We start from the raw sequence: 238,719 nt of genomic DNA on the forward strand, positions 1-238,719 counted from the left end.
GTGTGAGTCCGTGTCTGCGTATGATAGAGCAACAAAAACTAAGTGCCATGAAGTCTACAAATACTTTCTCATTATACATTTTACTCGTTTTACAGCAATTCAGTTCTAATTATGTTGCAAATGATATTACTGTCCATAGTTTATTTTCTTAAAATAGTATTCAAAAGACATACATAAATCATTTAATATACACCTTACTCCCAAATAAGAAGATGAACTTTCATATTCCGAATTGCATACAAAGGTATTCTTTATAATGCATAAAGTAAGACACATTTTATTTATATACTGTACAGGTCAGGTATATAAGGTGATTTTGTGACTTTGTTACAGACTTTTAGGGATGATAGAGGAGATCATTATGAGTAACTACTTTCATATAGGTGTTGAATAAAAAACGCCGCAGAAAGAGACCAGTTGTAACAGGAGTAGCTCAGATAGTACCGGTAGCATGTTTTCCTGCTGCACTAGGATGTGGGTTTGATTCCTGCTTGCGCTTGGGATTTTTCCGAGGTTTTCCCCAACTGTTAGGCAAATATCAGGTAATCTATGCAGGGTGTCAACCGAATATGTGAAAAAAATTGTTACTTTTTAGTTATCACAACTTAATTACTCACAAGCACAATGAAAAAACATTAATCACATTTCAATCATTTTACCATGTCATTAGACTTGTTTCTTTTTTCTGATCTTCATTTCAATGGACTTCAACTCCTCTGCTTTTATTACAATAACATTTGTTTTTGCAACTGCAGCTGTTTGGTATGTGCAGCATCTAGTGGAGACATTTTTAACTTCGTGTTACACTAAAAATGTGACATTTTCTTATCAATTTTATCTCAAACGAAATCGTATTCACGTCAGAGAATATAGAAAGACCTTGTAACAGATGAAAGAATACTATATTGTAATTCTCGTAAGAGGTGTACATAAGCCTATCACTGGGCAGAAAAAAATAATACAGATGTTAATCTAAACACAAGATTCTGTGATCAAAGTCATACTACACATCTTGTCTTGCAGCACCAAATTTCTTATATAAAATTAAGATAACAATGTTGCATATCGATGGTAGACAATGAAAATCACGTAACTCCATCAGACTGTGAAAACCACTTAATTCCATTAACCAGCATAGAAAAATCTGATGCGTAACCTGTTGAGAACACGAACTTCGCGTTGCATAGTGTTGCGATCTACGCAAAAAAATGAAAACCTCATATCTCCTGCGGTCTTTTGTTTGTGCTGAAAACCTTGCATCTCCAATTACCGTCATTGTGTGTAGACTGAGAAGTAACGTTCTGTGATATTTTAGTGTTTTCTATGTGATTGTGATCTTGTGTGGTGAATACAACACTGATTCCTAACTAAACGTACATAAGTAATGATGATAATAATAATTTATTATAATGCAGCCGTTAATGCTTATAAATGATACTGTTTAAATTAATGTGGAGTTACGTGTTTTTCACTGGTCATAGCAGTGTTCATGAGGCTACTTACGATAGAGAGAGACAGCGAGAGAATATTCTTTGCATGTAGACTGAAAAAATGAGGCAAGAGAAGCCAAAAGCCTTGATAAATCGCGGCCGGCTAGGGTGTTTATCATGGACCTTCAACCCTTTTGCTATCTCTCAGATTATAGGCGTCTGCATTATATTACAAAAGTAAACTGAAGGTCCACAACTTTACTATCTGTGACCTTCAAATAGATTATGGTTACTGCTTCTTGTGGAATGAGTGTGAAGGAAGTATGAATGCTTCAGAGTTTGCCAGCATAGTTGTTACAGTGACTGATATCCGATGTTTGAAGTATTATCTCTCAGGCGGAATTCAGTACAAATTGAAATTCAGTGACACATGGCAGACACTTCCATGAAGAATGTCTAATATTTACAACTCATTTGAAGTTCCTGCTCTGTACAGTTCTCTACTGAAGATCAAAGCAGAAAAGAAAGCACATTTGCGGCAGCTTAAAGAAGTCATTCTAAAGGATCAATAATTCTTTTTATGATAATTTTTCAGTTTGAACAAAAGCAATTAAAGTTAAATGGCAAGCTGATATCTTGCTACAAGGGGTCTTGTATAGCTCTAATTTGTACAAGATGATTTGAAGTATTTAACTCCCGCCAATAAATGGACCCGACAACCTGATCGCCTCACTAGCAGTGAATGGAGACAAGCTCTTAAAATGACAGCTAATGTTTGTCTGCTGCGTGCTATACCAGGAAGGTCCCGAGACAGAAACCACTGTCGTCGTTGCGTCAGTGAGATTGAAACTCTTGGCCACATTTTGGGTGCCTGTCCTTTCAGCGAGACACTGCGGAACTCTAGACATCACAGAATCAGGTCCATGATTGCCGAAGCCTTGAGGAAGAAAGGTCTCACTGTGCACGAAGAAGTCCATGGCATCTCTCAAGAGGGATCCTGTCGGCGAATTGACATGCTTGCCATTCCACCAGGATCCACATGAGCATACATTATCGACCTGACAGTCAGGTTCGAGGCACAGGAACAACAGCCTGCTGAAGTCCACTCAGAAAAATGCAGAATTTATGAGCCCACAGTTTCATTCTATTTGGAGAAATATCACCTCACCTCCATTGAAGTAGTTGGGCTAATGGTTGGCGCTAGGGGCACAATACCTCGCCTCTTTGTCAGTTTCTGCAAGAAGTTCCAGCTGAACAACGACTTCATTCGTGATGTTTCCCTTGCCGCTATCAGAGGATCACTTGCATTTTAAAATACCATCTGTACTTTGTTTCCCAAAAAGGGAGAATTTTGCTCGAATGTCTAATCTGTTTGTTTACTATGTTTAGGCCTGTTATGCATGCTATTATCATTCCTGTACTTAATTTCCCTTTTTTGTTCGTTCCTCTTCTTTCTCTTTTGTGGTCTGTTTTTGTTTTCACTCAATATGTTTATTATGCTTTGTCCAATGAGGCAGTCCCGTCATTGGGAAAGCTGAAAGAGTGTCTTTCAATGTGTCTTGAACTTCTGTAATAGCATTTTCTATTATTGCTATAAGATTTTTGCTTTTGTCTCACTCTGTACTAAAATAAAGTGTTACTATTTTTTTGTTATTTTGCCTTCACTAGCCATGCAAAAAGTTGTTCCAATGTTACTGTATTATTTATCTCATGGCAAACCAAAGTATATTTCAGTGTTTCTTGAAATGGGAAAAAAGTGTGTTCCAATCATAAAAGATTGTACTACCCTATTTATTACACAAATTAAGAGTGTTCTTTTTAATACTGAAGTTAGTTTTCATTACTATGGAATTATAATCTTGAAGTACCCTTAAAATAATGAAAGTCTTGTATTATTGTATCCTTTTATACAAACTTAAAATAACCACGTTAACTTTTTGTATTACTGTAAGTACCTCGTATCTCCAGTTTCAATCCAGAATATCACAGTGAAAAACTCGGAACTTCATAGAGAGATTTGAAAGTACATTGATTTTTCTAATCTATTAATAACTAGCTTGTACTATGTAGTAAAAACTGTAGCAACTATCTCTGTATCACTTTGTATGTTTTTTTAAACAGTTATTTGTTTCTCCTGTAAAATTTATCGAAATGGAGTTACGAGGTTTTCATTGCCTACCATTGATATGTATTTAAGGGTAACATTTCAAATGTCTTAGACCTAAACTGAACTTAACCTTTAAATTATAGTTTTCTATAGTTCAGTTTTCTTCGTTTAACAATTATTAAAGTGTGCATATGCGTGTGCACACATGCACACACACATACATGTAATGTAAAGCAAGGTAATCTGTATCAAAAAAATTGTCCATAATTATCTTCACATCCAAAATCATACCAAAGTGAAATACCCATTGTAACTGAAAGATGTTAAAGAGTTATGTGTACCTGCTCGAGAGTTCCATGGACTTCACCACATTGGATGGAATCTGGAGGAAGTATATTCTCATTGTGAGATAGAACATGTTAGAAGTTTGTCATATGACGATGAGTTACCAATCACTTCTGCATTAAAAATGAAGAAAACAATGTGAAATTTCACATATTTTCTTATCAAGTATTTTGCATAAAGAATAATACACACTTTTATACGAGGGTCAATTCATAAATAAAGTACAGGTTGGTGGAACTGTGAAGTTGATGATGCAACACCAAAGAAAATTATGTCTGCTGCAATTGAAGGCTTGAGAAGGCACCACATATGTTCGTTTCGTCCATAGCATACTCTGTGTTTAGATAACGGGAGCTAGAAATGGAGCCTACATGTGTCTTGGGTACTGTGACAATTGAAGATCAAAGCTTGTATGTTTAGATCGAATCTTTAAATGGCAAAAAGCCACAGAAATCCACAGTGCTTTGAGTGGAGTTTGTGATGAGCTCACAGTGGGCCTTAGTACAGTTTCTCGTTGAACTACTCATTTTCATGATGGTCATATCAGCATAAATGATGATGCAAGATTAGGAAGGCCGAAAACATCAACAGATGAACAAAGTGTGAAACTTGGGGCAGATGCTCTTGAAGAAAGTCGTCAAGTGACGTGTGAGGAAATTTGAGGAGCATCGTTTCAAAACATATTAAGCCCAACAATGGACGAAATTAAATTTGTTACTTTCTATTTATTTATCTTTCATGCTGTGAAATCTGATGGTTCCAAGTCGTCATATTTGTAAACTGTGAAACAAGTACTTCAAAATGGTTTTGTGTAGAGTTTTGAAAACTTGTCTGGTTTACGAGTAATTCAGTTTTTCGTCAGTCGTGTAAAAAAATTGTATGTTAGACATAATACGATTTGAAACAATGCTCCTCATTTCATAAGTTACAGGGATTTCACCAATTTCAGTATTTCGTAAATTTCTGCGCAATGGGTCCCTCACTGCTTGACTGCTGAACAGAAGTAGAAATGCCTCAACATTGAAAATTTACTGACACGACAATCATGAAAACGAGTAGCCCAAAGAAAAACTGTACTACTCTCACTGTGTAAACTCACCACAAGCTCCACTCAAAGCACTGTGGATTTCTTCGGAGCTTCTGTCATGTAAAGATTCAATCTTTAATCTTCAATTGTCACAATATCCAAGACACGCATAGGTTCCATTTGTAGCTCTCGAGAGAGTACGCTATGGACATAACGAACACACATGCTTCTTCATCAAGCCTTCAACTGCAGCTAACATAATTTTCATTGCTGTTGCGTCATCAACTTTACAGTTCGACCATCCTGTGCATTATTTATGAAATTACCCTCGTATGTACTTAATTTTTGTTCATTAATTGTTAACAAGTTTTTTTTCTCTTGCAATGCATTTTTTAATACTAAAACGAGTAATAATTTAATGTATTTTTAAATATAAAACTGTATGCATTTTGATATTCACACTTCAGAGATTCACATATTTCAGAATTTCATAATACCAAACCTTCAAAGTTTCTTGACTTGGAATTGGATGTTCATTTAAACTGAAAAACACACACGAATATATTACTCCTAAATTGAGCTCTGCCTGTTATGCAGTAAGATCCTTATCTTCTACTGGCAGTATAAACACATTTAAAATGAGATACTTTCATTCCATAATGAAATATTGATTAATATTCTGGGCTAACTCATTTGACACTAAACACATTTTGTTTTACAAAATAAAGCCCTAAGAATAATGACAGGTATGCAAAATTCTGAATACTGACCTTACTTTGTGAGTAGATTCTTTTTAGATTATGTTTTATGTTGAAAACCAAGATACACGTAGCATTAATCAAAACAGACATAATTTTAATAGGAAGACACAGATCAGATTTCCATCTACCTTCTGTTAGTCTCAGCTGTTATAAAAAAAGAGCTCACTATTCATGTATTACAGTTTCCAATGCACTACTCAATTATCTTAGCTTTGAAGGATCAAGAGTAAATGCTCAGAATCGAATTAACCAAATTTTTACATACTCATACCTTCTACTCAACTGATGAATTGTTTATGATTGTAAATTTAATTAATCTGCTTCTATGTATTGTATATTTTTGTGAAATTCTTAAACTGTTCCACGTCTCAAAGCTACAACACTGATGAAAGATCTATAGAATACAATGAAATGAAAGTAAAATAAAATAACAAGAGAGTAAAAAATTACGTAATTTCTTGAACTGAGTAGACAATGGTCGTGACATTTGAATGTAGCCTAAAGCTAGCCTCACTTTACAGAAATGTAGGATTTTCTCATGGCCATTTATTGCCTAAAGGCAAGGAGGAAAAAAACACAATAAAGTAACTCCCACACAATTAACAGGAAACCAGCTACCTAATAACATACATTCTAGTTGAGTCTAACCACAGGCATGGGTACAGGAGGAAAAGCAGATAAAATTCCACTAGCAGTTTCTGTAATAAAATTTAATTCAATTTGACCTTGGCAAAGATTTCTCAAATGAAGACAGTTGGTTAACAAATATGTTTAGAACTCATATGAAATATTAATGGGGACTATCTTGCATCATGTTGACCTCATGAACTGGGCATCCAGCTAGTTGTAAATAACAGGTATTGAACCAAAACCCTTGAGACAAAAGACAGAATAAACCAATGGAACCAGTCATTAAAATACAACTAGGGCCTGGGGGATTGCAAAAGTTTACGGTTAATATGTCATATGTGTGTGTGTATGTATCTAATGCCTACCCACTTCACTTAACGTGATTCAGGTGGTAGTTTGCCAAATCACACATTGAAGATTGCCTCATCACCAAACAGATGTTATTTGTCAGGTCCACATGTTCCACAGCCTGAAGGAGTGTAGTGTAGTGTAGAGAATTGGTGAGGATGATAATGATGAGGAAGGGAGAAGGGGAAACCTGGTGCAGCACGTAGCCTACTCCTGTCGAATAGCACCCATCCGACAGACGAATCACTATCAACAGTGAAATATGCCTTCTCTTCATATGCACTGCGGAAAGATTTTGGATTTAACTCAGACATATTGGTGGACAATTTAGTGATTAGAACTTGTGCACTGCATCTCTCCTAGACCCAAGGTAGAAATTTTACATGAAAATTTCTGACCCCACCAGGAATCGAACCTGGGCCAACTACTCTGGAGGCAGATGCACTACCACAGAGCTAACTCGGCAGACCTAAAATATAATGTTAGGTCATTATTTCCCATTTTACTATATATATTTTTTCAGTTAGTATATCAGTGAACTGTCATTTCGTTTCAGTTTTTTGTAACTACAAAGTGGATCAAAAGTCCCAATTCAGTTTCATGAAACTGAAGTCTATGTTTCTCTTTTGCATGTTATATAAATCATGCTGACTGAAGGAGAGAGAATACCGTAAACTGGGGTTACTTTGAACACAGAGGAAACTTTGACCATTTTTTCAGAAAATCATATTTAGGTTTCTACATGCTGCACTTGTTATAGATGGAGGTAAATTTGGTATGAGAATGATTTTATGATAATTTACTTCCATCTATAACAAACGCAGCATGTAGAAACCTAAATATGATTTTCTGAAAAAATGGCCAAAGTTTTCTCTGTGTTCAAAGTAACCCCAGTTTACGGTAGAAATAATTTGTGGACAACTGAAGTATTAAAATTGTGGTAAACAAATTCCTCAGGACAGGATTCTGTCTTTGATAAAGGTATTAAGGAATAGCAGCGAAATCAGCAGAACTGTGGACAATGCACAGGATGCAACTGAACACACCCTTCATGCAGACTCAGCAAAGACCTTAGTGTATCCCAAAAGCTTTACAGAGAATCCTACACTTCGAGCTTCATAAATGTGCCTACCATGCCCGCCCGGGTGATGCATGCAGTCCATAATGGAGACAAAACATCTCGTGAGGCCATGTGTTATGATCTCCTTCAGGCTGTGGAACATGTGGACCTGACAAATAACATCTGTTTGGTGATGAGGCAATCTTCAATGTGTGATTTGGCAAACTACCACAACAGAAGAATATGGGATGATGAACCACCACATGTGGCCTTTTGAATGGGAAAGGGCCTCACCTAAAATTAAAGTTTGGTTGGGAATCATTAATCTCGAACATTCAAGTATTCATTGAAGATAATGAGTCTGTAAATATTATAAACGAGCTTCTCGAATGTTCAGTAGGCCTAATGATTCCTTAAATCACTCATTAACTTAACTTCTCAGTGCTGGGGGATACAATTCGTAACTCTTTATACATGTGCACAAAAATCGAAAGAATGAATTGACCTTCAGTTTTCAACCGTTTTAAGTGAAATAACAAGCCCTACTTGATATATTGGAAATATTTACATTACTAGAAGCGGCAGCTATGGTGATTATTGGAGTATAGCAATATTTTAAGTCTTCAAAATATGTCTTCAGATGAAGAAATATTCGATAATGTATACAACATCAATATAGCAAAAGTGTATACAAATAGGGTTGATTTTTTTTTTTAGAAAATATAGCGAAAAAGTGTGCCAGGAATGTTTTCACCTGAATAAAGTTGTAGTCACGGATTTGGTAATAAATGATAGAAAATAGCTTATCATGAAATATGCAGAATAGTTATTCTTTGAGGCAAATGACCAAGTACTTAATTTTATTTTGCGAATAAGATTGTGTTAATGCCTAGATGAGAAAAGTTCGGGGCAGAAGAAGATATCAGATAATAGACGACATTAAGATATATGGATCATATGTGGAGACTAAGAGGAATACAGAAAATAGGAAAGGTTGGAGAATGTTGGGTTTGCAGTGAAAGACCTGCCTTTGGACAGAACACTATGAATGAATGAATGCTTGGATTCCCTAATTAATATCAAGCACCACTAGTTCCATCTAACTGAATCTAACAGAACTACATCAACAGTCGGAAAAATTATTCTTTATCAGTTAACAATTCATTACCAAATTAATAAAACTTTCGGATAATGAGCAATAAAATTATGTAACTAGCAACTTTAAGGATTGGTAACTAATTAATCATTCTCATCTTTCGAGAAAATTCTATGGGACTTTCATGTTCATTGAATTCACAATCTATAGTGCAACATATCTGGATCTGCTTCATCTGGTCTTAAACTCACAGTTAATTCAACATCAAAATTTCGATATGATCAATACATCTCCACAGTATTGGATAATTGGTTTAACATACATATTGTATGTTGTATTGACAGTGTCTCTTGTGCATCCTTACTTTTTTTCTTGCCAGTCTTTTTAGAAGTGAAAGTCTTCTTGTTCTCTTCTCTGTAATATCTAGAGCCCGGAATTTTAGATGCTAAAAGTTAATATTGTTTCTCGCTATAGCTTACAAATATAGAAGCCATGCCCCCATTTCTTTGAGATGCCATTCAGTATTTTCCCTTCGGTACCGCTAAAGGTCTCTAATCCTCTTAACCACCACTTACAAACTAGTGCACGATTTACAAGATCATTGTCATACCTCCACTTCTCTGAGATGCCATTCTTGTCATTCAGTATTTTCCCTTTGGTATTGTTAAAGGTCTTTAATCCCCTTAACCCCACTTACAAATTAGCGTACGGTTTACAAGATCCATTGCTCAGTCCTTCTGACACTGTTGTCTATTATTATATATTGGATCCTTGTGAACTAAGCTTAAAACCCTCCTCATGGGCACCACTTCTATTCATCTACACTCAATGTCATTCTTAACTTTTAGCACCTAAAATTCCAGGCCCTAGTAATATCATCTATGTGCTTCTTTCATGACAGTTTATCATAAGAAATAATTCCAAGATGTTTTTCTACATGTATAATATTAATATCACATTACTTATGTGTTATATATTTATATATGTAATATGTTTCAATGAGATAGTTTCTTCTGTTATTTAAACTTAGAATGAAATTGAAAAAATACAGATAAAAACTATTCTATTGAAATATCAATAAAATAAAACATAATACAAAAACAAAATATACTGAAATACACAAACATTTATAATGGTGAGCACTGTGTTCATGTGTGATAGACAGTATTACTGCCAGGAGGCACAACCAGTGCCGGGTTCAAAGCATGTTATGTCACTGAATTCAGTTTTAAAGAATTGAAAACCCTAAAGAACTGATGATCTACCAAGCAATAACAATGTATTGTATATGTTTAGGGTTAGGAACGAAATCATTGGCAAATAATGCTTTGTTAAGATGGCTAGAAAGCGTGGTAGGCCTCTAAGTATGACAATTGATCAGTTTCAATTCACTGCAATCTATGCCTAATTGGCATATAATATCTTAAAAGTTTAAGTAATACAAGTTTTGTTTAAGAAATAAACTTCATTTTGTTTTTATTTAAAGCAAGACAAGTATATTTCCCATCAGACCCCACTATTTGTGATCACCTACTCTAGTCTCTAGTCCAAGAGTCTGAAGTTTGTTCCTTATTTTCAATTTGAGATTCTGGCAACCATATTAGCAGGTCATAAACTTTATAGCTGGAATAGCATCATTACACAGAATAGTCAGAAATGCATCACTGAGGGTAGAAGGTTCATAAACCACTCCTTTGACATGAGAAATTCCTCAAGAGAGAGAAGAAAATACTGTTCTCAACAGAGAATGTGGAAAAACATTTTGATGATGAAATACTCTATTCAGATTTTACGTAATCACCTGTATACCTAAATTTCTTTATATTCTATCTGATTACTAATAATTATTGAATAAACGTACTTTCCCAAGGGTAGCTTCCATTTGAAAATAACAATCATTACACAAATGTTTATTTTTATTTGTTTGGTATGCTGTGTCTTCTGGCAACCCTTACTGAAGGGCAGCTACCCTTGTGAGATTCATATATATAGTTACACTATTTCACGTAGTGTCACCTTATTCTTCTTTTATTTCTTTTCTTTCTCCCCCTCTTTCCAAGTCAGAGCAGATCTTAAGGTCGTTTGGTTGGTTTCCACTGCCTTCAGATAAGTCAATTACAACGTTTGTGAAATTTTTACTAGAAGAGCAAAGATTAATTTCATTTCTCAAGAAGGAAAAAATTAATTGCTTCGAAAAACAGGATGGTAGACAAGGAAGTTGGCTAAGAGAAAACATCTGGATTTAGTTGAAAGAGCTGTCAGCAACTGAAAGAATATTTCTAAGGTGTACAGCTTATTTGCATTTCACAAATGAAAACTTAACATTTAGTAAGAAGTGAACAAGACGAAGCAAGTGTCTAAAGCACATAAAATTAATTTATTCTGATAAAGAGAGACTCCACAATTACAAGACATGCCATGAATAGTAATCTAAAATTTTAGTGGTACTATATACAAACACAGCCTCACTTTGAAAGAATAAAATTTTGCACACATATATATATTATTAATTTACATAACGTTACAATAACTGAAAATATATATGTTTATAAAATTAAAATTATCTGAAAGCACATTTATTAATCATACAAAATATGTCTCTTTCTGAATATAGTGACATCCAATAAATAAAACATATTCATCAACTGTCTGGTACAAATTTTTTTTTGGTGCTTACATCACTTGCACTAAAATCAAGTTTTGCTCTGTTCATGTCAACATTAGAAGCAGATAAAAAGACCGAATTTGCGACTGAGTCATCTGATATTTCACTCCACTGGGACATTCCACCAGGTTCGCTGATCTCCGTGTACTTCTGAGGTGGACTTGGCAAAGTCAGACCTATACCCATTCTTGCCTGCTTTTTTATTTTATCAAATACACCTTTCAACTCGTCCTTCAGTTCTTGACACGACTTTGGTTCTGTTGTGCTTGACTCACTTGATGTTTCCACTAAGCCATTTTCTGACAATGAATCCATAATAAAACTTTTAAAATTAGGACTACTTACCCTAACCAATGATAAAGTCTTGTTATGCTCTGAATCAGAGCTGTTCTTTTCTTTCAATTTGCTCTTTTCAGTTGGGGATAAAACAATAACATCTGACCAAGAATGTTTGCTCGTATCTTTGTTGGATGAGATTCTACTAATCTTCTGCCATGAAGGATAAACTTCCAGAGATGATGACGTCGGTGAAGAGCACACTGGCTGTATTTCGGCCTCTCCAACCCCTCTTTCTGGTCTTGGTCCACCGCCTGTTTGAGTTTTCTCGAAAAATACTGTTACTTCAGCTGGCTGTGATTCTGGATCAGAATCTGTTTTGGAATGTGATTGTTTCTCCTGATCATGGTTACTTCTGTGACCTTTCTCTATAACATTCCTGTACTTGGAAGAGAGAGACTTCAGGTTCAACATCTGTTCTGAAGCGAAAGCTTGAATGTCCCTGTTGAGAAAAAAAAAATACAGTAAAACTTCATTTGTCCACACCTGTGGAGTAACGGCTAACGCGTTTGGCCGCGAAACCAGGTGGCCCGGGTTCGATTCCCAGTCGGGGCAAGCTATCTGGTTGAGGTTTTTGTCCCGCACTGTGGCGTCGTGGTCTAAGGCATCCTGCCTACGACTCGCATTACGGAATGCGCGCTGGTTCGAGTCCTCATGGGGGAAGAAATTTTCTCATGAAATTTCGGCCACTGTATGGGACCAATGCTCACCCAGCATCGTGATGCACTTGGGGAGCTATGATAGGTAGCGAAATCCGGTTACGCAAACCAGCTATAACGGCCGGGGATTCATCGTGCTAACCACATGATACCTCCATTCTGGTTGAATGATTGTCCACCTCTGCTTCGGCATGTGGCCGTGAGGAGGCCGGTCTTGACCCTTCATGGGCTGTGGTGGCACAGATTATTATTAGAACTTCATTTATACGTTTTTATGGGGAACATCTGAAAAACAACTCGGATAAGTGAGAAAAACGTGTCACTGAAATGGCATTTAACATCAGAAATAACATTTCAATACTATATGGGAGGAATGAGCAAAGTCAATTTAGTAAAATTTTCACAAGACAAATTTAGAACTTCATAAGTAATAATTAAAAAAAAAAAAATTTAGTGGGTTATTTTACGATTCCGTATCAAAAACTTCTCACATTATTTAACGTCTGAATGAAATAAAGGTGATAATGCCGGTGAAATGAGTCTGGGGTCCAGTACCGATAGCTACCCAGCATTTGCTCGTATTGGGTTGAGGGAAAACCAGGTAACTTGCCTCGACCAGGATTCAAAACTGGGCCACCTGGTTTTGCAGTCAGATGCGCTAATCGTTACTCCACAGGTGTGAACTCGAGTCAATAATACAGTACTCACAATTATAACACATATTCTTGAAGAATGTAAGATTATTTCTAAGAAATCTGGGCTGCTTAGAGCCAAAGCTCTTACGTAGGAAGCCAGAAAGAAGTAAGTCCAGAATCTCCATTTTGAGATATGGTGAGATGAATGTTCCACTCTTTCTAAATGTTTCTCTTTTTAAACGATATAACAAAGTAATATGAAACGTGATATTATTTAATTTAAATGACAGCATCTGAGTTTAAATATATATGTGACAGCTTTCATTTGCTGGCAATCAACAGAAAAATTTTCACAAAACTTTGTCACTTACTTCCTTTGAATATCAGACAATATATGAAACTATCCATTTCTGCAATTCGTGAGTAAGAACACAAGCATAAAATCCTTCATATGAATCAATCAATCATAACCTAAGGCACTTACTTTCTTTTGCCTTCTGATGCAAGAGCTACGTTACATTTCCAACTCTAATCCAGAAAATTTTAAGAAATTGTAATCTTCATTCAATAACATGCGATTATTGTATAAAAAAAGTCAGTTATTTTGGACTATTTGCTTTCATTTGCTCCTAAGGAACAAACTAGCCCCTCAAATTGTCATAATTGTTTGCGTTCTTACATATTCATGGCAAACCTAACGATAAGCAAATCAATTTCAAATGTATAAACAATGTTTCTTACATATTCATGGCAAACCTAACGATAAGCACATCAATTTCAAATGTATAAACAATGTTTCGTATCTTACAGGGTTTAAAATATGATAGTATAAGAGTAAAAAAACGAATAAATAAAAATTGTATATCCAAAATAAATTAACATGGAAAGTAAAGGAATTTTGCTGGGATTTCAGGGGGAAAAAAAAAACAATGTGTGAAAAACGCATAAATGCGAAATGTTTATGTCTAATTGAGTATATTTAACTAAAAAAAAATTCGCAGTTCAAGTGTAATGGGTTACTGCCCCAAAATATGATGCAGAGTGGCTCAAAAATAAAAATACAGTATTGATCAGATCATGGTATTTTTATTTTACAGCTATGAAGAATGACTGCAGGAAATATGAGTAGGCCATAGAGTAAACTCCAAAGTAGTATTGGAAGACAGAAAATGCTAAGAGGGTACAAATGTGTGGGAAGAAGTATTGAGACTGCTCCACCAACATGTCTAACAATTTATTGTATCAGAGATCAATTTGATGCAATGGATTCAGTGCTTACTTACTTACAAATGGCTTTCAGAGAACCTGGAAGTTCATTGCCACCCTCACATAAGCCCGCCATTGGTCCCTATCCTGTGCAAGATTAATCCAGTCCTCAGCATTATATCCCACTTCCCTCAAATCCATTTTAATATTATCCTCCCATCAACGTCTGGACCTCTCCATAGGTCTTTTTCTTCTCAGGTCTTCCAACTATCACTCTATATGCATTTCTAGATTCACCCATACATGCTACATGCCGTGCCCATCTCAAACATCTGGATTTAATGTTCCTAATTATGTTAGATGAAGAATACAATGCATACAGTTCTGCGTTATGTAACTTTCTCCATTTTCCTGTAATTTCATCCCTCTTAGATCCAAATACAAGGTAGGTCAAAGTCGTTTTTCCCAATATTCGTTCTTAGGTTTCATACTTGTACACATATGTTGTTGTTGTTGTTTTCTAATGCCAGGCATTTGACAATAAAGTCATTTGACCTCTTGCACTCCAATATTTTTCAAAGATATTATCATGGTCAGCCACTGAAGCACAGATTTTGATGCCTTAACTTGAACAAATGAATAACTTTGTAAAAAGTGGTGGAAAACAGCAGTTGATATGACAACAGGATGGGGCACCACCTCATTTCGGTGTAGGAGTGAGGAACTTCTTGAACCAGCAATTCCATGAATGGATTGGTCGTCGTGGCGAAACAAAATGGCCACCCAGATCATGCAACCTGACAAAATGTAATTTTTCATTGCGGGATATCCTCAAAAATGATGTTTTTGCCCAGAAACCGCAGGATCTGCATCAGTTGCAACAGATGATCGAACAGTCATTCGTGAAAATCGATGAAAATCGTGAGTTATGTTCTGCCATCTGTAAATTAGTGACTAAATGTTGTGAATTGTGTATCGAGAAACAGGGCCTCCATTTTGAACAAAATCTGTAAAGGAATGTTTGATCAAATATAAATTGAATGTAATTAAATGTAAGGAAGTGTTTGGGCAAGGCGACTTTTATTTAACCCATCCTGTATTTTCCTAACCACCTTATTCTCGAACACCCTTAACCTCTGTTCCTCTCTCAAAGTGAGAGTCCAAGTTTTACAATCATACAGAACAACAACCAGTAATACGACTGTTTTATAAATTCTAACTTTCAGTTTTTTGGATTCAATGGTTAATGCATCGAAATCTGAATGTCCTCGGACATCTGTGATAGAGGAGAATAAGAGGAAGAGTCATCCTAACATTCCTGAACAGTCCAAAAATGTCCATATGACATGCATGTCAGGAGCTATCCATAGTGAGAATATCCTTGTGATGTTTAATGCGTAAATTGAAATTGAAGCTGTGCTATCCAAGACTCTTACATGGTCCTGTGGAGGACAATGCAGACCAGGGTTTAACTCTTATGATGAAAGTTCTATCCTCATAAAAGTTCCTTAGTTTTCCACACTGGGTTACAGTGTGCTAGCTGTGTTTCGAAAGGAATGATGAGAAGAAATTGGTTGTAAGTGACAATCTAACAATTTTATATAGCTCGCGCAAGAAACGATTACAAAAAACCAATGGTGGCATTGCTGTCTGTTTTGACGTGTGTATGGAGGCACGCCGAGGGGGGAGAGGTGCGGGCCAATGGAAGTACTGTCTCTTCCAAGAAGATGAACAAATGAGGACATCGCTGTGGAAATAAAGAACGTAGCAAGAGAAAAATTCGTAGCTAATTAAATGCGCAACATATGTTTACGAATGAAATAATAATACCGTGCAATACAAGACACGCATTCACATGCAATGGAACAAACTAAAGTCGTAATGTAACTATCATAATGCAAGACTGATTCTATCGATGTCATTTCTCTTCCGACTGTACTCTTGAATATCATTCAAGTTATCTCATGACCTTTCCTCTTGCCCTCTCTTCCTTATCGCAGTGTTTGATTCGCATTCCTTCTGTTGGTAATCCGTGCTTGCGAGAGCTATAACATTGATATTATTATTATTATTATTATTAAACTATAAAATCGTTCTTTTGTATATTTGATTTACAATTTCAGTAGGAGAAAAGTAGCTATATTAGCCACTTTCGTTCAGTTGGTAAATGTTGGTAGGTGACATACCGAAATTTAGGGATATAACAATCTATATTCTGAACAATATCTCCAAATAATCTTTTGTCCTGTTTAGTACTTTGCTCAGACATTGTTAAGAGACAAACTATAAACAGACAGTGGAACAGACCACGTGAAGCAGGAAGAGTAAAAAAGATCCATTACCTGAGTTCTTTCTTTAACTTGTCTATTTCCTTGTTTCTGCTTGCCATCACAATTTCAAATTTCTCACGCTCCAGCTTCAGCATCTGGGCTTCAGCATGAGTCTTTCCTTCCTCTTGAGATGTCTCCTTAAGACGTTTGCTCAGAGTAGCATGAGCATCTCGTATGGGCAGCAATGTCTGAAGAAAATTAATATCACGGTAAAAGTATCAAGATTCTTGCCTGTAAGATATTCTTTGGATTCATTTACACAAATATACCTAATATTTAAGTATTGTTTTTTTTTTTAATGTGATTATGATGAAGAATCTTGTTCTCAAGTTGGGACAACGTAAGTATGGATGAAGATGAAGGCGGTAATGATGGTGAAATGATCCCCAAGTCCGGCGCCGAAAGTCACCCAGCATTTGCTCTTAATAGGTTGAGGGAAAATCCTGGAAAAACTTCAGCCAGGCAACTTGTCCCAATCAGGATTCAATCCCAGACCCCTTGTTTCACAGCAGGCACAATGACCACTACTCCAAAGCAGTAGACATATAAAATTAAAGTTTTTTTTTTTTTATCAATGACAGTACTTGATTGTTCGTCATTCACTCATATGAAGCCGGTTGTGAAGATCAATTTATCGGCTGGTCTATTCTACACCCACAATGAAATGAGATGATAAGAGAATTATTGGGATGCCACAGGAGAACTGAAGCTCCTGTAGAAAACCCGTGTTACCTGGACCATGGACTTGCCCAACGCAAGTTATAAACAGGGAGTACACCGGGAATCGAACCTGGATCATAGGATTATAAGTCCAGCACTCTGGCCACTGTAGTGGCTATATTAACTTAATGTAGTTCATGCAGGGTGCGAATTAAGATTTTTGATGAGGGGGGATAGAATCCTAGATAGAGAATACCACACATAAAATTATTATTATCCTCATTCGATAGGGCTCAATGCTTGGTCGCACAGAGTTTCTTGTCTTGCATCTTGATTATACTCATAATAATAATATCCATGACCATGTTTAAGATAAGATGTGTAATTTTTAAGTTATTGATTATTGTCAGCTTGCTCGTGATAATACATCAATATTATAAAGTACACTCATATTAAAACAATTACATTTTGTGAGGGGGGATAGAAGTTATTCTTGGCAGGGATGTATGTATGTATTTATTAACACTACAATTGGGTATACACCCGGTGGCAGTGATATATAATATACAATAATTACAATTACAGAAATAAAATAAAATAAACGTAAATCTATAAATATTAGATGCAATAAACCTAGGACTATAAATAAAAACTATTCTATAATAACGTCTACGATAAGCAAAAGTAAATCTAACTTATAAGTACTTCTATTTCACCCAAATATTACCAATTTAAATAATTACATATCACCTTAACTAATTACATACCAACTTAATTACATATCATCTTAATTAATTACATATCACCCTAATTTATTTACATATCAACTAAATTACATATAATCTTAATTAATTATATATCAACTCAATTAGTTACATGACAAAACTTAAATAATTACACTGCACCTCCAATTACATTTTCAGTCTAATATTCTCAACCTTTCCTTAAATGTATTGATTTTAAGAGGACCACCCTGAAAGATTGCGGCAGGTAAGCTGTTCCAGTCTACTATTGTGCAGTTAACAAAGGAAAATTTTGCCACGTCCGTTCTTTGTTTTCTACATTTAAACTTCCTAATATGATCAGCCCTTCCTAAGTATGATGGTGTTGCTAATCTAGCATTGATATCGATCCATGCTTTGTGTCTTATGTTAATATGAATTTATGAGAGGGGATAACTTTGCAACAGGGGGGAAATCTCCCCATCCCCCCCCATTAATTCGCACCCTGAGTTCATGTTATTATGACACAACACTTGCAAACTTGAGAGCAAATGTGTAATTTAGTACAAATACTCTGAATCAAACTCTCACTTCTAGTGTCAGCTTTCCACACCTAAGGATCTCCACTCCCTGACTTCAGGCTGACAAGTCCATGTGAAATCTGTGACGTGTAAGGGCAGTTTTGGTATATTTTCAGGGGGTATTTCTATTTCTCCTACTGTAATTTCACCATTTCTTCGTAATTCATAATCATTCTTAAATACAGTGCAACAGGAATCGTTCATCATTCACAGTACTGTACAGTATACAGGAAATGTAATATTTGTTCTGTTTATACCAATAGTTACTAACCTTGTTCTCTTCTTTAAGCTGAGCATTGCTGGCAGTTAACTCTGCTACGCTTTTGGCCTGTTCTTCTACCTTTTTTGTCATCATTTCTAGATTCGTCTTTAAATAGCTTATTGTTGTAAGATAGTCTTTTTCTTTCACATTCAACAGCTCCAGTTCTTTCATTTGGCTTGTTACCTTCCTGAAAAATAGTTAACATTTTTTATTACTGTCAAGATTTTATAAATATATATATTTTTTTGTGCTCGACCATGCCGAAATGTAGTAATTATACACCTGGTAGCAGTCCCTTAATGCATGTAATTAAAGTACACCTATTCATTAAAGTTCAGGTTTTCGATTATTCTCGGATATGCAATCGAAAGACGAGGGAAACGTCGCAGAGACTGGAAATCCAATACTGTCGCAGAAGGTTATGTTCTGTTACTATAATAATTAGCGTTAATTGTAAATAATATTCAAATAAATTCAATTTGTCATCTCGTTTTTCAATTCTAAATCAATTTCCAGGTTATATCAAAATTAGTTCATGTTACATTACATCAAGGTCAATGACATTATTGTTCCTCGGAAAAAATCAATACTTTTGCGTCTGCGCACATCTCACAATTTATGAGGTATTGCACAAGGTCACTTCCGATCTTCTGTCAGATATACTGTAAATAAAATGAATACTTCTGAATAATTTCAAGTTAGAAATATTGTCGAGCATAAAAAGTCGTATGAAACTTGCCTATAATGGTAATTAAGATGCTCGTATGAAAATTATGAAACTCACTTGCGCTCGTTTCATAAACAAACATCCTCGCGTCTTAATTACTATCATTATAGGCTCGTTGCATAATGTACTATTAAATTACTGTAGCCTATTATAATGGAGGTGGTAGGTGGAAGAAGGGTATGTTAGTCGAGATGTCCCTTTTCCAGAGAATGCATTTTTAATCTCTATACCTTAAAATGGCTAGCCTAACTAACCTAACATAACCTGTCATAGATTTCAGAAATGAGTGATTTTGGAGTATGACATCTAAGTGAGTACAAAAAATGTACTTCTTCAGATGGTATAAAGGGCATATACTAATCCTCTTTCATAATGATGTAGAGCTTTAGATTTCCAGTTCATCATAATGATTTTGTACCTCATTTCAAAGTTTTTATGCTCTACTCAAAACTTGCAATATAATAAGCTTGATAATTGTCCCATTAGGCCTATTGAGGAACAGATTAATGATGAAAATCGAGGCTACAATATATTGCTTGATTTACAGTGGAGATTTTTCTCAATCACATCTAAATGTACATTATACTTACCCATTTAATGAATTTGTCTCAATCTTTTGCTGAGCTAATGCAAGTTCCAGTTGCTTGTAATTACGCTCTAGCGTAACATATTTCAGTTCAATTTCCTTTTGCTCCACCTGAAGTTTAGAGACCAGGCCTATATCCTTGACAGGGGGAGTGACAGCCTCCACTGTAACTTTGGCTGAATTACGACTCGTAGGTTCATTAAGATGGTGAGACAATAAATTATCTGCCTCTGTGATGTGTCTCTGTTCCACCAACTTTGATCTGGGGGCATATGGAAGTTTCGTAAGTGAAGCTTCAGCTGTCTTCAGTGGAACAAATCCATTTCGGGTCTTCGAAGTTTCATCTCTTGTAGGTGCTTCAAAATTATTCTCCTTTACCTTGTGAGTGTTAATATCTGACGGGATGCGTATAAGAGCTTGTTCCATGTCCGAGATAATCCTGTGCAAACTGCTCTCCTCCTCTGCAAAATAAGAGTTATGTTTGTATCAATGGGATTGTTAATAAATCATTTTCACATATTGCAGAAAAACTCTGCATTCACTTACGGTTGCCAACTTTTGAAATAGGCTATACAGTCAACTCTGGATATAGTGAACATTCGGCTATAGTGAACCTAAATCGTTGGTCCCAACCTGCATACATTAAAAAGTACATTAATATTTCCGTTTATAGTGAACCTTCGCTTCAGTTATAGTGAACCTTCTTATTTGAAGTCAGACCTTCTTGCATAAAATTGAAAGAGTGTGTTGAGAACAACATTCTAAGTTTCCTACTCCTTTAGTCAAAGGACAAAGACAGGATTAGTGATTCCTAGACAATAAGCTGTACTGTAAATCCAGTCAACGCGTGACGACCTTGCCTCACTCCACCGTTGAAGGGTTGACATTCTGTTCTCAGGCACTCTACTCTACTGTTATTTCTAATCCTCCACCGTCAAAGGGGTGCCTTTTATTCTCAGAAACATTTCCATTATGACGGCTAGCATCAAAACAACGGAAAATAAAATTGCCTTCTTTTATTAAAAGGGGACGAACCTTACGTCCAGAGCACAAATGAAGGTAAGATTTCGATGGCTTTAAACTCCATCAACCCTCTCCCAGTTTCCATTAAGTGACCTGGGAAATTCCAAGGCTAAGTACGCAGTCACATCATAACAGCGTTTGTCATTTCTACCTGATCAGTCTGTTTCTAGCGTTCCAGCAGTGAATGTACTATATAAAAATATCGAAGCATAAAGTGTTTCTTTGGAAGATAAGGCGAATATTATAAGTGACATTGAACGTGGTCTTTCGCAAGCGGAAGTGGGTCGACAGCATAGTTTAAGTAAATCAACTATGAGTAACAATATACAGTGTAATCCATTCCAAAAAAATGAAATATTTTATTTTCTTGTTCACAATTTTTCATTAATTTGTCATTTAAGATTAGGGGAGAGACACTTCGGATTTAGTGAACGAAATATGCAAGTCCACAGAGGTTCACCATCCAGAGTTGACTGTATTTGGTAATTGAAAGTATCCCAGTTTATGCCAAAAAAAATATGGTAATCCTACCTGGTAAAGAAGAATTTGAGGTTTTACAAATGTCAAGTAGATGTAGCTAATGAAACCCAAATAATGATGATACACTCATATAATAGTAATAATAAAATTCGCGCGTAAAAGGACTAAAAATACTGTAACAAAAGCAAACTAAACCAAAGGTAAAAATCACGCAGGTCCTAAATAAACTAAATATATCCTGAGAAAACCAAACCTAACCTAAAGCAATAAAATTGATATTGTATTACATGATACTTATTATGTAGTAGCCCATTTCCATTATGTTTTAACAGTAGGACAGTATTTGCTATCGGGTCGATACAGAGTGAGTGATAATTTTTGTTTTGGGTGATGATTGTGATGATAATGATAATAATATTTATTATTATTTGTTTCACCATCTATTGCCAGATATGAGGAGCGACATCTGTGACTAAATTTGAGACAGTCTTCAGTTTGCTGTCACTTACCTATCTCCTCTAACCTTGCCACATTCCATCTCATGTTACTCAGCTATACCCTCATATAACCCACTCTAACCTTGTCGCAGTCCTCAGTCTCCTGTCACTTACCTATACCCTCATCTAAAGCCTATATTACACTATCAAATTTCTGTCGCAGAAGCTTGATAAAATATATGATAAAACCTATTACAATGTAATAGGCCTATTGCATCTTTGATCACATCTAGCTGTGACATAGTTCTATCATAAAAGTTGTGGTCATCATCATACCTTTGATAAAATCTGACTAAGAAGAAAGAAAATGGCGAACATTAAATACACATGCTCTGTAAAAACTACAAAACTTATAATATCACATTATGAGTCACATGAAATGCTTCATCTTCCATTCTTAACTACTTAATATAGGATTTCATATCTTCACACTGAAGTTCTCTCAGTAGAGTCTGATGGATTCCTTTTGTATATTTTCTCCCTACCCCAATCTATAACCCAATACGTTTTTTCTTTGAGTTCTTCTTTAGTATTAATGCAATAACCGTTACTGCATTTACAGTAGCAACATGCATAGAACTATTGTGGACCCATTATTAGAACTGAGATGAAAGATATAATAAAAGCTGTGACATAATTGTTCGCGATCTAGAGATTTCCACGCGTGTGTCCATTCTCGAATCATCCGGGTCTCTCCCCTCTCTGCCGCGGTCGCTCTTTCCCCTGTCTTCTCTCCGCCATAGCACATGCCCCAGGAAGCAGATGCGCGCGCAAACTCCGCGCCAGCCGACCTTGCACTTCCTTCTCACGTGGCTGTCACATTATTAACTTGAACTTCATTTATCATCTTCAATAGTTTCCAGTCGACCAGGAGATCGAGATCGGGCAGACGTGGTGCATGATTCCAGATGTCATCTCCCAAGGAGGCATAGGGGCTTTCACAGTGGATTATGGCAGACCAGGGGTGCAGATCTCTCAGACAAATGACACCTTGGTAAATCGTGGTCTCTACTGTGCTGCGAAATTCAAGTTAATATACGATGCAGCAGGATGTAGTACGTCAATTATGAACAGATGCCATCGATCTGAGAAGACAGCAGAACATCAACAGGGAGACAAAGGGGGTGCTTCTGCCTACACGGACTCTTGTCAGAACTGGATGCTGTAGATGAATAGATAAGATGGCACCAAGAAGTGAATCACATACTCACATGAATGCGGTACTAAGGACTTCAACAATCATCCAACCATATAAGGAGGTTGCACAACAGGCCCTCCTTAGAGAGAAAAAAAAATAACTCTAAACTTGTCACAGACCTGTGTCTCATATTACTTCGCTATCCCACGTCTAACCCAGTCTAACCTTGTCACATTCCTGGCCTCATATCACTTAGCTATTCACTCATCTAACTTTACAGCGCAATATGATCCCCATGATGAAACACTACGGGTACAGTATCACTAATATGTGCAAAATAAGGTAAACTCGCGGTGCAGTTAAAGTAAACAATTAAGTACTAAATATAATAAAAAAATTATGGTTTATTTGACGACGCTCGCAACTGCCGAGGTTATATCAGTGTGCCAGAATTTTGTCCTGCATGAGTTCTTTTACATGCCACTAAATCTATGTAGTGACATGAGCTTGTCGCATTTAAGCACACTTAAATGCCATCGTCCTGAGCCGGGATCGAACCCGCAACCTCGGGCACAGAAGGCCAGAGCTATACCAACTGTACCACTCAGGGCGACAAATAATAATATATCACAGATTAATCTTATGCTATCAAAATATTCTGATATGGTAACTGGATTACAGATACATTTCATGTAAAAATACCTGCCTAAATTAATAAAGATAAACTAAATGTCAGTTAAATAGCAAATTGGGGTGTTAAACTGGCGATATATATAAGCTATGATTCTTCAACTAGTTCTACAGTATGCTACTTATCATATTCTGAGGTTCATTGAAATACTTACCACATTTCTGTAATCTTCCACGAAGTTCCTTTATTAAGAAATTTAAAGTTCTGACTGGATTGAAAATTGAGAAAGTATTCCCTCCATCATGATCAGAACCATTTTTTGAAGATATAGGCATTTCTTTCTGTCCATTTTGAGGAACTTCTTTTCCAGATAAACAGCACTGTATACTTTTACTGCTATACTGGGGTGAATCCTGATCATTTATTTCTGAACTTTCATCACTTATACTACTACTGCTTAATGAATCATCGGCTGTATGTACAGGCCTAGGCCTGTGTGTTTGTTTTCTACTGTGGAGGGATCTTCTACCTTTAGTGGAGGATTTTACCCCACTAATTTTATCCATGGTTTTCTTTTTATGAATTATGCATGCAGAATTTTTATCTTTTAATATGTGTGACCAGGAAAGATGTTTTTGGTTCGAGTGCTGTTGGCACTTCCTTTCATACTGCACATTTCTGTTAAGTTTAGAAGGAACGGGGGGTTCAAATAACATATTGGATTGTTTTGGTACGTTGTCTTTTAGCAAGAGTCTTTCATTTTCAGCTGCAGAGGATATTGTACTGCTCCGTGGCCGTTTCCTACATTTATCATTACTTAATGACTTAGTTTTCACTGTTACTTCAACTGTAGCATTATTATTTCCGAAAATTTCTTTACACAATACATGGTTTGTACTATGTGATGATTTAGCACTTGACTTTGAAGGATTTGATCTTTTCAATGGCCCTGTAACAAACGGTACGGCTGATCTTTCACGAATTCCAGATGCAACATTCTGTACCTGTTTACATACGTTCGATTTTGGTTTATCAACCATATTATTCAACAGTTTTGACAAGTACGCTTCATAAGAAGATATATCCCTTTCAAGACCACTTATGCTATTTTGTACACGACGAGAATTCATCTAGATATTGTATTTAAGACCACTACATTTTTAGAAATTCGCACTAAGTAACTAATAACTGCAATATTTGTCCCACAATGCTCTAATTGCAGGCGTGCCAACATACTTCTTGCAGTGTCGCCAACGCATAAATTCTACCCCCGTCAGTCTAACACCTGGAAATCCGTCATAATTAAATAAAAAAGTCCCACTCAATACATCTATATACACAAATAAAAAGTAAATTTTAACATAACACAACCAATCTTCATTAAAATAAAAATTCATCAACCTCTGACTCGATTACGAGGAAATCTGAAACAGGGGATTCAACATGGTACGGCACAGGCAGGGCTGATCAAAGAAAAAGTAAAATACCCCAAAAATTAAACAATTAATGTGACAGCAGCTAAAAAAGTCAAAAGACAATGTAAATCGTAATGTCCGCTAGAAAATTCGTGACCCGTCCGCTACGTTGAAATTCAGCTACGTCAGTTTTGACTGAATTTCCGTCCAGTTGGCAACACTTACTTCTTGTGCTACCAACCTTAAGTCATCTGCCTCCACCTGAAAGGCCTCCACTGTGACAGGCCTGCTCACAATATAAATGACCCTGATGATCAGGGTTGTAAGTTGTTGCTTAAGCCAATTTTCATCTCGGTAAAAAAACAAATCCATCCTTTAAAAACCATCACGCAAAGGGTCTATTGTTTAAACAATTGAATGCTCTTTCATATTCATGTATAAAAATATAGGAGTGCTAGTTGAAATTTCAAAACGGGAGTGGCTGGGAGTGCAATCTAAAATGCAATTAAGCCTGGTTTCAGATTTTCCCCTCTCACTATTTAATTGACGTGTATTTTGTTTAAATTGAATTCAGTTTAAATAATTACTTATTTAGACTGAGAAGTTTTGGAATGGAAGCCATATATTATATATAGACACACACACATTGTACACATACCATAGAGTCAGGTGGGTATGTAGTAGATATGGGTAAAGATGTATTAGTCTTTCGATACCAGCTGGAAAGAAACTTACTGGTTGCTGCTGAAACCACTGTTCCACCACATTTTTCACTTCATGATTGGAGATGAATCGACGTTCTTTCAAACACTTTTCATTGATTCAAAGATATAGAAGTCATAGGGGTCAAATCGGGACTGTAAGGAGGTTGTTTCAATGTCTCCCATCTGAACTGTCGCAAAGTTAAGACCGCAGCATTCGCAGTATGGGACCTAGCACTGTCATAAAGAACAAATCCTCGAGACAACTTTCCTCGACAGTCGGTCCCCAGGGCTGTTCCAAGTGATTTTTTTAGTTGGTTATTTAACGACGCTGTATCAACTACTAGGTTATTTAGCGTCGATGGGATTGGTGATAGCGAGATGAGGCCGAGGATTCGCCATAGATTACCTGGCATTCACCTACAATGGGGAAAACCTCGGAAAAAACCCAACCAGGTAGGCCCTAATCAGCCCAAGCGGGGATCGAACCCGCTCCCGAGCGCAACTTTAGACCAACAGGCAAGCACCTTAACCGACTGAGCCACGCCGATGGCTTCCAAGTGAATGTAGCGATTCGCAGTAATGGGTAACATGGATGACCCCACCTGGTTCCAGCCATTTCTGCAGTAGGAGACCCTGCTCGTCAACAGTGTCAGCAAGAGTTTTTCACTTCTGTTGGCGGAATGAGCTTTATTCGGTCTGGGTGATCCTAAACATCGCCATTCCATACACATCTGCTTTACTGCTGGATCAAACCACAGACGCCATGTTTCATCACTGACAACAATTTTGGACAGGAACTGGTATCCCTCCGTGTGGAACTGAATCAAGTGTTGCAATGCCATGCATCGCCAGGTGTCCAGTGAATCTGTATCTTCCTGACACAGGACCTGAATCTATGAGCAACCTTATTTCACTTTCCTTGTTTCTGTTCTTACCACACACGTCAAGCACTGAACGACTTGCGCACTAACATGACAGTATGCCAGTATCAACCTATACATTGGTGCAACGTTCTCCAATAATATCGACAGTGTTGCCACGCCAGTCTATGTTTCATTTGAAGAAAGCAGATGCTTTCTTAGGATTCGAACAGCTATAGATCCTTAATATTGATCATCGGATCTATATGTACAGTATATGACATTTTTTGTTCAAAATAGCCCGTAGAACTGATTTCTAGAGCGCAGATCAGACTTCATGAATCACCCTGTATATAGCTGTGATGACTGAAAATCTTCCGGAAAAGGTCAAGGTCGCAGGTGAATCCAAAGCACTCCATACACACAAAGACTTATCTGCATACTCTTACTCCTGGAGGTATGTCAGAAAGTTGAATGATTTTTCATACACGGTCAGACTAACCTTTTAGACCTACAGTTTACAAAAAGTCGTAAGAGGTCGTTGAAGTCAATTATTTCCTGTAGAGAAATGCAATCACTGGAGAAACATTCCTTCATGGATCTACGTTCATTTGTTCACCATTCCTTAGCGCCTTTCTTAAATAGCATATCTGTAGATTTGCTGATATAACTTACAACGACGAATTTCGATTATATTCTATCAGAGTCGTTTGTTTCTATGTTTACTTTTTCTCTCACTTAATTTGGTCGGAAGAATTCAAACAGTCGCTGAACTCTGGAGACTTACCTCTGGGTCGAAAACCGTAATACTTTTCACCCATACACGAAGAATTCACCTGTGAATTTAAGTTTTTACAGTTACACCTCCAGATAAGTCTTTGCGTGTATGGAGTCCGTAAGTGTGACTTTATATCCAACCCTGTGTTCGCATGTTCACTGTAATGTTTGCAATGTTAATTGCATGCAATATAAATGCGTACTTTTGAATGTAAATACAGGAGGATACAGTTCTGGAACAGCTATAAGTCTTCGTCTCGTGATCCTCAGTTCGCATGCCTTCTCGAATTTTTCTCCTGTGTGACTAAAGAATATACAACAGAGTGACAAGAATTTAAGTTTTATTTCTAAAGCAATGCCATGGGTTTATTGATGCTTTTGTCACTGAACACTGGAAATTTGGGCTCTGCATATTACATTCAAAGTGAAGTGAATTCTCGAGCGTCGCCGGCGGGGCTAGGGGTGTCCATGAGCACGCAGATGCGTTCATTCTGTGAGATGACAATGGGCTCCCTCAGGGCCACACCCGTGATGGGCAGGTCTTGGTGCTCCAGGTCGTCGCTCTTCTCCTTCCCCTCTGGCTTGGTCGCCACGTCCAGGGGATCCACCTTCGAGACGCTGGATCCCTGGTCCTCCGCGTTGGGTGGGATGTGCAGGGTGACGTAATCCAGGCCTGCCTCGGTGTCTCGGTAGGCATTGCTCGCAGCTACCAGCACCGCCTCGGGATCGGCGTTCCCAGGCACGAATTCTGCCAGCGCATAGTCGAAGTATGCGGCGTACGAGGGCGGAGACCCCAAATACAGACCGGAGCGCCCCATGTCGGCAGGAGGTATCAGCTTGGTGTCCCCCGGAGGAAATAGGTAGAAGGGAGGCCAAGTGGCCGAGAAGAATCCATCTTCTCCTGGGACTTTGTTAGAAGGTGCGAAGTCGAGCGTGGGATTGGCAGGATCCGGGACCTCCTCGGGATGGGATGAGGTTGAAGGATTCTGGAAGGAACGGATAACAGGAGTTAGGGCGGGTGTTTGAAACCAACGTCTCTTTGGTGAATTAGTTCGTTGTTTTGTATTGTGTCAGTGAATTATTGGTGAATAAGTTTGTCTTGTACTGTGTGAGTGAATTATCTCCCTAGTGGAAAGCGGCAACATTGCTATTGTTAACATCGCGTGTCACGGCTCACTAGAGTCTGATTGGAACTCAAAACGACACTAGTTTGTCTCTTTTGTGTTCGTGATTATAATTGAGGCGTTCTATGGAAGAAAAACTTAACTACAAAATCTTGAATTTGAGATACATAGCATCAAACATTTTATATCTGGTATAACAGCATTGCGCAGAAAGACATTCAAATGTTTCTAGATTGCGCTGTTATTGTTGGAGGTAAGTAGATGTTGTCAAGAAGTAGATGTGTTATTAAGGGTTCAGTATATGCTGGAAACTGAAAACTACGTAACGTACGTTAAGTTGTTATTTCAGGGAACGTCTCAATTTTAGTATATATCTTGATTACATACTTATAACTTATTCATTAATTAATTTTTAAATAAACAACTTGTTTAACTTTCGTGTATTAATATTGAAACTTTTATCTTAATGACTAGTTTCAGTTTGTTTCCGCATCTTAAGATTTCAATATAAAGTAATACAGGAAAGTAAAAAAGTTGCGGTATTCATTTAACAAATCGTTAGTATAATTTAGTTCAATATGTCACATAAATGTAGTAGTTATTTACATAGCTGGTGTTTATTTACGATAATTAAGTGTTAACAAATTCGACCCTTGAAGTTCGAACATGATATCAGGAAAGATTCAATGGGATTAACGTTTTAAAACGATACAACGATACACAACCTTGTGAATAAATTCTGGGAGACAGGAAGTGTTGCAGATAAGCTCCTCACAGAGGAAAATTTGGATAACATTGGACATGGCTTGGGAAAGTTCTAAAAAAATCGCTTCGAAATCTTTCTCAGGAAACGGGTTTTGTGTGAATTGCTATAAACCTCTTGAAGTTAAAACATACAAATTTACATTGCCTAACTTGATCCGGTGTTCCTGTAATCAGGCGTGGATATTAAATAGATTGCATGACGGCGAAATTATCCGTAATCTCCTGCTTTCGCACGAGGCTTGGTTTCATCTCCATGGCTGTATGAATTTCTAAGACAAAAGATAATGGGACTCCAATAGAACTCGGTATAGGCCTACTGTTTGTGGTGAGATGATGAGTATTTTTTAAACGAACTATTAATGCCCAAAGATAGGCCTACCTATGAAACTATTGGAAATTATTTTGCATCCCTTGCGTCAAATCGCCGAAAACACGTTTTCCATGTAACCAGTGCTTAGTAAGAGTTTCCATTCGACAGTTAATTCACTCACCTAGTAGGCTCAAAGACTTTTATAGTTTAACCGAGTATGCTATTTAAATTTCCGTTTTTACAATGTATAAGAAAGCAAGAATAAAATACTTATTCTTAAACTGTAGGCTAAAAGAAATGAAAAAGGAATAAATACAAACTTCCAAATTAATTAAATTAAAAGGTAACACTAGTTAATGTCCTTGTGTGGTCAAAAAAATATGTATGCGATCCACAGATTAATTCCTCTTCCGACAGGTCGCGGCCCTGTAAGGCCCTTGTGGCGTGGGTCGTGTAAATGAACCTAAAGGGAGAGGTTAAACTAAGGAAAAGAAGAAGAACACTAGTTAATAAGGAACAAGAGATTAAATTAAAGGAACACTTGATATACCTCCACTGTTGCATAGATGGAAATAATCAAATAAATGCACACGACGAACACAACATTAGACTTTAGTGTTTAACTGCCCCCTCTGATTCCTCTCTCAGAATAATCCATTTAGTTCCTTTTCACCCGAAATAAATAGTGTGGCTTCCGCTCTGTGCTGAGCGAAATAAAAGACATATAATTTTTTACGTAATTTCTTCGTTGGTCTGTCCCTTCATCTGTAGCTACCCAGTCACGTGACTCTAGATGTCGGTTACTGTACGTCCTACGTCGAAAATATAGTCTGTCTGTTGTACGCCTAGGAGAAAGTACGTCGCACCCACAGAATTAGGAGAAGCACGAAGCAATTTGTTGCGCAACATGTCTATTTTCGAACGATGATTAATATAGATACTAAAATATGCCTGAAGTTCGCAACAATCATTTGGAAGGAATTGCTATAAAGCTGGCCGCTTAGAAAACTAGTTAAAGGGAGGTGATGAATGAAATTTCTGTTCTCTATAATTTTAAGGCAGAGACTTAATATTTTGTGCACCTCATCCCCTTCCTATAAGTATTCTAACATATGTTTCATTATGATCAGATAAATTGTTTCTGAATTATACAAATGTTTTAATAAAATTTTGCGTATTTTCAAAATCCTTTTACAAAATTGAAGTTCCATGCACAAGTTATTTTACGACGTCTCTTGATATGTTTAGAATAGAACTGAATAGATTTGAATTTTAAGCTTAAATTTATAAATGGAGAGACATTAAAATATATATTCCAACTGAAAGTTTTTAAATTTCAAAAGTATTTAGTTTATAAAAAAAATGGTGTGGTTTGTTAACCACAGTTTACAAAGCATGCAGTAAAAATTTGAAGTTCTTAAAGTCAGAATTGTGAGAGTCTTTACACTTTGAATATGAGGGAATGTGCTGAAAAAATAAAATTTAGACAACAGCTTTCAAAGTTTGCATGGAATTGAAATTCAAGAGCGCAGCTATTTAGATATGACGTAATTTTGTAATTTTTATGCTTCCAAGCGGCGCAGAACACTGAAAGTTGGTCAACATATAAATAAGAGATTGCTGATTCATTTTTCACAAAAAAGAGAGATTTTTTAAAATTGAAAATTGATAAAATTTCTTCAGTCTTTTCCCTTAAGCTACTAGGGAACAGTGATAGTGCAAAAGATACCAAGATGTCTACTTTAGAGTAATAATTAATAAATATGTATTATAAATTTCTTTTTAAAATGCCTACGTAAATCACCTGAAAGAAATTAATGTAAGTTAGCCGTTAATAAGAGTAATAAATTTTGCAAATTCATTGTCATTTATCACATACCTATCATTTACAGTGAACGTGTGATAGAAGTCTAATGATGCCTGTTTTAGAGGTACGATTTAAGGCTGGTTCACAATAAACCGGGAACGGAAACGACAACTAGAAAGAGAACGGAAATAATGTTAAAATAATGTATTTAAATGTGAGCATTCACAATGATTAATTGTGAATGCTCACATTTAAATACATTTATTTTAACATTATTTCCGTTCTCGTTCTCGTTGCCGTTTCCATTCCCGGTTTATTGTGAACCAGCCTTTATACGTACTAAAATAATTTGAGAAGTAGAGAATATATTTCTTCATCAAACTCGCAAATAAAGTATATTAAATCAGTAGTTCCCAACCATTTTTTTTATTTAATTTCATTTATTGTATTCCATAGATTTTACATTATAGGCTTTAAGATGTGGAACAAGTCAAAATTTTACAAGATTAAAAAATAGTGAGATGAGGTGAAATCGAGGATTCGCCAACAGATTACCTGGCATTTGCCTTATGGTGACTGACGACACACTTTACTAAACGCTCACGATATCGCGGCATACTTATTGTTTTTATTATATAACAACCAGTGCTATTCTTCTGGATAAAAGGGTAGTGGAACTCTGTGTAGAATATTTTATATCAGACGTGGAGATGATCACTGTTCACTTTACAGGAATTTTGTCGTTTTTCAACTCCTTTCCATACAACTAAGATTTTCAAGGTCTATGCGGAATTCAAAGGAAAATTATATTAAAAACATAGTTATGCAAACATATTTCGGTTTCATGATAAAAAAAAATGCAACAAAAAAGGTACTGGAACGCCGTTCCAGCGCGTTCCTTCAGAAAAAAAAGCACAGATAACACTTCTATGTAGTGTCGGACATCCAGTGTTGTAGATAGGTCGATGTTAACACGCAATCGAAAAAAAAAAAACAACAACTTGAGTGGTATTAGAAAAAAACAAAGATATGTGTCAAAAATCTCAATCTATCTATGCTGTAGGCTATATCCGATAAAATATTTTTATTATCGTTTTTGAAAACTCGCTCATTTAAATTAATGTGAAGTCTGTGCTTGGTGGGTTGCACAGAGTTTCTCTGTATGTGACCTTGTGGTTGACAGGCGCACACGTAAATCATCTTCAAGATGCATCAGTCTGTTCCTTTGTTTAGATTTCACTATTTTCATGGTAGAAAATGCTGATTCACACAACTATGACGTTGAAAACGGCAGCAAAGTGTTTATGGCCCTCTTTGCAATAATTGTGGGATACTAAAATCGCGCATAAATCCAAAAAGACTGCGCTGAATTGTCTAGAAATTTTGTTTTCATAGTAGAATCACATGACAAATCTAGCAACTCATTTTTTTCATTGACGGGTTGATGGCATTTTGAATGTTGATCATCGACTGATTTGAGAAAACATTTCCGCAGATAAGACACTCGGGATTTTGTTTATCTTCATCTCCACGCCACGTAAAACCATATTGCAAGTATTCATCACATCATCACTATATTTACGAAATGCAGTACGTTTTTGTGAACCCTGAACGGAATTTTCGCTCACATTATTTGAATTAGCACTACTGTCATACCTGGAACTTGATTCAGATTGAAATTTTCGAATTAAAAATTTGCTCATGATGAAATCTAAATAAAACATTTGTGACAAAAATACCGTTCCACTATAACATGCTCACACGTATGGTACCTATAGTGAAACTGACCAATATGTTCTGACCAGGGACATCGCTAGGGGGGTGCGAAAGGGTGCGCAAGCACCCCATAAAAAATCGGAGCACCCCTTTCCGCACCCCAAAGGGCAATTTATTAACAAAGTACTAGGCATAAATTATTTTGAAGAACAAAAACAAACAAACAATTTCTTGGATGTGAAAAAACTACGTCCCATGGTGTATCGTAATGGATGTGAGGAGAAATAATAATAATAATAATAATAATAATAATAATAATAATAATAATAATAGTAATAATAATAATAGTAATAATAATAATAATAATAATAATAATAATAGTAAACAGATGTATAGTATGCGCGCAAGTGCATGAAAGAACATTTTGGATTTTTTATGTATCACATTTTTACAGCTCGCACCCCAATTTTAAATCGCACCCCATCCGCACCCCCCTTGCTCTGATCCTGGCGACGTCACTGGTTCTGACGATTCTAAACTCTGTTTATTACTTAGTGGGAAGAGTAAACAAATTACTAAGCATTGTTGGAGGTGTTCACTTTCATTCGAATTATCGCCAAGCAGAAAAATTAAACTGAGCATTGTTGCAGGTGTTCACGATTCATTGGTAAAGTGTCTCAAAATAAAATGTAGGCCTAACATATCAAAGACTTCATTGTAAATAAAATATGCATTGTAAAGAGACTTCCTGGATGGCATAAAATTTCTTTTTCAATTCCAAAATTTTGCGACACATCACTTTGGCACCGCTGTATTAAATCACTGAGTAAATGATAAAGTGAAGGTATTATCACCATCTAATATTTTGTAATTAGTTACGTGAAAATCTTTGTTGGCAGCCCTAGTTTAAAAAAAATGTGGTGTTTAGAGGAACCTTTCTTAAACATCTGGAACCAACAATGAAACGGATTTCTGTCTTTAGTGTGAGTTTAACAACCTTTAAGCGAAGAAGTGCGCACTTGAGCTGATCGTCCTGTGACGTGAATATTGTTTTCTGCATAAAGTAAGTACAGATAATTGAATTTGAAATATAATGAATGATAAAATGTTATGAGAAGTTCTTTCATATGTGTTCTTAAGTTTAGTGGAGTGGTGCTGTTTAAAAATTTATAATATTATATTATGGTAATTATTCATTTAAAGTAGATAATAACGCCATCTCGCTGCGAGCGTAAACTTGATTTAATTTTTTAAAGTTTTGTGATAATGAATATTGCGACTTTTTTGGTTGTCCCTAATCATTTATAGCTGTTTAATTCCATAACATAACCTTACATTTGTTACTTTTGCTTATAAACATGTTTCTTTTTTCTAAAAAATAAGTGACGTTATTACCTTCACTGCAGGTAATAGCGCCAGTATGCGTCATCTTTTCTTAACTTGTATTGTTGTAAGACTTTGTCACAATTACAACTTTTGAAATATACATTCCATAGGAAAGGCTAAAATTATTAATATCTAAAATATCAATATTATTGTCCGTATTTCTGGTCAGTTGTAACCCATTTTTTGAATTGATGGCGTTAATACCTTCGCTTACCCTAGTTTGATCAATTTAAGTAGCCGAAGCAGAATGAAGAACTGTGAAGTCCTGAAGAATATATAGGGTTGTTCCACTACTTTCCAATCCCATCTCTGTAGCAATTCAGCCACTCTTCCTGCGACATGACAACGAGTATTATCAAGCAAGATGAAAGGTGGATTGTCTCTCAGGAAATGTGGACGTTTGCGCCGCATGGCTGGATGTAGGTTGTGTTCGAGAAAATGTTGGTAGTACGCTGCATTGACATTTTGGTCTTGAGGTATGGCATGGCTAATGATACCGGTAACACCTTCACTGTCGTATGCCACTGTCGGCATGACTTTCACCCTAGAGGGTTCATATCGCATTTTTTTGGACATGGTGATCCTTTGTGGTGCCATTCATTAGACTGACGCTTTAGTGCAGGCTCATATGCCCGTGCCCACTTCTCGTCAATGGCAACAATACATCCCCCTCGTTGTGGTATCCCTGTAGGTGGAGTTGAGCTATTGCATATCGGTGCCACTTCTGTGTTTCTGTCAGGTTATAAGGAACCCAGCTTGCTGCAATTTTTCTCATGTGGAGGTTTTTCTTCAGGATATACCACACAGTTTGATGATTGAGTCCAACCTCGATGGATAATTCTCGTACAGTCCAGCGATGGTCAACAGCAAGAAGACCTCGTACTAACTCCACTTGTTCGTCACAAATGGACAGGCGACCTGTGCAAGCCACATGTACCATCTCATTCCAACCCATACGAAATGCAGAGGCCCATCTTGCAACCATTCGATATGGTAGTGCATCGTTGCCACAAGCTTCAAGTAACCCTTGATTACATTGGCGTGCATTTCTACCACGGGCTACCTCGATTTTTTTCCACGATCGCTGATCAAGTTTAGTAAACATGCTTTAGAGCAGTTAAAAATAGTGCTCTACATTTAACCACGCACAATAATATCTGTTGTCATAGCAACTGGTTTTTATCATTGAATACATCGAGAATATCTCCAACCACGATCACCAGTTGTCTCGTATTGCATGTGAATGCGCAAGACCCATTCCCGACCGTGATGCTACTACTTTATTTACAACCCATGAGCCTTGGTAATATTTCCTTGCCTAACATTCCATAACACGGTGCAAAAACCCAAACAAATCTTATATATTACGTTGAATACCATTGAACGTCTTAAATCATAATGAAAATAATGCAAGCTTTGTTCGCCGTTATAACAATTAAGAGATCATACAACGTCACATTATCAGACCATAAAAATACGGTATAAAAAGATAAGTCTAATTTCGTCAATTGAACAACCCGTTTAAACTTCCTAGCTTTACAGAATTACCAACAAGCAGGCCATAGGATTAATGAACATCCAAAGAAAAATATTGGTTGGAAGTAGCAGCAGAAAAATAAAAATTAATTTATTGCGTGGCCAATATAGAAGGTGAACTGTAAGTATGCCATTAATTTTACAGCGTTATTCCTTGACATATTTCAAACAAAAAAGTTTAATACAATTTTGCTCGTTTCTGCTTTTCGAGATAAAAATTGTTTTATGTGAAAAATTTCACAGTGTGTTCACAATATGCTCAGTCAATTTAAGAGAGCAGAGTGTTATGATAATAAATGATTGAAGTAATTTTAGTTTTGTCCTTTAAATGTGCAGAAATTTGATCCAAACAAATGTAGCATTTTAAAATTCCTTTTCAGAACGAAAAGTTACATTTGTTCAGATCAAATTTCTGCGAACTTAAAGTACAAAACTAAAATTCTTTCAATAATTTTTATCATAATACACTGGTCTCTTAAATTGACTGAGTATATTGGAAAATAATTCAATAACTTTCCCAAAATACACTGTGAAATGTTTCATATAATTTTTTTTCTCTCGAAAAGGAAGCAGAAGTGAACAAAATTGTATTAAACTTTTTTATTTCAAGTATCGCAAAGAATAATCTCTTAAAATTAATTATGTTACATAAGGTTCACCCTGTATATCGGCATGAGGATCTCAAAAGTTGTAAGATACAAAACCTAGAGGTAGAAGAACTGAACAAAAGTTGACGGAAACAGAGTGAACACTTCATATTGATGAACTTATTAAATATGAATTCATATTATCAGATCATAATATTAAAAATTCAGTTTAGAAAGTTTAGTTTCACACGTTAAGTTATCAGACTAAGCATTCGTATGTCGTGTTCAAGTAAATTTACTTTATTGTTGATTATTTTCTGTAAATTTTTGCATATGTTTGATACTAAGTGCATAAATCTTGTCAATTCTGTTTTATTTTCTGAAACCACTGAAATGGGCAGCAGTCATGATTAACGAAGAAATGTTTAATTTTTATGACATTTTTATGAAACTGTTATATAATATTCTAAAGTAAAAATATGAACAATGTTTGAAATATGTGTGTCACATATACTGAAGTATAGGTTTCCAAATCTGAAACTGATTTAGTATCGGTAATTTATGCATTATTGTAAAAATACTCATAAAACACAAGGTGTGATGGGTACATTCATATGAAAAATTAATTCCTGTGGTACTAAACTTTGTTTCACTATTCATTTGATGGATACTGCTTCAGCCAGACCCCCTTGTGCCTTTCTAAGAACATTCATGGACGTATATTAAATAATCTTCTTTCATCGACATGCCTTCAGCCTTGAAACACGTGCTTTTATCAAATTCCTCTTCTATTTAGCTTAGCTGACCAGATTCCACAAAAAGGTCCTTGTTATAATCTGTCCAGAATAGGTACGGTATTTAAAAGGAGCTCTTTGTCGCTATGTCTTCTGCAAGATGACTTTCTTTTGAACTAGAACTGGGAAAAAATTCCATTGTAGGTTCAAAATCACGATCTTCGATATGAGGTCAAGTTGTTGCATCTTCCCAGTGAAATATCTGCAAGTAATGGTGGTGGTGGACTCAAGGAACATCGGGTACTGACACATTCACCTCAACAGAACAAATATTCTTACTATATTTATTTATACTCTGTAATGCAGGTTATCACTTGATATGAAATAAGATTAATCATATATTTATCTTAGGAATACACAACATTAACTTTGGTATGTTATTTGTACAATATTCTGATGGTGTTTCTTCAGCTAGATTGACATGGTTTCAGCAGATCTACACGTAAAAGGTGTAGGTAAAGTTTCCATTTCAGACAATAGTACAACATTTTAGATCTGTAGGAAGCTTCCACCTCGTGCAGAAGTCTGTTAGTCAAACTTGAATGTTGACCGATATAAGTTACACAACTAAAAGTGGATATTCTCAAGTAATGCACAGGTACGTCGGGTTTACTGCTCGAAGCACGCGATAGGTCCGAGTGAGGTTGCACAAAACCATTCACATGGATCTCTCCAGGAATCATATTCCACTCTTCGGATATTTGTATGCAAGCTCAAAGCACAAGATGGGTCCAAGTGCAGTTGCTTGGGCAAGGACACAAATTAGATCACAATGTTTTTAATATGTACATTTTGTAATTTGCATCAAAACAACATCATAAGCATAATCACTAGGGATGGGAATTACATTCTGCAATGTGCATATTTTCTTTGTGTGTTAATATTGAACAAATTTTAAAAAGTTTCCAGAATATGCAAGTAAATTTCCATAATTTTGATGTCAACGGAATTATTATCATTATTATTATTTATATTGGAAGCTATAATTAAAGTCTGCATGGAAAATACTTCGTATCCACTAAACACAGTTTCAGTTTAAGATGTCTTTACTGTTGGCAATAAGAGATGTGATTTCTCAAAATTTCACTTTCAAGTAGACCTACTACACAAGTTCCCCCTGGAGTATAGAGGAAGACGAAGCTTGGGCATGATATGTAAGTTTGCCATGGAAATTATATTAACAACCTTTTCTGGGAAGACAAAAAAGACTGGTTACAGGCTAATCAATTAAAGTTAATTACATGACTATTATCTCTTACTGAATTTGTGGTTTCAGGAATTACCACAATTTTTATTTTTTATCAAGCAATATAGCTACCTCAGATAAACTGTTATTTAATTTATAGCATCTTATCGGAAAACAACTATCTGCAAATGTATTTTAAGTTGGAAATTTCTAATCTCTAGTAAAAATGTTTAATATTTGAAATTTTCAATACACACTGGACATCTTCCGTAGATTGCGAGCTGGCCTTTTTTCATCTTTTTATATACCTATGCTGGGAGTAAATATATTTTTTATGTTATAGGTTACTATTTGTAATAAATATCGTAACTTAATTATCGTTCAATGTCTTTATATCGTAATTAATTATTGAAACAGGAAAAAATCAGTTGAAGCATCTTATATATGCGAAATAAGAAAATTAATATGATAAAGCAGGAAGATTCAATACCCCAATTAGAGTTTTTCGTTTTTAAGAAGATTTGAAAAAATTAATAATAAATATTAAATTTTATGTGTTTATTTAGTACTTGCTTTTCATTACTCAACACAGTATTAAATTTAATGTACATAATCTTCTTATTAATGTTCTTGTTAATGTCATATCTTATTAATTCAGAAATGTGAACGTCCAAATAGAGTATAATCTTCAGAATTAGTGGAGATTCAAGAACATATTAAATTTTCAATATTTTTTTAATTACATACTATTTTCTTCCAAGTCATTCGTATAAACATATCCTTAGAACTGTTGTGTTGATTTTAAGGAATACTCTATATAAAGTATTAATTTTGAGAGCTATCAAAGAGAAAGTCCCAATTCAAAATTGAGAGAACTTAGGAACAGAGACTTCATTGACAAGTCATCACTGAAAAATTCTGTACGGATAAGTTTAGTTGTCGAAACGTATCTGAACAAGCTTCTATGACAGGGGCGTACCCAAAAAAAATTCTGTGGGAAAAGGGGGAGAATGATGGATTTTAAGTGTAGACTGCCTCATTTAGTGACTGGCTCATCTACAGGTCTGACAGTTTAGACACCAGAATACACTTCCCTCTACCATTCTCAGTTGTTATAAACAACACGATTTACATGGTACACGACCAGTGATGTAACTCCTTTTGGAAAAATTTAATTTTTTTTTTTTGAGCGCAAATTTACCCTCAGCTTTATATTGATCAATAACGATCTCCAAGAGAACAAAATTTGGTAACAACGAATCCCTTTACCTGCCGATCTAGTGTTGAAGCAGACAAACGTTGGATGTTGCTGCATTTGGAACAGTGTGCATCAACCAAAGTATCTCGCACTACGTTTTATAAACATTTTTACTTTTTGATCGAAATTCAGTGGAAAATGTCTTTTTCGCTATTATTCAACTTCTTTAACAGCTCTTGACACTCAAATTTAAAAAAAAAAGTCTACTTTAAATTGTTGGTAAAATTCAAAAGTCACAGTTTCTACACAGTTAAGGTATCTGTTATTGAACTTCAATATTTGTTTTAGTTCATTAGAGATGTCTAGTTAATGTTATAATTTTTTTTTTCTTTTAAACTTGTAAATTTCTCCTTTTCCCCTTTCTTGAAATATAAGATTTCCTTGTCTGATGAGACAGTTTTTTTTAATTTGTTTTGGGGAGGATATATTCCATAAATCCCCTCCCTTCTTAGGTACGTGCCTGTTCTATGTGAATATTTACTGTTATCAAGAATATTATATTTTCAGTAGAAAGCAACATGCCATTTTGGAAAGTAACTTTAAATAGTAGCCTATTTACTGTTTTAATTGTGCTAGGCGAATATGTTCATCACAGTTATTAAATCTAGATATGCATTCAGAATGAGAAATATGGCAGTCACTTTTCAAGTGACCACAACCTCGAAATTGTAAAGTAATGTTGTTATCTCATACCAAATTTTGGAAAGAGGAAACCACTTCCCTTTAAAATATGTAGGTACCGGTATCTCAGATAATAAAACACCATCCCATTTTAATGCAGAGACTATTGACTAAAAAAATAAATATCTGTTAAAACTGACATATTTCTGACTGTGTATTTGAAATATGAATGAAATGTTTTATCATGAGCTGAATAAGACTAGAGCAGAAATGTTAAAAATTTAACCTAACAAAATGTTTCTCTCGTCCAGTTTTCGAATCAAAATGAAGCATACCAGTATATCTGTTTGTGCAGAAATATACTGTCACTAATACTTACTCAGTTGTTTTTTGATTGGCATGTTACTTTTATTCTGAACTTGAATTTTTTCTTAGACCAAATCTAACCTCAATGTTATTTTATACAAGATATTTTTGTCAGTAGAATAACACATTTCATCTCTGAGGTAAAGCATTTGCACGTAGTATTAAATTTTAAGCATATTTTAAGTAGCAATACAATCCTTGTATAATATGTGTAGTGTTTCCATTACTGCTGTAGACAGAGTCTACCAGTACTGGTAGTGTTTTATTCAATCCACATGCACAAATTCCCATCCCTAGTAAAAACATAGAATGTACACAGTATATAGGAAGATCTATATCTACATTCTAAATATAAATAGCATTACATTCTTCAAAATGTGTAAATAACATCAACATTAATGATAATATTCTTATCATATCTTGTAAAATATGCATGAACCAAAGTTTGAACACATCACATGTCAGTTCCATTAAATCACAAAGGGAATTCAGAAGTTTTAATATATTTTTGGTGTGTTTCTTATCAACAAGTGGTAGAAACTAGCTAAATTATATATGAACAAAGATCCAGAAATAGTGACTGGGTTGTCTCCAGCCATACGCTGAACACCATCCAAGTGTCACTGTAATGTGATCCATGCTGTTGTTATTCACAGTGTTTCTCCAAGGGCCCGCATTCACAATTAAATAAAAACTTTATTAAGCAAGAACAGATGTGACTGATAACACGGACATGTAACTGTCTCCGACAGTTTCTTGGGTCACAAATCCAAGTATTGTGGCTTTCACCACTTTGGAAATCATTGGCGCTAATCACCAGCTACCCTTTTAAACCTGTAAACAACAGAATGACTTGACATATAAGAAAATATCCTCATTACTGTACAATTTACTCAAGGCTCCCCCCCCCCCAAAAAAAAAAACAGAACAGTGATAGCTCCCGCAGCTAAAGAAGCAACCTCTGGCAGCTCTGTAATGTATATTTTTAACCCCTATCTGCTCTCTGGATCCCTCTGCCAATGGAAACTGAATATGTCAGTCATCATACAGGAAGTGAGCATGACGTTGTCACATAGATATATTCCCTAACTTTCCTTCTGCACTTCTCTGCCTGCCCATCCTACAGTTGACCATCTGCCATCAGGGTGAGGAAAGGGAAAATTATGTAGTTGCAATGTTCTGCTCTGGCCCTGCACCTTCCACGTGCTTAACTAGAGACGTCAGAAGTCGAATATTTCCCCAAGACCACTGAAGTTGATAAGATACTTGATGATAGCATAACTTTGTGAAGTTTTTATTTGTTTGTTTTTCTATTTAGTGGTGAGTGTTTAATTTTTCATCTTGTCCTACTACACGCAACACACAGAGGCTGTGGATGGAGATGGATTTACACTGTGACAGTACGATTGATGGAATGATGGCGAGGAAACCTGTGTTACTTGACAATTTTTCCCTCGAAATTATTCATCCACATACATTATAGCACTAAGGGCTGAGAAAGAAACTGAAAATATTTTTAACACTTCCAATAAATCCCTACCATTCTAAGCAAAACAGCTCTACTATTTTCAAATTTATTACACGCCATGATTGTACAGCAAAAATCTTCATAGATAATTCATAGATAATTTTTACGGTTGTCAAATGAAGAAATGAACCAAGGACAACTCAGTGAATGTCAACCAAAAAAAAAAAAGCATAGCTCTTGACTTGTTCCAAATCTTAAAGCTTCAGTGCTGATGTAAGATTGTGGAATACAATAAGTGAAATGAAATGAAGAAATGAGAAATATTCCAGTTGAAGAGGACGAAGGACTTAACTGTCAACTGTCTTGAGTTAAACAGCATGTTCTAGTGCAGCCCTTTGTTTTCTAAGAGACTGATTCCCGTATTCTGAGAGTTCTTTTGCCAAGTCTAGCCCTGTCGTGAGAACATTTCTGTTACATAGTGGTCACATCTGTTCTTACTCTGATGGAAGAACTAATCTTTAAGTTTTAATTAATAATAAACAACAAATATGACATAAAATGTGACTCTCACAGCATGAACTATGATGACTGTGGCGTTCTCCCAATGGCCAGCGTACCACCCATTGCATAGTCTATTATTAAATAATGTAAATCATGATGTACTAGACAGAGGTCTGCTACCGTCTACCACAGGAAGCATTAGAGCTGTTACTAGAAAAATGTCTAAATTTAAAATTCCTTGTATGAGGTCTTGCAACTTAGCCTGTTTGTTTCTACAGTAGGAAGCATATTTTCTTCAGAGTAGTTTAAAAAGCTTTTTTTTTTTTCTTGCTCGCGAGATTAAGATGTTACCTTAACTACATTGGCACTTTCTTTCAGAAATCATACTTGAGACTTTCCGTGTAGATGTACTTGCAAAGTACTTATCACTGCTGGAAGATTGGCATGATTCTTCTGATAGGCCTAATTGTCATAGACAGAACGATCGATTGCTCGCTGCGGAACTTGGAATCGAGTCTTTTAAAATAACTCTACTGTTCTGTCTATCTTTACGATACCCACTAATAACGACAACAAAAAAAATATATATATGTATAAGTTAAAAACAAATTGACAATCATTACACCACTTTGATAAAATTGTGTAGCATTAACATTTCTAACTAATAACATTCTTCAATAGTTACTGTGGTTTTGATTTTTTCTTACTTCCGAAGCCTTGTAAGTGAAGTGATACAACTTATGATAAACATTTCCTCTCACGGACTTTCAACATCATTAATTGAAACAGCCGATGGCTGTTAGGAGATATATGTATATATCCTCTAGAATGTAAGGCACTCCAAGTTTGGACTACATGCTTTCTGATATATGGACTATGTACACATACACTTACTACTATATTATATATTATACGATATCTCCATACAACATGCAGGCTCTAGAGTGGGCATTTCAAGGACTGAGAACGGATCAGTGATTTGCTTTGCAGTATAACAGAACTGAATGTCCACCTTCTGCCTTGAATCCAAATGAGTCGATGATTGCTTAGTGGGCTAACTCACCTCACAGGTTTCTGATTGAAACAACTAAACAAGTAATCTTGTTACTTGGCAGTCCTACCTTCCAACTAAGTTCCAACAATCCACAAACCATCCACATGTAGTCGGTGATGTTGAATGAAAGAAAAATCCACCACTATCGATTACTCTGTTTGTCAGAATGATTTGGTATTATTATCCCTCTTATTTACAGGTCATTAACAACAAACCAACACCGGTTTTCTTGTAATGATACCGTACTTCATAACTGTTCATACTTTCTCCTAATCTGATATGACTTCAAAAGCAGAGTCCTTAAAATTTATAGGATGCGAAATTCTATAATGCTGAATATGAAAGACTGAATTATGAAATAGGAAATGTGCCAAGCTACACTCATGCAGCAGGCATAGATATGCTATCTAAATATTTAATCGTCCGAAGGAAAAGAAAATTTTCACACTGCCATTCTAACCTTTAAGTTTTGAGATATTGCAAAATTTGCATTACTAACTGAATTTGTCTATAATGACGTTAATTCAGAAATTAAAAGTCCGCCATTCTGAAATGGGCAGACATTCAGTTATACTCCAATTCTCATTCTATTGTATCTGATTACATAAATATTAGAAACAATTAGAGATTTCAACCAAAATTCCCTTCTTGATCATTTTTTTATTATTAAAAACCTAATTTAATGGGAATGATGTGTCAGACAAGATACATAAACAAATGGACGGACAGATTTGACAATGTCTCGAAAAGGTGATAGCTAAGATACTGGTAATGTTTATCATATAGGTCTAGGCCTATCACTTGGTCCATGTAACAGCCAAGATTTCCGCTAGTCCCATGATATCATATGACGCAGAATTAAAGCCTGCTTCTAACGAAAGATTGATAAATTACAGTAAATCTATTTTTATATGGTTTGGATGTGATTTTAAATTTCGTGGTTGTAACTTCAGGTTAGAATGGCTTTTGTGTTGATACAGTGCATGTTGAAGAACATGCCTCGATACCTCATTTTTTGGCAAGTTCTATAACATAAATTTGAGAAATGTTAATTTCTCTCAAATAAAACCACTCTCAGTTACAGCCTAAGCAAGAAAGAAATACTTTAGCCAAGTTAAGTTTTTTCATACATTGCACTGTTACACAAATGAAGGGTCTATTTTCATGCAAGATATTTGACGTTGTCTATAACAGTAAAAATCAGTTTCTTACTACTTACGTACTTTAACATTATCATTTCTTATCAGTGAACACAAACAAAAGAAGAGACAATTCACATTCTGACAAATCAGTAGCATGGTAATGTGGATAGCTCATGGCATTTTAATTATCATGTTTTATTAATTTTATCTTGTAATAATAAACTGGAAAGTAATGATACCTTGTAGCTTTAGTAACTATCTCCTGTAACACTACTAAATTTATATACTGTACATGAAGTCCCTTCCTTCACATTTTTATCTAGTGGTTGGACTCAATGAAAAGGTTTTCCTGCTTCATTGTTTCACACTTTCTGTCTTCTTTGAATATATTACACAAGCGAACCTTCAGAAAACCAGAGATATTTACTATTCCTAGATTTTGAACGCACTATTAGTTATCTAGTTCTTCTGTCATATTGAGGTTATGGATTTTTTTTAAATCATAGTACTGTTATGCAAAATCTGTGATATAGGAGCCACTACACTTCATTCGTGTACTCCTTGAAAGGTACCGGTACAAATTCAAAATAAATTGCTAGATTGAAGTAACTTCAAAATCTGGCACCATGCAGTGTACAAACTCTATCAGGAATCAAGACTTGTTCGTCGAGTAACTAGGTATGCTTATACAATTAATGTAAATATGAAAGGGAAGAAAGTTGCTTCTTTAGATGTGTATTTAGACGCAATGATATGGATTAATCTAAATTGAAAAATCATAGTTACGGTACGTTTACAAAAGTAGGTACATTCCAATCTGAAGAAATTCAGAATTTATATTTATTGCATGATTTTATAATGTAATGAAATTTGAATTCGTTAAATTTGTTTACAACGAAGGCAAATTAGGAGCAGGAAAATAACATTGGCTGTATTAAATTAGTAAAACAATTTGAAACAGTATTTAACTGTCTATATCTCATTATGGGGCCCTCATACTTGAATATCTGTGGTGCTATGCTGTCTGTAGGATTATCGCTGATGTTTTTGTTCTTCGTTAATCAAGAGACAAGGGTCATGCATTACAATCAACTGTCAATTTAGTTATATATTTACCCAGCTAACAGCTATCTTTCGTAAGCGATGGTTGCAATGTATTCGTATATGACATACTTCAAGTGACTATCTCTGCCTGGAGTTGGAACCAATATGAATTTAGGAAATATTGTGAAAAATTTTCTCCGGAACAATATCGATATCAAAGAGTTGCACCATCTTGGTACCATATTCTGCACATTAACTGAAGAGAAAATACTGCAAAGCTGTCACAGTGTCCTAATATAAAGGGATTTCCTTTGTACAAATACCCAGCTCTATGTACAACACATTTAATTTCATATCTATGAAACATACTCTGTACTGTTCATACTTGCTCCTCATTATGGGAAATAAATATATTACTCTGAATTGAAAGGTAATAGTGAGTAGAGAGGTTGGTGCAGATTTGTTTTTCTTTCTTTCAATCTCTTTCTTCAACAAGCAGGAAATGGCAAAGGTATGGATAGCAAGCAGAGTTGTAAAAGAATCTACGCTGGTGATGTATCTCCACAAGTGCTAGTAACCGATCTATTCAGTTTGTTTTCGTGTTCATTGGGGTACTTCAACACGGCTACCACAATTTCAACATACATTATATCCTCTCTTCGATGGGAAGGGGTAACACAAACAGTACAACGTGAACTTTCTGTTTCGAAATGTGATAGTATCAATCCTGAGGACACATTCATGTTAAAGGAACTGGAAGCATGTGTGGCCCTACTATGAACTGTATAACATTAATGAAAATTCCAAGTAATAATTTTAACCCCTTTCATTCTTTCATCATGTATCAATGTGCTCACTGCGAGAAGAATTAATTGAAACTGAAAATAGTTCCAAGTCGTCCACGAGTGAACATGAGTGGTGATATGGTTCTCACTCAGATATTACTGCTTTCCTTGCTACTATAAATTAAAATATTTGTTTCGTGATATCGAAGAAACAAGTCTCTAGGTACACGGTCCTATCATGACAAAGTTCACATAAAAACTCCTGGAATGAATCTTTTATGTTAACACCAATAAGCATTTTCAGAGGGCACCGCGCGTTCAAGACATTCAACAGCGTTACTTCACTTCTGCTTGAATGTTTCATATTAGCAGTTTAAACATGTAGTTTTCTATCTCACTCTATAAAGTGCTCTTCTTTCTTGATAATCATTTTATCTGTTAATATAAATTTATCATAGTGTGAAATTTTTGGGTCTTTATACCATGTCAAAGCTGTAGGAACATCCAACATTTCAGATCTATCTCTCAGGTCTTTCATCAAGAAAGTCAAGGAAAGAATATCCTGTCTGTTGGATCGTTTGCCAAGAGCTCTTCATGCAAGGAAAGAGTAACCTGTTTCTTGGATCCTTTGCTAAGAACTCTTAGGCAATGATAACCTGCCTCTTGGATCCTTTGCCAACAGCTCTTCTAGCTCAATTGAGTGCTGTAGAATAGATCTTGGTGAAGGACCCAACAATGGTTTCCCCTTTTCCAGAGCTAATAACAGCTCTGAAACGTTGTATTTCTACAGCTGTGACACAGGGAAAAAATACTTCAAACATGATGAAGAGTGCCAAGTCCTAAATCATAAATTTTTCATTACATGTGGGTAAAAATTGGATTCTTAGCTCATAGTGTCCCCAATCTTGTGAAGATTATGAACCTCAGACATTCATCATAAGTAATGGGACTCTCTGGTTACTGCAGAAGGCAATACAAGATAACAGAATGCCATCGGCATTGCTCAGGCAGTTGGGGCATTTGTCTGCCAATCTATCCAGGACTGCACTCGGGTGTGGATTAAAACTGATTACCCGGTTCGGGTTTTCCGAGGCCTTCTGCAACTATAAGGCGAACATCAGGTTAATCACATGGCAAATTCTAGGCCTCATCTCGCTATCATCAAATTCATCGACACTAAATAACCTAGTAGTTAATACAGCATCATTAAATAACTAAAAAAAAAGGACAACTTGTGCACTCTTCCCTCTGGAAAGAAAACGAAAGAATAAACCTCATCTCTGCTGAGAATCGAAACCAGCTTTTTTAGGTTTATAATTAAGAATGCTGTCAACCATGCCACTGTGGAGAAGATTGAACATGTTTTAAATGCCTTGCAGTTTGGTCTGCAAAAGATTCACTGCCATCAGTGATGAAACAAAAATGTGAGATCTAAACCGTTCCCAAAACTGCATTCTTTCAAATACTGATTGGATTTGTAGTCCGTTTCTGTGAAGATTTTGGGTTGTACCCACATTAAATATTTTCTTGTCACAGGACTTCTCGGCCTAATGGCTTGTAGAGATGTCTAGCCATGTAGAAATTAGATCGAATATTAAAAACAGACACCCCCTTTTCATCTTTTAAATATGTTGCTTCCGTACAGTAAATCTGAACACTTTCTTTCTCCATGTTGAATCTTTTATACTCTACTCTGAGGATGGTGTTGAATAGCACCGAAACAGCTGTAAGCCGCACATGCTTACATAATTAACACGAGTAAGATCGCTATTTAGTCAATTATTTACTTTCTTTCTGCAGACAATACAGCATTGTACTGGTACTCTGCTTTTGACACTCTTAATCGATATTGGCTGGGATTGAATCCATATATGTGGTATGCACAAACTGTTGAAACTGCCGAGAATATCTCTCTGTAAGAAACGAAAGCCACATGCATAAACTGCTAATATCAGACAATATCCATGTGGTAGCTGAAATTTCCTCTCGATTCAATGCGTTATTTGTTCATTTTAGCCCCAGTCCCACTATCTGAAGCCTTCAGCCCACCTTGACAGAATAAATGCATGCAAACAGATGATGTCTGCGTCATAATGCTCTCTCAATGTGGTTTGTGATGAAAACAAACTCATGCAGACTGTAAAAGAACGCCAGAAAATGATTGGTTAAATTTCGGGATTGAATTTCATACTAAAAATTGCAATTAAACAGACTCTGTTAAAGTTGAGCTGTTCCGGAAACTTACTGATCTGTAAAGCAAGAATTTTGCCTCTTATCAACAACTACAACAAACAGAAGCAGCAGACTTGTTGCAATTGAGTTGAACAGAGAATAAATGAGCTAAATATTATAGGCATGATAGATATGATGATATGAAGCTGATAAATATTACAGGCATGATAGAATATAATGATATGAAGCTGATCTAAATGACATGAACATATACTATTAAGCATGAAACCACATCGGAATATTGGTGTGAAATTAGGTTTAATTAAAACTTTTGGTACTAAAGATATTTCAGTTATAATATGCTTACATATTGTTCTGATATGAAGAAAAAGTTGGGAATTCTAGTTTTAAACTAATTTAAACTTCGTGAAGCCGAAATAAATGAGTGGACTAGGCCATGTGGTTCATCAAAATATATGGAAGCTCACTCAGAAACACTGTATGTCCAGAAACATAACGTTTTAAAGAGTGATCCTTTTATCATGTGGAGTACGACGACCGGCAAGTGCCACCACACATGTCACCAGATTGTGTCATTGACGGAAAACCAAATAAATGGTGAATATTTTGATAACAAACAGTTAATGAAGTGCATTTCTATAGTCGCGCGATTTCTACCGGGTTCAAATACATACTCGCAATGCAATAATGGTGTTGGATAGGCAAATAATTTGTTTTTAAACAAATCTTATGAGATAATGTGTTGCATCATCAGATGACTGAAATAAGTAATGATCTTTAAAAAGAGAACTATCAACGAAAACGGTAAAAAATTTGATTTTTCAATTTTATTTTTATTGTATTCTCTGATGTTTAAAGATTAGGTTGTCGAAATTCCATCAGGAAGTGCCCAGAATAGTTCTTCTTCTTTATAATCCTAAATTTTACGCTTTATATTCCGAAAATTGTACAAAATTAGGTTGTTTAATTTAATTTTTATTTTGTTCTCTGAAGTTTAAAGATTTGGTTCCAAAATTTTATTTCGAAATTCCATCAGGAAGTATCTCAAAATAATTATTCTTCATTATAATCCTAAACTTTAAGCTTCATCTTCCGAAAATGGTAAAAAATTCAATTTTTTTATTTTCGGAAAACGTATTATTCTTTTTATTTTTGTGATTTTAAGGATTTGTTTGCCAAAATTTTATTTCGAAATTCCATGAGGAAATGACTCAAAATAATTATTAGACGTCATGATGTCATGCCACTCTTTTGTTACAATCCTAAACTTTTCTCTTCTTTTTCCGAAAGTTACTTCCCCCCCCCCCTCCCCAAGAATGTATCCATAATTCAGAAACTAACTGATGGATTTTGTTGAAATTTTGCACACTTGCTTAAGTTTGTGTATGCTTTATTTAAATATTAAGAAATCTTCATATCTGGTATATTTTTCAGTCAGCACAAAATTTATTCTTGAAGAGAAAATCAATTTTGGAAAATTATTAAAAAAACAATATAAACTAAGCCAAGTGTCAAAGAAAAAATCCTAAAAAGCAATTACTTGGCTATATATGAAATAAGAGTTTACAAAATTCAATTTAGTTATTTTCATTGGTTTTTTTTTTAAATGGTATATCAGTAAAACGAAAATTACTAAAATCCTTTAAGCCACTGTTACCAAAAGACTTGAATTTTCATGAAAATTGTTGTACATGCTTCACACGTTGTTATATGCGTCATATCAAAATTTTGTAACACCATGGTACAAATTAAGGGAATTGTTAATTTTTAACAATGTATTGTACTTCCATTGACACCTCCTCTTAAACTAATAATTTATAGTAAGCCTAAATCGACTGCTATCTGTGATGAGAAATATTAGTTAAAAGATGGCGAGATAATATGAAGATAAAATGATTAATTAAAGAATATTCTTCTATTCTTACGTGTGTACAACTATATCCCTCCTACTCATAAAAAAATTGTATATATAAAAACCAATTTTAACCGAGCATATCATCATAATAGCGACAGTAAAATTCGACCTTGAAAGTTTATATGAATTGCTCGCTATGCAGTAAGAACAAGTGCTTGAAAATAAATTCCTCAGAAAATTATAAACGTATATTTTGTTTCTCTGCTTACCAGTGCTATCCTACAATTACCATTGACGTTAGCTGCTTATTTTCGTTATCTTTCGCTTATTTTGTATAATTCTCTGTTGAAGTATTATACCAGATATCGATAAAAATAGACTGCTATCCACATCATTATCACCAGCTAGAAATCAGTGTAAGTAAAGGGAAAAAGCTATTATTAAAACTCGCGACAGTTCGAAAGTAGCATTATGAGACAGACTCTTCCGGTTTTACGTGAGTTTATCTTGCCAAGGTTTATCTGCATTTTCTGTCTGGAAGATGTTCTCGTCCGCACTATGTGGAAACCAAGTGTAACTACTTTCAATCAAAATATTAAATGTCTACACACTTCCAGGAAACAACGATACTTTGAAATCGCGCGCAGAGGTTACATATAATTAATAATGAATAAGTTATCTTGGGAACTGTACACGTTGACTTCTGAGAGGTCTCGCATTGACACGCATTTGAAGTCGTTTCCAGAAGCGATAATGCACAATTAACTATGTATATACAAAGGTGTTGTTCACATATTTGTAACTACGTCTTTAAAACGAAAGTTTTGATTCTTTCTCTTAACAGTTGCCACATTTCACTACTTTGTCGAGGTTGATAAACGGATTGATGAATTTTCAGTATTGCACGTAGATGCTACTTGTGAAAGTTTGGAAATTGGTCCCCAAAAATATTATTTTAAAAGTATTTAACGAATTCAATTTGTTTCTCAAAATGTTTAAGTATTACTGACTAGTTTTTTTGATTATCACTTTTGACTGGATATGTGGGAAAGGGATAATTTACGACCGAGACAACGCGCTGCTGCTGCTGCTTTTAGAATTACAAATTTTCCTTACTTCCAGTCCCATATTTTGAAGGCACATTTTCTGTCAATTTTTTTCTACAAAATCGGTTTCAAAATTTTAGTATGTAGGATTTAAATTAACACTTTTATTTTCATTTCTTTTATACTTTAAGGTTTTAAGTTATTATTATCATTAGGTTATAAAATCATCACAAATATAGGACACACACTACAGCGATTTGCTCTGGGAAACATATACGAACGTCTCTATGCCTATTATAAATACTCGTACTTCTACTGACCTGAAACTCAATGGGAATCACTGATCGGTGATGATAGATAATAATGCAAATTGAATTGCCGACATTCGTCCGTCCACAAACGTCAGCCATCTGCCGGCAGACCGATTTCACATTATTATCCGAACGAAGGAAGATAAGAGAAACCAAAGAGATGCGTGCTGCGCCCCGCCTAGTAGTTGAGGACGTTCTCGTACTTCATGGGGGCACTGGTCCATGGGTTGAGATGAGCGAACTGGTTGTGGCTGTAGCTGAAGTGCTGGTGGAACTCATTGTAGTTGTAGTTGTAGTAGTTGTAGAACCCTGAGTACTGGTTTACTGCGGAGAGCTGATTCTGGTGATAGTGCATCGTAGACTCGAAAGCGGGGGGGATCTGTGTGGGGCCCATGTAATAGTTGTAGTCGGGGGCAGAGCTCATACTGACCTGGTTGCTGACGGGCTGCTGCGGCGGCTGCTGCTGCTGCGGCTGCTGTTGGTTCTCGCTCTGCTGAGAGTTATTGAAAAATCCTTCGTGCGAGTAGCGACCGATTTCCGTGGAGCCGAAAGCTTGCTCGAACGCCGGCAGGGGTCCGCTCGCGCTCTGCGAGTCCCCCTTGCCGCTCTTGGACGTGCTGGGCGCGGCGCTGCCGGAAGCCGGCGTCTCCGTCTTCGGGGTCACCGTCGTCGACGCGGCGGCGGCGCTCGTGGCCGGCTCGCTGCTTGTCGTGGACGTCGGGATCAGCTCCAACACGTGCAGTCTCTCCTCCCTCTGCAACCAGCGACGCCATTCACTTACAGGATTACATTCATCTTCGAGTGTAAAACAAATTCATTTTTATATCAATTTAATATGAACTTTTAGCTATAAAAATTTAAGATATCTATAAAACTGATCAAGTTATGCATTAAAATGTTTTTGCATGCAAACACAATACCAGCCAGCAATCAGTATCGCTCATTTCTCGAGGATCAAATAAATTGATTTTTTATTTGTTTTTCTCGTAGTAATTTAATATGAATTTTAGTTTTTTTATACGTGAAAGTAATTTTAACATAGGTCCTATCTATAAAATTGACCAAGTTATGCATTAAAATGTCGTTGCATGCAAACACAATACCAGCCAGCAATCTGTATCGCTCATTTCTCGAGGATCAAATCAATTAATTTTTTATTTGTTTTTCTCGTAGTAATTTAATATGAATTTTAGTTTTTTATACGTGAAAGTAATTTTGAGATAACTATAAAAAATATCAGCCAGCAATCTGTTGTATCTCTCATTTCTCGAGGATAAAATAAATTGATTTTTTTTTTGTTTGTTTTTCTCATAGTAATTTAATATGAACTTTTAGTTTTATACCTGTGAAAGAAATTTTAAGATACGAGTATATATAAAATTGACCAAGTTATGCATTAAAATGTCCTGCCATGCATACACAGTATCAGCCAATCTGTATCGCTCATTTCTCGAGGGCAAAATAAATTGAGTTTTTAATTTTTCTAATAGTAATTTAATTCCTCTGATTAAAATTCTGACTGATATGTACAGACCCAAAAACAAACATTTGTATATTTTATATCTATATCTATGTACATATATATATATATATATATATATATATATATATATATATCTTATTATCAGGCAGTACATCTCACTTGACGACATGTGTCAGAGGAAGAACTGTTTGTATACATCTGAAAGTCTGATTAGTGTAATATGTATCTAATCGGCGATGAATGGAGGGGGAAAGGAACTGGCAACCCTATCCCATTATCCCCTGGCCTAGTTGTCTCATGAGTGATTCCTTATTGGTATCACTTATGAGGTTCAGACCTGTCTTCGGACAGTTGACTGAACAGCATAGTAATTTAATATGTTGTTGTTCTTGTTGTTTTCTAATGCCAGGCGTTTGACAATAAAGTCATTTGACCTCTTGCACTCCAATATTTTTCAAAGATATTATCATGACCAGCCACTGAAGCACAGATTTTGTGGTGTTCCGAATCCATTTCTTGGTTTGAGTTGCACAATGGGCAGTTAGGGGACTGATATATTCGAATTCTATGCAGGTGTTTGGCCAAACAATCATGGCCTGTTGCCAATCTAAATGCAGCTACAGACGATTTTCGTGGTAAGTCGGGAATTAACTGTGGATTTTGATGCAGAGAGTTCCATTTTTTCCCTTGGGATTGAGTTATCAAATTTAATATAAATTAAATTAATACAAATATAAATTAATTTAATTGAGTAATTTAATATAAACTTTTAGTTTTATATCTGTGAAAGGAATTTTAAAATATCTATAAAATTGACCATGATATGCATTAAAATGTCCTTCCATGCAAACGCGATATCAGCCAGCAATATGTAATTTTATCGCTCAATTTTTCAAAACTGTGTTTTTCGGTATCGTTTAAATCATAACATCTTCCACAATTTTTAAAATAATAATTGTATGAAAGGTCCGGTTTGTTAGTAATATCAATAAACTGTACCTGAATCTTTAACCTTTCTTTAACAGGAATTAAAAAAAAAGGTATAAAAATCTTAAAAATTGAAATATATGAAGAAAAACCATTTGTTCCTCTCGCACTATCCATTGTGCTAGGGACTTGTTAATATGAATGTTACCTTTAAGGCAAAAAAAAAAAAAATTGCTAGTGGAGTAACGGTTAGCGTGTCTGGCCGCGAAACAAGGTGGTCCGGGTTCGAATCTCGGTCGAGGCAAGTTATATGGTTGAGGTTTTTCCGGGGTTTTCCCTCAATCCAATTTCGGTGCTGGACCCCGGACTCATTTCACCGGGATTATCAGCTTCATTTCATTCAGACTCTAAATAACCTAAGATGTTGAGACCCACTTAAAAACAAGAATGGCTAAAAAAATATTTAAAATTTTTAGTGATATTTTAAAGATCAATGGAAGTGGATATAGGATTCATATGCAATACCTTCTGTGTATCTCTTTTTCTATTGTTTCCTAAGCAAAGTCCTCGTAACACGATAATATTTCAAATCGATAGCGACTTCGACTCAGCATTTCTTTTGCAGCCCAGTGTATCATTTTCTCAGAATCTATTTGCCAGAACTTAATTAAAATTGTTATACACATTGTTTGTTAGCAGTTTGACACTGAAGGTGAACAATTTTTTTACATAAAGTCTTAATTATCTCGGTATATGTATGATAAGAACTTTCTTGTGTTAAATTTTAACGTACCTTGTTAACATGTTTCGACCTATTTTGGGTCATCTTCAGAATTGTTCGTTGTTAGTCTTGGCGCCTCTTGTTTCCTGTGAGGGTGCGTTCGTAGTGTAGAGTCAAAGAGTGTATGTGTTTTGAAATTGAGTTGTGTGTTGAGAATATCGTTGGGGTGTGTTTTTGTGTGTCTGTATATTTCATATTGTTCTAGTGTGTTGAGTTTCTGGCTTTTTGGTTAGATGTGCAGTATTTCCATGTCTGTGTTGATGTCTCTGTAGGTGTGGTTGGCATTTGTGATGTGTTCTGCATATGTGGAGGTGTTTTGTAATTTTGTTATGGCTGTGATGTGTTCTTTGTAACGTGTTTGAAATGATCTGCCTTTGACTCTACACTACGAACGCACCCTCACAGGAAACAAGAGGCGCCAAGACTAACAACGACCAGTTCTGAAGATGACCCAAAATAGGTCGAAACATGTTAACAAGGTACGTTAAAATTTAACACAAGAAAGTTCTTATCATACATATACCGAAGTGATATAGTGTTAAAAGTTGTGTAATCGAGACAATACAAGTCAGGACAATACAAGTCTTAATTATCGTTTTTAATTTATTATTAATAAAATCATAATCATAATTTTAATGAAAAATTACGGTAATATAACCTCCGCTGTATAGCATATGCATTACTGGGTGAATTGGTTCCATGCTAAGGTGAACAAAATTCGTACCACAGTTGTGGAAAAGTCGCTGGAAAGACAAATTACATGACGAAACCCAATTTTGTTGTCTGATGTGTAAAAATCTCAAAATTAAATGTTGCTACGTAACAATACGTTCCCGTTGCATTTCGTATGGTAATAAAATGTGTTAATTTAGCGAGTGTTAGGACAATGTCCTTGCTGCAATAGACTAAGGCAAGCATAATAAGTCAGCAGGCTGCAGTGCACCCAGAGCCTAAAGGCAGAACAAGAAGCGTGGTCTCACATTAACTTCTTCCTTAGGAACCATGTTAGGGGTAAGGGTGGTGGTGCCCGCAGGCGGCTGCTGCTGCTGCTGCTCGTAGACGTACTGCTGCTGCTGCTGCTGTTGCGACGGCTGCATGTCGGTGTTGTCGCCGCTGCGGCCCATCATACTGGAAGCTTCGGGCAGTGCCTGGCTTGGCAGACAGCCTCCGTAGGACCCGTTCATCATCTGCTGCCTCACAGGGTACGGCGGCACTGTAACCACACCCAACATGTACAGCCTTGTTGAATATGAATTACTCAAATCTCTATAAATAATACAGTCGAACCTCCGTACAACAAAAATTGATATAGCGATAAACTCTGTTGCAACGATAAATTTTATTGGGCCGGTGTATTTCCTGTAGCTATTTTAAATATGTCCTATCCGTCAACATAACGATGGTCAAATTTTGGGGAAACTCTGATAGAGCGATAAGAACGTTATAATATACAGGATGAATCGTTAGTCATGTCATTAATTTCAGGGGGTTATTCTTTGAGATATTTCAAACAAAAACGTTTAATACAATTTTGATCGTTTTTACTTCCTTTTAGATATAAAAAAATTGTTTTATACGAAATATTTCATAGCGTGTTTGGGAAATCATTAATTTAATTCCCAGTATGTTCAGTCAATTTAAGAGAGCATTGTATTATGATAATAAATGACTGAAATAATTTCAGTTTTGTCCTTTAAATGTGCATAAATTTGATCCGAACAAATGTAACTTTCCGTTCTGAAAAGGAATTTTAAAATGTTACATTTGTTAGGATAAAATTTCTGCACATTTAAAGGACAAAACTAAAATTATTTGTAATTGATTAACTAGCGGACTTACTCGTGTTAATTATGTAAGTCTGTGCGGCTTACAGCTGTTTCAGTGCTTCATCACACCATCCTCAGAGCCTACTAGATCTCGGCGTCATCTCGTACTTCTCTGCCTGTTGTGTGGGTGCGTTTGATTTGTTGTAAGTAGCACAGACTTACATAATTAACACGAGTAAGTCCGCTAGTTAATCAATTACTTATATTCAAGTGTTAAAAGTAGTGTACGCAAGATTCAAAATAAAATTATTTCATCTTGTAGTGTAGGCTTTCACGGCCGGAGTCTATAGATCTAGGTTCGTTTTCCGGGCTGAGAGGCCGTGGTCTGTTGGTTGATTTTCTACCAGACGTTTCGTCTGCACCTGCGGCAGACATCTTCAGTGGAGTGGTATTCGATTTCGCAAAACTCTTCTCGGCGTACCTGAGGCAACTGATCCTGTGGCTGAATTGAATTGAAAGAGGAGAATTGGGAGGAGAAATTTAAAAGGTACGCAAAATGCGTCCTTGCAAGTGTTTCGGGGCTGTAAGAAATTAAATATGTGAGCTCCAAGCCTGTTGACCACTTGTCTCACTCCGGGTTACGCTGCTCCACTGAAGGAGCCTTAGAAAATTTTGAAGGGGAAAACCGAAAATGGACGTAACCTCTTAGGTACCACATATGCGACGGGACGGAAATGTGATCAAAGTGATCACGGGACGGGGCGAGGAAGAAATGGCTGGTGTAGATCTGCACATTGAAAGAACTGTGTCATTTCGCAGTGCAGGAGGAGTCGAGAAGACTCTTTTGTTTGCCGTTAGGATGGCAGGTGTTATCTTGCACATTGAAAGGGGCTTCGCCATTTCGCAATGCAAGTGGAGTCGAGAAGACTCTGTCATCTGTTGTTCGATGACAAGGCAGGTGAAGACCGTCAGAAGAAACGCCGTGAATTCTGAATCTGCAAATTGAAAGGTTCCCTGTTCTTTCGCATTGCTACTAAATGAGTGACCTCGCACATTTAACAGGCAATTTATAGATTCTGAACTAGGGCATTACGTAGTTTGTTAGAAAAGGGGGAATATATGGGGAAGGGCATATAGGTCCGTGGCCCATTTCTTTTAGGGCTCATCCCGACATTTGTCTTAGCGCCTTAGGAAAACCACGGAAAAACTTTAGGCAGGATGAGTTGTCTCAATTTCAGAGACTAGCCAGTTGGCTCTGAGGTAGAATGACTCTATGAATCGATGGGTATATACTAGCCAATTGGCTCTATGGTAGTTCCATCGATCAACAAGTGGGGACAGAAACGTGGAAATTAAGACGAAGTGAAGAGAAGCGACTAAAAGCATTTGAAATGAGGATATAGACAAGAATGGAGCGTTGAAATGGACAGACAGAATTAGAAATGAAGCTGTGTTGGAAAGAGTGGATGAAGAAAGAATGATGCTGAAACTGATCAGAAAGAGGAAAAGGAATTGGCTGAGAAGAAACTGTCTACTGAAGGATGCACTGGAAGGAATGGTTAATAGGAGAAGAGTTCGGGGCAGAAAAATATATCAGATGATAGACTACATTAAGATATATGGATTATATGCGGAGACAAAGAGGAAGCAGAAAATAGAAAAGATTGGAGAATGCTGAGTTTGCAGTGAAAGACTTGCCCTTGAGCAGAAAACTGTGAATGAATGAAAAACGAGTTATCTAACAGTCATTTTATGACTCACAATATATTCCGCTTTATTTATTACTTCACCCTGTATGAAAATAATTTAAGAAGAAAATTGATAGACTAAGCTGCTATCTATCAAAATAGAGAAAATTATTGCACGTCGTGTGAGTCACTCTCTGATAAAGAGATTCGTTGATACTGAAGAACAATTTTCTCGAAAGCTTTCTCGATATCAAGAATGCTAGACACGTGTATTTCCGTCAAAACCTAAAAACATAATTTCGTGGTGTAAGAGTTATTTATATTTCCTGTAACTAATAATTTAAATAAAGGCAAACGCTACAACAATCTGGCAACAAAAACCATTTAGCTGGCATGTAGATGAGAAGCCTACCCTAAGCAGCAGTATACACAAAGAGCGTTCAACCGAAGCGATGAAATGCCAGTGGGAGTTTATATTAAAGTATTAAAATGGGTGAAAATTGTAATGGGCAAGGGAGAGTGTTACGTGCTGGTGAATACGTACAACTAACTCCGCATCTGTGACACGGTACGTGTCGTACCTTGCTGTGTGCGGGCTTCGGCGGAATATTGATTCCAGTGACCGCCGCCTTGCTGAAGCTTCGCATCTTCATTCCTCGTCATGTAAGTCGCGCCGGGCTGAGGAGCCTGCAACAGGATACACATCAGGGCGATTCACATTCACTGCATCTTGGGATGTACATCCATGTAAGACACCCTGTAGGTCGTCTGCACCTACGCGGAATTGTCAAACGTAGCTTCACGCAGAGTGAGTGCGTCAGCTGATTTGCCTGCCTGTATTTGAATGTCATCTGAAGGCTCGATTAGCACGATTACCTCCAACGTCATATTCCACAAAAGTATGGTATAATACATTAAAATTACAACTGAAAGTTGTTGTAAAGTAAGGACTTGTATCTTTGCGCCCCATACAGACCCATATCACTTCTACCAGTCTTCTCCAAAATCTTTGAAAAAGTAATATATAAAAGATTATATCATCATCTAGAAAGATACAACATTTTAGTCCCAGAACAATTTGGATTTAGAAAAAATAAAGGCACAGAAAATGCAACATTTAGTTTAACTGACAAAATTCTGGAGGCAGTTAATAAAAAATTACAAGTTGGAGGGATTTTCTGTGATTTATCCAAAGCATTTGACAGTATAAATCATAAAATGCTGCTAGATAAATTAGATTATTATGGAATTAAAGGTGTTGCACACCAATGGTTTCACTCATATCTCATTCAACAGTTCATAGCATAAATACACGTCAAAAAATGACTTTCATACTCCATCGGCAAGTCTATCGTGCTATAAAAAAGGAGTGCGTTATATGGCAGTAAACATTTTAATAGCTTCCCTATCGATATAAAAAATGAAACTCAAAACATAAAATTATTTAAGGCCAAATTAAAGAAGTACCTAATTTCTCACGCCTTCTATTCTGTAGGTGAATTCATGACATTCAATAACACTTCATGAAATTGATACTAAAACTTTGTGTTGTACTAGTAGACTATATTGTAAATCTCGTCTATATATATATATATATATTTCACCTAGACTGTGACTATAAATTAAGAATTTATAATAGTATTAAGTTTTTTGACTTGTTCCATATTCTAGCTGTAAACATGTATGAATACCATGGAATGTTAATAAATACAATACAATACAATACAATAAACTTATGTATGACATCATACATTATTAGTTAATGTGTGCAAGCGATGTCGTAATAATGGTGACGTGTACGTAAGAAATATCTACGGGCCCAGTTTAAAAGGCAAACAACTTGAAATACAAAGTTTTGAGAAACCTGAATTTTAAAGATTCACACACTTTAATTTGAAACTTATAAACGTCATTAACATAATTTTGAGTAATGTTAGCGATCTTTTGAATTTTCACAGCAACGTGAAGCTTTAAATTGCAGATTTCGCAAAACTTTAAATTTGGAGTTATCTTCCTTTTGAACTGGGTCGTCGATATAAGAAGGCTATGATTTCTTATTCGGTTATTTAACGACACTGGATCAACTGCTGGGTTATTTAGCGTCGATTGAATTGGTGATAGCGAGATATTTGGCGAGATGAGGCCGAGGATTCGCCATAGATTACCTGACATTCGCCTTAAGGTAATCAGCCCAAGTGGGAATCGAACCCACGCCCGAGCACAGGTCCGCATCAACTGGCAAACGCGGTACCGCTACCGCCGGAGGTGACAAGGTTTTGTTCATATCTCTCTTTTTCTAATATATTTAAGTAACTATAGCAAGAATTAATGTTAGTAAAATATTTTTTAGAAAACTACTACAAGAATATAAAAATGAGGACTAATAATAAAGACAAATACCCTACATCAAAATACAGAGTGGCTTAAAAGTCGCTTTCCCCAAACACTTCGTTACATTTAATTACATTCAATTTACATTTTATTACACATTCCTTTACAGATATTATTCAAAATGAAGGTCCTGTTTCTCGATACATAATTCACAACGTTTAGACACTGATTTACAGATGACAGAACATAACTCACGATTTTCATCGATTTTCACAAATGACTGTTCGATCATCTGTCGCAACTGATGCAGAATATGTGGTTTCTGAGCAAAAACATCATTTTTAAGGATACTTCACAGCGAAAAATCACATGGCGTCAGGCCGCATGATCTGGGTGGCCATTCTGTTGTACCACGACGGCCAATCCATTCATGAGATTGCTGGTTCAAGAAGTCCCTCACTCCTACACTAAAATGAGGTGGTGCGCCATACTCTTATCATTTCAATTGCATATCGTCAAAAACGAGGGCTGTTTTCGAGACATGACATCGAAAAAACAGTTGACGCACGAACATGGTTGTCAACCCACCACTTATTACACCAGCTATTTGTTTATTCAAATTATGACATCTGTATATCTATGTGTACAAGTCTGAAACCTAAGAACGAATATTGGGGAAAGCGACTTTCGACCCACTTTGTATGTAGTAATTGGGGATACAACAGATACAATACAACATTTTGTTATTAAGAAAGAGGAAATTATGAGAAACCACAAGTAAAGAGAATATTTAGGAATAAAGATAAATCATGTTGGAGATTATGAAGAAGAAATGAAAATGTAATAATAAAGGTGAATTTGCTATATCCGAATTAAAAGGGATTTTCTTGGATAAAAATAATCACAAGAAAACAAGATTAAAGAATTATAATAGCAATTTTAAGTCATTACTAACGGAGCAGAAGTTCGGCCACTAAAGGGAAGAACAAAATTAAAATTACTAGCGACAGAAATGGATTTTTGACGAAGGCAGATCGTATATCCAGAAGAGACAAAATTGTAAATACAAAAAAATGAATGAATAAATAAATAAATAAATAAATATATATATATATATATATATATATATATATATATATATATATATATATATATACAATTTGCGCCATACTCTTATCATTTCAATTGCATATCGGCAAAAACAATTTTGGACTGCATTAGAATGAAGCAGTTACAATGGTATGACCACATATAACGGATGCAAGGGCAACAATTAAAAAGAAGCACACTGGAATGGATACCTCAACGAAAGCGCAAGAGAGGAAGATCAAAAACAACGTGGAGGAGTGGTATAAGGCGCGCTGTACTAGAACTACATCTGTAGGAGGGTCAGAAAAACAACGTGGAAGGATGTTATAAGGCGCGCTATGCTAATACTACATCTGGAGGAGGGTCAGAAAAACAACGTGGAGGGATGGTATAAGGCGCGCTGTGCTAATACTACATCTGGAGGAGGGTCAGAAAAACAACGTGGAGGGATGGTATAAGGCGCGCTGTGCTAATACTACATCTGGAGGAGGGTCAGAAAAACAACGTGGAGGGATGGTATAAGGCGCGCTGTGCTAGAACTACATCTGGAGGAGGGTCAGAAAAACAACGTGGAGGGATGGTATAAGGCGCGCTGTGCTAGTACTACATCTGGAGGAGGGTCAGAAAAACAACGTGGAGGGATGGTATAAGGCGCGCTGTGCTAGTACTACATCTGGAGGAGGGTCAGAAAAACAACGTGGAGGGATGGTATAAGGCGCGCTGTGCTAGTACTACATCTGGAGGAGGGTCAGAAAAACAACGTGGAGGGATGGTTTAAGGCGCGCTGTGCTAGTACTACATCTGGAGGAGGGTCAGAAAAACAACGTGGAGGGATGGTATAAGGCGCGCTGTGCTAGAACTACATCTGGAGGAGGGTCAGAAAAACAACGTGGAGGGATGGTATAAGGCGCGCTGTGCTAGAACTACATCTGGAGGAGGGTCAGAAAAACAACGTGGAGGGATGGTATAAGGCGCGCTGTGCTGGTACTACATCTGGAGGAGGGTCAGAAAAACAACGTGGAGGGATGGTATAAGGCGCGCTGTGCTAGAACTACATCTGGAGGAGGGTCAGAAAAACAACGTGGAGGGATGGTATAAGGCGCGCTGTGCTAGTACTACATCTGGAGGAGGGTCAGAAAAACAACGTGGAGGGATGGTATAAGGCGCGCTGTGCTGGTACTACATCTGGAGGAGGGTCAGAAAAACAACGTGGAGGGATGGTATAAGGCGCGCTGTGCTAGTACTACATCTGGAGGAGGGTCAGAAAAACAACGTGGAGGGATGGTATAAGGCGCGCTGTGCTAGAACTACATCTGGAGGAGGGTCAGAAAAACAACGTGGAGGGATGGTATAAGGCGCGCTGTGCTAGAACTACATCTGGAGGAGGGTCAGAAAAACAACGTGGAGGGATGGTATAAGGCGTGCTGTGCTGGTACTACATCTGGAGGAGGGTCAGAAAAACAACGTGGAGGGATGGTATAAGGCGCGCTGTGCTAGAACTACATCTGGAGGAGGGTCAGTGAAACAACTGAGAAGAATGGAGATGGGTTCAGAAATCTGGAAATCTGTTCAGCCATTATCGAGTGAAAAGATAACACAGACAGACAGACAGACAGAAATTCATACAAAAATTTCAGAACTGTGATTTTCGGTCTGAATAGGTCATAAAATATTTTAACACCAATTATTTTTGTAAAAGCGAAAATTAGCAGAAAAATTTATGTTATAATTTTATTATTAGAATGGAAATTAGTTGCCTCTCACTTGGTAATTTCGCTTGCAATTTGTAAGTATGGAGTAATAAAGCCATACTTTTGTGGAATACAATCCTCATAATTTGTACAATTTACAGATGAATTTACTTGTAATGTATTATGTCAACTTCTGTGGAATTGGGTGAAAGTGCATTGAAGGGGGAATTGAAGATTGTGATCCCAAAACTCGTTAAATCCATTTCCATAAAAGGACCGAGCTAGTTTTTTTTTTATCCGACGGTCTACGGAACGATCGAGTTTTCAAGTGACATGCACAATAAAACAAATGTTTAGACAAGGATTGGCGTTGTTTTGGAAGAGAACAAGCTTAAAATATTACGAAAAAAGTCTCAAAAGCCTTATATGTGTAAATCATCAAAATGTCCAAATGGGCTGAGCGAGCTTTGGGATCACACTCTTGCATTTTTAGTCTGCTTAGCGTCATTTTTCGTAGATAGAAGAAACGTCCAGATACGAAATGACATTCATAATACAATTGTTTCTTCTTCTTTCGCTCTATGAAATGAAGTAGTAGTCAAATTGGTACAAGTAATACTACACATCATACCAGACTAATAGAGAGGATACGCTTTTAAGATAGCTGAGTATGATTATTTGTAAAGATGGTAGATTTTCGCAATCGCGATAAATGCGAAAATATACCATCTAGCTAGCGGGTGATTGTGATTGAGTAAGAAGACGGTCGGGATAAAATCACACCATATTTTTTTTGGCATGTTTATTAACGTTCACGATTTCACTGTAATTTTATATGTTTCTTTACTCATTTATTATTTTCAAATATTTTAACTGGAAAATCTAGAAAAATGTATCTGTTAACACATTGACGGCATTTAATTTTTATCGCCAAATTTTCCATAAAAAGTATTTCATCCAAAAATGCTACAGAACGTTCAATTGTGACATTGAAAGTGCTATAAAATGCTAAATATGATTTTTAAAATGCTAAATTTGTGATTTTAAGTTGCTAATATCTACCATCTCTTAAAAATTGTATTAGTCTAAAATGAAGTAGGCCCTATTGCGAAGCAAACGTATACATTATCCAAAATTTGTAGAGTTGAAGTCTGCAATAGTTGCGGTCTGTCCTATGTTTTTATTAAAGTTTGCAGCTTCTTACTCTTTGTATCAGTTAATACAGAGAAGAGAGGTATTGCTTCTTTCCTCAATGCAGTGCCTTATTGCGAGCAATACCTCTCTTCCTCTTTTATTTCATACGTATGAGAAAAACCTTCATATATAATTTACATATTTAATTCTTGATTTGGAACTCGAGACTCTATATTACAAATCTCTTGTATACGCTTTGAGTTATCTCAAGGAAGAGAAGGCAAGTAGATTGAAAAGTGGCAGACTCAGAATTTCACTGTTAATAACTCATAGTTTGCTTTATGCCAATATGGTAACAGACCTGCATGTAGGGCAGCCACTGCTGGCCGTCGATCTCGGCGATGACGGCGTAGTCGCCCCCTCCTGGAAGACTCATGTGGTTCGCGAGCTGGTGGTACGGAATGGCTTCGATGTCCAAGTACGTTTCCGCGTAGCCCTGGATCATGCCCTGCTCCACCTGCTCGCGGATGGCCTTCTTGGTCTCCTCTAGATTCCTATGCTGCTCCGCCAGCATCTGCATCACCTTTCATTCATTACAACTAAACTTCACACATTTACGATAGATACAATTTTGCAGCATTTATATATCTCAGAGTTAACATTATGGGAAATGTTCCTTTAGGCAAACGGACACACAACTGGGCTATTTTAATGAGGAAATTATGTGAAAACTTAAACCACAAGTGTAAATCCCAAAAATAACATAGAATACATCTCAGCCAAGAAGCGAAACTTTATCATAAAACCTAGTGTAATATGCTCGGCCAGTGGTACGCGTGCCCCTCGGGGTATTTGAAGACGACAGAAGGGGTAGGCCAACAATTTTTTACCCATGATATTGCTAATATTGTATTCTCATTAGGGATTAATTATTTGTGTTGCAAATGCATCACTTTAACGAAACTCCTTCCCTTTGCCCCTATATATTCGCGAGAGTCCAGTTCTTTACATCCAATTGAAATGAAAAGTGAGATACGAAATCATTTAAATCCAGAAACTGATCTAATTGTAAGTATAAGTATAGTTCAACTAAGAATTGATCACATTATTTCAGGAAAGCAGTCTCAGGTTTCCCATTACATATTTTTATAACCATCCTTTCATTTTATTAATGTATTAATTAATTAATTTTTAAGAGTCCATCGCTGTTAGTATGTTTGACCATGAAATCCTGGTTGGGACAAATTACCTGGTTGACGTTTTTGTGGGGTTTTCCCTGAACCCATTAAGAACAAATGCTAGGTAACTTTCGGCGCTGCACTCTGGATTCATTTCGATGGCATCTTCACCTTCATTCTACTCAGACGCTAGATAACTATCGTACTTGATAAAGCGTCGTAAAATAAACCAATTAGTCTGCATTTTAAGAAACATTTTCGACCATAGGTCTGTGTGTTTCTATTAAGAATTTCAGAGTTTAATAATATTTACTAAACAATCTTGGTTGGGATCAAATATATTTCAAGTCTGCTCGGTCAAATTATGAATATTTAAGTTGTACTGCTAGCAAAGTTCGTAAACAAGCTACATCATTTTATGTGTACATTGTGTCTATATAAAATTTCAGATTCTTAACAAAGTTATCCAAGCTCACATGACAAAAAAAAGTTATAATTCCTTTAAAAAACAAATCGGCAAAACTTTAAGTTCGTGCATACACGGTGCAATCAATATATTTCCGAACTGCACTTATATTTGTTGTACCGTTAAACATACGTGCACGTGTCATTGAAGATCATTGCTTCCATGCTTGTTGAGTCAGTCTATCAAACAGCGTCAGATTGTCTTTAAGAACTGAGCTCCTACACAGGATTTTGAGAAACATGTCAAGGACCTATTGCCTGGAATCTCTCCATATAAGCCTTATGACTAGTCTTCTCCTTTACCTTTCAAGTGATGCATTTAGTATAGATTGGAGGCGTTTATCTAGTTCTAGATAACTTCTCCGTTTCCTATGTCCTATGTGTTACCTACATTCAGGGCAGTCCGGAAACTTATCGACTGTCCCTTGTAGGTCGTAGAAATGCCTTACATACGTCTAGAGATTTAAGTATTTTATATTTTAGGTGATTTTACATAAATGGACTGACGATGCAAAATAAAAACACGAAGAAGTAGATATTCTCGAGGAATTTTGCTCTACTGCGACTGCAAGAAATCACAACAAAGAGAAGTACGGTAATATTTGTGAGTAGGCGCGAGCGAGGACGGCCGGTGCTCGTCAAGTCAGTCAGCCTCGCGATCAACAGGTCTCAGCGCGCGCCTGGCTGCAGTCCTCCGAGGCGCGGAGCGGAGCGGAGTGGTGTGGAGCGGCCGACAGTGTTGAATTATTGTCAGTGTCAACCAGTCGACAGGGCTCGATTCTCCGTGACGTAAACGTAAATTTATCTTGCACATAGACTGGGTTCTGTGTTGTCTCAAGCTGTGAACCTGTGCCATAATGATGACGCCAGCAGCTTCTCGTAGTGCCTACTAAAGGAGGAAGCTTAGTACCTCCACAAATACTGAGAACTTGACAACTCGGTCACTGTCTGTTTTCGACTTCATTCGTGCAGCTCACATGCCTACATGTACGGTACTCGACAGATCAATGACTTTATGAATCAACATTTTTCCTCTCTTCTCTATCAGATGTGCCCCTCCTAATTTTTGTTTTCAAGAGTGGGGAGTTAGCATGCCTGATCGTGAAACGGTCTGGGTTCGAATTCTGATTGGGATAGGTTACTTGTTAAAATTTTTTCCGGGGCATTATCGCCTTTGTCTCATTCAGACGCTAGATTACAATAACAGTTGATAAAGCGTCATAAAATAACCAATTAAAAAGAAAGAGCGGAGAATGGATCTTGACTAAAATGTTGTCCACTCATATTTAAATCTTCGATATTGAATCAAATGCTTTATACTGCAATTCAGCCGAAGGATTATATCAATGTAAAAAATCGAACCCGCGATCTTCAGTGTGGTGGCGCAATGCCTTAACCGCGACGCTACCGCTCGCCCCCATTCATAGGCTCAATGTGAGCAAAATTCACCCGATAGCTATTGGTAAACGTTGTGTATACATATACAGACGGCATGTCAGAAACGGCTTCTTTTTTACATCAGCATTATAAACAGTCTTTATCATTAGTGAAAATCGTGCATAATATGCCACATTATTGTACCAGAGCCGTAAAATATTACCATGACAACTAAATCACCATTACTAGAGCTAGGAAGTTATCGAAACTGTGAGCTTGAACTATATCTCTACCGAATGAAAAGTAGTAACGCAGCTCTGAACGTCAACAAACCAGCACAACAAACATGTACAATCGGGTGGTAACCAGACTTGTCTTTATGCCAGTAGTCCATATTCATAGAACAAGAAACACAGTAAGCAAATAATATGGAAATACACCAAATGTAAATTAGAATCTTTGTAATTTTCAATCTAAAATAATTTTCGCATACGTATAAAGGTAACAAATCAAATACATAGTGATATATCTCTACACTTTTTACAATACTTAATAATGTACATTTTCAGTTTATCAAAATAAATGCTACTTCTATGTTCAGAAAAACTATTCGTATGCAGATAATATTCGTTGTACGTCACAAGACGTGACTGGAGCAAGTCTGAAATATGATACAGTATTTCTTGCTATATCATAAAGTGAAGAATAGCTCTGTGAATCTATAATAATGCATATCGTATGTGGCACATACATAATTCTATTCAAGGACACATATTTGCTTTAATGACTATTGGACATTATGCGGATTGGTATATATGGGCTATTTAAACAATACTATTCTCCCACATATCTCACGGCTTCAATCACTTCCACATTTTTAGACTTCGGCTAAAGATTGTTATAGGCAGTTCAGTTGTTTGAAGGGACATTGCAACATACCAACATTATACATACAGGATGTAACGAAAATAGTGGGCCAAACTTCAGGTATGAATTCCTCATATATAGAGAAGAAAAATAAGGTTATATGGACATGGGTCCGGAAATGCCTGGTTGCCGCGTTATAGGGGTTACAAGGAGGATCATTGTACACTACAGAAGTTAGGTATTAGTTGATTAATGTTTCAGTCTGTGTACATTTGTTTACAGGAACTGTTCAAAATGTCCACCTCCTGCCTGAATATAGACCGTAGTTCGTCGTCGCATTGACATCCGGACCTGCTCCCAAATTCCTGGCGTAGCACGTATTGTCCGACACTGTTGCTCAATTCACAGACGGTGAGTTTCCACATCGCAATTTGAAGGGTGAAAGGAAGATGCTTGAACTTATTACGAGTATATTACATTTTTTCTTCAGTAAGTTGTGCTGCAGATAGGAAGTTGAATGTAAATATAGAGGAATGAGGTAAATACAGAATGCGCAATTATACTTCAAAATGGGAAATACGGTAACTCTCATTAGTGGTAATATTTTGCACAGTTGGGCATCACCCACGGTGGGATATTCCTATCCCACTTCACACGAATACTGAAACCGCTGTTTCAAAATACTTCCAGCCCACTTTATTCGTTATTTTAATTACTTTCATGTTCACAGCTCCCTCATTATTGTTGTTCACAATTATTAATAATATCCATTTCTGCTTTTAGCTTAACCTTGTTAATTTCGTTTCGCCTCTGGGTGATGTACAAATGAAAAATTAATCGGATGTTAATCGATAATACACTTATAACGTTATAATCATGCGCCTTGCATAATAATAACCTACTAGTAATCCCATAACTATTTCAATGATGCTAATAAAGAAGAAGGGTTTTCCACCTTCATCAAGTAGACTACTTCCTATCAATTTTGGGGATCTTAATGTTTTCCGTCAGTCTTCAAAGAGAACGGGGAAAACGGAGTGTGACAATTGGCTAACAGGTTTGGAGCTCACAAAGATTTTCCTTTACAGTCCCAAATTCAACTTCGTCATAATGACTTCTCCTTTCGTATCCTATCTCGCTGATTATATTATCGCCATCTTCTAATGTGTATGTTGTTCATATTATGTACGGAACTTAGATTTCACCTTGCATGAATTTTTATTCGCGTCCAATATCTTGTTTATTTGTTACGAATCTAATTAAGTAATTATCTTTCTATCGTTAAATGACAACTTATACAGAAATCCAAGAACATGAAACACATTCAGTCGGAGAATTGGTTTCTTTATTTCGAATCCTGGCTGCACTGTAACTGTTAGCTTATTGTGCTCGGTCTCATATTTTCTTTTCTGCGTCGTCTGGCAGAAACCTCCGCGATATTACGAGACAATGACCCGCAGATACTTTTCTGCACGTAGATACTGATGGGGTGAGAGAGGACTAGCCTGTAAATTTTGTCTGGAGCCCTCTCGGGTTAATCCTTAAATCTGAAACATGAGGCATCCAGCTTCATTTCCTTCTCTTTGGAATTTACGTTAAGGGCATTCACAGTCCCTTAAAATGTAACGCCAATTGCCGCGAGTGAACCCGCAAACTTCCGTCAGGCCAACGAGGACGACCCAACGGCTTGGCTCTCCGTTACAGTCGTCATGGAAACGTACTGTCGATGAAGCAGAGTGCATTCTTGCCGTTCACTACAACTCTCGTACCGCACACTAACAGAATTATCTCAAATTCTCGCATTATTTTTATGAAAGAACTGAAATTATTTAGTTGCTTGCACAGGATGTTGCCACGCTTCCTCATTGTCAATTACCGCACGCTAGAAGTTAATTAAATGAGTTTAAGCATATAAAAAGTAATTTCAAAAGAGTGAAAGAGGCGTTAAAATTTGGATATTTGAAGCAGAAAATGAGGCCAACATGTTTACGGAATAATATACAAGGAACGTAGTATAAAATGCATTACACGAAGTAAAATTAATGGCGGATATACTGAATTTAGGTACTAAAATAATTTACCACATTGTTACGAAAGTGAAAATACTGCTTTAAGCTGAAGATAAAATAGTGATGTGTAAGGATTAAACTTCTACAGTGTACGTAGAAAAAGGTGCAGAATGCGTCACTAAATTTGTACCGTGTGTCTCAAAAGTCGCATACCGAATGGATTTATTGCCGTTAATTTCCAGATGAAGTAGTAAAATCCAGTAACAATGTCGACACCTGAACAACGTGTATAGCTTATACGTTTATGTGAAGATCACCACAGACCATCAGGAGAGGCTGCAGAAGAGTTTCATCGCAGACATCCTGATATTCCCAAGGCATTTCATGAAACTGTGGTCAGATTGCTGAATAAATTTGATACAAGATTCACGGTATTTGACGCCAAAAGAAGTGGTCGATCCAAATCAGCCACCAATAAAGATCGATAAGCCGATGTGACTGCTACAGTTATAGTATTATATGCTATACAATTGTTGGTTCATACTTTTTTAATGATCATGTTAACTAGCACAACTTTGATGGCATTACTGATAGCGTTATAATGGAATTTTTACATGGTCTGCCACTTAATAAACGGTAAAGAATGTGATTTCAGCTTGATGGAACAATAGCACATTACGCTTTATAAATTCGCCAAAATTTAAATAACATGTTTAGGATACGTTGGATTGGACAAGGTGGTCCTAAGACTTGACCTCCACATTCACCGGACCTTACGCCTCCTGATTTTTTTCGTTGTGGGGCTACGTGAAACACGATGTGTTTCAAATAAAGCCTGAAACGCTGGACGTCTTAAAGGAAAGATTCGTAAATGTCACACAGATCATTCCACCAGCTACACGTTTATGCGTGACTCATGAAACATTTCATCGTGTAAGACAATGTCTTCGAATGAATGGAGCACATTTTGAACATGAGTGAGAGCTTAAGAGCGTATGTGAACAAAAACCGATGTTAATAATCACTCAGACAGAGACCCTATGAAACGCCGTAATAAGTAGGCAACTTCTTCATCATAGCTGTAGTGCGGGAGAATTGTTTGAAGGCTACCTTTTCCGGTTTGGGACGCGACACAATATGGACTTGAGAATGAAATTTTATTAGTACCAGCAGCAATGAGACAGAAACATTTTGTAAACTATACACTAAAAAAATTCTACTATAAAGTAGCAATTAAGTTGTGTGAGAGTAATAAGTTAAATTTAAAAACATTCTTTAAAACAACGTATCTTTTAATATCCAATCTCATTTGAATGTGCAACTATTTTTAACAGTATACCTTTGATTGGGGGTTCTAGTTCTATCTCACTTAATAATATATGTCACAGGAAGAACAATTGTATGTATGCATCTGAAGTCTGATTAGTGTAATATGTAACTAGTCAGCGATGTATGCAATTGAGGGGGGGGGGAAGGAACGGGTTACCTTACCCCTTATCTCCTGACATAGTTGCCTCATGAGTGATGCCTTATTAATGTCACTTATGAGGTTCAAACCTGTCTTCGGACAGTTGACTGAACAACAACCTAAAAGTAGCCCTACATGATGAATAACTTCTACCCAGTGCAGAGTTTTCTTTCTGTGGCATATTTAATACTTGGAAAGATAAATCATACAATAAAAATAATAAAGTTACTTAGCAATGAAAATATATATATGCCCTAAAGGCAAAAATAAGGAACATAGATAATAAAATTAATGATTCGTGTGTATGTTTTCGTATTTAATCACAGTGGCGGCTCGTGCATAAAGAAGAAGATAAGCTACAGCAGACAAAATTAAAATTATATTATAAAAACATCTGCTCACATTCGTGTAATTAATTCATTATCTGTCGAAAATGGCGTCGAGACAAACATTGCAGATAAAAGTCCCTTCTTTTTTGTTGCGACAGTTTTAATGAGAAAATTAAGAATTACAATAATACAGTCGTATAATAACCAAATACTCATAACATAGTATGATAATAGTCCACCCACTCGTGGCTACAAATGTCTTAGCACATTAACAATTTGTGAGCGAGGGGCTAGATTTAAGGGAAAGGAAGAAGAGCATGTGAGGAAAGAAAATTTATTAGCCCTTTTATATGCTAGAGAGAGAAGTTCCACTAAGACTCCTAATCCGTTTCGAGGAAGTAACAGCTAATATAATTAGCCATGTATTACGTAAACTGGAGAAATGCATCTTCATAATAGAAACTAGATGTTTTAATAAAACCACTGTGTGCTAGTGCAACCGCCACTGCTAAAATAAACATTTTCCTGAATATCCTATACGCTTTCAGTAAATTTAAACGTGTCCCCCTATCTACGCCAAAACATGGTTCTCAGAATTCCATAGTTGTTCGGAAAACGTACTGCAACATCTTTTGCTATGATGGTTGTAATTCCGATTCTAGTTCGTTAAATTATGAATTTTTGTTTTAGACGACTTCCCTTCATTAAATCCCAAGCAAAGAAGTCTTAATGTACCAAATCGAGGAAATACTGAGTCCTCGATCTTGGTACAGTCCTACCCAGCCACTTTTGACGCAGGCATTCTCTCTCTGAACGCTTCTCAGGTAAACTGAGAATATCAGACACATACCAGTTTTTCATAAACAGGATCAAGACTTTTGGAGCACCGGGTATTTTGAGAACAGTTGGCCCTCTCACTACAGCTGTCCACGATTTGGGGTACGCGTTTTTCCACGGGGCAGGTCTCTCTCTTCGCGGAGCAGAGCTGAACGGTGCGTTTTCTCCTTTTTGTGGAGTGCGCCCCGCCGTCCCCCCCTCGCCACATGATCGAGCCGTCTACAGCGCCGAGGACAGGAGAATCAATACGGAGGCCGGGGCGGCGCGGGGCGTCTTGTTAAGACGTCACTTCGACATCACATGGACAAGCATCTGCGCCACGACGCCGTATCAGCTACTGGTTCCACTCCGCCGCGGTGTGCGCCCTTCAAGGGGATGTTACGTTGTCGTGGTTACGGGCCGCTCCGATCAATCTCCAGTAGGGCTGCCACCCTCCCCACTCTCGCCCAAGGGCCAAGGTTCGATCGCCGGCAGAATTGGCACCCAACCGCATCAGCCTGATCTTCCTAAGACTTTGAGATGATTCACTGTGGGCTGCCTTAAAAAGCAAGATATATTTTTTATTTTTATTTTATTGGGTTATTTTACGACGCTGTATCAACATCTAGGTTATTTAGCGTCTGAATGAAATGAAAGTGATAATGCCGGTGAAATGAGTCCGGGGTCCAGCACCGAAAGTTACCCAGCATTTGCTCGTATTGGGTTGAGGGAAAACCCCTGATAAAACCTCAACCAAGTAACTTGCCCCGATCGGGATTCGAACCCGAGCCACCTGGTTTCGCAGCCAGACGCGCTGACCGTTACTCCACAGGTGTGGACAGCAAGATATATTTTTAATCATCCGCTACATAGGCTAAGTTGAAACATGTTGAAATGTTTCTAATTGTAAAAGAATTCATTCTCACATTGGTTTGTAAGTTAAGATTATTGTAGTACTGTAATCTTTGTTGGAATACACAAAAATATTGTTTTTCCAATTCGAAAATTATTGTCAACACTGCTCGTATTCAGCTCCCTAAGAAGTGGCTAATGTGAACTGGTAATATGAGGTGGAGTGGTGCCTGTTGTGTGTTACTTGTAAGTTAAAAGATAATAACCTCCTTTGATTATAATAATAAGGCTGTTATCTGCAAGCCGCAAGTTCAAAAGCAGGACCCTCTCAAATTTATGTTTATTGTTGTTTATGATTATGAAGGTGTGTTAATCACTCATTCTGCTCCAATTGGTATGCGTTTAGATGCTGCATATTACAGTCACTTCTTGAAACACCATTTGAGACCAGCAATGCTCCGGAAGCGCCGAAATATCTTGAATACCCATCCCAATGTGCTTCGCAATGGTACTCGATATCACGTGGCTGCTCAAGTGGTTAATTTACTTAACAGGTGGAACTGGGAAATTCTATAGCATACTCCGTATTCTCCGGATATGAATCCCTGCGACTACGACCTTTTTCTTATGATGAAATAACCACGGAGAGAGGTACGCTTCATAAATAGACAGACCATTATAACAGCTGTATAGCAATAGCAGCCAATTAGAAGCTTAGAGCAAAGTGATGGCATCCGTCACCTCCCAGAGATGTGGCGACGGGTACGTGATACTGGAGGAGATTACTTTTAAGAACTGCAAGTTTGTCAATTGTGAATAAATAAGTTTTTGTTCTTAATTAAAGGGTTGCCACTAATTTTAGAATGACTCATGTATATCGGCTATATTGTTACAGAACTTCTTGATGTATCAGTGTATATTACATCATCGAACTGAATGATTATATCACTGCTGGAAAAGTTTTTTTACTTGTTTAAGTCCAATTTTTACTTTCATAAATCAGCTGGCATGGCCATCACCTTATAAACTTAAATTTGGTTTATTTTTATTGTCCTCTGTTTCTGTATTCTTCGTATTCTCAGCATTTTTTTAATCTAGCTAATTTTGCATCTACATATGCATTTATCGTAATTGAAGACCATCCCACAAAAAAGATATAACATCAAATTAATTAAGTGTGTGATTTGTGTGGAAAAAGTAATTTTGAATCATTCATTTATAACAACAAATTATTGCATTCAATAGCTGAATAAATTTGTTTAGTCAAATAGTTCTGCTAGTAAATATAGACCTAACGAAATATGCCCCTGAATTTTTTTTCTCCTCAAACATGAGTTATACATTCGTTGGTTACATATTTATTCCGAGAAGGTTTTGAAAATTGTGCTGTTTGGCAAGAAACGATGGAATGGTTAGAGAATTGGAAGTGCAATGAGAAAATCTGCCTTAATGTTGTCGCCCAACACAAAATCTACAAACCACGGGCGATACAAGCAGCGACGAGAGAAAATGCGAGCAACTAACTCATCTAGTGACTACCGCTTTACTGTGAGGTTTCCCGCCATTACTTTCACTGAGAGATCTATTGAATTGATCACCTAGGAAGAAATGTTAAATGCTATGTTTTATTTAACGACGCTCGCAACTGCAGAGGTTATATCAGCGTCGCAGGATGTGCCGGAATTTTGTCCCGCAGGAGTTCTTTTACATGCCAGTAAATCTACTGACATGAGCCTGTCGCATTTAAGCACACTTAAATGCCATCGACCTGACCCGGGATCGAACCCGCAACCTTGAGCATAGAATCCTAGGAAGATGACACGGTGCTGTTGCTTTCTGTTGCTGTCCGTATTGTTGATAAGAGTGACTGAGAATTATGGCGAATGACGAATTACAGGCGCGGGAAACTGCAGCAGTTCGAGAAGACAACCAACTCAAGTATTTTCACCGCAAATACAATTGGGTTTGGACTCCCCGATATTTGAATCCGGTGGGTGTCAGCTGGGTGATCTCATTTGTGCCACTGTGGTGACGCCCTCCATCGTCAATACTTTCCTGAAGAGGCTTCAGGACGCGGTCAATATCACAAAAAAAAAAGGAGAAAAAGTACGGAGATCCATATTGCAGCCAGGCTGGGCAACATTTCTACTGCGTCCTTCGTGCTGCACTTGCTAATATGGCTGAGTGGCGATGTGTAACAGCAATCCAGTAAGGAGTTCGAGAAACTGTCGAAATGCACCAAAACACTGAAAGAACTGTGGCATGAAGTTTGAATCCCATTGCAGCGCGCGCCGCCATCACCTGGTTGATGACCTCAGTGCTGCCAACCTGCATCCGAGTAGTCTGACCTGCGCCTGCACTTTGCACCGACTGCACTTTCTCGTGTTTTCACTCTCGAGTTGAGAAATGATATAAACCCTTACGTCATGCTCGATGAAGACGCTGAACTACACGTAATAGAGTAACATTTGGAGCGCGTTTGACTTCATGAATGATTCATCATGCTATTAATAACTTCAAAGAGTTGTTTTAGGTTTGCAGACATTCAATTTTCAACAGAGATATAAATTTAAGCGATAAATTTAATGACGCGTTTTAATTTGTCGTCACGTCTCCGAGATTTGAGAACATAGGTTCGTTCCGTTTCGTTCTTGTAAGGGTTATATAGATTAGGTGCGGGTTCGAATCCCAGTAGGCTGATTTGTTTGGAATTCTTTCTCTATCCATCAGCGTTTTCTCTGCTAATATACGAAGTCAATTATTGTCTTCATTTCCGCTGTTTCCAATAATATTTTTGTTGCTGCCATATCTGATCTTGTTTCTACCTGAGAGGTCTTACTATAGTTTGTAGAATCTAACTTCAAAATAATATTTGCCTGCGAGAGATTATAATATACGAACTGGTATTTTATGTATATAATTTGTAGAAACTTAGTTACAAAATTATAATCACTTAAACCGTACATTTTATGTGTTAAGTTTTATACATTATTTACAATTACTAAAATACATTTTGTGTAATCATGCAGAGAAATAACCTTCCTGTGCACAGTAAATGATTTCATTCATCTTTCGAATAATAATATAAACTACAAACACAAATATAATTTGAAGGGTTTTTTTTTTTTTTTGGAAAAACAAACATAGTCCAAAACATAAATTTTCAGATGAAGGATGAGTGGAACGGAGAAAAATTCTCTCCGGCACCGGGATTTGAACCCGGGTTTTCAGCTCTACGTGCTGACGCTCTATCCACTAAGCTACACCGGATTCCCATCCCGATGTCGGATCGAATCCTCTCAGTTTAAGTTCCACCTCTTGGGTTCCCTGTAGTGGCTTACCCTCATGCACTGCGTCATAGATGTGTGGCTTAGTGGATAGAGCGTCAGCAGGGGTGAAAACCCGGGTTCAAATCCCGGTGCCGGAGAGAATTTTTCTCCGTTCCACTCATCCGTCATCATATCGTGACCCAGAATTTCTGCACGGAAATATCATATGTACTTCGGTACATCGTAATATAAATTTTGAGGTTAAAGAAAAACCTATCTGGCATGGATGTTGTTGTTGACACTTCAAGTATGATATTCATCATGCCATTTCTTAAGGTGTTGTAGAAACTTGGGAAAACTGAAGTACATTTATAACTTAAATTACCTCATAGAAATACATGTTGAAATGTAGGTAACTGTGGACAATGGTTGTTTTAAGAAAAAATATTCTGTTGTGGCTGAAGTGTGCCTCTCCTTTAATCTTTTTTCCCTTTATTACATCCTGTTTTTCTCCTTTCGATACATACGTTTCTTCCATGGGGTTACTTCTGCACCTAAAGATGACTCCATAACTAATACAATTCACATGTCAAAATATTTTTCTCTGAGGTGACTTTTGCCATGTACATAAGAAGCAGTACTGCCAATCTACTACAGTTTAAAATTGTATGGATAAATGTTTCAAGATCGTATGAATGGAATATTTGTAAATGCTACCATCGTTCTAGACAATGGCTGTTTTTACAAGAAAAAAAAATCTTTGGACTACGGTTTTTTATGAAAACCACTGAAAATTTCCACTCCTGTAACATAGAACTACAGTGTTTTTTTTTTTTCACCAACAACTAATTCAGTAGATGGCCGCTACAATACGCTCACCACATACTTGACGGTTCTTTAAAAAAAAAAAAACACTTCATTTGTAAACCAAAAGTCAACTTTTGAAAGAAGTTACGGTATATCGACTTGTCATTCAGTGTTATGCGCTACATACATATTGGATTTAAACTTGGGATCGAACTATCATCAATTAATGATTAGTAAAATATAGAGTTGCAAGGTTCATTCCGTCCCATAAGAATTTGTCAAAATGCGCTGCTATCCTCGTAAAGTTTCTCAGAATGTTTAAATTACACAGAGTGACAGATAACGAACGTTCCTGACTAAGACTTTCTTTCCCTAATATGTATTCATTTTTCAACAAAGGTATGTTATTATTTACGTAACAACTTTGAATAACTTTCAGTAATAGCATAACTTGGTAAATACCGAACTCTAAGTTCTAATGAAAAGTTATTAAAATACATCACATTAAACAAAACCGGAGGTGCCAACCTTCCAAGTGGGTTATCAGCAGTGCCATAGTGCGCGTGCGCGAGTGCGTTTCCCCTCTTCCCCTCCCCCGGTGTGGAAAAGTCAGATGTGCAGCATATTCTTTATAATTACACGTTACCTGCCACTTTTTCTACGAAAAAATACTTTGTGAGATTTTTTGTATTTAGCAGCTATTTTTCAACACATTTCTCCTTGAAGCATATCTACTTTTCCTTCTGACGTCATCTTGCTCCTCTGGATCAAAGTAAAGTTGATGTGTTTAATGCAGGCATGAATTCTGTCAGGTTTTTTCTTACAACACTCAAGATTCTGTCCTCAGGGGATTCGCCGTGGGGAACATCAGTACTGCGAACATCACTTTATACTCGCTTCCTTTTCTGAAATCTGCAATTTTGGTCGTATTTGCATCTATTCTATACCCATTTATAAATAATATATTCCGAAAAAGTTTGGCATAGGCAACTTGCAAATTCCTCTTCAAGTGTGTACCTTCATAAACCATATTTGGGAATCTTTGAATAAAATATTTCAGAAATGAATAGGAGCTTTTATTTTAATTATCTATCTACAACTTCTGCGTGCTTAAGAATTCAGTCTCGATTTATTTAGTCTATATTCTTTATTCATTTTTCTTCTATTTTCGAAGATATATTTTGTCGTATAATTTTGCTTTTAGCAATAATTTTTCCTTTGGCCGTAATGGCGTAATAGTGGGTGTAAAATCCGTAATGATTACGGAAAATGCAAAAGAGAAGAGAGAATTGTTAAGATCGTCTGAGATAATTGACCAAAATTTAGTTGAAGTCTAAAAAGACAGCGTAAAAGTTCGGATGACTCCGCGTTTTAAAATCAGCCTTAATATCTTTAAAGAAGAGGACGAAAATAAAAGCATGTACGGGGAATTCAGAAGCAGAACGACGTGAAAATCAAAGTCTGTGTTAAACAGGTATTCGTGTTGGCACGCATGGCTATTTGATTATAACGTAGTTATGCCTCACACTTTAAGGGAAGTCATCAGGACTCAAAATGAAAAAAAAAAAATGATATTTTTTTTTTTTACATTTTATGAAAGTACAGTTCATTCTGCTTAATTTGGTGTTTTGTTTATTAAAATATTCGAATATTTAGTATTTTAAATCTATTTTAAAAATATTAGTGAATTTATGTTTTAGAGAAAAGAATTTACCGTTTTTTTAAATTATCTCAGGAACTAACTGTCTTAGAAAGCTGTGGTTTGATTGTTTTGTATTAAAATTAATGCTTCATAAAGCCTGTGTTTCAAGATCTTGCTCATTCTGATTTACTAAAAAAAATATTTGAGAGGAAGAACTCAGAATTCTAATGCATTGTTCAATAACGTCGTTCGCTACCGTGTCCCAAAAATGTGTTCATTGGTATGTTAGTCAACGTTGAAACTGGGTGTACTAGATGCTGTACTCACATTTAATGATGAATACAGTGCAAGAATACAAGTGTTTAAGGATCTAGGGTTTGAAATAGAATATAATACATCGAAAAACATGGCGAACTTGGACACATTGCGAATGAGATAGCAGTAACAAACACAACTAAAGAGGAAAGATCCAAGAGGAGGAGGGCAGCATTAGGTAAGCAGGACAGAGAAGAAGATAAGAACTACCAACCAGGAGGGTTTTAAGACATTTTTTTTGTAATAGTTGAGTTTTCATGGACTTTTACTTTAAACTTGATTTACTTAAAAGTACATTTTTCAACATAAATGATCCGTTTTCTCATAAGCTACCAGGTCTATCTGCATGACATTTTTAGCATACATTTCAGGTAACACTGTGATAATGTGGAGTGTTTCTGATTGAGTTTGCTTTAATAGTTCATCTAAAAAAAATAAAATGTCTAATATTTTGTTGAAAATGTTACATTTATAAAAAATCATATCTTTTTTGTATTAGATATTTTATCATCAAAATGAATCAATGCACTCAGGAGGAGTGTATAAACATCCTATAAAAATATCACATTTCTATACCTAGTATGTTCTGAGATAACGGGTCATTAATATTGCTGCTTTAACATTAGTGAGGTTAGGGCTTGGCGATTACCCTTAAACTGAAATACCCCGGACTCAGTCCTAGTGAAGGCGGTATTTTTCACGCCATAACTTGCAGAGCGGCTCCGGGGGCCCACTCGACTTCCTCTTAAAGGAGCCGATCTGCGCCTGTACGGCACCACGGCGTGTTACCACGGATACCAAACGGTTTGGCAGGACGCTGCTCACATACTCACAAAGTTGAATTGAGCTCTGAAAACGAACTTGGTAGGTGGCGCTGTGAGAGACGTCCGCGGTTTTCCTCCGCTGCGCTCGGTCGGGCTGTCGCTACGTGACGCAGGTATCGGGTGCTGAATCGATAATTGAGTAATCTAGATACGCCGGCGAGGCCGCGGCGCGCTGCCTCGTGCAGCGGGTTTTGGGGTTCTTGCCTAATCCCCACACATTTCCGTGTGCGTGTCTCCTCATAGCACTCAAGAATCTGCGTACCAACAACCGGAAGCAGTTTGAATGCTTTTGTGAAGACCACTCTCAGGCTAAACCAGGATGGTCCATAAAAAGAATAAGGACACACGACACTGGCTGCAAGTGAAAAGGACGGACGAGAATCGAATACCAATGTGTGTCACGCAATCCTGGATGAAACATGAGGTAAACAGTAAGCGTCAAGGAACAGGAAAAAGTCCTAATGGAGATGATGATGATGATGATGATGATGAAGATACGATCTCCATTCAACTATTTGAAAATTCAACCGACTTTGACTGCATTCAGAATTCATCTAATGAGAGCCAAAAGCATTTGAAAAATGCATAAATTTACAAAATTGTCCGAGGAAATTATATATTTTATTTATGGGTTTTACAATGGACATGATATTTTGGACAGAATTAAAGCAAGAAGACCGCGATGAATTGGACATGTGCTAAGAACTCCACAAGAAAGAAGAGTAAAAAAGGGTGTTCACAGAAACAGCTTTAGGTAAAAGATTACTCGCAGGACCTAGGCTTGGATGTTCAGACGATCTAAGAAGAACCTAAACATTTTAGAAATTTATGACAACAGGAAAATTTTTTGTCAGAATAGAGTGCAGAGATATTATATGGTAAACTCAGTAGCCAAAAGTTTTCATAGCTTATAAATCTTAATAATAATAATAATAATAATAATAATAATAATAATAATAATAATAATAATAAGAATGATAATGATAACACGAGAAGTCTGTACGTAGCTCGAGAATTTATCTAAGAAGCTCATATCCTCCAGTGGTATTTATTAAGACTATTTCCCGAATGGGACGGAAACACTACGTCTATAATATAAATAAAATTCTTAAAATGCGCTTAATTCAAATAACAAACCTACGTTATTTTAATAATAATAATAATAATAATAATAATAATAATAATAATAATAATTCTAGTTTGAGACCGTAACAGTCCACTTGGCCTAATACTTGTTAGGAAGATGATGATGATAATAATAATAAATGTATTTATTTATTCTGGTGGTGTTAAGGCTATGAGGCCTCTCTTCCACGCCACCATAAATATGTAAACATGTAACATTTTAGGTTAGCAGCGAAGAAACTGACTAATTACGTTCAATTACACAACATAAGAACGTTTACAATATTACAGTAACACAAAACAAAAAAAGGTAACGCAAAAGTATTAAATATTTTATGCTCGACCATGCCGAAATGTGGTAATTATACACCTGGTAGCAGACCTTTAATGCATGTCATTAAAGTACACCTACTCATTAAAGGTCAGGTCTTTCAGCCAATGACGACTCAGGTTACAACTGTTCAGCCAATGACAGGTCAGCTTTCTACCGTTATAAAACCTCAAGTATCGATTATTCTCGGATGTGCAATCGAAAGAGAATTAGCGAAAAGTCACGGAGGCTGGAAATCCAATACTGTCGCAGAAGGTTATGTTCTGTTACTATAATAATTAGCGTTAATTGTAAATAATATTCAAATAAATTCAATTTGTCATCTCGTTTTTCAATGTATAATTTAATTTCAATGTTATCTCTGTAGGTTCTTATGGCCTAGCAAGGTCAATGTAGACATCTGTTCCTCGGAAAAAATCAATACTTTCGCGTCTGCGCACATCTCACAACATACGGTACATTGCTCCAGGTCAGATACAATAAAATTAATAATATCAAGTTAGAAATATGGTCGAGCATAAAAAGTCGTATGAAACTCGCCTATAATGGTAATTAAGAAGCTCGTATGAAAATTATGAAACTCGCTTGCGCTCGTTTCATAAATATCCATACTCACTTCTTAATTACCTTCATTATAGGCTCGTTGCATAATGTACTATTAAATTTGTATTCTAGTCTACTGAACAAAACTTAAGATATATATTAATATTAATTTAAACAACTAAACGAGAAAGAGCAACTAATAATACAAACACGAAATATAATTATAAATGATTAGACAAAGGCTGTAATCGACATATCTAGTTAGTTATTAATAAAAAACATCATGAGACAAATATGCGTTTCTAACAATTTTGAATTAGAAACGCATTTTTATATGTATACTGGATAATAACACTGCATACTGGATAATAACAGAATGATAATGTTTTAGAAACAGATTCGGCAGCTTCTGAAAACTAAAAATATTCGAATAAGGCAACGATCTGTTTGGTATACACATTACTACATAAAGTTATATAACCTTTTCCAGCGTTGCAACAAGGGAAAACTTTATCAGCAAACATCCAGGAGTGTTTTCCTCACACAAATCAATCAACTGATATTCATTCGATTTTATTGCTGTTAACTTTACGGAGACTGTGTTGCTGCCAATACCGAAGAAAAATAATGCCAAGAAATGTAAGGAGTTCAGGACTATGAGCCTGATATCGCACCCGGCGAAGATTGTCCTGCGAGTACTGAATCGACGTTTATATTCTGAGATGGAAGGACAGTTGGAAGAAGAGCAGTTTGGCTTTAGAAACGGAAAAGGTACAAGGGATGCAATTGGACTGCTACGAACGATCGGCGAAAGATGCCTAGAGAAGAATAAAGAAGTGTATGTAGTATTTGTCCATATTCGTCCCGACTCTAAGAGCGGGCTCATAGATTTGACTAGTGCCAATAAGCGTAAAAACTTAGTTTGTCAGAGATTTGCAGAGTGTACCACAGGTAGTGGGTCAAATGATGATGATAGAGAATTGTTGGGAAGTCACAGAGGAGTCGGAGTATCTGGAGAAAACTCCTATCTTGCCTGGAGCACGGGCTTGCCAAACACAAGTTTTAAATTCAGGGTAGAGCGGGATTTGAACCCGCTTCCTCTGGCTTATAAGCCCAGCGCGCCACAGAGCCATTGTAGTAGTTTCTCTACACAGACCAGACCTTGGATTTGATCTACTGTAACAGAGATATGAACGACTCATCGCATTTTAAGCAACTTGGTACGTCAGTGTGCAACCATAAGCACCACCGTTGTAAATAGCTAATAACTTAGCAGATCGCTCCAATGAAGTGTCTGTACAGGATTTTAATTTCTGCATAGTTTCGCAGTTACTCCATAGGTTTATCTTTCGAAACTTTGAAGGTTTTAAATTTCCACACACTGTTACGAAAACTGTGAAGTTAAATAAAGATTGAAACATTCCAAATATGTTATAGTACATATGGATTTTGGTTACTTACTATTTAATTGTGATCACCGAACACATTTATGTTATTCGTGTTAACCCGTAACATAACTTGCTTTGAATTAGAGCGTTGTACCTATTTTATATTTTGTATTTTGCTTTTGGGAAATAATTGTTAGCCTATATAATCATATATCACAGAAAACTAAAATAACAAATATTTAAATACCCTACTCTACACTGAAATTCCTAGTAAGATCTGGCGAGCACTGAAGTAAATCGAAACGTAAAGTTAACTGAAGATATACAGAACGTCTCGCAATAAGCCTACAGAACAAATACTGTAATGTTGTTGTTTTCTAATGCCAGGCGTTTGACAATAAAGTCATTGGACATCTTGCACTCCAATATTTTTCAAAGATATTATCATGACCAGCCACTGAAGCACAGATTTTGAGGTGTTCCGAATCCATTTCTTGGTTTGAGTTGCACAATGGATAGTTGGGGGACTGATATATTCCAATTCTATGCAGGTGTTTGGCCAAACAATCATGGCCTGTTGCCAATCTAAATGCAGCTACAGACGATTTTCGTGGTAAATCGGGAATTAACTGTGGATTTTGATGCAGAGAGTTCCATTTTTTCTCATGGGATTGTGTTATCATATTTTGTTTGTTGAAGTCTAAGTATGTAGATTTAATAAATCTTTTCACAGAGTAATACGTAGATTTAGTAACAGGTCTGTAAGTAGCAGTGCTGCCCTTCTTTGCTAAAGCATCCGCATTCTCGTTTCCCAGGATTCCACAATGGGATGGTATCCATTGGAATACAATTCTTTTATTGAGTGATATTAATTGAGAGAGCATTTTAGTTATTTCTGCTGTTTGAGATGGTGTGTGTTTAGAAACTATTGATAGAATAGCTGCTTTGGAGTCTGACAATATAACTGCATCTTTAAATTTACTGATGTGGCATGGAAGATTCCTGAGACTTTCACTTATTGCAATGATTTCTCCATCAAAACTTGTTGTTCCATACCCAAGAGATCTATAAAGTGAGAAGAGACAGCAATGTAATGTAGGGGCTATGTATATTTCAGTCCCTGCCATCGCATCGTCATAGGTTTTCTTTTAAAAAAATTGGGAAATTATGTCGATAAAAGCAGGAAGGAATTGAGTAGTCTCGATCCGAGAGCATTTCCTCCAGCACATAACAGGCACTTCACATGTGACATTACTTGAGTAAAACATAGGAAGGGGAAATTTTATCACAATCAATTGCAATCCATTACAGCTGAGAATCCAGCTGTGGACTGTTTCTTTCATACATTAAAAGGCGCTCAGAACGAATCCTTCCTGCGATTAAGGAGAGAATAAGTGATATGTAAGCGTTCCGTTTAGCCTGAACGCCTGAACGCTCCCGACCGACCACTTGTTCGAAACGAGGTCAGGAGGGACGGCCGGCGCCCGCACGTGGGAGTAGCGTAAAGATCGGTGCATCTCTGGAAGAGCGTCGCGGCGCATCCGGCCCCGCGCTCGTCGCCTAGCAACCGTTGCCATGGCGACGCCGCCGAGCGCCACGGGTTGCGCAACTCCGCCAGCGTCGATACGAGGAGCCTCGGGACGGGCGTCATTGTTATGCTGCGGCCCGCGGTTCGAGCTCCTTTCAAACTACACGTATTGAGAGTCGATTAGATGAGATGCGATGAGATAAGATGAAACACTGGAGCAATAGTGAAGGCCTCAGAAGAGATCTGCACTGTACTCACTTTCTTTTCCACTTCGTAGTTTATATAGGAGGTCGAACCACGGACATTAAGTTCTAGCTGGACCGACGCAATGAAGTTGGCCCTAATTTCCGTCTCTCTACAAGCTTCAACACTGCAGTCTCAATAAGTAGCTGTCTTGACACTACTATTAATTTTCTGGGGGTAAATTTCAATCCGTCAGAATCTTCACTTATGGCTTCGTGTACAGATTTCTAACCTGAATTGAACAGCCAAGTGATAGGGCTACCACATCACCCTGAGACTCTTTCGAGAGCTTTCGAAACGCAATTTTCCCTATTTGTAATGTAACAGCTGTTCCACCGTAGCCAGGGTCTCAGTGCCTAGTTTGTTGAAGCGGACTGTACCGCTCAGTGGCGGCTTGAGTGGCGGAGAGACAAGGCCATTCGCGATGGATAGAACTTACTCCTTGTTCCCCACACTACCCTGAAGTTCTTATTGCAGTAGATTACTGGTCAACGCCGACATTCTTTATCTTAAAAATTAGTAGACACTGATTATAAAACGATTAATATTTATTATTAATTATATTATACGAAGTAAGTTAAAGAGGAAGTACTGTCATACTGCAAAATTTTAGCGAAAATTCTGGGCGTTTTTCATCAAGAGTAGGCCTACCAAAGAAATAATTTCGATAATGTCCTCTATTTTTGTCTACAGAGAATTTTATTAAATTATTTGAAGTGTTTTTTTCGTACTCTGTACCTACGAGCGAATTTATTTATTCGGAAATGATGCACATGAAATACAATAATTTCAATAAAATTTAATGGATCTTTATCTGATACCAAAATATAAAATTCCGGTTTTGCTTAAAATCATCTCAAACGACTCTTTTCAAGTGTAACGTCCTATATTCAATCTACTTTAATATAATAAATGAAAGATTTAGTGGAACGGAAATTCCACTGGAAATGCTTACGTAATATGCCAAAAACTAGTAATGTGAACGAGTCTATTTCTATATAAAAGGAATCCGCATATAATATACAATGGAATCTGTAATTCGAACTTGCATAATTCGAATTATTGGGTAATTTGAACAGCACTTTATTCCTCTTTAAATCCTCATTGAAACCAATGTTAAAAATTCATATGCAATTCGAATTTTCTAAAATTTTATTTAGATAATTCGAAGACAAAATTCATTGATTCAAAAAGAAAATACGTACTAAAATATTCCTGAATTTCACTGTCAGAAAAATTTACTGAGTTACTGTAATAAGTAATTCCAAAAATTTCTAGTGATGGGCAGAAAGGAAACAGAATAATGCAGTTTCAAATGGTTTACAGTTATCCAGAGACAACTCTAGGGAAAATAAAGTTTTTGTTTGGCGGCATGTAGCATTCGTCCTCTCCTCATTAGTGCAGATACAAAATAAATAAAACGCTACAATTTTTAGAAATTGGAACAAATTAAAAAATTACATTGTTAGTTTAAGTTATGTTAATTTACATAGAAAAATAATTCTACGAAATAATTGTTAATAGAAAGTAGCAATAGAGAGAATGTGACAGATAAATGATTGACTATTTTGCACTGGTCTTGGCTTTATTGATACTCAGGAACAAACAGAATGAAGGCAGATCGGATGGTGGGAAGAGCCAAAGCGGACAGACCCTTAGATGGAAAGAGAGGAAGAGGAAGAGGAAGTCCTCGTGAAAGATGGACGGAGAGTGGATACACTTCTTCAGAGGAAGAAACTTGATATGGAATACAAATAGGATGAATTCCCATAACAGAATAATAGTAATAATAATAATAATAATAATAATAATAATAATAATAATTGATATGTCAGTGGATGACTCCCTGAATCGACATGGTCCCATTCTTCTCTGACAGATATTTGTCCATTCATTATCGGAGTGAAATAACAATGATAGGACTGACAACGATTTTTTTAGTGATTTCTTTCACGAACACTTATCTTTCATGCAGTAAATCTAGTACGTAGAACCATGGAGTCCGCAGTTAAAATTGTTCGTGTTAAATCAAATCCTCTTTGTCAGGAATAGAACCAGGTTCCTTGACTTCAGAGGAAAGCAAGCTACCGTGACCTAACGACTAGAGCACCCAGAATACTGATAAGTGGAGGCCGAAATTTTGCCAAAATACGAAATTTATTTTGAATAAATATGAAAATATGAAATAAATATTTCAATGCTAAAATATCTTCGTTCCTAAATAATTTGCAATAGGTTTACATCATTATTTACAAAATAAGCTTTCAGAGAGATTAATGGCTTTGTCTACATTTAATATGCTAGCAGTTAAAATACAATATATCTGTGTAATTGAACAGCCTCTCAGCATCATCAAAAACTTTACCTGAATGCAAGAATTAGGTAACTCTATTCTTGAACTGAAGAGAACAAGAACGAAAAGAAACTACACTGGTTGGATTCAATCCTGCTTACAACATAAGTAGCTTCTTTATATTTTCTGGCAAAACATTAAACGTTCAATATTGTTTTGTATCATGAAACTCCCATGAAGTTGCAAAAAGAGAAATTAAGTACGAATAAAAATTGATGGTTGAAATTCGTTTAAAGAATAAACTTATACGTATATAAGTAGACATGGCAACATCGAAAGACTTCAACTGAATTCGAAAGAATGATCAAAGTTAGAATAGGAGCCACCTATTTTTTCTTTTTTTTTTTTCTTTTTCGAATTCAGTGACGCTACGAGTTCAATTACTATAATGGCGAATTTAAAGATTTCACTTGCTTTTGGGTATTCCGGAATGTTGCTAGAATGGGTGGCTTGGGTATCTCAAGTCTTACCTGGAAAACGTCTCTACTGCCTCCTTATAGTATCTGGAAAGCCCGGTTCAATGGTACAAATGGCTTTTAGAGAACCCGGAGTTTCATTGCCGCCCTCACATAAGCCCGCAATAGGCCCTTATCCTGAGGAAGATTAATTCAGTCCCTACCATCATATCCCACCTCCCTCAAATGCATTTTAATATTATCCTCCCATCTACGTCTCGGCTTTCCCAAAGGTCTTTTTCGCGTACGCCTCCCAACTAACACTATATGCATTTCTAGATTCGCCCATACGTGCTACATGTCCTGCCCATCTCAAACATCTGGATTTAATGTTCCCAATTACATCAGGTGAAGAATACAATGCGTGCAGTTCTGCGTTGTATAGTATATCGTAATCAATTACTACTACTACTACTACTACTACTAGTATAGGATGTGCAATAAATTTAACGGTTTTTATAGTCTTCTTGTAGAGCACTGTACCGAATTAAAATAAAATGCTTATTCTGAAAAATATAACTGCAGAGTGCAATTTATTATTGTGTACTTACTTTTCTTAAATTACATTCTTTAAATAACCTCTATAACAAAAACACATTCTTGTAATGTACTTTGAAAGATCTGTATAGCTCTCTGCAATAAAGCGGGATTAATGGTTCTGATTTCATTGGTTATGCTTTCTTTTAACTCCATTATAGTGTGTGATGTATTACGATAAACTTTACTTTTCAAATATTCGGGTGCCGTCAGATCTGGGATCTTGGCGGCCAGTTGTATCTCCAAATCGTGAAATGACGTGTCCACGAATCAAGGTTTGCAGACAGTATCTGCACCGAATAATTAGCCACTGCAATGGTTGTAGAAACTGCGTAACTTGAAGTTCACACAGACAAAAATGCTTCCTTTCCCACACAAAAACTCTAGAATCAGCTGCGTTCTGAAAAACATCACATTGCACTGCCACATCCGGTATTATGGGTAGTATCTGAATTTAGTGCCAAATGTTCTATTTTCAGTCTTGTGCAAAATTCTGAACAAGTAGCTCAATTGGTGTGCAACTTGCTCCGGGCTGAAAAACCTCTGGATCGACTGCTGGTGATAGCTGGATTTATCTCGTTGCAGAACAACCCCGGAGTATAAGCCTTCTGTCAAATTGAGTAGCCCCTACAGTTCTTCCCGAAAGTAAGAAGGAGGTCGGAATGTGGTGCCCAACATACCACTTTATTCTAATGTCGGTTTTATGAAAGCATGGAGGTCTACCTTCATACCATCCATTCTCCGTCATAGGTGAGAAGCGGATACCTTTATCTTTACTTAATATTCGCAAATTGCAGAATTCCTTGCACACGTGGTCAGCATCGCAATCACAAGAGACACTGTCTATGGGAGAGAAATGCTGGAAATCAAACCCAAACAGATCGCTGGAGCTGGACTCACCCTTGGCGACATGAGGCTCTGGCGGCCGTGGGGCGGGCGCCCCGGAAAGGCCTGGTGGTGCTGGGGGCGGGCGACGGCTGCGTGGCACCTGGTGAGCTGGTTCCTGGACTCGCGGCTCTGCTCTCGCAGCGCCTTCCTCATGCGCGCCTCCTTCGGGTTGTACACGTAATCTGCAGACACGTAACATTACACTTGTGTCAGGGTGGAGTGGAAAGAAAAAGGTAAAGATAATCGACCTTAACGAAGAGCGCCTCACTGTTAGGTATGAGATTGGTATCCTTTTTCATAAACATATTTTGACGTAAGATTACGTCATTCTCCTCACTTGGAAATTCATAGTTACTGTACATGATAACGCAATTTCCTCACGCCGACAAGGAACACAAGGGTAATACATGCAGGACAAGAGAAAGACAAGGAAAATAAGGAGAATACAGGGACAACAAAGGGAAGTCAAGGACAACGGGAAGATAAGAAGAAAAATAAGACAGCACGGAGAACAAGAGGAATACAAGGAGAATAAGAGAAAGAGAAAAAGGGGAATACCAAAACAACAAAGGGAAGTAAAGGAGAACAAGGGAAAGACAAGAAAAACAAGAGGAATAATATAAGGAGAACAAGGAAAATAAAAGAAGAACAAGAAGAAGAAGGGGAGTACAAGGATAACAAAGGGAAGTCAAGGAAAACAAAGACAAGGCAAAAAAAGCAAGGGGAATACAAGGATAACAAATAGAAGACAAGAAAAAAGGAAACGACAAGGAGAACAAGAGGAAGATAGAAACGACAGAGAGAAGACAGGGGGAACGAGAAAACGACAAGGACAACAAAGGAAAGACAAGGAGAGCAAAAGAAATACCAAATGAACAAGGAAAATACAAGGAGAACAAGAGAAAGCCAAGAAGAACAAGCAGAATACAAGGACAACAAAAGGAAGTCAAAGATAACAGGGGGCAGACAAGAGAAACAAGGAGAATATAAGGACATCAAAGGGAAATAAAGGAAAACAAGGCGAACACAAGAAGAAAAAGGATTATAGGGACAATAGAGGGAAAACAAGTGGAACAAGAAGAACACAAGGACAACAAAGGGAACTGCAAAGCCAACGAAGAATAGACAAGGAAAACAAGAAAAATACAAGAGAAAAAGAAAGACAAGGATAACAAGGGGAATACAAGGAGAATAAGAATAATACAAGGAGAACAAATAGAAATGCAAGGGCAACAAAGGAAAGGAGTACAAAATAAATACAAGGAAAAAGGAAGACAAGCAGAACATGGAGAATACAAGGACAACGAAGAGACGTCAATGAGAAAAAGGGGAAGACAAGGAGAACAATGTGACGACAAAGAGAAGAGGAATACAAGGACAAGAGAGGGGAAGACAAGAAGAAGACAAGGACAACAAGAATACAAAGACAAGAAAGGGAAGTAAAGGAGAAGGGGAAGACAAGAAGGACAAGGGAAGTGCGAAAACAATGAGAAGACAAGGAGAGCAAGGGGTACACATGAAAAAAATGGGAGGACAAGGAGAACAAGGGGAATTCAATGTGAACAACAGGAAGACATGGAAAACAATTGGAACACAAGGGAAACAGTTATACGTAAATGTGTTTGTCATTTTACGCGTGTTTTGTTAGTTTTGTGTGCAATTCATAAAATGAAATTTCATCTCATTTGGGTAAATATTAAAGGATATATTATGATTTATGTACATATATCTTCCGAATAATGCTTCAGGAATGTAAGCTACAATCATTAATATCATTCACAACATGATTGAGGAACTGAATTGTTATGAAACGTGTGAAACACATAATGAGAAAGTATGCGTCAGCTTCGTGACATTCATTTTTATGAAGTTGGCACGCTGGAATTAAGTCGGGTCACGTGGTATTGTGAGCAAGTTTCCTCGGTGATATCCTGCCTCTCAGCTGACGACTGTACTGAACAGCAACAAATGAGCTAGCGTACGCTGATGTGACGCGGATGCGTTGGTGGACGGAGGCGCAACAGTTACCCCGAGACTCGCTCGGCCCAGGGGAGTCACGCACACATCAAGTTATGAGTGACAAATCACTGGGCAATACTTTGCTCTCATCTGTCGGATTAAAATTGTTTTCTCCCTCTTCACCTTCAACCTGAGACCAAACTGCTGTTAGGTGTCGGTACACGTTTGTTTCTTTTCGGCTAAGAACGACATTTCACTTTCTCAATAAGGAAAGTACGTATGTGATCCTGAAAAAAATTATTTCGATATTTTAAATAAAATACAAATTTTTAGAAGGGCCTATCACTTATACTGAAAACGTGCTTTGGGCATGCTGTCTGTCTGTCTGCCTATTCATAACTATTTCTCCTAAACTACTGTATATGTTTTCATACCATTCAGTAAGCTATTTACAGATAAGTTTACCATGAATTATGCACATAACTAGAATAAAAATTATTGTTATTTAAAATTAAATAAAAAATACAAATTTGTGATGAACTGGAAATTGGTTCTAACGATCTCTTTCTTAATTTTTTCCAGCAGATAAATAAAGTGACTGCCCAGTTTTTACTCATACTCATATTTTTTAAGAAATTAATTATTGCATCCGTCCCGCGCCATGGCGTCGCGGTCTAAGGCATCCCGCCTAGGACTCGCGTTACGGAATGCGCGCTGGTTCGAGTCCTCAGGGGGAAGAAATTTTCTCATGAAATTTCGGCCAGTGTATGGGACAGGTGCCCACCCAGCATCGTGATCCACTTGGGGAGCTACGATAGGTAGCGAAATCCGGTTGCGAATATCAGCTATAACGGCTGGGGGGATCATCGTACTAACCACACGATACCTCCATTCTGGTTGGATGATCGTCCACCTCTGCTTCGGCATGTGGCCGTGAGGCCAGCAGCCGGCTGGTCGGTCTAGGCCCTTCACGGGCTGTAGCGCCACGGATTATTATTAATTATTACATCCAGAAGTATTTATGGCTTCTGTGTATATATCTAGAGAAACATCGATTATTCAACTGAGTTTTGAAAAATTACTTTCAGGAACTTCAATTTACATAGCTCTACTCCAGTATCGCTGAAATGTATGATAATAAAATTTAGACAAACGCTGTTAAAAGAAACTCTTACAGGTTTCATTTTTGAAAAAAACTATATTTCTTTCATTTAGGACTAATACAGTTCTTTGGTTACTTAAGGATCCATGAAGTACTACGCTGTATGCCTCTCAGCTTCTTGAAAATCTTTCAAACCAGTATCGGTATCATAAAATATGGATGTAGAAACGTTAAGCGCAATTTCTTGTGTGTTAGTCTTAAAATGTAATAATGTGTCCCCAAATTCTTAATTAGTTTCATAATGTAAACATCGAGGAAATTGTGTTTCTTGAATTTTATTTACGATTATTATATATCTTACAAGGAACGGGAGTACCTCGAGAAAAAACTCTTCAACGTTTGATTTTTCCCAGTTCCTAAGGAAGCGTTAGATGCATATACAGGGTGGAAGTGAAATACCCTTGCAGATTGAAAGGGACGTTAGGGTACACTTAAATGAATAGAAAACCTACATTACGTTTTGTAATTAAATGCACGGTTAATTATAGAATTAAGTTTGAAGTTCAGCAGTCCGGCAACATCGCCGCTAACACACTCTACTCGTGATACAGATGTAAGAGGTCAACGAACTCGGTGTGTCTCGGTAGATGAGCTGTTCTCTTCCTCGACGTTGTCACTTGCTCGCATCGTCCAGTGGCTTGAAATTAGAGGTTTTTAAAATTTACACGAAAACCGTCCACGCTATTTAAATACAGCAGAGAGATAAATGATTCTTTATTACATTTCCTGTTGATATGGACAAAAATCATGATCCTATTCGCAATAGTCACCGACTAAGAGGTAGTTAAACATTTGAGAGAAAAAACTGTATTTTTTTTTCTGAAAAAAAAAAAACTGTGAACTTTTCACCAGTATGATATTATAGCTTTTTGTTACATGCAACATGAGCTGTTCGCTCTGAAAATCTGCAAGGCTATTTCACTTTCATCCTCTAGATAGATTATATATCTTTACATGCGTCGAATATTTCGACAGGATCTGGATAAAGCAGACGTTGCAGATGATTTTCTCGCAGTAGGTACTCTCTCTTTTCCTCTATAACTCTCTATCATCTGCAATAGTTAAAACTAGTCTGGTGTGAAGTATTGGTTTCCGCTGCTGATGTAGGAAAAGCTTGGGGCTCAGGGCCCTGGGGATTATCAGAGTACTCGTCCTAGAATGAGCTGAGACAGGATGGCCCACCTGTCAGCATCGGATTCATGAATGTCGCCCCGTCGGACTTGGACAATCCTCGCACATATAGGACGAACAATGGACCAAAACATACTAAGTACAAAGACAAGCCAAGACGAGCCTTTCACGGTGACTGTGTTCAGAAGTACTGTTGGATATTCCACCGTGTCCTGGAACGTGACATTTCCAACGGAAACCGAACTACGTAAGGTTCCATCATCAGGACTAATAGGTACGACCAGAAGAATCGCCTTCTAGCCTATATTGGGCTCATTATGTCTGGCTACTGAGCCACTTTGCCTGGAGCCCAATAGACTAGGCGACCCCTCTGGTCATGACTAGCTGTCCTGATGATGGAACTGTATGCAGTTCCGAAACGCTGGAAAAGTCAAGTTCCAGGACACACTGGAATAGTCAACAGTATACATAGTGCATACTATACGTAAATTTATCTTGCTGAAGGGAGGTGAACCCATCCACTATTACGTTAACCCTAGGCTAGGCGCATTGTCACTCACACCAGTCGACTGTTCTAAGGTTAGCAGCTTATCCAAGTTTCATACAGGCATCCCCACATACCTCTGGACGAGGCCCCTCAGAACGTCATGAAGGAAAGAATGGAATGCAGGTCGGCCGGAATGACGTTAACGTCTATAAATGGGAGAATCCCGAGAAAAAAATCCCAGACCTCACCGAGACTCGAACCCTGGACCGCTTGCGTGATACACTGATGGTCTAGACAACCTTTTTAATGGTGTAGCACTATATTTACTTAGGAAACTTGCTGACCACTAATCAAATTTATTATGGGAAAACGTCTTGTAGACCTATCGCTCGCTCTCAGGTTCGTAATAAACGTTTCTGTGCTCCAATACCAAATTATCGGTTGCCTTATTTAGGCGTGTTTCATTAGTAAACAGCTACTCTTTTAATTTATTCAATGGATTCCTCCATAAAATATACAGAAAACAGCTTATTTTTGTATTTTATTATATATATTTTAATTTTAAGTATCACCCAGCAGTGGTTCGCGTACCTCCTGGTACATACATACATACATACATACATACATACATACATACATACATACATACATACATACATACAGACATATACACATACATAATCATGTTTCGAAAAGATGTTCCACGACTCGTTGTTTTGCTACTCGACAACCAGGCTGTACTTGAATATGAATAGACCGACTGGGAGAGTGATTGATTGATGATAGAGGACACGTGAAGCCTTACGCTGTCGTGTAATGCTGTCTGGTGGTGCATCCGTTTTGTCTCTGAGAATGAGGGGGAAGAAATATCTGTGCCAGGTTACTGACAGACAGCGATTATTTGTCAATGGAAAAACAATTTCATCGTAGAACGAACTATCAATGACAAAATTAACTTCACACCTGACGCAGCCAACATAAATATGAAGTGCTGTGTTAGCGAAGTGTTGCTTCATTTTCAATGCCATTTAGATTGGCCACTGTAACGGTATTTATTTAATAATATACAATGAGCAAATGCTGGGTAACTTTCTGTGTTGGACCCTGGACTCATTTCACCGGCATTATCACCTTCATCTCATTCAGACGCTAAATAACCTAAGCTGTTGATAAAGCGTCGTAAAATAACGTACTAAAATAAAAAAATAAATAATATACATAATTATAATCCTTATTTCAAACATTCCGTCCTTGGGTACATTCCATTGTCTTTGATGTGGGGACTATAAACCAACTCAACACATCCGTAAGTAGCGAATTCCCTGTGGCAAGATCTCAAGCTATTTGGAACGCTACATTAGCCACATCTTGAGAGAAGTCATACCGTATCATTTTTCTGCAACATGGACACACGGCAAGACTTCCTCGCTATCCTACTTCCCCTCTAAGTCTTCTCATTGAGAGCAGAACACTCGTGACCTAGGCGGGATTCGAATCGACAATCACACAACAGTAAAGCTATGCGACTTAGATGTTGAGTACACCACAGCTGGCAACGTATTATTCTTAAACACTTAAATAATGAATATGTATTAAATAGATTAGAAGTAGTGAACTCACAAATTGTGTCGCTTAGAACAGATCTGCCTTCAACGCAATTAGGGGTTTACCATAGTCTATTATATACAGTCACGAAGCTCAATACGTAGAAAAAAATATGCATCCATAGATAGTTGCTAACCCCTAAAATCGCTACTATAGCCTCAGCACAGACAATGCGAAATAGTACCGGCACAGTCTATTGTTCCTAGTACCCTCAAAACTCAAGCTTCGTGACTGTATGTACTAGACTGCGGGTTTACTTTACTGCAAAACGAACTGGAAGAATGCCGGTACTTGCGTCGCTATTAACCTGATAATAATCATGCGACCTGCTAATAAATTTTACGCAAGGTACACATTATGGGATATGGTAGAAAATAGTGTCGTGCATTTCAAGCTCAACAACGAACGTGACAAGAACCGAATTCTGCTTTGAAGAAGCGGATCTCTCACAGCTCGCTCGAACTTGCGCCTTGTATGATCTGCGCCCTTGAAGTTCGCTGAGCTCTCCTACCCTCTCCTCCCATCCCTTAATGCTTTTAGCTGAGTAACAATTTTAGAACAAATCTTGTGAAGTTTTATTTAGGTGATTTTTATTACAAAAATATGATTAAACATTGACAGTAATATATGTACATATAAATACATCACATTATGTTTTAAAAATAAATGACAGTTATTACTAGGCCTATACTAATTACCGACAGAAAATAGCTATAATTACACTCTTCACATAATATTCAAATAAATCACGGTTGCTCGGTAACAATATTATTTGTGTGACTATACGGATGATAAAAAGTTCGTTCTGCAGAAGGTCTGTCGTGTTTGTTCCGCCTTGTTATAGGTTAAAATATTCGCTGTCCTCCACTACCACCACTTCATGTTTTAGAATAGTTCTTCATATAAAATAACACGAAGTTTGTAATATCTTGGTTGCCTCTTTCATGTTTGAACATTGCAGGACACTATTTTAAACTGCCTAAGAATTTGAGCACATATCTTGCTGTTAGTTTTTCATATGGAATAAAACGAAGTTTGTAATGTCTTGGTTTTCTCTCTCATGTTTGAACATTGCACAATAGTAGTCGGTACTTTGAGAATAAGCGTGTTTAAAAATATATTTCCATTTATTTACACATATTTTTGTGAATGTTTAGTTATATTAAGACAAGAAAAATTACTTATACTCATTACTGTGCGTAACTTCGCCAGATATGTGCCTGACATCCTTATGCAGCTAAAGCATAGAGGAGGAACTAAGGAGAAAGGCACCGAACGTATGTAAGGAAGGGGGAAGATTGAACAAACGCAAAGGAAGCTTCGGTTCTACAGAGATTCGGCAAACTTGAACCGAACGTAAGGCTTCTTATTGGTTTTCAACTGACTCGGTTATTTCAGTTTACCTGCTTCACTTCTACGTACTGTTGGGATGCCTATGAAGTAGGGCGAAGTTTGTAGTGTCTTGTTATTCCCTCCGACACTAGTAGGAAAAGAAGAGATTAATGTATTTTCTGAAGTATTTTATTGGTCCCTAAAATTATAGCTGCTTTTTGTACATCGATGCATGCTGTCATACCGTACAGAGCAATGATTATATATCAGTGCTGGAGCACTCTGGTGTCTGTTCAGATAAAGTCTTGGAGTTCCACTGCGCTCGAAATCCACTCCACAATCGCTGTCACATCCAAGAGCGCTCGGTGATCCTTCCATTGTTCTATATCGGCGCACGACCAGCAAGCAAGTGAGAACGCAGCGGAAGACGGATTTCTCAATAAAAGCCCTGATGACTGTCTCTTTATTCCTCCCAAAGCCAGCTGACGTCTTCCCAGGACAGAATCGGTATTCATATCGCTTACGGGAACTAGGATTGTGGTTTGAGTCATTCCTCCGACATATAACTTGACAAACGACTGAGAATGTTTTGCTTCGTAAACTACGTAGATATTGGTGAAAGGTTCTTCTCTGCCTTACGTATGCTAGTGTGTTACGTCCTCTTTTGACTTTTCTCACTGGAATACTGGAGCGAGAAAAGTGACTGAGTGGCTTAGAGCTCGCATAACCATTCTAACAGCTCCAGGACTCTAGTAAGGACAGAATTTGTGGTTGGTAGTTTTCCGCGTTTCTTCTGTTTTCATTCCCACTTTACCGCTGTTACACAGCCGCCAAACCGTGCAGTTGTCTGTAGTAGCAGCAAAGGAATCCCATTACTATCTGAATGGGAGATGTTGACTTGCGGACCAAGACAAGCCGGGCGAAATATTTCTCATTTATGTAAACGTTCTGCATTTCAGGATTCCCTTGCATTCTGTCATACGAGTAGCCTACATCATTACTGAAGTGGTCGCTGTCTAATGGCAGTAACAATTACGATGACATGAGGAAACCATTCCGCTCCGACTGCACGTGACATGAGGAAGAAACGGTCGCCGACAATCTCTTCATTGAGGGAAAGGGTATTTTAGAACACCTCAAGCCTAATAGGCCTAAAGGTACAAAGCCCTCAGTTTTACATATATTCCAAAATAATATATAGTAAGCCTTTTTTATCGCCTTACCCGGGCGTCGGTACCGTCGCGGTTAAGGCGTGGAGCTGCAAGCCGTATGGTTGCGGGTTCGATTCCCGATGGGGTCATGGATTTTCTTCATTTATCTAAATCTTCCGGCCACACTATGGCTCTGGGGTTTACTCAGTTTCTAAACAAAAAGGAATAACCGGGGTATTTCCTTGGGAGCAAAGGCGGCGGGCATTTAGGACCGACATCCCTACTGCCGTTAATGCTGATTGTATAGGTGGGAGGCTTAACTTGTGTGCCTTCATGGCCTGTAATAAGGATAATTCCACCTTTAGAGTTACGATTCTCGCATCCTAAGGAGAGTATAACTAATTTAGGTAAAAGTTTTTATGTTTATCATTTTTTAGATTCTGGGGAAAATAGGTAGTTTGTAGATTTCTTGACACCAAAGCAGTGGTTTCTGGCATAGTTTCTGAAAGTCTGTTTCTTCAACTTTTTTTTACAGATCTGCGCTCAGTGTACGTTATTGTGTGAAAGAGAAAATAATGAGAAAGAAAACAGAGCTCGGCTTGGCTTTTTTGAGGACGGATTGTTATATTTATGGGACGGCAGGACTGAATTTTTTACCAAAATGGTAGAAATAAATATTTTTGTTCTTTTTATGTAAATACTTACCGTATACGTTTATTTAACATTTGTCCTATATTTAGCCTCCCCTCGCCATTTTGAGAAATCTTGCGGAAAGTTTTAAAATGTTACGCAGCTCTTTTAAACCTAACACTCCCACTAAAAATTGTTTTCTCAAAACTACGTTTCTGGCCAACAATAACGTTCCCAGTTGTTTAAATTTGCTCCGATTTGAATGAGACTTTGCAAGAAAACTCAGCATACTCCAGGACACAAACTTGTAAGTTTGGAATCAGCTCTTCGCTAAAAACCTTTCATGATATGAATTTTTAACTTTTAAAAATGAAATAAAATGATCAAGCAAAAATTACGATTTCTATAAAAAAGTTTTTATTTCATTAACCAATCCTCGAATTTAAAAATTCATTCCTAGTTTTCTTAATCATGAAATGTAAATTCTTCACAGAAAATTTTAATACGCAATAACAATTCAGAAGCCTTTAGGGACGTTTTGAATTCACGCATAATTTAATGTAATTGTAAAATGAGTGAAAATTAATATTTAAGGAATTAATGCATGAAATTTGATTAAATTTGATACTGTTATTTAAATGTACAGTACAACAAATCCACCGAATTTGAAAGCAATTGATCTAAAGCTTTAGTAGTTTCAAAACTCAGTTCCAATGTCCCTTACGACTTCATTTGGCCCATTATGCATCCTATTGGTAGCCTGATTGGCAGTCGTAATTCTGACGCTAACAGGTGGACCATCATGCCTGAGCCCTGAAAGAGCCATGTAACGTCGTTAGACGAGTTCCTGATAAGTCCCTTGGTCCGGAGCCGCAAGCTCTCCCTTCATCAGTACCGAACTCAAGATTTCAACCCAGTCTGTTTTTATCTATTGCAGTTGGTATTATATGAAATTAGGAAAAGGTGGAAGAGAGCTTTGGTGAAATGATAGAGGTAAATGGGAGTGCTCAGAGAAAACCTTCCTGCAATGTCTGCTTTGTCAACCACAAATTCCATCACCACCTGACCGGTGATCGAACCCGAGCCGCCTAGTTGGAAAATCAGTGCGTTAGCCTCAGCCACAGACATGGGTAGAAAAAGAGAGAGTATTGTGCGCATGTGCACAAGAACTTCTCACCCTCGATGAAAGCATCAAGTTCTTTTAAACATACGGTGGCCTGGCGTGGTCTTTGGAAGCTTCTTGTTAAATCTTGTGTTTGCAGCTTTGAAGAAAGTTACATGCGAGAATGAGAGCAGTGAATTAGTGTAGGCTTTATAAATTAGTGCGATCTACGACGTTTTGTAGTTGGTTGAGTTATAGTGAATGTTTCACTGTGAGCAGTACTTGATGACGGATCTTTCCTCCGCTGTCACAGTGCATACGAGTAGATAGAGCGGCTAGGGTAGATGTGCTTTGCTTTTCTCGTACGCCGAAGGGCGTGTCCTGCATTAACGAGTAACTACACTTGTGTCCAGAGTGTGTAATGTACTTCAAGTGCAGGAATATACACTAAAGAATGGTTCTAAATAGTACACAATAGTTCAAATGCATTGTAAGGTCATTAAAATAAAACCGTCATCATATTCATAACCCTTCACGATTCTAGAGCAGGTGGTGCGTTTGGACACACAAAATTAAATCCTCAGACGTCCTAACGGTCTTCCTAGTCAAAATGAAACATGTTAGGAATGAAATTGTAATTTCAGAGAAAAATAATAGAACAGGTTGAAGAATTCTACTACATAGCTATAAGGTCCCACAGTGATTAGAGACACGGACGTTAAACTGAATAATAATAATAATAATAATAATAATAATAATAATAATAATAATAATAATAATAATTCGTGGCGCTACAGCCCTTGAAGGGCCCAGACCGACCAGCCGGCTGCTGATCTCACGGCAGAGGTGGACGATCATCCAACCAGAATGGAGGTATCGTGTGGTTAGCACGATGATCCCCCCAGCCGTTATAGATGGCTTTCGCAACCGGATTTCGCTACCTATCGTTGCTCCCCAAGTGCATCACGATGCTGGGTGGGCACCGGTCCCATGCACTGGTCGAAATTTCATGAGAAAATTCTTTCCCCCATGAAGACTCGACCCAGGACGCATTCCGTAACGCGAGTCCTATACAGGATGCCTTAGACCACGACGCCATGGCGCGGGACCGTTAAACTGAATATATCTAATATTTTGTGTAACACAAGACGAGCTCTTTCATAGTGCGAGAAAACACCAGTGCAAAGCATTATAACTGACTATTCAAACTTTCCTATATGGAATCGAGTATTGGACACTCACAACCAGAGAGAAGAAGAAATGAGTGTCTGAAATGAAACAAGATCATTTTGAAGATATAGGTCTACACGTTAAGATATAAATAATCAGTGTCATGAAAGTTACATACAGGATGGATTAAAAGAAGCTTTCCCCAAACACTTACATTTAATTACATTCAATTTATATTTTACTACACATTCCTTTACAGATTTTGTTCAAAATGGAGGCCCTGTTTCTCGATACACAATTCACAACGTTTAGACACTGATTTACAGATGACAGAACATAACTCACGATTTTAATCGATTTTCACGAGTGACTGTTCGACATCTGTCGTAAATGATGCAGATCCTACGGTTTCTGAGCAAAAATATTATTTTTCAGGATATCCCGCAGCGAAAAATCACATGGCGTCAGCTCGCATGATCTGGGTGGCCATTCTGTTGTGCCACGACGGCCAGTCCATTCATGGAATTGCTGGTCCAAGAAGTCCCTCACTCCTACACCAAAATGAGATGGCGCTATATCCTGTTGCTATATTAACTGCTTTTCGGCAAAACGAGGGCTGTTTTCAAGTTCAGGAATAATCACCTCTCTTAATATCTGGAGATACCGGTCGTTGGTAACCATTTCTTCTAAAGAGAATGGCCTACCACACCTTCGCTCCAAATGCCACTCCAAATAGTGACACCAGGAGTGTTCAACTCTTTTGAGATAATTTCATGTGGATTTTTACTAGCCCAGTAAACACAATTGTGCCGGTTCACTCTGGCGTTTAACTTAAGTAAATGTGGATTCATCGGTCCATAAAATTGTTTTTCAGAAGTCAAGGTCGGCTTCATGTCGAATAAGAAACCATTCACAAGCCAACACAATGATACAAAACAACAACAATAACAAGACATGACATCGGAAAAACAGTTGACGCACGAACATGGATGTCAACCCACCAGTTATAACACCAATTTATGCAAGTTATAACATCTGTATATGTGTAAAAGTATGAAACCTAAGAACGAATACTGGGGAAAGCGACTTTTGACCCACCTTGTATTTTCCCATAAGTTTTACGTGTTTCGTGACAACTCATTATCATTCTGACAATAGTATTGCTATTAATATTTTATTATAGGAGAAGGATTAGGATTAGCCCATGAAATTCCTTTGGAGTAAGGACCTCTTGCCAAAGCAAGATAATCCCGAGTAGTCACTTCTAGAAATATCCTCAGGTCTGTCGCAGAGCTTCCTGTATTTGACTTTTCCAGTCCTCTCGATCCTTTGTCTTAGATGACCAGTTACTACCGAAGTGGACGTCCAAGTCGTCTGATCGATGTGTTCTCTGTCACCTTACTCTCCTGTAGCCGGTTATTGGGTCCCAAGTTGTTGTTTGTGTCTGTTGTAGTGAATTCTTAGGGCATGGCTTGCTCATCTCCATTTATTGTTCTTAGCTGCTGTTGGGGAATCTTTGACATTTTACATCTTCCTAAGCTCTTCGCTGCGAATTTTGTCTTTCATACTGACGTCTAGAATCTTCCTCTTCAATTTCCTCTAGCATGTCTCTGACATTCTCCTTTCCCTACTTGTCAAAAACAAAGTCTGGGCTCCATACAGCAAGGTGGAAGGATGTAGCTATTCAGTACTTCGCTTTTTATCTTTATGTTGAATGCCCTGTTTATGAAAATGAATCTAAAGCTCCAAAATTTTGATCATGCCGTCGAAATGAGTCTTGGACTTCTCTGTGTGTACAGCAAAATTGTCAAATTACATTATTTGGTTAAGATAGATAGCCTATATCCTTTGACATATTGAAGAACTTCGTTGTTGATTGTGATATTTTCTTCTTCGTTGTTAGTCATTTTTATTCAATAGGGTTCAATGTAGTCTTATTTCTTTGCTGTGCTGGAGGACTTCCTAGATGCTTCGTCTTAAATTCTCTGTGACGTTGCTAGTAAGATAATATCGTCTGCAAATCTCAGGTTCTGTAGTTTTCTCCATCGATTTTTTAGTAGGTTATTTTACGACGCTTTATCAACAGCTTAGGTTATTTAGCGTCTGAATGAGATGAAGGTAATAATGCCGGTGAAATGAGTTCGGGGTCCAGCACCGAAAGTTACCCAGCATTTGCTCATATCGGGTTGAGGGAAAACCCCGGAAGAAACCTCAACCAGGTAACTTGCCCCGACCGGGAATCGAACCCGGCCATCTGATTTCGCGGTCAGACGCGCTAACCGTTACTCCACAGGTGTGGACTTCTCCATCGAAATTGATGCGCCAGTTCATAGTAATTTTTCATCTAACACACTGATAAACAGTTAGGGGATATGGAATCACTTTAGCAGACTCCCCTTTCCAGTTTAAACACGCTATCCTCCTTGTCTAATCGGATTCTGGCTCTAATGCTGGCATATAGCTTGGCAAGTATCCTGGCATATTTTTTATTTTCTCCCAGTCCTTGTTTTGAAGGGCTGTTAAGGCTAGGCGTGCTGTCGAGAGTCGAAGGCTTTCATAAAAACAGTTAATTTATTTGACTATAATATTTAAGATCTTCTGCGGACCAAAGGAAAAGACTAGTGAAGTGCTTTGTGTGGAGTGTAGCATTGTATGGAGCAGAAACATGGACATTACTACGAAGTAAAGAGAAGCGACTAGAAGCACTTGAAATGTGGATATGGAGAATAATGGAGCGTGTGAAATGGACAGACAGAATAAGAAACGAAGCTGTGTTGGAAAGAGTGGGTGAAGAAAGAATAATGCTGAAAATGATCAGAAGAGAAAAGGAAATTAGCTGGGTCACTGGCTGAGAAGAAACTGTCTACTGAGGAATGCACTGGAAGGAATGGTGAACAGGAGAAGAGTTCGGTTCAGAAGAAGAAGAAGGAAAGACTGGAAAATGCTTGGTTTGCAGTGAATGACCTTCCCGTGGGCAGAACACTAGGAATGAATGAATTTCTCTCAACGAAATGTATGACTTTGAATGTAGGCCTACATTATCCTTGGATGAATTGACACGCAGATAGGCCTACTGGATATGGAGGAAATGATTAGGGACACGGTACCAGAATGTTGAAAACCATAATGTCGATATCAGGGAAGCTGTAAATGCTTATTTCAGTAAGAATCTGGATATTGCTTTTCCAGCGCTTTATCTTTTTTACCTCTGATTGATGTTCTCGCTGATATGTACATCTATTATTATCAGGCAGTACATCTCACTTGACGATATGTGTCAGAGGAAGAACAAATTGTTTGTATATATGTGAAATCTGATTAGTGTAATATGCAGCTAGTCAGCGATATAGAGGGAAAAAGAAACTGTCCAACCTACTCCATTATCTCCTGGCTTAGTTTCCTCATAAGATATATCTTGTTGATGTCACTTATGAGGTTCAAACTTGTCTTCAGACATTTGGCTAAACAATATCTTTTAGTTAAACTGTATAGTGACATGTAAAATAAAGCTTCCACTTATATAAAGCAACTTTCGATTTAAGATGTGCAGAAAGACATTGAGTACAAGAAATATGCAGCATAATGAAAATAAATCATAATCCAGTCATCAATTAGAATTGCTACATTTGTTGTCACATATTGCGGGTTTATTTGTACCGTAGTGGGTTGACCCATGTCTCCACCTTAGGCAACACGAAGAACAAGATTGACGAAGGTTAAACATCCAGGCGTAAGTAGGATTCGAACCCGACACTGCAACGTCAACCCTGCGCGGGGTTGAAATGTTTCACTTTGAAATAGTACTGATTAGTTACAGACATTATGCAGCGATGCTACGTCGATACTCGCATTATTGGCGTGAAGCGTGTCAGGTTGGCCCCACTGACCGGGGATTGAGGACGCGAGAGCGGCTGTCGATTGCTTTGGGATTTTGAGTGCAATGTTGCCAACTGCATCATAGTTAAGGCTAACATCTGCAGAGTTCATCCTTTCACCCGCAATATTTTGGTGAAATTAACTGTTAATGCAGGTGTTTAATTGTAGTTCCAAGGCAATAACTACGAGAATGATCCGATTATTTTAACAAGTTTGGTTTTCAGAGCTCAGCTGCTTAGAATTCAGCAATAAATATAAAAGCGGCTGTTTTATTTTAATTATTTTAAATTGAACCAAAATTTTGTTTTTCAGTAAGTTTTTTCGTAATATTATTAATCTTTATTGTATTATCTTGTTTTATTTTAGGCTTCCATTTATTTCATAAACATGTTTAAAATAATTATTCTTGCTTTGTCACTGGACAGTTTTCTTGCTGTGAATTAAATTTATAATACTATTTCTTAAAATTATAATTACACTGTCACAATGTATCGTATCGTTTTAAAGTAATTCTCTCAAAACATATTCATAATCCATTCCCTCAAACACTTAACCAATGTTTTACCTCTTAGCCTTAAAAAGAACCTGATCCAAACTTTAGTGATGCCACACTTCGATTATTGCGATTCTCTATTCACAAATCTAAATACTGATCTTGCCCATAGACTACAGCGTGTTAACAATATCTGCGTTCGTTTCGTTTGCAACATTAGAAAATTCGATCATGTAACACCGTCACTAGAATTGTTGTCTTGGAGTCCACTTAAAGAAAGAAGATTCTTCAACTCTCTCTTATTACTATTTAAAATCATCCACACCCTCTTACCTAGCATCTCGTTTTGTTTACCTTTCACTATCTCGAACCCGGAACATGTACCTTCTCTCTATTCCTTCTACTCATCATCTTTCAGCATATCTATTCCACGCCTCTGGAATTCTCTCCCTGACCACGTCAGAGATTGTCGGACAATATGAAAATTCAAATTTAAATTTAAAAAATCACATTCTAGTTCGTGGAATTGCTTGTTGAACACATGTCAGGTTGCGCAACTTCACCTTAACCCATGACATATAGTAAATATTGTAACTATGCTGTTGTAAAATTGAAAATTAATATGTAATGTATTTATTATTATTATTATTATTATTATTATTATTATTGTCAGTTTTCAATATCATCATTGCTATCTCTGTTTTCTTTCTGTTTGTTGTATTAGCTCGATGAGAGCTCTATAATGTATTTTTGACTCTGTTGACCCTCTATAGGGCTTTAACTTAATTTGTATCATTTTCATCAGTGTTTGTATTTCTTTTTTGTATTTATATGTGCTATCTGGTAGGATGGAAGAGAAGGCCTTATGGCCTTAATCCTGTCAGATTAAATAAATTATTATTATTATAATCTATTTCATCTTATTATTAACATAACAGTATTACAAAGTAAAAAATGAAACATTTCGAATGTATTAGTATGTTTCTCGTCACCAAATAAAAACATTCAATTAAATATTTTATGAAATGATTTTGGTGAAAGTGGCATTATTCGGGGTCTTTGACCCTTAGGTTGGCACCACTGATTGTGAGCCTCTCCACCGAATGAACTGCACACGTAGCGGTGTCAAAATCATGAAGCGCTGGATCAACTACGTGCGTGGAGTGCACCTCACAGCTCTGCCATGGACATGCTGAGGCCACACAAGGACGACTCGGCATTTAGGTCGTATTAACAACATGGCGACCGGTCGATAACTTCGGGTTGAGGTTATGTTGGGACAGAGTTTACTCCACCCTACCGGTACGCGCACGCCTGTGAAGATTACAGTACTGATCCGGCTGGATTCAGTACAGACGCACATGGCCAACTCTTCGACACATGCAACCGTCTACAACGGTTCGGTTTCGGTGAGCTGCCAGTATTTTACTTTTGAGATTTGTGACGGAATAGACATTTTCTTATTTTCGCTATCGTTTTCACTGCACCAATGATTCGTTATCACCATATCGTGATAATTTGTTTATGGATTTAGATGAAAAGCTATTTTTCGACAAGTCAGTATCTTTCTCCGTGTTCCTTCTCATACCTAGTCCTCCACGTGCTCACTGTCATTTTATCAACTCCAGAAATAAAGGTCTGCATAACCTACAGGTACTGAGGTGGGAATGAGTGAAATTTCTACACATATTAAAACTTCTTCATAAAGATACTTAGGTTTTCCTAATTTAATTCCTCTGAAAATCAAATTTGATTATTTATCAAATGGTTTAAGCTACTTCTTTCAAATTTTTCTATGTATAATTATACATGTCATGTTTGAATTATTGGTCACTATTACATGATAAGAAGATATTTTATGATACTTCAACAAAGTTCCTATAATTGATATCAGACAAGATAAAAGGGAAGGAAAAAGAACTCATAAGAGACTGAAATTTCAACTTTAATGAAAATGTAAGTAATGAATTATTAGTGTGGGTTATAAGTAAACTGTCATGTTATGTCACTTTTAGAATAAGACTCATTGAGTACTTTTATTGTAAAATTATTATATTTAGTGCGCATCGTTCCAGAATAAAGTTACTCGTAGATAATGAATAGGAGCGAAATTCTTCCAATGTATAAGAAGATATTACTGTACACCGGACGTATGGAACACCAAAAAGACACTTTTTCGGTACCAGGATATTAGAAACGCGTATTCAGCATCTTGTAATTAATGACAACTTTCTGTTTGCGATCAACATGAAGAGTAAGTAATAATAAGTAACTGTTCTTATGAATCCAGTCCAATTCTAGAAATAAAATGTGACTTAAAATGTAGAATAAATGTAAACAAACGAAAGAAAAAGACTGGCTCGATCTTATAACATTATGAATTCGTTTTTCGTGTAAAAAATATTATTAAAATGTATTTACTTTCTGTGTTAGTAACATGTGTCAAGAATACTATATGAAAGTTCGTGACACTTTCCCCAACGGCCCTGCAAGTCGGGAACACTTTCCTACGGACACCATGGAAATAAAAACACACACATGACGCCTGACAGACACGTGGCAAGGAGGCAGGAGGCGCGCGGTCCCACCTGTGTGGTAGCCGGGCGGCTCGTCGGCCTGGAAGCAGGGCGCCGGCTGGAGCTGGAAGCCGTGCGGCGGGTAGTAGAGCTGCCCGTGGTTGCAACAGTCCATGGCTGCGGCGCGCCTACAGGAGGACCTTCATCGCGTGCGTGCACCGGCGGAGTGCTGCTCGGTTCGGTTCGGTTCGGGGAGCAGGTCAGCCGGCGGCAACTCCGCCGCCATCCGCGGCCAAATCAATACCTTGACGGGCGGCGGGCGGGCGGACGCAGGGCGAGGGGCTCTGGACTAGCCCACAGCCTCTGTGCACTCCACTGTCACTACTTTCGCCGCCACCGCCGCGGTTTTACTCCAGAATATCTGTGCCGACTTACTTCGCGATTCCCGCGATCACGTACGATTCCACTTGTGTATGATTGGCGGAAATGACGTCCGACTGTCTTCGCGGCAGGCAACATCGCGATGCAACATTGCTAGAAGGTCTGATTGTCGTATGCACTAAGATGACTTGATCATAATTGTTGGGTGTGAGCACCAACTGCAATTAGCTTTTCACAACCTGACACAAAATTACCCGTAAGGATAAACTAAAATAAAACTTTGTTGTGAAGAAGGCAAATCTTCATTATTCATTTTACAAGTTTGGCAACAATGAAGCACTTTCATGGTGATGTCAATGATACTGCAATTTCAAGTTTATTTTCTTTGAAATATTATTCAAAAGACACGATCAAACGGAAGGATTTACTGGCCATCAAAAGGAAAAGATAAATTTTCAAAATGTAATTTTCATTTATAGAACTCGCATTTAAAATAATTAGAATATTGTAATATTTGTGGTTTACAATGAGATTCTGAGAACATTATTTACTAGTCAAAGAGCAATCAGTATTATAAAAACAGACAGTTAAAACGAAAGTTTGAAAACTAGAATTGTTTTATTGACATTCGCCCAAACTTAGAGTAAGGGATGTAATCCTTTAAAAACGAGATTCCGAATAATTCTGCCGCGCTGGCTCGCTTTTAAATTGTGGTAATAAATGATTTCTTAGAGTTCAAGTCTTCATGCTCATAGAAGAGAACAACTTTTAGAGAATACTCGAAGTTATTATATATATATATATATATATATATATATATATATATATATATATATATATATATATATATATGTGTAGTTTTTATACAAAATTAATTACATACAGAATGTTTCAAAATTCTCGCACACGGACTACACTGTGTGAATCCTGAATGAAAATGGAGACGAATATATTGACAAAATTTCGTCCGAAGAATTAATTCTAACAGTGGCAACACTGTATTTTACAAATAAATGTTACTCCTGTGATCATAGCTCAAGTTATGCGTACGCTGCTTTAAAACTAAATGTTCATGGTTCAAACACCTCTCTCGTTTTTTATTTTATTTCCACTTCTTATTTTAATTATCTTTCTGTAATGAGAGAATTATTCCTGTGCTGCATTGTATTCTTTCATAACTTCGTAATAAAATATTATTTAACCATTATTTAGCATTTTATTTTCTGTTAGTTACAATGATAAATGCAGTAAACATTACATTACCATACACTAATACATTCTTGTGCAGTGTTGTTCAATTAAAAGTTCTTCGACGAAATTTTATCATTAACATTTTTGCCTCTATTTTCATCCAGGATTCATATTACATATCCCGTCTGCGCGAATTTCAGGACACCCTGTATATCTATATAGCCAATTATGCTAATTTTTGGATTAGTTGTGTGTTTTTAAAACTACGGACAGTAATGTGAGTGACTCAATGTAAAGTACCCGCCATTGGAAGAAAAAAACAGCAATATGACGAAATAGGCTACGTTAAACGTGTGAGAAAGTATGTGTCACCTCCGTGGCATTAATTTTTTAATTATTCGCTGTGGATCTGGTTGAAGCATTTCTAGCTGTAAATGAGGTTGGTTACTTCATAGGCAACTGGAGATAGAATACAGGAATTTGTTGTGTCCCTTGTCTCAAGGACTGGCCTTCATACGTGTGAGTGTTTATAGTGAGTATTAAGACCACCGAAAACGAGACAATAGTACATAAATGAAATAATTTTATTCATGATTTTACGTGTACGAAGAGGCCAACAGAAGTCCTGCATTCAAACCCTAATTAGTTCATTATGCTTGTAACGTCCAAGAGAGACGGGTGAGACGAATGGAAACCCAACGTGTGGATTTTCAGCCCCGTGTATATCTTGTACGGTCACCAGATGACCTCGTATGCCAACTGAGCGTCCTCCGGCTTCATCATAACAGGCCTTCGTGTGTAAGCGAGAGCCTTCAACAGGATCGAACTCTCGCCGTAGAGCACTTCATATGTTTAATTATAGTGGGAGTTGGAGTCACAGCATCTGCACGTAATTATGAAAACTGTATAAAAGACTATTTGAACTAAAATTGGCTTTTCATTCTTATTAAACCTATACTCTGTTCGTAATGATAAATTTAATTAAAAGAAGAAACTCACGCTTGGAGTAGCTGCGATAAAATACAGAACTGAATATCACGAAGTTCACACGTACTTTCTCGTAAGTTTCATGCGTATCTGTAATCGTTTGTAGCTTAATTTAACTATTACTCAAAAGGTACATATCAATAAAAAAAAAAAATTGTATGCTGTAAACAGACGTTACGTAATTAATTTTATTGTTCACAAATTTATATAAAATGGTTAGTTATACAGGGCTTTCATTTCAAAACACTCATTCTTAGTAACTATTTCAGATAAATTTAATTTAAACAAAAAACATGTCAATTAAGATATTAAGGGGGAAGTTTAAAACCAGCTTTAATTGCATATTAAGTTTCACCCTCTCATCTCACTCCACTCGTCCCCTTTTAAATTTCAAGTGACACTCCTATATTATTATGATACTTAAATTTAAAAGAGTAGTCAATTGTTTATACATCTCATTCTTTTCACATAGCCCATTTTGTTTTCTATCGTCGCCTGACAATCAGGATTGTTGTTATTGTTGATTACAGCTGAAGGGAATAAAACTACAAAGACTAATATTGATTGCAGGTTACTTCAGGTAGTAACACAAACTATATATTACTTGGAAGTTATAAAGTGAAAGCCCGGTATATGAATTATATATACCATGTTTCAAAATTATAAAAATTTCATATGATTATTATTCAGTATTAAATTATAAATTAGCATAGTAAACATCATCTGGTAGTAAAATTTTCAAGTTATAAGTTTCGGACAACTTATTATTTCTGTTTTCGTGGGAGACATTGTTGAAAAATGACAATTCCACAACATAAATTATTTTGCGTTCTGAAACTTGCGAAAGCAAATTCAATAACAATGGCGCAAAGGTTGTTCCGTAGACATTTGCGAAATGACAACCTACCACAGCGTTGGTTTGGACGTGCTACCGCCGCTGATATGGCATATAGTCATTGGCCTCCCCGGTCACCAGACTTGACACCATACGACTTCTTTCTTTGGAGATATAGGAAGGATAGTTTATGTGTCATCTCTACCCTAAGACCTTGAAGAAGTAAGAACTAAGGTGATTACTATGATTGCATCAATAAGCAAAGATATGTTGGAAAGAGTATGGGAAGAATTTTATGTAGCAAGGGGTTCTCACATTGAGTATTTATAATGTGCCAATAAGAACGTTTGAAAGTTTCTTAAACAAATATAATGCATCAATGTACTGTTATCATTAATACTTACTTAATAATACTCGTATGAAAGTGTTACCATCATTTTAAAGACGGTTTATAAAGTTGTTTTAATCATTTCTAAAACTATTTTCCTATTGGCATTTAAAAGTGATATGAATGTGAAACTAATTAGTGGTATATTGAAAGCTCTTCCTTTTTAATTCCAAATCTTTAAAACATTCCTTCAGTAGTTCACCTATGTGTGAAATTGGGTTTAAAAAGGGAAGATAAATCCTTACCAAACAGCCTGCACCTCCCTCTGCTAAGTTATGCCTGGTAGTTACATGTGGCAAGAGTTGTAGCTTAAGGCACCAAGATTTGGAATGAATTCACAACAAAACTAGACAATTCAACATAATAATAATTAATAAAATTTCAGTCAGTAAAATGTTTCTCTGTCGAAACAAAGTCACCCGTCTCACTTGTCAGTTTATTCTGCATAATACGACAAATCACAAAGAAAATCGTCCGATGATTCTTCAAGTTGAAAGTTATTGTGCATTTTTGATTTCAAATAAGGCCTCCTTAACTTTTTATTAAATTCTATGTGCATCATTTTCAGAGGAATTGCCTACTAGATAGAGTACTGATGCGAACAAAATCCGTTCAGTAGTTTAGGAGAATCCGCTGTACACAGACAGACGGCACGTCAAAATCAATCGGGATTTTGAAAAAATATATATTTCGCGAAAATCTCGAAATTAATTCTTTGCTGTATTAGGGAAAAAATGTGAAAATATTCATTTATTTATATTTTTCTGGCAAAGGGCAGGTCCTTCACTGCAAACCCAGCATAATCCATTCTTAATTCTTTTCCACCTCCATCTTAGTCTCCACATACGATCCATATATCTTAATGTTGTCTATCATCTGATATCGTCTTTTGTTCCAAATTTTTTTCTCTGATCTCACGAAAATGACACATACTTTCGCTTTTTTTTTTTTTTTTGCGTTTCGTAAAAATTCATTTTTTTAAATCACGAAGTTATTTTCATTTCTGGTCAATATTGTTGAAATATAATCTAAGAGATACATATGAATGAAGTCATTTTCTATTTATTCAGATAAGAGGTTGGGCTTCTGTTTTATGCATTGCACATAAAAGAATATTAATTTTATTTGTCAAATACGTCTAGTAACATATCTCATTTTCATTCATAAAATACACGTTTTGCACAAAGGCGTCATTCAGAGTGGGACACGATAGGACAATTGCTTCCCTCCCCCCCTAAATTTTACATTAAAAATAATAATTGAGTAGTATTACAGAAGATAAAATTAAGAGATCTGTACTTTTAACATTAGGGGAGAATCGGGTAGTATCGGACATCGGTTAATATCGGACAATGAGTTTCTTTCATCTACCACACGATGATAGTACCTGATTGACATGGTTACGTTTCTGTAATGTCGCATAGAGAAACGTAACCATGTCATTCAGGTACTACCATATGGTGGTACATGAAAGAAACGCATTGTCCGATACTACCCGATGTCCGATACTACCCGACTCTCCCCTAACTATTTCACTTTATAAACACTTAAGAAATAAAAGACGAGCTAGTTAATGACTTTGCTCAAATGAAACCAAGGCGTTACCCTTTGTTACATTTGTAGTTGTTTTTATTACCAATTGTTTAAAAAAATTGCAATTTTTTTTTTTGTTGATTGAAATTAAAATTTCTTTATCGAGAAAATTGTGCGTGCTCATTTGTTTGCACCAACGTCATATTAACAACAAGTGCAAGTAAATTACGTATCGTATATCAACGAAATTCTCTCAAAAGGAGACTAACAGACAGACAGACAGATAGACTCACTGACAGACTGAATAACATCTGACTGACTAACATCTGATTGAGTCCACATCTGTGGAGTAACGGTTAGCGCGTCTAGCCGCGAAACCAGGTGCCCCGGGTTCGATTCCTGGTCGGGGCAAGTTACCTGGTTCAGGTTTTTTCCGGGATTTTCCCTCAACCCAATATGAGCAAATGCTGGGTAACTTTCGGTGTTGGACCCCGGACTCATTTCACCGGCATTATCACCTTCATCTCATTCAGACGCTAAATAACCTAAGATGTTGATAAAGCGTCGTAAAATAACCTACTAAAATAAAAATAAAAACATCTGATTGATTGACTGGCTAACATCTGACTGACTGACTGAATTCTACCATCTGACTGACTGATTGAATTCTACCATCTGACTGACTGAATACCGTCTGACTGCTTACAGACTAATTGACTGAGTGGCTGACTAACATCTGACTGGCTGAGTAATATTTGACTGACTGATTGACTGAATAATATCAGACTGATTGACTGACTTACTGATAGGCCAACACCGTACCCAAAATGATATTTTGATATAACAAATTTGATTCTCTCTCACAATCAGTACTTCCTTTAAAATTGCTGTAGTGAGAAAGTAAAATGACAGGAATGTCACCTGGAAGAAGGACTAAAAGCCAGTGTGTAAACTTGATTATATCTGGTGGCCCAGACGACAGGTGACACTTTTCCCGCTCCGTAATGAAGCGAGCGAGTTCTGCAGATAGCGAACAACTTTCGCGCTGTTGGCGTCCTTGGTGGCTGCAGTTTCACTAGAATCGATTCAGATATCGCGGGAAAATTCCCCGTCTCTGTCTGTCTCACACACTTTCAGACGGTGTGTGTGGAAATTTGTTAGAGTGAGGATCTCAGAACGCGCATTTCCGCAATCTCTCACTACATTCCTTTCTTACTCTAAGGGGCTTCATGGACTCGCGGTCTAGTTCCAGGATGAGCACTGTCCTCGAATCATGAGGACTAGAACAACCCGGCTTTCGCTCCAGACACAGGGCAAGGCCAGGAATCGAACTAGAGATTGAGAACTCTAGTTAAAATTTATATAACTTTCTGTTTACTATTCATAAATCCTTCTCAGTCGTTATTTTACTCCATGTTTAATATGTATTTTATGAGCTTTATTTACATGCTTATTATGTAGACTAACTAATTCCATTGCCGCATATTTATCAAGTCAAGGAATATCACTTATTCGCTGCTGTGTATCACTTTAAATTGCCGCGTCTGTGTCTCAAGCTATAGCGCGCTGATCTTCCATCCAGGCAGTCCGAGTTCGATCCCTGGTCATATCGTGATGGAGTTGTGGTGGACAAAGGAGAGACGTGTCAGAGGGTTTTTCTCGGGATACTTCCGTTTCCCTCTATCATTCCACCAGTAGCATGCACATTCCCCTCATTTCACCTATAATATGCAATAGTTAAATATAGGCTGCTAGGCTGGGGCGAAGTCTTGGGTTTCCGATGCTGATATAGAAAGGTTTGGGTTTCCGGGCCCTGGGGTACTAATCTGGGAATGGAACCTTGGTTTGTCAGGGCTGAAGCAGGACAACCCACCTGTCATCATCGGATTCACGAATGCTAGAACGTTAGGGTTAGAAGCGTCCGGAGTTCGCCAGATATTTCCTGCTTTCTTAGGTGTAAAGGAAGCTTTTAACAGAAAAAGGTTCATCTTCTGCGGACCTCTGGAAAAAGAACTAAGAAAGAGACTAGTGAAGTGCTTTGTGTGGAGTGTGGTATTGTATGGAACAGAAACATGGACTTTATGACGAAGTGAAGAGAAGCGAATAAAAGCATTTGAAATGTGAATATGGAGAAGAATGGAACATGTGAAGTGGACAGATAGAATAAGAAATGAAGCTATGTTGGAAAGAGTGGGTGAAGAAAGAATGATGCTGAAACTGATCAGGAAGAGGGAAAGGAATTGGTTGGGTCTTTTAATGAGAAGAAACTGCCTGCCGAAGGATGCACTGGAAGGAATGGCGAACGGGAGAACAGTTCGGGGCAGAAGAAGATATCGGATGATGGACGACATTAAGATATATGTATTAGGGGAGAATCGGGTAGTATCGGACATCGGGTAATATCGGACAGTGAGTTTCTTTCATCTACCACACGATGATAGTACTTGATTGACATGGTTACGTTTCTATGATGTCGCATAGAGAAACGTAACCATGTCATTCAGGTACTACCATATGGTGGTAGATGAAAGAAACGCACTGTCCGATTTTACCCGATGTCCGATACTACCCGACACTCCCCTATATGAGGAGACAAAGAGGAAGGTAGAAAATAGGAAAGATTGGAGAAATCTGGGTTTGCAGTGAAAGACCTGCCCTTGGACAGAACACTTAATGAATTAATATAATTTATAGCTGATACACAATTTGAATATATTACATAGGTACCTATATAAAAATCTATAAACTACTGTAATATCATAAACAATTTAATTGCTTCAAATTTATCAAGCATAAAGAATATAGTTTTAATAAAATAATCTAAATTATCATCTGTGGCAATTATTTTGATTATATTCCTTCCAGCAATACTTAACAAGGTGTTCTTTGAATTCATCATTTGTATTAATTAATCTCATGCAATTTGGTAATGAATTATATTATTTTGATCCTAAATTGAAAAAATGATTTAATTCCAAATTTTGTTGTATTTGGTGTTTTCAACGTCAATTGTCTGTTCGATCTTGTTTCATATCCAAGAATTTCTGCATTGATTTTGGATTTATAATTATAGTATATTTTGTTCCCTTTAGTACTTTAAACATAAAAGACACATGGATTTTTTAATATTATATTTGTATGACAGAATTTTTATAATATTATGCACTTCAGTTGATGGTGTTAAATATGGCAACTCATATAACGATTAAATTTAATTAAGCAATCTTAACGTTTTCTTCGCATGTTTTCATACTGAAAATATGTACGTATATATTTACACTGCAAGTGGGCAAGCACCCGATGGCAGTGGTATAAACAATATAAGCAATACACATAGTCTACTTCGTGTAACATGATTTTACACTGAACGTAATTTAGAAACTTATTTGCGTCAGTTACAACGCGAGACACAAATGAAATGAATTTTCAAACAAAATCCGAATTGCAGCACATATTGGTCGTGTTCCAATGATGTTGTTATTTGTAAACAACTGACATATTTCCTGTCTAAATATCTGACAGACTATCTGAATAACTATCTGACCGATTGACTATCACATTGATTGAATTAATGACCCACAGTTTGAATAACCAGATATTTAAGTATTCAGTCTGATTAATCAAATGCAAGTTTCAGTGCCACGAAAGACCTGAATATATATTTGAATTGTCGATGCGCTGATCTCTGCCAGGCATCCGAATCATATTTATCAGAATGTGAAGTTGCGAATCTCGATCCATTTTGGGCACATATTCTTGGCTGATTGTTACGTATGCACACGTGCTACGTACTGTATGTGGGTGTGTACGTACGTCGATTACTGGACTCCCCGTCATATCGATTGACTCGTACCAAGAGGGCACTGCATCACAAAATGCACCCAGAATGAGCTCCAAGTCTGTTTGCACATTCCCCTCACTGGATCAGATTAACAAAGCACTGGATCACACGCGGCTTACCAATTAATGCTGCTGGTTCTCAAAGAACAGTATGCAACTTCTAGCTTTAGATCCGAAGCAAGAGAAGTTTCAAAATACTAAAATAAATTTGTGGACACCGAAACAAATATTAAGAAATAATGTAAGCTGATAAACTGTATAGTGATTACCATTTTCATTTTGCTATGGTTACGAAAATCAGGGCTGAAAACCAATTATAAAGAACTGCAGTGTTAGAAATGTGATTGCGAACTGTTATGCAAGAGACCACTTATTAGTAGGCCTACATACTGATATTGAAATGCCTTGCCTCCGAATTTCAGAACGGAAAGGAATTCTTAAGAAAGTAATCGCGGAGAAGTAATTTCAATCAATTCTACACAAATAATAATAATAATAATAATAATAATAATAATAATAATAATAATAATAATTTACAGCGGCAGAAAGAAGTGACTTTTCGTGTTACGGATGGCATTCGTGAATCCGACGCTAACAGGTGAGCCATACTGTCCCAACTCTGACAGAGTGAGATTCCATGCGCAGACACAGAGTGAGATTCCATGCGCAGACAATTATCTGTTAAGTTTCAGGGTCCGGAGCACCAAGCCCTCCTGCTATCAGCATCAAAAACCCGTACTACCCCAAGATATTAACCTCAATCTATTAGACTATTGCAGATTATAGATAGATGAGAGAAAAATATAAAGTGTTGCTGGAATTAACGGGAGAGTCCCGAAAAAAACGACCTGCCCGGGGAGCGAACCCGGACCGCCTAAATACGTATTGTAATGTCATCTGTTGGCTTTTATCTGTAAGAATTGGCTTATTGCGTATCATTGACAGTTTGGCCGTAATTTCATTGAAGATCGGTAACGAAGTGTGTGACAGGAAGACGTGACAACACTGCATTCAGTGACGGTAGAAGCAAGTTAAAAGCAAGACTAGAGCGGGAAGGAGGAAATGCACAGCCACCAATGTCCCTCTGTGGAATGTTATATTACTGAATCTTTCGTATAGTTATGTACATGATTTTGTGACTCAACCGCTACTGTTACGTGAATATGTATTGCAGTGTTGCCATCTGTTCGCTTTTATCTGTAAGAATACTTACTTACTTACAAATGACTTTTAAGGAACCCGAAGGTTCATTGCCGCCCTCACATAAGTCCGCCATCGGTCCCTATCCTGTGCAAGATTAATCCAGTCTCTATCATCATATCCCATCTCTCTCAAATCCATTTTAATATTATCCTCCCATCTACGTCTCGACCTCCCTAAAGGTCTTTTTCCCTCCGGTCTCCCAACTAACACTCTATATGCATTTCTGGATTCGCCCATACGTGCTACATGCCCTGCCCATCTCAAACATCTGGATTTAATGTTCCTAATTATGTCAGGTGAAGAATACAATGCGTGCAGTTCTGCGTTGTGTAACTTTCTCCATTCTCCTGTAATATCTGTAAGAATAGTATCTAAAAAACGTTCAGAAATGACGACAATGATATTACACGTTTATATTTAACTCGACACTACCTGATTCATCTCTAACAAAGACTCTATTTAGACAGTCCCTTTTCCATCCAGTATATGAGTAGATTTATACGAAATTGATTGGTAACATTTCTATTTAAATCTTTCAATTTACACTGTACATTTTTATTGACAGTTGCTGTTTTGAAGGAATCTAGAATCCTTTGCTTTTGTACATTGTATTACCGTAACCGATTTCGAGGGCTTCTAAGATAGTAGTGTGCACATCTGTGGAGTAACAGTTAACATGCCCGACCGTCAAACGAGACGGTCCGTGTTCAAATCCTAGTAGGGACAAGTTACCAGGTTGAGGTTTTTCCGGGATTTTCCCTCAACCCACTAAGAGCAAATGCTGATAACTTTCGACGCTGGACTCATTTCGCCGGCATTATGACCTTCATCTTACTAAGACGCTAGATAACCATAGAAGTTGATAAATCGTCGTAAAATAACCAATTAAAAAAAGATAGTGGTCAAAGGACTTTGCATGATTGTTCCTAGTCTCTCAAGATTCCTGTCTAACCGAGGGATGGTTCTGTCTCTATAAACCGTAGACGCCTTTGCAGGAAACTTCCGGTAAGTTATTAGTGACATACAGGACTGACCTGGATATTTGCGCTTGTGCTCTGCGTCCACCTCGCGCGCCAGCATGAAGTACTTGTCCTTGTCGTCCTTGAGCATGGCCTTCCACATGGCGCCCAGACGCACGCTGATGTCCTTGTTGCTCTCACGCGGGAACTGCACGGCCAGCTTCTTGCGCCATTCGTTGGCGAACAGCATGAACGCATTGGGCGGCCGCGGGATCTTCTGGCGCGGCGCCGCCATGATCAGCACCGGCTGCGGCGACGGCTGTGGTGGTAAAGGCGGACTCGCCACTTTCTTGTTCGCATTCTCTGCAAGTGCCACATACTGCTGTTAGTTACAAGCCATATCTCACTGTGTTACCAATTTTGTGGTGGAATTCACCACACTTAATACTCAAGTCGTAAGCCCCTCCGCCAAAAAATTGGCAGACGTAAGATAATAATAGCATTTGTTTCTTTAGAGCAGCGTTTCTCAAACTTTTCTATTCACGGAACCCTTTTAAACCCAAAATAAAACTCTGGAACCCAACTACCCCAGTGAATATTCGTGGAGAGGGGTTGTGTGTGTTTCCCCCCCCCCCCATTTCGCCTTCATCAGACTCACGTTTAGGGATAGTTTAAGTTGTAGTGGCACACTTGAATGTTGATTGTTTTAATGATCCTGTTTTAAGCCACTGATCCATGATTCAGTGTCACTCTGTATTAAGAAAAGTAGACTGAGGATCGGTATCACTGTGTATTAAAAATAGGATGGTGTGCTGTAGCTCGCAATGATTGGTCTCGCCTTCTATGTACACAATTTTGAAGAAGGGATGATAAAAATGGCACAATTTTTCTTTAAAATATTCGACTTTTTTCTGATATTATTAAATAAACTTTGAGACACAAAATTAACACATAATTCACCTTGAACTTCAAAATAATGGTCTTTCCTCTCCAGAAGAAGTTTCCTGTGCTTTCTTGGAGGAACATCAAAACAACTCTGCGAATTATCCTTCACAGAATTTTCAATTAATTCCATATACAATTTACACCTGTGCATTATTGTTGGAAAATGTGTTAGCTGCAGACACTTAAGTTACTTCAAGCGCACCTATTATTATTTCAACAATGTGCATTAGTGATCGGATTGTCGTAAACGGTATCCATTGTTGTCCTGAAAATTGCCAATAGAATAAACAATTATAGTTCTGTTCTTATTATTTTTCATGTTTTTATAACATTATATTTTAAAGATTAAAAAGTAAATAATTTCACATCAGGAATTGGCGGAACCCCTAAGAGTTGCTTACGGAACCTCGGGGTTCCGGGGAACACACTTTGAGAAACGCTGCTTTAGAGTATCTACCACTCAATTTTATTGAAATTAAATACAATAATGAAGATAATTTTGAAGCAAAGTCTTTCCTTTCAGTACCCCGTACTAAAAGAACTTTTTATATGAATAACACGTATTATTAAAGTGTATCCCCTTCAACATCTATAATACAATCCCAGACTATCCTTTCAAGGCCCGCCCATAAAGTAAAACTTCTGGGTACATTCCTACGGGAATATACAGAAGGAAGAGAATACCAAGAACAGAAGGAGGAAAGAAGGAGAAACAGGTGAGGAGAAGAAGAAGAAGAACAGATGCATGACAAGGTGAGGAGAAGAAGAAGAACAGATGCATGACAAAGAACTAGAGGAACTGAGGGAGAAGACAAGCAACTCATGACGGAACAAAAAAAGAATGAAAAAAGGAACTGAAGGGAAAGAAAGAGGAGAAAATGAGAAAGAAATTGGAAACCTGAAGGGAAACACAGAAGGAAGAAAATAAGAAACTGAAGAAAAGGAAGAGAAACAGACGGAGGATAAGAAAAGGAACTGGGGAGAAGAGAAGGAGAAACAAAAGGAAATAAAATCGAGTGAGCGAGACAAGGAAGAGAAACAGAAGGAGTAAAGAAGAACTGAGGGAGAAGAATATGAGCAGCTGAGGGAGAAAAGAAAGACGAACGGAGGGATGAAGAAACTGACGAACTGAGGGAGAAGACAGAGGGAGAAGAGGAAGAGAAATGGAAGAACAAAATAAATTGAAGAAGAAGAGGATAAAAATGAGAAGAAAAGAGAGAACTGGGAAAAAAAGGAGAGAAATAAAGGAATAAGAAAATGAACTGCAATATGTGGACTCACCTGGGGCGATGACCACGGAGTAGCATCTCTTCCTGGTGACGACGGGGCGCACCAAGGGGGCGACGTCTTTGCTGAGTTTTTCTAGCTGGCTGCTGGCAGCCTTCGCTTCTGCAACAAACACTCCGTCAACAGACTGTTTGGGAGAGCCCGAAGGTTGAAGTGCAAACAAAAGCTCCTTTTACCTACAGTAACCCTTCTCAAAGTTTTTAAAGTAACAACCACTCTGAAGAAGTTAAAAACTTGTACCGTTTATACAGTTTTGTTATAATACAATTTTACTTATCAGTGCTTGAAATACTATTGAGTTGTTTGAAATTACATTTCAGAAATTGACACATTTTAAATCAGTGAGACGTGTACTGTACATACTGTATACAGGGTGATTCACGAGGATTTACGGAGCAAGAGCATTCTGAGGAAAAAAGTCATATAAACACGTGTCCTAATCTCAATATTTTCAGAGTTACACTAATTTGAAGATGTTAGTAAAATACTTTTTTTCTTTAGTTTTAAGGGTAAAAAAATTATTACAAATAGAGAATTAACAATTCAGAAGTGTCATTTCTTTAGTTGACTAGTGTTCTGAAGCTAAAAATATGTTGTTAATTGCTTTGTACAGATTTTGTTTTTCAATTTTTAACTAAAAATTACATAATTCTTATGCACTTATCACAAAAATTGTTACAAATCATACGACTTTAGAAAACTTGATTCTTTACAGTTTAATTATGAATCCTAATGTACAGTCTTATAGAATTTACAAGAGTGGCGTGATTTGTAACAACTGTTGTGATAAATGCGTAAGAAAATATAATTATGCAGTTAAAAATAATTGAAAAAAAATTCTGTACGAAGCAACTATGGAATTCATAACATATTTTCAACTTCAGAATACTAGCTAATTAAAGAAATGGTACTCCTGAATAGTTCTTTCTTTATCTGAAATATTTTTTTACCCTTAAAACTCAAATACCTTCAAATTAGTGTAATTATGAAAATATTGAAATTAGGGTAAATGTTGTTGTTTTCTAATGCCAGGCGTTTGACAATAAAGTCATTTGACCTCTTGCACTCCAATATTTTTCAAACATATTATCATGGTCAGCCACTGAAGCACAGATTTTGAGGTGTTCCGAATCCATTTCTTGGTTTGAGTTGCACAATGGGCAGTTAGGGGACTGATATATTCCAATTCTATGCAGGTGTTTGGCCAAACAATCATGGCCTGTTGCCAATCTAAATGCAGCTACAGACGATTTTCGTGGTAAATCGGGAATTAACTGTGGATTATGATGCAGAGAGTTCCATTTTTCCCCTTGAAAATGTAAATGTTTGCATGACATTTTTTGCTCAGAATGTCTTCGAAAATAAGCTCCGTACTCCTCGTGAATCACCTGTATTTTAAAATTATTATCAGTGAAAAATAGGCAGGTCTAATAGATTTCGTAAAATGTATAGTAATTCTTACATAATTGTTTTGAGTTATTTATTTAGTCAGTAACATATCTCATAAGAAGTATAAAATAAAAAAGTAGTATCACAAAGGTGACATACTTTCTCGTTACACAGTTTGTAAATTTCGAAAAAATTTAGCTTCTCAATAATTATGAGTTAAGCCTACTTTCCTGTCAGATACGTAACCACATTCTTGTGTTATACTTCTCATTAATTGTTAACAGTTACCTTGCACACACGGACTCGTAAATTCATATGAAACGCTATCCACATAAGAAAAAAAATAGCGGACAGAGGAAGAGAGAAAAGAGATAATGTAACAAATATCGAGAAAGAACACATTTAACTTTATGTATTGTTATCAAAGTATAAAAACGTAATTATTTTTGTTATTTACACGAAATAGGTATGTCCATATCGTAACCATATCCCATATGCCAACTTGCAATGATTGAAGGACGGATTCATATGTACTAAAAACAGCAAAATATGCATGCACGTTGCTTACCGTTAAAATATTTTCTTTATTTATTTTCCAGTTATAAACCATATCGCTGGTAAAAAAGAGTCGAAAGTTTTGTTTCTGCATCAGATATTCTTTTTTTTAATACACCAGATAGCTATTGATCGCAACCTAACCATGTATATTTTTACCCAAAAATAAATAAATCTACGTCCCTTTGTTGATGAATGATGACATTCTAGAGATCGCTGTAGATGAATCGGATGTGATGGATTTCGTTTCAGGTCCACTTTTCTTTGTATCACATTTTGAATTCCTCGTGTTTGTCAGTTTTTGTTACAAAGTGTCTGATGATTGACACAACATATCAAACACTACGTAGGGAACAATGGTAGCAGTTATTGAAACAGTTTCACACAGTATCCTACAGCCCGATTGTATCTGAGGAACCACAGCGGGCGAGATTACATATTGACTGACTGGGAATGACGTTATTCTGTAGCTCGATAAAGCATCATAACTATTTACAAACACAATTTAAATATAAATTTGGGCTTTCGTTCTATATCATGTTTCAAATGTTTCTTGTACATCAGCATTATAAACAGTCTTTATCGTTAGTGAAAATCGTGCATAATATGCCACATTATTGTGCCAGAGCCGTTTAATATTACCATTCCAAGTAAAACGTCATGACTTCTATCATGAAGGCATAACTTGTGCCATAAGTTAACATTATGAAACGATTTGCCATGCTATAATATTATTTTAATACCGGTACATCATTGTTGTCATAGCAACGTCTTTCTCCATAGACCGTGATATCAAACTACTCATCATTACAAATCTGATGTTATTTCTTAATTATTATGGTTTTATAATTCTGTCGTACAAAATATAACGTGTGAAACACAATTGTATTGTTGTACAATTATTGCATTCGTCAAAATTAGGATAATCGCAACAACGTATAACATTATGAACTTGTTTCATAATATGCTATTTAAAAAAGGTTTGTGTTACAGAATCGTAATATTCCAAAATAGAAATTTGCACCACTTCCGAAATTAAAGCGTAATAAATAGAGACCGTATATTTGGTAATAGTGATAAGAGTGAAATTTTCCAGAATTATTTTCTTTGTTACATTTACCGATCTATATACCTAAAATACTATATTTGAGCAAAAAAAAGAAAAGAAAAGAAAAGAAAAGAAAAAAACTCGCGAGAGTCAATAACCACGAAATAGGCTATACCGCGTCTATCGCAAAAGCTACGAAATATACACTACAATTTTATTTAATATTGTTAAAAAAACATGTTTGTGACTTTTGAGTTAATATGTAAATCGCTTGGTAAAGTAAATAATTATTTCTGCTTTTTTTTTTGTTATTGTGTGTACTCTCACTTTAATTATCATCTCTATGGCTATCAAAAAGAGATCAGTCGGATGCATCGAAGATTGAAGAACTACAACATTCTTCTGTCTTTGATGCAGTATGTTGTTGTTTGTTGTTTAATCAACTGTCCGAAGACGGGTCTGAACCTCAAAGTAATACCAAGAGGGTATCACTTATGAGGCAACTAGGCCAGGAGATAATGGGGTAGGATGGCCAGTTCCTTTCCCTCCTCCATTGCATACATCGCCTACTAGCTACATATTACACTAGTCAGACTTCAGATGCATACAAACAATTGTTCTCCTCTGACACATATCGTCACGCGAGATGTACTGCCTGATATAATAGAAGTACATATCAGCGAGAACCTCTGAGCATAGAAGTATGTTATGCGACGGAATTAAGAGGTGTCGAAAGAACTAGTAAAGAACTAATGTGGTGGGCAAATCAAACGTTGCAGAAGGTTTTTTCTTTGGGTACTCCATTCCACCAACTCTCCAGTTCCTCCATCATTTCAGATATAATTTTCAATTGGTAAAAATAGGCAGGGGAGAAGACTTGAGGGTAGTACTAGTCTCTGACTCTGATATAGGATTTCGAGCTCCGAACTCTGGACCTTAACAGATAATCGTGTGGGAATGAAACCTGGCTGTCTTAGGCTCAGGCAGGATAGCCTGCCTGTCAGCATCGGATTGATGAATACCAGCTGCCTATATGTCAAACTGAGACATTCATCGCATAGGCTATACTGTGTAGGGCGCATAATGGGCGAATGCCAGTCTGAAGTGTATGCAACATCCGTTCGGAGTCCAGCCAGCCGCGAACTTAATTACCCAGCAGTTAAATGGATAAGGATTGCATTTATCGAAAGCATGGGTCGTCTGGGTTGATTACGGCTATCTGATGTCCCGCGACATCCAGCTGCTGCAGTCTGGGCAAGTATGGATTCTGCCTCAGCAGATAATGATCCTTTAATCAATCTCCTGCACAATAGCAGCAATTCCGTGTAGTGGATATCGCATCGGGAAGTCGTCCTCTATGGTCTACCTGTTTCTGTTCGATTCGAGATTCACGGAATCAAACCTGGGCAGAGATAATGGAGTTTAAACGGCAATAAAAACTTTAGCATGGCATCCTCCGGGAGGTAAGTAAAGCTGGGAGGCGAGCCTCATAGATTTAAGGTATACGCACAGAGAATCCTGTACCTGATACATGGCTCCAGTCAACATTTAATGATCATTTCACGTCTTCTCGTCCACGTTGAATTTTAGAGCTGAATAACCTCTGCAGTTAAAAGTATTGCGAAATTAAAATAGGCCTATTACCGGATTAAGTAACCGTTTAAAGTAGTAGTAGTAGTAGCCAACATAGAAAACAAAAAAACCACACTCAATCGCTTTCACCTTCATCTTGACGGGATAATAAAAGCCTAAACTAACCTAACCTAAGTGCGTCGGTGTCTATTCCAAAATCGGCGGAAGTCGCTCAACGCTCGTTTAAGCTAATTATGTAATAGGGTGGTAGTAGCCTATGTATGTTCAGCTTTCTGCAGGTAGTACCAATATTCGCGTGTAGTAAGTAATCTCAATGTTAGATTACAGTTGAAACTAATGTTACAAACCTTTGAAAGTTTCTCTTATTTTCTCATTAAAGTCACAAATTTATTTAAAATTGTTAACACAATATTTGTCCTTCGAAAGTCATAACATTGAAAATAAAAATTAAAAATAGTGATATTATTTTTTGTTTTCTTAAAAAAATTAGAGTATTTTAAAAGAATTTTGCTTCATTGTATTAAAAACTATAAACTGATATCAATGATAAGTACAGGAACGCCATTTCATAGCACCTTCCAAAATCGGTTTGATAACCTAAAAAATGAAAGGGAACTGCCCCAGTGAGTTACACTGTAAAATACTAAATTTGTATGATATTTTTGGTCCAGGGAAAATATTCATTATTTTACGTGGACCAAATTTTTGGTAAGACAGTTTAAGTAGACTACACTTTACCGTGGCTCACTGGACCTGTCCCCGTTGTCTCCCCTCTACTGCGACATAAACTACTTATAATAATTGTTGGCTTAATATGTAATGTCATTAGAACTGCAATACTTTTTAAATGCACATGTAATGGCTCCTGTAAGTACAATAGAAATAATTCAGATTAATAACAACTATGAGCATAGGTAATAAAATTATTGTCAGTGTACATTATACTATCACGTCAGAGAGACTAATAATGAAGTACACGACAAAGCATTCCTAAAGACAAACAGTAATACGTTTAAACGCCTTTTCGTAGAACCATCGAAAGGCACTACGATAACCTAAAAAGTGTGGGGGAATGGCTGCAGTCAACTCCACAGCAAAATACTAATTTTTACTCCATTTGTATTTCCTTCTTTGTCCAGGAAATATATTCGTGTCTTTTACGAAAACATCCTTTAAATAAAAGACAAATATTGGCTAAACTAGCGCTGAGGTAGTACTTTCGTACTCCGCTTATACACCTGCATATTTGAATCTGTGATAGGTTAGGTTTGGCTTGTTTAGGCTTTTATTAAAAAAATATTATGTCTTACATATACGATCAACTGCATCTCCACAAAAAAAAAAAAAATCCATACAAATTCAACGCTTTTCACTTTCGAAATCACCAGAACTATCTCAGCGCATGTTTCACCTAAACTTTAAAGGACCAGAAATACAGTACAAATAAAGTATTAATATTTGGCATGGAATAATTTGTAATAAAGCGGTTTAAGTGTAACAGTGGCTGACTGGAACTGTTTCCTTTCATTTTCTATATTAACTTAGTGATTTTAAGAACAAAGCAACAAGAATATTCGTATGTGGGAAGAGAAAATGTAGAAACAAAAGAGAGAAGAGGAAAAAAATATATAGCAGAAAGTAAGAGGAAAAGGTAGCAGAAAACAAAGACGAAAAACGAAAGGAGAAAGAAGAGGGAATATGAGGAAGGAGGGAAGAAATATAAAGGCCAATAGGGAGAACAACAGCCAACGACGAATGAGGAAGGAAGTTTGTTAACAAGAAGCAAAATTAGAAAAAAAAAGATAACCTATTTTTTTATTAGCGCAAACCTGTAACTTCATACGACTCGGAATTTAATATTTCCCATAATTTATCCGTGCTTTGATCCTACAAACTTTGGAAACACAGTTAGGTTATATTTTGTCTTCGAAACGTATCCTTGTACATACTTAATTCAGAGGTAGGCTAACCGACTTCAATGAAAACCTAACCAATTCTTGACCTTGACTGCATTGAGGCGATAACAATTATGTTTTGTGTTTCTGCAGAAATTAGACCTACAGGTAATAATAACTTTGTAACACAACAATGGTTAGACTAGATCCGCGCACTTGTTAATAGAACTTCTAATAGAAGGTACCAATATTGTAATTGTTTTCAGTGAAGAGAAACAATAACATTCAGCCAGTAAACAAAGCATGCTAGTGGGCGCCGTGACAACCGAATGTAAATAAAATTATACAACGTTCTGAATTCGATCATAGCCTCATGAGACAATACTGAACTGTTTTCTTAAACGAAAACATTATTTTTCCCGTGAGTAGCTGTCGAATCGTACTCACTCCTTTGCCTGGCACTCTTGCGGATGGTGTACGTCTCCAGCTTCTTGAGGGACAACGGCGGCTTGTACAGGGAGTCGCTCCCCGACCTCCAGCGTCGACAATTCCGCTTCTTGCCGGCCATTCTGGTCACCAATACTCGCGATTTCATACAAATATCGCGACAGACTCCGTAACCTATAACCCGCGTAAGATTTGGCATCTGGACCAATCAGGGTTCCTGCACGTGGCGGGAAAGTGCGACAAATCCGAATTGCCCATTTGGAGAGCGGTGTCACGTGATAACTCATTGAGGGCATTGTTAGCTCGGCGACTTCAGTACTCATGTAACCCAAGCCGATGTTGAGATGTTCGGCGGCCTATTAACAGAACACACTCGCGGCATCTGGTTGCCTTCTCTCTACCACTTTAAATTAAAATGTATTTTAAGCACTTTAAACAGAGCTTGTTTATAGTCCAATGCAAGTAACGTGGTCACATTTAACATAGGGTAATAATTGCATTAAAAACTTGAATGAACATAATATTACAAGAAGTCAGTTACGCCTGCATAATAATATCAACATATTCAGTAATTTTGTTCCGCGCCGTGGCGGCATGGTTTGGCGCCATATTTTGTAGTAGCGATACAGAGTGGCGCTGGTTCGAGTTCTCATAGGGAAGAAATTTTGTTGAAACTTCGATCTTCCTACACACCACACACGGGACTGACGTGAGATTTGTGTTGCGTTATTTCATGATGAAATGAAACTGAGGTGCGGCACAAATTAAATATATATATATATATATATATATATATATATATATATATATATATATATATGGAAAAATAAATAACCTGGTTTTCTTAAGATTGCGCGTTAGTGACAGGTTAGGTTTGGTTTATTCAGGCTTTTGGTACGCCTTGCATATACGCATTTGATAAATACATAGCTACATAAAATGTGAGTTTTCTTAAGGTCTAGGATCAAATATAGGTTGGATTTGGTTTGTTCAGGCTTTCGGTAGACGGGTACACAGATTTAACCTAGACCAAAACAGGAGCACTTTGCCGTGTAGTGCAACATCATATTGGTACAACTGCGTTACGTGATCATTGCGTGACAAAATGTCTGTGAAAATCATCTGTCTGGTATGAAAGGAAGGAAGATGTTTGGGGCTTATTAAGTAGTTTATAGCTTTCGCAGTGGTCACATCATGTCTTCAGTCAGAGTGGTGTGCTATAATTTTGAGGTTATTTTCAATTAAATAATTATGTTTTTTATCTTCCGTATGTGGTACGTAGAGGGATCGAAGTTTCACCGAGATTTTCTCATCAGTGTATGGGACCGGTCCCCACACAGCATGACGAAATTGGGGACCTCTACATTTAATAGCGAAATCCTATTTCATAAGCTACCTATAACGACTGGGGAGGATCATCGCACTGACCATACGTTACCCCCTGTACTGGTTGGATTATCGGTCGCCTCTGCTTAGGCGTATGGACTTGAGGCCAGCAGTCAGCTGTTCGACCTTGGATCTTCATGGGTTATTATTATTATTATTATTATTATTATTATTATTATTATTTATTTTTTTTACCTGCGGTCTTGTTTCTTAAGTAAAATATATTAGAGACTCAGTTCATGAAAAAATACGTTTAATTTAGTAATAAGATAAGTAACAATTTTCGTAATAATTTCATTCATTCATTCATTCATTCATTTAGTATTCTGCCCAAGAGCAGGTCTTTCACTGCAAACCCAGCTTTCTCCAATCTTTCCTATTTTCTGCCTTCCTTTTCGTTTCCTCATATGATCCATACGTAATAATTTGAAGAAATGAATTATAATATCACTAAAACGATAAAATAACACTTTCATGACTATAAATCAGACACTGTCAAATAAACGGTGTGTCGTTTTATGGTGTTCTTGTTCTTGCTTCTTAATGAAATCTTTCATTCCAAAACCCTCTGTGGAAAACAAATTGTAAATCTAAGTTAATGGCGTATTGTTGTGCAATTGATCTTAGTTTTTTTCTTAATTTTTATTGTTATTAACCCGTGTGTCAGTGCTAAACAGGCAATAGAACAAGGAACGATGTCCAACATAGCTAGATATGAAACGTATGTGCGTACTCAGTGGATTAAAAATGTAATGAAAAATAGCAATTGTACTGTATACTATGATAACTCACCTAAAACCAAGAATTATTGATCCATTCTACGGAATTCAATCTGCTATTCAATCTAAAGCATGATTTCATAATGTGAATTCTATAGATCGATAATGAATGTGATTTTCAAGGTATATTTTAAACAATTGAAGGATCTTTTTAAAAAAATCTGTTATAGGAGGGGAAATTTTCAGTGGTTTTCATAAAACAACCTTAGTGCAAAGAATTATTTTTTCATGAAAACCATTGTCCAGGACGATAGTAGCATTTAAAAATATCTCATTCATATCATCTTGAAACATTTATCCACATAGTTTTAAACTATAATAAATTGGCAGTACTATTGCTTCTTATGTACGATGCAAAAGCCACCTCAGAGAAAAAATACTTGAATTGTTATATTATTATGGAGTCATCTTTAGGTGCAGAAGTAACCACATGGAAGAAACGTAAGCATCGAAAAGAGAAGAAATAGGATACAATAAAGAAAAAGAAGATTAAAGGAGAGGCACACTTCAGCCACAACAGAGTATTTTTTCTTAAAGCAACCGTTGCCCACAGTTATCTAATTTAGACATGTATTTCTATGAGGCAATTTAAGTAATAATTAATGGACTTCAGTTCTCCCAAGTTGTAACATCTTAAGAAATGGCATGGTGAATTTTATACTTGAAGTGTCAACAACACTCATACCAGATAGTTTTTTGTTGCTCCTGAAAATTTATGTTTTTGGATTATGTAGGTTCAGCTTTTTGTATTCCAAAAATAATATTTAATTCTTTGGCACCCATTTTATCTGAATTAGGAAAAATAGATTTAGGGATAATAGGAGATCCAACAAAAATGCAAGTAGCTAGAGAAAGCTTTAGATAAACCATTTAAAGTGATGACTTGATTATAGATATCAAAAAAGAAACTTTCAATCCAATATTAATCTTACCTATATAAAATTGTAAAAGTCAATACTTTTAAATTGAATAGCCGCCCCGAATAAGATTGTAACCAGCAAATACGATATTCTAAAAAAAAAAAAAAAAAAAAAAAAAAAAAAAAAAAAAAAAAAAAAAAAAAAAAAAGGGGGAAACACATTGTACTGTACATACTTTTAATGTTTTAGAGCAAGGTTGACAACCAGACATGTGTGCTGATTTTAATACGAGCACAAGCATTACACATAGAGCATCATTAACAATCATTATTCACGAAAAAGTCAACTTATGAGAAATGAGGGTTATACAACTTTATTCTGGGCGGCTATTCAATTATATGTGAGAAAATGTGGGTAAGCTACGACTGATCACAAATAACGCCTAGCATACTGACATATTACGGACGGCCGGAAAGCTCACTTGGTGGAGGAACTGACTGTGTACTGGTATGTCCTGGGTTCATTCCCGGAGTAGTTGGAATTTTTCTCGCTGCCTAAACTTCCAGAAAGTCATATGGATCCCTGGATACACATAGCCTCATGTGAAATTGAGTACCGGGTGTTTCCAAGAGGTAAAAGGTGGTCGGAGCGTGATGCCGACCACACCACGTCATTCTTGTGCCCAGGTCAAGAAATCTTAAGGTCCTACCACCATGCACCTATGCGTCTTCATGGCATCTAAAGAGGATACCTTTACCTTTATATTGATATATTCATACAGGATTGATTATTTAAATCAGCTATTCTCAACCTATGGGTCCCGACTCAGCGGTGGGTCCCCTGGGGGCGTTTGGTGGATCGTATAAGGGACCCACAAAAATCAGAGGTATAATGCAAATTTACAATACAAACGCCTGAAAAATCGGTTTCTGTTTAGATAATTTTAAAAAATTTATTTTATTAATTTCCAAATATACGAGGCGTGTCCTTAAAGTAAGTTCCAAAAGGGTGTAGTAAGTAAACGGGAAGATTATTTAATAAACTGTTATTTTACTTACTGTGTAGGCCTACATATTATAGTTAATAACGAGCCGTACCCGTGCGCTACGCTGCACCCGTTAGAAATAAATATAAAGTAATTACATAATTAAAATAGGACATTTGATCCAGGGAACATTCGTGTTTGATAGAAGGATAAATCGTTTATTATGTTACTTAATTTAAATTGTATTTAAAAAATTAAAATGCGATCATTTTTATCCAGAGACCACTCATTTGGTCATAAAAATTATTTTAGGAAATACAGGAAACGAATGTACAGAATAGCCTATCAAGTTTTCTGTGCGTAAGAAGCTATTTTAATCTTACCTGTCCTCGATTCACTCAGAAGTTACTGTAATAACATTATAGCATTATGTCCATCTAGAGAAACTACAATTTCCAATGGTGAATTAATAATTAATTATACAACTCGGTTAATTTAGCTTCCGATATTACTTCATACAAACACAGAAACATTCTCTGTAGGCTATCTTTCATAGCTTTCGATTGTTGTTGTCCAAAGCCCCTTATAGACGAAGTCATTTGCTTTTTATTTCATTACACGGCCTTAGATGGCAGTTATTTTAATTTTAAAACTCATTTATCTCATTAAATATCAGTCCTATCAAAATTTTGCATGGAATAAAACTTATCGGAAATGATTTTTAAAGAAACTTTTGTTATGTAACATTTTTCAATAATAAGCGAGATATTTCGATTTATTTCATTCAATCCCCCTTACAACTCCCCTTTTAAATAATGTATTTTGAATGCCAAATAGCCTAAAATCTAAGTTACAACGAACTTAATTTATATTCCAATTTTCATATAAATCGGTTCAGCCATTATCGCGTGAAAAGGTAACAAACATCCAGACAGACAGACAGACAGACAGACAGACAGACATACAAACAAAAATTTCAAAAAAGCGATTTTCGGTTTCAGGGTGGTTAATGATATATATTAGGATCAATTATTTTTGGAAAATCGAAAATTACCAGAAAAATTTCGGCTACAGATTTATTATTAGTATAGATTATATTGTATATAACAATTATATTATAATTAATATACATAATAATATTAAACAGTACAATAACCATCATGTTAAGCTGTTAAGCTGAAGATGTGATAACAATGCTTTTTTCTATACTTATCGAGTAACATTGAGCTGGGGAACAATAATGAGCGCGGAAATCTTTTGAGTTGCCGACATTGACATTGAACAGGACGATATCGATATAGAATACAGTACCTTTAGTTTGTCCCGATCGTATCTTGCACTTGCAGGTGCGAGTAAAAAGACAAAGGAGACTCAGTGATCACATGGGGACAAGTGCGGGCCGCTTCTTTTTGAAACGTGATGATGACGATTGTACTACTAAACGACTTTTCGAGACGACCGAGTGGCAGGTGCACACATCTCTGCCACCGCCACAGCCTCAGATTTCCTGACTTAATTTATACTTTAAGCCATCAGTGGTAGAGTTGCTATCATGATTGTCATTCAATCAAAGGTTCATGGGTTAAAACCCGGTTGAGAACGCTAAAATTCCCTACAATTGTTTCCCTTGGAAAGAATTAAAACTGAGGGGTCTGTTGATAGCTTCACGGCTGAACGAGGGGGCACAATTCTGTTAGTCTTCCTTGATATGATTACGATTCTAAGTGAAACTTTGATCTTCTACCGCACCAATTACGTGTAAATAATTGTAAATAACCTATAATTTTTAGCCCATTTCTCTAGAGACACGTGTTCACTGCGAAAGCAATAAACCCGCCCAACCCGTCCCAGATATTTTCTTTCCTTATATACCGTTGATTTTGTCAGACATTTTCATGCAGTGATGACGTAATTCAATTGTACTACTATGATATTGTATTCCTTTCTTCGCTGTGGTCCAGAGTAAACCTTTAATAATCATAACTTACGAAAACACTTGTTTCTTCGCTATGGTCCAGGGTAAATCTATCTACCTATTACCAAAAAGCTTATGTGCACGGTATACAAAAAGCCTAAACAAACCAAACCTAACCTTTCACTGATCCTCAACATTAAGAAAAATCGTTTATTTATCTTTCCAGATATTAGCAGCAGTGCGATATGCATTTCAAGAGTCCTCTGCCGGACTGTTGAGAATATAACGGATCATTTTTTGTGAAATATTTGAGTTGAACTGTGGAAATGTAATGTATTAAAAGTGATACGTGCATTTGATTTGTGACGCTGGGTTATTTCACCTCTCAGTTTCATTTGATCATGAGGTAACGCAAATCAGACGTCAACTTTTTTTTTACTTGGTTATTTAACGACGCTGTAACAACTACGAGGTTATTTAGCGTCGTTGAGATTGATGATAGCAAGATGATATTTGGCAAGATGAGACCGAGGATTCGCCATAGATTTGCCTTATGGTTGGGGAAAACCTCGGAAAAAACCAACCAGGTAATCAGCCCAAGCGGGAATCGAACCCGCGCCCGAACGCAACTCCGGATCGGCAGGCAAGCGCCTTAGCCGACTAAGCTACGCTGGTGGCTTCAGACGTCAATGTCGTGTGCGGCAGAATACGGAAGTTCTGATCTTTTCTGTCATAGGAATAATGAATGCTATAGTAGAGGAGACGAGACCTGTTCTGTGACATCATGTGTCGTGGTTTTAGTTTGAGATGAACTTCCGTGTCCGTAGATTCGTATAGTCTAATATTAACCATCATGAAGCAAGCTCTCTTTCTGATAGCTCATTCTTTCTCCTCTCTCACAGCTCACACGCCTCCTCATCTATACCTTACTTCATCTTGCCTTACTATCAGAGTTACTATGCTGTATTACTCCTCAACATAGGTCACTGGCTTCGTTAGAGAATGAAACTGAAGTGGAAAACTATTCCTAAATTGTGTTTCGATATGCAAATATCAAGACAACAGAGATGTCGAACTGTTACAAATATCTCTCGATGTCACTTACACGACATAATCTTGATATTTATGTAATTTTCGTGTTTAAAATAACATTAAACTGCTTTTTATTTTGAAATGTTGGCAAAAAGTTCACATACAAGTTCTAGACATTATGTCAATATTCTGGTATATTTTAAACCGTTAGCTTAATTCTGTTACTCTAAAATGAGCCACTTTTCTCAATGGGTTATTATTGTTTTCAATAAATGACAACTACTTGAATATGTGTTAAAATTGTATAAATGTTATTTTTTAAATAGTCATACTCACCATTGGTAGAATCTCGATCGCGATTAAAGACATCCATTTCAAACCAATTTTAAGTTATTTAAAATTCGTCTCATTTAACAACCTAGATTCTGTTTTTCTCTTTGAGGTAAGTTGCCCTTACAATGACACTCTTCCTTACAAAGGTTCACAAAAGTCGTCACAATTATCTTGGGAACAATCCTTTTAATTAGATTTTTCGCTGTCGGATTTGTTTAGAATGAAATCTTATTGTTACGTCACCTAGATACGGATACATTCATATCCAAGTCACGAATTTACCTACATTGCAATACAAATGAATATACAAATATACCTACGAAATGTATCCTGAAATGATCTGAAGTAATTTGATTGAATACTATTTTAAGAAAGACTATATCTAATTCAAAGTTCCACTTATTTATTTTATGTACATTTCCGATTTTGTAATAACTTTCATAATGTTATTTAACTGGATATTATTTTGTTCCTAGAAGAAGAAAAACAAACGCGGCATGTAGTCGGATTGATATCATGTTCTTGAAACAGCCCTTACAAAACCCCTGGACATGTTTTGATTAAACCTTTATAAAATAATGTTCATTATATTTATATTTTCCATTAAAATGTATTTTATTAACTCATCATTAACCCCATAAAAATTATTTCAGTAATGATTTTATGTACCGCTATTCTCATCACAAGCCAAGTTCTTATCTGAAAGGGATAATGAGGGGCGTTTTCACAAAACTCGTTATCTACAAAATCCTGTTTTTTCAGGAGAGCTGTTTTTTAAAATACACCTATATCGTGATGAAAATTTAATCCGTAAAAAAATATAATATATTGCAATCTTAGAGTGGAATTGGTAAACACATTTCAAACAAAATTGTGAATTTGTATTTTCCTAGAATATATTAATAAATTTATTGAATTTTTACAAAACTCGTTATCTGCTTCCCTTAATATGAGGCTTATATCAATTTATTCAATATGTTTGTTCTATTATGTGTCATAACGATATTTATTGTAACATAAACGCATTGTCATTACACAATGAAGCTGAAAATTTTAGAAAATATTACATTTCAAATTAATATTTGCACTTTAGCCATGAAGAAGCATAAATGTTTTTCTACAGTTCTCTGCATCATTGTTTCTCAGAATAATATTATGTTATTTACAGTATACACACATTCTATTATGAGATAATCATGTCCAAATTTTTGGTGAAACAATCACAAGAAATAATACTTATTTTCACAGGATAACACAAACACTGACGTATGAAATATATAGCTAGTATGGAGCGTCTTTCTGATATTCTGCATCGATGTTGTCTTTGTCATTCTGTGTGCACCATTTGAATACATCCTGGTATAACACTTTTGCTTCCCTTGATTTATGTCAAAATATCTCATTAGATTCTTTGTACAGGGTGTTTCATAATTCCTATTACAAACATCTAGGGGTTGTAGAGGGGACTAAGTAGATACAATTTTGATTAGGAATCCTTGTTCGGGAATGTATCGTTTCGATCCAAAATAAGTTTGAAGATCGAATCGATTTCACATCTCCCTCTTCACTAGAGACAATGAGCTTTTGCCAGTGTACACTACAAGAGTGGTTCCACGCACCGCCTAACGGGTCCCAGGTATTTGACCTTCCTGCAAGATATACTGGTAGAGTTATGTGAAGATTTTCCACTGCCAATACGTCAGCAAATATGGTTCCAACATGATGGCGCACCCGCACACTTTTCACTTGCCGTCAGTGAACATCTCCACTAAACATTCGGGGAAAAGGTGGATAGGTCGAGGTGATCCAATTCCTCAGCCATCACGGTCGCCAGATTTAACTCCTCTCGACGTTTTCCTTTGGGGCCACATGAAGAACCTTGTTTATGAGGAAGATCTTCATTGTTTCTAGTGAAGTGGGAGATGTGAAATCAATTCGATCTTCATACTTATTTTACATCGAAACGATACATTTCCGGATATGGGTTCCTAATCAAAACTTTATCTACTTAGTCCCCTCTACAACCCCTAGAAGTTTGTAATAGGAATTATGAAACACCTTGTATATCAGGACTTTCGGGAAATGTCTGGTTTTGCTGGCAGTCAAAACAGATTAATAACATCTTCTTTAGTCGATTTTAATATTTGAAAATACTTTTTGGCATTCATTTTGTGAAGCCTATAATACTGTTCTCATTTTTTTTATCCAACAGAGGAAGCTTTAATTTTGAGTAAGAACTATGCACATGTAGAAAAGATGTCTGTGACCTCCCAAGGTAACCAAATCCTAGATTGAAATAATTGTATTTCGACAAAGAACATCTCAAACCACCAAACAGAATGCACTTGTCGTATCGTTTTCACATAATCTTCAAGTTCAGTTCAGGAGACAAAAAAGAACAGCAGGTATCTCGTCGGGAATAGTGTGCCTCTCCTTGTTTTTCAAAATGTTTCTTTTAATCTGATTTGTCTGCTCTTCATCCTTTTCATTCTTTCGCCGATCACCACGATTTTCTTTTCGAATTTGTCCTGTGATTACATATTTTCTAGTCAGAAGTTGTAATGTGTCCTTTGAAACACTGATGATACATCTTCATCTGTTACATGGTAGCAAATCGTCACAGATCTGTTTCTCTTCTTCTCCTCTTCAGCGGTAGTTCGCCTTGCAGAGTTTGCAACTGTCATGTACCTGATTAGAAACATATCCCGTTGCAACTTTGTATCATTGTTATAAAAATTGTGTCTAAAGTGTATCAAGTCATTTTAAGATAAATCAGACGCGGGGCAATCCTTATTTATCATTTTGCTCTCGATGTCAAGATCGTGAACACAAGTGATATTAAGTAAATCACCAGAATCAACATACCTTTAATATTTAGGTAGAATTTCTTGTTCACTTCAAAGTCTCTTGCACCTCTTGAAATCTCTTCCACTGGGTGACACACATTCACTCATTTTTCTTGAATACTGTTTAACGTTGTTCTGCTGAGTAACAGTCTACAGAATGTTGAGATTTAAATGCATCCTGAAGCAGTACAAACTGTTCTAACAGTGAAAGAAAACGGCATACAAAGTATTATTTAGCCAGCGAGGCCACCAAGTGAAAAATAAGTAATATAACATTTATTTAATGCCAACTCTTGTAGATAACAAGTTTTGTAAAAATTCTACAACTGTAGATACCGAGTTTTGAAAAATCTCTTTTATTTCAACATCAATTTACTGATTTATTTACCAACTTTAGCTTAATTCTGATAGTACCATTGGATTCTCCTGACCCGAAAACATAAGGATACGTTAAAACCTCAAAATCGAAAAAAATGTAGATAACGAGTTTTGTGAAAACGCCCCTCGGAAATTGCGTTTATATGAATTTAAACGATGGAGCATTACACAAATGAAAATCTAACTCTAAATCATTCATAGCGATGGACACATTTTTAGTCCGTTAAACGCTACACTCTTTGAAGACACATTAAACTTAATATGTTTATTTTCTATCTCCTATTTTATCCGTCAGAGGTCTTCGGATCTCATGTTACGCTGTCTGCAATAAACATCTTCAGTTTTGATAGAGATGTTGGCCCGCGGAGAACTCCGTCCATAAAGAAACTCGATGAGCTAAATAAAGTTGGCCCAAAATTTTGCTCGGATCAGCGTACTTTAGGTGCGAGATGAGACCTCTGGTTTCACTTTCTTTCCGAAGAAAGTCCTTTTAAGAACTTTTGTTCACTACCATAACAAAAAGTAGAGGTTTTCTTTATAGTTTTGCATACGAAAAGTAGGCCTTGTCTGAACACTGTAAACTGTAGTTACCATATTGGACATGTGTGACAAAATAACTTTGTGCGAGATCATGCGTATTTGCTTGGTTTCCGCACAAAACCAATCCGCGGAAAGTGTAAAATTCCACATTCAGTATTCCCAACCTAACACACATAACAATTTCCCTCTTCTTACCGCTTAAGTGACATATTGATTTTACTGCTTTAGGCTTTTAACATATTATTTTTAGAGACGTTCAATATAGTAATAATTATAAATTGGAAACTTACCACTGCAATTTCACCTAAACTGCACTGTTAATTATTGTTTTTAAATATTTGCAAAAATTAAATAAAAACCTACAACTTCACTAAAGTTACTGCATTCGTGATGCAAGTAACATTAAGGAAGCCGTGAAAAAATCAACAAGATTCCAAACTCATCATAGACTGGGGGGGGGGAAGACAGACGTATATCACGGCCTGCTGGAGTATAGTAAACACAGAAAACATTTTAAAGCAACAATGTTGAAGATAGATATTTTTGTTTTGCAAATTTGCCGTCATTGAACAGAAACCAAGATGGAGATTTCATTGCAACTAATTAGAAATTCCTCTTTCAGGTATGTAATAAGCGATCTTCGCACAAAATAATGTACGATACACGAGCGGTATGTTTTCTTTCAATTCTCGGAAATTAAAAAAGCTCAACTACGTTTCGCTTTTTCAAACTTTCCCTCGAACATGAAAACTTTAACATACCGCTCTTGTAACGCATATTACTATTATAGCACGCTTCATGGCCTACTATATTAGGCTATTTAGTTTTTTCTCCTCCTTTCAATACTTTTCCATTTCCTACTCCCACTCAACTTTTGATTCAACCTTTAGGTTTTTTTAGTCTAATAAAAGTAGCCAATGTTGTGACATACACAAGCGCTCCATAGAAGTAGACTAATACCATGCTCTAGTTGGCATTCGAACCGATGGCTGCTGTCTCAGTCTGTTTTTGAAAGAATTTCAATTTTAAATATAAATTTTGAGAAATTTTCCCATCCACGCGCTTAGCCATAAAATATTGATGTTACGACTTTACTGCTATCTAGTGTGATGTGCTTGTACTATTAGCAAGCGAAGTCCTTACACCTTCTGCCATCTGCAGTGATAATGACGAACACAGAGCCGCTCTCGTTAGCCCGTCCGAAAAATCGATGCCGTGTTGTCGCCTCTAATACAGTAGACTCAAAGCTTACTTCGTATAAAGGAAATTTGAGGGTTTTTTAAGTAGTTACTCGTGCACACGCGACGTTTTCATAAGAACCGTTTCAGAGTTAAGAGTTACCCCACCTTCCAAACTCATCAGATTGAAATTTCACTTGCAAATTCGTATGCAGGCAGTTATTGTGAAAGAAAGCTTAAATTTAATATTATCTAATGATAACAATTATTTTAAGACAAAACAGCTTCCAAAAACTGCATAGAATCTGTTTTTGAGTACTTTTTTTTTGTCAGGCAGTAGTACACATGTTTGACAGAGCTCATCGCAGTGCTTCTCCTATTATGACAACTAGCATAGTAGTGGCAGTATGGTAAAGAGATGGAAAAGGGGGAAAATATGTATGGTGCAAGAGAAGATATAGAAAAGGGAAGACGAAATAAATGTAAAATTAATATTTTTATAGGCCATAGAGGTCCGCAAAAAAGGGGGAATGTTAATGTTCACACCTTTGCGGTCAGTCGGCATTAGTAGAAGTACGGATATCAGCGCTACATGCTTGTCGTCTTTATCCTCAAGGGAATACCCCTGATGCTTGTTTCCGTTGAGGACTGAATGAACTACAAAGCAATAATGCGGCCGGAAGAATTGGATCAATGGAGAAAGTCCATCATCTCATCGGGAATCGAACTGGCGAACTTCCAGCTTGAAGAAAAAGAGGTAAAGAAAAAGAGAAGAAGAAGAAAAATAACAGAAGACATAGGAGAAGAAGAAAAAGGCGAACAAGAAGAAGAGATAAAAATAAGACAGATGAGAAGAAGAAGAAGAAGAAGAAGAAGAAGAAGAAGAAGAACAAGAACAAGAAGAGGAAGAAGCGATAAGAATAATAGAAGAGATAAACAATAAGAGAAGATAGAGAAAAAGGTGAAAAAGAAGAAGAAATAAAATATGAGAAGACAGAAAAGAAGAAAAGATAAAGTAAGAGAAAGCAGAGAAGTAGAAAAAGAAGAAGAGGTAAACAATAAGAGAAGACAGAAAAAAGATATGAAAATAAGACAAGATAGAGAAGAAGAAAAAGGAGGAGAAGCAGAAGAACAAAAGCTGCATCTACACGGTTAGGCCTAAACTTTCCCGTGCGCGTACCGTGCAATCTGAGGAGAATATTAAAACACTCAAATTGAAAACTGACGTTCAATAAAAATTTGTGTCTATATTGTGCGCTGTGTTGAACGTCATCTTCACTACGTATTAATAAGCTAACCGTATTTGTCGTCATTTTCAGCTTCAGTGGCCCAACATAAAAAACAAAACAATTTTCAGTTTTACTCACAGCCACCAAGAACAACGAACTGCTCGCTACATGGTACTGTTGAATGAAATAACGCACCCGGCGATCGATAGCTTCTAATTGCTGCATGCGCTACAATTTTAATGGAAAAAAGGCATGCAATATTGAATGCGATTCGTGCGCTATTGCATTTTACTGCTTGCATGCGTAAAGTTGAAAGAATTGTTGAGCCGTGTAGATACACCTAAAGAATAAGAGAAGATGGAAAAGAAGAAGAGATAAATACTAAGAGAAGCGGGAGAAGTAAAAAAGGCATGACAAAGAATAAAAGAAGAAAGAGAGATAAAGAAAATGAGCAGAAGAGTATAAAAATAAGAGAATAAAGGTCAGAGGAAGAGACAAAAAATAAGAGAAAAGACAAGAAATGAAAGAGAAGAAGAGGTTTTTTTCCAGGGTTTTCCCTCAACCTATTAAGAACAAACGTCGGATAACTTTCGGCGCTGGACTCGACTCATTTCGCTGGCATTATCACTTTCATCTCATTCAGAGTCTAGATAACCATAGCAGTTGATAAAGCGTCGTAAAATAAACCAATTAAAATAATAATAATAATAATAATAATAATAATAATAATAATAATAAGAAGAAGAAGAAGAAGAAGACGACGAAGAATAGCTAAGGAGTAAGAGAAGATAGAGAAAGAGAAGGCGAAGAAGAGAGAGATAAAATAAGGGAAGAGAGAGAAGATGAAGGAAAGTAGAAAATAGCAAATGGGAGAAAGTGAAAATGTGAAAGAGAAGCAGGAAAAGGAGAAGAGAATAATAGAAGGAAGAAAGAAGAGCTGAAAAAGACGAGAAAGACGGAGAATGTGATTGAGAGAGGTGAAGATTGAAAAGAAGAACGGTAAAAATATAAGAGGAAATATGAAGAGGAATACGCGAGGAAGAGAAACTGTAGAAAGAGGAAGAAGACAAGGGTAGCGGCAAGACGAAAAGGAAGACGATAAATTCGATAAAAGAATAGTTGGAGAGGAAGTAGGAGGAGTGCAGAGAAGAAAGGAGATGTTGAGACAAAATGAGGAAGAGTAGTAACTAGATTAGAGGGGTAGGATTAAGGAAGGCTTCGAGGACGAGGATCCTTGCGCCTTGTGCACCCCTGGCGCAGCTGAAGGGAGAACTGCCGGTGGAGAGCAGCTCACAAAAGACGCGAGGGTTAATACGCGAAATAGTGACGACTCCCTATCTAGAGCCGGGAACTACTACCTTCAAGGGCTGACTAGGTCCTGTGGCCCGCTTCGCCCTTCCGCTGGGAATATGAATCAATCTAGTAACGGCACTTCCTCTTCAAAGCTACCACAGGATGAAGGACATCCACCCAATCCATAAGGAAGAGAGATACAGTGATCCAGCTGGGTCTTTAAGCCGGATCCAGTGGATGATTTCTTTCGCATTTCTGATACTTAATACAGTACTGTAAAATGATAGCGGTTGTAATAATGTTATTACTAGAGAACCCGTGGCATTCATTTGCACAAACCTATAGAACTTCTTTCCATATGAAATTTGTTGTATGCCTGCCCTTTGGTTCTGTTTTAACCTTCAAGTTTTTCTGTCCATGACTGAATATAGGATCTGGTAAATAATTGCCTACTTCGTCTAATATATGGCTTTGAGCTTCAGGCTATTGATTGCATTGGAAATAATAATAATAATAATAATAATAATAATAATAATAATAATAATAATAATAATAATAATAATAATGGTTTATTTAACCTGGCAGAGTTAAGGCCATACGGCCTTTTCTAGCATTCAACCAGGAATAAAACTGCGATACACAAAACACTACAAATTTACAAAGTAAAGTACACTACAATTTTACACAGAAAATAGAAATAGATAATAATAATATAATGTAAACAACAAGTCAGTGGAAATCAGACATAATATATAACATATAGAAAGAAAGAAAGAAAACTGCACAATAAAAGTGAACAGTAGGTCAAAATAAATAAGACTTAGAAAGAAAAAAATATAAGACAATAATAATATTGATAATAATAATAATAATAATAATAATAATAATAATAATAGTGAAGTGCAAAGCATACTATGAACACAATATTTTTGGGTACACACAGTAAGGAAAATTATGGTTAACTTATTTATATAGCTCAAGTTACCGCATTATAGATATACCATTATCGGGTAATATGAAAACAAAAATATAAAATAAGTTAAATATCACTAGAATATAAAAAAAATGTGGTGAATAAGTGGAAACACGCAATACAACACTTGTCATAACAGTTAGTTAGTTTGGCAACTCGTCATAAGATAATTTTCTAACTTGGATTTGAAAGATGCCAAGGTTCGGCAGCCCTTGACTTCAGGCGGCAGAGAGTTCCAGTGACAAGAGGTAGCAACAGTGAAAGATGAGGAATACAGAAGTGGAATTTCTAGGGTGTTATCGCGTTGTGATCGAGTATTAATATTATGGTAGCGAGAGAAAGTATGAAAACGGGCGAATAAATAAGAAGGAAAATCCTTCTTTTGAGTAAAAATGGCAAAGAAGAATCTGATGGCGTAATGTAAACGCCAGGAAGCAGTATTCTTTGGCAAACATTTACGCCAGTAATAACGCCCAGATTTAAACAATTTTATTATACATATTTTAAACTATAAGTCCAATGCCACATTCGAAAGGCCTTGCGAAACGGAAGATTTCTCAATAACATCACAATAGAACGGTCTTTCAATTGTAAAATACGATGTAGCAATCCACTCATATTTAAGCTATCTAGGAACTCAGCTGGAAACTACAGCGGTCGAAACGTCAGCCACCAACACCGAGACAACGCGGTATAAGCCCCGAAGTTTATCCAGAGACCATGTACACCAGCCGCGGAAGCCTACGCGAACAGATTTTCTAAATGTTTTAATATGTAGATTATTATTATTATTATTATTATTATTATTATTATTATTATTATGTCTTCAAAAACTAAATTCAGTAGCCGTTAACCTCATTTTTCATTTCGGAATGCGTCAAGGATGTATGTATGTGTATGATTCATATTGTAAGCCTAGTTTAAGGAAATGCCAATTTCTGAAACACAAGAGGTTGGCACGCCTGCGTAACAAACAAAGATCGGACGACATCCATTAGCTGGTTATGCAAGCTTTGTCTTCCGCGTTATACAGTATCTAAATCCGCGACTGAGGGTTGTCAATGTCATGTAATCAGCGGGCCGTGAGCCCTGGGGGGATTACAGGCTTAGCGTCAGCGGCTGCAGGACGCGTCGCAACTCGACGCGCGCCGATTGAGTCATTCGCAACCGACGTCAAACGGAAGCTGACACTTGCGTGCTTGTAATCGAACTTGTTAGAATATCACGAAATATTTTGGGGTGCATATCGTTTCTGTGGTCATAAATTATATTTTTCATCATTATCTCCTCCTCCTTCTTCTTCTTCTTCTTCTTCTTCTTCTTATTATTATTATTATTATTATTATTATTATTATTATTATTATAAAACATGAGATACATAAAGGAAGATCACCAATAGTAATATAAAATGGGCTGTTGTAGGACAAAAATATAACAAAGATACCAACCTGAAAATTTATAAATCAATTAGGTCGAAGTGCTTTAACACATGGAGCAGAAATATGGCAATTGAATAAAATATGATTTTGAAACTGCTTAATACAGAAATGGACTATTTAAGACGCTCCACAAAATATTCTGAATTGGAAAAGTTTAGAAATGAGGCAATAAGAAGAAAATGAAATTCCAAAATTTACAATAACACTGGAACTTACTTTTGAATAACCTTATATTATAAAAACTAATAAAGCTGAATTAATAGGTTGTATTTATTTTTATGCATTGTTTAGAGGAGGCTTTGGAAATTGGCGTAACCTACATGACCATAGGAGTTGAGTGCTAAAATTATGAAAGAATAGTAATATACGTTACAAGAGCGGTATGTTGACGTTTTCGTGGTCGAGGAAAAGATTGAAAAAGCGAAACGTAGTTGAGCTTTTTCAATTTCCGAGAACATGAAAACAAACATACCGCTCGTGTATCGTACATTATTTTGTGCGAAGATCGTTTATCACATACCTGAAAGAGGAATTTCTAATTAGTTGCAATGAAATCTCCATGTTGGTTTCAGTTTAATGACGGCAACTTCGGAAAATCAAAATATCTTTCTTCAACATTGTTGCTGTAAAATGTTTTCTGTGTTTACTATACTCCAGCAGGCCGTGATATACGTCTGTCTTCCCCCCCCTCCCAGTCTATAAATGCGAACTTAAAACAAACGGTAAGGTTATGTAATGATTTATTTTTCATTTTAATATTTTAACAATATTATTTATATAACATATTGCAGTAATAACATCGGCATCTGGAATCTTGTTGATTTTTTCACGGCTTCCTTAATATTACTTGTATCAGGAATGCAATAAGTTTCGTGGAGTAGTAGACTTTACTTAATTTTTTCAAATATTTAAAAACAATAATTAACATTGCGATTTAGGTGAAATTGCAGTGGTAAGTTTCCAATTTATAATTATTACTATGTTAAACGTCTCTAAAAATAATATGTTAAAAGCCTAAAGCAGTAAAATGAATGTCGCGCTTAAGCGGTAAGAAGAGGGAAATTGTTATGTGTGTTACGTTGGGAATACTGAATGTGGTATTTCACACTTACCACGTATTGGTTCTGTGCGGAAAACAAGCAAATACGCACGATCTCGCACAAAGATTTTTTTTTTTGTTTCAAATTTTGTGTTTAGTGTGACTGTGTAAATACAGAGAATTCTTTAGAACTTAGCGGAATTTTGTGCAAGTTTGTCATTTTACATACAAGTAAACGAGTGTGATGATGTGAAAGAAAAGCTACAAATAAAGAAACAGTTGGCGACAGTTCTGTAGTGACAGAACTAACTAAGATGAATCTTGGTAGAAAAACAAATTATGGACTACAAGATAATGAAATTGGAGCAAAAATTATTTCTGGGAAGTTAAGGGACAAACACATTAAAAATTAAACAAAGACAAAAATATGTAAAACAATAGTAAGAAGTATTATGATGTACGGATCAGAAGTTTGGTTTTTGAATTAAAAATTCAGAGAAAAATTAACAGCAGCAGAAATGGATTTATGGAAATTTGCAAGGATATCTCGGCGAGAAAAAATAAGAAATGAAATTATAAGATGCAAACTGGATGTTAATAAGTCAATTATTGATTTAATTCATGACAAATAACTGGAACAGTACGGACATGTAAAAAGAATGGGAGAAGATCGATTTTAGCAGAGTTAGGAAATGGATACCACAAGGACACACAGAAAAGGGAAGATTAGCGGAGATTTGGATGAAAGGAATACTTACAACAATGAGGAAGAGGAATATTGATGATAATTTATAGTGCTATAGTTGAGAAATGGAAAAGAGTTATTAAAATACATAAAATTGTAATTACTGTAGGCCTAATCACGGGTTCCGGAAAAATGTACTAACATTGTAAAACCAGAAATACATTGTATAGGCTATTATTGCTCTTAAATTTTGCTTTAACTTGGAGGCAATTCCATAATTGTCAACTGTTTATTTGGAGCAGTACACATTGTTGTTAATACATTTGTCCGCCACTCCAACATGTACAATCAGTATGGATTGAAATCTTGCGAAATATCATCTGTACCTTTTGTAATGTTTCAAGTAACTAGATTCCTGGTTATTTTTACGATCGAGGAAATCACTAAATTCTCCGACCAGATTGGCCGGTCTCGCGATTTGAATCTGCGACCTCCGGAATACAAGTCCAGTGCTTTGTCACCACGCTCGGTTTCTATTATTTTATTTCAGCCAAAGATCAGTTCCAAGGAAAATTAATTCCTCTTCGGTGCTTACCGGTGAAATTTAAATGTCTATTTTACTCATGTAGACTACTAATTCGGCAATGGGATGTAGATTTCGGTGAATTTCAGCCAATAAGAACCACCTACCTAGTCTGGTGATTGGTAATTATTTTTCTGAAGGTAATTTAGAACGCCATGGCGGTCATGTTAGCGCTATTAATAATTATTTAACAGCAACAAAAAAAAAAATTAAGTGTTGTTTGAAATACATATTTTTTTTTAATTCTGTGCTGAAAGAAATTACAAGATTAAAAAAAAATACCTTACAATGAATAAATTTCTTCTGTACTAATCTTTAAATAAAATAAAATTTTATTGCCTCAAATATTTGTCTAATTTTGATGCTTCATTCATCACAATTTCGACAGCTATTGTCAAATGTTTACACACACGTGAATTTCAGATTGCCAAGGCGATGCCGGCCAATGAAATATGACACTATCTTAATAAATGAAATATCCTACACAGTATTATTATAGTAGGCCTAATAAGCTTAATAATAATGATATGAGTTATTATCATTTATTATTTATTAATGACTAATTATATTATATGCCGGTATAAATTGCATTCTGGCGGCAGTGAACCTGGGTTCCTTAAAAGCCATAAGTAAGTAAGTTAGTAAGTAATTAAGTATTATTGCGTTCTAAAAATAGACCTAATAAATACCACTTGAAGTTTTGTTTTCCCTTACATAAATTTATTCACAGTTAAAGTCGTTCGTAAATATATCGGTAAATTAAAACCCCTCGTGGCACAACCTATGATCATTTTTAGTTAACTATTTATGTGAGCAGAACCAACAGTAACTGTCTGGCAGAAAGTTGATTTTTAATCCTCATCAAATACATTCAAGGACTGAGCCCTTTCGCCCGTTTCTTCATACATTTTTGTGATGATTACGAATTACAAACAGCTATAGGCTACTGCTGGACATGTGTCATCATACTAACAGACCTCACCGCTTAGAACAGCTCAAGAGACCAGGGGCGGACGCAGGATTTTTTTTTCGGGGAGGGATTTGAGGAGATAGTAAAAATGGAATAATGAGAAATATTTATATACTCACAATTTTTTTCGGAGTCACAAACATTTACAAGTTGGCCTGAGTAGCGTAGTCGGTATAAGCTTCTGTGCTCGAAGTTGCGGGTTCTATCCCAGCACGGTTCGATGGCATTTAAGTGTGCTTAAATGTGACAGGCCTCATATCGGTAAATTTATTGGCATATAAAAGAAGTCCTGCGGGAAAAAATTCTGGCACACCAGTGATGCTGATATAACCTCGGCAATTGCGAGAGTTGTTAAATAAACCAAAATTTTTAAATTTTAATATTTACAATGACTGCAATACAAAAACAATGACATTTACAGGAGAAGGCGGAGAGGCTTCTTAGACATTTCAACCAGTCCTTCATGAGCATTTACTTCTACATTTTTATGTATATACATCACAAGAAATGGATTCGGAACACCTCAAAATCTGTGCTTCAGTGGCTGGTCATGATAATATCTTTGAAAAATATTGGAGTGCAAGAGGTCAAATGACTTTATTGCCAAACGCCTGGCATTAGAAAACAACAACAACATGTATATACATCAAGGCCAGTCCATTTAATCTGTCTGCTCCCATCGTACTCCTCAAGTAAGTCTTCAAATACCGCTAAGTTGAGAACGACCGTTCTGGTGTTGCTGTAGTTACAGGCAACGTGCAGAAAAGTTTCAGAGCCTTTTGAGTGCAGGTAAAAATAATTTCATTGCACCTATACAAAGATGATACAAAATCAGTAAGCATTAGGTGAAGATTTTTCTGATCAAGGAAATTTCTTCTCCACATCTTCAATTCATTGAAGAAAGACTCTGGTGATGCATGAACATCATTGGGCCACTGATTTACTATAGCCTCAACAGCAGTTTCTAAATCTTCTTCTGATGTTCGCACTATGTTTTTAGGCAGCAAAGTTTGTATGGACTTTAGGATTTCCTTATGATTTAAAAACCTGTCCTTGAGCTGATTAATGAAATAGTCTAAGAAGGAAGGAGAAATGAAAGCCTAAAATACTCTTCAGGACTCTCTGTCTTGAAGTTAGAATGCTGTGTTTGTCTCCCTGCAGTTCTTGGAATTTCCAGCGTAATTCCAGTAAGTTCAGCAACACTTTTTGCCTCTAGGTTCACTGGCTGAAAATTTAAACGAAAATCTTCCAGTTTTCTTTCTAGATTCTCACATAGTTCAGTGAATGTCTTAAGGTCCATCTGTTCTGACTGTAGTAGACTTTCTAAACCATGTGACAGGCTAAAAACATGGCTAGCTACAATCATAGATACCAAAAATGTTGGTTTCTCTATGGCTTATATTACGATGTACCGAAGTACATATGATAATATTTCAGTGCAGAAATTCTGCGTCATCATATGATGATGGAAGAGTGGAACAGAGAAAAATTCTCTCCAGTACCGGGATTTGAACCTGGGTTTTCAGCTCTACGTGCTGACGCTTTATCCACTAAGCCACACTGGATTCCCCTCCCGATGTCGGATCGAATCCTCTCAGTTTAAGTTCCACTTCTTGGGTTCCCTCTAGTGGCCTACCCTCATGCACTGCGTCATAGAGATGTATGACAGTGGCACAATGTCCATACATGTGCAGAGGTGCATATCATGATATACGAAAAATAATCACTTTGTGATTTAAGATGGTGCTTATTCCGTCGGATCCTGGCCACTCAGTCACTCATAACGAGTTACATTATTAGTCCTCTTGCGTTGGATCTCTTGTAGTAAGTGTCAGAGAACAGTGCTACTCTCCAGTGGGCAGTGGATCAAAGTTGCGAAGCAGAGACAAGAAAAATCCTAGATATAGGGGTTTCTTTCAATGCAAAGATACATTTATTTAACATTTTAGCAAAGAGAATTTACGTGGAAAACCCTCTAATTGCTATGTACATTCACGAATTAAAATCAATATTATTTCTGTTTCTTGTTTCGTATTTTTCTCAAAATTTCGGGAGGGGATATATCCCCTTAATCCCCCCCCCCTTGCGTCCGCCCCTGCAAGAGACATAACCCAATTTCGAAAGAAAGGAGGAAAATATTACACCTTCGTGTCGGGAATCGAACTCTGCTCCGCTTGAGACACAGCGAGGAACTAAATTTTATTGTTTTTGTCTACATAAAATATAATAACACGCAGTATGACGAGATCGAAGTGAGCTCTGGTAGAAAGGCTGAATGTCTTCTTAAATGCGCGATGTCTTTGTCATACACACGGCCGACATAATTCTGTGGATGAGCATTTACTGTAGTTCCTCCTACTTGCACTGAGGCCTATTTTGCAGTGTTCCAGTTTCGATAAAGAACGTAATACAGTGAAGTTACTTTCATGAGAAGAAGCAAAATATTTTGTAGGAAAGGAAGTACATATTTATCGCTTACCGCTGTTTCTGGTTCCCTCTCTGCATTCTCCTTGCTTCTTGCACAGAAAAATCTTGTCAACTGCTCGTCTATCGACAATGACAACAGTACCGCTGTAAAATAAAACGTTTAAACATTATTGCGTCACTGACATGTCATTCTTCTTGATTCTTTGGTAGTGGTCAACATGAAAATGTCTCTATGTTAAATGACAACAATTGTCTTGGAGAGTAGCCGCCTTCATAATTCAAGTGATTGTTGAGTCATAGACGTCTCAAAATAAAAACAACAATGTCGAGTCATTCAATTCCTGATCAGTTCCAAATTACAGAGATGTCTATTTATCGCATTGTATAAATAACAAAATTCACTTTTCATCATCATCATCATCATCATCATCATCATCATCATCATCATCATCATCATCATCATCTCTGTCGCAAGAGTAGGCCCTAATGTTTCTGTGGAATAGAATTTAATGTTCACAAGAACTCAAAGAGAGCTTAGCTAAAGTTTTCTTGTTTCATTTAATACTTTTATTGAATAATTTATTACACACAGCTGGCAAGAAGTATAAATTTGGGTCTCTGGAACAAAATGGTCGTTCATTTCTCGTGAATCATGATTCACTTAGAAATTCTATCTGTAAACAACATCTGGTTCCCCAATCTTTATTTGCATTGTCCTTCTCAATTGTACATGTATGTATAGTCTTCACCAACATTTTTATGAGGTTTAAGCTTATGTTATCTACGTCGAAATGTTATACGTAGATTTATTACAGTATTTCGAATGTTTTCCTTGTTTTTAATCATTAGTTCATGTCCTCCTGTAATGCAGTTCGTTACTGGTAGTAGGCTAATTCAAAAACGTCTTTATTTTGAGATAATATCACTTAGAAATGCATATGATATGCACATAGCTTATATAACAACGAATTCTGCATTATGAAAGGATTAGTATGTATAGTTGGGCCTAATTATAGAATGAAAATAAAAATATTAAGTTAATATAAAATAATTATAATATAATATAATTATGTAGCCATCGTTCCCTATCCTGAGCAAGATCAATCAATCCAGTCCCTACCATCATATCGCATCTCCCTCAAATCCATTTTAATATTATCCTCCCATCTACATCTCTGCCTCCCCAAAGGTCTTTTTACCTCTGGTCTCCAACTAACACTCTATATGCATTTTTGGATTCGTCCATACGTGCTACATCCCCTGCCCATTTCAAACGTTTGCATTTAATGTTCCTAATTATGTCAGGTGAAGAATACAGTGCGTGCAGTTCTGCGTTGTGTAACTTCCTCCATTCTCTTGTAACTTCGTCCCTCTTAGCCCTAAATATTTTCCTAAACGCTTTATTCTCAAACACCCTTAATCTCTGTTCCTCTCTCAAAGTGAGAGTCCAAGTTTCACAACCATACAGAACAACCGGTAATGTAACTGTTTTATAAATTCTAACTTTCAGATTTTTTGAGCGCAAACTGGATGACAAAAACTTCTCAATCGAGTAGTAACACGCATTTCCCATATTTATTCTGCGTTTAATTTCCTCCTGAGTGTCATTTATATTTGTTACTGTTGCCTCAAGATATTTCAATTTTTCTACTTCTTCAAAGGATAAATTTCTAATTTTTTATTTCCATTTCGTACAATGTTCTGGTCACGAGACATAATGCACATAATATATTAAAAGAACCTACAATTTAAAATTGTAAAAATTACTATTAATGAAAGATTTTTTGTAATTAGAGTACCATCATTATTGTTTATAAATATAGTAGGCCTACGTTAATCTGTAAAATACAAACTAAAAATGGCATTAAAATTAGGGTCTGCAGATCTGTAACATAAGATGTAATTACAATACTGTACAGCAGTTCGTATTACAACATCAATAACTCGATATTAAATAGCTTCCGCGTTAACAATGGAGGAAATAGAATTACCGCAAACTTTCCCCGTCTCGGTGTCAGGTGACACTGATTACGAAGACTATGATCAGATGGCTCTGTTTTTTGTAGATCCGACAGAGCAATGCTGGAACGCTATACAGTTTTCTTAAAATCGGGACTGGTGGAAACCCAATGACCAAGGCTAGGATTTCGATGAACTTTCTGTTCATAAGGAACTGGCTAATAATGGAAATTCTGTCAAATTAATCATTCATTGTAATAAATAAATATCTTAAACTAAATTATGAGTCCGAAATATTGTTTCCAAAACATTGTCGCAACCCTGTAAATTCCTATTTGAGATATACTGTAGGCCTACGTAAAACCTAAAACAACAACAATGATAATACTAATACTAATAATAATAATAATAATAATAATAATAATAATAATAATAATAATGGCTTTATTTAACCTGGCAGAGTTAAGGCCGTAAGGCCTTCTCTTACACTCAACCAGGATTAAAACTTGCTTACATAGTTGAACATAAAACTGGATCAGAATTAAGTACTTACATACTGATACAATTTAGGTACATAATGAGATCAAAAGAGGTAGTTACATAAAAATTTACGTCATAAAATAAAAATAAACATAGTGGAATACATATTAATGTTGTTAGAATCAAATACGAATCACATAAAAACAGAAGCCGATAATTAAAAAAAAATGTACACTGTAGAAATAAAAATAAACACATTAGTATACATATTAGTATTAGATAACAATTAAATAGCATTTACATAATTAAACCAGAAACCGACAATTGAATAAAATGTACACAAAAATAGATTAATAGTAAAAAACAACACAGTGGGATACATATTGGCGTTAAGTGATAAATAAACACGATTTACATGATTATACAATAAAAATAAGAAACAAAAAAATAATAATAATAAAAATAAATACAGTGGAACATATTCCTTTAAATATTTGCAACGCGTTAGGTCTGGCAACTCATCATAAGATATTTTTCTAATTTACATTTAAAGGAAATTAAAGTTCGGCAGCCCTTTACTTCAGGCGGCAGAGAATTCCAGTGACGAGAAGTAGCAACAGTGAAAGATGAAGAATAGAGAGATGATGTGTGGAGTGGTATTTCTAGCGTGTTATCATATTGTGACCGAGTATTTAAGTTATGATACTGAGAAAGACTGTGGAATCGAACAGATAAGTAAGAGGGAGTAGAGGTGTGCAAAATTCGATATAAGAGAGAAAGGGAATGTAACTTTCTCCTCTCATTTAACCTGAGCCACAATAATTTATCGAAAGAAGGGGAAATATGATGGTAGTAGCGGATATTACAAATGAAACGAACACACGCATTATGAACACGTTGCAGTTTCTGGAATAAATCCACCCTGAGATCACTGAATAAAGCGTCACAATAATCGAAATGAGGCATAATAAGAGTCTGTACAAGCGTCTGCTTTAATTGAGCACAGTGGTGTGTTGGATTTAAAGATCTCAGTTATAGTGCGGCTATATTTAGCAATCATATCTGGCAAATATGTGTTAGCATTGCAGTCCACAAAACGCTTCATTGTTTTAATATTCGTTGCAGGATCGCTAGTGAATAGAGCAGACCATGTATATGATTAGCAGTCTAGTTATAAAAAATGCAGGGTGTGCCCCCTCTGGTGGGAAGGATTACGCGGAATTAAAATGGGGGAATCGGAGCATGAGCAGTACAAGCGTAATCCCATGACAGCGAGTCGGATAGGTGTTAATTTGTGCTTTGTGCAGCGCGTGATAATCCGGGTACACGGACCGCGTTCTGCTCCAAGGAAGTGATAAAGAACCCCCGTCGTCAGGCATAAGGGAGCGCGGGGCACCCTTGCGCCATCTTGATTATTATCTGTCACTCGACTGTGAAATTGTGCCTTTTTTGGGACCAGGAACTAGTAAAAAAGTGAAAAAATTAATTCTATTGTGGCGGCAGTTCAGGTGAGACCCATGATTCAAGTTTCGGTGTAACAAAAGACGACTTATGTTTCTCTTAGCTAAACTTAAATCGATATTCCCAACTCTCGATTGTTGCTTTCAAGAAGATTCTTTTTAAAAAAGAAGAAGGGCCTTAAAAATGAGAGAGCTGCAATTTCCGAACTCGCTCAAGTGTGGTGCTCTGTGCAGTTTGCCGAAAAATAGGAAATGCGAGTGAAATCGCTCGTGAAACAGCTGAACACGTGATTGAGGCGGACCATGAGTCCGTACACAAAATTCAGCCATAATTTAGCTCTCAGTTTTCATGCGTAAGAGCGATCAACTACAGTTGAGTTTTATTTTTTATTTATTTGTTATTTTTATTGTTATTTTCTTGCAAGCATTCAAACCATCCCTCGTGTCTATAAAATTCTGGCCTTCTTTTGACTATCAGCGATTTTCCCATTTCTTCAGATATTTCTGTTACGCTGCTATAACTTCTGAACATGAAAATGCCAACATCCTTGATCAAAAAATTCAAACTGCTCTTAATGTGTCTGTCATAGACAAATGGTCACAAAGATTAAAACTAGTCCTCAATTCTTTAATAATAATAATAATAATAATAATAATAATAATAATAATAATAATGTTTTATTTGCAGACATTAGTACCGTACATGGAAAGTTGCATTAGCCACGGGAAAGCTGAAAATGACGTCGTCAGTTATACTGTACATTCAAAAGGAAAATATAAACTTTTAGAGCCAAAGAGCATAACAAAATTTAAAAAATAAAAAAAAAAAATATTACTATTTAACTCTCATTGAGGTTCTGGCTGATATGTAGCCTACATCTATTATTTTTAGGCAGTACATCTCACTTGACGATGTGTGTCAGAGGAAGAATAATTGTTTGTATACATCTGAAGTCCGATTAGTGTAATATGTTACTAGTCAGCGATGTATGCAATAGAGGGGAAAAGGAACTGGCCACTCTACCTCATTATCTACTGGCTTAGTTGTCTCATGAGTGATGTCTTATTGATGTTAATTATGTGGTTTAACCTGTTTTTGTACAGTTGACTAAACAGTAATTATTATTATTATTATTATTATTATTATTATTATTATTATTACTATTTAACTCTCATTGAGGTTCTGGCTGATATGTACATATATTATCAGGCAGTACGTCTCACTTGACGATATGTATCAGAGGAAGAACAATTGTTTGTATGCATCTTAAGTCCGATTAGTGTAATATGTTACTAATCAGCGATGTATGCAATAGAGGGGAAAAGGAACTAACCACTCTACCTCACTATCTACTGGCTCAGTTGTCTCATGAGTGATGTCTTATTGGTGTTACTTATGTGGTTCAACCTGAACCTGTCTTTGGACAGTTGACTAAACAGTAATTATTATTATTATTATTGTTATTATTATTATTATTATTATTATTATTATTATTATTATTAAAGCTGCTACTAATGCCTTATCCCATCATTACATGAAATCCCCCTCGGGAGAATTTTGAGCTCTGGGAAGAACCCATTGAATTCATCAGTGTCTGGCAACCTTAATCGGACGGCTGTCAGAGGTGTGAAGACTGCTCTTCAAGTGCCGGCGACACGTGCGCGCATGCGGCCTGCGAGTCGCTTCTACAAGTGCAGCTGTGAGTTCGATGCCATCGCTGTCCCCGGAGACACGGTGCACACGGCAGATTTAAGAGCTCGCCCATGTGTCCCCATACACATGAAAAAAGAGTCCAGAACGCACGGTCCGTCCTTGAACAGCGATAGATAACGCACCATTAGCTGCCGGCTTCCATTTGCATGATATCCATCCACTTAATTGAGAAAAGGGGCAACGTAGAATGGGAGGGGGATACGGCAAAAATTTAAACTAGAACTACAGTCTTCAAATTCGATGTCAAGTAATTTACCTTAATAGTAAAGTTTAAAAATTTTGTTCAAAGTACCGTAACTCAAATTAATAATAAAGCTTAAATGGTGGTGGAAGAATTGATTAATAACCCAACAAATAAATTTTAATAATTAAAATAAGTATTTCTGGCATGTTAATTTTAATCACTTACTTACAGGTAATAGTTTTCGGCCCAAGGGCAGCTCTTTCACTGCAAGATTAGCATTCTCCAGTCTTTCCTATTTTCTGCCTTCCTCTTAGACTCCGCATATGATCCACATCTTAATGTCGTCCATCATCTGATAGCTTCTTCTGCCCCGAACTCTTCTCCCGTCTACCATTTTTTCCAGTACATCCTTCAGTAGGCGGTTGTGGTTTTAGCTTATCCTAGTAATCTGCAATGCTAGGGAAAAATGGCATAAGTCAGTTTCCACAAACATTTTTTTATTAATTTATTGACAACTTACGGGACATCTGCTAGCTTGGGAAAAGAGACATAAGTATTTCTCCCATTAGAATAATTCATACAGAAGAAAATCAAATCGACATAAACCAGTGTGAAGACAGTTTTTTTTTTCTTCTCCTGTAAAATTAACATTTTTGACTTGTGCTACTTTTCCCGAGCACTACAGAATTGTTGTCATTATTTTCCTTTCTATATATAATATTAGTTAGCCGTAATTAATTGTTTAAAGCTTTGGCATAATGTAAAAATTATTTTGTTGCTAAGTTAGCTGATTGAGTGTAAATAAAAATTTTTGTTTCTAATGAACAAATTTTTCCGCAGGATAAAATTATGGTAACTATACCATTATTTCACATGTGAAGTATTGAACTATTTCTAAAGGCCCATTCACATTGAAAATTAAACATAAACGTAACATAAACACAGAGTTTGCGGTCAGGTTACCAAATGGGATCATTCACAATGATTCTCATAAACATTGACATTAACATTACCGTTAGACGTTAGCATGAAAGTTTGCAAACTCCAAACTTTCATGTTTGTGCTTACGTGATTTGGAAACAACACACAATCGTAGAGCGCTGAAGTATACAACAGAATATGACAAAATGGCGTCGTTGTTATGTTTCCATGGTTACCGAATATCTTTGCGGTTATGTTTATGTTCCCATTGTGAATGATGGTATGACTGTTTTATTTTACGGTAACGTTTACATTTTTAAGTTAACGTTTAGGTTATATTTAATTGACATTGTGAATGGACCTTAGAGGCTCATTCACAATGAAAATTAAAAATAACGTAAGCGTTAAATTAAGAATATAAACGTTACGGTAAAATCAAGAAGTCATACCATCATTCACGATGGGAACGTAAACATAACAGCAAACATAGTTGGTAACCATGGAAACATAACAACGACGCCATTTCCTCATATTCTGTCGTATACTTCAGCGCTCCACGATTGTGTTCTGTTTGCAAATCACGTAAGCATAAGCATGAAAGTTTGGAGTTTGCAAACTTTCATGTTAACGTCTTACGATAATGTTTATGTCATTGTTTATGTGAATCATTGTGAATGATCCCATTTGGTAGCCTGGGCGCAAACTTCTCTGTTTTTGTTACGGTTATGTTTAATTTTCATTGTGAATGGGCCTTAACAGTTGTTAACAGTTTTATGAACAGCACACTATGTACTAGGATGAGATAAAGGGAATTTTTTTTACGTGCAGGAAATTTTTGACTGGGGCCAACAGATCTTTTTCCTGAAACACATTTAGAGCCTATAGATCTGCGTTTTTCCGTCTGAAAAGCCATGGCTGTCGGTCGGAATTAAACCCTCGTTTCTAGCGTCTACGCAACCACTACTCCACCGACTCATAGCGACCTGGGTTCGGCTCGTTTTAATTTCTAGTCTTGATTCATTAAATCGCATTTCCAGGTAATCCGAAGCCCTGCGAGTTGCGCTTGTTATTGTTTGCGGTTGCCATGGACACTCGTGCATGGATGGGCGATCGGCTCATTTAGTCATGCAAACAGTTGATTGTGTGTACACAGGTAGGCGGGTGGAGTGGCCCGACGTCAGATCGCATCGCGCACCATGCCATGCAGGTGGGTGCACGGGACCGGCAAAACAAATGTGCGCTAGTTACTTTTTCATTGCTACGAACAAACAAAAGAACGGATAGGGTGCGCTGAAGAGCCCTCCAGACAGTAACGCATCATTGTTGGGAGCCTGGTGGGCCCCGCAGTCAGCATCCTGCACCCTCACCAATTGCGAGTGCGCCTTCCATTCACTGCAACTTACGTCATCAGAATTGGAACGAGAGTGGTGAGGCCTAACATTACGTTCTGCTGGATATTTAACAATTGGATATGCCGTGTTATCCTTGGTGGACGCTCGGCGTCGTGCTGGACCCATATCATAGGAGCCGCCCATAGAGTAGGACGTAAAAGATAGACAAATAGATGAAAGGAAAGACGCATAGATGAGGGTAGAGTTAGATGTATATATATGTCCGGCTTCACAGCGAGAAGGGTCGCCTTCCGGATCCTAGTTGCCATCTTCTTCTGTCCTCCCAATCACCGTCTTATAATAATAATAATAATAATAATAATAATAATAATAATAATAATAATAGTTTTATTTTCCCTGGCAGAGTTAAGGCCATCAGGCCTTCTCTTCCACTCAACCAGGATCAAATCACATACAGAAAAAATACATACCGGTATACAAATATGAACTTAAAAATAATAATAAACATAATTGAGTAAAAAAGAGAGATTGAATACATATACACAATCAGTATTAACTTTGAAATAACAACAATAAAAAAATATATATGTAATAAAAAAAGAGACTGAATACATAATCACAAACAGAAAAATGCATTCTAGTGTACAAGTATTAACTTAAAAGAAAAAAAAAAGAATTAATACATATTAATATAATCTCACAGCTAAAGGAATAGTACAATTAGTATGATCAGCACAGCACGTGTTACATTGAGACAATGACAATTACCTAGATATTAGTGTTAATGGAAAAATAAAGTAATGACTGTGTAAAATAATAATAATAATAATAATAATAATAATAATAATAATAATAAATAAAAATTATACCTAAAAACTAGTTCTGTGCATTTAAAATATTTCTAAACAACCTAATTTTAAACAACTGAGGACTAAGACTACCCCTGATTTCCAGCGGCAGCGAATTCCATGAGTGGGTCATGGCTATTGAGAAAGAACTTGAGTACAGAGATGTCTGATGACGTGGTATTGATAGCAATAGATTGTGCTGTGAACGTGTATTACGATTATGATGTGAAGCTAGGAGAGTAAACCGAGAGGCAAGGTAGTTGGGTGTGGAATCATGTATAATTCGATATAGCAGGCAAAGAGAATGTACTAATTGTCGATCTCTCTGTGACATAACATTTGTAACGCCTTTAATCCATGTATCTCGCAGTCGCCCTCTTCTTCTTCTTCTTCTTCTTCTTCTTCTTCTCCCATTTGGAACCCATTTCCAGATAGTTTTCGGCAGTCTTTCGTTTTCCATCCGTTGAACATGTCCGTACCAAATTAACTGTCTTCTTTGTATTTCTTCGATGACTGTTTTCTCTTTATGCACAAGTCTTCTAATATCCTCGTTCTTAACCATATCTAGTCTTGACTTCATGGCTGATCTTCTCAGGAAATCCATTTCAGTAGATAGAAGCTTATTTTTCATACGCTCAGGTATCTGCCAAACTTCACATCCATAGAGTAATGTGCTTTTAACTATGGATTCATATATCATCATTTTTGTTTTTGTCCTAATGTTCTTCTGCCATAGAATAGAATTTAGTGTTCCTGTAACTTTCCTGGCGTTAATTATTCTTGAATTTATCATATTTTCATATCTTCCTGTATTATCAAATTTTGCTCCTAAATATGTGAATTCATGACGATTTTATTGTTATATTATTACTCAAATTCAGATTTTTACTTATACCCCCTATACACAAATATTCAGTTTTATCCCAGTTTATTGTCAAACCCCATTTTGTGCATTCCTCGTGTCATTTTCTCATCATGTATTCTTCCTCCTCTTGGGCAATTACCACCTGATCATCAGCATAGAGTTGATGGATGAATAAATAAGTAGTAGAATTGATACAAGATAGGTAGCATAGGCGGAGAGAGAACCGTTTCCTTGGGGGGGGGGGGCAAAGTAAAACCACAGAACCCCAAAATAACGAGATTATGGGGGACATCATTTATCTTGTCCCCCCATTATAGCTTGACCTTGGTACAGTATAACAGAATATGATCATTTAATAAAGGTAGAGTAAAATTGTAACAAAATATACAGACAATTTTACTTTTTTTTCCTCTTGTAAGGAAGAGGGACTCGAAGGCTTGCTCTGCAGCCTGAGGCTTATTGTGCTTACCACTCCTATTCTGTGAGTAATTGGGTAGTCGAGCGGCCACGCTCTTGTACAAGTACAGCACGCCACACCGTGAGCTTAACCCAGCTATTGTATGGATGATATGTGAATTAATGATGGCGAAATGAGTCTGAGGTCCAACATCGAAAATTACCCAGCAATTCTGCTTCAATTGGTTGAGGAAAAACCCTTGAAAAACCCCAACCAGGTAACTTGTCCAAACCGCTCGTTTCATGGCCAGAAGTGCTAACCATTAACTCCACAGCGGTGGGCCAATTTTACATTTACTTTATCTGTTTATTTAAAAGAGCGAGACATCATATGAAATGTGAATTCTAATTATGTGATTTAATCTCTTCTTTAAGTTTAACTGGGATCACTTTTCTTTTTTCTGCATTATTGTGCAGTATGTTATTCATATTTCTCCAAGTGGCTGCTTGAACACCTGCAGAGTTCTAACACATCAGTACAGGCTGTTTAAAAAAAACATTACAGTGCTTCCATTCTCAAATGAGGTAGGTTATAGAAATTCTTATACATTCAGAAATTTAAAATAAATATTATAGCCCAGACACATGGCCTGAAGGCAATAATTAATCATTTTAAGCACAAAAACTTAATCATAAACAAAAACAAGAAAAATCTTTTGAATTCAATATTTTCTAATGTTAACAGAAAAAAAAGGTGTTCGACCAAGTTTGGGGGGCAGTGATAGGTAGATAGATAGATAGGTACGAAATAGGTGAATGTGTGGTTAGGTATAACATAGCTGGATGGGTAGATCGACGAATAGGTTGAGGAATGAATTGACGAGGGGTAGATGGATAAATTGATAGACGCATGAATAGGTAAATGGATTGGTTGGTGGACGAATAAGTAACCGGATGGATGTTTGGGAATCAGATGAGTACGGATGCAACTTCATCAAGTTTCGGTCTTCGGCGATGACGTCCAATCCTACGTTGAGGGAGGTGCTCGTTGAGGTACTCATACACATGATGGTGGAAGTGAGATGGTGCACCATCTTGCTGATAAATGAACTAGTGTTCCTCTTCCTGCAGTCACAACAGAACGATGAGCTGCTATATTTAGAGCACAAAAAGCTCTCAGAGGTTTCGATAGCGCCATTTTCTAAGAATGACAACTTCCTGCATCCTACAACAACCAGCGCATGCGCATTTGATAACGTACTCTTAATAAACTAGGCGACATTAGCTGTCCATTGAGACTAACAGCGTTCCTACAGCTTACATGCTATCCGAAAGAAATCATATTAATATCGGAGCAATCATTTCGGCACACGTTGTAGGCCTATAGTTTTCTTTCCAGTAACAAGTCCTTCATTGCTACCAATCTTCCCTCTTTCCTGCCTTCCTCTTAAGCTAGACGCTCACTTACCGGAAAAAATTCGTTCGCCGCGTTCGGATTTTTATTCTTTGCATTATTTTAAATGGAGCGTCGCTCACTTGGTCGTATCGCCTCTGTCCGCAGATCGGATTCCGTCCAGAATTCTAGCCAGAGAATTCTAAACGGATTTCCGTACGGCAGAAGATCGAAATAAATAATATCATGGCCACGTCATGGCAAATGTATCGATTGCAAGGCCTCCAAACGCGGTAATTTTGAATATATATAATGAAATGGAAAGTCCCGCGACGTGGCGTTGTGGTCTAAGGCAACCTGCCTGGGACTCGCGTTATGGAATGCGCGCTGGTTCGAGTCCTCATGGAAGAATAAATTTTCTCATGAAATTTCGGCTAGTATATGGGACCGGTGCTTACTCAGCATCGTGATGCACTTGGGGAGCTACCATAGGTAACGAAATCCGGTTACGCAAACCAGCTATAACGGTTGGGGGACTCATCGTGCTAACCACACGATACCTCCATTCTGGTTGGTTGATCGTCCACCTCTTCTTCGTCATGTGGCCATGAGGCCAGCAGCCGACTGGTCGGTCTTGGCCCTTTGTGGGCTGTAGCGCCACGGATTATTAATGAAATGGATGGCGCGAAGTTTATTTTATTAAGCCCAACAATATGAAGAACTTTATAATTTATTAAATTAGAATTATAGCAATGTAATATGGAGAAAGAACGTATGGGAGGAGATTGTGAAAATACTAAATTAACCAGGTGTATCCTTCATAATTTATTTAAGGTACAAAGCTATTTATTTTATTTCCAGGTTCAGCTCAGAACAATGAAATAATGCGCTCTAGCGGTAAATTGCAACACTATGCGATTATTAATTCGGAAATGCGGACAAGTGAGCGATACTATAACAAAAATCCGGACGCAACGAACGATTTTTTTCCGGTAAATGAGCGCCTGCCTTTATTCCCCACATACGATCCATATATCTTAATGTCGTCTATCATATGATATCTTCTTCTCTCGTTCACCATTCCTTCCATTGCATCCTTCAGTACGTAGTTTCTTCCCAGTCAGTTACCCACCCAATTTCTTTTCCTCTTCCTGATCGGTTTCAGCATCATTCTTTCTTCACCCTCTCTTTCTAGCACAGCTTCATTTCTTATTCTATCTGTCCATTTCACACGCTCCGTTCTTTTTCATAGGCCTATTCACATTTCAAATGCTTCCAGTCGTTTCTCTTCACTTCGTCGTAATGTCCATGTTTCTGTCCCATATAATGCCACACTCCACACAAAGCACTTTACTAGCCCTTCCTTAGTTCTTTTTCCAGAGATCCGCAGAAGATGCTCCTTTGATAGTTCATTTTCTTATCAAAAGCTTCTTTTGCCATTGCTATAAACAGTAAGTTAATATCATTTACAACATGATAAAGAAATTGAAATTGTTGGGAAACGCGTAGGCTAAAACTTATAATGAAAATACGTATTGTCACATGACGTAAGTCAAGTACCCGCCATTAGTTAAAAAAAAAAAAAAAATTCTGACATCACTGTTATGCCTAGTCATCCCTCTATTCCCCGTGCATTGCTGCATTATTTCAGAATTTGTCTTTATTTCTCGCTCCCTTGGTTTTCCTCTGTAAGATTGCACATCTTTGCTATGTTTCCCGCATGTTGATGCCCCTGTCCCTGCCCCTGATTGGAATTAGCCACGGCACGAGGCGTCTCGAATTGAGCCGTCATGGATTCTCCGCGCTGGGTCACGTGGCGAGAGCGTGTCGGACGATTGTAGTCTCGTTACGGACGCGGTAATCGGATGTAAACACACGGGGGGAACATTACTGGCAAATTAGCCTTGGATGTAACCGTGTTTGAACATTCGCAATGAAACACAAGGGCATCATGCACCGCAAATGGCACTGACTTGTAAATCAAGAAGCCATTTTCCTCGTGACGGTCATGGCCTCCTCTATTGTACGCTCACTCCTCTATCTGAGATTGACTTTCTCTTGTTTGGCGTTAAATTTCTCTCAAATCCTAAAAGCCGTTTATATCTCTCCACGATGTTACTTCTTTATATTTGTGGATTTGTCGTCGTTGTTTTTCATTCTGAATAATTGAGATGAGCTTCTTTTCTAGCTCGGATGCCTACGCTACAATCTAGACGCATTTCTCACTCACATAGACCGATAGCGCTAGGTGCACAAAAGAAAACCTACATGTTACCATGCCAATTAAAACATCATGGCTTCTATTATGACGACATAACTTGTGCCATAAATTTATCATTATGAAACGAAGTGCCATGCTATAACATTTAATACATCATTTTGTCATAGTAACATCTGTCTTCATAGACCATGATATGAAACTACCTACCATTACAAATCTGATGTTATTTCTTTATTAATTGTTTTATAATGCTGTAATACAAAAAAAATATCGTATGAAACACGTTTATAATGTTATATAGCTATTGCATTCGTCAAAATTGGGAAACTCTCTTTGCTCGTTCCCTAAAATTGACTCGTGCAATAACGTGTAATAACATTATGAACTTGTTTGTTAATATACTACCTAATTACAAACATAATTTACAATTTTTGTGTAAAAAGTGTTCTGATTAACAAAACGCACATGTTTCCGGCTTTAAAATGGGATCATATTGTGTGTCATAATAAAATTGTGAGGAAATGATTCGTGACTAAAAAAGGAGAAAGAAAAGTTATGTCTTTTGGGATTCCCACGGTTTGGCGAGTCCCAAGGACCACACAAGTGGCTGCTACTTTTGCCTGGTCAAGACGAAGCGTGTCGGGAAGAAAAGCCGACATACGATCTCCTATCCCAGTATTCCCTCAGCAAAGCGGCATATCTCCCACTGGGGTAACTCCCGGTTTCAGTTTTTTTATGGTTGTGCCTCTTTTAAAGATGAAGTGAACATAGTAAGGAAGAACACGAGACTTGTGATAAGGTGTATAAATAAATGGTTGTAGAAACCCATCCATGAAACTCGGGAAGCAAGTGTGCCAAACACTATGGACGAACAAATCGTCAACCGAGACAGGGTCATATTTCCCCCACTCCGCATCAAATTGACTTGAAGCAATTCAATGCATTGAGCACTGATGGTAAATGTTTTCAGCATATAGTTTCTACTCTTTCTGTAGGTGTCTTCTATGGACTTCAAATTCGTGTCTTTGTACGTGACGAAGAATTTACCAGGAAGATGAATAATGAGGAGAATGCAATATGGCTGTCTTTCGTGGCAGTTATAACAAATTCTTGGTAGCGAATATAATGGCGGACAACTATGTGGTTGTGGTTGAAAAAATGTTGTTGGCTTTCCGCGATCTTGGGTGCAACATGAATGTAAAGATGCATTTCCTGAACAGTCACTTTGATCAATTCTCCGAGAACCATGGAGTTGTTAGTGGCGAACAGGGTCAGCGCTTCCATCAAGACCTGAAGACGATGAAAGGGGGTTTCAAGGGCAATATGATGGCAGATTACTGTTGAAACATCAAACGAGATTGCTCTGAGCAAGTTTACAAATGGAAGAGGTACACTGGGTGCAAAAATAGAATTTGGTAGTCTTGGACTATTTAGTAGAATTCGGTAGTCTTTTGGACTATTTAATAGAATTTGGTAGTATTTTGGACTATTTAATAGAATTTGGTAGTCTTGGACTATTTAATAGAATTTGGTAGTCTTTTGGACTATTTAATAGAATTTGGTAGTCTTGGACTATTTAATAGAATTTGGTAGTCTTTTGGACTATTTAATAGAATTTGGTAGTCTTGGACTATTTAATAGAATTTGGTAGTCTTGGACTATTTAATAGAACTTGGTAGTATTTTGGGCTATTTAATAGAATTTGGTAGTCTTTTGGACTATTTAATAGAATTTAGTAGTCTCGGACTATTTAATAGAATTTGGTGGTCTTGGACTATTTAATAGAATTTGGTAGTCTCGGGCTGTTTAATAGAATTTGGTACGGTAGTCTTTTGGACTATTCAATAGAATTTGGTAGTCTTGGAGTATTTAATAGAATTTGGTAGTCTTTTGTACTATTTAATAGAATTTGGTAGTCTCGGGCTACCTAATAGAATTTGGTAGTCTTGGACTATTTAATAGAATTTGGTAGTCTTTTGGACTATTTAATAGAATTTGGTAGCTAGTCTTTTGGACTATTTAATAGAATTTGGTAGTCTCGGGCTATTTAATAGAATTTGGTAGTCTTGGACTATTTAATAGAATTTGGTAGTCTTTTGGACTATTTAATAAAATTTGGTAGTCTTTTGGACTATTTAATAGAATTTGGTAGTCTTGGACTATTTAATAGAATTTGGTAGTCTTGGATTATTTGATAGGATTTGGTAGTCTTGGACTATTTAATAGAATTTGGTAGTCTTTTGGACTATTTAATAGAATTTGGTAGTCTTGAACTATTTAATAGAATTTGGTAGTCTTGGATTATTTGATAGGATTTGGTAGTCTTGGACTATTTAATAGAATTTGGTAGTCTTTTGGACTATTTAATAGAATTTGGTAGTCTTGGATTATTTAATAGAATTTGGTAGTCTTGGATTATTTGATAGGATTTGGTAGTCTTGGACTATTTAATAGAATTTGGTAGTCTCGGACTATTTAATAGAATTTGGTAGTCTTGGACTATTTAATGGAATTTGGTAGTCTTGGACTATTTAATAGAATTTGGTAGTCTTGGACTATTTAATGGAATTTGGTAGTCTTGGACTATTTAATAGAATTTGGTAGTCTTGGACTATTTAATAGAATTTGGCAGTCGCTATCGCTCGGACGCAAATTCGTTCTCGACTAGCAAAAACTACTTAGGCCTACCTCCCTTAATACATAAATAACTAACTATAAGCCCTATATATCAGATGTTTGCTTTTTTCGCTGTTTTCTGAACAGTCATTATAAATATTGATTGATAAGTGCGAAAATATCCGTCATTCAGAGTATTGTTATTTTTCAGTTTTTATGCTTGTCGAAGGTTTCTTTTGTTCCCTTTTGTTAGGATGATATAATAAAGGCAAACAACTGTGCTATCATTACATCAAGATTATTTCAAGTTACAGAAAACTGAGACCCCCCCGATCACCGATGATTGTCATGTCGTTAGTGTTAGACTCGACTGCTGCTGTTAGTTCGCTAAGCACATTATTATTGCGTACGAATGTCGGAAATAATTTATTGTTATTATTCGTTTTATCGTCGTTGGTATGAATGCTAACAAGCGGATGTGGAGCGGCGCGAATCGCTTCATTCCGCTCTTTGCAGTCGTCACGCCGAGTTATCGGCCTGATTGATGTATTGGCAGCTGTAGCCTGCAAGGGCGTGGAAACTGCTCTGGGCGGAAACAAGGAATTTTGCTTCCAGAACGATCCTGGGTCCATTTTGTCGCGAGTGGGATGCTGCTGACCATTCGGCTACATTTCTTCTACTGCTTATACAGCTGATAAAGCATGGGTTAACTTCCTGCTCAGTTGGAAAGATGACTTTACTTCAATTTTTGCAGGAACATCGCTTTTTCAGAAATTATTTTACCGACATTTGAGTCAAGTTAAGTTTTGTTCAGTCACTTGTGTGCCTTTGTCTATGTTTTTGGCATAAATCTATCGATTAATCGATTAAATTAAAATCGTTAATCGATTAAATGTTTTGATCGATCGACAGCACTAATAATAATAATAATAATAATAATAATAATAATAGTAATAATAATAATAATAATAATAATAATAAATTAATTATTAATCTTGCTCAGGATTAGGGACCAATGGCGGGCTTATGTGAGGGCGGCAATGAACCTCCGGGTTCCTTAAAAGCCAGTAAGTAAGTAAGTAATAATAATAATGAAATAATTTAAATAGTCTATATACATATATATTTTTTTAAGTTTTATTTATACACGCTTTAACATCTCTGTGGTCATATCGCGTGTTTAGGATCTTTGGGTAAGGCCCTAGTAGGTCTTTTTTTTTACTATTGTTGAGTTCCTGTTTTTTCTATTGTGTGTTGTAGATGGCTTGTGTTCATGTAACTGATTTTAGATTTTGATTAATGTTTATGATATGGTGGTTGAGGCGGTGATGAATCATGGCATGTAAATTTCTAATTCATCAATTGTGACTGAGAGAAACGATGAAAAATCCCAGTCAGATTGGTCGACCACGGGGCTTGAACCCAAGATATCCCGAATGCGAGTCTCAAACGCTACTGTCTGAGCCAACTCGCTCGGTAATTTAAATATTTATCCTGTAATATAATCATTAAAAATTAAGAAAACTGAAAGAAAAGATTAAGGGTATTTGAGAATAAGGTTCTTAGGAAAATATTTGGGGCTAAGAGGGATGAAGTTACAGGAGAATGGAGAAAGTTACAGAAAGCAGAATTGCACGGATTGTATTCTTCACCTGACATAATTAGGAACATTAAATCCAGACGTTTGAGATGGGCAGGGCATGTAGCACCTATGGACGAATCCAGAAATGCATATAGAGTGTTAGTTGGGAGACCGGAGGGAAAAAGACCTTTGGGGAGGCCGAGACGTAGATGGGGGGATAATATTAAAATGTATTTGAGGGAGATGGGATATGATGATAGAGACTGGATTAATCTTGCACATGCACATGATAGGGATCGATGGCGGGCTTATGTGAGGGCGGCAATGAACTTGCGGGTACCTTAAAAGCCATTTGTAAATAAGTTAGTAATTATTGTTGACGAGAATTATTCGAAAAATGCTTCCTTAGTTTATTCTTAAATTCGTTTGATGTCTGACAGTCTCTGACTTACTCGGTAGGGAATTCCAAAGTCGAGGAACAGCCCACAGTGAAAGAAGATGAATATGAGGATATTCGGGGGAGGGAATGGATAATATTGAGGAGTGTTGTGATCGTGTCTAGATTATGGTGGGAGAATAAATTTTGAAAAACGAGACGCGAGATAGGAGTGGAAAAATGCAATATGTGAAAGAGGAGGGAAAGACAGTGGATTTTTCTGCGATCTTCTAGACGGAGCCAGGACAACATTTCGAGGGATGGTATTACGTGATCAGCTCGGCGAATGGACGCACTTATTATGTACACGTTGCAGTCTCTGCGCCAAAGTAACGCTTATTTAGGTCAGTAAACAGAATATCACAGTAATCGAAGCGGGACATCACGAGTGTTTGCACTAAAATCTTTTTTCATGGTAAAAGGGATAGTAGTTCTTTAAGCGGTTGAACGAGTGGATTAGTGAGAATACTTTTTTGAAAGTTTCTGCAACTTGAATGTTCCAATTTAAATTTTTATCCATATGTATACCCCTGTTCTTTACTAGTTCACTGAACGGAATTTCGGTGCCGTTTATTTTAGTGGGAGAAAGATTTGGTATAATAATAGTGTTTAACAAACGTGAACGACCCACAAGACTGTGATTTTTCTGCACTTAGTTTAAGGGAACGCATAGGTGAAATTTCTGAATTTGGTGGTACAATTTTCAATTTTATCAGTGTAACCATTTTTGAGATACATTTTTTACATTATTTGAAATATATTATATAAATGTTTCCACACGATGAAGGTAGAAGAATTTCATTTTTTTTAAATGTGCATTTTATTCGTTCTATATTTGTATACAATTTTGTCGTATGATTTTGTTCAATTTTTATTAGTTTCAGAGATAAAAATTTTTGAATGTGATGAATACTAATTTTATATATTATTATTTTTTATAATTCATTCATGCTTATCAGTTAATAACTTATGAAATATAGTGTACTAAAAATTTACATGACAAATTTTTTAATTGTATTTTCTGAGAATAATTACGTTGACTATTACACTTTTACTGCGTCATACTACTTTTGACCAATAAAATGGTACGAAAGGAAGTCTTTCAACCAATCATGGTTGCTTATCACACAAATTTATCGCTTCCGTAGCATTTGTTTGTTTTTATCACTACCCTAACATTGTTTGTTTGCCAACATTTCAAGCTGCAAATTCTTTACGGTACTATAAAACATACTTTGCGATCGTAATTTGTTTCCCGCATAAATAGTCGACCGAAAATGGCGGCTTTATTCAAACATTTCGGTGAAGGTAACATTAATGAAATAGAATTTTATCAAGTCAATTAATATCTATTTTATTGTATTAGAGTACTTTATTTCTTCTGATCTTTATAGATATACTTTCTCCTGTTTTTATCACATTCCTAGCATTTGTTTCTTTGTTTGCCAACATTTCAAACTGGGAATTCTTTACGGTACTATAAAACATGCTTTGCGATCGTCATTTGTTTACAGCATAGACAGTCAACTGAAAATGGCGGTTCCGTTCAAACGTTTTGGTGAAGCTAATTTTAGTGAAATAGAATTTCAGTAAGTCAATTAATATCTATTTTATTGTATTAGAGTAAGGTACTTTATTTCTTCTAATCTTTATATACTTTCTTCTAATCGTGTAATAATCAATTAAATCCCACTAGAGTTTTGATTTTCTCTAGATAAATCAAAATCTCTAGTGAGATTACTGTTGAAAATTTGAAGCCAAATCCTTTAAAACTCCATGACGTGGAATGTTTTACATATTGAGAAATGTAAAAAAAAGAAGATACTTTCGATACAAACAAATTTTAAGTTACAACTAGTGTTTTCTACATCTGGCATACCTGTGAATACTTTAAATTGTCATTAGAACGAAAATTAAATTAGATTTAGAATCTAGAGAGATTGTACTTAATCAATAATGTAAAAACAAAATAATTCACTTTTTTTTTTTTTTAGTTTTTGCTCAGTTTCACCTATGACTTCCCTTAAGTCGAGATTTCGGCAATTTCGTCGATGACTCAGGGGGGAATGAAACAAATGAAATGCGATTTCCAAGGCAACGCAACCAAGAGTTCCAGGATAAGCTTCTTCTGCAAGGAACATGTAGAATTCCGTGTAAGACGTTTAATTATGGACACGCAGGTGACGGTGGTGTTGATTTAGCGTGCATCGTGTCGGTTGACACCGGCGCGGTGCGCCGTCCTTGTTACACAGCTATTAGTGAGGACGGACGGGCATCTGATTTGGCTTTGCAACAGAAATAATTTTACAAGGTACTTTTAACACCCCCTTCCCTTCTCCTTTCACCCTCTGATGTCACCCGCCGCTTAACAAAACGGGGGTAGCGATCAGCCGTGACCCCCACCCTCGTGAATATCTATAAATCACATGCACCCCTGAGCGGTGGTAGTTTTGTAGTGCCAATGTTTACCCCTCGCGTCCTGGTGGCCGCCTGCACAGCTGCGCGCGCTCAGGGCAACAACGACGCAAGTACACCATGTCGTAGTTCGCGCTTGTTGCGTGACGCGTCGGCGTACCGGGTTCGAATACAGGATGTTCGGGATGAGATTCAGAGTCGAGGATATCTATAGTGCTCTGAGTAAACCTGCAGCAAGAAACCGAGAATAAGATACGCAAGAGGGGGGGGGGGAGTGACAGGGAATTTGAAGAAATCTGTGAGGTCTGTACAGAAATTGGGGTAAAGGATTTAGGATAAAGAAATACAATTTGCTGGAAGATTTAAGTGTGTGTAATCAACGGAATGAAATAAGCTATGAATAACAGCCAATCCTCGAATAATAATAAAACATTAAATCAGAATGTATTCGTATTTTGTTAAAGCCACCTCCGACATACAACAATTAAATTTATCTATGGAAGAATAACCTATTCACAGTTTTATTTCTTGAACTGATATTCGTAGATTTGACACAAGAAAGGCGTGTAATTTATGAATTCCTTTGAGGAAAAAGGCCAAGAATTTGGGCAAATCGCAATATAGCGAACGTAGAAGCTCCTTCCACGACCCCTTCCACTTTTCCCCTACTAGCTCACCAGACACTCTATGTGATAGGCGAGTGTTGTGTCGAATGCACATTTCATTTGGGTGGGGATAACTTCCCCCTACTGGCGTTCGCTATATTGCGATTTATCCAAGAATTTTAATGAATCTGATAATGTTGCTCTAAATCTTTTTTGACATTTTAACAACAGACATTCTGGTATTACCACTTAATAAATTTAATTCCACTATGAGAAAGCATTGTATAAATAATCCAATGCATTGGTATAGTGGACAGGAATTTTCATACTGCTGGTTTTATTTTATTACCTCTATTTTATGTTTACTTAATGTTACTTACACTACGTTTTAATTACGATTGCCACAAAAGCTGTATACAATAAATAAATAAATAAATAAATAAATAAATAAATAAATAAATAAATAAATAAATAAATAAATAAATAAATAAATAAATAAATAAATAAATAAATAAATAAATGAATAAATGAATAAATGAATAAATAAATGAATGAATGAATGAATAAATAAATAAATAAATAAATAAATAAATAAATAAATAAATAAATAAATAAATAAATAAATAAATAAATAAGTACATGAATGAATGAATGAATGAATGAATATTAAAATGTTTTCCAGGCACAGACAATTACCAATTAACTTGTTTACTGTGTATAAACACATGACAATATCCCATAAAGGTTATTGTTGTTTGTACATCTGTAAATATGTAGCTAATGCCAAGCTTATATTAACTTTCTCTAGTTACGCATGTATTGTGCACGCATCTTTTTTGCTTCCTTGTAAAAGGACAACTGAATGAAAAATACATTGCAATACTTCAACGATTGTAATGAACTCTCTTCCAAGTAGTCTATGTATGTACGTGGACTCCCATAGTATATTGCAAAAGACTCGTTTACATTGTTGAATTTATCGGATATGACGTAAGCATTTCCATGGCAACGTCATTGTAATTTCCATTCCACGGAATTCTTTCATTTTTATCTATTACCTAATGTAGTCCTACGTCAAACATAGACGTTAGACGTCGATAAAGGAAAGTGGAAGATAGAAAGAAAGAAAGAGAGAGAAACGAAGGGAAATAAGTACATAAAGAAAGAGAAAAAGGATGAAAAACAAATGCAAAGAACAATAAAAAGGTAGATGGGTAGAAAAAACAATTAAAAACATCAAGGAAGGAAAATGTAAATAAACAGATAGAATGAAAGAAAAGAAAAAAGAATCAAATAAACAAAGGATAAAGCAAAGGGAAAGAAACAAAAATAATAAAGGGGAAAAGAGGAACAGACGTTAAACAATAACCATAGGAAAACAAATGAAGAGTGGTCACCGCACCGGTTAGGCCCGGTCGTGATCGTCACCTGTCGCGTTTAGCATGCGTGGAGCGTCACCATGGAGACGCGCATTAAGTTTATTTATCGATGAACTCAACACAAACGTCATTTTAAAGTGGTGTAGACTTTTAAACCCTCGCTGCAGTGATAAAAGATGAAGTCCTGCGAGACAAAGCCCTAATGGAGCGCCCCGCACTTGATCGGGCGGGACAAAGCGGGTAATGCGCCACCCCCTCCGCACCCACCGGGGCCGCAATGAAAAGCCGGCAGCGGCAGATGGCGCGGACCTGCGGGCAACAGCGGGCCAAGACGAAGCTTACATGACACTTCATCATCATCATCATCATCATCATCATCATCATCATCATCATCATCTACTTGTCATAAACTTACGTGATATACATGGGCGCTTATGTACGCCAGCAGACAGCCGGTCAGCGAAACAGATCAGTTAGTCAAGAAATTCATTTGCCCATCCAGTTCAGTTAATCAAGAAGTTCAGTTACGCAGACATTTCAAATAGTCAAGAAATTCAGTTAGCCAGACAGCTCAGTTAGTCAAGAAATTCAATTGCCCATCTAATTCAGTTAGTCGAGAAGTTCAGCTTCCCGGACAGTTCAGTTAGTGAAGAAATTCAGTTACGCAGACAGTTCAAGTAGTCAAGAAATTCAGTTAGCCAGACAGTTCAGTTAGTCAATAAATTCAGTTAGCCAGACAGTTCATTAGTCAAGAAATTCAGTTAGCCAGACAGTTCATTAGTCAAGAAATTCAGTTAGCCAGACAGTTCAGTTAGTCAAGAAATTCAGTTAGCCAGACAGTTCAGTTAGTCAAGAAATTCAGTTAGCCAGACAGTTCATTAGTCAAGAAATTCAGTTAGCCAGACAGTTCAGTTAGTCAAGAAATTCAGTTAGCCAGACAGTTCATTAGTCAAGAAATTCAGTTAGCCAGACAGTTCATTAGTCAAGAAATTCAGTTAGACAGTTCATTAGTCAAGAAATTCAGTTAGCCAGACAGTTCAGTTAGTCAAGAAATTCAGTTAGCCAGACAGTTCAGTTAGTCAAGAAATTCAGTTAGCCAGACAGTTCAGTTAGTCAAGAAATTCAGTTAGCCAGACAGTTCATTAGTCAAGAAATTCAGTTAGCCAGACAGTTCATTAGTCAAGAAATTCAGTTAGCCATACGGTTCATTAGTCAAGAAATTCAGTTAGCCAGACAGTTCATTAGTCAAGAAATTCAGTTAGCCATACAGTTCAGTTAGTCAAGAAATTCAATTAGCCAGACAGTTCAGTTAGTCAAGAAATTCAGTTAGTGTTAGCCAAACAGTTCATTAGTCAAGAAATTCAGTTGCCAATCCAGTTCAGTTAGCTATAAAGTTCAGTTACCCAGACAGTTCAGTTAGTCAAGAAATTCAGTTAGCCAGTCAGTTCCGTAAGTTAACAAGGTAGTTTAATCAGCCAGACAATTCTGTCAGTTCCGTTAATTAACAAGATAGTTTAATCAGCCAGACAATTCAGTCAGTTCCGTTAGTTAACAAGTAGTTTAATCAGCCAGACAATTCAGTCAGTCCGTAAATTAACGAGGTAGTTTAATCAGCCAGACAGTTCAGTCAGTTCCGTTAATTAACAAGATAGTTTAATCAGCCAGACATCTGTCAGTTCCGTTAATTAACAAGATAGTTTAATCAGCCAGACAAATCTGTCAGTTCCGTTAATTAACAAGATAGTTTAATCAGCAAGACAAATCTGTCAGTTCCGTTAATTAACAAGATAGTTTAATCAGCCAGACAAATCTGTCAGTTTCGTAAGTTAAGAAGGTAGTTCAATCAGCCAGACAAATCAGTCAGTTCCGTAAGTTAACAAGATAGTTTAACCATCCAGACAATTCTGTCAGTTTCGTTAATTAACAAGATAGTTTAGTCAGTGAGCTAGTTAGTTCATTCAGTCATATATGTAAGGAGACTGTGATAGGGAGACAAAGTTCGCTTTTATTCTCTTACTGTCAGGAGCAATTTCAGTCTTGATAATGTAGGGAAGGACCCGCCAGCACCGAGTACGGTATTTGGCTGCACCAGGGAGAACACAACCCTCAACCGAGGAGAGGAATGGAGGGAGATGCAAATCAACACGAGTGGGTGAATGCATGAATGAAAGAGCGAATAATGTAAGAAAAGAAGGGAGAACAAAGGAGAGGCAGGAGGGAAAGGAAATGTGACGAATACGAGATAGGAAGTGGCAGAAGGGGTGAGAAGATGAAAGAAGGAAAAGAGAAACGACAGAAGAAGAAAACAGAAATTATGAAAGAAAATGCGAGGAAAGGAAATCTAATGTAGGAAGAAAGTATGCTAACAAAGAAAAGGACAGAGAGACGGACAGGTGAATGCGAGATATCACACAAAGTGGAGAATTTGATTTACTTTATGAAATGTTTCTCGACATTGAGGTATTTTCGACTTCTGTCACATCACGGGCGTAGTTTGTTTAACTAAAGCTAAGGGATTCATTAATTCATTTACTGTTCTGCTCAAGGGCAGGTCTTTCACTGTAAACCCAGCTTTCTTCAATCTTCCCTATTTTATGCCTTCCTCTTTGTCTCCTCATATGATCCATATATCTTAATAACATCTATCATCTGATCTAAGGACTATAGATAGTAAAATCGTGCACTTAAAATAATATAATAGGCATACACTGCATTAACTTAGAAACCAATTAACCTATTTTTTAATTCTGTTTGCTTTGTAAGATAAACATAAGTTGAAAATTTAGTTACAGTTTTCACATGCGCGCCTCTTGTTGCTGTGATGACGCCTAATCGATAATCAATTTTGGTCCAAGTTTATTAAGCATATCTTGAGTGGTTATTTATGTAGCTAGCCTGATTATTTCAAGTAAGTCCTGACGATTTCTTACGAGAGTTCTGTAGATCTTATGCTTTACATAAGTTCATGTAAGAAACCTAGCGGAGTTAAATCTGGTGACCGCGGGGGCCAATAAATATTGCTTCATCAGAAAACAGCACTCTTAGTAAGACTTGTCTTAGTCTATTTTGTGCAACATATTCACGGCAAAATTTATTTTTTTCCTCTCCTGCTTTTAGTGCCTGCAGAATTTGTATGAATAGAGTTTAAGACTCCTCCGAAGGACTTTGTGAATGGTTGTTTGTGGAATTTTTGACTCTCGTGATGCACGACAGATCGACTTTGTGGGACTGTATTGGAAAGTTTCCCATATTGCTTCATCTTGAGCTTCAGGTACACTTGGTTCTTCTGGCAGTGATGCCTTTCCTACACTACCAGTTTCCATAAACTATACATACCACAATTTATCACGTCTAGTTAATAGCATGTCGCCTAGCCTACTGCAGACACTTCGCTGCACCTGTGCTGTAGGATTTATCAGAATTAGCCACTCTAAACAACAAGCTTTTGTTGCATACTCGCCATGAAAGAAACTGAAAAAGACGCGTACACTTACAATAGTGCATAATTACTGCCAATACATAAAATATCTCCAAACTTTTGTTAAGATCTTACAAAAAAAAACAATTAAATTATTATATTTCTATCATATATCAATGTACCAATAGAGTGTAAGAAATCTGAGTTTTAATCAATCAAAGTCAACTGTGAACTGCAGACTTGTAGTAACAGTCTTGTCGCACCTGATGCACATTTGTTTAATATCTTGTCGTACCTGATGTTCAGATATTAAATCTTTTCATTGTTTCCTTAACAATACAGTGGGCCATGATATTGCGTGATGGCCGTCCTAGCAAATGTAAGAATTAAATTTAATATCTTAATTTATAACATAATCTGTTTTTATATCTTGTAAATATATTCACGAAATAGTCTTATTCAAATATCATTGGCGTCCTCATCTTGTCGATTCACTAAATGAAAGTACCTAGTTCAAAGTAAAATTTTATAATCTCAAATATATCGGTACGTTAGTAATGTTGTTATTCTACTAGTCATAATTCCCACAGTTACTTTCAAATATTTACCCACGAAATTTATTCCATATTGCATGAAGCCAAGTGCATAAATATTAGCAAAATGAAAAATATACCTTATTTAAAAATTATGTAGTTATGTTCTCTCTTTATTTATTTATTTAGTTATTGATTTATTTTCTATTATTATTATTATTATTATTATTATTATTATTATTATTATTATTATTCGCCAAATGAGTCTTATTCAAATCTCAAAAGACTTGTCGTATGCCGTAGTCGATAATTCACTAAATGAAAGTACCTATTTCAAATATTTATTTAATTTTGCTGTTTCACTAACATTTTTCGTTGCCACTAATTCGACAATCTTTGGCTGTTATACGATATGGTTTCGATATTCTTCGTCTAACGTAATAACCTTTAATTCGGAAAATTATTTATGAAAATCGGTAATCACAAATGCATATTATTGTAGGTACATCAGCGTCAAAAATAACTTTCATACTCCATCGGCAACTCTATCGTGCTATCAAAAAAGAGTGCATCATATGGCAGTAAAAATTTTAATAGCCTCCCCATGTATATAAAAAATGAAACTCAAAATATAAGATTATTTAGGGCCAAATTAAAGAAGTAGGCCTACCTAATTTCTCACGCCTTCTATTCTGTAGGTGAATTCATGACATTCAACAATGCTTCATGAAATTGATACTAAAACTTTGTGTTGTACTAGTAGACTATATTGTAAACCTCTTTTGTATATATTTCAACTAGACTGTGACTATAAATTAAGACTTTATAATACTATTAAGTTTTTTGACTTGTTCCATATTCTAGCTGTGAAGCAATGTATGAATACCATGGAATGTTAATAAATACAATACAATACAATAATATTTCTGCAGCTTCTGTCAAATGTTTACCCATGAATTTCATATTTCAGGCGTTCAAGGCCATTTCGACCAATAAAACATATTAAATTAGCAACTAAAATAGCTTATTTTATAGCAATATAATTATATTGTCTTCATGTTCTTATTTCTTTAGATAATTCACTCGCGCTATGCGCTCACGAATTATCAACAAGATCAGAACTCTTGTGATACGATAACATTATTAGATAATTTTTTTACTGCATTGTAACATTATTATGTACCGGTACACGGTGTAGGTAGTCTATTATTTCACCTAACGACGTTTTCAACTGCAGAGATTATTCAGCTTCTAAATTCAATGATGAACTATTAAGTTATTTAAATTAATACTGTAGTAACGACTTCGCTGTGTTAACATTTTAAATCATTGTGTTATTTTACCTGATTGACTAGTTTCGATGGCATTTGCATCATCTTCTGAATCCTGATACAAATGACTTTGCTGTTTTCTAATGAAGTGACATTTTTTGGCCCCAGCGGTCACCAGATTTAACTCCGCTACATTTCTTACGTGGGGTTATGTAAAGGACAAGACGCAATGGTGATGTAAATAACATGGAAGCTAGTCAATCAGGTAAAATAATTATTTAAAAGGTGAACATAGTGAATTCGTTGTTTGTTTAATTTAAATGGCTTGTTAATTCATCTATGATTATGTAAGTGTTAAAAGTGTGTATTCAAGAATGAAGATTCTAAATTCATTGTAGGGGACAAATGACCGACTAACTTTGCCTGCAGCCCTCTCTCATGGACAGGGTTCTTTTACATGCCGTAAATCTACGATACGGATATCAAAGCTCCCGGTGGAAATGATGCTAAGGATTTTATTGTCATTTAAAATCAATTGCCCTAGGCCGGGTTTGGAACCGTAGACCTCGAATGTAACGTACAGGATGACAACGAGCTGTGCGGCGCGGCGCAGTCTCTGATCCCTACTCCTTAACTCTGACAAGGCGTGACATTTGAGACGTGGTTCAGTTCGTTTGTTTTGAAAGATATACGACAACCCTCCTGTTATCCTTTGGGGTTTCTTCCTCTTCTCCGTGTCGGGCCCTGAGACACTTGTCTTCCTGGTCTCAAACCGTCGCATCGACTTTTGAGCATCATCAGGATTTGATACGTCGTCAGCGAAAAAAATAATAAACAAAGAAACTGGTCGGGCCATTTGATTGCATCAAGCAAAGAGGATTATCTGAATGGAGGCCGCTTGTGGTTTTAGCGATTTGAACGCGGGGGAAGGATGGAGGTTTAATATTTCTGCAACTTAACCCCCTCCCCGAGCACTCCACGGGGTGCCGCTCACCCCACAGCTGCGCTACAACCACCCTCCACCCTCCAGCGTTCTGCTCTGCTAAGCAGCCAGCTGGGCTGAGATTGAGTCCAGATCAAACCCCTCATCCGTCTGACTTCAACAGAACCCCGTTAGCATTCTGATTTCTGTCGTGTGCTCGACACCGCATCTTCGTCGTCGTCATCATCATTATCATTGTCGTAACCACTGGGTGGGTTCGATTCTCGCTTGGGCCGATTACCTAGTTTGGTTTTCGGAGCTTTTCCACAATCGCAAGGCCAATGTCTGGTAATTCCATGACGAATCCTCGTCCTCATCTCACCAATTACCATCTCTCTATCATCAATTCTATCGACGATAAAAGACATTCTAGTTAATACAGCGTCGTTAAATGACAACCTAAAAATATAATTACTTTCATCATCACATGGATCATAATCTTTAACATCGATAATGATGTAGTGATCTCCCCTTATCCATACAATTTGTATCCTCGGTTTCAGTTAACCGCAGTGACTTTTTTTTTAAGTAGGTATTTTAGCGCCTAGCGTCTTAATCTAAACGCGTATGTTGTGCGTGCGTCATTTCTACGGCGACAGTTTCTTTTAACTTTTCTATTCTTTAAATAGGTTAGGTTATTATTGCAATGGACTACTCAAATGATGACTTTGTGGTAACTTAACTGAAATTCTATCCAGCGAATAGGGATTATATAGAATGGACACTCAGCGAATTTTCCTGTGTTTTGTTTTTCTGTGTGCCGGCGTTTAGTTCCACTTTCAGGCACTAGAGGTTAGTGTAAACGAGCACACGCTAAGATAATAATTGAGTATAGAGATGAGACACAGGATCCAAACATCGCCTGCCTTGTTGCATAATCCAGTAACGCTTTGATTCAAATAAATTCAAGTTAATTGCTTTTCCTTATTTCTCAGTGACAAACTAGTTGTAATAAAAATTATTATATTTTATATAATAATAAATGATATTATATATTTTTTATTTTATAATATAATATAATACACTATAAAATTGTGTATCAAATTCGTTTAATTTTTGTATACAATATAATATAGGTATATGGTTTTACTTCTCATAGGAGTTTTGTTTTTCCATTTTCAACGCTATCAAATCATTACATATTTTAATTATTATTGAGGCCAACGTCTCAACTCTCATTATAAAAAAACTCTAGAGTCTAGACATTACAGTTAATGTCGGATTTATTATTTCATCGGTCCAATTTATTTTATTTGAGTACATAATGTACCTAGATGTATTAATTGTATGTGTTATATTTCCGCTGTGTCGAATGCAGCTGGTGTGATGTCAGTGTCAACTCCTGGGAGAAAACAGAATCTCACGCTAAAACTGGTTTGAAGGTCATTGAAATCAGTCCTGCTACATAAAAGGTACCGACACGAAGTGTCCATACTGCTTAATTATAGTACCTATACACAGATATGACATTTTTAAGTTATAAAACCTATATAACTTCTTATAATCACGTTTTGATAGTTCCCGTCTTTCCTTGTAGGATTTCCTAGGGCGAATTTGCATAAATTCTATTATTTTAGGCTATACAAGCGCTTAAATTTGAGAATTGCGTTTTCAATAACTGCAACTTCAAGTAATAAATAAATGTCTGTAAAAATCTTTCGTGTTTTTATTCTGTTAATGTAACATTTCAGCTTATCTTACTTTTGAGGTTAAGCATTGTTGTTCCGTATTTCCGCTCTGAGTAGTTGGCAATAGTATTTAGTATGCCGTGATAGATAGCAGTTTATTTTTGAACTTCATTATATGGAACACGGCCGACTTGATGTTCCCTTCGCTTTTTTGTATAGGAGAAGCGAAGCGAGCACATCAAGTCGGCCGTCTATGGAAATATAATAATATCTTATTGCTGTGTTTTATAATAATTATTATCATTTACGTAAGTAATTCGGTTTTGCGAATTACTTTATTTTTTTTTAAATAATCTTATTAAATTGCACTCATGATGTCATCTTATTAGCATAATTTCACATGCACTTCGGGCTCGTGAAATTGTCAGTAAAATGAAACAGGACTAATGGAATTACTACAGATAATTTTATATCTGCTTGTCTCGACCTCTAATAAATACTCTTGTAGGCCTACGAGTATGTACCTACAAGAACACGCATCTTTGATCATCGATTTTCATTAATAATTCTTTTTTGAATGAAAGGTAATTACGCTAGACGAAGAATATGAAAACCATATTATATAACAGGCAAAGGTTGCCGAATTACTGGTAGCAAAAATGGTATGTCACTTTATAATATTATTATGCAGAAAGCATGCAAGCCACAAAAGTACTCTATCTTCTTTCTACTTGCGTGATTATATTTTGGATAGAAGTTGGTAATGTAAAACAAAGGATAACAAAGCCAAATTATACAACACTCGAAAATTGCCGAGTTATTGTTAGCGAAAGTTGAGGTCTACCATCTTTTAATTAAAGTTCCTGCCTTCTTTATAGGATAAACATTGGTAATTTCGTGGCAGTGGTTATTTCGTGATACTTTTTCTTTGCTCTTTTGTGAACTAACCAATGGTGTTACGAGATCCAAATTTCCGCCAAGGGATTGCCTATGTTGTCCAGTTTACAGAAACATACAGCTAAGCTTTGTGTGACTATTGTAGTTGCTTCAGTGAGCTTTTATGTTTGGAGAGAGCAAGTTTGCGTCGACTTCTCAGGCGTACAAATTTTGTGGATGTTTGTAATTACAATACAGGCTTATTACTAAAGGTAAGCATATGATATTTGGTACAAAGATTTATTGTATCTTCATGAAATTTTAGGAAATGTTTTTGGAATTTTAGATACATCTGTAGTCGCCATATAGGCTTAGCTTTACTGATAGAAATCTTAGCTGTTTGAGGCGAAATTTTGTTGAGCATTAAGTGTTACAATTTTTAAAATAGTATAAAATGTATTACAATATGAATTTTAGAAATCTGAAGACAAGATGTCATAACAAAAAAGAAAACGGAGACGCAATGGGTTCATTGTAGCTTCTGTTTGATTTGTTATCATGCTAAGTGTCAATGATAAGTGCTAGATGACTTGCAAGAATTGTGACAGAAGATGGAACATGGCTCCACAATTTTGGACCGGAGACAGAGGCAGACAATGGAGTGGCATCATGCAAATTCACCAAAGAAATGGAAATTCAAAAGTACGCCTTCGGCAGAAAACGTTATGGCTACTGTGTTTTTCGATTCAGAAGGACTCTTGCTTGTGGACATCATGCCACACGGAACCACCATTAATTCTGACGAGTATGTTGCATCTTTCAAGAAACTTCAAGTTCGACGACATCGGGAGAAGCAGGATGTTCTGCTATTGCACGACAACGCACAACCATATGTCAGTCACAAGACCACAGACCAGATCAGAAAATTCGGATAGACAACACTGAAACACCCGCCTTACAGTCCTGAACTGGCACCGTGCGATTACCATCTCTTTGGTAAACTGAAGGATCCCTTCGCGGAACGAGGTTAGAAGATGACTCCCTTGTGCACGCTGCTAAAGAGTGGCTCAGACGTGTTGGTCCAGACTTTTACCGTGCTGGTCTACAGGCCCTCGTTCCTAGGTTACGTAAGGCAGTTGAAAGGGACAGGGATTATGTGGAAAAGTGACATTTTGTTCCTTAAGGATGCATCTACATTCTGTGAAAATATCAAAGCTGTAGGATAAAAATATAATTTTTAAACAAATGTTATGCATTACTTTTGGAGTTACCCTAGTAATATAGGCTATGGTAAAGTCCGTAATAAAAGTGTTCACCCTTCCAGGGCAAAGAAGATCCCTTTTCAATTTCAATTTTTACTTTGATTTCATTCTTATTACTCGTATGTGTTTATATATATTTCTATGTTTTCTTTCTATGAATATTAGACGGAATTACTATGTTTGAAGTCTTGTAACAATAAATGAGAATTTCATTTGACTTTAATGAATTTTTCCACAATTCTTCTACCTCTCACGAAATTATCAATGCAATATCACGAAATTACCAAGGTTATCACGAAATAACCAACCTTTCAGCTTAAGTTGTAAAAGTGGTTTTGGCACATATTCAAGAACGTATCCAATCTTTTATGTCTCCAGATTTGTACAGCAAGTTATCGTCTTTTAGGTGAAAAAATCGGAATAAGGATATATTTACACATTTGCATTTTAAATTAGTTTTCATGAAATTATCACGAAATTACCAATGTTTACCCTACATCGCTAATTCTATTTTGGGTAAAAGTCAATGATGTAAAGTGAAGTGTAACAAAGCCAAATTATTTTGTGCGAGATCGTGCGTATTTGCTTGGTTTCCGCACAAAACCAATCCGCGGAAAGTGTGAAATTCCACATTCAGTATTCCCAACCTAACACACATAACAATTTCCCTCTTTTTACCGCTTAAGTGACATATTGATTTTACTGCTTTAGGCGTTTAACATATTATTTTTAGAGACGTTCAATATAGTAATAATTATAAATTGGAAACTTACCACTGCAATTTCACCTAAATTGCACTGTTAATTGTTGTTTTTAAATATTTGCAAAAATTAAGTAAACTCTACAACTCCACTAAAGTTACTGCATTCGTGATGCAAGTACCATTAAGGAAGCCGTGAAAAAATCAACAAGATTCCAGATACCGATGTTATTACTGCAATATGTTATATAAATAATATTGTTAAAATATTAAAATGAAAAATAAATCATTACATAACCTTACCGTTTGTTTTAAGTTCGCCTTTGTAGACTGGGGGGGGGGAAAAAAGACAGACGTATATCACGGCCTGCTGGAGTATAGTAAACACAGAACAATTTAAAGCAACAATATTGAAGATAGATATTTTAGTTTTGCAAATTTGCCGTCATTGAACAGAAACCAAGATGGAGATTTCATTGTAACTAATTAGAAATTTCTCTTTCAGGTGTGTAATAAACGATCTTCGCACAAAATAATGTACGATACACGAGCGGTATGTTTTCTTTCAATTCTCGGAAATTAAAAAAGCTCAACTACGTTTCGCTTTTTAAAACTTTTCCTCGAACATGAAAACTTCAACATACCGCTCTTGTAACGCATATTACTAATACAACACTCAAAGGCTACCGGGTTATTGTTAACAAAATTTGCGTTCTGCATCTCATAACAATTATTAAGATCTCTACTTCTTCCTTTTTACGTGACCATATTTTTTGGTGAAAATTAATAATGTAAAACGAAGTGTAACAAAGCCAAATTATACAACAATCAAAGGTTGCCAAATTATTAATAGTGAAAATTGCAGTGTGCCATGTCTTAATTAAAGCGCTTATCTCTTTCCTACTTTCGTGATTCTGTTTTCGTAGAAATTTAACGGTGTAAAAAGAAGTGTAACAAAGCCAAATTATACAATAATCAAAGTCTTCCGGGTCTTAGCTAGCGTTCTGTTATCTCATAATTAATATGCTTACCTTCTTCCTCCTTGAGTGATTCTATTTTTGATGTAAGTTAATAATGTAAAACAAAATAGCAAAGCCAAATTATACAACAATCAAGGGCTGCCAAATTACTGACTGAAAGTTGCATCTATCTCCTTTCAGTTACTGTCGTTACCTTCTTCACGCTCTGCCAAATAGTCGGTGCAGCTCACTGGATGAAGAAAAGAAAGGCAGCGGAGAGGTTTAGAGCCTCGTTTTTCTTTCTTATCTCCATTTGTTTTTTCGGATGGATGAAGGAGTAGGTACCATTTTGCAATAGATTGTTTTCCATTGAAACGTAGGCTACATAGCATCCACGTACGCACGCACGCAAACACACAGACATGCGTTCACAACTCTGAAATAGGTAAATATTTTTATAGAAGATGTTTTCAGTATCTGAAAATTGATCTTGGCAGGATCATGTTATTTCCTCTATAGTACTGCTCTTCACTTGAGGGATGGGACAGCTTGAAGGAAGGTTGTATATATGAGTCATTTGTGTTTCTGAACACTGTCGTATATTGTTTTAATGTCAACATTTCTGGCTCTACAAAATGGTTTCCTATACAAAAATACATTTATGTACTCTGTGATCTGGCATAACATTTCTTTTACAGGCACTTATACACATCTGAATGCCTCATTTTAACACCCCGTGGTCAGTCAGTTGTCATGGTTACCGCAGTCTGCTAGGAGGCTTTCCTTCGTTAGCATTATGCAGTCCTTAGCTAACTAGAAACTACTGATGTAGGCCTACAGTTTCTAGTTACCATAGCAACAACTAATATATGACTCAAAATTGGCGTGTTTTGTTGTTTTGTTGTCGTACATAATGTAACTAACACACTTAACAACCTAAGTGTTTATACACGTCATTACGTTCTTTTTAGATAGATGTACTCTAGGAAGCAACTGGATAAAAACATATAATTTAATTTTACTGAAAATTTGAATACACAAGGACTGTTTGTAGTAATAGAAAACTCGCTGTTCCTTACTTAAATTTTATGGGATAGCTCACTCTCTCACTGTCATATTCAATTGTGTGTTGTTCATTGAAATTCTTTGTCAGTTGTAAATAGTAACTGTATTTATACAGACTATACATATTAGCTTATAGGCCTATATTATAATTTTTCGAGTTAAAACCATAATCATAATACACAGAGCTTAGGTCTATTCTCTTGTTGCGATTTTTAAAACTTGTCTCGACTCATCTTCCTTGGACGTTTCCACTTTCCTTTACTTCTTGATTATTATAGCTTTCCGTTTACCATTCAAACAACTTTCTAATGTCTTTAATGCAGATATCTCTCACTACATTTTAAACAGGGACGATTCCGACGCTAGGTGTCAAGCCCTGAGAATTTTTGTGTTCATTAAGTCTCTGTAGGAAAATTTCGAAATTGTGCCTTAAACTGGCTATTACATATCTTTTACAGCTGCATCTCTAACCACCAAAACATAATCCATCCTTTCATTGATCTGGAATGACTTCAAGTGTTCAAAGCGTTATTAAATAAAAACAATAAATAACATAAATCAAAGTGGTAACTCTCTGTACGATAGCTCGGTTTTGCGAATTGGAAGCGTTATCCATAAATTAATATAATATTATTGTTTTACTGAGTGAGCAAACTACAGGGTGTCTACATGAAACCTCTACAACTTCAGATGTAAATAACAAATTATTGAGACACGATATCTGGATGCAGTTTTCAGCATGTTAAGTAGAAACTGTCAAAGTTTTTATGGGTATTTTGTTGAATTGTTGCAATGAGTTTTGTTTTGGTTTCAGGTGTGAATTTTGGTGAAATCTTAAATCTCATAGTGAAAGAGATGTGGACACCTCATGAGATGTATGACTTGAGGCTTTCCTGGCGTTTGATGTAGAATAACTCTTCTCAGTATCTCAGCCAGGTGAGTTGGAGATTTGCTTCCGACGGCTAGCTCTGCCATCTTCTTCAGGGAATGAAGTGATGTGGAACTCAAAAAATCGAAGGAGAATTGGGAGGAAAATTTAAAAGGTACGCAAAACGCGTCCTTGCAAGGGGTTGGGGGCTGTACAAAACTAAATATGTGAGCTCCAAGCCTGTTGGCCACTAGTCTCACTCCGGGTTACGCTGCTCCCCTGAAGGAGCTGTAGAAAATTTTGAAGTGGAAGCCGAAATTGGACGTAACCTCTTAGGTACTGATGTGGAACCATGTCTAGCCGGTATATATGCAATAGTAGGGCTTCCCGCTGCGGGCCAATCAGGAGCTAGTTCCTAGTCCCGACCGCCAGGCACATTCTGGTTGGTGGAAGCGGTAGCCAATCAGGATCTAGTTGCTGAGACCATGACACAATGTGTATCCTGGTTTATCGAGACACGATCAGATACACAGGTGCAACGTCACGTCCGGATCCAATATGGAAGAGAACCGCCATCATGGCCAACAATCCGGGAGTGGCACCGAAAATTTATAGAGACTGGGAGTGTGTTGCGACAAAAGGGCAATGGGCGGCAAAGGACAAGTGTGGAGGACATTGAACGTGTGCAAGGTGCATTTGTCCCCGAAGGAATCCTTCCTCGGCGTCAATTCTAGCCAGCATGTCGACAGCAAATGCTGTGCGGCGTGGACGATTATCTGGCTGAAGAGCTTGCACTAGCTGAACTTTATATAAGTACAGCCTCAGATTCTTGTGAAGGACTTTGTGGACAGTCTAATGTGGCAAGCTCAATTCCCTGTCGGCACTGCGAATTGACTTACTAGAGCTTACTGATCGTGTGTCGATAAACCAGGATACACATTGTGTCATCTCTTGAGATGTTCACATCTCCTTCATTGTCAGATTTCACTAAAATTCACACTTGCAATAAAAATGCATTTCAACAATCCAACAAAATTTCCACTTTGACAGTTTCTGATTGACATGCAGAAAACCGCATTCTGATATCTTGTCTCAATATTTCGTTATTTACATCTGAAGTTATAAAGGTTTCATGTGGGCACCCTATATTATTTGGGTGACTAAATGAAGTTCCAACTCCTTAAATTTAGTAATATTTAGTTAAACTTAATATTTTACTTCTTACATGTACTAACCTTAAAAGGGCTTCATCTACTGTTTGCTCCTTCATTCAGTTTTGCGTAACATTGAGGAACTCGCAGACATGACGTCTCTACGACACTTGAAGAACTTAAATTATACTTTTAGAGCTGTGGCGAACACAGGATAATTAACATATCTGAAAATGAATGCAGTTTGCTTTTCTTCCCGACTTAGCAAAACCGAGCACGACAAGGTTTATAAATAAACAGAAACAAAAACAATTGACTGGCGGCGCAGTCTTTGACTAGCAATACAGATTTGAGTAGCACAACCGATTCAATTCAGTAGTTATAACTAGGGCTAGCCAGAAGCGACGAGTGTACGAAGGTGAATAGTTCTGCTTCTACTCATACATTTTATCTTTCCACGTTCGCTTTTGTAGAGCGGAAGCGATAGTGCTCAGCACAGCTACCCATATACGAGCGTGGAAACATAACATGTATGCACCGTACTTTTTGTATTCTTTTATATGCCAACGAAAGACTTGTCTTTCGCTAGTTTGCCGTAAGATTTTTACGCGGCTGCATTTCTTTTGTTGCGTGATCTTGGGAAATAGGGTCTATAAGTGTTTTAGAGATTTTGTATAAAAATATAAGGTGTTTGTAAAAATAAATAAAAACATGAGGATTTCTCAAATTGATAAAAGTTGTCTTTACTTTCACACCGTTCCGAAAAGGTTTGTATATAATGAGTAAGTGTTTTTTATAGACTGGACGTCATAAGAATCAAAAGTAAAGCCCTGTCATAGATATTTTTGGTATTCATTTTCATAAATCTAGTTGAAACATCCACAATCAAGTGATACTTTGAAGCACAACCGTATGTATCTTAATTATTTTGTAGGCAGAAGGTACGATATTGGCGTGATCCTTATTTATTATGATCTTTGTATTGTATAAGAGGGTGACACACACCTGGCAATGTCCTAATCAATAGTTTAATTTTGATGATATTTTAATGGTCGGTAATTTTTGTCTAGAGCCGTTACTTTCGGAAAGATTTTTTTAATATAAGTATCGCAAACTTTCGACACAGACTTCTTAGCTTTACTTCCTATTCGATCTAAGTCATGTTAAGAAGTATCGTTCTTCAAAACCCATGCCTTAGACCGAATTTGAATGGTATAGATGGAAATAGCAAAATTATTCGTTTTAGCATGAAACTAAAGTATTTGCATTGATATTAAAACTAATACCGGTACCCAGAATTACTGGAAACCTTCCAAATAGACCTAAACATTTGGGCGTATGTCTTATTTTCGGACAGAGATTATGAAAATATTATTCTTTATTTTAAGCTTGCTTAGCTTTTAAGAAAAAAATTAAATAACGTAATATTAATATCTAAAAGTTATTAATTCCATTCGATTTTTCTAATTCCTTTAAAAAACGTTAAATCTGTGTTTCTACACATACATATAACAATTAGATCAGAAATAAGGATTTTTGTATGGCTTTGAGGGAATGTTCACGAGAGAACCTTGTAACACTGTTCAAATCACGTATCTATGCCACATCTGCAGGGTAATTTATAAAAAGAAATCTTCTTACTGTACGGGAGCACGCCACGCAGCTTCCACTCCATTGCCAAAAATAAATAGGAAAATCGAAGCGAAAATATAGCTTTTGTTCGGTGAAAAACTGGTGAAAAGAGGCGACCCGGAAGCAAAAATAGTTTGGACACCCCTCACTTCTAGCTAGCCCATTACAAGCACAATTTGGTCGTACAGAATAGATGGGAAGTAATCATGGAAACGAGTCACAGCAGCTCGTAGAACGACGTCATGCTCGAGTCTGAATCGTGGTAGGGGGCGTGGTGCTGGTGGGTGCTGGGATTGGGTTCCGGGTCTGCTCTGCGCTGGTGCGCCTGCGCACAACTGCCCGTGCTCGAGGTGATCATGTTGCCGCGGTCGCCGCCGATGCTGACGGTCACACTGCCGACGCTGAGCGTCACGGCGTCCTGCTGCACCATGCGGAGAGTCTGGCTCAGCGCCCAGATGTAGTTGTGCGCGAACCGCAGCGTCTCTATCTTGGTGAGCTTGGCGTCCTCCGGGAAGGTGGGCAGCGCCTCCCGCAGGCGGTCCAGCGCCTCGTTCAGAGTGTGCATGCGGTGGCGCTCCCTGTCGTTGGCCTTCATGCGCCGGTGTCGCTTGAGTCGCAGCACCTGCCGCAAAAGTAGGGTTAGGAAACCACTCTTGCGTGTTTTCTGTCATATTTTCCGAACCAGTTGACTGATTATTATCAAATTAGGTACAAACACTATGCCATTCCTGACAATCTTGATGTCGTGCCTGAAAATGTTGTATATTCGTTTAATAAAATGTGGCAAGGATTCAAACTTCTGAAGTGAATGACTTTAGTACATTATGCAACGAGCCTATAATGGTAGTAATTAAGACGCGAGCATGTTTATGAAACGAGCGTAAGCGAGTTTCATAATTTTCATACGAGCGTCTTAATTACCATTATAGGCAAGTTTCATACGACATGTTATTCTCATCTGACTGGGGAGCGGAACTGACCTTGTGCAATATCTCGTAAATTGTGAGATGTGCGCAGACGCGAAAGTATTGATTTTTTCCGAGAAACCAATGTCATTGGCCTTGATATAATCTAGAGAGTAAATGAAACATTAATCTTGATATAACTTTAAAATTGATTTAGACATTGAAAAACGAGATGACAAATTGAATTTATTTGAATATTATTTACAATTAACGCTAATTATTATAGTAACAAAACATAACCTTCTGCGACAGTATTGGATTTCCAGCCTCCGTGACGTTTCGCTAGTTGTCTTTCGAGTGCATATCCGAGAATAATCGATACTTGCGCTTTCATATTGCTACAAAGGTGTTTTCTGATTGGTGGAACACCTGAACTTTAATGAGGTCCATTAAAGGGCTGGTACCAGGTGTATAATTGCTACATTTCGGCATGGTCGAGCATAAAAAATTAAAAACTATTGATTTATTTCTTTATAACTTCTGAACTTATTATTATGAATGTTTTAGTTTTTACTTAGGCTGTAGTGTCATGTGTGTATTTATTCACACTGCAGTGGGTATATACCCGGTGGCAGTGGTAACTAATTACACTCAATAATGACAATAATAAACTTATTAATTAAAAATACAATTAATAATAATACTAATAATAATAACAATAAATAATAATAATAATAATAATAATAATAATAATAATAATAACAACAACAACAGGGAATATACTAAATTAAATGAAACGATCACTTAAAATAACATTTGATATAAATCTAATTTGTATCTTAAAACTAAGATCGAACTAAAACCCACGAGTATGATATGTGTATATCTGCACAAGTACCTTTCAAATTACACTCATTTCGCTGTCAACATGGAGTATATTTTACGTGTATTCATATAAATATTATAATAGATAAAATAGTGGTGTGACGGTAATAGAACAACAGTGTAATGAAAATGGTAAGGTAAACAAAATTTTCAAAGAATCACAAATTTCGTAACAGTTCAAATACGGCAATGCAATACACCTTCAGATCGAAAAAAAAAAAATGTTTTTAGTGAACTTACCTAAATTTTATGGTGATTTTTTAATATACCTAATATTTTTCGAGTTATGACATAAAACGTGAGACTGTATCAATTAACTTAACCATTTAAATATGGACACAATTTCTAATCTTCGGTAAATTTGTCGCTTATTTCCCGTAATTTAAATTTTCCAAATCTGTTTTTCATAATTTCCGTGTTTTTTTAAATATTTTTATTAAATTTTACATGCAGGTGTGTTTCATACTGGAGAACCAACACTGTCTTAATACTTTTCAAATTATGACCTAAAACGTAAGGCTCTGTCAATTGACTTGGCCATTTAAATATGGACAGAACTTCTAATCTTCGGTAAATTTGTCGCTCAATACCCGTAATTTAAATTTTACAAACCCGTTTCCCTCATAATTTCCGCATTCTTTAGATAAATTTATGAAATCTTACTTGCAGGTGTATTTCATACTGCTTCATTATTTTAAGTTATTTTTTAAATAATGATTTTTATGTAAAAATTAAATTTTACAATTCATGGTAAAAAAAATTCACAGAAAGTATTTTTTATTTATGTATTGAACTGATTTATTGACATACGAATTATAAATATAGGCCTAATAGAGAAGAAAGCTTCAAAACATATTAAAAATTGTACAAGATATTAGAGAAACCAATTTTCTCTGTACAATTGCACTCCCCCACCCAAATTTAAAAATATAATTATTCCTTAAAATAAATTTTTGTGATTCTGAAAATTGTCTAATCATTATATCTAATTCCACACAAAATTTTCTCTGTACAAATTTCACCCCTTCCCAATTAAAAAAAATATAATTATTTTGATTATATATATTTTTTTTTTGGATTCTGAAAATTGTTTATTAATGTAGAAGCATTGTCTAATCACTACAGTCTACCTACTTCCACACAAAATTTTCTCTGTACAAATTTCACCCCTTCCCAGTTTAAAAATATAATTATTTTAAAAATATTTCCTTTTTGGGATTCTGAAAATTGTTTATTAATGTAAAAGCATTGTCTAATCACGATAGGCCTACTTAATGCCACACAAAATTTTCTCTTTACAAATTTCACCCCTTCGCAATTTAAAAATGTAATTATTTTTAAAATACTTTTTTGGGGGTGTTCTGAAAATCTTTTATTAATGTAGAAATATTGTCTAATCACTACACCTAATTCCTCCACAAAATTTATTCAGGATATGTAGATATTAAATTTTTAATTTTACTAAATTTGTTTTAGCGAAAGGTGTGGGCCCTACCTGTGTGGGGCTGCGCGCCCGCGCCCTGCTGTGCCTGCGCTTGTGCTGCGTGCGACGCCGCCTGGGGCCCCCTTCGTCCTCTTCCTCGTCGTCTTCCGGCTCCATCTTGAGTCCCAGCAACGACGCATCGGCGTCGTAACTCGAATCGGACTCTGTGCCTCCGATCATGCCTGCGCAGCGAGGAAATTTTTATTACGTAATTGTATGCGAAAACGTGAAAAAAAGAAGTTCGTTAATGAAGATTATAGGCCTACATATGAAGTCTGTCCGGAATCATTCCATCAATTGATATTTTAAAACATGTACTATACTTTGTCCCCTTCAGAGCACTTCTCTTGAGATTAATTTAATTTATTGGTCTGACCCAATATTTTGGGTTTGCCCTGCGACACAGAATAGCTCACAATAAAATTTAAACAGATTTAAGACAAAATTGATTAAGACACAAAAAAATAGAACCAAATATAATTTAAATTGAATGTACACCATAAAGATGCTGACGAAATATCGCTACAGAAAATTTTATTACGGTGATGACTATGGCATCTTGAAGATCTCTCGTCAGCTTGTATTTTTCCCTCCACTTTACAAAGGCTTTCGGAATGGTGCCTCTCGCTTCGAAGAAGAGACCGGTAACTGTGATTTTTTCTATGTTGTATTTCGCCGATAGGTACTGAATCGTGAGCTCATAGATTTTCTTTTTCTCTTCGTTCACTTCAGATGGTTGAGTGGCTGAGATTTCAAATCTGATTGTAGGATCAATTATTTCGGATGTCTGTTTATTTCTATTTATAGCTATGATATCGATCCTACGATTGCTTCCACCATCAGCAATACACTGAACTTCCTCGTGAACGTCTAGATTTTTGGATCGAAGTGCATCTGCGATCATAGAACGTATGGTGTTGTGCCGTTTTATTCTAAGTACTTCTGCCTGTGGGCATTTCCCAAGCACATGTAGTAAAGTTATACCAGCGTTTTTTTTCCTCCATAAATGATGTTCTCTTGTTTAACAGATTTTCAAAGCCTGCTAATTCCTAAACATAGCCTACTAACAATTGATATTATTAATATTAGAGGAGAAAAATTCGCTCCGGCGCCGGGGATCGAACCCGGGTCCTTGGTTCTATGTACCAAGCGCTCTCACCATTTAGCTACGCCGAAGTCTAACCTACAGCACCGGATCGAACTCCCCTCCTCCAGTGCTTTTCCCTTTATGGCCTGACTCCAAGTTGGGCATATATGTTGACATTTTATTAAGTCAACTGCCATTATTCAAGGAGCATACTCAGTTGAGTGACTTGGTGGCCGGGATTTCACAATGATTAGAGCGCTCTGTCGGGGATCAACCCGGGCCGGCTAGTCTGGAGACAGACACGCTACCACAGAGCTAAATCGGCGGACCATATAATTTATTATATTGTATTATTTTTATTTATATTATCGTCGTGTTGTTTTCTCTTTTATTGAATACAATGAGGTATTCCTTATGACTAAAACTGTATTCAGTACAGAATGTTATTGAAGAAGCGTTCGTTACAACGGTACCAGCTGCATATTGTAGCAACACCTGGAGCTAGTACAGAGTTATAACAGCATTTAAATTAAATAACTAAAGATGAACAAAACGAAATAATTTTGGGAAATAACGCACAATCTAGCTGGGGTCTTTTGTGACCTCAAGCCCAAATATTCGAAATTAAATTAGCTACAAATAAATAATATGTAAAAAAACAAATAGCCTACATCCTACAAACTAATTTAGAAAGTGTAATAGAGGCATATTTGGAATGGACAACACTGCGAGTGCTTAAAACGCTAGTTTCGCACGTGCTTCATACAAGATTTTTTAGACTGTCGCTCGAGAATCCCGATATATTTATATTTTAAACAGAATAAAATTGTTGATTCGTTTTCTCGTAATGGCGAAATTCTGATGTTAAAGATGAAAGAGTATTACATTCGTATGGAAATAGATTTCATGGCCTTCGGTTATGTAATAGGCTATGGTGATTGTTATGCTGGTTGTTGAGAAGTTCTTTAAGTGAGTTCTGCTTGTCATGTAATTTTGGAATATACCTACAATTATTACAACGAAAGCTCTAACCCACACTTACATTGTTACAGTCCACAGTCTTCTGTCACTTAGCTAACCTCATCTAACCCACACTTACATTGTTACAGTCCACAGTCTTCTGTCACTTAGCTAACCTCATCTAACCCACACTTACATTGTTACAGTCCACAGTCGTCTGTCACTTAGCTAAATTCATCTAATACACACTTACATTGTTACAGTCCACAGTCGTCTGTCACTTAGCTAAATTCATCTAATCCACACTTACATTGTTACAGTCCACAGTTTTCTGTCACTTAGCTAACCTCATCTAACCCACACTTACATTGTTACAGTCCACAGTCTTCTGTCACTTAGCTAACCTCATCTAACCCACACTTACATTGTTACAGTCCACAGTCGTCTGTCACTTAGCTAAATTCATCTAATCCACACTTACATTGTTACAGTCCACAGTCGTCTGTCACTTAGCTAAATTCATCTAATCCACACTTACATTGTTACAGTCCACAGTCTTCTGTCACTTAGCTAACCTCATCTAACCCACACTTACATTGTTACAGTCCACAGTCGTCTGTCACTTAGCTAAATTCATCTAATCCACACTTACATTGTTACAGTCCACAGTCTTCTGTCACTTAGCTAACCTCATCTAACTCACACTTACATTGTTACAGTCCATAGTCTTCTGTCACTTAGCTAACCTCATCTAACCCACACTTACATTGTTACAGTCCACAGTCTTCTGTCACTTAGCTAACCTCATCTAACTCACACTACATTGTTACAGTCCACAGTCTTCTGTCACTTAGCTAACCTCATCTAACTCACACTTACATTGTTACAATCCAGAGTCGTCTGTCACTTAGCTAACCTCATCTAACCCACACTTACATTGTTACAGTCCATAGTCGTCTGTCACTTAGCTAAATTCATCTAATCCACACTTACATTGTTACAGTCCACAGTCTTCTGTCACTTAGCTAACCTCATCTAACTCACACTTACATTGTTACAATCCACAGTCGTCTGTCACTTAGCTAACCTCATCTAACCTACACTTACATTGTTACAGTCCACAGTCGTCTGTCACTTAGCTAAATTCATCTAATCCACACTTACATTGTTACAGTCCACAGTCTTCTGTCACTTAGCTAACCTCATCTAATCCACACTTACATTGTTACAGTCCACAGTCGTCTGTCACATAGCTAACCTCATCTAACTCACACTTACATTGTTACAGTCCACAGTCGTCTGTCACTTAGCTAACCTCATCTAATCCACACTTACATTGTTACAGTCCACAGTCGTCTGTCACTTAGCTAACCTCATCTAACTCACACTTACATTGTTACAGTCCACAGTCGTCTGTCACTTAGCTAACCTCATCTAACCCACTCTTACATTGTTACAGTCCACAGTCGTCTGTCACTTAGCTAACCTCATCTAACCCACACTTACATTGTTACAGTCCACAGTCGTCTGTCTCTTAGCTAAGTTCATCTAATCCACACTTACATTGTTACAGTCCACAGTCTTCTGTCACTTAGCTAAATTCATCTAACCCACAGTTACATTGTTACAGTCCACAGTCGTCTGTCACTTAGCTAAATTCATCTAATCCACACTTACATTGTTACAGTCCACAGTCGTCTGTCACTTAGCTAAATTCATCTAACCCACAGTTACATTGTTACAGTCCACAGTCGTCTGTCACTTAGCTAAATTCATCTAACCCACACTTACATTGTTACAGTCCACAGTCGTCTGTCACTTAGCTAAATTCATCTAATCCACACTTACATTGTTACAGTCCACAGTCTTCTGTCACTTAGCTAACCTCATCTAACCCACACTTACATTGTTACAGTCCACAGTCGTCTGTCACTTAGCTAACCTCATCTAACCCACACTTACATTGTTAGAGTCCACAGTCGTTTGTCACTTAGCTAAATTCATCTAATCCACACTTAAATTGTTACAGTCCACAGTCTTTTGTCACTTAGCTAACCTCATCTAATCCACACTTACATTGTTACAGTCCACAGTCTTCTGTCAGCTAACCTCATATAATTCACTCTTACCTTGTTACAGACCACAATATTCTGTCGCTTAACTAATCTCATCTTACCCACACTTACATTGTTACAGTTAACAGTCTTCTGTCACTTAGCTAACCTCATATAATTCATTCTACCTTGTTACAGACCACAATATTCTGTCACTTAACTAACCTCATCTAACCTACTATAACTCTGTCACAGTCCTCGGCCTCCTGTCTCTTAACTATCTCCTCATCTAATCCATTCTAATCTTGTCACAGTCCTCGGCCTTATGTCACTTATCTAACTCACTTTAACAATGTCACAGCTCTCGGCCTCATATCACTTAACTATCCCCTCATCTAACCCACACTAACCTTGTCATTGTTCTCGGCCTTCTGTCACTTATCTACCCCCTCATAGACTATAACCCACTCTAACCTTGTCACAGTTCTCGGCTTCCTGTCACTGAACTATTCCCTCATATAACCCACTCTAACCTCGTCACAGTTCTCAGCCTCTTGTCACTGAACTATCCCCTCATATAACCCACTCTAACCTTGTCACAGTTCTCAGCCTCTTGTCACTGAACTATCCCCTCATGTAACCCACTTTAACCTTGTCACAGTTCTCGACTTCCTGTCACTGAACTATCCCCTCATCTAACCCACTCTAACCTTGTCACAGTCCTCGGCCTTCTGTCACTTAACTATACCCTCATTTAACCCACTCTAACCTTGTCACAGTTCTCGGCTTCCTGTCACTGAACTATCCCCTCATCTAACCCACTCTAACCTTGTCACAGTCCTCGGCCTTCTGTCACTTAACTATCCCCTCATCTAACCCTCTCTAACCTTGTCACTGTCCTCGGTCTCCTGTCACTTAACTATCCCCTCATCTAATTCATTCTAACTTTGTCACAGTCCTCGGCTTCCTGTTACTGAACTATCCCCTCATGTAACCCACTCGAATCTTGTCACAGTTCTCGGCTTCCTGTCACTGAACTATCCCCTCATATAACCCACTCTAACCTCGTCACAGTTCTCAGCCTCTTGTCACTGAACTATCCCCTCATATAACCCACTCTAACCTTGTCACAGTCCTCGGCCTTCTGTCACTGAACTATCCCCTCATATAACCCACTCTAACCTCGTCACAGTTCTCAGCCTCTTGTCACTGAACTATCCCCTCATATAACCCACTCTAACCTTGTCACAGTCCTCGGCCTTCTGTCACTGAACTATCCCCTCATATAACCCACTCTAACCTTGTCACAGTTCTCAGCCTCTTGTCACTGAACTATCCCCTCATGTAACCCACTCTAACCTTGTCACAGTTCTCGGCTTCCTGTCACTGAACTATCCCCTCATCTAACCCACTCTAACCTTGTCACAGTCCTCGGCCTTCTGTCACTTAACTATCCCCTCATCTAACCCTCTCTAACCTTGTCACAGTCCTCGGTCTCCTGTCACTTAACTATCCCCTCATCTAACCCACTCTAACCTTGTCACAGTCCTTGGCCTTCTATCACTGAACTATCCCCTTATGTAACCCACTCTAATCTTGTCACAGTCCTTGGCCTTCTGTCACTGAACTATCCCCTCATGTAACCCACTCTAATCTTGTCACAGTCCTTGGCCTTCTGTCACTTAACTATCCCCTCATGTAACCCACTCTAATCTTGTCACAGTCCTTGGCCTTCTGTCACTTAACTATCCCCTCATCTAACCCTCTCTAACCTTGTCACAGTCCTTAACTATCCCCTCATCTAATTCATTCTAACCTTGTCACAGTCCTCGGTCTCCTGTTTCTTAACTATACCCTCATGTAACCCACTCTAACCTTGTCACAGTCCTCGGTCTCCTGTTTCTTAACTATACCCTCATATAACCCACTCTAACCTTGTCACAGTCCTCGGTCTCCTGTTTCTTAACTATACCCTCATGTAACCCACTCTAACCTTGTCACAGTCCTCGGCCTCCTGTCACTTAACTATCGTCTCATCTAACCGACTCTAAGTTTGTCTCAGTCTTCGGCATCATATTACTTAACTATCGCCACATGTGCTTGTCGTGCAGAATACACACGAAACTTTTCACTGCCCACATTAATCCTTCATTCCCAGACCGTTAACGATGGTGAAGGAAGTGTTGTTATAACAAGAATTATCGGCGAAATCATTTAAAGCCCAATACACTCGAGAATGAAAGCTCTAATCTACAACACCTGAGTATCAAAATGATTTACCTTGAAAAATTGAAATTGTTAGAATAAATTTAAAAGCCGATCTGCATTTCGACGAGTAGGCCTATAGTCAACTCAAGTGACAGGCTGAAATTCGAAGTTGGAATTTTGTCATCGATCTAACGAATTGGCAGTCGTTATCATCATTAACTGTTAAACGTCAAGTTGACTTTATTACGGTTGATGAAACTGACCTTAAGGCAGAAGAATTTCTATGAATTGCTACGTGGGTTATCAAAATTACGAATCAAATCGCAGACTACACAATAAGAAGACGAACACATACACACAGACATCATGGCGGCGACGAGTCCTTGTGATGTACGCACCCGCTGTCCTCTCGGCTCTCCTCACACGCGACTCACTCCACCGCACCGCCACACGTGCTCTGTGACACGTGAGCCCAGCGCTGTCACTTATACGGCGCCCCGTTCCCATGGCAACGCGGCAGGTCCCGCCCACATCGCGATGCGAGTGGTCCATACTCTGCGCATGCGTAAAAGGGGGACGAGCAAGTGGCGTGGAGAACGAATTTAACATGGGTTCATCTGCTTATCAACCGTGCAGAAACTTGAAACAGGTCAAAAATTGTAAGAGAGGAATAAAAATCGAGAAAGATAGGGTACTATATCGCAAGATGATGATTGTTTCCATCACGACATTTTGTTTTATGACAGCCTACTTAGGTAACGTTTTTAAAACAGTGAAAATGTTATTGGATGAAGAATTTTCTTAATTTCCATTTCACAATTCGGGATTCCATATCAGACAATTTTCGTAAGGTCTGCAGTTAAAGCTTCACCGGGGAGGTTTCCTCGAAGTACTTCGTTTGTTCAGTCTCTTTCTTTCAGCTGCTTGCGTATAGCATTAATTCTTCAAATTAACAGTCAGCATATAATCGGTAACAACGCCAAAAAACAATATCATTAACAATATCGATATCGTCAACAATACCAACGACACCGTCAGCAATATAATCGACATAGTCAGCAATGCTATCGACATCTTCAATAACATCATCATCAACATATTGACATCATCAACAATATCATCGATATTATTAACAATATATTCAATATTATTGACGACATTATCATCGACATCAACTATATTATCATCAACATTAAACAATATCGATATTATGACTATCGACATTATCTACAATATCACCGACATACTAAATGTTAACAACACAATCTTCAGCAACAATACCATCAGCAAGAATATAATCAATATCATCAACTATATCATCTACAATATTAACTACTGTAGTCTATATAGCTAAACGGCATCCACGTTATCAATAACGTCATTAACAATATCACCGATATCTGATCAAAATAGTACATATTAACATCTGTACTATCTATATCATCAGTAATACAGGGATATCATCAACATTACACAGCGATATCATTAACGATATCATCAATATTATCTTCAGTACCATCTCTATGATCAACAATACGTCGATGCCAACAACAATAGGCCCTATCACGGATATCATTAACCTTATCATCTAACATATTATCAGCCATATCATCTTTATGATCACCAATAGGCCTATTGTCGATTTGTCATCTACCTTGTTGATAGCTAATCCTCTACCTCGATCTCTCAGCCTTTAGTTCCACAATTTCCTATAATTCTGCCTGCCCTTACAATAGAGTTTAAACAAGAATAGGCTATAAAGAATGACGTACAGAGTGTTAAGTGAAAATGTTCAAAAACTAAAGAGAAAAAACAGGAGATACTGTACAGAACATTTCGAGATAGCGAACTTGGGATCTGCGAAGTCAGATTAAATATGTATATCGTTTTTGCTTACTGTTTTCCATAAGTTGTTGTTTAGTCAACTGTCCGAAGACAGATTTGAATCTGTCATAAGTGACACTTATAAGGCAACTAAGCCAGGAGATAATGAGATAGGTGGCCAGTTTCTTTCCCACTCCGTTGCATGCATCGCTGACTACATACATAGTCCTATTACACTAATCAGACTTCAGATGCATACAAACAATAATTGTTCTTCCTCTGACACATATCATCAAGTTATGTTTCACTTATTTACATTTTAGAATTATTTTCATATCATTTACAAGTACCTATGAGCTAACAACGTACTGCATGTATTGTGATTAACTCTTCGAATGGTATGAAAGGGTCTGTCGTTGACTCATCATGTTTTATAATGTGACAATGTAAATACGACAGACAGAACCACCTTGCGGACGATAGGTCAACAAACAAAACATGATGGATTGCCTGTAGATAAATAATACATATAAATATTAAATGTAAATAGTAGCTGTAAATGATAAATGTTTCTGGCCTTCATTATGAGCACCTGTTGTGAGGTGTAAAATGGTACATTGTTAACTCAGATGTGTAAATGGTATGAAAATAATTTAAGGGAAGTTGGGAGTAAAATTTTATTATAACTGGTTCAAAATATGACATTTTTTTATTTTGAGCTGAAAAAAATTTATAAAACAAGCTCTTTCGAGAAATGCCATAGTGTTTATCTTGACGCCATTTTCAAGCCCTTTGCTGCCATCTTTAAATATATGATGTGCAGAATTTGAAAGTCTAGAACACGCTCTCTTTCTAGCTCTCGCATAATAGTATTTTTTCAATATTCTTGCATGTAACCTACAAAAAGCTCCTTGCGATGTAAATTTGTTTGATTTTAATGTAACGTCTAGGAAATGTTATTTAAAGTGTAAATAGGCCTATATTAGTGTGAGTATTTATTTAGGGCCTAAGTTACTTCGAAATTCGGTATACTTTTTAATTTATGAAATACCACCAAAATTTTTTTTTTTTTTTTAGCTTACATGTGGAACATATAATAAAAAAAATATTCTCTGAAGATTTAGGGCCTAAGATAATAAGATCCAAACCAATTTCTGTTTGTAGGGGAGCTTATATGCGTAAAGAAATTATATTTCAACATTTGTAAAGAAAAACTTTAAAGCCACCAGTTTAGTCAATCGGCTGAAGCGCTTGTCTGCCGATCCGGAGTTTAGTTCGTGCGTAGGTTCGATTCCCGCTTGGGCTGATTACCTGTCTGAGATTTTTCCGAGGTTTCCTCCAGCCGTAAGGCAAATGTCAGCTAATATATGGCGAATCCTGGGCCTCATCTTGCCAAATACCATCTCGCTATCACCAATTCTACTGACGCTAAATAACCTAGTAGTTGATACAGCGTTGTTAAATAACCAACTAAAAAAACTTAAATTTGTGTCGCAAGGATCATTTTAATGCAAATAGAGACAAATAAAAAAGTCATAGGCCTAACTAAAAACTAAATGGTTTACATGCTTGAAAATTGGCATGATAAGAGCACTGATAGACTAATAGGCCTATGTATCTCTAGTAGAACATTGTTTGAGATTTGACTCCTATCTCCCTTGCTTCTCTTAAATGTCACGAAGCTCCCAGACAACATGCCAGAGAGCATGGGTTCTTTCCTCATTGTGAGGTCTATCATTCTTCAGAGTTTATCGCAGAGGTCCTGACTCACTCTGTATAAACATAAATTCGAACTATTCTAAACAAATTAATACGCTTGTGTTCTTACATATTTTGTGATCAGTGACATCAAGAATGGTAAAATTGTCATAATCTTGTAGTGTCAGAGTTTAGTGAACCTGTATATTTTATCGTCAAGATCTTGACGCCCTGTTTTTGTTCAGTGTCCTTAACAGTAAGGCAATCTTTGAATATTTATTTTCATAAAGAATGTTCTTTTAGTGTTCTTATGAAAGGCATGAGAACTCAAAGTCTTTATTACTACAAAAGTTCTCAATCAGTATTGTCCGATTTCAGATACATTAAAGAGCCATAGTATAGTTGTGATCTTTTACATTTGCGAAAATGTTATAGTAGGCCTATATTGCGATACAAGCGTGGGAAGTGCATTTATAACAGAATCGAGGAAAAGTTAGAGAATACGAGACGAATTATTATTAATAATTTTTAATTTAAATAAATAGTTTGTTTTTGGACGCTAACGTTTCCATGTTTGATCGTCGTTTGTTATTTGTCGATAGATGCCATTCATTTGTTATTATTCGTATTTGTCGATAGATGTTATTCATTTGTTATTATTCGACGGCGATTGTGAAAATGTAATAAAATAAATTATAGAAAGTATAGTTTTTTCTTCAAAGAAGTTGGAAGGTGACACATTAATTATACATCAATAGCCTATAATTAAATAATATATAGAACATGTTTGTAGGTTACACATTAATTATACATAGGCCCTATAAAGTGCATACCGGTATAGTTCAATGCTTGAATACGTATTTTATTCCATGGAGGTTTCGCGTTCAGGCACGACCCCACGAGTGGCGCTCAGAGCAACAACCGGAAGTCGTCGGAATTGGTTTTCACGCGTACGTCTTATGTAGGCCTACATTAATTTTTATTTCCCTACAAATCTCCACTCCAATAAATTAATTTAGAAAGAGTACAGGTATAATAATACATTTAGTTATTTCCTCATCGCGACACTGATAATTTGCTACTTTTAAGTAAATAAATAAAAGTTGATTTGATTTATTTACTTACCGCACGTGTGTTTAAGTTTAACTACCAACAACATCGGTAAGGTTGTTAAAAACACGATCAGCCAAAAATTATCTAACGTATGTAAGCCTAATCATTTTAGTATTCTTTTTGATACTGATACATTATTACAATAATCTTTGTACTAACCTATTAACAATTCGCGGTTTCTTGGCATAATAATAATAATAATAATAATAATAATAATAATAATAATAATAATGATAATAATAATAATAATAATAATAATAATAATAATAATAATAATAATAATAGAGGAAATTATAGGCCCACCAACTTCCTATTACAGACTAGAGATGAGGTCGCTGCTATCGCTACAAACATGAAACATGCAACGAGCTCAGTAGTTCGGACTCCTGCCGTCGGTAATCGGAACTTGCTGATCTATAGCGTAAAATATGGCGTGATTCTTAATATAGGATAACTCAGAATCTCAGCTGTTTAGCGCTGATATCGTCAGAAATCTTAAAAAGATCCTTTAAACAACAACATTTACTGGATCGCCATATTCCTATGTAAGAAGCTGCCTCAGTGAGCCGAAGAAAGAAGTTTGCACCTCGAAAATATTTGTTGGTAGTGACTTCTGTGTAGACTATACAAATATAATAGTGCAATTTTTATTTTTAAAAAATGTTGCTCAAGTGGTGGTATGAAAATCACGCTATCTGATGCTACTCTGTTATTGACCTAGCTCCATTCTAAAGAATAGCTGGATCCTTAGTAATTCAACGTGACTAGTTTCCTATTAGAGCGGAGGACCTAATATAGGGAATTATGGAATATACAATACTACTTTAGATAAAATGAAGTTTCTGTATCTGCATGCTTTCAATTTGAATCTTCATCCTAATTCGAAGATAATATAAACAAAAATCAAATAGAAAAGCGAGCTACTGAAACGTTGAGAATAAACCATTCTAATTGGTCGGGATTTCAACCTGTGACTTTTACTCTGGACACCAACGGATCATAATCATTAAATATATTCTTTAGTGTAATAATTGAAATTGTTGTAGGTATAGGCCTATGCATTATAGGTGAACAAAACTAACTGCCGCTCTCGCTCGCTGTGTTCGTTGCATTAAATGTCTTTCGAGTCTCGTCTCGTCATTCTCGTGCGCTTCGAGTCTCGCTCATCATTCTCGAAATAGCATTTGGTTAGCGTGGGAAGATTTCGTAACTTTGAATAACGCACATAATTGAAATAAATAACATTATAAATGTTTAATTGAGACAGAAAGACAAAACAGAACAGTATCTTAGTTATCAAAATGTTCTGATTCTATTAATTATATATTATGTATGGTTATATAAAAATAGAAAAAAAAATTGTCAAATAAATTTGCATTTCTAAGAAATATAAAAGATTACGTTAAATAAAGCGTTAATATATTTTTTTTTTACTTGAGATTGTACACTTGATGTCAAACACACGAAAAGAAAATTCCTAACCTTTTAGTAAGAGGCTAGTAATTAAATAAAGATTGGGGAACGGATTATTATACACTGAAAGGTAGAGATGATGTTTCAGATAGGCTACTTGATTGTTTATACATATATAACAGTTGTCAAAGTAGATAAAAGTTCACTCTGGTATAAACAACAGTGGCGATTCAAGGCTGCTTGACGTTTGGGGACTTCGGGAGTGACCAACTCTCGAAGTCTTGAAACACTCACAAGCAGTCTTTACGTCAAGGACGCGACGTATACAACATTGTCGTGCGGGTTTTCGGCTTTGCGGGCGCTGTTAGTCTTGCTTTCTCGATCGTTGTTCATCTCTACTATGCACATGGGTGGGCAACTCTTGCTCTCAAAGTGTCAACACAATCTCAGTGCAGGTAGAACGGACTCTGTACTAGCTGTACTGTCTGTGTGCGGTTCTTTCAAGATACAAGTTCGATCGCGTCTGCAGTAAGTGGCGGCTCGTTTTAAGTGAAAAACAATGTAAGTCCCAGATCATTTCCCTTTAGTTACGAGTAAAAAGAGATTTTTTTTATTAAGAAGAGAGGTAAAGCTTGTATTGTATTACACTTTTTTACGCATGACATTTTATGTTACAAATAAACAGTGAAGGTTTTAGTAAAGAAATACTGTATGCATCTGCTTTAGAACAGCTAAAGGTAAAAATGAGATATCAACAAGGTGAGGCTGATATCAAATATCATTAGCAAGTTGTGCGTGCGAGTTACAGAATTGCACGACATATAATCGACTAGCTAAGAACATTTATGGATAAATTTGAAATGTGGTAGTATCATGTAGAACATAGACAACTTCACTTTCTTTGACTATAAACTATCTTGAAGCGTGATAAGAAAATCTTCTTATCAAATATAAGACCTTAATTCAAGACCTACACCAAAATTCACTGCTAAGTTTGGAGAAACAGTGACAATTGACAAGGAATCGAAATTTTTCTGAAATTTTTTTGGCTTACGCAGATAAAAAATCCTGAAAATTTATAGCTTGAATTAATAAATCTACAGAACAGCACGCCACTCAGATTCCAGCAAAATCAGGAATCGAACTGTTCGTAATGTTGCCTAAGTAGAATTTCCAAACATACTCCTTGCTTCCATATATACTGTATGTACTTGAGGCAGAGTTTAATACAAGAAAGAAGTGTAAAAGCTCTCAAAGTAAAGAAAGAGCTTAGAAGTAAGCTTATTTCATCTGCCGTGACATGTAAAAAATACTTCCTTGAATTTGTTATTGTTTGCTAATACAGACTATTACCTTTCTGAGAACAGAGGAATACTCTTTAATGTATAGGCTAAAGACTTACAAATTCTAGCGTTCTGCGTTTCAAATAAGACATATAATAAAAAATATTAACAAATAGTGTAATAATAAATAAGTGTTGCAGCTATATTTGTTGTATCTTGAAAAGGTTGTATTCAGTTTGTGTTTCCAGTACTAAACTAATTTACAAAGCTAAAAAATAATATAATTTTGTTATGTGTTCAGGTATAGTCTTTCTAAAATTACCATAATTATTGTACCATGCGTCATTCTGAAATTCAAATCATGGAATAGATATCACAACCACCTGCATGAGCCGCCAGAGCGCACCGTGGCTTTTGCAGCAAAACTACAAACAACTTGTAACTGCTGCGGCTGGCTCCGTCTGCCTTTCTCTCTTTCAAGGTTTTTTAGCACTTTGGGAGCACGAGTTGCCCATCCGTGACTATGCATATTTACCTTAGAAATCTCATCCCATATTAGGAACCTCTACCATTCCATATTAGGCACTATCTCATAATAGGAAACCAATTTTGATATTTTTAAAAATTGACTTTTTAACATAAAGTAGTAGCTATATTTATGTAGACCAATAACAGTCCACAACGTAAGAGAAGAGTTGGAAAATTTACATCGTCTGTGAATAAAAATATTTGATATCCTGGACGGCATTAAAGAAACAAAAAAGATACCTCATATAGTATTAGACCACTTCCCTTTATAGTAGCTCTAATATGTTAAATTATTGCTGCTACTATTATTACTAAAAGGCGGTACGTAACGATATTGCAGTACGGACACATTTCCAAGTAGGCCTAAGCCGTGTTATGCCGCTCTGTTTCACAAGACTCCACGACACCCCCAGTTCCCACCCCACTGCGAGGGGAGGGGCACCTGTTGTGAGGGAGTTATTCGGCAGATGGTCGACCGGAACTCCCGGATATCGATCTGCTCAAAGTAAACGGGAGCAAATGAGGAACGGCATCTCTATTTAACTACATTGTCGATTAAAAATAAATTAAAAGTTAAATCCAAATATGACAAACTGTCAGCTTGCAGGGAGGATTGATTGCGACACGTGACTAGGATACACGACACAAGGATTACAAACTACATGTCAAATCATCGACCAGAGCTAAGGTGACGATTAGGAAGACCTCTCTAGAGGCTTTCTAATTATTCAAATTAACTTTACAGGGAGTTATTTCTGAAAGCTTAATTTGTATAATACACGTCACTGTTCGTAACAGAAAACCACAATTTAAAGTCACACAGAGTTAGTGTGCACTCAAATGTTGGTTGCTTGACTGTTGTCAGCCCACTTTGAGGTCTGTGGATATAGAGGGAAAAATTGGATCGGAGTCGGGTAGAGTTCCCGGGTAGCTCAGTGGGAGAGCGTTGGTACGTTTAACCAAAGGTCCCGGGTTCGATACCCGGCCCCGGAACAATTTTTCCCTCGAAATTATTCAAATTAACTTTACAGGGAGTTATTCCTGAAAGCTTAATTTGGCTATTAATAAATTCCAGAACGAATTAATTTGTGGCTTATATTTGTGTTTGGATTATTGTTATAATGATGATACAGCGTTAAAGAACGTGGGGTAAGAAAAAATGACATCGACAGGGGAAAGATCTACAAGGTACTGTCACTAGCTTTCTCTATAAAGAAGCCTTCATAATGCAAATGTCTACTAACATGCACCGGTGTTATTAGAGTGCATAGAACCTAAGCATAAATCTTAGACCTAAATCTGCAGAACGTTTTGTGTTATGTTATCCGACAATGTGAAATAGTTCACTTCTCTTGGGAGAATATTCACGTTAATTTATTTTCACTTATTATATTATAAAATAAGTGTCAATAAGTTGAAACTTTTTCGTTATATATTTCATACATTTTATAAATGGTTTGCCTCTTATCTTCAAAACATATCAATATGTGGAAATATTACACAAGAATCATAAAGTAAATCATTATACGAATAAATATAGATCCAAGAATGTACATATTGATGTGGGTGTTCCTCAGGGCTCTGTTTTGGGCCCTGTATTGTTTCTTTTATATGTAAACAATTTACCCATGTACTTAAGAAATTACTTTATGTGTATGTATGTATGTATGTATGTATGTATGTATGTATGTATGTATGTATGTATGTATGTATGTATGTATGTATGTACAGTATGTATGTATGTATGCAGTTTCGTTGTCTATCTCTTTTAACTCACTTGAGAGACTGGAAATGTCATTTTCCTTGACTGTTGCTTTGATCTTTTCCTGGTTCTCGTCGAACTTGTAAAGAAAAAGACGAGATTTTCTGCGGCAGTTTTCTATTGTTTTAGACGCAATCAATTGCCTCTTTCATATCACTTATAGCCTATATTGTATTTATTTTCACATTTGACCCTGCGAATATCTGCTATCTGCAACATGCAAGACGTGCACAATATATCTGAGATGCTATAAGTACACACACAAATATATTAAGTTTCATGCATTTGATATTTCTTGCACCAGAGAATGTTGTTCTTAGCATAGAAATAATTTAAAGAGAAAAAATAGTCCTCGTGGAATGAGAAAGATGCTAAGAAAACAACCTCCCAAGATAAGACTGTGTTACATAGTCACTGCAGTTATAAGTTTATATTTTTCACCAACAAGTATACAATGTCCGTATTTACCATTGAAAACAATTTGGACTACAAAACACAGCAAAAATCTCTTCTTTTAACAAAGGAAATCGGATGGTGTATTCACTCAAATTCAAAGCTATAGATCTCACAACTCTTCAATTAGTTTTCAAAAAATCCGCTCCGTTATGGCAAGAGCGCAGTGAACAAAATCTATGTTATAGTACATATTCTGCCATTTATATTATACAATCAGAATTACATTTGTCCCTAGTATAATTTCGTGGTAAATTTAAATAAAATATCACGAAATTAGCCGAGTTTGTCCTACAGTAGTATGAAAGCCTATGTATGCATGATCAATTAAATTGGACTTTCATTCAAGGTGTTTTGAGGACATAAAATAATATGAATACAGGATGATTCGTAATGTTAGTCTGATATCTCGCTGACTAATACTAGCGGTAGTGTTTTATTTAATAGTCCTTCAATAGGAGATGTTATGAAGCATAGAAACTTAACGTGGGTCAGAAATGATTGGCAAATGGTGTTGAAACAAGTTGATTTTTGAGAGTTTTACTGAAATAGAATTTAGAATTTTCAATTAAAAAAAAAAAAAAAAAAAAAAAATAATAATAATAATAATAATAATAATAATAATAAAATGTCCGACATCTCTCGGGGTTTCTTCAAAACTATTGCACGGGTTATTCTCATATTCATTAGCTACAGATCCTTCATCCGGGAGTTACGAGCGACAGTCAGCAACTTACGGGGCTGCAATTGCTCGCTCATTTGTAGGGAATAGGGACCTCAGCGAACAATGGAAGGGAAGTTATTTGACTTCATTCATCGCAGTGCCCTGTGGCGTCTTATAGCTTGCAATAGCGGTAGACGAGGAATGATTCATAATGCACAGATTGTAGGCCATCTATGCCTACCAGTTTCAATTACAAGGGAATATTGGTTTGCTTTTCGTAGAATGTAATAAAATATAAAGTTCTTAAACACGTAATAAAATAGTAGCAAGACACGTAGAGGAGTTGAAGATAAATCGCCATTAATCTTATTTTTAACGCGGAGCGTTTTTCTGCGTACACTGGGCTGCAAAAGCAATGTCGAGTCGAAGTCGCTATCGATTTGAAATATTATCGTGTTACGAGGACTTCATTATATGTATGAAATAATTATTCAAACACATCTTAACTGGCCTGAATTTTTTAAAGAGTTTTTATTCAATGCAAAGGAGAAATGTGTAGCTAAATATTTCAATTAGGTTCAATTTTCTGTTCTGTATCTGTATTTATAATAAAATTGATAGGCTGCATTGTTTTGTTAATACAATATGAAACGTAACTGGCCGTATATATCGATTGTAACAATGACAGCATCCATGACAGCAGATACATCCATAAGGAAGGCTGTGGAATACCATATAAAGTGCAGTTTCGCTATTTTCGTGTAGTTTTCTTATTAATGTTGTAAAATAAAAGTATATGAATAATTTAAAATCAATTTATATTAAATAATAACGTGAACATATTATAAAAGTCGTATTTATATGCTTTTAAAAAATGAATCTCAGGAAAATAGCTTTCTATATCGCCATGTTTGCTAAAGTCCTCGGAAAATGATATAATTTCCTATCGGTATTTCTTTTGCAGCCGATTGTACCACTCGAATATTTAAAAAGAATTACAACATTGCCCCTTATGGAAGTTGCGTCGATGTCGCTCGCGATACATTCCTAAAAGAGCTTTATGAGTTCATTCATGGCCCAGGTTCTGCTTCTGCTTTAACATTCATCAAATGGAATGCGCAACTTATACTTATTGTGTTGATGGATCTTGTTTTCTTTTTATATTTTGGAGGGTTATGCACATCGCAGTGTTTCCTGAAACTACGCATTGATCAAGGCAAATGCGTAACCTATACTTGTTATGTGAGTGGATTCATCCTCATGTTGTTATATTTTGGGGGTCATGTACATCGCAGAATAACCTGAAAGAAACCACCCAACTGTTGGGCAATTCCAGCACTAATGAAAACGTGTTAATTAATAAATCAATTATGTATTTTCATGCTCCTTTATTTCAGTGATCTATATTTTTATATAAGGAGGCCGTGTTAAAAACAATTGCTATAGATCTGCGATTTTTGTATCAGATGGATTTGGAGAAGGTTCACGTGAAAGGTTTTTTAACATGTAAAATCTTAACGAAAAATTAAACTTAATTTTAATTTAATACAGATATATTATTCGTACACAAATGGTAGAGTGTAGGAGAAGGCCCTATAGCCTTAACTCTGCCAGTATAAATAAATAAATAAATAAATAAATAAATAAATAAATAAATAAATAAATAAATAAATAAATAAATAAACAAACAAACAAACAAACAAATAAATAAATAAATAAATAAATAAATAAATAAATAAATAAATAAATAAATAAATAAATAAATAAATAAACAAACAAACAAACAAATAAATAAATAAATAAATAAATAAATAAATAAAATTAATTAATTTAATTAAATTAATTGAATAAATAAATAAATAAATAAATAAAATTAATTAATTAAATTAAATTAATTGAATAAATAAATAAAATTAATTAATTTAATTAAATTAATTGAATAAATAAATAAATAAATAACATTAATTAATTAAATTAAATAAATTGAATAAATAAATAAGTGAGTGAGTGAGTGAGTTAGTGAGTAAGTAAGTAAGTAAATGATTAAATAAATAAATAAATAAATATCGTTGTGATTAATAAATGCGGGGAGTATACAGAAGATAGATAAATAGATAAATAAATAAGTTCCTAAATAAATAATTCAATAAATAAAAATAACAGTCTGAAATTCTAAAATACTTAACTGTGATATTAATTTCCAAATGAATCCAATTCTCTATAATTATATATTATTACGAGCCGCCATGGTGGTCCAGTGGACGCTGGACTTATAATCCTGTTGACCCGGATTCGACCCCCGGTGTACTCTCGATTTATAACTTGTTTTGGGCAAGCCCGTGATCCAGGTAACAAAGGGATTTTCTCCAAAAACTCCGGGTCCCCTATGGGATAGCAACAAATCTCCATCGTCATCTCATCTCATCGTGGGTGTAGCGTAGACCAGCCTCCTATGGCGCACGCTGGGCAACGACCCTGTCGGTAAATTAGTCTACACGACTGGCTTCATATGGGTGAAAGACGGAAAGTCAAGTAAGCTTGCCCGTCATAAGTTAAAAAGAAAATTTAATTTCAAACCACTCATTGGCGTCATTTTGGTGTGTGAATCGCTTCGAATATCAGTTGCATTGTTGTCTTGAGACTAGGTCTCATGGAATAATTAAGTTGAGTTAGCTAGTTAAATGATGATAATTAATCGCATAGTAGTTTATTAGAACTATGCTACGGGGATAAAATGTAAACATAAAGTAGGCTATATCGATGTAATGGGAATAATATCAATGCAATGGGATTTAGCCATTACAAGTTTTCTATTATATTTAAATGCTTTGAGGAGATAATTTTCAAAACGTCTCTTGTCCACCTGATAACGATCAGGATCAAAATGTAAACATAAAGTAGGCTATATCGATTTAATGGGAATAATATCAATGCAATGAGATTTAGCCATTAAAAGTTTTCTATTATATTTAAATGATTTGAGGAGATCACTTTCAAAACGTCTCTTGTCCACCTGATAAAGAAAATGAGCTTCCTGTGCCCATGCACTCTTCAAATATAAATCTACAATTCTCATAATTTGTCCTCAGAACGCCCTCTAAACCACTAAAATCTTGAGTTAAAATTGACTATTAGAATCAAAGAGTCTGATGATTCCATTTGATTTTAAATGCACCCTACCTCTTTCATAATGTCACTTGCCTAGTTGGTAAGAAATTTTAGACCTACAAATTTTTTCATGATTTCCCACAAAGTTATGGGAATGGACAAGGGTCGTTTTGAAAATAAGCTCCTCATTAATGGTAATAATGGATAGATGTTAGTTCCATTATAAGTATCAAAATATTAAACAGTAATTAATCTATTAAGCTTATGTGACTCATTTCAATGGTGGACATTTGCAACTCATGAGTCTAACTAGTCTAAAGGTTTATAATAGTCTTTGAATTGATTCCACTACTATCTTGGTAACAAGATGAAAATCTCTTGCCTGATAACTATTCATCTATTGCTAGTCCACATTTGAGTGGTATTTCGAATGCTTAAGACTTTACACTATATTACAACTTTCTAGTCCCTTTTAAAGTTCGACTGGAGTTTCTCTATCTAGCTTTGTGATTCCAGTCTTCGTCTTCCAATCCATTCTGTTACATCTTCGTAAAATTTCCTCGAAACCAATAAACTTCATTTCTCCCTCTTCTTAGAAACCAAATATTTTCTTTGAATATCTTTCATTCAAGAAGCTTTACACATGACCGGACTGGTTTATTTATTGAGTTTTATTGAAATCCATTCCTGCAAAACTAATATTCCATTGTTCCTAACTGCATTGACCCTCGCTTTGTCCCGTCTAGAAGCTCTTATCTTGCTGTTTCGAAATCACAAGTAATTGCGAAGATAAACCGCAGCCGCGCAGGAATATCGCACACAACTCAAGTTCTTATGAGCGGGTGTATGTTGCACCCATCTGTTCGACTCCGGGCTTTTTATTTGGTCGGCAAATAAGGCGCACGTGCGCCTGATGACATTGTCAATTTCGGAGCGCCTCGAGTGGTCCTAAAATAATTTGCCATTAAGTACACGATCCCTGCAGCCCTTATCAGGCGATAAAACGAGACCAGGAGTACAGTGTCAACACGGATAACATTTTTGTCTTGGATGCGTATTTGCCGAGCTCACGTAAACACGTGGGCGCGACGCCCACGTGTACTGGGGGATTTTTTAATTATGGCGAGGATCAGGAACTGTTGACTCGGCCGATCAAATTAGATCCACAATTACACTGCGAAGCTGAGCAAACAGCACCCGCGCATGCGTGCTGACGCTCGTCCGGGGTTGCTGCCCCTTTCCTTGTGGTGGGCGCTTGTTACTGCATTTCCGACGGACGCATACCGCTGCAACTCCGAGCCCCTAAGAGCCCTGCAACCCATTACACTCTGCTGCAATGTGGGAGGCACAAAGATAAGGCGCTCTTCCATCAGATTTGGCTTACAAGGTTCAAAATTATTTTAGATTCATGTTTTCAACGTTTTTCACTGGCAGGTGGCTGACGAATTCTTGGGGGTTGGTCCAGCCAGGCCTGAAAGGGAATCATTATTTGCTAATTGTGAAGAACACTTCAGAAGCTTGCATTGTAGTGGACAAAACCAGGAAGCCGTCTTGGAAACATCGTGGTTCTGATTGACTGATTTAATGCTTGACTTGGTAGCGGAAAACATAGGGTCATAGTCATGGAAATAACACGATTGTCGTCAAGAAACTTGCTTTTGTATCTGAAAGCACAAGGGAATCGTCCCATTGTTAGTGGGAGACTTAAGTTGTTGCCTTGATAGAAGGAAACTAAGGGTTTCGTCATGAAAACAACGTAGATGCCATTGAGAGATTTAGATCACTGTCTTGGTAATAGAACACTCAAGGGAATCGTCATATAAACTTAACGGTTGTCATTCAGAAACTGACATGGTTGCTTTGGTAACAGAAACCAGAAAGAGGTCGTCATGGAAACAGCACGATTGATATTGAGAAACTTGCATGGTTGCTTTGGTAACAGAAAATACAATAAGATCATCATGAAAACAGCACGGTTGATATTGAAAATCGTACATGGTTGCTTTGATAACAGAAAACATAAGGAGGTCGTCATGGAAACAGCACGTTGATATTGAGAAACTTACATGGTTACTTTGATAACAGAAAACACAATAAGATCATCATGAAAACAGCACGATTGATATTGAAAATCGTACATGGTTGCTTTGGTAACAGAAAACACAAAGAGGTCGTCATGGAAACAGCACGATTGATATTGAGAAACTTACATGGTTGCTTTGGTAACAGAAAACACAATGAGATCATCATGGAAACAGCACGGTTGATATTGAAAATCGTACATGGTTGTTTTGTAACAGAAAACACAAGGAGATCGTCATGGAAACATCACGGTTGATATTGAGAAACTTACATGGTTGCTTTGTTAACAGAAAACACAATAAGATCATCATGAAAACAGCACGATTGATATTGAAAATCGTACATGGTTGCTTTGGTAACAGAAAACACAAAGAGGTCGTCATGGAAACAGCACGATTGATATTGAGAAACTTACATGGTTGCTTTGGTAACAGAAAACACAATGAGATCATCATGGAAACAGCACGGTTGATATTGAAAATCGTACATGGTTGTTTTGTAACAGAAAACACAAGGAGATCGTCATGGAAACATCACGGTTGATATTGAGAAACTTACATGGTTGCTTTGTTAACAGAAAACACAAGGAGATCGTCATGGAAACAGCACGGTTGATATTAAGAAACTGACATGGTTGCGTTGTTAACAGAAAACACAAGGAGATCGTCATGGAAACAGCACGGTTGATATTGAGAAACTGACATGGTTGCTTTGTTAACAGAAAACACTAGGAAATCGTCATGGAAACAGCACGGTTGATATTGAGAAACTGACATGGTTGCGTTGTTAATAGAAAACACAAGGAGATCGTTATGGAAACAGCACGGTTGATATTGAGAAACTGACATGGTTGCGTTGTTAACAGAAAACACAAGGAGATCGTCATGGAAACAGCACGGTTGATATTGAGAAACGTACATGGTTGCTTTGTTAACAGAAAACACAAGGAGATCGTCATGGAAACAACACGGTTGATATTGAGAAACTTACATGGTTGCTTTGTTAACAGAAAACACAAGGAGATCGTCATGGAAACAACACGATTGATATTGAGAAACTTACATGGTTGCTTTGTTAACAGAAAACACAAGGAGATCGTCATGGAAACAACACGGTTGATATTGAGAAACTTACATGGTTGCGTTGTTAACAGAAAACACAAGGCGAAACTTAAGTTGCCTTGGAAGGAAGTTCGTCATGAAAACAAACAAAGATTTCTATTGAGAGATTTAAATGACGGCCTTGGTAGTAGGAAACACAAGTGTCGTCATAGAAACAGAGCGGTAGTTATAAAGTGTCACATATGATTGCCTTAAGGGAACATTTTCTCGAAAAAAGTTGAACCTACGTAGACAGCTGATTCTTGTAGCTTCTCTACACATGACTTGATTTTATGCTGAAAAGGATTTATAGAAAATGAGCGTTAAAATCAAAACTTACTTACCCCTTTTCAGAAAATCTAAAAAATAAATAAATAAATAAAAAGGGTACAATTTTAATATAGTCATATGTGAATTACAATTTTAAAGAGGAAAAACCAAAAAAATAAATAAATTGGAAAAATAAAATCTCTCTCACAGGAAGTAGAGAGATCGTCCTGGAAACAATACGGTGATAATTGAGTTTCTGTGAAGAGAGGAAGTATAGGAAGGTCTTCATAGAAGCAGCGCGATGTTCACAAGACGACAGGAAACTCGACAAGTTCATGAAAACGACATCATCATTGCGAGACATAACAGACAATTCGTCCAATAGAATGAGTGCTTTCCGAGCAATGCAGCGCGTCTTATGCCAGCCTGTTGACAGTCCGTAGACACGAACTTGGAACCCATAAATTGCTCTCATACGGGCGCCCTTGAAATCCTAACGGGAACGTGAGAAAACAGTCATACATATTATTGAATTGCTCTTCCGAGAGAAAACAATTCAGATTCAAGGTCATTGAAACAAACAATGCTGAACCTGTCGTAAGAAAATCACTGTTAAGTTCAGTTTATGTACATTGAAGAGTTCAGAACCATAGTGGGCCAAGCGCCATTTACTAAAATCGTAGAAAACAAGGGTTAACATTAAGTTATCACCATAATTCAATGGAAACATATACCAAGTAATATAAATATACACATTAAAACTCAATGATATGTCAATCTTCATTAAACTATGATATTCACTTAACTTTAATCCTTGCTTTCTCCGTTTTTAATAAATGGCGCTTGGCCCACTATGGCTCTGAACCCTTCAATTTATTGAACCAAAGAGTCTGCCTTGTTATGTGGCGTTAACACAATCTATGTTAACTATATGTGGTTGCTAGGATACGAAATCGTGGTAATACTAAAACTGACATAAGGAAATCTCTGTTAAGTTCATTTTATGTGCATTATTAAATTGCAATTAAACCTTAGAGTCAGTCTTGTTATGTGACGTTAACTATATGTGGTTGCTAGGATATGAAATCGTGATAATACTAAAACTGACATAAGAAAATCTCTGTTAAGTTCATTTAATGTACATTATTAATTACAATTGAACCTTAGAGCCAGTCTTGTTATGTGGCGTTAACACAATCTATGTTCACTATATGTGGTTGCTGGGATACGAAATCGTGATAATACTAAAAGTGACATAAGGAAATCGCTGTTAAGTTCATTCTATGTGCATTATTAATTACAATTAAACCTTAGAGTCAATCTTGTTATTTGGCGTTAACACAATCTATTTTAACTATATGTGGTTGCTAGGATACGAAATCGTGATAATACTAAAATTGACATAAGAAAATCGCTGTTAAGCTCATTTTATGTGCATTATTAATTACAATTAAGCCTTAGAGTTAGTCTTGTTATGTGGCGTTAACACAATCTATGTTCACTATATGTCGTTGCTAGGATACGAAATCGTGATAATACTAAAACTGACATAAGGAAATTGCTGTTAAGCTCATTTTATGTTCATTATTAATTACAATTAAACCTTAGAGTCAATCTTGTTATTTGGCGGTAACACAATCTATTTTAACTATATGTGGTTGCTAGGATACGAAATCGTGATAATACTAAAATTGACATAAGAAAATCGCTGTTAAGCTCATTTTATGTGCATTATTAATTACAATTAAGCCTTAGAGTTAGTCTTGTTATGTGGCGTTAACACAATCTATGTTCACTATATGTCGTTGCTAGGATACGAAATCGTGATAATACTAAAACTGACATAAGGAAATTGCTGTTAAGCTCATTTTATGTTCATTATTAATTACAATTAAACCTTAGAGTCAATCTTGTTATTTGGCGTTAACACAATCTATTTTAACTATATGTGGTTGCTAGGATACGAAATCGTGATAATACTAAAACTGACATAAGAAAATCGCTGTTAAGCTCATTTTATGTGCATTATTAATTACAATTAAGCCTTAGAGTCAGTCTTGTTATGTGGCGTTAACACAATCTATATTCACTATATGTCGTTGCTAGGATACGAAATCGTGATAATACTAAAACTGACATTGCTGTTAAGCTCATTTTATGTTCATTATTGTCAATCTTGTTATTTGGCGTTAACACAATCTATTTTAACTATATGTGGTTGCTAGGATACGAAATCGTGATAATACTAAAATTGACATAAGAAAATCGCTGTTAAGCTCATTTTATGTGCATTATTAATTACAATTAAGCCTTAGAGTCAGTCTTGTTATGTGGCGTTAACAGAATCTATGTTCACTATATGTCGTTGCTAGGATACGAAATCGTGATAATACTAAAACTGACATAAGAAAATCGCTGTTAAGCTCATTGTATGTGCATTATTAATTACAATTAAACCTTAGTCAGTCTTGTTATGTGGCATTAACACAATCTATTTATTTATTTATTTATTTATTTATTTATTTATTTATTTATTTAACCTGGTAGAGATAAGGCCATCAGGCCTTCTCTTTCTCTCTATCAGGGAGGAACAATCTATGTTAACTATATGTGGTTGCTAGGATACGAAATCGTGTTAATACTAAAACTGACATAAAAAAATCGCTGTTAAGCTCTATGACCCTACAATTCAATACTTTAGAGATTATTATCATATACAAGGACAGATTGAAGTATTTGGCCTATTGTTCGGAGCAAGGGGAACAATTCCAAAATTCTCAGTTGAATGTTTTAAGTCTTTTGGAATTCCTTTTTTTTAATATTTTGAAAATTATTGCTATAGACGTGATGAAATATTCTGTTCAGATTTTACGTAATCACCTGTACACCTAAATTTCCTTATATTCTATTTTATTACTAATAATTATTGAATAAAAGTACTTTCCAAAGGGTAACTTGCATTTGAAAATAAACATCGTAAATAGTGATAACGCAAATGTTTATTTTTATTTTATTTGTATAGTATGCTGTGTCTTTTGGCAACCCTTACTGAAGGTCAGCTACCCTTGTGGGATTTATATATAAGTGCATTATTAATTACAATTAAACCTCAGAGTCAGTCTTGTTATGTGGCGTTAACACAATCTATTTTAACTATATGTGGTTGCTAGGATACGAAATCGTAATAATACTAAAACAGGCATAAGGAAATCTCTGTTAAATTCATTTTATATGCATTATTAATTACAATTGAAACATATAGTCGGTCTTGTCGCGTGTTGACACTGCTCCACCTGAGCTCTGCTTGTCCAGCTGTCCGCGCTAATAAATCTAATGTTTCGGTAATTAGGGTCAGATTTGATTTCGTGCTGTAATTAACGGCTGTGAGTCAGTGGCTGCGCGCAGCTGCGATATTCAAATGGTCAGCGCGCAAACACGAGCGGACGCCGTCGGCCGGTTTCTGAGTTGGGGGAAATGCCAGGGCGGACACAGCCTCTGCCTAACCAGGCAGTGATTGTTACCGTGATTATAATGATGATGTTATGATGATAGTGTTGATAATGGCGATCCTATGACGACAACATGATCACTAAGGATATAAAAATAACTAAAATTCTTATGTTTTAATAATGATAATCCTGACAACGTTATTGATGATAGATCCCCCAGTGATATCTGTTTTAGTCTCAGATTCCTCCTTAAACCTTGACATTACAATTTCATTCCTGTTTCTCACTCGTTTCATATAATTTACATGATTAGGGGAGAGTCGGGTAGTATCGGACATCGGGTAATATCGGACAGTGAGTTTCTTTCATCTATTTATTTTATTGGGTTATTTTACGACGCTGTATCAACATCTAGGTTATTTAGCGTCTGAATGATATGAAGGTGATAATGCCGGTGAAATGAGTCCGGGGTCCAGCACCGAAAGTTACCCAGCATTTGCTCGTATTGGGTTGAGGGAAAACCCCGGAAGAAACCTCAACCAGGTAACTTGCCCCGACCGGGATTCGAACCCGGGCCACCTGGTTTCGCAGCCAGACGCGCTGACCGTTACTCCACAGGTGTGGACTCTTTCATCTACCACACGATGATAGTACCTGATTGACATGGTTACGTTTCTGTGATGTCGCATAGAAAAACATAACCATGTCATTCAGGTACTACCATATGGTGGTAGATGAAAGAAATGCACTGTCCGATATTACCCGATGTCCGATACTACCCGACTCTCCCCTAATAACATATGTCACATTGTGCAGAACTATAGGTAGTTCACTGTTGGTTCACTGTAATGTTGAGAAAAGAGAACGATGCCGCCGGACGCTTTTCTTTCGGATTTGCGTCATGCATGGAGGCTACCTAAATTAATTCTGTGATAAGTGCAAGTCCATCCATTGCGATTATTCATCTCGGCACTTACTCTCAGGGCAATCAGTACGTACCTAAGAAAGTATCGTTACAGTGCTGAAGGATCTCGGTCCAATCCTCAGAGAAAAAGATGAATTTAATATCATTATACAGAGTGATTAAGAAAATATTAATAACTTATACTTACTTACAAATGGCTTTTAAGGAACCCGAAGGTTCATTGCCGCCCTCACATAAGCCCGCCAGCGGTCCCTATCCTGTGCAAGATTAATCCAGTCTCTATCATCATACCCCACCTCCCTCAAATCCATTTTAATATTATCCTCCCATCTACGTCTCGGCCTCCCTGAAGGTCTTTTTCCCTCCGGTCTCCCAACTAACATTCTATATGCATTTCTGGATTCGCCCATACGTGCTACATGCCCTGCCCATCTCAAACGTCTGGATTTTAAGTTCCTAATTATGTCAGGTGAAGAATACAATGCGTGCAGTTCTGTGTTGTGTAACTTTCTCCATTCTCCTGTAACTTCATCCCGCTTAGCCCCAAATATTTTTCTAAGCACCTTATTCTCAAACACCCTGAACCTATGTTCCTCTCTCAGAGTGAGAGTCCAAGTTTCACAACCATACAGAAGAACCGGTAATATAACTGTTTTATAAATTCTAACTTTCAGATTTCTGGACAGCAGAGTGGATGATAAGAGCTTCTCAACCGAATAATAACACGCATTTCCCTTATTTATTCTGCGTTTAATTTCCTCCCGAGTGTCATTTATATTTGTTACTGTTGCTCCAAGATATTTGAATTTTTCCACCTCTTCGAAGGATAAATCTCCAATTTTTATATTTCAATTTCGTACAACATTCTGGTCACGAGACATATTCATATACTTTGTCTTTTCGGGATTTACTTCCAAACCGATCGCTCTACTTGCTTCAAGTAAAATTTCCGTGTTTTCCCTAATCGTTTGTGTATTTTCTCCTAACATATTCACGTCATCCGAATAGACAAGAAGCTTATGTAACCCGTTCAATTCCAAACCCTGCCTGTTATCCTGAACTTTCCTAATGGCATATTCTAGCGCGAAGTTAAAAAGTAAAGGTGATAGTGCATCTCCCTGCTTTAGCCCGTAATGAATTGGAAAAGCATCAGATAGAAACTGACCTATACGGACTCTGCTGTATGTTTCACTGAGACACATTTTAATTAATCGAACTAGTTTCTTGGGAATACCAAATTCAATACGAATATCATATAATACTTCCCTCTTAACCGAGTCATATGCCTTTTTGAAATCTATGAATAACTGATGTAGGCCTACTGTACCCTTATACTCCCATTTTTTCTCCATTATCTGTCGAATACAAAAAATTTGATCAATAGTCGATCTATTACGCCGAAAACCGCACTGATGATCCCCAATAATTTCATCTACGTACGGAGTTAATCTTCTCAAAAGAATATTGGACAAAATTTTGTACGACGTCAACAAAAGTGATATTCCTCGAAAGTTACCACAGTTGGTTTTGTCCCCCTTTTTAAAAATAGGTACAATTATGGACTCCTTCCATTGTTCCGGTACAATTTCCTTTTCCCAAATAGCAAGTACAAGTTTATAAATTTCGCTATATAATGCACTTCCACCCTCTTGTATTAATTCTGCTGGAATTTGATCGATACCTGGAGACTTGTACTTTTTCAGATTTTCTATCGCAATTTCGACTTCTGAAAGTGTGGGTTCGGGTATAAATGGCTCAGCAGTTTGTATTTGAATTTCGTCCCGATCATTTCTATTTGGCCTATGTGCATTTAGTAGTTGCGCAAAATAGTTTTTCCATCTGTTTAGGATTGATGGAGAGTCTGCAAGCAAGTCACCATTCTCATCCTTGATCACGTTTACCCTTGGCTGATATCCGTTCCTAAATTCCTTTATACCCTTATATAAATCTCGAATGTTTTTATTCTTACTATTTGTTTCTACCTCATTCAGTTTTTCCTTCAAGTAACCTCTCTTTTTATTCCTAAGTGTACGACTTGCTTCCCGTCTTTCATTGAAATAATTATCTCTCTTCTCCTCAACTGGATCCTGTAAGAATTTCAATTTTGCCTGTTTCCTTCTTTCTACTACCATGCAACAATCTTCATCAAACCACGGTTTCTTTTTCTTAGTTTCATAATAACCTATGCTCTGCTCAGCTGCAATTTTGATACTATCTCTGATATTTTCCCACACGCTATTAACATCTAATTCTTTCTCAACTTCGTCGGAACTTTCTAAAGTGGCAAACCTATTCGAAATTTCGACCTGATAATTTTGCTTAGCTTCCTCGTCCTTTAATTTCAAAATATTGAATTTAGTAATATTAACTTGTTGCTCTACTCGCTTGGCTACTGATAATCTTTCTCTTAATTCTCCAATCACCAAATAATGGTCAGAATTACAGTCTGCACCCCTGAAAGTTCGAATATCTACTATACTAGTATGTCTCCGTTTATCTATCAAGATGTGATCTATTTGGTTGTGTGTCAATCCATCTGGAGAAGTCCAAGTATATTTATGTATATCCTTATGGGGGAATGTTGTACTTTTGACAATTAAATTTTTCGATGTGGCAAAGTTTACTAATCTAACTCCATTGTCACTACTAATTGCGTGTAGGCTCTCTTTTCCAATAGTTGGTCTAAAAATATCCTCCCGTCCTACTTTAGCATTGAAATCCCCCAATAAAATTTTCATGTGATATCTAGGGAACTGATCAAAAGTATGTTCCAATTCCTCATAGAAGCTATTCTTTATATGGTCGTCTTTCTCTTCTGTAGGGGCGTGAGCATTTATAACTATGATGTCGCACCATCTACCCTTAAGTACTAAACATGATAACCTGTCACTGATAAATTCGACCTTTTTTACTGCTGATTTTATTCTTTTATGAACAAAGAATCCTGTTCCTAATTGGTGATTATTGTTTCCTTCCCCATAATACAACAAGTAATCTCCTATTTGTGATATGCCATTCCCATCTAACCTAACCTCTTGTACTCCTACGAAGTCTATTCTATATCTAGCTAGTTCTTTTGCTACTAATGTTACCCCTCCTGTTCTATAAAGACTAGTTACGTTCCAAGTGCCAAATCTCAAAACCTTATTCCTTTGCTGTGGTCGTGCCAGAGAATCAGTCCTATTCCGAGGCTTATTATAGGGATACGTAACAAGCTGTTTTTTACGGTGATGGGTTGTTAGCCCTTCGCCCAACCCCCAAGCTGGAGGACCACCCCTTATCGGCTGTCCACGACTGCTTATTCAATATATTCGCAGCTACCCTCCATATCTGGAGGCCGTCTCCTCTATCCGCAACCTGAGGACGCGCCATGCCGTGGTGATAGGGACCCACAATACATGGATTAATAACTTATATGAGTGAATATATTGTGATTTAAAGAAACACCTACATATTACACAATGGACTTCTGTTGGTCTCCATGGAAACCATGGAAATATCATGACTTTCTATGGTCTGCTATGTGAAGAGTCCACAACAAAAAGGGAGAATGTCGTAAATTTGTGAGAAATGAGATGAAGATTCAGTACTATAGATCAAAGGGAGTAGAATATAATACACTTTGTTGCACTCCAAGAAAGATGATAGTTCCAGATCTACATCATGTTGAAGAATTGGTATACCACACAAAATGCAATACATTCGACATTCTCCCTTTTTGCAATGGACTCTTCATGTATATTTTAATAAATTAATACAGAAATTAGCTCAGTACAGTCATATAATTATCAACTGAATCACCTATATAAGTTTAAAATTTTTTTAATCACCCTATAGTTATGACAAAAGTAACGGTAATCTTAGTTGAGAGAGGTATGATGGCCTATACGATGATGATGATGATGATGATGGAGATATTAAATTTAAACATATTTTTGTAGACCTCATTCATCTTGAAATATCAAATTTAAAATTGTTTTAAAAAATCGTTTAATTATCACATATTAAGCACATACTGTATTTGGAAACTCTATGTTCATATTCAAATATTCAATCTAAACACATTTTTGAAACATAATTTTATTGTTAGATATTAAATCTAAACACATTTTTAAAACCTCTTATTTCTTCAATAGTATTAAATCTAAACACTTCTTTAAAACGTTGCAAACTCCATATTCGTCTCCAAAATATTAAATCTGGACACATTTTAAAACATTATTTTAGAGTATTGTTAGATATTAAATCTAAATATGGTTTGTGAATCCGCAAATTCATCTTCAAATATTAAATCTCAACACATTTTCAAAAAAATATTTTATTGTCGAGATATTAAATATAAACACAAATTTGCAAACCCCATATTCGTCTCCAAAGATTAAATCTGCACACATTTTATAACATTACTTTAGAATATTGTCAGTTAGTAAATCTAAACGTGGTTTTTGAATCCGAAAGTTCATCTTCAAATATTAATATTTTCAAAAATTCATTTTATTGTCAAGACATAAACACAAATCTGGAAACACCCATATTCGTCTTCAAATATTAAATCTGGACACATTTTAAAACATAATTTTGGCTGTTGTCAGACATTAAATCTTTGTATGTTTTTTTTTTTTTTTTGAATGCGCATATTCACGAGTTCATGCTCATTTAGGATAACTTTAGTCTGAATCATGCTATATAAACGAAAATGTTGAAAAAAAATTGAATTTGATTTTGAATCTTCAAACATCAAATCTAAGCAAATTTTCAAAACATCATTTTATTGTCAGATATTAAAAATAAACACATTTTTTGAATCCGCATATCCATCTTAAATTATTAATTCTGAATACATTTTGAAGCATTATTTGGTTATCAGATACTAAAGGTAAAGACATATTTGAAAACCCGTATTCTTCTTCAAATATTAAATCTAAGCATTTTCTAAAACATCACTTTATTGTCAGATCTTAAATCTACACAAATTGTTGAAAGTCCCTTCTCATCTTCAGTAATAAAGGATGCGGCAAAACATCCTCCCTAATTTAAAATTTAAATAAAGAACAAATGGATCAAAATAAGGAAACTGTATTAATATGAATTGTATCTAAACAGTGGGAAATTTAGGTTTACATGCGTTGCCATAGCGATATCAAATGACATGCGCAAAACAACAAGAATTGAATAGGACATTGAATACACGGAATTGACATTCAATTAGTGCAAATTGTAATCTGTAACGAATTCCAACTATGCCGTGGAAGGGTGAAGAACGTGCTTACGCTGTGGTATCGTTTCTGGTAAGTGGCAATTCCGTTGTCGCTGCTCAGATGTTTCCTGGACGCTTAATTTCTTCACGTGGCTACGTCCCCTGGCCAGCACGATCACCAGACCTTGCACCCTGCGATTTTTTTCTATAGGGGCAGCTTAAGGCTGAGGTGTTCACACATCGGCCGAGGACTTTGCCAGATCTAAGAAATGCAATACAGGAAGAAACTGGTCTTATTCCTCAAGAAATGCTAGTTAGAGTGATTCAGAATTTCCGAAGTCGCATTCAACAATGCATTGATAGTGAATGACACCACTTGAGAGACACGTTTTTCAAAAAAAAAAAAAAAAATGAAAAATTCCCACTGTTAAGATACCATTCATATTAATAATGTTTCCTTATTTTTATCCATCTGTTTTTTATTTAAACTTTAAATTAGGGAGGATGTTTTGCCGCACCCTTTATTAGCCTAAATCTAAACATATCTTTAAAACACAATTTCATTGTCATTTATTAAATCTAAACTGATTTCTGAAAATCCTGTATTAGGCCTAATATTCAGATATTCAATCAAAGTAGCCTATATGATTGAAAACAATAAGTTATATTATGCTTCAGACATTACATCTAAACACACGGTTTGTGAAAATCTCGTATTCCTCTTCAGAATGAATTCTACACATAGCTTTAAGAAAATATGTTTCTCCAGATGTTAAAATCCCGGCACTTGATTGGGTAACCAAATTTCTCCTTTCCACCAAAATAATGACCGGAAATATTATTAACACTGTCTGGAGGGCGAAGTCCTCGTAGTGGAAGTGTGTATAAACACCAAGTACGTCACGCTGGAGTGCTCACGCACCTGTTGTGAGAAGAGGGGCGAGACAGGTGACGAAAGCAATCCTCGTCCTGATTGAGAGGGACTGCATAAGTTACTGTTACGTCCATAGCTACGGATTAAACAATGACAATGCACTTCAATTCGTCACGACTAAAACTCTCTTCCTCTTGCTAATGACCTATATCTTACAGGGTGAACAATAAGTATGAAATATTGCTAATAACTTATTAAATTTTAATTTTACAAAATAGTAATGTATGTATCAAGGGCGAAATGAAGATGTTTATAGCGGAGGCTACGGGTTTGCTGCCGAGCCGTGAATGCAAGTGACCCGAGGTTTAAATATGAATTTCGCCAAAGGTTCGTACATTATTTTGTAGCACACTAGTCCGCAATTGAATAAATTAAAACTTTTTGATTAGAGTTTTAAGTTATAAATTCGCTTTGTGTTTGTACGTCTTGTTTAACGTGTTTTGTTTTGGTAGCTAGAAATTGTGTATACTAGAAAAAAAAAGAATACCTAGAATAAAAATTATTCGTTGAGTGGGGCATGCATGATGCAATTATTTCTTTGTTGCTAAGTTACCAGTCTCTGAATTTAATAAACAATGTTCTGTTATGTTGGAAATGATGTCGGGATCTGTTGAAACCGAAATTCCTTCTGGTGTTGCTATTAAAGCCAAACAAGTTGAAGATAAGTTGTTGCCATTTAAATAAATATAGTAAGTATAAACAACCATGTATTGTGGGTCTCTATCACCACGGCATGGCGCTTCCTCAGGTTACGGATAGAGGAAACGGGCTCCAGATATGCAGGGTAGCTGCGAATATATTGAATAAGCAATAGTGGACAGCCGATAAGGAGTGATCCTCCAGCTTGCGGGTTGGGCGAAGGGCTAACAACCCATCACCGTAAAAAACAGCTTGTTACGAATCAATAAGCCTCGGAATGGGATTGATTGTCTGGCACGACCGCAGATAATTTTGCACAGGATAGGGACCGATGGCGGGCTTATGTGAGGGCGACAATGAACCTCCGGGTTCCTTAAAAGCCATTTGTAAGTAAGTAAGAAAGTAAGGCAATTTCTGATTGTTTTGGGGTTGAAAGTCGCATTTCTTTCATTTCAGCCCTCCACCAACGCTGGACTTGAAAAACAGATTTCCGTACCTTGTACCTTGCAGCAATTTTCACCCTCTCTTCGACGGTAAGTATCGGAGGCATTTTCTGTTATCTGCAACATAAATTGTAAAAGAATAAGCTTTTATTTTTAATTATGTTAAATCTATTTATCAATAATTGGTTATTCAAAATAGGACCTTATATATGTATATATATTACACTAATATAAAAATAATGAATGGTACGTAACTATTATTGTTAGTAATATTAAACCCTTACATATAAATAATAGTAACAGTATAACTACAGATCTCATTTTAATAATTAAAAAAAATGATGGTATTTACCCATATAATATTATTACATTATATTTGCCGGCTTGAAAATAGGTATGGACTTATCGGACACCCTGTACATAACTTACAGATAACACATATCAGACACCACTCCATCTCATTCTACTAGCTTACATTAGTCACCGCTAGGGGAGCTGAATGCTAGCAGTGTTGCCACTAATTTTCGAATGACCAATGTATACAGTTTAGTCATATTTATGCTTAATTTAATATTTAGTCGTATGTAATGTTCGTGCAATGAAGTATGAATATTTTGTTTTCTGAACATCGCCAGCCCAGTCCATCGCAGTTGTGGCGACTTGTGCAGGTTGTGCACATGTGTTACTCCCGCAAATTTATTCATTGGCGCGGCACCGCCGCGGGGCCGACTAATCGGCGGCACGTGCGACCTCCTGGATCCCATTGTTGCCGCCACTCACCCCTTCCTGCTCTCCGCGTTCGTGGGGTGGTTTTGCCCCCTCTTGCATTTCCTGCGGGAGAAACTGCAGCATTCGTGGAAACAATGCAGGCACTACGTCAGGCTTAATGCGCAGTAGACTCTTCTTCTCCTTCTGTCATTTGCTTGTAAAACTCAAGCTTGAGACCTGAGTTCGAATTTCGCGCACCCCAAGTAGCATTCGTGGTGAACAGAGGTCGTATTGGAGACAGGTTTCGCGGAACACTCTTGTTCTTCTGATTATCACCTTGGTCTGGCTTTGATCCATTTTCCACGCATTTCAGTGACTACCGTGCTACCTACTCGGGCGGCCGGGTAGCTCAGTTGGTAAAGCAGTTGGCTACGGACTGGAAGGTCCGGGGTTCGATCCCAGGTGGTGACAGGATTTTTTCTCGTTGCCAAACTTTCAGAACGGCCCCAAGGTTCACTCAGCCTTCTATAAAATTGAGTACCGGGTCTTTCCCGGGGGTAAAAGGCGGTCAGAGCGTGGTGCCGACCACACCACCTCATTCTAGTGCCGAGGTCATGGAAAGCATGGGGCTCTACCTCCATGCCCCCCAAGTGCCTTCATGGCATGTTACGGGGATACCTTTACCTTTTACCGTGCAACCTACTCAGTCTGAGGATCGCATGTTCAAAACCTACAGAGAGAATGGAGTTAAAAAAATATATATAGACATATGCATAAATTTACTATCCGGCGTAATTTTACGTTGAGCTATATTTTCTCTTTATATTTCCCTCTTTCTCCGTGCCTTTCTCTTGATCTCATTGTATTCTCCTTGTGTTCCCCTTGGTATCGTATTCCCCTTGTTCTCCTTGTATTCTCCTTATTCTCCATGTATTTCCTTTATTCTCCATGTATTCCCCTTGTTAACCATGTGTTCTCCTTGTATTCCCCTTATTCTCCTTTTATTCTCCTTGTATTCTCCTTATTCTCCATGTATTCCCTTTATTCTCCATGTATTCCCCTTGTTAACCATGTGTTCTCCTTGTTCTCCTTGTATTCCCCTTATTCTCCTTGTATTCCCTTTATTCTCCATGTATTCCCCTTGTTAACCATGTGTTCTCCTTGTATTCCTCTTATTCTCCTTTTATTCCCCTTATTTCCCTTATTCTCCTTGTATTTCCTTCATTCTCCATGTATTCCCCTTGTTAGCCATGTGTTCTCCTTGTATTCCCCTTGTTCTCCATGTGTTCCCCTTTAATTCCCCTTGCTTTACTTGTTTCTTCTTGTTCTCCATGTATTCCTCTTATTCTCCTTTTATTCCCCTTATTTCCCTTATTCTCCTTGTATTTCCTTCATTCTCCATGTATTCCCCTTGTTAACCATGTGTTCTCCTTGTATTCCCCTTGTTCTCCATGTGTTCCCCTTTAATTCCCCTTGCTTTACTTGTTTCTTCTTGTTCTCCATGTATTCCTCTTGTTCTCCTTATATTGCCTTTGTTTCCCTGTTTCATTTTCTGCTTGTTTTCCCCTTATTCTTCTTTTATTCTCCGTCTCCTCTTGTCTTTTCCTTTTCTCCTTGTATTACCCTTGTTATCCACATGTTCTCCTTGTCCTACTTGCATTCGCATTACTCTCCCTATATTTTCCTTCTTCTTCATGTGTTCCCCTTCTTTCCTTTGTATTACCTTTGTTCTCCGTGTCGTCCCATTGTTCTCCTTGACTTTTCCTTGTCCTCCTTTTATTTCCCTTTTTTCTCCTTGTCTCCCGCTTGTTCGCTTTGTAGTGGTGATAGGAGGTTGTATTTTTACGTCAAAATCAGTTCCCAAGGCACTTCCCAGTACCTAGTAAGGAAACCGACGTAGTTCTGCATCAAAAGTGTTAAAATTCATAGCGTGGCTTCCTCTGGGAGGGAAGTAATACTGGACGACACTTGTCGCAGAGGGCTCCAGACAAAATCTGTTGATCATTTCTCGCCCATGTAAAGGAGCTCACATCAGTAGCTAAAGTGACTGTAGGCTTGATTCACCTCCACTCTAAATCTACACCGCCCATATTTACTAGTTAATTTATCCGAAATGGTGCACACGAAATATATTAATGTTTAGTAGAAAAACATAAAAGAAGTAATTAATGAAGGCCATGCAATATATTTCTCTTCATATGAAGTGACATTTCGAAATTACTCCCAGCTCACAACAAATTTTTCACTATAGTTCACTCAAAGTATATTGTTACGTGTCTATATTATTACTGTAACATTACAGAACTCGCGATTACAAATCGAACGAGTGGTCGCACAGGTCTGTAGCTGCTCTCGATGCCGAGATATTACTGAGAGATTCCGCGCGATACGGCTAATTATAAATACATCTTCAGCGCCCTCATACCCGTAGCGGCGTCATGAGTCGTGGCCACACAAGTTACATTGATTCATGGCCTAACTACTGATAACTTTAGTATTCGGCTGTAGCTCATAATGATGTTATAGTAAGCATTTGAAATTTTATCAATATTTGTTTCACTATGGACCCAGGAAAAGGTGGTCATACTCTGTGCGGGGGAAAAAAAAACGTATTCTACTCCAAAAAAAAAAAACAGATGACATGCGAATAAACAGTTTTTGGTTAATGTTACATCTGTTGTACTTTTTGTATAGCCCTACTTTTTGTATTCACAAAGTGTTGCTGTTACATTTTCGTGCTTGTTTGTACCTGCATTCTATCGATAGATAGAAATGACATGGAACTCCCATTTTTCATCTCGTTGTGCATTTTTCAGATGGGTTAATTTAAATATGAACTGACTTGTATTTTTAAGCCAGATGGCCGAAATGCCATAAATTACTCTAAATAGACCACCATTCAGACGCGTGTAGTGGGTAGACGTCCTTACAAGAACAAACAACAATAGCCAAATCGGATGGAAGGGCGTCGTCCAAACAAGCAGGCGGGTATTCCCGGTAATTGATATTTTGTAGAGCGGCAGTTGCAAAAGGGGTTGCATTGTGCAACAAGGGGTTGTGTATTTAGAGCATGTAACTTAAAATTCATCCCCTTTCACCCCCTATTTTATTACTGAAAAGTAACCCTCTCGGTTCATTGGCCTTCACTCGGATCTACAGCTCATATTTTAACTTTTCAATTGCTAATGCGGAGAGACGGGTTCAGTTTACCGGCGTCCTTGCTTCGAGAACCTGAGGCAGCATCACAAAATATTTTTGATGATTTAGGAATCACATTTCAAAGGCTGACTCGTTGTCTGGATGCTTCGTTTACTTTCACTATCAGCGTATTAATTAATTAATTAATTAATTAATTTATTTATTTTATTGCCAGTAAATTTGAAATGAATATAATATAATATAATATAATATAATATAATATAATATAATATAATATAATATAATATAACATAACATAACATAACATAACATAACATAACATAACATAACATAACATAACATAATATAATATAATATAATATAATATAATATAATATAATATAATATAATATAATATAGCCCACTCCTGAATGAATAAAACTCGTGCTCAGGAGGACATACATATCCATCGCGTTGTTTCATACCTGGAAAAACCTACAGCCCTGTTATGTCCTAATAGACGTAATAAAATTGTATCTAAACTTGAATTTTCAAAGAAGTATGTCGTCGTATAATTTCACAGAAGAACAAGTTTTTGAGAGTGAAATGGCGTCTTAAAATGAGAAACAGTGTGTGTGTGTGTGTCTAGTTCCCACCCACTTCACTTACGTCATTCGGGTTCCGCATACTGCGGATAAATGGTAGGACTGTGATCCATTTTCAAGTTGCACACCACTTCGGCGGGCTACGTTATGCATGATGTGTATCTGTGAAGAGTTATGTCGTGTACTAGGGTGAGTGTATGTGTAAGTGTTCGTATAAGTGTAGTGTAGGGAATGGGTGAGGATGATAATGAAGATGAGGAAGGGAGAAGTGGAAACCCGGTGCCGGCATGTAGTCTGCTCCTGTCGAATAGCACCAAGGACGGTCGAATCACTATCAACAGTGACATATACCTTCTCTTCATATGCACTGCGGAGAGATTTGGGATTTAACTCAGGCATATTGGTGCACAATTTAGTGATTAGAAATTGTGCACCGCCATCTCTTCTAGTCCCGAGGTAGACATTTTACATGAAAATTTCTGACCCCGCCGGCAATCGAACCTGGGCCAGCTACTCTGGAGGCAGACGCGCTACCTCAGAGCTAACTCGGCGGACTTCGAGAAACAGTGTAATACCATAGTCTAATACATACAGCCACGCAACTCATACGCATAAAATATGCCTACATTTGACAGCCCTCTAGCGGCAGGCAAGTTAAAAGTGTGCACACGACATATGATAACACATCAGAAAACGGGTTTTGCGTAATTTATTTTATATTTTTATGCTATACAGTAAGTGTATATGGTTCTTATTAATTTTACTTTAGAATCCTAGAAGAATTTCACACGCAGTTAATCTGCAAGTTTCAGAAGCTGGGAATAGACCTAATTCTTTCTGCTCCTTAAAACTGAATCATGGCCCTGATCACGTATCATGGTTTGAAATAATATAATTGTTCGTACGTGGATGGTTAATTCAATTCATTCCTAAATATATTTATGAATCATTAGAACTCTATATTTCCTTTGAGAAGAGTCAAAATTAGTAGCTTCAAAATTGTAGGGCATATCTCGTAGGGTACATCGCGTGGTGAACTACTCTCCCTATTTCCTGAGAAATTAACTATTTTCCATACCGCAAATTGGGGTAAACTCGGCCGCTCGGAAGATTTAAACCTTAATATGACAGACATTGATTTATGAAGTTGATTATTTTTCATTTCTTAAGAACCGGTATTTCCTTTTTTATTTTGAGTCACAAATAGTGCTGATATTATGATTTAAATTTTTATGGCAAGTTTACCGCATTTTACATTACATTTCCAGTTTTCACACACAAGCTTAATTTTAACTTATCCTACCTATATAATATGTAATTTACTTGCACTTACTGTTAATATGACGTAGGTGAGAACAAATAAATGAACACACAATTTTGTTGAAAAAATTGTAACTTCAATTAATGTAGGCCTAATTTTATTTTCAGAGCAGAAGTGGTGTAAGTCAAAAATGGGTAATGAAGGTTAAAGTAAATATTCTCTAAAATACAGCTCAAAGTAGCAGTTAATATCGAATTTATTTAAATTATTAGTAGTCAGTGAATAGCACGAAGGATATATTAATTGCTACTTTGCGCTGTATTTTACGGAATTTTTACTTTAAACATCATTACTTAATTTTGACTTACACCACTTCTGCTCTGAATGGCTCAAACAATCACTGGGAATGTAAAATCAACACCAATAACAGTCATGCAAATTATTACAGAAAAGATTGTTTTTTATATTAAATTAAAAAAGGCTCTTGAGAACGTAATACGTCTGCCACATGAATCTGCACCAACACATTAGAAATTTAATCGACACAGTCTGGATTTATTCAAGAAGTGAATATTTTGCAAAATGATTACAATACTCAATGAATTCGTGAAAAATTAACACCATGATCCCTACTTGAATGCAATATAACATTCAACTTTTGAAAAATATAAAGAAAAAAACACGAACACAAAAATTATGGAATTACTTGCATTAAAAACTGTAGATACATTATTCAAAATCGGAATGGTTACACATTTACACATATGATCTCTGCAAAAAAAAAAAAAATATATATATATATATATACATATATTGTAACAGGTATTTACTTTGTTTTTATTTAAACTCTCCTTCCTGACACACAAATAGGTAACTGATAACTGATAAATGTTTTATAGAACAAAATACGTAGGCTACCTACAACGTGGATTATTATTGGTTATGACTGAGTTATGATTTTCTCTTGGTCTTTAGGGAATCTGAAGAACGACAGATTCGGAGATTTAAACTTGTTGTTGCTGCAATTTTCGTCATTGCACACATTGTCTTTATTCCGACGCATGATTAAAACGTTATTATAACATCTCGCATCCCTTTAAAGCACGTGCTGGCTGAACGAGACTGTATCAACCCTATGACCAGTGCCTTGCCTGCCGCTTGAGCGCTAGTGTCGCGAATGTTGGCAGAAAAAGTGTTGAAGTTGCGTGACTGTATGTGGTAATATCACAGTCTAGTATATACAGTCATGAAGTTTGAGTTGATGAGGGTACTAGGAACAATAGGCTGTGCAGGTACTATTTCTCATTGTCTGTGATGAGGCGATAGTAGCGATCCTAGTGGTTAGCAACTATCTATGGATCCATATTTCCTACGTATTGAGCTTCGTGACTGTATATACTAGAGTCTAGACTGTGGTAATATTGTATGAAATTGCGCGTACGTGTGTTTTGTACTAGATATAGGGATTTAACATGGGAAATAAATTACTTGCAAATGTTATCTTCCCATTGTTTCACAGGAAAATTGTATAAGGAAAAACGAGAAGAAGCTAAAAATACATCCAAAAGCACTAACAACTATTCTATGTTCTTAATAAAGTTCAAAGGAATTAATTAAATAAAATCTAAAATGTAACTTCATTTGCTCCTTTTAAACTTTTTCGTTTGTTTTTCTACAGTCAATTGTTTTTTATTTCTGTTGTTTGTATAATCGAGCTTCACACTTTTACATTGGGCCGTGGTAAAAATAACAAAATGTTACTTGAAATAAGTATAATCAATAAGAATTAATTATACAAAATGAATGAAAACATTATGAAATAAAAATAATATCCAACAAGAGAAAAACATCAAGGAATATTAAACATAAATAATATTTTTTTTAGTCATAGCCCTCATTTGTTATAATAAAAGTTGTAACATTGCTGTGAATCATGGTCCTCATTTGTTATAAAAGTTTTAAAATTGTTGTGAATCATGGCTGAATTCAATGAAGCACAAATACTGATTTAAAAATGAATAAAAGTGGTAACATGGCTGTTTTTCTCTAAGAGTAAATAACAAGTAAATTGGTTACTGTTGTATTCTTGTTTATTTCTTAATTCTTAAAATAGTGTATTACGATTCAAGATTTTGTAATGCACTTCACAAACGTGTATTGTACAGTATTTTTTGCACAATAGTATATTTTGAAAATAATATTTAAAAGAATCTTAATATATAGTACCTACGTACATTAGACTATGAACAGCTGACTGATTCTTAGCAATAAGTTTGTCATAGATGGGAGGAGTAGTTTTAATTACAACCTTAGAGCAGTTATTTGTAATGTTGGAAAATACTTATGTAGGTTGGCAA

General features: G+C 36.6%; 3 protein-coding genes across 5 annotated transcripts; all 3 read right to left on the reverse strand.

The window, feature by feature from the left end:
* Positions 1-11,158: 11,158 nt before the first annotated feature.
* Positions 11,159-25,159, reverse strand: LOC138702891 (uncharacterized). Its single transcript, XM_069830273.1, has 5 exons — positions 24,157-25,159; positions 20,178-20,634; positions 18,870-19,047; positions 16,648-16,823; positions 11,159-12,247 (listed from the first exon to the last, which is right to left on the reverse strand). Exons 1-5 carry the CDS (start codon positions 25,070-25,072, stop codon positions 11,446-11,448), a joined length of 2,529 nt encoding a protein of 842 aa, XP_069686374.1. The 5' UTR covers positions 25,073-25,159; the 3' UTR covers positions 11,159-11,445.
* A 2,867-nt stretch (positions 25,160-28,026) lies between these two features.
* Positions 28,027-137,635, reverse strand: LOC138702896 (AT-rich interactive domain-containing protein 1A-like). 3 transcript variants are annotated; one of them, XM_069830282.1, is made up of 9 exons: positions 137,436-137,635; positions 123,210-123,317; positions 121,059-121,346; positions 91,065-91,234; positions 65,805-66,017; positions 59,780-59,885; positions 56,725-56,957; positions 52,984-53,307; positions 28,027-28,684 (listed from the first exon to the last, which is right to left on the reverse strand). In XM_069830282.1, exons 1-9 carry the CDS (start codon positions 137,470-137,472, stop codon positions 28,118-28,120), a joined length of 2,046 nt encoding a protein of 681 aa, XP_069686383.1. In that variant the 5' UTR covers positions 137,473-137,635; the 3' UTR covers positions 28,027-28,117. The 3 variants fall into 3 exon arrangements, with proteins under 3 accessions (XP_069686383.1, XP_069686382.1, XP_069686384.1); XM_069830281.1 differs by having other exon boundaries at positions 65,805-66,026; XM_069830283.1 differs by lacking the exons at positions 121,059-121,346; positions 123,210-123,317; positions 137,436-137,635 and adding an exon at positions 109,739-110,036 and having other exon boundaries at positions 65,805-66,026.
* Positions 137,636-188,074: 50,439 nt separating this feature from the next.
* On the reverse strand, positions 188,075-202,215 carry LOC138702897 (neurogenin-2-like). Its single transcript, XM_069830284.1, has 3 exons — positions 202,121-202,215; positions 195,469-195,638; positions 188,075-192,805 (listed from the first exon to the last, which is right to left on the reverse strand). The coding sequence occupies exons 1-3, from the start codon at positions 202,131-202,133 to the stop codon at positions 192,401-192,403; spliced, it is 588 nt and encodes a 195-aa protein (XP_069686385.1). The 5' UTR covers positions 202,134-202,215; the 3' UTR covers positions 188,075-192,400.
* Between the last annotated feature and the right edge of the window lie 36,504 nt (positions 202,216-238,719).

The sequence above is a fragment of the Periplaneta americana genome, chromosome 7, assembly GCF_040183065.1.
Source record: "Periplaneta americana isolate PAMFEO1 chromosome 7, P.americana_PAMFEO1_priV1, whole genome shotgun sequence".
In the NCBI taxonomy this organism is placed as follows: Eukaryota; Metazoa; Arthropoda; class Insecta; order Blattodea; family Blattidae; genus Periplaneta; species Periplaneta americana.

Bases quoted from the DNA above. Each gene is read 5' to 3' on its own strand.
- LOC138702891 (XM_069830273.1), bottom strand. From the start codon at position 25,072: ATGAATTCTCGTCGTGTACAAAATAGCATAAGTGGTCTTGAAAGGGAT. The intron at 20,635-24,156 runs GTAAGTATTTCA...CTTATTTTGCAG, and splicing joins TGGAAGATTACAGAAATGTG to AGGAGGAGAGCAGTTTGCAC. The intron at 16,824-18,869 runs GTTAGTAACTAT...AATTTTCTTCAG, and splicing joins AGCTTAAAGAAGAGAACAAG to ACATTGCTGCCCATACGAGA.
- LOC138702896 (XM_069830281.1), bottom strand. From the start codon at position 137,472: ATGGATGTCTTTAATCGCGATCGAGATTCTACCAATG. The intron at 121,347-123,209 runs GTGAGTCCACAT...TGGCACTTGCAG, and splicing joins CTCCGTGGTCATCGCCCCAG to AGAATGCGAACAAGAAAGTG. The intron at 59,886-65,804 runs GTCTGTTACCAT...ATCCTGTTGCAG, and splicing joins AGTGGCTGCCCTACATGCAG to GCTCCTCAGCCCGGCGCGAC.
- LOC138702897 (XM_069830284.1), bottom strand. The intron at 192,806-195,468 runs GTAGGGCCCACA...CTTTTGCGGCAG, and splicing joins GGGCGCGCAGCCCCACACAG to GTGCTGCGACTCAAGCGACA.